Raw genomic sequence first — 284413 nt, 5'->3', positions numbered from 1 at the left:
CTTTCATAATACTCAATTAAAATCTCATGGAATGCTAGTATTCAACAGAATATACTTGGGGAAATTATGTGAAATCATTTCCTTCTAATTTCCTAGGAGTTTAATAAACAGGCTCCATTACTTAATAGTGATGTGAAAATATTAATGATTGTTTTTATTTACTGCTTGCAAAGAACCTTCATATATATGGTTGAGGACAATATTGAGAGCTCATTTTTTTCTGTGTTATCTAACTTAAGTTAATCCAAGATTCCTGGCCATTTGGGAGTAAAATAAAAATTGAACACAGGACATTTAGGAGTACACTAAGGCTTATGAATATTACAGAATGGATAAATGTGCTGATTCATTTAAAAAAGTAGCTTCAAACAATGAAAGAAATTTTTTTACCTTTCACACTCGACTTAGATTCCTCCATTGTCCTATAAAAGTGATAAAGGTTAAAGCTCATTTTAGTATTAGCAACTATCATAAAAACCTCAAGATGAACTAACTTCCTTTGCCTGCTTGTAAATTTGTAGCTCTTTAATGAGGATAATTGTCTGAGCTCTGTAGTCTCAAGGTCATGAGTTCATGGGAGAATCCTCTGGATCCAGAAACCAGTGAGTACTGCCTCCCACCGACCCTGGGGTCAGAGAAGGTTTACCGGACCAGCTCCATCCTTTCAACTGGCTGCAGGTTTCCTCCCCTGGGATCCTTTCCTGGGTCTGGGTCTGAAGCCTGGAATGTCTGGGCTTTTCAGACTGTTCATTTTATTTTATTTATGTATTTTTTTAAAACTTCTAACCGTTTCTCTTGAGTCATAGGATGTATGTGCCCTTTTTGTGGACAGCTGTTTTCATTTTCCAAGGTGGTCAGAAGTACCAGATTGAAAATCTAGACATCTCAATCTCTTATGAATCTTTTCCTGCTATTAGGCTAAAATATTCCGCCAATCTTCCCTTTTTTTGGAGCCAAAATCACGTGCATTCCCACTGGGAAGCACTCTACCTGAACCTTGTTGGTTGTTTCTTTCTAGAGACTTTAATATACTAATTTTAACTGTTGGCTTCAAATCTCAGTGTCCTGGGAGTAAGAGCTGATTAATTCTCACTTGCTGCTTAATGAAATACAACCTGATCTAAGTATCTTCAGGAGAAATTCAACATAAATCTTTCTTTGTCTAGAGTGATGATTGCTAAAAGAATCTTAGGGTACATGAATGCACACACGAGCTGGATGTCCTTTGCCTCCTCCTCTCCCCTGCCAGCTTCTGCCTTACCCTTCACTCTCTCCGTCCAGGAGCTGACGGTACGTGGCGATTTCCTTCTCTAGGTGGGTTTTGATGCCCAGGAGGACCTTGTATTCGCTGTTCTGACGCTCCAGGTCATGGCGTAACTGCATCAGTTCCTCCTCATAGTGAGAGATTATCTGTTGCATGTCCTGGAGTTGGCAGGAGTACCGAGACTGGGTCTCTGATAACGTGTTTTCTAAAGCAGATTTCTGAAAAAAGAAATCATGTTTCTTTCCTTAATTGACTGGCGGCTTGATTGATTCAATAAGATGTGCTTGTTAAGTACTTAGGATACAGCGACCACTCAGCTAGGTGTCTTGGCAGCTGCTGGGGATGCAAAGATGAGAAGCAGGCTGACTTATAGGTTTGGGGCTTGGGCAGTGGGGAGTTGAGCGGTGTCAGGACTTTTGAAGCCCGTTTTCCCAGTGTAAAACCTTTGTGTCAGGGAGCTCTTGGCAACTTCGCTGCGCTCCTGTAGCGTTTATTGTTTACACCGCTCCTTTGGGATGGGGCATATGCTGCCTTGCTCTGATCTGTTCCTTACCTCCTCATGCTTACATTTTGTTTCTGCCAGATGGAAAACTCCTAGCGGGAGACGGCGACTGAGACTGCTGTCTGTTTTATCTCCAGAGAAGGGTGTCAAGTAGGGATGCCAGATAAAATAGAGGCCACTTAGTTAAACTCGAATTTCAGATGAGCAACGAGTAATTTTCTAGTACAAGTATGTCCCAAATATTGCCCCAATATTGCATAAAACATACTCATACTAAAAAAAACTTTGGTTTTTTATCTGAAATTCTAATCTAATTGGGTGTTCTACATTTTAATTCAGTTAATCTGGCAACCCTAGTCCCAAGCAATGCTTTTCGATTATGGCAATGGTAACAAATCGTCATTTTTGAGGAAATTTTAAAAGCTGCAAAATACAGTTGCTGGATACAGGATGCAGAGAACTGAGTTCAAGTCCCTGTTCTGTTTGGTGTTGCCACCTGCTTTCCTGGAGCACCTGACTTTCATCTTAAGGAGAAACTCATAACTGTGCTGGATACTCTCACTTTATCATGACTGCTAGCTTTCAGGGGGCTCTTAATGCTGCCTGGCCATTAAACCACATGTCCCTGGTCTACTTACTCTCCTCTTCTCCCAGAGGGCTATTTCATTCCTTCTCCTCTGTCTTCCAACCTCCCTCCTCCCTCTCCTTTCTCTCAGCCCATGGCCTTGCTTCCTATGTCGTTGAGGAGATGAAAGCCGCCGGGAGAGGACTCCCACAAGCTCTCACCATTACTTACACCCAGGTGGTTGAGTCTGTCCAGGTACTCATTTCCTCCTGTTACTTGGCATGAGCTGTCTGTGCTCCAGTCATCTCTGCAATTGCCTGCCTTCTTGCATCATCAGTGTTCTCCTCGCTACTAGATTATTCCCACTGGCTTTCAAATAGAATAATTTCTCCTACCTTAAAATTTTTCTCTCTTGAACCCATATCTACCTTCAGCTGTCATCCAATTGTTCTGATCGCCTTCACCTACAGCAAAGTTCCTCAAGGCATTGTCTATATCTGCTGTTTCAAATTCCTCTGGACACCCTCCAAGGTTCAAGGCTACATAGTCTGGCTCCGTTGTTACCCCATGGCCTCCCCTCCCTTCCCTCCTCTCCTCCTCTCCTTTCTTCTTCTCTTTGTTCACTCACTGCAGCCACAGTGGCTTCCCTGCTATTCCTCCAACCCATTGGACATACCTGTGCCTCATTGCTTGTGTATTTGCTGTTCCCTCCACCTGGAACCCCTCCCCCCATAGCCACATAATTCACCTCCTTACCACTTTCAGGGTTTTGCTCAACTGTCACCTTAACAGTAAAACCTTTCCTGACCACCTTGTTTAAAATGACATCTATTCACCCTGCCATGCCTTACCTCCCTTTCATGCTTCATTTCTTTGTAGCACTTTTCTCCGCCTAACATATTATGTATTTTGAAGATTCATGCATTTATTGTCTGTCATCCTCACTAGAATACGAACTCCTTTATTGTCAAATCTTCAGTGCTTAGAATAGTGTCAGATGGTGGAATGCATGGAAATGGATATAAATGCCTTGCTGACCTCACAGGGTGTTGTGAAATACTGTGTGTTAAAATATTTTGAAAGCTATAAAACTGTAATTATTTCTGGGCTCGTTATTATCACCTTGACAGCGCACATTTTAAACGTCTGTTCACCATCACTGATTCCTACAACATAACAGTAATTTACCATGTGCATCTACAATAAAATGAGCTAATCATTTCTCCTCAAGACTGAGGGCAGAGTGGTACTGGGGAATGATATTGATGAATGATTAGAAGATTCAGATAGGCTACAAAGGTACTCAAAGGATAGATTTTATTTAATGAATTTTGAGTGCTTATGACATTCACACAAAGCATTTTACTAAAAGACCATAAAGATTATAGAAATGACTTAGACTCAAGAACTTGTAGTTTGCTAGGTGATAAGACACATGTACAGTGATTGGAGTCAGCCAGGCCTGGGTGACCTGGAGTCATCCAGGTCACAGGCACATAACTTTTCTTTATTGGAGTTGGGGGGACAGGCTGGTTGTAAGTGGGGAGAGCACTAATAGAGATTATGGGAGTCTAGAGCTGCGCCGCCCCCAAAACACCACCTGGCTTCACCATTGACCTCTTACTAGCTGTGTGACCTTGGCTAATTTACTTAACTGTTTGGAGCTTTGGTTTACTTGTCCCTAAAATGGAGTTACTAAAACCTACCTGGAAAAGTTAATGTGAGGATTGATGACATTTAGTATAATGAACTCCCTAGCACACCATGGACGTTCAATGAATGATAGCTCTTGTTATCATCCTCATCATAAAACATTTGGGGGGAAAGTGGGAAGTGAGAGATGTCCCAAGGGAGTTGGGGAGATGGGCCCATGAGAGAGGTCAAAGAAGGCTTTGTGGAGGAGGTGGTACCCACCCAGGATTTTCCAAGCTCAGACTCACCCTGTTGCACTGTGCCTGCAGGTCGATCTCCAGGGCCTGGAAAGTACGCTTCAGTTCATGAATGTCACTTTGGCTGCTCTGCACAACTTTTGGATTGGCCGCCTCCTGGGCCATCATCGCTGACTGTGAGACCAAGCAAAGGGCAGAGGCATTGGCATTGGACCGCATGGAAATGGAACCTTCAGGGAGTCTGGGCACCTTTCTTTTACCTGCTCTTTATACCACGTGTCCAAATCTTGATGCTGCTTCTTTATTATAGACTCGTATTCCTGCCTCATATCCTGCAGGACCTTGATCAGATCTTCCCCTGGAGTTGTATCCACCTTCACATTGACCTTGAAGTCATTTGGCACACGATGTTCCTCCATTTCCTGTTTAATAACAGAAAAAGAAAATGAATTGGCTGTAATGATCAGAAGGCTGGAAGTGTATTGATTGGCAGCAGTTAATGGATCGTTTAGAACTTCAGCTTCTGTGGTTGCTACTCTTTCACTGGTTTGGTTTGGTTTCTCAGTTACTATTTGTTGATGACAAAATATTATGTACTTTTTTCTCTTATGCTTATACAGACAGATATCAAACAGCCTTTGTGATTACTGACTTAATTCCTGGTTGAAAACATTTCAGAAAGAATTGTGCTTAATAGTGTGTCAAGATTGACTTTCTTTTTTGAGGAGGATTAGCCCTGAGCTAACATCTCTTGCCAATCTTCCTCTTTTTGCTGAGGAATATTCGCCCTGAGCTAACATCTGTGCCTCTCTTCCTCTGTTTTATATTTGGGATGCCTGCCACAGAATGGCTTGATAAGCAATGCGTAGGTCCTTGCCTGGGATCCAAATTTGCGAACCCCGGGCCACAGAAGTGGAGTGTACAAACTTAACCGCTAAGCCATGGGGCTGGCCCCATCTGGTGTGTCAAGAACTCTTCAGCAAATGTTCATGGGTGAATCGACACATTTAAGCAGTTGAACATTTCGGGTTATAGACCAAAGCTTTTGGGAAGCAGTTCAGTAACCCAAAGCCAAAAGACGTAGAGGCTTTTAAAATCTCATCAATGCATTATGACTCTGTAGGACTGATGCCCATAGGATATGAAAACCAAGAAACCACAGGAAAGTTTTAATTAGCAGTCATTATCTGACCAGCTGTTCAGAAACTAAGGCTCTTTGATGTTCGTAAGCAATTTTGTTTGCCTAAAATGGGGACTGTTTTTCTACCATTTTATCAGAGTCTCAGGGACTTTAGATGGATAGTAACTTTTTAAAAGTCAGTTAAATGCCTCTGGAAATTAGGATTCTTAATTTTGCTACTAGTCACATTTACCTTGATCAGTGACAGATTCTCTTTATTCTATTGTCCCTCAATTTGCTGCACATTGGGTCAGTGAAGGAAGTTCAGTCTCACACGTTTGTTCTTACAGTGTAATAAAAAAAAGTCTGGGGAAATATTGTGTGTTAACAAAATTGTTGACCAATTCATCATTAATTGTGATTATATTTTGGCTGTTATATTTGACACGTGAGTAGATAATCTTGAAGTTGGAAAAATTAGATACTTATGTGGTTCCTTACGATTATTTAGGTTGAAGGACGATAGAACTGGCATTTGGATGGTAATGTCTTGTGTAGGTATTGAATCACTTGAAATGTGCAGGTTAAGAGCAGTACCAGTTATCAGGAGCCCCCGGGGAGTTATACCTGCTCGTGGTGCTTCTTCATGAGGATGAGCTCCTTCCTCATTCCCTCAACCTCCTGTTCCAGGTCTGTTGTGACAATGGTCAGATTATCCAAGGTCTTTCGGAGACCCTCAACTTCAGCTTCCAAGTCTTTCTTGAAGGAGTGTTCATTATCATACCTTTGATTAGAAGGAAGGGAAGAGCACATCTGCTGTTGGAAGGCTCTGGTCTTTTAAGGATTTACTTTCGTTTAGAGGCGAATCTCTTACCTTTTAGGTTTAATGGGAGCAAATGAATACATACTTTGCAAGCTTCATATGTCTATTTCATGCAGGTTTTTCTGTGATGGTGATTCAAAGTTATTTTTTTTAATTAGAGTAAAATAATAAACAGTCATGTGGCCAGCACTTATATTTAGCAACCATTAACGTTTTGTCATGTTTGCTTATTTTTATATTCTATTTTGTATTTTGAAGTAAATTACAGACATTATGATATTTCACCCCCTAAATACTTCAGAATGCATTTAAAGAAAAAGACATTTTTCTAAATAAGCATAACATTATCACACCTAAAAAATTAATAACAACTCTTCAATGTCATCTAATTATTGCCTCATATTCAAATTTTCCCATACCAAAAATTGTATTTTATAGCTGGCTTGTTTAAACTAGGGTCCAGTCAAGTATTTGTTCTTGTTACACCTTTTAATTATATCTCAGGAAGATTTTACGTGTGGGCAAGTGTGAGATAAGTTTTCCTTCTGCAAAACAAAAACAAGAGGAACCCAAAAAACAAAACAAAACCACCAAACAAAAACCCCCGCAACACCGTGAAGAAGGAACTTACTTGAGGCTGAAGTCATCCACGGCCATCCTGGCGTTGTCAATGAGAAGAATGATCTGAGCGTTGGTCAGCTTACCATCCACTATCTGTAAAACACGTGCCAAGAGTCTTCTCAGTCAGACACACACACAGGGGAGCTGCACTTCTGCCCTCTAGTCTCCTGAGAATTTGACTTGTCAGCGTAGATGCCTTCCATTTTGGCAGAGGAACAATGAATAATCAAATCAGTAAATGTTTGCTGAGCGCTTACTAGGTGGAAAGCATCAGAACGATTTTATAGCAAGGATATGGTTGCAGCCAGTTTCATGGTCTTTTTTTACACTGAGCTTTGACCGGCTAGGATTGATGCCACTGCTGAAAGAATGATATGGGAAGGGAAGGAGAGGCATCGTTCAAATGCCTTCTGACTTTCTAGTATGATGAACGCGTCTTCATGTTCTGCTTAAGCTCATCCACGTTGGAAGTTGTTAAACGAGGTTTAGGTTCTGACCCTTTTCTTATTGTGAATATTAGTTTGGCTCCCCTAAAGGGCAGTAATTATTTCAGATGGATGTAATTCTTCTTCCCGATAGCATTCGTGTTTCTGCTCAGTGATATTGACCAAAGTGTCACTGAGACAAACTATCGCTGATACTACTTCGTCAAACTAATTTTAAGTATATTTTATAGTAGTCATCACATGACATAATTATTTTTTGCCCAAAGTGACTCTAGCCCTACACATAACTTGTGGGTAATGTGTATGTGTTTCTAACTTAGTCTGTGATAAGAATGCCCCAGTTGTAGCTTTTAAAATATTCACTGAAATAATTCTTTACCTTAGAATGAAGCAGCTTAATAAATACTAACTGTGGTAAAGCCTTCAGGTAAAGACTTTCACTAGATGTTTAGATATGTTTTTACTATAAAGAGAAAAATATTGTTGGAAGTATCCACACGAGCAATCGCGTGTAGATGTGTGATTTGTAAATACGTCTAGGCATTTGTGATCAGAGAAATAGTGCTCATTTGATGTAAGTCACTGTCTTCAGGAAATTGGGTGGAAGATCTCTCAATGTCAAAAGTATAATACTACTTTTGTACCAAGTATTGTGCTGAACTAGGAACTCAGAGATTTTCCTTTTATTTCTTGTTACTGAACATCCGCGTGAACTTGGCCAGTCGCTCCACTCCCTGGGCTTCCATTTCACTGTCTGTTAGATAAGTAGTTTACACTAGAAACAGGTAACATTAGAGGTCCTAGTCCAAACTTCTGCAACTTGGTTGGACCAGAGAATCCTGTGACATTCCTGTTGTGTTTATACAGATAATTCCTTTATTTAGAAAGGAGTTTTTAGGACAAAGTTATACCTCAATACAAAGGCACCTTTTAAGAATCTGGTCCTATTCAAAGCTCCACTGATAACCTGGAATTTGGTGTCATGAATGCACAATAGCAGGATTCAGAGGGGGTAGGAACACTGGGTCTGGAACTCAGAGAGCAGGACCTGGGCTCCCGCGCCGGCGCCCGCGAACTGAGTGAGCTTGCTGAGTCTCAGTTTCTTCATCCACAAAAAGGCAATAAAAATAGCCACTTCATCAGAGTTGTGAGAATTAGATTAGAAGAGATTAAATAAAATAATGTAAAATACTTAGCATATTCTGGGCATACTGTAGACACTCTGAAAAATTAGTTGAAACTAAATGAGTTCAGAAAAATGTAAATTGTTTAATGTTCTTTTTTCAAATCTAACACTTTTGCAATTAGAGCCAATGTCTGTATTGGATAAACCCCAGGTTTTATATGTTGGGATGCATTCTCAAACTTTTAACTGTTGGTGGTGGAAGATAGCCAGGCTGGCTGCGCCTGCCCAATTTCGTTCTTCCCTTGGTGGATGCCAAATGGTACTGTGACTGCTTCCTTTGCTCTTGTCTCCCCTCCATAGTGCTGCTCAGGGACTTTCTTACCAGCGCCTTTCCCTCCAGCCTCTTTATTCTTTGCCTTATCTAAGCGCATGGGAAATGAAAAGTAGCTCCATCCAAAAGGCCTGAGGATCCCTGGGGTTAGCATTAGTTGTGCACTGAGGTGTGGACTGACATCCAGAGTAACCATGCACTATACACCCCACGGAATCAGAAAATCAAAAATACCGTCTGTGGGCTTATTTGGCTTTTCTGAGTCAAACTGATCATTTATCCATTGCAAGCCCCACGTCAAGAGTCTGATTCCCTAGGCAGCATTCTCATGGTTCCTGAGTGGTGAATTCTGAAATGTACTCGATGTGGAGTACATTTAAAAACTGAAACTATTTCCCACTGTTCGGGTTACCTGATACAATATGATGATGCAGTCCCTGTTTCTGAGACATCCTTCACCGTAATGAATGGATCAGGGTGGATTGAGCAACAGTATATGAGGCATAGGCTTTGCATTGTATGTTATAATTAATCATCTGGATTCTCCCCAAGGTCCTGAGTTCATTCTTTTAAAAGAATCTAGTTGATGTGTTATTGCACCATTTTCACCCCAGGGTGTGTAATCTCGTCCCAGGGAGAGGAAAATAGAATTTTTGACCATGAACCAAAATCCCAAATATAGCAGTGTTGTGAGCTATTCTAATATTCTAATACCCCTATGACTGTGTCCAATTCTGTGTTTCAAAGGGATTGGATTAATTTTTGAACTCAATTTCTTGTAGACTTCTTGAGTAACGTTTAATACCCCTGAAGTGGGGGTGGGAGAATGCCGTGTCTACTCAGAACACTTCATCCAGGCCCGGGCAGGGGTCAGCCCCAAGTGGTTGTGGGAACTCTTTGGGCCTCTATTTTCTCACCTGCAAACAAGGGAGGTCGGGATAGATAGACAAACTCCACGTCGGTTATTTTCTTCAAACAAGGAGAAAATACAACTGAAGTAAGAAATCCAGAAAAGAGTAGAATTTGAAGCTGAAGAAGCTTCCCATTGAATGTCAGAACCTAGAATCCCGGGCTTTTTGGAGACGGGGCAAGCCACCCCCTCCTCGTCATTGCCCCGACTCACACGTCTCAATTCTGCTCCAAGGAATTTAGGCAGCCACTTGGTCTCAGTCTCCTCATCTATAAGTCAAGGATAGAAATACCTGCCTCACAGAGTGAGATAATGCATATGAAATATGTGTTGCATGATTAAAAATGCCAATGTAATGCATTATCTTTATTAATAAATACTCTTATTTTTGTATGAGGTGTGCTAGTCAGCACGATGCTGTATGGAAATTATAAGGCCATTGAAACAGACTGGGGTTAGAATTCCACCTCTGCCTCTTGCTGGTGGCTTCGGATGGCTAGTTCACTTTTCTGAGTTTCAGTTTCTTTCCAGGGTTGTTGTGAGAATTAAATTAGATGATGTAGAACATTTCCATCAGTGCAGAAAGCTCTTGGACAGCGCTTATATGTGTATTAAATAACCAGCATGATGCCTGGCATACAATAAGAGCTCAATAAATATTTCCCTCCCTTTTCCCCCTTTCCCTCCTTCTCTCTGCTGTCAGCTAGTGAATTATTTGACCAGGTCTAATCTCGTATTTCCTTTGGGAGTTATGTTCTCAGCTGTCCATTTGCAAAAATCTCCTATTGTCTCCATTCTAAAACCAAAGCAACTTTATTAATGAAAAAGAATGGTGAGGTGTGTTGAGTCACCTTGTTTTTTTCATAAAGACAACCAAGTACTATATAGTTAAAGTAATTACACAGCCAGTTATCAGGTTGATTATTCAATAATTAGGGTTCATTATGAGGACAGATTTTTATTATCTTGATTGGTCCTTCCTACATTTAAGAAAGGACGACTGAGTGTTGAGAAATAATACTGTATAAATATTGGAACCCCATGATGCCCTTTCTAGGACAGGTTAAATCATGATCTTACAAGGAGTTTCCTGGGGTTACTTTCCATAAGAAGGAAGTTACATACCTTTAAAAAATAACATATGAAATGACTAGATTCCCTCTACTTCTAGCCAATATTATGAGACATCCCAGAAAGTATAAGTTTAGCTTTTTTAGTGTTTGGTTAAAAAGTTACTTATTTTTTGAAGAAGTCTCCTTAACCCACCCTAACTCTAAGCTTCCAAAAATTATGCTCATTTTACTTTTTCTTCTAGCAATGTGCCATTTTCAGAACTGTGAGCAGTTAGAACTCAGAACTTCCAGCAGCCCTCAGAAGGAAATAGCCAGGGGTGTCACAATGATGTATCTGCTAGTGGAGTGACATTTTTTAGGTGTGATCTCCAAAATAGTATAACTCAGCCTTTTTTGGGTGGATAATTACACCTTCGCTAGGATTTTGAAGTGGAGCAGAACTGACGTAATGAGCAGTAAATGCTCTCTTGTGCCTTGTGCACTGAGCATGTGGAATGAATACCAGCCCTTATCATTACTGTTACATGGCTGGATCATAAGTGATACTGGACAGCAGCTGATGCCCTTACATTTTTTAAGTTTTCTGCATAATTTATGTATAGAAAAATAAATATAGAGAACAGACTTTCCCAAGTCCAGATTTAAGGTATAAGAAGAAAATCTTCTTGAATACCTTTGTTCACAATTACTTTAAGGTCTTTTGCCATTCTCCTGGAAATTGTTTTTTGTACGGATCTCTCCTCCCATGGGTTCCCTGGAAATGCAGCACCCTCTTGAGTTCCAGGGTCACCCAGGATCTTACCTGCTCCTGCAGGTGGCTGATGTTTTCCTCATATTGTGAGTAATCTTGCTTACTGCCAGGGTCTCTCTCCTGATGCCACTTCAGGATGCGACTTTCGAGCTTCATGTTGGCCTCCTCCAGGGCACGCACCTTGTCCAGGTAGGAGGCTAGGCGGTTATTGAGGTTCTGCATGGTCTCCTTCCCATTTCCACCTAGGAGGCAACTGCCTCTTCCAGACCCCCAGGACCCTCCGGGGGGCGGGCAGCTTGGTGAGGTGAAGGAAAGGGAGATGCGGACACCTCCTGCTCCACCATGGACGCTGGGAGCCCGGGGGAAGCTCCCCGGCCAGCCCCTAGTGCCATATGCTCCCCGGCCAGACCATGTGCCATGGAGGGAGCCCGAGAGGGTCTGGCTGAAGCTGTGGCTGGAGTTCATGGTCCCATCTGTGTTTGGGGCAGGGCCGGACTCTGCTCCACTCCCTGGCACCACAGAACTGCGCTGCCCCAGACTGCCCCGGATGCTTTTATGCCCTTTGCTGTGGGAGTTCCCTTCTCTGACAACTGTACCAACAAGATCATATCGTTGTGCAACATGTGTTTCCTCTTGGTCAACCCTGAATTGCCCCTGGGCCTTCACACCCGTTGTTGTTGTTTAGAGCCACATCAGTGTATCAGTTTGCTTCTCCCTTCCAGTTGTAAGCCGGAGGTGTGGTCCACACCTTAGGGGGGTGTCAGTCTCCGGTGTCTTTCTAATCTTTCCATGGAGTTTTTCCATTGTTCATTTATCAGTGAAGAGTCAGATTAAAGACCACAAAAAGGTTATTTGGTGTAGTATAGATTGCCTTTTAAAAAGTAGGCATTAAACACACAGACTCACACATCCACACCCCCTAAATAAACAAACCCCAGCTCTAAAGCGAAGGTGGGAGAGACTCACAAGGGAAGAGCCAGATCAGAACAGAATCTCTGATCCTGGAATGAAAATACTCGCGCTGAGGAAATGGAGAATGTTCTGAATATCTGATGCCTTTGTGGCAGTCGCTGTCTGATGGAAAGTAATTTCAAAGGGATGGTTCTTAAGAACAAACCCTCAATTATAATTAATTAATGAATGACCGAGCCTTCCACTTCCAGAGTGCCTTTCATCCCCAGCACACCTCAAAACCAAACAACCCTGGCCTGTGCTCAGGACTTCTCTTGCTCCTGGGAGGAATGCAGCCTTTGTTAAGTGGCCAGCAGCCCTGTCCCGGCTGAACCCTGCATAGGCTGGGCTCTGTGTGTCTGTGACCTGCAGAGAGGACGGAGGAAAACAGGAAATGTGCCATGGGTTGTCTAACGTGCTTGATGAATATTATGGTTCGTCTGCCAAGGTAAAGGTTAGGAATGAATAAAGAAATAGTCTGGGGGTGGGGAGCCATGTGGTGGTTACTGGCAACAAGATTTAAAGGGGACTTAGAAATAAAATGTCGACATCGGAAGGGACTTTAGCGTTCCTCCGTTCAAGCCATTAATTTTACAGGTGAAGAAAACTGAGGCCTGTCAGGAGTAGGATATGGCAGAGGACTGATGGTGGGTTAGTGGCAAAGCCAGGGCCGGATTCTTTCTGCCACACAACACTGTTATCATTGAGTTGAATCTTGATGGAGTTCTGTGCAACACTTCTTTTTCATAATAGTGATAATGGAATTTCCCCGTTTACATAGCCCTTTGATATTCTTTATTTAATACACACAACAACTCTTGATGTAACCAGGCAAGGGTTGTTGTCTCCATTTTACAGGTAAAGAATCAGGGGCTCATGGAGGTGAATGATTCAGAGCTGATTTGCATGTGCAGTGTAATTCAACACGCGAATTTGTGGGTGTCGTGGCCTTATCTGTACTGTTTCCACTGCTTGGAAAGTCACTGCCTGTGCTGCCCATGCCTGCTCCCCGCCTTAAGATGTGGTTTGAGGGTTACCTCCTTCAACAATTGTTCTCTGAATTTTCCCGCATGACTTGGGTGTCCCTTCTATGACGAAACCGCCTCTTCTGGATCCTAAGATCCTCCAGAGGAACAGACAGCTTGGTGTCCCTGCCCCACTGCAGAGGCTAGGAGTCCCCAGCAGGGCCCCGCCGCCTCCCTGGCCCTAAGTCTATCCCTGTTCTTTCACTCACCACTGCATTTGTCACACTCCTCTGGAACTGCAGTCTTCTTGAAAGCAGGGATTATGTCTTCCGTCTTTCAAGCATCAAAGTCTGGCTTCGTATTGGCGTTTCATAAGTGTGAGTTAACCCAATAATGAACTTTTTAGAGTCAGGATTTTAACTCAGGTCCTCTGATGCAGTTACTGCCTGCCCCTTTGAGGAGTGTGAGATGTAAAACCAGATAGTAGAATAAAGCCTCTTCAAGGGGTGAACTAGCCAGCCACAAAGGCGAAATCATTCCTAATTACAAATAAAATCACCTAAAGCACACCAGCTCTGCTTGTCTGCCCTGGCAACAAAACCTTGCAAAAGTCCTCCAGACTTTCCTCATCTCACTGTGCACAAGATGGAAAAATTTAGTCAAGACTAAAGGAAGCCTTGGGGGTGCTTAGAGGGAGCCCTCTGTTAAAGTGTTGTGCAGTCACTTACATCTGAACATGAGAGAAAGACAAAAGGGAGATGAGGTAAAAACAGAGCAAATGAGGGAAACGTAGATTTGCTCAGACGTGTGGTGCAAGCCGTGTGTTGACGGATGGGGGTGGTTCCTGATCATCTGTTTTGACTCAAGGTTGGGTCGGCTCTGGTTTGAGTTCACATGGACCAGCCTCACAAATGAGAACATCCATCTCTAGGACGTGCAAGAGCCAGGCTGCACTCCGTTTCTCTAAACTCTCTCGTGATAATCTGCAATGGAACCGATCATTTCTCTGCCCATTTCAGGCGTGTCTGAGTGGCAGTGACTTATTAGCCCTGTAAATTTGGCCTGTGCATCATTTTACAGGAGTATGTAGGAGTCTGGATTTATAGAAGTTAGCCTCCAGCAAAATATTTCCTGTATTATAGCAGCACCAGGGCACGGGAAAATTGGTAAAGAGATTTGAGAGGACTAGAGAGAAGTAATCTCTTCTAGAACTCTGGTACAATGATTTTCCATGTAATTTACAATGTGTGGAGTTCCACTGGATTTTAAAAGAAATGGTGGGGCATTTTTTTTGGTAAAAATGATATATGCTTATCATAAAAAATTCAAGTAATACATAAAAAAGTATAAGAAAAAAGATCTTGAAAAACTTCTTAATTCTACCATACAGACAACCATTGGTAAGTTTGGTGAACATTATTTCAGATACTCTCCACAGGTGGATGGCTAAAATAATTTTAGAAAGATGAGTTCATACAGTTTATTCTATTTTAGAAGAAGTAAGCTAATTAAAAAATTTAGTTGACAGGCTAAAATGAATTCACTTTAGTTATGTGTTTTCTATAGGAATTTTAAACATTCATCACATTATTTTATTTTTATAATTTTTAAAGAACATAAAATGACCTGTAAATGCCAGTATTTGTGGAATGACAGAACTGGAAAGGCCAACAACGTCATTTATTGCAGCTTTCTGCTTTTAGGTAGGTCAACTGCAAATTGCTGAGGGTATTTTTTTTTTTTTTAAGATTTTTAGTTTTCCTTTTTCTCCCAAAGCCCCCGGTACATAGTTGTGTATTTTTAGTTGTGGGTCCTTCTAGTTGTGGCATGTGGGATGCCACCTCAGCATGGCCTGATGAGCGGTGCCATGTCTGCGCCCAGGATTCTAGCTGGTGAAACCTCGGGCCGTTGAAACAAAGTGTGCGAACTCAACCACTCGGCCACGGGGCTGGCCCCACTGAAGGTATTTTTAAACTGTTTTTAAAGAACTCAAGGGATAAAGGATCAATTGCATTCTCAGTAGATGTCCAACATTTACTCGTCCTTTTGGTCAATGAGCATTTCACCTGTGATATGGTTTCATGATTTTTTTAAAAATTTCTATTGAGTTCAAATTGTTCAGAATATAAATTGTTCTTCTTTGCATGACTTTCCAGCTAAAAGATTTGTAATTTTCACATTTAGTTCATCTTTCTGATGAACTGAGATGTTGTCATTAAAAGGAAATGGGTATTTTGCAGGGGGTTGAGTGGTGAGTGAACGAATGGGGTTGCACGTGGGTGCATTAGGGATCAGATGGGAGCCCTGTCAACAGTTAGTTGTCATTAACTGAAAGCACAGTGTGTTTGTGCCTTTTAAAGACAATCATTCCATCCCTGAAGCGTTCTATAGGCCCCCTCTTCTTTATAGTGAGAGAAGAATGGCCAAAACAACACCCAAATAGACTTTTACTATGCATGACATTTCAGAACAGATGAGTAGTAGAGCTTCAGGAAAAATTGCTGTGTCATTATCCTGTGATTTGGAGGGTTACATAAAAAGACTAGATGTTTATAGAAATAAAACACAGCTTCTGCAATGACACCAGGTCAGACATTTTATAAATGCCTAGGTTTATCAAACTCTGGCCAAATCAAAAGAAAATTTTCTCATATTTTGATTTTTCCAGAAAAAAGAGGCCAACAGATAAAAGGTTTAAATTAAAAAGTATCCAACATAGTGTTTCAGACGAGGAGGGAAGGTAAACCAATGTAAAATTGCTTCCAAATAGTATCTGTATATATTGACTGATATACAGGGAAAAATAATTAAAAACACACACAGGCAAAAAGAGTTTTAAGATTACAGAAGGAAATTTCCTCAAACAGTATGTCTTGAGATAAATGTGTTGGAAACCCTTCTTAATCTGGTTTTTAGAAGCTGGAGAGAATTAGATAAGGATGCAGCAGTAGACAGAGCCTTGTAAGTGACCACAAACGAATAGCATTTGGGGCCTTAAGAGAAGAGTTAGGAAATTTGAAGAAGAGAAGGCATCAGAGAAAGAAAGAGAAAGCAGATTTCAGTTAAATAAGATCTGTTTTGACAGAAATCTAATTCAGCAAGTGTTTATTAAGATCCTAATCCATATTAGCATATTTTTGAGCAATTCAAAATGTATGAAAAGTGAAGCCGTGTTTGCTGCACGTCCTGCGCGTCAAGCAACTGCCTAGTTATCCCAGAACTTAATCGTAAGGAAGCTTAAAGGCCCAGGGTATGGCCAACATCTTCAACTCCTCAACACTTTCAGTTTACAGAGGGCTGTGGCAGGCCCTCCGTAAATGTTTGTTAACCTTGGTCTTGGGAAGAATATAAAGTCTAGTGGATTGTGTGGAATAGAATAAGTTAAGATAAAAAGGAGAAGAAAAGGAAGGATAATTGTGGGCAGGGGTAGTTAAAAAAGATAAGCCTAAGTGGATACTTAAGGGACCCTCATGGTTGGGAAGGAGCAAGAGGTCCTAGGTAGTAGAGTCAGAAAGAATGGCTGGAAAGGAATGACAACTCCTGTAGAATTTCCCAAATTCTAGATTCTTCTGATTGCTTCCCCGTGGTAATTTTTTGAGCGTGGTTCTCTGACCGCTGTATTTCTTTGAAGGTAATAATGAGAGCTAAAGGCTTTATTAGATTCCAGTCTGGCATTTTGGGCAGGAATGCTTCGTAGGGAGTGTTGTGCACTTCCTGTTGTTCACACTGCGAATCACTGCTTCCATTTTAGCTGAGCTCTTTAACTTGGAATTCAGTGGTTAGACTTCAAGAAGTTGGTAAAATCTCTAAAACTGTTTACAAAATTTTGTTTAAGTCTTGACATGTTCACTCTTCTGAGGGGGAGGTGACAGCTTTCATTAACTTTTCAAAGAAGTCTACAAATAGAAAAAGTTGGGAGCCAATGATGTAAAACTTTAAAGGTTCCTTCTCTCTGTTGGCCTCTAGTTACCAAGAAAATGTTTAGGATTTTCATGTTCTATAGGAACATAATATTGGACTTTGAAATGAACCATATTTACCATCTGTCTCATACCCGTCATTTTACAGACAAGAAACAAAAGAAGGGAATTCCTTTCAGCAAGGGCCCGTGGCTAGTTAATAGCAGAGCTAGGATTGGCAGTGGGATTCCATGACATTGTTGTAGAGCTCCCTAATTTCTTTGCTTTATTATTTTTTAAAGCCATAGAGATGATGCTTTAGGTTCCCTAAGATTTTTGCAATTGTGGGATGTTGATTCATGCACCTGTTGATTTACAAATGTCCAGCTGTGTTTAAAATGTTTCTGTTACTTTTTTCTCCTATCCCCACACTATGCATTTCGTCTCTGATTCCATTGTTGGTTAAAGTCTGCAGCCACAAATAATTAGGTTAAATTTAATTCACTTAATTATTTAATTTACTAATTTAATTACTCTAATTTAATTTACTTAATTGTTTCTTTTGTTGAGAGTTTACTTTAGAGGTGCTCTGGTTCTGTGAGTAGAGAGACTAATAAGACGCAGTTCCTGCCTCCCAGGATTCTCTAGTCTATAGATATGGGAGTTTGTTTTGTTTTGGTTTTTGCAGATTTAGTACCCTGCCAGATGAACAATGTGTTACGTTAGGGTCTGTTCTGTGGTGCTTAGGAGCAGTTACTGATCTTTACTCATTTATGCCTTGAATTCAGAATTGCCAGTTCTCAGGGAGACATGGAAAGTTAGCATTATCACCAACAGAGACAGCTTCATTTTCTTGGTTGTCGGGCTCTTTTCACCTGGTGGAGATGAAGTCTTCATCATTTGAGTGACATATTTGTCATTCAGCACCTTAGTGTGAAACTTGGGAAGAGTGGGCCAGCCTATCCCATAATACTGGAGCTGAATCTCATTTATCACTATCACCTTCAAAAGAGGAGGCCTATCTCTTCCCTTTTCCCAGCTGACACCATACCTTGCTGAGAAGGTAAGAGGTGTTCCAGCCAGATCACTTCTTTGAAAGGAGTGCCGGGACAGCCTGGCTTAAGCCTGATTTTAGATAGATGCTTAAGTCCCTTTGCACTGCCTCTGGCATGGCACCAGGGCTATTGGGGTGATTTTGTTTATTTAAGGCTACAGAAGAAAAACAAGTCCCCACTAGTGGGTGGGGAGTGCAAGTGCAAGACTGAAATGATTTCACTCTTCTTTTTTCTCCTTATTATCATCTTAATCCAAAGAACATGATAGGTAACCAAATAAATCCCTTACACAAAGGCTGTTGTCACTGGTAATCCTTGAATTAACCTGCATTTTACATTTTAAGTAACTGGTGTTGGTTTACTGAGACATCATCTCATGCAACTTGCCGAAATCTTGTCTTGGTAGGTTTCCCCTTTAGCCCAGTGTGGTTCTTGTTGTGTTAGGGTCAGTGTGTGGAGGCCTGTGGGAAGGTCCTTGCACACCATGATTCTTCCTCACTTGACAGTTGTTGGTGCCTGAAATGCAACATTTGTTTGTTTGGTTCACAAAAATATTGCTTCCTATTAAAAAAAACACCTTAATGTATTGTTCACCTTTTCATTCATCCATTCATAGAACGAATACTTACTGAATACCTACTCTAAGTGACTGGAGCATAGAGAGCAAGGGGGAAAGTAGGATGAGATGAAGCTGGTGATGCATTTAGGTGCTTTCCCACCTCTGCTAAGTATTTTGATCTTCAACACAAGAGCCATGGAGAGCTACAGAAAGATTTTAAGCAAAGGAATGCTGTACCATGATCATGTTTGTGTTTTAAAAAGATAACCCTGGCAGCTTTGTGGAGAAGAAATGAGAGAGTAAACGTGTAGGGATCAGTTGGGAGCCTATGGCACCTGTGCAGAAGAGAAATGATGGTGATTTATTTGTTATTTTTTGTAGAAGAATGATTTAGTGAAATATGCAGAGGTATTAGAAGAGTAACACAGCTTTAGTTAGTTTTCTGCCATGAAAAAGAAAACATCATAATAAAATTCAATTTATCGTTGATTCTTACGGCAACTATAGTGTGCATATGCTGCATTTGTCCCCTCAATAGGATGATGTAATAAATATACTGTTTATTATGCTATCCTAAACTGTATGTGTTTGATACATATCCTAATCCGTACACTTTTAGACAGGAAATATAGTAATAATATATTTTGCTAAAGTATTTTTTAGTTCAAGGCTCTTAGCTTGTTTAATGGACAAGTAACTACCATGATGGACTCTCTTTTCTAGAAGAAAGAATTAAAGCAGTGGAAGGGGAAAGACTTGTCTAGGGTTGTCCAGTGGGTCAATGGCAGAGAGGCCGTGGAGCCCAGCCCCTACGTCACCACTGGCTTCATATTTCATCCATCTGTTTGCAGTGACTTCATGTGTCTTTACAGTATCTTTGCAGATTTATTTCTTGGTTGCTCCTTCTGTATTTGTAGGAGATATTCTCCTTACCTCTTTTCTTGCTTATTAGTTATTATTCATGTGTTGACTTTTAGATGGAAAATTAGATTGATTCTCTCCCCATTCTCTCTTTTATTTTGGCTGGGAATGATTGCTTTTTCTATGCTTCCAGTTTCAAAGAGTTCTGCCCTTCCTTTTTCAAAAAATCACCCTGATGATGCTGTATCTTATCTATAGGTTTGCTACAGTGTAAATTAGTGGAAAGGACTTTAGGCCAGGGGTTCAAGTCCCTGTTCTGCTATTAACCCACTGGGTGATCTTAACCTCTCTGGTCTCAGTTTTCTTATGGTTAAAATGGGACTAACAATAATCCTCCCTGTAATTAATAGGGCTGTTGTGGCGAGTGAATGAGTTAAAGTACATACGTGAACTTTGTAATCTGTATGTAATAGACATACATGAGCTATATAATCAGCATGTAATATACACACGTGAGCCTTGTAATCAGCATGCAATGTACATATATGAGCTATGTGGTCTGTATGTAACTCACATGCATGAGCTGTGTAATCCTTACGCAATGTGCATACATGAACTATGTAATCTATATGCACTGTACATAACATGAGCTATGTGATCAATATGTAACATACACACATAAACTTTGTAACCTATACATTGTAGTGTGCACAGGAGGACAGAGGGTGACGATGATCGTAAACAACCCTTCTCTACCCTGTGATCCCACAGCTCCGGAGAGAGAAGAGACCATTGAAATTGTCAGGAGGTCACACGCGCTAGATAAAAAATCCTAGCCTAAAAGGCATACTTCTGTCTCCAGATGAATCCAAAGATAAACGTTAACTGCAAGAGTTCATATTTTATAAACACAGTCCTTGTAAAGGTCAGTCTAAGTTCATGCTGATGAATGTTCTGGTTACAAGCTCGAAGTTCAAATTCTGATTGTGCCATCTGCTGCCCAACCCCTTAGGCCTCAATTTCCACACCTGTGAACTGAGATTAATGCTCACCCCTGATTGACGGAGTTATTGTGGGAATTAAATTAGATAATCCATGCATTGTACATAAAAAGTGCTCAGTATCACTATTATTCAAATACGTTTGTGTGTGTGTGTTAGAATACTCTATTTTGGCCAGGTAAAATAAGCCCATATCACTCTATGTTCTGGCTTTGGGTACAGTTTGTTGGGAAGTTAGATATTTTTTATAGAATGCCCTAAATTTATAGGATTTGTTTCAATATGCTTTGTGCCTTTTAAATTGTCACTTTTCTATATACATCATATCCTAAATATAATCCCCAATTTCTTTGTTTGGTATTTTTATTCTTATTCCTACTATGTTATGTTTATTTATATTTTAGGATGGACACTATTTCCACTCTAAGGAAGTCACCGGAACATTCCGAATGTTATGTTGTGTTATAATAACTGGGCTTTAAGGTAGGATGGGAGACAGCCAGCCAGTCTTACCGTTCTTCCCTAGGAAGGCTTGAATTTGTCTTATTGTTTTTGAGCAGGTGAAAGCTTTCCCAAACGCCTTTTGTTAGATCTCACTCGCATTCTCGCTCCTCTGTCTCCCTGTCTTCCTCACTTCCCCCGGACTATGACTCTTTCTTTCTCTCCCCTCTTTGTTCTCTCCTTTCTCTCTCAGAATTAGAGGAGAGGTCCGGGGTGGGGGGGAGGGTGGTTGCCCAAATTTCCTGGAGGGATAGTATCATTCCAGCTAGTTGTCCTTTTTCTTTAATATTGAGATCATGACAAGTCAATTAGGGAATAAATTCTTGCAAAATGTATATTGGTTAAAAAAGCAAGAGGTAGTTTTGCATGATGGTTAAAAGTGCAGGGTCTGGAGTCACACAGTCCTGGCTTTGAACTCTGGCTCTGACACTAACTATCCATGTGACCCTAGTAAGTTACAAACATCTCGTGCCTCAGGCTCCTCATCTGTAAAATGAGTAGTTGTGTAGAAAATGCACAGAGACAACGCTGAACACTTTTTGTTATTGGAAGTGCTCAGTAAGGTTAATTGTTGTTATTGTTGCTGTAAAAATATGGCCCCTACAAGGGTACGTAATATGTTTACATCTTCAAACTGTTATTTAAGGTGTTCGCCTAAATATATACTATCTTTACATCAGCTGTGTTCCCTGAGGCTTGAAGTACAACATGGAAATTTGATTGGTTGGTGGATTTTAACACTCATGACTTCATTACTGTCTGCATCAATCTCCAGTTTTGGTCTTGGTGTTTTATGAGATAACACACGAGAGCTCTCTCTCCCTCTCTCTCGTTTTCCTTTGGTTTAATTGTAGGCAAGTGTAGAAGGCAGAATAATATCCCCCCAGAGGTGTCCATCTCCTAAGACCTAGAACCTATGAATATGTGTGTTATATGGTAAAGGGGAATTAAGGCTGCAGATAGAATTAAGGTTGCGGATAAGCTGGTCTTGAAATAGGGAGATGATCTTGAATTCCTCAGGTGGGCCTGATGTAATCCTGACCGTCTTTAAAAGTGGAAAAGGGAGGTAGAAGAGTCAGTCGGTGTCGGAGAAAGACCTGTGATGACAGTGGAGTTTGGAGTGATGAGATTGCTGACACTGAACATGGAAGAGGAACGCAAGCCAAGGAATGGGAATGGCCCCTAAAAGCTGGAAAAGGCAAGGAAGCGGATTCTCCCCTAGGACCTCTAGGAAGAAGCAGTCCTGCTAGCACCTTGATTTCAGCCCAGGGAGACCCTTGACAGACTTCTGAAATAGAGAACTGTAAGATAATAAATTTGTGTTGTTTCGAGCCACTAGGTTTGTGCTGATTTGTTCCAGAGGTCATAGAAAATTAATATAGCAAGAATGTGTGTGTGTGACATGGAAATAGGAACTCTAGTGACTGATTTTTGCTGAAGATTAAATTAAGGTGAATAAAATATTTTTCCATGTCATTTATAAAATATATATTTTCAATACACGTATTTAATATGGATATTTAATTATCAGCATAAGAGCAAACATGGTTGTTGTGACTCAATTTCATAGACATTACATTAGCCAAATTATAGACAGATTTTTTATTTTCAAATTAATTTGTATAATACATCTCACAAAATTATAGAATTTAGATCACATTCAATTAAATATTTCACAAATAATTTTTATTGTAAAGTATAAAAGTCATAAAATCAAGGCTTCTCCTGAAGATTAAGGGCATACACTTACTGTAATTAGGATAGATGTGAATATTTGTCTTTTATTTACAGCCCAAGCCCAGCCCCCTCCTGATCCCACCCTCTTTCCTCAGCTCTTTTTTTTTTTTTTTAAGATTGGCACCTGAGCTAACAACTGTTTCCAATATTTTTTTTTTTCCCTGCTTTATCTCCTGAAATCCCCCAGATACATAGTTGTATATCTTAATTGCAGGTCCTTCTAGCTCTGGCATGTGGGATACTGCCTCAACGTGGCCTGACAGTGGTGCCATGTCTGCGCCCAGGATCCAAACTGGCAAAACCCTGGGCCACTGCAGCGGAGCGCGCAAACTTAACCACTCGGTCACAGGGCTGGCCCTATCCTCAGCTCTTGAATTCCCCTATGGACCATCCTCTCAGATGGAGCTACCTGCACCATGGGTTTCTCCATCACTAATTGCTGTTTACTACATAGGCTTCATATCATTACTATGAAGAGGTGGTGATGCCTGCAGTCAAGTCACTCAGAACATTCTGCTCTATTTGGGTGAGCTCCAAATGATCTCTTGGCACATCTCACCCTGTGGCCACAAGAGCATACCTATTTTCCTCCTTCTTTTTATTTTGTCTGTTTCTCTCAGTGCCTCCTATGAATCTGCATCTTCTACTTTTAATATCTAAACCTAATACATTTGATTTTGCTTCTGATTGCTACCTCCTCCAACAATTTGTAGCCTTTCTTAAAAGGGATCCTGGGGGTGGACTTTCAATATTCTATCCTATCACCTTTTTCCCTGTTAATCTTAGGATGGATCAATACCAGGAAGTCCCCTGAAGCTTCAAGAACCCATGACTGCTAATGAAGCCACAAATCATGTGTTGGAAACGTGGATATCTGGCAGCCATTGTTTTGACTCTGTGCTCACTATGAATATGAAAAGGATTGGAAATGAGAACTAGGCTTTCCTAATGCTAACCATGACCTCTTGGTTTTATCTCTAGTGGAGCTGAGCTATTCCATGCCGATCTTCAGACAATAAACTTCACATGAACCCCACAACCTAACTGCTATAGGTGGAGTGGGGTGAGCTGGAGGTGCCATCTAGTTAGGCTGTCTAGTCTCCGAGGCAGAGCTTCACGGGATGACACTCCTCTGCGCAGTCACAGTGGTCGTGTCTGTTCTCAGGCTGGGGGTTCAGAGCACCATTTTCATTAGTGCACCAGATCCAAGGGATTCTCAGGAGCTGACTGGCAGTAAGCTAACTCTTAAAGGCCAGATGAGTGAGCCAGAGTGCAAACTTATTAATTTAACATGCAGAGATGATCCATTCTGCAACCACAAAGTTCCCGTCTGCAAATCAGAGCACCTTCTTTGTTGTATTTGAGTCTGAGAGAAAGCAAATTGTGATATGGATTTGTTTGGCAAAATGGAACCAGAAGAGAGATGTGGGGTCTTAAGGAATGAGGCACGAGTGTCTCGACTCTCCATGTGCTGGTGTGAGTGCGCTCAGCCTCACTCCGTCCTGGATTGGGCTGGGTGTAAACACTGTCGAGTGGCTCTTAGGGCTCATCTTCTTTAGGACTCCAAGACAAACACATTATTTCTCTAACTGTTTATGTCTTTGATCGGGCTACAGATATTATATTGTCAAACTGAAGTGATTAAGACCAGGGCATTTGGGGTACGGAAGACAGGAATTTGTTCAAATTTTAACTTTACCATTTACTAACTGTGTGACACTGAGCAAGTTAGTTCACTTCTGTAAGCCTTGGTTTACTTATTAGTAAAGTGGGAATAATAATAGTATTCCAGGGTCCTTGTGAGGACTGAGTGAGGTAATTCATATACAGCACTTGGCACAGTGTCTGATAATATTCAATCAATTTTTAATTGGATGGAGGAAACATTACTCTTTTTACCTGTTGGCCCTAGGAGGCACTGTGGCTTCAGCACATTTCTAATCACTTTGATTATGCGTTGGCTGTACTGTGTTAGCTCTGAGAGTTTTCCGGCAGCCTCCCTACTGCTTTCTCTACTGAGCCCATGACCTGACTCCAGGGAACATTAGGGCCATAAGAGACAAGGGCAACAGATGTTGTACTAGGAGAAGGGCCACCCGTCCTGTCTGAACTGCCCTATCATGTCCGTTCTCCGCCAAAGTGATCCTGTTTACAGGGCTGACTTCAAACGGTTCTCCCTCCTCCTGGCACGCCTTCTTCCTGTTGGCTGCCAAAGAGTCTGAAGGTAGATATGTTATGGGGAAGTCCTTTCCAGCTGAGTTTCATAAATTCTGGGAAATAGAAGAGTTGGACCTATATGTGGTAATCATTTCACTATATATATGAATATCAAAACACCTTAAATATGTATAATTTTTATTTAAAAAATAAAGTAAAAAAGAAAAGTTCCATTGTTAATCTACTGCTTTCATTACTTATCATGGTGGCTTTGCATGACTGTGCCACTGTCGGCTCCGGTGAAATACTTCATTAGCTTGAGCATGATTGTTTGCCAATTGAATGTAAGCTCCTCAAAGCAGCACAGTAAAATCATACTTACAATGTTACTGGGTACCAGGCGTACTCTAAGAGTTTTGCATGCATTAATTAATGTCATCCTCTCAACAGTATGAAGTAGATGCTATGAATAGCACCATTTTAAAGATGAGGAAGTGGAGATAGAGAGGTTGAGTAACTTGCCCAAGATCTCACAGTAGGTGACAAGGCTGGGAATCCAACTCAGCTGGTCTAGCTTCAAGCGTCTGTTCTTGATCAGCACGTGATCCTGCTTCTTGACCAGAGATGGCCAATGTTCTCTCCTGGCTTTTCTAATGACTTAGCAGGGGGCACTTTGAATTTTCTTCCTAGTCTCCTTTTCTCCCTCAAGTTACAGAGTTCACTTAAATGTGTTGTGAGTTTTATTTGCCTTGCACTGTGAGATTTCTCTCTGCACCCACAAAGGCTATGCTGGGAGGTGGGGAGGGGGGTGGTCTCTCTGACTGTGGCAGTGAAGGAGGAGGGCACAGTTATTTATTTCTGATGGGTCTGTGAACAATGAGCTGACAAACAGTTATTCCCCGCTGAGGTGCAGAGAGAAGGCCTCTCTACTCTTACATACAAGCTGGGGCTAGGCAGTTCTCTACAACCAACTACATGGATTTGGAGAAACTGAGCCAGAAGTATGGTCTCTCTCTAGGTCTTCTGGGTCAGTAGAGTTAAGTTGCTTCTCCAGTGGCCACAGATATCAAGTGGATACGTATAGTCCTCTCCAGGGTAAATCTCAAGCACTTGCTTGGCCCACTGGGCCACCACAAGGAACCATAATATCAGAGATTTTTGTGCCTGGCTTTCTTGATTTTCGTTGTTGTTGTTCTTTAAAGAAGGACACAGAAAAGGGAACCCCAAACCTGCTCTCTTTCTAGGAAATAGTGAGATAAACTTTAGCCACAGATGTTTTCTCTAAGTACCATTAGTATGTCCACCTTGATTGTTAAGTTGTTCCAGACTGAGAAGGAGAAAAGAGAGAAAGAGAAAGAGGAGGGAGAAGGAGGGGGAGGGGAGAGAAGGGAGGAAGGGAGGATTTTCTTGTTCAGAAACTTTGCTACTGATGACACCTTAATTGAGATATTTAGAAACATTGTCATATTACCTATTTTCTTATGTGCATGTAAGTGGTCGTCTGTGGCTTAAAAGCATTACCTAAGAAAACCCTGCAAATATAATGTTCAATCTGAAATGACAATTCAATTACGTAAACTTTTTCAATGTTGCCGAATAGGGTTGTTCCCATTTGAACTGGGTGTTGTTCTCCTGAAACTCGTGAATCATGCATGAACACACTGACCAGATATTTTCAACCGGCCACATAGCCAAAGGATTCATTTCCTATGAAAGACATTTGATCACAGTGTTGAAACAGTGCATTCCAGGCTTGCTCGTGCTGATACTAACCCACGGCACTGTGTCACAGAAGGTGGTTGCCTCAGCCTAGAAATTCTTCCCAGCATGGATGGTACTCTTCTCTTCTGGGATACTTTCCTTTTCTCCTGAATTTTAATCTCTCTCTCCCTCCCTCTCATTTAGAAAGGGCATTTGCTTTTAAAATAGTTTTTATTATCAAAACTTTCAGTTTAAATAAAAATGGACAAAATTCGGGTAAACCTACTCAGGTAATGAATAAGATACTTTTCTCTATTGTTTGATAAATGGAAATTATGGGAATTAATAATAATAACAGCATACAGCCATTTCTTCTAGAGAACTTAAAGATCTTATTGATAGCATCTAATTGCCTTATTTTAAAGACACCAGAGAGAGAAGGAGTTGGAGGATGTTATTTCTGGTGTCATTTCTTATTTGCAGATGCAGAAGACTAGACACAATAAGCGAAGTAACAGCAGGGATTGGAAGAGAGACTTAAACTGTTAGATCCAGAAATCCCTGGGAGTACCCAGAGTCCAAGCAGAGAGAGGTCAAATGATGCTCCTAAGAACTAGAACTGAAGGTCACTGCATTCTGGCCCAGGGTCGTTTCCACCAGACCCAACTCCATCGCTGTCTACCACACATGTGATGGAGAATGAGAAGTAGAACAAAGAACACTGGGTTCTCTCACTGTCCCTGTAGTCATGGATGAGTCACCTTTCTCTCTGGGCCCCAGTTTCTCCATCTCCGATATGAAAAAGGCTCTTATATGCCATCAAAATACCTTTCTAAAAGGTGCTGCTACAACTGATGTCAAAGCGTGTACTGCCTATATTTTCTTCCAGGAGTTTTATGGTTTCAGGTCTTACATTCAAGTCTTTAATCCATTTTGAGTTAATTTTTGTGTATGGTGCAAGACAGATAAAAATTAGACTATTGGTGGTGAGCACTTTGCAGTATATACAGAAACCGATAAATAATAATGTACACCTGAAATTTCACAATGTTATGAACCATTATGACCACAATAAAATTTAAAGAAATCCTTCTAATTTTCAAAGAGATATTAGCCCTCCCATCTTTATTGTGGAACTATTCACAATAGCCAAGAGGTGGAAACAACCTAAATGTCTATTGATGGTTGAATGGATAAAAAAGAATGTGACACACGCACAAAATGGAATATTATTCAGTCTTAGAAAAAATCCTGCAGTATGAGACAACATGGATGAATTTTGAGTACATTATGCTAAGTGAAATAAGCCAATCCCAGAAAAAGAAATAATGTGTGATTCCACTTACATGAGTTAGGAAGTACTTAAAATAGTCAGACTCAAAAGAGCAAAGAGTAGAATGGTGGTTGCCAGGGGCTTGGGGGAGCGAGAAAGGGAGAGTTGCTAATCAGATGGTATAAAACTTCAGTTATGCAAGATGAGTAAGTTCTAGAGATGTGCTGTACAGCATTGTGCTTATAGATAACAATACTGTATTCTTCACTTAAGAGGGTAGACCTCATGTGAAGTGTTCATACCACAATAAAATAAAATTAAAAAATAAAACTCAGTCTATGAATTTGTGGACAAAGAGAAACGCTCAATCCTCGTGGCATAAAGACTCCTTGGATGGATTCTTTCTAGAAGCAGTGACAAGCAAGCTGGAGAAAGGTGCTTTGAAGAGTTGAAAACAATCTGTTGCTACTGTGAACCATTTCTATCCTTGGGGACTGATTATTTAATGTATCATGTATTTAATGAATTGCTAATTCAACCTTCCTAAGGAAATCAAAGAGCTTAAAATTCAGTCTTATTATTGTGTGGCATTGGGCAAGTCATTTAACTTCTCTGTCCATTAGTTTCCTCATCTATTAAATGAGGATATTGATAGTAGCTACTTCATGATAGTGTTGTAAGGATTAAATGAGTTACTCATTAACTTTTTGTTTAACCCCGCTTCGTAGACAGGTGGATAGATATGTAGAGGAGGAATTGTCAGCCAGTGTGGTCATCTATCAAGGTGGTGTTGGAACCTAAAAGAGAGCCTCAAAAGGCATCAGGTCGTCAAAAAAGGGCACCAAACCAAGTCACCAAACTAAAAGGCACTTGTCAATTAGAAAGCAGTGACTTTTGATTCAGCACACGTGCTTCAGCTGAGAATTTTGTTAAAAGTTGGCTTCTCAGGTCACACATCTGGAGATGCTACTGCAGAAGGTCCGGCATCGGCCCCAAGAATCTGGATTTTACAAGCTCCCCAAGGGATCTGGTTTCTGGGTAGTAGTTTCTGGGTCAACTAGAGAAATCCTGGAGGCAAGTAATATAACGGGTTACCACGAGCCGAGCTCTTGAGGAAAAATTTTGGGGAGGCTTCTTCTAAGCAGAAATTGATGGAATTAATCCTGGAGTTGAAGACAGAGAGGTTGTGGGCCATGTCTAGGGGCTAGGAGGCAGTTAATGGTTGAGGGAAAAAGGGGAAGAAAGAAATGTAGTCACTCCTGCATTCGGAAGGGTTTAAACCAGCTATCGCATTAAGGTGGCATCAACATGAAAAAAGAGAAAATCTAGAGAAAATATACCTCCATACGTCCCTTGTTTAGGAATATAATTATGGTCCACCAAATGGGTTCTGACACCCCTTCCCTTTCTGAGACAGGCTTCAGCAAACCTAATGCCATCTTGCTCCATGGAGTCAATGCTCTGCGTGATTGGGTCTCATTAGGACTTTATAGATTTTGGGAGAAAGGAACCTGGTTTTATAACTGCTTACAGGACTGGGACTCACAGATTTCTGGCTTCAAGTATCTCTGATTCAGCCTAGTGTTTAAGAGCGTGAGTTTGAGAGTCAGAGAGAGCTGAGTCTGAATCCTGGCTCTGCCACTTCCAGTTCTGGGAAAGTCATTTACTCTCTCTGAGATTTATTTTCATCTTATAGAGAGAAGAGTAATATGAGCTGCCTTGTGGGGTTGTGGTGATGAGTAGAGGCTGTGCATGTGAAAAAGGCTCCGTGCAGGGCCTGGCACACAGTAAGGGCTCAGCACACTGCAGCTATTACTGTTATTAACCCCTACAGCACTGTCTCCCAAAGAGGCCTGCACTGGAGCCACATTTATGGCAAGTAGTTTACATGCTTTAGTTTATTTCAGTCTCACATCGATCTGATGGTAGGCACTACTAATATCCCCATTTCACAGATGGGAAAAGTGAGGCTCAGAAAGGTTCAATAACCAGCTTGAGGTCTCACACTGAAGAAGCAGAGGTGGGATTTGAACTCGGGTTCCAGAGACCATGCTATTTCCTGATTCATGGTTGTCTTTTGAGCTGTGCTAAAATTATACTTGTATTGAATTCCCCCTTCCTTCTCCATCAGCACCTTTTCTATTCTGCTGCTGGCCTTTGCTAAACTATGTTGAAAAAAAAAAAAAAACCTTTAACTCCCTCCTGTGGCTGTATAAGATACTGATTTAGCTTCCTGGTGACAATCCAGACCCTGTATCGCCTTTAAAAGGTTTGACTACTCACATACAGTGTCCAGCAGATGGTTTTACACTCCCTTATACAGAGAAAACAATTAAAAAATCTATAAGCCTTTGAGTGGTCAAACCCCCTCTTTACCATGCAGTTTATAATAATTTATTTTGATCATGGAAGGCATGAGGGGTACTTTGCTCTGAGTGGGAGGAGGAGATCCTACTTCTGGGATAAACTGAGAATGGCATTGCTGCATCAGCCTGAGTCCAGCGAGGTTCCTCAACCCTGAGCCCTGTTGGAATCACACTCAGAGCAGACTGAACGTCTCTGGCCTCTCACCAGTTGGTTTCCCAGTTAGCACTGATGGTATGTATCGGTTCCGCCGGGAACCGTCACTGAACCGGACACAAAGGAGGAAGTTATAGAAGGAAATGACGTATGCCTGGTTTTCAATTTAGGGAGTAAAAACTCCCTTCTGTGTGGCACTTTATGGTTTGCAAGACTCTTTCACCATCATTGTCTCATTTAATCCTTCTAGCCACACAGCCAGCAGGGCCCATGTTGTTATGTCCTTTTACTCAAGGACACACACGCAGGCTGGGTTGAGACTCTCTCCCAGGGTTTCTGAGTCCAAGCCTCATGCTCTTTCCATATTTCCGCACTCCAATCTGAGATAGTAAGCAGTTAAATATTGACTAAGGATAATCTGGGCGTTCAGATGAGAGAGAAATTATTGATGGAAAACACTTCACTCTGGGAGTTCTGCATTCCACGTGCTTGTGTAAGTTGTTACTTGTCTGGAGGAAGTGGATTGCTGAGCTGTGAGTTGGACAATGCTTTTGTCTTTGATGTGGTCATCCGCCACCAACTTGATATCTGATACATACCCTAAGACTTCAAAAATGCTTTATTGAGTAGAACTGTGGGCTCGATCACAGGAGATTTGTTCTCTTCTTCCCCCCACCACCACTCCCAAAACCAAACACTATTAAAAGTTCAAAATCATGACTGGATAACTAAATTCATGGAGAAAGAATTTTAACATGAGATAATAATGATACAATGAAGTCTAGGGCTGTAGCTAAAAGCAAAGCTTACATAAAAATAACATTTTTGTAGTGCTTTTCAGCGTACCAAGCAGCATCACCTAAACAATTTCATTTGATCTTCACAACAACCCTGTGAAGTAGGCATGATCCACATCTAACAAACAAGGAAACTAAACTTGATGAAGGCTAAATGTTTTGCCCAGGGTCACCATTAGGAAGTGGCAAGTTCAGGACTTCAGGCCTTTTGACTCCACATTCTGTGTTTGATTTGGAATTATTTACTAAAACCTCTGGAAACGTCAAATAATTTTTGTAGGGAATTCCTTAAACCCTCTGTGCCCCTACTGTAAGAAGCTATGATAATGGTTGGTACATAAAAGTTGCCTTCTCACGCTGGGTCTCCCTTGGGCTTACAAGCAGCAATTAGTCATGATTCCTTTTCTGCAAAGTTTGTGGATATCAAGTCTATTTCTCTCTTATGGTTAGATTGAAGCAGGAATCTAAGTTATTTGTTTTCATGGTCACCCGTCTCAGAAAGACAGAGGGGCAGGGTTATTTCTTGAGAGTTCCAGCTACATGTCCCTTGTCAAAAAATTGGAACCAACTCCCACTCCCTAAAAAATAGAAAGAGAAATAGCAAACATTTGGTGAAAGGATCCATGCTATTTCTTCAGAATGCTCTAGATTTTCTCCCCAGAACTATCCAGATTCTTGATGAAAATATTTGGAGAGCCTAATGGCTCATGAAGTTTTGGAGAACATGGACATCTTCAAAAATATCTTGGGGATGGTAAAGTATGAGTATGGATAAACAGTAATTGAAACAGCAAAGTTCAGCAGGATTCAGACTTGTGACTGTGGGTTCAAGGGAACGAAATGTTCCCTATTCGTGCTTTTCCCCTACAAGCTTCTTTCTACATCCAAAAAAGGAGTTTAGAAGGGAAGGTTGTGGCTTTTCACCTTCAGGTGGCATGGCCAAAAACAATCCTAGAACTTGTCTGACTGGCTCTAATGAAGAGCATAAGTAAACAAGACTTGAGTAAACAAAAGAGAAACCTGCCTATCACCTGTGGAATCACGTAATGTAGGTCACCTTCCTGGGCGCTTACACATCAGCTTCGTCCCTCAGATAAATGGGATGTGTGCTCCCAGAGAAATGTCATTTTTTTATCATGTTGGCAGCAGCAACTTAGGGAAGGAGCAGAATGAAAGATATTCTGTCTATTAACGGGGACCCACTGTAGTGGTAAAGAAATGAAGTACCTGAAGGGACTGGGGAGTTCTTAAACCTTTCTGGCAGGAGGAAGAATTGGCCTCTCTTTCGCGAAGCAGGGTCATTTTCATCATCTTGGGATGTTAGACTGTGGCGGGTCTGGTGATGAAGCAAGGCCGCACATGCTCATGAGAAGAAATGACTTTCCCGTCCTTAATCTCCTTGGTGATGGTGCAGATTTTAACCAGGATCCGGGACAGGCCTCCACGGGCTCTGCAGGGCTTGCGTACCCCACGGGGGGCTGAGGATGATGTGTAAACTGGGGCTGTGCATTCTATGGCTCTGGCCTTCCTGGATATGCAAGTTGAAGGCTCACATTTGGTGGCACACGGGTTACAGGGAAGCCTAGAGAAAAAACAGAATTTTACCTGGGATTGAGGGCAGGCAATGATGGCCATGGAGAAAAATGGCAGTGGTTAATTTTCCAGTACTCAAAACAAGTGCTTCCTAATGCTTATTCACTCATTTTATACAGTCTTTAGTGGAAGAAGAAGAATCAGGCTAGATCCATGGGAAAGCAGCATCCTAGGGTTAGAAATATTTAGATTATGTAAGCCGCCATTACAGTCGATGCCACAGCATTGTGGACGACCACACCAGGAGTCAAAGACTGGGGTGGAGCTCAGCTCTGTCATTTGTCAGCTGGTGACCTCTGGTAAGTCAGCTAACTTTCCTGAGCTTTAGTTTTTCATCTGCAGAATGGATATAATGGGAACTAAATTGATAGAATCAACAGTGATAAGGGACAACTGGAAGAGATTATTATCTGAGGAAAGGAAGTTAATCAGATATTTTCCTTGTCAGGGAGTCATTCATAATACTACTGATCCCCATCTGTCGAAGAGTCCTCGGTGCTTCATCAGGAAGCTCCAAAGTGCCCTCTGGGTGTCTCTAAATGAATCATCTTTAGAGAATTGGATTTGGAAGCTGTTAACAGCAAGAACTCCTTTTAGAAAGCCTCATCTCTCTTTGATGATTCCAGGCACTCTGGTATGTTGTAGCTCCTCGAAGCGATAGCACTGGTTAACACTGTGCTAGCAGCCTGTGGACATGCCAGTTAAGACAATGCTGTGAGCAGAGTTCACTGATTTTTGGGGGGGAGGGAGGTCTCCTTAGCAACTATAACTAAGTCTGCATTCGGAGTGTTAGTTTGGAGTGGGTTGCTTCAAAGGGCTCTGTGTTCTAGGTCAGTTCCTTAGGGGTTGGTTAGCTTCTTATCATTTAAAAACATTACAACTTCTACAAAAAAAATGCTGACACATGCATATGTACATGATGCTATTGGCATCAAGGACAAGTGGGTGGACAAGATTAGGGGTTTCAGTGTGAGCAGAATATTAATCCAAAGGGAGCAGGATTGTCCTGTACAGTCTCATGAAATTCAGATGTCATCTCAGTGGGGAAAAATCTGTAAGTTGCCAGGAATGTTTGTCTTTGGGGAAACTATTTTTTACCTAGTAATTTTTTAAAACTCTAAGAAGCTAAAAAACCTATAAGGAACTAAACTGGTGCACTGGCTCTTCAAAAGAACTCAGCTCAGCTAGACTAGGTGACAAGTGTAGGTGCCCAAACGCACAGCTGGAGAGAGTGTATGGACCTTTCCATCCAAAGCTCCCCATTACTAGCAAGAAGATCAAAGCACTTGTCCTGTGTTGCCGGTGGTAGTACATATGTGTGAGTGGGCATCTTCTTCATAGAAGTTGTTTTTATTTTACATACTTGCCGTCCAAGCTCTCCAGAAGGCTGCGGTATGCGGTTATCTCACACTCCAGCCGGGACTTGACATCCAGCAGAATCTCGTATTCTTGGTTCTGTCTTTCCAGGGCACATCGGATCTCTGCCAACTGAGCCTCTAGGTTATCGATCAGACACTGGATCTGAGCCAGCAAGGCCGCATAGCGGGTCTCCGTCTCCGCCAGGATGCATTCCTGGGAATCTCTCTACCACGGAGGAGAAAAGGAGGATTTATAATGAGCCCAGGTCACTTGTGATCTGTATCATTTTAAACAGTGGTTTCTTTATGACAGGTAGTAATGAATCTCCAAGCCCTCTTAGTACATCCTAACCAAATAAATCCAAAGACAAAATGATCAACTATGCTAAAGTTTGCTTTCCTTTGGCCTCTTTTTTTTTGGCCTCCCTTTAAGTGTTTACTTCTCTTCCTCTTTCTTAATCACTTGACAATCTCCTACCAGATTTTCCTACTACCTACGTGAGAAAAAACATTCCAACTTATTTTGCACCTAGTATTAAAAACACTTACCATGGCACCTCATTCTATGAGTGTGTGTACCTTAAAAAGGAAGGGAGCAGCATTTAGCCGTAAATAATTCTCTCCCCGGATCAATTCCTTTCTATGTAAAATATAAGAGTTGAAACTTTGATGATTAAAATTCTTTCCTGCTCTATCATTCTGTAAGTCTACACATAATGGAATTTTAGGTTTTAAAAATCTATTGTTTGCATGATGATTCCAATTTTTATAGATGAGAAAACTGAGGTTAAAGAGGTTAAATGAGTTGCTCAAGGTCACGTGACTAGCTGGTGACAAAACCAGCTTTGGGGTAAGGTCTTCCTAATACCCTTAATATGAGAGCATTTAGAAGTTTTCTACTTCAGAGAAGCAGTAGAATGACGCAGAAGTGGCTCCAGCTTTTGAACCTGCATTCTTGCTCAGACCCTTATTTCTTTTCTGACTTTTGACGAGCTACTTAATGCCTTGAGTTCTCAGTGTCTCCATTGATGAAATAGGCGAGGTGAAACTTATATTGGATTTGGCTTGGGAAAATCACCTTCGCTCTCTGAGCCATGTCTGTAAAATCGGCTTAATAATTATGCCATCTCCCTTATAAGATTATTTTGTAAATTTGATAGTTTGTAAAAATTCTTTGCATATAGTAAAATGCTCTCTTAGTGTTTCCCAAAGTGTACTCCATGGATCCTTATTGCCATGAGATTCTCTTAACAAAAGGAGTCCACAGTCAAATAAGTTTTGGAATGCTGAATACCAGATAGCCCTTTCTTGGCGATTCATGATGTACATCAGCTTATGAAAGGCCTGCAGGAAGGTATCCTGTTTAACCTTTGTTTAATCTAGCATTTCCCAGGCTTATTTGACCATAAAGTCCTTTTTTGGCAATAGACTCTTCAACAAAAACAGAGAAACTGTTGTTCTGAGGGACACAATTTGGGAAATATTGCAACACACAGGTGTCAGGGGCTGTTGCCATCACTGCTGTGCTAGGCTTGGTCAGCTTGTCGGGTACCATTCGATGCTGGGCCTGAAGTTCAACCTCCAGAATGTTCATAGTGCGTCTCAATTCAGTGATCTCCTTCTGGCAGTATTGCTGCTGCTGAGAGCTTGTCACCACCTGCTGGTTCAGCTCCTCCATCTGAAACACAGTCAAGGACCATGGATATTTTGAGGGAAAACATGACTTTGATTAAAGGGCTCCTGGAAATACAATGTCAACTTTTTGTTTTTGACTTTTCTACCCTCCCTACCTGTGTGTTGAACCATTGTTCCACATCTCTGCGGTTTGTCTCTATGATAGACTCATACTGACATCTCATTTCTTGTAGAACCCGGTTTAGGTCAACAGAAGGGGCAGTGGTCACTTCAATGTTGAGTCTGTCTCCAAGCTGGCTCTGTAAGGAATTGATTTCCTATGGAAAGAAAAAGAATGTGAAGTCACTTGGTGAATAGATGACACCCTTGTGTTCTTGTTTCAGCCTAACAGCTATAATTTAGCTTAACTGAGTCTGAAATTTAGCCCACAATAAAGGAATACATGATTTATAGGTGCTATTGAGATGCTATAAAACGACTTAAGGCTATTTCAGATATGACTATGTGTTCAAATATATGCAACATTAAAAGGAATTGACTAGCAAGATGAGGGTTTTAAAGAATTTGGATCATTTCCAGGAATGAGTAATGGGTGAAGAAGCATATAGGTGGAATTTACGAGAGACCATAGTCTCTATGATGCCAATATGGGCTTATGTCAATATTGACTTATACCAGTAGTTGCAGATGTCTGTGTAGGGTTGCTTACAAAAAGACAGGAAACCTGCAAGGACAGGAAAATTGGGTCTCTTCCTTCTCCTGGAAAAGCTGGAGAGGACAATGGAGGCTTCAGATATTGTGTTATAGGCAAAGGATTTGAAACACATTGAACCAGTGGTAGTAAGAATTATGAGGGATAAAAAATAGAGTAATGTCTAGTGGGGACACCCTTTGTCAAGTTCAACTCAAAGGAATTGATGGTATGTTTAGAGGCTTAGCTTGTAACGACTCTCTTGGCCTTTCTCTAACCTCATCATGGTTGTTTTTGAGGCAAAGGAGCTCCTCCTTCAGAGACTGGAGTTGTGCCTCCAGGTCAGCTTTGCCCAGGGTCAGCGCATTTAGGATGTGCTGTACGCCACTGGCATCTGCCTCCACCAGCTTGCGTAGGGACACTTCGGCTTCATACCTTTAAAAATGAGACATGAAAAGAAAGACGTTAGAAGGGAGATGGCATGAATCAGGCCATCTGCATTTTCCTCTGGGCCTCTCATTTACTGTATTTCCATTGCAGATTTTATTTTCTTTAGAGGTGAAACCATGTGATAAACTTGCCACTTATTTATCATTCCTAAATTAGTTTGCCAGAGTGATGCCACAGTGGTATTCTTGGAGATGAGGGAATTTATCCTCCTCCTGCCCCTAGAGGCAATGCTGTGTAAGTGCAAAGAGCGCTGGATTAAGACACAAAGTTGCTTCCAAGTTTCGGCTCCATCTTGTGCAAGTTGTATGCCTTTGGATAAATAGCTGAACCCATTAAACCACAGCTTTCTCACTTTAAATGGGGTAACAATATATCAGCCCTACCTATTTTACTGAACTATTAATCAGATGGGTTCATATGTTAGAAACTACAGGTACTGTATGCGTGTGAGCAGTTATTCATCTTAATCATTTGCTGAATTTGAAGGTCTTTTGTGGGCTACTGCCAACATGGTATGGGGCAGGACAGGCGGTAGATTTGGGGATAATCTTATTGGGGGTGTTTAGCTTCAGACACAGGGTTAATTCTGCCGTGAACGACAGTGTTGGGTGAGCTTACTTGGCTCTCAAGTCATCGGCAGCCAGTTTGGTGTTGTCAATTTGTGAGACCAGTCTGGAATTCTCAGCCTTGGTACACAAGATCTAGAATTAAGAAATTGTACACACAAATGAGACAAACACCAAGATCTCTTTCTTTAAAAACCAAGGGGCTTGTGTGTGTTTCAATTAACAGCGAAAGGCTAGTTAGGTGTTTTGCAGCTATACTTAGGAAGCTTGGAAAACTTTGGAGAGTCACAGTTTTTGTTATTTTCCTAAAATATCAGCAAAAATTACTTCAATAAAAACTTTCCTATATGTTTTGCTGTTGAAATATAAAATGTATCCTAAATCTGCATAGCATACCATGACCCGCTAGAATGGAAACACCATGACTGCAGGGACTTTAGAGCATGATGTTCTCCCAGAGCTGGGAATAATGTCTGGTGCACTGTTGTTGGTGCTCAGTAAATATCTGGAATAAATCCGGCCTGTGTGGCATCAGCATATACCCTGCATAGGAAACTTAGGTTTGGTGTGGGAAGAAACTAGGCAATTTGGAGATGATGAAATGAGCGTAAAAGAGGAAAAGTGTCGTGATGTTTGAAAAATGGATAGGAACTAATGTGTTTAGGAACTTCCTAAAACAAAATTCATTTTCTCAGATCCCCGTTTTCTTATTTTTGTTAAAGAAATGACAGCAATGAGTTGTTAACACTTTTTGGTCCTGAGTTATCTGGTTATAACAGCAGAGTGTCTCACTGGAAAATGAAAAAGTATAAAACTCTGAATATTTCCTCCAGAGGATAATTTCATACAAGAGATTTTCTTATTCTAGAAAATATTTTTCAGCACAAAAGATACTAAATCTATTCAAGTTTAGCAAATGACTGTTGCTTCGAGAGCGTCAATCCACAACTTGATTATACAGGTTCCTAAGAATCTTACCTTCTGCTGGAGTTCCTCAATGGTAGTGTAGTAGGACAGGTAGTCAGGACAGATGACAGGGAGCTCTTTGTTACACTCTTCCTGGATTTTACCCTCCAGTTCAGCATTCTCTTGTTCCAACATTTGCACCTTTTCCAGGTAGTTAGCAAGGCGGTCGTTCAAGATTTGCATGGTCCCTTTCTCATTACTGTTGATGCCTTCACCACACTGGCCACAATCATCCAGAGAGGGACAGGTGTTGAAGCTTCTTATTAAGCAGACGGGCGTGAGACACAAGCAAGGAGTGGATTGGCAGCCCTGGATGTGGGTGGTCCTCCGAACATGGCCAGTTGGTTGGCAGCTGTTGGCTTTAAGACCACCATGCTGGCAGTTGGTGTTAGAAGAGATAGCCCTAAAATCTGTAATCCTAGAGCACCTCTGGTGTGGTGTTGAAGAAGAAATAGTTGTTTTACAACATTTGGTATCCATAGTGTGTGCCCAGCTTTGATTTTTCAAAGTCTATGCTCCCCTGGATGGAAAGCTCAAGCAACTGCAACTGAGTCTGAACTCCAAGCCTCTTGGCTTTTTCCTCTTTGAAGAGCTTATATAGCCTTTCCTCTAGGTGGTGTCACAGCAGGAAGGATGTTTTCCTTTCTAATGTTTATACCAAATCCCATAGGAACATCTCATTAGTCTGCTTTTTACTTGCCTGGGAAGAGTTACCTGTCTCATAAAATGTGCATTTAGGCTGTTGCTAAGTTATTACCCGTCACAACTACTACCTGTCATTGGATCCAGAGCTTCACATTATGTCTTCAAAAGGAACCGTCGTCACAGTTCTAACAGCATCCATCATTAAGCAGATGTGAGTATACTAAGTTCATTAAGTCCTTGTTGACCTCTCCACCTGGCATTGAGCTTGATCAGGAATGAATCCATACTTCTTTTCCTTTCTTCTCCAGAAAGGGGAAACTATTAATATCTGATAATTATTGGTGAACTTATTAATCAGTATTTTATTTTGTTCTGCCCTGTTGATTTTCCTGTTTTCATTGTTTTTTTGATCTGCCCAATTGTTTTCCCATTTTCATTCGGAGTATGGATTAAAATGTTAGTCCTAAATAAGGCTTTTAAAAAAGGAAATTGCTAGATTCCTATTCTATCTCTCCCGGTCGGGTTTGATCGCTAACAAGAAATTTCCTGGAAAAGAGGCTGGTTACCTTTTGGTTTTTCAAAGCCCACATTTTATAACATTTTTTGTGCTCCGTTTTTGCTTGTGGTATTATATTAGCCCAAAATTTGTCTAGGTGTTGGTTTATGTTTTCTGTTTTATTATGATTTGTTAAAAGGTATCTGTTCTTTCTCAGGAGTACTTATTCAGCCTTTTCTTAAGAAAGCTATTTGCTCCTGATCCTTTATGAGGCTCTAGGAGAGAATAGTTTCCTTGCCTTTTCCAGCTTTTGGAGGATGTCCACATTCCTTGGCTCGTGGCTCCTTCCAACTTCAAAGCTGCCACAGCCAGTGGAGTCTTTCTCATATAGCATCAGTGACACTGACTCTTCTGCTTCCCTCCTCCACATTTAAGGATCCTTGTGATTCTATTGAGCCCACTTGCGTCATCTAGCATAATCTTCCTATTTTAAAGTCAACTGATTAGCAACATTGCTTGCCCTTTGTCATGTGGCCTAACATAGTCAAAGGTTCTGGAATTGAGGCATGTACATCTTCAGGGGCCCATTATTCTGCGTGTTACACAATGTAAGGGAAAAACACAATTTACAATAGCACCAACAAGTATAAAATATGCAGGAATAAATTTAATGAAGAAGGTACAAGATCTACATGAATAAAATGTTAAAATATACTGAAGGACAAAAAACTAGAATAAATGGAAAGATATATCATGTTCTTGGACTGAAATACTGTATTCATCATTACAAAAATGTTAGTTGTCTCTACGTTAACTTAGATCCCAATAAATTTATTGGGATCCTCCAAAAATTGATTTTTTTCCAAATAGACAAGATACTTCTGAAGTTTTATAAGAAAAATCAAACAAATTTGAATAGCCAGGAAAATTCTAGGAAAGAAAAGCCACAGAGAGACAAATCTTTCCAGATATTAAAATATGTTTTAAAGCCTCAGTAATTAAAATAGTGTAGTATTAATGCATGAATAGTCAGACAGACCAATAGAACAGAATAAGAAGTCTAGAAACAGACTCTCAAACAGCTTGGAATTTAGTATATGATAAATGTGACATTTAAAATCAATGGGGAAAAGATGGACTATTATATGCAATTTGGGGACAATTCTATATCACTTGGGGTGAGGGGCAGGGCAGGGCATGTTGGAATCATTCCTTCCAGTAGGACAAATAACAAATTGATCAAACATTCAGGTGTGAAAAATGAATTCATAAATGCGCTAAAGGAAAACATAGGAGAATTCTTTCATAAGTTTGCAGTCAGAAGACCTTTCTAATAATAATTTAAAATTAAGAAACCATAAAAAACGTATAAATTTGACTATATCAAATAATTTGTACATGTGTGAAAAACACAACCTATAAAATCAGAAGACAGACGACACACTAGGGAAGAATATTTGCAATTACGCCACAGATGGTGACCAGAAAGAAAATACAAATGGCAGTTAGAAAATGCCTTAGAAAAAGTGCTCAATATCACTCATAAGAAAGGAAAGGTGCATTTAAACTACAGTGAGATAGCATTTTTTTTCCACCTATCAGATTAAAACAATCAAAGTTTGATAACAAATGCATTGTATTGTGTACAGACTCTTATTTATTGCTGATGGGTGTAAATTTGTACAAGTTACTATAATGCCACTATAATCAACACTGTGTGATATTGGCATAAGGGTTGGCAAATAGATCAATGAAAAAGAATATAGAGTCTATAAATAGATTCACACATTTGTGGTCAATTAATTTTGGACAAAGTTTCCAGAGTAGGTCAATGAGAAAATGATAGACTTTTTCAATAAACGTTGCTGAATCAATTAGGTAATTATACAGCAAAAATTAATACATCTTGAGCTCTACCTCACACTACTTATAGAAGTTAATTCAGGATGAATTAAACACTTAAATGTGAAGGTTATACATATTGAGTTTTTAGAAGAAAACATGGAAGACTATCTCCATAATCTTGCTCTAAGTAAAGCTTTCTAACCCATGGAGAATACTTCATATAAAAATAGATTGAACTTCCTCATAATTAAAATCTTTTGCTGATCAAAGTATGCCACTAAGAAAGTGAAAGGCAAGCCACATCCTGGGTGAAAATATTCATGATATACATTTCTGACAAAGGACCTCCACTTTGACCCAGCAATTTCATGATTAGGTATATGCCCAAGAGAGATGAGTGCATATATACACAGAAAGACTTGTGTAAGAACGCGTATAGCAGTTTTATTCTTAATAACACCAAAATGGAAACAACTCAACTGCTCATAAGCTGGATAATGGATCAACAAACTGTGATTTATTCATATAATGGAGTAGTACTCAACAACAAAAAAGAATGAACTACTGGTACTCACAACAATATGGAAGAACCTCAAAAACATTGTGTTGACCTAAAGAAGTCAGACACAAAAGAGTACAAACAGTATGATTTCATTGATATTAACTTCAAGAACAGGCAAAGCTCATTTACAGCGTTAGATATCAGAAGAGTGGTTGCCTCCTTGTGGGGGAGGTGAGTTGACTGGGAAGGAACTCTCAAGGTTGGTATTTTACATCTTGATATTCTATTTTATATCTTATCTGGGTGATTACTTGACCGTGTATGTTCTTAAAACTTCATGGAGCTGCATACTTTGAAGTGATGCATTTTATTGTATGAAAATTATATCCCAATAAATTATGGTTAACATAATAAGTCAAGATTTGATACAGTTGTGTAGCTATATGAATGCTTACTACTTTATTCATATACCTGAATTCAAAATGGATAAAAGATTCACGTGTGAAAAATGGAAATCATAGATGTGATAAAAGAAAACAGGAAAATTTTGTTATAACAATGACTCAAAATCAAGAAACCGTAAAAAATGGATAAATTTGACTTGAAAAAATAAGTGTTTGACATAGTTCAAAATTTAAAAATGTACCAAAAAAAAGACTAGAAGGAAAGCTATCTAATTTAGAACAGAGTGGCTAACCCAAGAAATGGTCAGAGCTAGAATTAACCTATGTCTTTAACATAATATGCAAAAATTGCAAAAACAGCTGTGAAAGGCTAACAGTAACACAAGAACCCCCAAAGTAGTTATCTTCTACTAAAGAGATTTTCCTACTTAAGTTCCACTTTGATGTTGCATAATCAACCCAACCTGAAAATATGTTTAACTCCTAACATACAACTAGATTAATTAATCTATGTGAAATGTTGTATATCATGGAAGGTAGTTGTGTGTATCTTTCTGAGACCAAATTGGATTTAGTTCATTGGAAATTATTACAGATGCTGAGGAAACTGTTAAACAGAAACATTTTTGTTTTGCTACAATCTTAACCAAGGCAGAAAAGAAACCATGGGGAGGGCAGAGAACAGGTGGATGACAGACAGACCGTCTGTGAGACTTATATGGTGGAATTACAGGTGGCTGAGATTTGTGATTTTATGACACTTTTTTTGTGCTTTATTTCTGAGTGCCCAAAAAATAGAAATAGAACAGTGAAGAGGAGAACTTTACTCCAGCTTTCCAGTGTGTGTGTGTTTTTAAACTTTTAAATTTTGAAACAATTATAAATACACAGGAGTTGCAAAGGTAGTACAGAGAGGTCCCATGTATCGTAGTTCTCCCCAATGATTGTATCTTACTCAACTATAGTACAATTGTACAATCGGGAAGTCGACATTGATACAATGCATGTGTTTAGGTCTATAAATCCTTTCGCATGGGGAGATTCCTGTACCCACCGCTGCAATCAAGATGTGCAGCTGTTCAGCCACCAAAAAAATCTCCTTCATGCTGCGCCTAATTTGTTTTCCATCTCTCTAATTTTGTCACTTCAAGAATGTTGTATAAATAGAGTCATAGAGTATATGACACTTTGAGAGCGCATTTTTTTATTCATCATAATGGCCTTGAGATCTTGAGAACATTTTTGTTGTTTTTGGCTATTACAAATAAAGCTGCTATGAGCAGTCATTTATTTTTTTTTTCAATCCCGTTACTTTCAACTCACCTACGTGTTTATATTTGCAGTGAGCTTGTTGTAGGAAGCATGTCATTGGGTCATGCTTTTTTATCCACTCTGCCAATCTTGATCCTTTAATTGGTGTATTTAGGCCATTTCAATTTGCTGTGATTACTGATATACGGAGCTTAAGTCTGCATTTTGGTTTTTGCTTTCTGTTGGTTCCCTCTGTTTTTATATTTCTCCATTTTCTTTTCTCTCCTTCCTTTGGGTTCCTTGAATATGTTTTAGACTTCCATTTTGATTTATTTATAATTTTTGTGTGTTTCTTTGCATACCTTTTTAAATAGTCACTCTAGGTATTACATTATACAGACATAACTTATAGTTTACTGTGTTGACATTGTATCGCTTCAAGTGAAGTAAAGAAAACTTACCTCCCTTTACTCCTTTTCTTGGAGCTTTCTTTTTTTCTGTTTGCACCTGCTGGTTTTTCTGGGTTGTTGGTTTCTCCAGCTCCCAAGACGGGATAAATGAGGCAGAAAGAAAACCCAGGGCACTTACCATGGTGTTGCTCCTTGGATGTCAAGGACTCTAGTCTGTTTGGCGTCTTCTTCCACCTTTCAGAGTCTGTTTATATTTGTTTTATATGTAACTTCCAGGGCTTTTAGTTATACTTAGGAAGAGGAATGGGGAAAAGTACATCTACTTCATCTTTCTGGAAGTAGAAGTTCTCTACTTTGCTTTTTCAGTGTGTGAGAATAATTCTTCTTATATCCTAAATGTCCAATAACAGACCAATGTCCCTTATTGTATTTTATGCAGCCACTGAAATAGTGGCCACAAGACAATCTTATATGTTTATTAGAATTGAAAACACTTAGATGACAGTGGGAAAAAAAAGGTACTACAACTATATGCCTACGTAACTATGATTTCCAGTATATGGAAAAACCTATTATAGGAAAGAAAACTGGAAGTTCCCAAAATACTGACAATGGATGTTTGGGGCATAGAATTATGACTGATTTTTTTTTCCCCTTTCATGTGCCAAATTTTTTAAAAAAGGAATCTAGTACTTTTGTTTAAAGATTTTATTTTTTTCCTTTTTCTCCCCAAAGCCCCCCGGTACATAGTTGTATATTCTTAGTTGTGGGTCCTCTAATTGTGGCATGTGGGATACCACCTCATCATGGCTGGATGAGTAGTGCCATGTCTGCGCCCAGGATTCGAACCGGCAAAACCCTGGGCCACCACATCAAAGCTTGCGAACTTAACCACTCCACCATGAGGCCGGATCCCAGAATCTAGTACTTTTATACTTAAAAATAAAATACAATTTATTGTTTTTTATTCCTAAATTTCCTCTCAGAAAGATACATACAACTATCTTCCATAATATATGATGTTTTGCATAGATTAGTCAACCTATTTGTATTTGAGGAGTTAAAAAATATTTTCAGCTTGAGTTTATGCAAAATCAAACTATTGGCATAGGTTTAGACAACTGCCTCGGCACCAAATGGTTATTATATCAACAGTAATAAGTCACAAGCTATATTTGCCATGCTAAAGGAATGAAACACATTTTATTTGGAGGTTAGCAAGAAAGCTTTATAGACTCCTAGAATATTCCAAATAAGCAGGCAGGAGAGGAAATGATAAAGTGGAAATGTACCGAGGATGCTTAGAGGACAATTTTAGGAAATGGAAGCCTTCTTGACTTGAGTTTCAAGTTAGGATGTCTCTGAGTGAAGCCTCATCGCCTTTCCAGGACGCTGCTGGATTCAATTCCTCCATCCGCCATTCCGGGTGTTTAGCACTCATGAACAGCAATTTTCAACTGTGCAAATTACATACGCAGAGCAAGGCTCACAAGTGTTTCTCGGCATGCTCGTTGTAGGACACGGGTTATAGGAAAGCCTGCAGAAAATCCATTTTGAACTAAGCTTAACAAGGGAAAGCTGGATAAAACGTCAACTCAGAAAAAATCATGCTAAAGTTTCCCCTGCAAATTATGTTCCGAAGAACATTGTTTGCAGAATAACATTTGACTTAAGCCTATTTCATCCCTGGACCCAGCATTGTCACTTCATGTTCACCATAGCAGTGGTAGTTGAATAAAATTTTATGTGTTTTCTTCCCTTTGCAAATGCCACCTTATGCATGTTCCTGATTTCCCTTGATAGGAAGATGGGAGCAAAGGGCGACTCCATTGTGAAATGTTATAGATGATATTTCCTCCTCTTTAGAACTTTAGAATGTTTTTGAACATTCCTATCGTCATGTGATTAGCCTCAGCCACTTTTCATCACTCTTTTAAGAAGATCCTTTAACATGTTAGGGAAGTTTGGCCCTGGCCAGATCTTAGGGAAAGAAGATTCTCCTACATGAGCCTCTTTGAGACTTGGGGAGATTTTCAGAGGAATTGTGTGGAACTTACCTGCTGTCCTCGCTCTCCAGGAGACCCCGGTACGTGTTGATCTCGCCCTCCAGCCGGGCCTTCGTGTCCAGCAGCACCTCATATTCCTGGTTCTGCCGCTCCAGGTCGCAGCGGATCTCAGCCAGCTGGTTCTCCACATTATCGATCAGGCACTGCATCTGGGCCAGCTGGGAGCTGTACTGGGCCTCGGTTTCTGCCACAGTGCATTCCAGAGATTCTGTCTGCAGAAGGAAAAGAGTATAAAAAGGACTGTGTAGCACAGTCTCTGGGTCCAGATTGCCTGTTTCAAATCCTCGTTCTATCCTTTTCTAGCTGTGTGACTTTGGCAAAATCACTTAGCTTCTCTGAGCCTCAGTTTTATTCTATAAAAAAATGGGGACTGCAAAGTACCTATTTCATAGGATAGTTGTGAGGATTAAGTGAGTTAATAGGTACAAAACACTTGGAATAGTGCCTAGAAAAATTTTAAGGGTTTTATAAGTGTTAGTTATTCCTACCACCACTGTGACCACCACAACGTGTAACATAGTTGTGTAGCTTAAAGAGGATCAGCAGCATTTGAGAGGAAATGTTGAGTCTGGGCTCCTGGCAGGGAGGAGCCGCATAGTGTGGTTAAGAGAAGAAGCTCTGGGATTGAAGCACCTGGATTGAGCTTCCACTTTTGCCTCTTAACAATTGCGTGACACCCTGTTACTTAATCTGAATCTCAGTTTTACTTATCTGTGTAATGGGATTAATAAAGGGAATTACTCCATAAGTTTACTGTGAGGCTTCAATTGGCATTGTGCCTCTCACAAGGTGAATGCTCAGCTATTATTCACCTAGGTATGCTTTATAGGACCTAACGCGGCACACACAGTGGCCTTTGACTGGAACCGGTTAATGTAATCTTGAATGCATGGTATTTTTGTTGCTTGAGTGGAGTGGGGTGCAATGAAGGGTCAGGTTGAGGGGTGGATCCTGGGAACCTTTAGGATAGTTGTAGAATGCAAAGTTTGAAAACCATTCTTTGTTTTAGTTGTGATAGTGAGCTTGGAAAGTTGGCCCGAATCAAAACAGAGTTAAAACCCACGGGAATGCCTGAGTGCCTTTGGCTCGGAAGTTCCTCTCTCGCTCTGCTCCTGCCCTTTCCCTCTCTCTCTCTGTCTCTGGGGGGGTGCTGCGGGATCATGCTCAAGCTCAGGAGGGAAGGTCAGGGCATCCTACTGGGATAGTACAAGCTGCTGACCTGTCATTTCTGCTTCTGCTGGGTAAAGGCCAGTGCTTGGGAAAGGCAAGGAGAGGAAATCCTTGCCAATTGGAAATTCAGACCCTCTGCCACATGAACTGTGGGTCTCTCCTTTGGGTAATGGAAGAGGGGATAGAATCTCCGGGCCCGATTCTTCAGTGACAACACGGAGCTGTCTTTCCCTTACATACCAGGCTTTGTTGTGCTTGGAGCTCAATTTCCAGAGCGTTGGCTGTGCGTTTCAGTTCCAGGATCTCCGTCTGGCAGCCCTGCAGCTGCTCCGCACTGGACAGTTGCTGCTGACTCAGCTCCTCCGTCTGAAACACAGGTGTGGTTAAAGAACCCGAATACGGCAGAAGTCTGGAAGCCTGTCATTGTGTTGCCCCAGGTGCTGACCTGGACAGCGAACCACTCTTCTGCCTCTCTGCGGTTGTTGGCCAGCACCGTCTCATACTGACAGCGCATCTCATCCAGGACACCGTTAAGGTCGATGGTGGGGGCAGTGTCTAGCTCCACACTGAGTCGGTCACCAAGCTGTCCACGAAGCAAGTTGACTTCCTGAAAGTGGAAATGGAGTAAAGAGTGTCACAGAGTGGCGGGGAAAAAATTCACTTTGACATCTCAGTGGCATCTTACTTCTGTGTTTTGGATAGTGGATTTAATTTAGATGGCTTAGGTTCAATCTTTTTTCACCATTCAGTTTCTTCATCTGTGAAATGAGTGTAATAATTGTGCCTTTTCCAGAGAGCTGTTGTGAGATTCGAGTTAACATACATATAAAGCACTTATACAAGTCCTTGGTACTTTTATAGTAAGATCTCAATTAATGTTAGCTGTTACCATTAACGAATGTTCAAAGGGAAAATATACTTTGTTAGATCATTTAGCTTTTCATCTTTTAGCTTCATCAATATGAGATAATCGTAAGTTTCACTTTTTATGATTTTATAAAGTTTAGATATGCAAAATATTTAAAAATATTGGTCTAAAAATTGCATGTCTTTATCTTCCCCCTTTTCAAAATTGAGGTCACATTGGTTTATAACATTGCATAAATTATTTCAGGGGTACGTCATTATGTTTTGAGTTCTGTATAGACAGCTTCGTGTTCACCACCAAAAGTCTAGTTGCCATCTGTCTCCACACACATGTGCCCCTATACCCCTTTCACTCTCCCCCTGCCACCTTCTCCTCTGGTAACCACCAGTCTGTTCTCTCTATCTGTGTGTTTGTTTATTTATCTTCCACATACAAAAGACTTGGAAACAACCTAAGTGCCCAAGAATGGAAGAGTGGATAAAGAAGATGTGGTATATATCTACAACGGAGTATTACTTGACCATAAAAAGACGAAATCTTGCGATTTGTGACAACATGGATGGACCTTGAGGGTATTTATCCCCTTTTTTGAAATGACCTTCATACTCTATGTTTATCAGCCTGATTTTCATACCTTATGGATTACAGTCAGGGGTGACATAAAGCCGTCAAGGAAAGATAACCCACAAAAGCATTGGCAGGTGAAGGCTTTGGTCTCTTCACCTGTACTGGCCAGGGGTCGTTTCACACGTACATTCAGAGACACGTGGGAATGATCAGGCTGAATAATAGTAGTGCCCTGAGTAATTTTGTTTCAGCTTAAGCAACATCTACACAAGTTCGATTTATACACATAACATGAGATCTATCAGTCTAACTTTGTCGCTCTTAGAGCTCTTCAGGTGTTTTGCCGCTTTCCTCACCTGTTCGTGGTTTTTCTTAAGGCAAAGGAGATCGTCCTTTAGAGACTCCACATGTGCCTCCAGGTCAGCTTTGCACAAGTTCAGCTCACCCAGGATCCCGTGCAGGCCGCTGATGTCAGTCTCTACCAGCTGGCGAAGAGACAGTTCGGACTCGTACCTTTCATAGCAAAAGAGATATAGCCAATGCTTCCTTTGCTAGACACTGAAAAGTGCTGGGGCATGCTGATAAATGACACGTGGACTCAAGGAAGTCAGGTGCTATAATTTCTCTTACATCCCAAATAATGATAAATTCGAGCTTTGTGAGCATTCTTAGCTTAAAAATATATTTGTACTGTGTGTGTGTGTGTGTGTGTGTGTGTGTGTGTGTGAGAGAGAGAGAGGCAACCATAAATTATTTTCAAATTTGAATTAAACTTACTTGGACCTAAAGTCATCGGCGGCCAGTTTGCAGTTGTCAAGCTGTACAGCAAGTCTAGAGTTCTCTGCCTTTGTGCACAAGATCTGGAAAGTAAGTTTAAAAAATAGTTCTTTGAAAGAAACCTAAATACCTATTCATGTAACACCTATGCATTATTTATCTTTCAAAAGCCTTTATAAGACAGTATAAGTTTCAGCTTACTTTTCTTATTAACTATGTCACTTTATTAAAAAAACAGTGCCAATGTATATACGAAATAGAGAAATAAGAAGCTTTAACTTTTTAATGACCCAAAACATTTGCCATGTTCCTTGATGGTTGAACTCGGTTAAAGTTTTCTCCATAAGTAGTTTGTATTATGACCATATCCCCAGCCATGATATTAAAAATTCATCAGTAAGAAAAGAAAATTATTATTAGGTGAAATTAGATGATTAAAAAATGACATTTCAGGGGCTGGCCCCGTGGCTGAGTGGTTGGGTTCGTGCGCTCCGCTGCAGGCGGCCCAGTGTTTCGTTGGTTCGAGTCCTGGGCGCGGACATGGCACTGCTCATCGAGCCACGCTGAGGCAGCGTCCCACATGCCACAACTAGAAGGACCCACAACAAAGAGTGTGCAGCTATGTACTGGGGGGCTTTGGGGAGAAAAAGAAAAAAATAAAATCTTTACAAAAATGACATTTCAATATCTTATACTAAAAATAATATAGATGTACAGTGTTACATACAGAAATCATTTTAGATATAACAGGTTTTCCTCATGCTCTGCATGATAAGGTAAAGTTTAGAGGTGAGCGAGTTTATTATGGTCACTCAGGTAGCGGCGGCACTGGGGCTAGTGCTGATATTTCCTGACATGTAGTCCAGTGCCCTTCCCTCTACATCACATCCGCTCTGGGATGTCCCTTTCCCTGGCTTCTTCCGTAGAACGGCCTCTTCCCGTAAAAAGATAAAGCAAATCACAGATTGGGAAGGTGGGGAGTCAGGGCAATGAGGCACCAGACCTTTTGTTGGAGATCTTCAATCGTGTCAAAATAACACTGATAATCAGGGCACACCAACGGGACATCCTCTTCACATTGCTCTCGGATCCTGCATTCCAGCTCTGCATTCATCTCCTCCAGGCCGCGCACCTTCTCCAGGTAGTTGGCGAGTCTGTCATTCAGGAACTGCATGGTCTCCTTCTCATTGCTGTTGAACACCCCATCCTCACACCAAGCACAGTTCCCCACCAAGCACGGAATATTACAACTCCCAGCAAAGTGGCATGGCGTGATGCAACCGGCTGGCAAGTGAGACCGGGACAGGAAGCTAGGGGTCTGGCATCTGGAGGCAGCACAGGCGTTGGGGAGACAAGTGGTTTCCAGCGAGCAGCTGGAAGCAATTGCACAATCAGAAGCCCCGGCACAGGATTCAGAAGGGCAGCCTGTGGGGGAGCCGTCAGAAGTCATTCTATTAGACGTGAAGAGCGAAGACTAGTTACAAAACTCTGATTGCCTGACTCCAGAGGTCTGCTTCCCTCCTGAGACTTTTATATAGCCCCCAAATGGGTATTTACAGAATGCACCGGATGTTTTCTTTATCACTGTTTGGTGCCAGTTTTCATATCAACATTCATTAGTGCTGTTTATTTGCTGAGAAAGAGTTTTATGCCTCATAAAAGAAGCTTAACTTCAGGTTACTAAATAAGGACACCATTTCCATGTGCTAGGAGGATAAAATGCTTGCTTCAGAAGATCTTCATAGGAAGCATCATCTTTTTGTCAGAATAAAGAAAGAAAGAAAATTTGGCCAATCACAAATTATAGATACAAATGATTATGAATACGGAAAACAGTATTTCCATAGATTTTGATCCTGTTCATTGAAAATTGTTTATTGTCTCCTTTTAAAATTAATGTTGCAACTCATTAAATGCCATTTATCTGTTTGTGCCACCACCATAAAACTGTTCTGTGTGTTTAGCAATCTTTGCAATGCTTTTTGTGGTCTTGCTGTGCTCACATGGTGGAGGAGTGAAGTGTGTACTGGGTTTAAAGCGTATGTGTGTGTGTTTGAACCAGATCTGCCTGTGTGCAAATTGAAAAGTCACTTTACATAACTGATGGGCATAATTTGTGCACTCCAGGCCAAAGTATAAATTGGTTATCAAGACCTGGAGTTACGATCTTTGATTTCCTGAAACTTGCCTTTCCCACATTTCCTGTGCCTCACGGGAAACTGAACCCTCATTCATTACGCTTCAGAGCAGGGGCAAGGAAGCTACAGAAGGCTTTTATTCTGAGATATGGAATCTGTTTTCTCTTATTTATTTATTTTTGGTGAGGAAGATTGGTCCTGAGCTAACATCTGTTGCCAATCCTCCTCTTTTTGCTTGAGGAAGATTGTCACTGAGCTAACATCTGTGCCCATCTTCCTCTATTTTGTATGTGGAATGCCGCCACAGCATGGCTTGATGAGTGGTGTGTAGGTCCGTGCCCAGGATCCAAACCCATAAACCCTGGTCTGCTGAAGCGGAGCATGTGAACTTAACCACTATGCCACCAGGCCGGCCCCTCTCTTATTTATTTTTGAAGACCCAAATGTCATGAAAATTTAAAATATTGGAACTGGGGAATAAAACTCTATGATGAGGGTTCCAGACCAGCAGTTCCGTCAGGTGAAATCCCTGGTGCAGGACAGAATGGCTACGGATTTGACATGTAGCGTCTTTGGATTTTCTCGTGAATTTCATCTCCATTGTTAAGCATAACCTATTTCACTTTGCTTGGCTTCAGTCATGGTTGTTTGATTTCGTAATATGCCCTTACCTCAGAACATCCACTTACTGCTGCCAGAATCGTTTTTGTAAAATAGGAATCTTTTTTTGCCACTCTCCACTTACGAAGTCCAAACTTCCTGGCTTGGCAAATATGATCTTCCTTAATCTGGTGCCAATTTACCTTTCTAGGCTGATTTCCTAATACTTTCTCATCCTTCAGCCTCTGTTGGTGCTGTTTCCTCGGCCTAAGGCTCTTCTACCATCTTTTCCTGGGTGAACCCACATGTCAAGACTTGTGACATGGCGTCCAACCGCCTCACGTCGAGATGGAGGCTCTTTCCATAGCATTTTGCGCACACCTCTACTATAGCACATTGTCACATTGTTTAAAATTTTTATGTTTATGCCTTTATTTTGGACAACGTCTCCTTTAAGACAGATGTATCTTATTTGTCTTCTTACCCTCAGCACTTAGGACACAATATAATAGGCCCTTAATAAATGTTTGCTTAAAAGTGTAATCACTGGGCTTAATACAGATTGTTTTGACACATGATTCCTTATGAAAAGAATTTAACACTCAAGGACAGGGAAAATTGGTGGAGGACAAAGAACACTGTCCTAGTGGACATAATATTTATATTCTAGTTCCAATGCTGTTGCGTGCTGGCTGTATTGTCTTCATCTAGTCATGCAGCCCCTTTGGGCTTTAGTCCTCACTGTAAAGTGGGAAAAATAATACTTGTCACTTCTACTGTATATCGTAGTCAAGAAATAAACAATATGAATATCTTTCACTTTATAAACAGTAAATTGTGATGCTAGTGTAAGATCTCCAGTTGGTGAATCTTGGTCCTCAATGACTCCATAATTGTCAAATACATATTGTTTTTGTTCCTCCAATTTTTTCTTGAGATAAAACTTACATATAGTGAAACACAGTTTTGACAAATGCATATACCTATGTAACCATCACCCCAGTCAAGATACCTAACATTTCCATGACACCAGAATGTTCCCTCGTGCCCATTTTCACCAGTCCCCACCTCCCAAAGGTAAACACTGTGCTGATTCCTATCACTATAGATTGGTACTCTCTATTTGTGAACTTCATTAGCAAATCACACAGTGTGCACATTTTTGAGTCTGGTTTCTTTCACTCAAAATCATAGTTTTTAATTCATCCATGTTGCCACTTGCACCAGCAGTTTGTTCTTTCTTCTTTAATTGCTGAGGAGTAGTTCATTTGTCAATGCAGATAACCATTAACCACTCAGTAGATAGGAGAGATAAGGTGAATTTTACCTGAGCCGAGAAGGTGGTCTCCACAAGGGGAGAAAGCGTTCTGGAGAAGTGTGGTTTGCAGCATGATTACAGAAAATTTCAGAACAAAAAACGTGCATCAAGCATGACAGGGATAGATTTCTTTCTCAAAGTCGTGAGGAGATATTTTGCTGCAGTTTCACAGGTAGACAGCAGATAGACCTGACTCTGTTTTCTGGGAAGAAAAACTTATCTTCAAAAGAGTACTGGTACTGACATCAGAGGAAGGGAGGTGTTCATCCCTCTCTTCAAAGAGTGCCTCCTTTGCATCGGGATAGTGTTTAATGTTTAAAGCAGATGTACAATGCATGTTTGACAGGCCATAAGTCAGGCTGCTCGGGGAAAAACAACTATAGGCCAAATCAGGTTTAAACCAGAATGGTTTCCCCATATACCTCAATCCATGAACATCTATTACTATTTTCATCACACTGTATGAATATGCTACAATTTATTTGTGCATTCTCCCTTGGAAGAACATTTGGGTCATTTCTTGTTTGAGGCTATTATGAATAAAACTTCTATAGCCATTCTTATACAAATATTTTTGGGATATATATTTTCATTTCTCTTGGGTAAATATCTAGGAGTAGAATGGTTGAGTCATAGAGTAGTTATTTGTTTCTTTTTATAAGAAACTACCAGACTTTTTTCCAAAATGATTCTACTATTTTATACTCTTACCAATAATGTATAAGAGATTTCGTTCTTCTGTATCTTCACCAACATTTGATGCTGTCAGACATTGCAATTACAGACATTTTTGGTCAGTGTAAAGTGTTATCTCACAGATTAATTTACATTTCTCTAATGACTAATGATGTTGAACAACTTTTCATGCTTTTATTGGCCATTCGAGTATCTTCTTTTGTGAAGCAACTATTCAAGTCTTTTGCCTATTTTCACGGGCTGTTTATCCAGGAGAAAGTAAATGCCACTTGATGATACTTTCTCTACTGTCCCTCTGCACTTACCTTTCCCAGTGTTCTTTAAAGCTCCCTGTAGGTCTGAGATTTCATCTGCTATAATTTACTCTTTTAATCCAAAAGGACTTCCTTCAGCGTTTCTCATAGTGTAGGCTTTCAGATGACACTTTTTATCAGTTTTATTTATCTAGAAATATTTCCATTTTTCCACCAGTTTTGAACATTGTTTTTTGCAAACTATAGAATTCTGGGTTAATACTTTTTTTTCTGTCAAGACCTTGGAAATGAGGTTTGATTGTCCTCTGACCTCCATTTTATCTGAATAGTAGTCAGACAGCCTGTTTCTCTTTGCTCCCTTCTGTTTAATGTGTATTTTTCCCTCTAACTTCTTTCAAGATACTCCAGTGATCTTTGCTATTTAGCAGCTATAGTATATCTAGGTGGGACGTGTGTGTCTCTGTGTGTGTGTGTGTGTTTAGGCTGTGTTTATCCTGCTTGGAGTTTGTTGAGATTCTTGAGTTTGTAGGTTAATAAAATATATCAATAAACTTGGAAAAATTTCAGCCTTCCCCCGCAGCCCCCAGTTTCTCTGCCCCACTTTCTTCTATCATTCCAGAACTCCGATTTCATGTATGTTGAACCACATGATACTGTGCCACAGGCTGCTCGGGTTCTGTTTAAACAAAAACAGTTAAATTAAAAAAGTTTAATTTTTTTTCCTCTCTATGTTGAGTTTTGATAATTTTGATCAATCTTAAGATTATTTTGAGCTGTCTTAATTCATTGACTTCACCCCTAATTGGCAGTTTCCACCCTGCTATTAAGGCCATCTGTTGAATTCTTTGTTTCAGATTATGCTCTTTGGTTCTAGGAGTTTCATTTGCTTCTCTCTTACTCAACTTAATTTAAATTTAAATTTAATTTATTATCAATTTATTAAATAAAAATTTAAAATCTCACTTTCTGGTGAGATTCTTCATCTTGTCCACACTTTTCCTTTCACATCTTGTTCATCTTTTTCTTTAAATCCCTGAAGATATTTATAACAACTATTTTTAAATCTTTGTCTGCTAATTCTATGTATCTATGGACCTGTTTTTATTGGCTGCTTTTTCTCTTAATTATAGGTGACGTTTTCCTGCTTCTTCACACATCTGGCAATTTTTAATTGTATGCTGATCATTCTGGATGATCTATTTTAGGAAGTCATGATTATGTTGTAGAGTTTTGAGGGTTGAGTTTTGCTCTGACAGGAACTTAAATCACTGGAATATCCTCTTGATCCTCTCAGCCTTGGTTTTAGACTTTTCTGGGACAGGTGTAATTTGGTGTGTTCTTTATTCAGGCTTGTGATCCTTATTCATTTGGTGTGTTCTTCTGGAACATCGGTTCAATGCATGAGGTACTCAGAGAGCTTTGTCCACTCTGGATGGGCTGGAACGTTGATGTCTGTTGGTATAGAATGTCTTCTGGTATCTCCATTCAGCTCCGTATCCCCCAGCAGCCAATTTCTTCTAGCCTCCTGGGATTTCACCCTGCGTGTGTGCAACCCAGCCCTCGGCAAGTACTCTATAAGAACTTTTACACAGACTTCTGCACCTTCCCTCATACATCTTCTTCCTTTCTAGAACACTGTTGTGCAAATTCCAGCTGCCTAAACTTCATCTAGATATGCCACTTGTGCCTCAAACTTGACACGTCTAGAGCAGAACACTGTATTTCCCTTTTTAATTCTCTCCTCCTGTGCTCGATTAGTGACAGAACCCCACTCCCTAGTCTTTTTTTGACACCGTCTTCTCTCGTACAGCCCTTTGACCACCAGTTCCAGTCAATTTGTCTCTGAGTATGTCTTTCTTCTCTTTATCAGTGTGACAGCAATCTTAATTTCTTAATTGTTCTTAATTTTATAGTACCACAGCACTTTACTAATGCTACTGGTAGAGCACTTGTATTTTTTATTATAATGCAATGCCTAGCATTCAATAAATAATTGTCAATTATATGAAGGAATGAATGGGCATTGCGTATGTGTCTGCCTCACCTGCCAGACAGTCAGCTCATTTTGAGCAAGGACAATAAAATACAAAGCACATAGTAAGTGTTTAATAAATGTTTATTGAATAAATAATGACATTATTACGTTATTAACTTTTTGCATAAATAGATAAGGTCACCTGGATTAGTTGAAATATTATGTCATATTTTGTCTTTGGATCATGTTCAGTATTTCCCAACCTACCTTAAGCCATTTTTTGGGAAGACTAGTCAGTGAAAGTCTACTTTCAAGTATGCTGACGTACTGGATCATCTTCTATGCAAGGCCATTTAGTTTTCTTAAACCAGTAAGAAAAATAAAAGCAAGAAATATCTGTCTGAACTGCCACCATTTTCAGTTTTGCAGATGTTCTCAGTTTTTCCTAAAATGCTGAGTTTTGGAGTTAAGAAATACATTTAATGAATTAAGAGAAACAAACACAAGTAATTGTAGACATTTGTGCTATGCCAGAGACATAAAATTTATTAGCATGATCATGAAGAGGCTCCTCAATTTCCAGAAAGATAGAACCCAAGACTGAAAACAGAATTCCCAAAGCACCCACAGAAAGATACACTTTAATATGAAGGAATTGAACAACTTTGGAAAGCCGATAGGCATCCACCTGCTCAAATTGCCTTTGATTGCTGATTTCTGCTACGTGACCATTGAAATTCTCTTGGTTTCTTTTTCTAGAGGGTTGTCAATGATAGTGTCATCCTTTTCCCAATTTCAAAAGCAGAATCACTTAGTTGCAGGTGCTGAGGCAGGTGAACACCAAAGCTTCTGGGTTGATTCTTTCAATGTCAGGCACTGAGCAAAGCAGCCGTCAGTCAGCAGCATCTTGGGATGCAGGGCTCACAGCTGGGCTGGGTGAAGGTTGTGAGGTTGAGGGTCTCCAGGCCTGGGGTGGGCTGGGAGGAGTTGAGCAGGAAGCAGGTGGGCACACAGGGCTGAGGAATGTGGCAAGGTGGGGGACAGTTGTCACAGCAGGTTGGCTCCAGTAACCAAACGGTGTGTGGGCAGGTGCTGGGCAGGCAGACTCCACACCGGCAGCATCTGTCAGAGGAGCAGATGGTGGTGGCGGGGCCGGTGGGGACACTGCAGCAGCGGGGAGCACAGCAAACCATGGCGGTGGGAATCTGTGTTTTTATTGGTTTGGTTCTAAGACAGAGGCTTCTGAGGTGTGAATGCCTCCCCTTGCTCTGGGGATCTTATATACTCTCCCCAGTGGGTGTCGGCCCAACCAGAAGGCTTCTTTCCTGGTTCTTGTTTACATTAGTGTACCCATTATCCTTTGATTGGTTTGACATTGAGATGCTTACAAAGAGTCTCTATTCTCCTAATTAACATTTATTTGAGTTCCTTGCTAAATCGGAACTGATTACTCTTGCTATTTGTCATGGAACACAAGCTTTATGACTTATCACCAAAGGCTTCTGCTATTATAATTCCAACACCAATCCTGCTGGGGAATAATGCATGACAATACACCCATAGTATGTACATCTTTTCTCTAGTACTGGTCGATTTTTATTCTCTTTACTTTTATCTGTTTATCAATTGGTCTGATGAAGCATTCTTGTTTTAAAGAGTTGAGCTTAATTTTAGTAACTCTTTTAGCTTTGGGACTTTAAAAAATTAATTTCTTTTTCATCGAGATATAATTGATACATAATATATTAGTTTAGCTTTGGATTTATGAGGATCAAACTTACATTAACATGGAGAAATATGCTATTGAGAAATATAGGCAGAATTTTAAAAAAACACTTATTATTCTATTTCTTACTATAAAACATTACATATTCATTAAAGAAATTTGGATAATAAAGGAAAGTGTGAAGAAAACAACTCATCCATAATCATCAAGAGAAGTTCTCTATTAATATTTACATATATCCCTTTAGTCATTTTTCTGTACATTTGTTTATCATTTTATTACATTACTGGAATCATGTTGTACCTACTGTTCTATAACTTGCTTTTTTGTTTGAACGTATATATTTTCAATATCTTGTAATCTTAAGTATGTTTGATAATGTTAGTTTTAATGTTTCTTAGCATTCATCATATAGTTATACTTCTAAGTTACGTAAAAATTTCACATTATTAATCATTTAGGTTTTTTTCAACTTTATGATAATTGTGGCAATGGAGAACAACTGTGTATATAATTCTTTATGCACACTTCTGATTATTTCAGAAACAGAAATAATTATTGGGTAGAATTATTGGAGAAAGTTTTGATTAACAGCATTTTAATGCCCTTGAGATTCATTGCCGTATAGCCCTCTAGCACGGTTCTGTTTACCTTTTTTTTTTCGAATTATGTATTCCCACTAGCTGTGTTTGAGAATTCCTATTTCCTTATACTTTTGATGGATATTTTATTTTAAAAGTGTTTGCCAATTTGCTGGATGAAAAATGAAATTTCATTATTGTTGTATTTGTATTTTTTATAACTAGTTAGGTCAAAACATTCTTTCATACGTGCATTGGCCGTTTATAGGACTGACTTGCTTTGTTTCCTTCATGGCTCAGTGTGGGAAAATTGAATTTTTAGCTTATGTCTACACACTAAGTAAAAGAATACTTTAAGACCACAATACTAAAATTCAAATGAAATTGCTACCAGTGGAAAGTGAAGTTATGGGCCAAAGCTAGAGTAATCTGTCCACGTTTGATTCATTCACTGCTTTTTTGGTTTGCTTTCAGTGTAGTGCATTTTCTCCCCGAATCAAATGTGACCTGACAGGAAGGATCCGGGCCCCAGTTCTCGTACGCCATGCAGGCTTCAGGCCTCATTCAGTGCGTGAGAGGGAGCGCAGAGTGCACTCCTCCCCAGGATCGTCCTGCGCCCCAAACAATTTCTACTCAACTTTGACTCACTCATCCTTCAAGCCCCAGTTCTTCTCATTTTCTTCCCATCGCCTCCTTTAAGTAGGCCTGTGTATCAGAGCGTGATGGTGGGCATGTCTGTGTGGTTTTTAGGAGGGGGTGCAGAATCGACAGGCCCACATTCGGAGTCAGAAGAGCTCTTTACTGGTTCCAGTCCTGCTTGTGAATTACCTGCCTTGTTATGGCAAATAATTCACTCTTTGGAGCCTTATCTTTCTCCTCTGCAAAACAAGGGTAATAATATCTACGTTCTTCCACTCAGAAGATGATTGTGAAGCTCCCGTGAGATAAAATGGGTGAAAGTCCATAGATAGCCACAAAGTGCTACACAATGATAAATTATTATCATTATCCATGTAAGTTGCAGATCAAACTCAAAGTAAGGGAAAGGGGAAAGAAATATAGTCCACAGAAGAAAAAAATGGCTGGAAATAAGTAAAAGAGCGACCTTATAGGAAAGAGCAAACATTTATCTAAAACTTTACACATACATTCTGAGGAAACGGCTAGCACAGAAATTAATAATTTTCACATTTTAAAAAAGTTCTCTATGGCTCTCCTTGGAAGAAAGGATTTGTGATCTCTGCTGGCGTTCCTGGACTCCAAACAGATTTATCTTTGAGTGAATACCTGCCAAATTTTTACTTTTACTTAGGACTGATTAATATTGTCAGTATTTTTAAAATAATTCAGTAGACATTTATTACATTTATTGAGCAGTTACTACGTGTCAGGCACTGGGATAAATGTTGGATATACAGCAGTGAACAAAATAGACACCATCCTTTCCCTCCTGGAACTTAGAGGCTGGTGGAAGGTTTATCACACACATACTATATTAGTATAAATTACTATTATTATATGTTATGATAAGAAGGAAAAAGACTGAGTTCTAAGAGCAAAAAAACAATAAGCAGAAGGAGATTATTTCGACATTTTAAGAAAAACATTACAAAGGGGCTTGCAGACTCTCACAAATTAGAATTTTATGGAAAGAAAGATACAATTTCTTGTTTAGAATGCAATGTTACTTTGAGTCAATCTTATAAGGATAAAGGAATTGTTACTGTTCCATATAGAATGTTTCCATAATTATAAATAAGACTTAAGTTTACAGATTAGAACCAGTTGTAAAATAACAAGTTTATGATAATAAACTCATCTCTTTTATTGAAAAAGCTTGCAGTACTTTATTAAAACTTATTCTCTGCAATGGTCTAAGAGACTTGGGAATAACACTCTTTTGTTTATAAATTAGGGTAGTGAGGTGAGATAATTTGCCTTAGATGGCCTGGTGACTGACTTGTTAAAAACAAAATTTATGACCTATTGGGATTGAGTTACCTTTTATGTCATTTAAAATGGGAGTTTAAAATATGTGTCGGAGATACTAAACATATTTTTTTTTTTTAGAAACAAAGGGTACCTTTTTCCTTTAAGCAAATGCAGGAAAAACATGATAATTCTTGGTTAGATGGTAAATTTTCCAAGTGATGAAAATCTACACACACACACACACACACGTCCAAGAACTTGCCAGTTTTAATTATATTTTTCTATGGTTAGCGGGGGTAGCTATGACAATGAAGACAAATTAAAGATTGATAATAAAAAGAAATAGTTAGAAGTAAAATATGGTTGTTAGTCTCCTGTGTCAAATCTCTCAGTGCTTCGGGTTTCAGTCTAAACCCCTTTGCCTGGGGAGCTCCACCTCAGTGTCTTTGCATTTCTCTCCTCCACTCCTCATCCTCTCCCATCTTCAGTGCATCCCTGAGTTAGTAAGCTGCTCTTCTGTCTGGAACAACCACTCCACACCTCTTCTGCCTCATGATCTTTTATTTTATTTTTTATTTTTTTGCTGAGGAAGATTGACCCTGAGCTAACATCTTTTGCCAATCTTCCTCTCTTTCTGCTTGAAGAAGATTAGTCCCAAGCTAAGATCTGTGCCAATTTTCCTCCACTTTAGATGTGGGATACCTCCACAGCATGGCTGGTGGGTGGAGTAAGTCCATGCCCAGGATCTGACCCATGAACCCGGGCTGCTGGAGGGGAGTGCGCCGAACTTAACCTCTGTGCCACGGGGCTGGCCCCCTCATCATCTTTTACTGCTTAGCCTGGGTAGCTCGGAGGCTTTCCAGAACCATCCCTCACCCTGACACTGAGTCAGCAAGTCCAGGTTTTAGTTACTCTTTCTGTGTGCTTCCCTGGCATGCTGCTCACATCTCAGTCTCAGCAGAAATCACATGGCATTATAATTATATTCATACAATATAGAGAGAACACATGTATTGTGATTATAATAACTCGTCTGTCTCCTTCACCAGATTTGAGAGAAACTTGAGGGCACTTCAGGTAATAACTTTTTTTTTTTAGTATTTATACTCCTCGCATGGATATGGAGCCTGGCACAGAGGAAGCACTCAAGAAATATTGGCCAAGTGAATAATAAATGGACTACATCCCCTGTTGACACTATCCTAGGTCGTGTCCCATCTACCCCATGGCTTCCAAGTTCTGTTCATTCAACGTTGAGCTACTAATAAGCCTGTGGGACCCCCTGAGAAACCCCTCGGTGGAGAGACTGACAGACACACTGAGGACATTTAAAAACAGGTCATTTAAAGGCATTGTGTCTTTATATTTATATTATACACATAAATGTACTGTATTTGTATATATGTATTGGATAGATGTACACATTACATATATAATACATATGCATCATCTTTCTAAGGTTGGGAAAAGGATAATCCACTCAAGGTAAAATTAAGTAGGTTGGTGAAATGAAGTAATAGATTAAATCATGTTTAATCGGAGTTTTAGCTCTAGTTCCCAGCCTATCACCTGAAAAGTATTGGCATTCTAGTGATTGCTGGGGTAGAACTTCCGTGCCGACCTGGTGGCCAGGAGAGATATATCCCCACTGTCCTGCTGCTGCAGTTGACCACTGTAACATCTCTCTAAGGGAAGATGAAGCCAAAATTGGTAGACACACTAAACGATCCTGACCTTAGAATTGAATACTTGCCACTTTTAATCTATGAACCAATATATCCTTCTCTTTTACAATTGGATGTGATAATTTTGTTAAAGAGTTTTACATTTTTCATTTCTCTTGCACATTTTAAGTTAATGTCATAACTGTGTTCATTAAGCTTCTGGCTCTATTAGCATTGGAGGCTCTGTGATGTGGTAGAAAGAAGTGAGCTTTAAAGTCAGACGTACAAGGAGCTGAATTCTGGTTTTCTTAGCAACTAACTTTATGACTTTGAGAATGTTGAATAACTGTTAAAGCTTCATTTTTCTTATTGATTAGGGCTGTTTTAAGGATTACAAGAGTTAACACATGGATTTACCTAGCAAAGTGTAGGTAAATAAATGTTGGCTTACCCCAAAATTGTATTTGTCTGAGGAAGAGGAGAAGAGAAGGCGAGCATAAAAGATAACCAACTTAAAGTTAGCAAACCATGTTAGTAAGCTAGTTCCACTCATTCCTCTAATAGATTCTTTTTTTTTGCTGAGGAAGACCTGCCTCTAACTAACATCCACTGCAAATCCTCCTCTTTTTTTGCTTGAGGAAGATTGGCCCTGAGCCAATATCCATGCCAATCCTTCTCTATTTTTTGTATGTTGGACCCCTCCACAACATGACTGGTGAGTGGAGCAGTCCGTGCCCGGGATCTGAACCTGCGAACAAAGTGGAGTATGTGGAAGCTTAACCACTCAGCCATGGGACCGGACCCTAGTAGATTCTTTTTTGAAAAATTAAAAAAAGTCGTCTTATCTTTAACTTTTTTTAAATGAAAAAAATATACCAAAACCTCTAACATAAACAAAGAACACATCTTGCCAGAGAAACAAAGTTTATTGGAAAACTCATCAAGAAATTTTTTTCTCTATGAAAATGCCCAATACAAGAAATGGGATCCAAGAAGAAATATGACCAAGAAAATATAGTCTAAGGTCTTATAGATTACAATAGTAGTTTGATAATAGATGACATTCACTTGCCCAAATGAACCAAATGGTTATTCAGCCAAATAACCATAAAAAATTTCTTGATTTTCTTTCCATTAGAATGAAAGCTAGGTTTTCCATGTCTGGAACCTCTGGGCTGCCTCAATATCAGATGAACAGCTGAGGCAAGTGAATCCTGAATAGACAGCTTCTGGGTTCTTCATGGTCAGGCAGTGAACAAAGCAGCCATCGGTCAGCAGCATCTTGGGATGCAGGGCTCACAGCTGGGCTGGGTGAAGGTTGTGAGGTTGAGGGTCTCCAGGCCTGGGGTGGGCTGGGAGGAGTTGAGTAGGAAGCAGGTGGGCACACAGGGCTGAGGAATGTGGCAAGGTGGGGGACAGTTGTCACAGCAGGTTGGCTCCAGTAACCAAACGGTGTGTGGGCAGGTGCTGGGCAGGCAGACTCCACACCGGCAGCATCTGTCAGAGGAGCAGATGGTGGTGGCGGGGCCGGTGGGGACACTGCAGCAGTGGGGAGCACAGCAAACCATGGCAGTGGGAATCTGGTTTGCTTTTGGTTTCTTGGAAGGAAAGATGAGGTTTCTGAGATGCAAATGTCTCCTCTTGCTTTGGAGCTCTTATATACTCTCCCCATTGGATGTTGGTCCAACCAGAAGGCTTCCTTTCATTTTTGTTTATGGCACCCTTTTTCACTAAGATTCTCTAACCAGTTTGGTATTTACTTGTTCATTAGAGTTCCTGCCCTTATTAAAGTAACCATGTTTTTGACTCATTGACATGTCATAAGATGACTTTATCTTTACAAGGTCCTGGAATGAACCTTTCACAAAGTATGGATAATCAGTCCAAGGGACGATTCAGCTATAGTTTCAGAAGCTAAATTCTTATCCTTGTTTTTTTCCTCTTAATTTAAAATAATATGCATAACGTGATTTTTAATTACTAATTTCTGAACACGCAACTCAAATGATTAATTGGATCATTTTCTACTCAATAAAGTCAACAAGGACATGACTACTTATAGATGAATGTTGTATGTGACTACGTGCATCTCAGGCATATTTGCCTTATTTATTGATGATATAATTCAGGCTCTATTGTGCAAGCAAGGTGGCCAGACTAAAATAAGATGAAAACTCTTGTCATTATTTTAAATAAATGTATTGTGAGTTTCCAAAGGTTTTATTACTCTATGAGTTTGTTTGTTGAGAAACTTTGTTTCTCACAGTTACGCCAATCTTGTGGCGAGTCAAAGTGTAAATTCACTGGAAGGAAATCTCCACCCAGTTGGTGTCTTTTGTTAAATGCACCATTAAAAGAAAATCACCTCAGTTTTCTTTCATTTTCACACAAATGATATACTTACTTTATTTTTTTATTTATTTATTTTTTTTTAAAGATTTTATTTTTTCCTTTTTCTCCCCAAAGCCCCCCGGTACATAGTTGTATATTCTTTGTTGTGGGTTCTTCTAGTCGTGGCATGTGGGACGCTGCCTCAGCGTGGTTCGACGAGCAGTGTCATGTCCGCGCCCAGGATTCGAACCAACGAAACACTGGGCCGCCTGCAGTGGAGCGCGCGAACTTAACCACTCGGCCACGGGGCCAGCCCCATGATATACTTACTTTAAAATAAGGTAAAACAGGAACTCAAAGGAGAAATCATAAGATTCACAAAATAACAGTTGGTTCTAGACAGGGATCCAACGTGATTTAGAACTACGGCATTCATAGAAATCACTTTTTTTTGCTGACTTACCCTCCACTTTGCATCTTTGTTTGTTTTCATATCTTGGATCTTCAATCAGGTTGTAAACTCCTTTGAGGAATGCCTGATACAACATTCTTCACCTCAGTTGACCTTGTTGCCTTACTGGAGGTTGGCAGATGAGAAAGTTGGGCCAAATAATTGGAGAGTGGTAATATTCTATGGTTCCAACATTAGCATACTTTGTCACGATCAGCATAAAACTATTCAGATAGTAGAATCTAAATTGCATAATCTGTTGGAGGACACATGGTTGTTGAATAAACACAAAGTACACATTCTTTGGTGGGCTGTTTCTGAGGAGACATTGCTATAAAACCAATTTGGCCTTTTAAAGGAGAAGAACGCACTGCTCAAACAAATCAGTGGAAAATCGTAAATGTCATCGATGAGTAAGCCTCACGCAGTGTACAAGAAGAAGAACTTGTTAGTGCAGTTGGTATGATTTTTGTTTAAATATTGATATTTATCCTAATGTGCATTAAGTAAAAATGAAGTTCGGCATCTCCTCGGTACCTTACACATTGGTGACCGTGATCACGTTGTCCATGTCACGGTGACCATGATCATGCTCTTTTGTCCTCCTCAATTCTCTACTTCTCAAACCCTACTCATCCCTCAAGCATCAGCTTAACTATGTCCTTCATAAGGAAACTTTAGGTCGCTCCTCTAGATGTTTTCATTCTTTCCTCTGCCCTCACAGAGTGTACTGTGCATCTTTTCACTTGGACCTCATTTCATTCCGCTATATATCATAGTTTATCATTTGTATTTGTCTTCCTCACTCCAATGCCAACTCCTTGAAAGCGAGAATCATGTCTTAGTCTTTGTCTCTGTCAAGCACCCAGGACAACACGTGGAGCATAGTAAGTACTTGATAAATGTTTATTGAATTGGATTAAATTACAGATTAGAATGGAAAAAAAGTATGTATTTATTTTCAGAATAGCCCCTTATAATAATAATAACCCTTTACATTAGCAGAGTGATTAATTTCCTTTGTGAAGTGCTTTAGGGGTGTCAAAACAGTTTTACATTCAAAGCTTCACCTAAATGAGACAATGAAAAAATATGGCTCCCCTCAGTCTTTGGGGTCCCTTCTATGAGTGTGCTGATCTCCAACTGCCAGCTTCTCAGCCTCTTTAAGAACGTGTGTGAGTTACTTAAAGAAGCAGGGAAAAAATTAAAATTAAAAGTAGGGGCTGACCTCGTAACTTAAAATGATTCCAAGCTTAGAGCTTAATATATTTTATTATCCATTATATTACATTAATATATTTTATTTTCTCTAAGTTGTGAGGCCTCTTTTTGGCTATGAGATTTGTGTTGATGTCATCAGAAAGTGTAATTCTGCTGGACATATTTACAGGTTCATGACGCTTGCGTGTGTCAAGAGTTGTTGGGTAATTATAGAATTAAGCGTCGAGACAGTACATGGTTTGCGGAGCAGTGCTGTTTATTTAGTCTTAAAATAAGGAGTTCCATGATAGCATTTTTTTCCACTTCTCGTTTGAAATCGTTGTTTGGAACATAGAAAGAACACTTCTGCAAAACTGGAGGCACAGGGCCAGAGCATTTTCTTCCATGGTGTCTAATTAAAGGCCATTTGCTGAGCAGCCCTTAAAGACTATTGCAGCCCCTTAGGGCAAGGTGAGCAAGCTCTTTGAAACCTCTTTGGCTAGCAGCAAGGTGCTTCACACTCACAGGGCTGGACGCAAGTTGTGACAGAGATCCCGCTCAGGTTTGGAGTAGGGTGGCAGCTGTTGAGCAGCCAACAAGATGGCATGTAGGAGTCAGGCACACAACAGGGTGGGGGGCAGGCATCACAGCAGGTGGGCTGAAGGAGGCTGATCTCGTGTGGGCAGGTGCTCGGCAGGCAGACTCCACATTGACAGCATACCCTAGAGGAGCAGATGGTGGCAGCAGGGCCAGTGGGGAGGGTGCAGCATCCTTGGAGACAAGAATCACAGCAAGACATAGTGACAGTGATCAGGCAGATTTTTGTTGCAAAGGAAGATTTTCTTCTACAAAGTTGTCCTCTGTGGGTCTTTTATATCCTCCTGTCTCAGGGAACATGGCTTCCATCCATCAGAATGTTTCCTTGTTGTTGTTTGTATAACCCCATACAAATAACTCACTTACTTCTTATTTATCAGCCACAGGATGAGCTCTTCTTCAGTTTTGTTTGGTTGTGTTGCTACATTCAAACTTGCTTCCTGTTGCAGTTTCAAAATGGTGTCAGTGTAGGTTCTCCACTTAATCATGGGTAGACACATCAGTATCTACCCTGACTTTCCTCTTCTTTACCAACCAGAGTTTGTTCTTACAAGTCATCACTGCTGAGTGTTAAGAATCAAGGGTGAGTGTTCTTTCTATGTTCTAAACAACGATTTCAAACGAGAAGTGGAAAAAAATGCTATCATGGAACTCCTTATTTTAAGACTAAATAAACAGCACTGCTCCGTGGCTGAGTGGTTAAGTTCGCAACTCTGCTTCGGCGGCGCAGGGTTTCGCCGGTTCGAATCCTGGGCACGGACATGGCACTGCTCATCAAGCCATGCTGAGGCGGCATCCCACATGCCACAACTAGAAGGACCCACAACTAAAATATACACAGCTCTGTACCAGGGAGCTTTGGGAGAAAAAGGAAAAATAAAATCTTTAAAAAAAAAAAGGAATCAAGGGTGATTTCCCAAATTTGGGGAAAATCATAATCACCTACCATAGTGTTGTTACAAAGTTAAGTAAAGATTAAATGAGAATTGCTTGTGTAAATTATTCAGCATTGTGTATGGCACAATAGAGTTCTCTAATAAATGGCAATTCCTCTTCTCGGTATTGTGAGAATTCCCACAAGAGGAAATGCAACAAAAGAAGGCTGAAATGATCAAAGAAGCTTTCCTGGGGGCTTTGGATTAAGCTGTTTTGATCACAAATGCTTAGAAAAGAGGTAAGTGCATTTTGGGTAAGGAAAACAATGATTTCTCCTATGACACTGTTCTGCCCATACTCTCAACCCTGCCCCTAAAAGAATTGGCCCCATGCTCTTTTGCCTCTGTTACACCTCATATCCACCCATAACACTTTGCTGCATTTTTTTTGTATACTTGTTCATTCTCTTTACTAGAATGTAATCTCCTTGAAAGCAGGGCCTGTGACTTATTTTTCTTGGTTTCCCCAGTCCCTAGTATCAATCCTGGATTATGGGGTGAAGTCTGGAAGCTGAAACACATGGAATACATATTTAAGGAAAGAAGGTTGGAAAATAATGGTCACCAGCATTTATGGAATGCTTCCATAGCAAATTTAGTCAGGAAAACAAGCAAACAAACCAACCCTCACACAAGATATTTTAACAGAGAGAATTTTAAGATAGGGAATTTGTTAAATAGATATTGGAGAACTGAAAAAGCGAAAAAGGAAAACCGAGGTAACAAACACAAGAAGCAACTACCAGCGCTAGGGCTGGGAAGGAAGAGAAGAAGTTGGGGTTAACTGAAACTATGACTTGGGAGAGTGGTCCTGCAGATCTGGGCTCAGACCCCAGGTACCGCCCAGCTGGTGCTCTTATCGCAGAAGCTCACAGGAGAGGCCCCAGGGGGCCAGGGTTCAGACCTTTGTGGGAGGGAGCCGCAAGTCCCTCCCCTGCTGATGCTGGTGTTTCTGAGGAGGTGCAATGATGCTGTTTTTCAGAGTGTGGACAGATGCTGAGGACTAGAACCTACTGCTGCTGCCAGATAAGAGACTGATGCTGGGGCAAGACCCTTCTTTCTTCCTCAGGCCTTACACTCTCCTTCCAGCGCCCTCTATTGGTGGAATCCAGTAGAAAAGCAGCGCCTCACCTCAGCAGCATAGAGGATGAAAAGGTAGACTTAGAGGTTGACAGTCAGCACACAGTGTTCTAAGGGCGGGACATGTTTTGGCTAATTGAATCTCCACTACAGCTTTAAGAGGTACATACTTCTTTTTTAATTTAGCTTTTTAGTTTTGAATAATTTTAGATTTATGGAAAGTTTGCAAAGATAGCACAGTGTTCCTGTACACCCCTCACTCAGTTCCCCTTAATGATAATATCTTATAACACCATCGTGCCTTTGTCAAAACTAAGAAGCCAACATTGGTACATTGCTATTAATTAATCTTTGGACTTTGTTCAGATAGCACCAGTTTTTCCACTCGTGTCCTTTTTCTCTTCCAGGATCCAATCTGATGTACCACATCACGTTTAGGTGTCACGTTTCCTTAGTCTCCTCTTGTCTTTGACAGTTTCTTAGTCTTTCCTTGTTTTTTATGACCTGGGCAGATTTGTGGTGTACTGGTCAGGTATTTCATAGGGTAAATACTGTTTTTTATCTTATGTAAGAGTTGAGGAACTTGAGGCATAGAGAAGTTAAATGACATGACCAATGACACACAACTAGTAAGTGATAGGGTACGACAGTCTGGTTGCAGAGACCACTCTTTTGACCTTGGTATTGGGAGCGTTGCTCTGACTGGGGTGTAGCATGAACATTTCCCCAAGGTTAGTAGCAAGAAAGGTTTGGTGAAAATGACTGTACCAGGTTGTTGAGAGTCTTCAGAGCCACAGTGAAGAGTTTAGCCTTGATTTAGGAAAAACAAAAATCTTGAGTGATCCTAGAGTTTTGAGCAGTTCAATTTAACCAATATTTATAGAGGGACAGAAGCCCGAGCTGACAGAGGTATAGTTTGGGGGGGTGGGGAGCACGGAATACTTGACTCAAGGTCAGCTAGAAGACCGTGTCTGTGATCAGCGGTGTGGTAGTCAAGGTCTAGATTAAGCTGCAGTCAGTGAAGGTGGAACGAAAGATGTCAGGAACAACTTGAAAGAAAAATGAAAAGATTTGGTTTTCCATTCTGTTATCACGGCTAAAGACTTATTAACTTTAAGGGTAATTTGTTTTTACCTTGAACTAGGTTATCGAAACTCACTGGAAAATTGAAAATATGTTTGAATTGCCAAACAGTCTACATTTCAATGCGAAGTTAAAGATCCAGCCAATATTTTTCCTGTGCTGACTTTGATAATCAGTACTTAAAGTGTGAGTTAAAAAAAAGGATGACTTGTTTCATCTCAGAAAAATAAACAATTTTTCCTAGACTCATTATATACGCTCATTTTGTCTTAAACTATAATCACCACAGAGAGAGCTGAGTTACTGTATATGACCAAATATACAATTCAGAGGGACAGCAGAGAATGTGTTGTCTCGTGGCACACACTTTCTCCTGGATAAAGAGAACCAGTGTAATCACACTGCTGTCTGCAGAGGAGGCAGGCGCTGGGGTGTGGCAGAAAGAGATGGGACTTCGGATTCAGGCAGTTTTAGGTTTAATCCTTCCTCTGAAACTTACTATTAGTGTAACTTTTGCAAGTAACTTTCTCAGCCTCACTTTCCTCACGTGTAAAGTGGGAAGAATAATGGTAGCTACCTTTTAGTGTTTTTGTTAGAAGTAAATGAGACAATGCACAGAAAGCACCTATTAGAGTACCTAAATTCACTAGATGTTAACTATTGGGGATGAAAGCAGTAGAAGTAATGGATGGGATGGGGTTGATTAGTGACCTGGAGTCTTTGTTACTTAGAATGTTCTAGGCCATCTAGAACTATAAAGCATCAAAACTGAAAGTGGCTTTTGAGAGGATCTGGTCAACCAGCACATTTTACTGATTTCAGACCTGAGACCTGAAGAGCTCAAGTGACCTGCTTAGGGTCACAGAGGCAGCCGGAGGCAGTGCCAGGACTAAACCATCTCCTGGTTTCCATTTGGGGCTCTTTAACTAGCCAAAAGTCCTTGAATGCCTGAAGGCCCACAGTAGTAATGATAAGACACTTAGAGTTATTTTCAGTATTAAAAATAAAGTCTAAATATTTATCCCTTATAAGCACATGTGAAAACATCAAACCTCTTTGCTTTTGACTGAAAAAGAGGTAACTTGGGACAGTAACAATAGATATCTTAACTTAATCCTAAAATTCTCACTGGTATCTATGTATGTATTTCTGAGCAAAAATGAAGGAATGAATAAATTATGATTTTTAAAAAGCCATTTGGGAAAAATACATTTTTTAAGAAATAAAAGGGTGCCTTTTGGTGAGACAGCGGGGTACTGCTGTGTAGTGGTGAGAGTCTCTGCCGTGTCTGGAGCACCCAAAGTGTCATTTAATCCTCACAGTAATCCTGAGACATAAGCAGGGAAGAGAGTATTATTTCTGCTTTAATAATGAGAAAACCAAGCTGGAAGGGAAGAGAATGGCCCAAAGTCCCAAAGTAAGTCCAAGAAAATATACGTGTAGACCTCACTCTGCGTAGTTTCTGCAAAAACATTAATGCACCTGGATTTTTCCAGGGCAACTAAGGAGAAGAATTAATGGTCATCATAAAAGCTTTGTTCTAAGAGGAGCTGTGTATTTTCACTCCCAGAATTGTGTGCCTATTTCTGGTGTATAGAGAATACTGTACTATGGCCTGACATTTTCAGTTTATTTCAATGACATGATATTACATGTCTCTTGGACTAGTAAACTTCTAAGCATAGTTATGACTAATGTAAACCAAGCTTCCTTTGAGGGAGCAAGGAATACTCGGTAAATGCTAATATTCATTCAAAACTGATTTTATTAGAAGACAGCGTATATCAAGAAATGAATCTATGCACTTCCCAAAATTGTATTGCTTTTTGAGCTTAAAATTTCATTCATGACTATGACTAAGGGAGCCAAAATTATTTCTGCATACCAGCAAAGTGATCAATTTGTTTAGTCAATCAGGGAAGAAAGAAAAATCAATTTCAGAGTAATGGAAATTAAAATAAATAAAATATTTTAGAAATGTTATATTAATCTTTAGACTCTAGCATAGTGCTCGGACAGTGATTGTCTTAAAAAATATCTATTGAATACAAAGATCCTACAAAATGACCTACTGAATTTTTTACTTTTCAACCTGTCACAAAGAGCCAGTATCTAATTTTTCAGTGATTCCACCATGAGAGATCTCATGATGCTAGGGTAAATCTCGGGTAGTATGGTGACCTGCTGTTCAGGTTTAGGTAGGCACTCCACTTTTCCTAAAAGGAAACACAGGAATAAATGATCACAAGGCCATATTTGCTAAGCCAGAATGAAGTTTATTAATGAATAGTCAAAATGATTATTTTCAAAGAGCGGTGAAATAGCCTAAAAGACAGAAGGAAAGTCTCCAACCCTACCCAAAAGGAGGAAAGAATGAAGAAGTTGGGCAAACTCATGAAAACATTGCCCTGGGAATTGAGATTGATTTAGCTTGATGTTGGTAGGAGCGAGTGTTGAAGGCTGGATGCCCCACAGGGTGCTGAGCAGCACGACACTGACCCTGTGCAATGATGTGGCCACTTAACAGCAGGGCTCACAGAGACTGTTACAGCCAGGCTGAACGATGGTTGTCAGGTTGATCCCACTCAGTCCGGGAGTTGGATGTCTGGAGTTGAGCAGCCAGCAAGTTGGCACATAGGTGTCAGGCTCACAGCAGGGTGGGGCAGAAAGGTCGCAGCAGGTGCGTTGAAGGAGGCTGATCTCGTGTGGGCAGGTGCTGGGCAGGCAGACTCCACACCGGCAGCATCTGCCAGAGGAGCAGATGGTGGTAGCAGGGCCAGTGCGGACACTGCAGCAGCGGGGAGCACAGCAAGACATGGTGTCAGGAGTTGGGTTTTTGTTGGGTTGAGAAGAGAAGTCTCTTGGTGTCTCAATGCTCCTCTCCTCTGCCCTGGCTCTTATATACCCGCCTCCCTGAGCGTCAGCCTATTACCAACCAAGATTTTCCCCCCTTTTTCAGTTTATAGCTGTCTCTATAAAAAGCATCTAATTACTTAAGTGTTTATTACCTAAGATACACTCCTCACCTCATAAAAGGGGTTTAGTTTGTTTTGTCAAATTAGGACTCTTCACGCTGGTGGTTTGTCACTGCATGGAGAGCTTCATTTCAGTCTTCAAAGGCACCGAGTCATTATCTTCTAATCATGACACATCATTAATGATGGACTGGCATGCTAGGTACCTGCAAATCATCCCCACATTTTTTGTCTACTTTTCAGATGAAGGATAAGTAGGCTGTCCGATCGCTGTTCTACCAGCAACCAAAGATTCTGTGTGATAATTTAGACCTGCTGGCTGAAAAAGAGATAAAATTTCTAGATTTATTCTTCAAGGCTCCAAGAAGCCGATAAGATGAATGGATGGAATCTATAGAGAAAGAGATTCTGGTTCTGCGTAAAGAACAGAGCTGTAACACATGATTTGTTCTCCATTCCCTTAGTACGTGCTTTGAACAATAACTTGGTAGGGGCATGTGGATGGGAGTTTAGACCTGCATGGGTGATAGTGACAGATGCTCTTTAAGACTCCATTTAACCGTGCTATGAATTAAGATTACTTATGACCCAAAGACGAGTTGTATTGGGCCATTTAGAGACTAAATGGTATAGTATTTCCCAAAATGAGCTCCATGAACTTCTGTTCCAAGGAACATTAAAGCGAATCTGGTAAATAAGTTTGAGAAATACTGAGTTCTTTTTTTTTTCCAAATAATTTTATTGAGATCATAATGGTTTATAACATTGTGTGATTTTAGGTGCACATTATTATTTATCAATTTCTGAATGTACTTCATCATGCTTGCTCCCAGTAGTCTAATTTTTATCCATCACCATACATATGTGCCCCTTTATCCCTTTTGCCCACCCCCCAACCTTCTTCCCTTCTGGTAACCACTAATCTGTTCTCTTTGTCCATGTATTTGTTATCTGCCACATATGAGTGAAATCATGCAGTATTTGTCCTTCTCTGCCTGGCTTATTTCACTTAACATCATACCCTCAAGGTCCATCCATGTTGTTGCAAATTGGACGATTTTGTCTTTTTTATGGCTGAGTAGTATTCCATTGTATATATATACCACATCTTCTTTATCCATTCATCTACAGAAGGGCGCCTGGGTTGCTTCTACATTCTGGCTACTGTGAATAATGCTGCAATGAACATAGAGGTGCATAAATCTCTTTGGATCATTGATTTCAAGTTCTCTGGAGAAATACTCAGTAGTAGGATAGCTGGATCGTATGGTATTTTTCTTTTTAAATTTTGAGAAATCCCCATACTATTTTCCGTAGTGGCTGCACCAGTTTGCATTCCCATCAGCAGTGTATGAGGGTTCCCTTTTCTCCACATCCTCGCCAACATTTGTTGTATTTTGTCGTGGTGATTATAGCCATTCTGACAGGTGAAACGTGATATCTTATTGTAGTTCTGATTTACATTTCCCTAATAATTAGTGATGTTGAACATTGTTTCATGTGTCTGTTGGTCATCTGTATATCTTCTTTGGAAAAATATCTGTTCATATTCTCTCCCCCTTTTTTGATTGAGTTTTGTTGTTGTTGAATTATATGAGTTCTTTACATATTTTGGACATCAATCCCTTGTCAGACAAATGATTTGCAAATATTTTCTCCCACTTGGTGGGTTGTCTTTTTGCTTTGTTCATGGTTTCCTTTGCTTTGCAGAAGCTTTTTAGTCTGATGTAATCCCATTTGTTAACTTTTTCTTTTGGGGAAATATTAAATTCTTCATCAGTGGACCTTTCAGAGCATTTAATATACTCAAGTGCTGTATGACTTTTCAATAAAGAGATATAGCATGTATTTTTCCCCAAACTTACTTGACAATGGAGTTGTTTTAATTTAAATTTAATTTAATTAGTTTTCATAGATTAGCTTCAAGGTCAGTGTACTATGGAGCACACTAGGGGAGGTTTCCAAATTACATCTAAACCACTAAAAGCCTAACAATAAAATCATTTAAATAAATAAACGGATAAAACTTAGTATGATGTTTCAGAATTTAGAGTAGGAAAAATATTAAATGGGTAAACTTTTAGAAATGTCTAACTTTGAAAGTCTTAAAAAATGTATGTATTTTCCCAACCATCTTCAGATGAGATGGCTTGAGCTCTAAAAATAAGTAGAAAATTGCACAACATACAGGGGTCAGAAGCCAAAAGAGATGCAAATCAACAGGATGATTGACCCAAAAGATGCTTGACATTAAACTGCTTTCATTTTAGCCATCTTCTTACTACAATGATTTTTCGGTTTTGGATCTACCTGCTAGAATTTAGCTTTTTTTCTGCACATTGCTTCAATAGATATCTCTTAGTTCAGTCAAACAGTCATGGGCTGAACAAATTCTGTAAATCAGGCATTACGCAAGAAAGCAACAAATAGGTTCTGGCCCTTGAGGAGCTCATAGAGAAGAAGACACACAGAGAAGTAAACTGGCAAATGACAATATGGGGCTATAATTCGGGTTTTCTAGGTTAAGCGTGGGAGTTTAGAGGTAGGAATCACTGACTGGAAGATTTGAGGAGTACTTCATGAAAAGGGGACATTTGTGTGGGTCTTGAAGGATGAACAGGAGCTTAGCAGGTAGAAGGGAGTAGGAAAGGAACTTCAGCAAGAGAAACAAAACGGCATGGTGTGTTCCAGGGATGGCAAAAAAGCGTACATTAGTTAAAGCACAGATTATGGATCTCCTGTGGGGAGCCATTGGAGGAGAAAACTTGTAAAGGTCGGTTAGTACCACAGTAGGAAGAACCGTACTGTGCTTGGTATCCTACACTTCGGATCTTGAACTCCATCCTGTTGGCAGTCGGCATTAATTAAAAGTTTTTGAACATATATGTGACATGATTGGATTTGTAATTTAGAAAGATGACTGTAGTTTTAGAATGGAGGCTCATCATCATCATCATCATCGTCATCACTTACTCAGTATTTGGTTTTATACTGAGTGCTTTATGTGTGTTATAAACTGTGTGTTTTATACTGAGTGCTTTATGTGTGTTATACAATTCTCACCACAAGCTTACGCTGTCTGCAGTGTTACTATCCTTGCCAGTTTACAGATGAGGAACCTCAGGCGTAGAGAGGCTAAGTAGCTAGTAAGTGAGTAAGTGATGGAGCTGGCACTTGAAGCCAAGCAGTCTGGCTGCAGATTCCATGCTCTTAACTACTGTGCCATATTCTATGGGGGTGTTGTGCTGACAAGAGTGAAGATGACCCTCAAGATTAGTTGTGTGTAAGATTGGTGGGAAGGATGAGCTAGCTTATTGAAGGTCTCGAGACCATAAGAGGAGTTGATTTTAGAGGTTGTTTTCTTGGCCGAAATACTATTTTGTAGAAAGGAGATAATTTGAATACAGAGACAACGGTTGCGAAGCTACTTGGGTATTCTACAGGAGTGTGGAGGAGGGCATGATTTCTGTCTTAGAGGGTGTCAGAGCTGGGTGGGAATAGAGAAGAAGGGACATATCTGAGATTTCTCATTACATTATTCAATTTTCTGGGGACCACTATCTGGGTGGCACATCAGTTTCCGCAATAAAACTAATGTTATTGTTTTTAAGATAACTAGAACTTCTAAACTTATCTTCCACTAATAGCTAGCATTTATGGAATGTATACCATGTGCCAGACATCATGCTAAGCATTTTATGTGCATCTTCCTTATTTCTGATAACCTTCTAAGGTCACTACTATTGCTATACCCACTTCCCAGGTGATGAAACTGAGAGCAAGGATATTAAATAATGATTTTAAGTTATGCCGCTAGTAAATGATGGCTCATTTAACAGTGGCACATTACATTTATTAATAAAAATCAGTATTTTTGTGGAATCAGAATTTTTGTGGAATACAATTGTAAATTATGTTCATTCACTTTTTCATTTATTAATTCATTTAGCAAAATGCCTAGCACCATGTTAGGTGCTAAGCATATACCTAAACAGGCCAATAAGGTCCTTGTTGTCAAGGTGTTCATTCTAGTGGGGGAGACAGACAATAAAAATATAAACAAATGAGTACACAAAAATTTCAGACAGTGACGAGTGCCAGAAAAAACTAAAACAGAGCAACGTGACAGAGAGCGATCGGGAGGCAGTGCAGGGAGCGTGCCTGCTTTGGTTAGGATGGTCAGGAACAGTCTTTGCCAGGTGGCAGGAGCATAGAGAAAGAGAAGGGGGGAGGTAAGAGATGAGGTCAAGGAGGTAGGCAGGTGTTAGGCCATGTAGGATTTTGTGGATTGTTCTACAGAGTTTAGATTTTATTCTAAGGCCACTGAGAATCCTCTAGATGATTTACAGCAGGGAGTGTTAAGATGTGAGTTATGTTCTATGGAAAATAAACTGCAGCAGGGCCAACGTGGAAACAGTCAGAACAAGTAAGTGGGCCAGGTGAGTGTGAACAGTGATGTCGGTGGTTGATGAACCAGTAAGAGATGGTAGAGTTTGGGAGACATTTCTGAATGTAGAGATGGTAAGTTGTGCTGATCAAGAGGGTCTGTGGAGAGGGAGGCCAAGGATCATGTTTAGGTCTCAGGTTTACACATAAATCTGAGCTGAAAAGCTGTTGTCTGGGGTGGTAGGGAAGGGGGGTCAATGATGAGTTCAGTGTGGGACCTGTAGAGAGCGAGCAGACTAAAGCCGAGGAGAGGGAGGAGGACTGGAGGTGAAGATGTGGGAAGCTCCAACATACGGATGGAAAATGTGTTTGCTACTCAGTTCCTGGACGGAGATAAAAGATCACTTTTACGTGTGTTAGTCACAGCTTTTGTAAGCCTCTGTGTGCCTTACCAACATCCTTCTCCCATCAACTCTGTGGATTTCTGGATTGCTGTCAAGAAAACTCTCCCATGATTGCACTTCCCGAGTCAGCAGGGATGTCAGTGTTGGGAGGTTTCACATTTCACAGCAGCTCAATTTTCTTTAAACCTCATGGAGTGCTTCATCCATTCACAAAAGCAGGCTATAGGAGACTTTTCAGTTGGTCATCCTAATAAAAATTCCTGTAAGTAAAAACATTTGGTATTTCCTGAATTGCATGATCTTCTAAATTTCTGGTGAACTCCTTTAGATTGGAATAAAGAATGGCTGGTATTAGGACTGCCCTTGACATCAATCCTCTCATTGCAGAATGTCCACTTCGCTCTGTCCTGAGCAGGCAGACAACAGATGCTGGGTTTGAGTTAAATGGCAGTCTTTGGGAGCCCTTTCCAGTTGCATCACATTTCTCCAGGGTGTGGTTATAGTAAAGACTGATATAACTCCTGCCAGTTTATTAGCCTGCACTGAAAATTATTCTTAAATTGGATTTTTTTCAAATGGAAGTAATGTTGTTTTGCCACTTGAGGACAACTGATATTGGCTATAATTGTGTAGGTGTATATGTCCTAAACAGGACGACTCTTCTGCCCTGTCTCATGTGGATATGTACGTCCCCATGAGAATGTATGTTGCCATTGCAACATGTCAGAGTGGATCTCACAGCAGCAGTCACATGGCACATGCAAGGTTAGCCCAACTTCTGCTGGTTGGAGTGTTGCCTATTTTTCTTGGGGATCCTAGGCTTTCTGTTTAATTCTCATGGATTATTGTAGGTCATAGACTATGCAGATAGTAACAGAGAATTATTCCCAGTTAAGTAAGGTATGTGTTAACTATGATTAACCTGGTTGGGAAAATGGATGTTCCAGGGCCAGGTACTGGGAAAACAAAATTTTCAGCTATTTGCTATGTGAAATATAATATTGAGATATTTAAACTTATAATTATTCTATACTAAACCTTGGGGTTTTTTCCCTTAGAATTATTTGCTAATGATAGTCGTATCTTGTAATTTTATTTTCAGTCAGAGAGGTTTTTGTCCATTGACTAGACAAATCTGATTACTAGATTGAATTAAATAACCACTGATTTTCCAAAGAGCTCCTGTAGCATTTGAGTTTTTTAAAATTAAAAGAATTAATGTTTAAGTATTTAAATATTAGCTGAAATTATGATTTTAAAATATATTTTGATTTGTTAGCTTAGTTTACTAAATATACAACTGGTTAGATAATATCAGCAAACACATATAGAATTTACTACGTAACAGATACAGTTCTAATTGCTTTCCATATATTATGTCCTTTAATTCTTACAACAATCCTAGGAGGTTGGTGGTAAACTTAGCCTCTGTTTTATGGTTAAGGGCAACTGAGGCACGAAGAAGTTAAATAAGTTGCCTAACATCAGTAGGTGGTAAATAGTGGAGCTGGGATCTGAACCAAGGCAACCTGTCTCCAAAGTCTGTATTCTTAATCACTGTACATGAATCCATAATCTCTCCATTATTATATTTTGAAGAGAAAATATATAATTTACTTCATTTCAATCAATCTTTGTTGAGTACCTGCTATTTACCATGCGTTGGGCTAGGAGATGTGGGGCATTCAAGGATAAGTAGGATGCAGGTGTACGCTCGAGTATTTCAGATTCTGCTGGGGTTCTGCGGACACACAGGACTTGAATACAAGGCAGAAGAGCAGAAAGGTCATTCCAGCTGCAGTGAACAGCAGCAATTAATGCACAGACGTGAAAAAGAACAAATTGTCACTAGGAAGCAGTGATTGGTGCACTGTGTCTAGAAAACCATCATGAGAGGTAAAATCTAGACACAGAGAGTCTTGACTCCAAGAATGAAAAGTTAGACATAATTAAGTAGACTGTCAAGAACCACTGGTGTATGTTTTTCTAAAGCAGGGAAGTTATTTCATTAATCCCCTCATTCGTAAAGGATGACTAATGTTCTATTACATTGATAGGATATTTCAGGAATAAATTAAACAATGCATTAAAGAAGTTTGACACAGTGTCTGGAACACAGTAAGTGCACAAATGGTTCCAACTGGTTTGGCAGTTATTATTAAATAAGCTGAAGGAAGTTGGAGCTCTTTTTCCATCATTTGTTGGGTTCTTTCTATCCAGCAATGGGGTAAGTCTAGAGTATAGCTTCCCAGCCTCTCATGTCTGGAAAGTCTTCTGCCTGTTGAGAGTCTTCACTGTAACTTTTGTAACCAATAAGGGTCCCATCTCCACAAAGGAAGGATGAGTGGCCCTCAGCCTTGCTTTGCTGGGACGCTGTGAGATTATTAGGAAGCAGTGTCTGCTTATCAAGTACCTTCTGCCCTGTTGCATTTCTGTGGAGGCAGTCATCACAAATCCCCAGTAAGATACACTACACAGAGGGGACTGAAACAAGTCTCTGTCAGTGTCAGTATTGAATTCTCCCCATTTTGTGTTTCTCATTAGTATCTGTGAATTATATGGAATGATGAAACTCACATTTAAATCCAGTTAGAAATTTTAGCTGGAGAATCAGATGTCAGCTTGTAACTATAGGTTGGTCAGTGTTCCTCAGTGGAAATTTGGGTTCTTGGTCAGTTGGGAAGAAGTATATAAAGAAAGAAAAGAACAGAAAGGCAGAAGCATGACTTGAGGAAAAAATTTCCGCAAATTGGTGTTTTGATTTTTAAGAGTACAGATGAGTTGGATAAAGAAGGGCCAACCACCCAAATGGAGTAAAATATAACTCTGGGTAGTCCTCTTCCTAGTTTTCTCAGCTTTTCCCCCACACTTGAATGTTGAGTATTATTATCCTCCCAAACTCAACAGGAGTTTCTGCTCCTAAAGATGTACACTTGAATAGTCAAGAGGAAGAGAAAAAGAAATGATTAAGAATCTACTATGTGCCAGGCATCTTACTATTGATAAACTTATTTGATATTCATAGGGATACTGTGAAATTTTAGAACACTCATTTGATACGATAAAAACTGAATTTCTGAGAACCTACAAGATTTGACTAAGGTCACAGGCAGTCAGTGGGTAGATTTTGGATTATCAACTCAGGCCTTCTGATTCCTCTTCCCATCCCACTCTCTGTCCTTCCCTACAGTTCAAAACCATCTTTAGCGTGGTCAACGTGTACAAACTAGACTCAAATACGACATAAAAAGTTATTCGTTTGGCTTAGTACATGTTAACACATAAAACAAGTGTTCAGTATTACTTCCAGCCCCAGCTCTTGGTTCACTCTATTTGTATTACCAAACTTTTTGTGGTTTTCTTTCATTTCATTTTTGTCTCTTCTGTTCAATAAAACAGTAAGTGTTGGGTTGAAGTTTCAAAACACCAACCTCAGAATTTCCTGAATTCTATCTTTAGGATTTGATTATCTTGTGTCCACACCCCATCTCTCCAGTGAAAAACCATGAATTCCTTCTCCTTTGAGCTCTTCGTAGATGTTACTCTATACCCCTGTCATTTTTGATTCTTCTCAAGCTTCCTCACGCTTCCTGACCTTCACTCTGAAAATCCTGAGTTCTTCCCTTTCTTAATCCCACAATGTTATCAACCCACTAAGGGCCTTTTTTCCAGCTGTATAGGCCTTGTAATTTTTACTGTCTTATAGATAATATTATATTACTTTACTCTGGCCACATTCAGACCAAGATTCCTCTGATCCTGTTGGTTTGTCTCATCCACTTAAAATAAATACTACATTAACAATCGAGAAACCAAAGGTCTTGAAGTTTTCTATTTTAAATATTAGCCTATTAAAAGCCAGACGTTTTTATTGTAGGGTCATGTAGTATATCAACCCCATTTCTCTGTCTCATATTTGTAATACGGGAACAAAGAAGAGAAAAAAAGAGTGTGCTTGGAAATGGATAGCCCCAATATGAACCAATACTTGGTGCTTTGGATAATTCTCTCTCAACCTCAAAAAGCAATTTTCCTTAAGCATCAGATCCCAGCCTTACCCAAGGCTTTCATGCGTCAGTTGCCGTGATGATTCAACATTTTCTCCTTTAAAGTTTCTCAAAATGCCTTTGCATCCTTGAGCTTTTAAAACTAATTTTGCCTGTGGCATTTAGTAGAGTAATCATGATGGAAAGCAGGTTTCTAAGTCAGACTTACGGTTTGGGGGATGTCAGTATTTAACAAAGGTCCACCTGCTGTGAGATCTCCTTGGCACAGCCCACTTTATATGGAAAAGTTTTTACTAAACATGGTAGCACTTACTGAACTACAGAGCTAAATGGTGCTGAGTAATCTTTCTAGTTCCTCAGCCAGATCCTGTCAGGCCTAAAAGGGTGTAATTCTCTGGCTGCCACTTCCAAAGCTCGGAGACTCCTTTTTTCCATAATCAGCTACTGTGATTAACCAAAGGGAGTAAGTGAAAAGTCTGAACAAATGGTTTACCAAATAATCTGAATTTTTAAAGGCAATCAGAGTATAACAGGGTGTACTAAGAGACAAGAACTACACCCATAATTTGAATTGAGTGAATTTTATACAAAGAATTTTTAACTAAGTTGTTAGCTAGGCAACTAAAAGGGTAAAAAGGAGGCCCTGGGATATTACAAATGCAGGAACTGCAGAAAGCCCCAGGAGTCATAGTTTCTTTAAAGGGAAGAAGGAAAGAATTAAAACTTAGACATTTAGAGAGGGAGTTGCCCTGCTGAGCTGAAACTCAGACGTTTCCGGAGAACTGGCTGGTGCTGGTGCCTCCAGGGGGGTGGGGGTGGGAGTGGTGCAATGAAACTGGTTGTACAAGTGTTGAGAGAACCACAGACTGACTTTAGGTGCTGCTATAGAAAGCATCGTAGCTGCTGGAGTGAAGAAGTGTTACTGGAGTCATAATCCTAAGAACTGCTAGCATACAGAAAGTCCCAACGAAGCAGAAGGAAGCAAAAAGGAAGCAACAAGTCACTTCCTCCTCTTCCAGCTTTGTAGTTTTCCTCTGTCACCCCCTAATGGCAAAGCCTAACATGGAGCAGCTGGCAAAGCCATAATGTGGTTTGCGGAGCACCATCACAGCATCAAAAAGAGCATGGAAGGGAGGGCGTGAAGCTGAGAGACAGTAACTTAACAACTGGCAAAAGAGGAACTTATTCTGAAGTCTACAGCTTCTAAAATAGCCATCTTTAAATCAGCCGAACCTCCCCATACCACTCTGAACTTCCGGTTCCATCATTTCATTGTTTCTTCATGAGTTTTGGAGTCAGCATTAGATTCATATTTCAGTTTTTGCTTATGAGCTGTGTGACTATAAGCAAGATGTTTAACTTCATTCACTTATTTATTTATTTAATAAAAACCACTTTATTAAGATATGATTGACATACAAAAAGCTGTACATATTTAATATATATATAATTTAATGAGTTTGGAGATAAGTATACATTCATGAAACCATTACCATAATCCATGCCATAAACATAGCCATTACTTCAAAAGTTTCCTCCTGTCCTCTTTTTTGCTGTGATTAGAACACTTAATATCTATCCTTTTAGCAAGTTTTTAAGCGCTGTTAACGATAGACACTGTGGTATACAATAGATCTCAAAGGCTTATTTATCTTCCATAACTGAAACTTTGCACCCTTTGACCATCATCTCCCCATTTCCCTCACCCTCCAGCCCCTGGTAACCACCATTCTGCTCTCTGCTTCTCTGAGTTTGACTATTTTAGATTCTTCATATAAGTGGGATTATGTAGTATTTATTCTTCTGTGTCTGGCTTATTTAACTTAGCATGATATCCTCCAACTTGTCCATGTTGTTGCAAATGACATGATTTCCTCTTGTTTAAGGTTGAATAATATTCCGTTGTATGCAAATGATATATTTTCTTTATCCATCATCCATTGATGGACATTTAGATTGCTTCCATATTTTGGATATTGTGAATAATGTTGCAAGGAATATGGGAATGCAGGTATGTCTTTGAGATACTCAATTCATTTTACCTCTTTTAGACTCGATTTATGCATCTACAAAACCAAGATAATATCTATTTCTCGGGACTGATATAAGTATTAAGTGAAATTAGGTTCATGTGAAGTTTACTTAGCGTGAGTACATCATATGACACTAAACAAGGGAAGGAGAAAAGAGAAGAAAAATAAGCAAGGAAGAAAATATACATAGTTTCTATAATCCTGGTTTCTGTAATTGGTTGAAGGCTACAGCTGACATTTATAATGCTCTTCTTCCACTCCCCATTTCAGGTTTTCTTTACCCTCAGCCAGGACCTCAACTTGTTTGGGTTCTTTACCTGGTAGGGGTTATTTTAATCTTCATTCCTGAAAGGGCTGAATGCACAGTGGTCCTGTCTTTTTCAGGTTATCAGTAAATGGTTAAAGTGGCGCGCTCAAATATATTAGATATTGACTTCAAAAATCAAAAAAAGCCCACTTAGAGTTGTGCTTTTTCAGCTGAAGATAATTCAGGCGCAGCAACTTTTCTTTTACTTGGAAAGGAGATCTCAACATGTTCTAGACAGTTTGACTCCCAGGAACTTCACTGAGGTGGTGAACTCCTCAGTTTTTGTGGGTTTTACCTCCTACCCTGGAGTTCACATAGGTTTTACTACGCCATCTAGAGTACTTGCTGCTTCCTGCTCATCAGAAGCAATTACATGATGTCATCAATGCAGTGGACTGATAGGATGTTGGGTGGAATGTCAAGATGATGAAGATCTCTCCCGAGGATATTATGACAGAAAGCAGGAGAGTTGACATAGCCCTGAAGCAATACTTGGAAAGTCACTGTTAGTCATACTAGGAAAAATAAAACTGCCTTTGATGGTCCTTACAAACTGATCTGGAGGAAAAGGCATTTTTCATGTCACAAGCTGCATATCAGGGGCCAGAGGCTATATTGATTTTCTCCATTTAAAGATACTCTATCTGGAACATCAGCTCCAATTGGGGCCACTACCTAAATTAGTTTAAAATAATAAATAATTATTCTGTTATTCTCTAAGATTTGTTCACTTTTCCCACCGGTCAAACAAGTGAGTAAGTGGGGAGATGGTGTGTATCACCACCCTGGCTTTATTCAAGTCTCTGATAATGGCACTCATCTTCAAAACTCCCTCATAGATACAGCATCATTTTTGGTTTACTACCCTTGTCATGAGGGGAACTTCCAGGGGCTTTTACTTGGCCCTTCCTTCCATACGAGCTTTATTTCTCAAGCCAGAGTGCTAGTGTGAGGATTCTGCCAATTGTCAAGCATGATTACTCCAATTATACATTCACAAATCGGGGAATTGATCTCTGGACCTACTGGGGCCACTGTGATTAAAATGTGAGCTAAAACTCCAACTGTTACCTGGCCACCATAAGCCACCACTTTCATTGGTGGACCAAAGTGACGTTTTGAGTCTCTAGGAATTGATGTCAATTCAGTGTCTAATAATCCTTGTGGTAGGTATCATTTTGGCCCCCATGACCTCTGAACCCACGTGTCACACCCATGAGTATGTTACATTACAGAACAAAAGGGACTTTGCAGATGTAATTAAGGATACTAATTAGTTGACTTTAAATATAGAGAGTATCCTGGATTATCCAGGTGGGCTGAGAGACAATAACTTAGCAACTGGCACAGAGGAACATATTCTGAAGCCTAAAATAGCTGTCTTTAAATCTGCTGAAACTCCCCACACTTTTCCTTACATCTAGTTCCTTAATTTCCTTCTCTATGAGTTTTGGAGTTAGACAGAATTGGGTTCAGATTTTATTTTGCTTTTTATGAGAATATGTGACTTGAGCAAGCTGTTTAGCTCCATTTAGACTTGCTTTCCTCATCTACAAGCCAGGATAACAATATGTATTTCAGAGGGTTGATGTAAGTATTAAATGAAATAAAGTTCACGTGAAGCATATTTAGCACGTGGCACAGCATACGGCGCTAAACAAGGTCGTGTTGGTTCCCGTCTTTCTCCATCATGTATGTCTTCCCCATTGTTCTTCCTCCTTTTCTTTTCTGCCTCTTGTCCCCAGTCTTTTTCATCGTGTCTTCTTTTGTCTATTCTCCTCTGTTTTGTTTTTTCTCTTCCTTTTCATTTTCTCCATCTTTACTACCTTAATCCACCCCCCCCCCCCCACCACCACATATTTTCTCTTATCCCTTTTGTTATCCGTCTACTCATAATATGGTCAATGAACCTCAATAAAAAATGCTCCACACTTTTGCTTTAGAATTTATAACTGATGTCCTTTTGCCATCACTAAACTGTTCATGCATCTCAAATCCTCTGAGGTGTCATATATAGGAAGTTATCATCTCGAGAGCTTACTGCAGTCTATTGCATAATGTAGCAGTTAGGAATGTCTAGGTTTCCAGTTTTGGAAAAACCAACAAATATTGACTTGATCAAAGGGCTTATTCTTCTCACAGATAGGCAGCTGCTAGCATTGGTTCAGAGGCTCCACCACATCAGGATCAGCATCTCTCCCATTCTCTTGTGATTTTGTATCCCCAAGATCATACTATGTTTAAAGTAAGAAGAGTCAGGGTGAGGAGGAAGTGGGGGCACCAGCAACTCATGTCCCTTTTATCAACAAAGGGATGCTTTCTCAGAAGCCCATAGCTGGCTTCTGTTTAGATTTCATTGGCCTGTCCTATCTCTCTATTTCTGCAACTTTATTTTTTTAATTCATCAGCTTGTATTTTGGTGTTGGACTACAGACTTCTGCAGGACACAGTAGGCAGGACTCTTTGGTATCTTTGGTATTGTCTCCATCCTTTTGCCTTTTTCCGAATGTCATATAGTTGGAATCAGATAGTGTGCAGCCTTTTCAGATTGGCTTCTTTCTTTTAGCAGATGCACTTAAGATTCTTCTATGTCTTTCTGTGGCTTGATAAATCATTTCTTTTTATCACAGAATAGTATTCCCTTGTAAGGATGTAATACAGTTTGTTTATCCATTCGCCTATTGAAGGACATCTTGATTGCTTCCAATTTTTGGCGATTACAAATAAAGCTGCTATAAGTATTCACATGCAGGTTTTTGTGTGGACATAAATTTTCAGCTTATTTGGGAAAATACTCAGGAACATAATTGCTGGGTTGTATGGCAAGCCTGTGTTTAGCTTTATAAGAAATGGCTCAACTGTCTTCCAAAGTGGCTGTACCATTTTGCTTTCCCACCAGCAATGAGTGAGAGTTCCTGTTGCTCCACCAGCATTTCACCAGTATTTGGTGGTGGTGTTGCTTTGAATTCTAGCCATTTTAATAGACATGCAGATTGGGCTCATTTTTACTCGCTCTTCTCCTTCCATTTACAGTGATCTTCAAGGCCCACTTCAAAGATTACCTCCCTTGTGAAGCCTTCCCTGATGCCATCTCCAGCATAGCCCCTTCTGGTCCTGAAGTGATTCCTTCTGTTGTGAAATCCTGTTACTGTCCCTTCTGTCTTCTTCTTGCAGTCCACATAACCACGATGTTACTTTCCACAGCAGTGGCCATCCAGAGCACCTGCATAATTTCTGAGAGTTCCTGAGGCATTACTTTCTTATGATTCCCTCTACTCTGCCGGGCTCCTCGGCAGTCTCCATCTTCCCTTGAACCAACCCCGACATGAAACTCAGCTCCTTCACTGGTTTTCACATGAGAGTTGACCCGCCCCAAGGATTGTGTGAATTTGGTAACAATGGGGAGGGATGATGGAGTACTATTCATGACTTCTTGACTAGATCTCTCCTCTCTTCTTTATTTTCTTCACTCCCTTTCTGAAGTAAAAAAGATTCCTCTCTTTGTCTCATGTGTAATTGTTTCATATCCTTCTCTTAGACTCTTGGGGTTACCAACACGCATGTTTCATGTGATGCACTTATTGAAAGTTAGACTATCAAGGCATATTGGTCATGAAAGCATCCATCCCTAAGCTACAGCATGGTTTCTTCTATCAACTGCTAAGAGAATACAATTTATCTCATTGCATTGTATGTAACTATTTTCCCACACATAGTTTTCTTTCTGGATGGTGAAGTCCTCAAGGATAAGAATTAATTCTTCGTCTTTCTGATCTCCAAGTTTCTTGCTTTAGAAGTGGTGTCAATAAATTTTTTTGAATGAATGAATGGATATACTATATATGACTTCAGTCTCTTTTAAAAAGAAACAAATGCATTTCTTTCAAGTAGGCATTGTTGAATTATAAACAATTAACCCATTTTATGTACAAGTGAAAACACAAACCATGATTTCTTTGCCTAGTGTATAATATTTATTAAGAAATGACAGAAGACGCTGTATCACAGATATAATTGAAATTGCCAACAGGCAAGATCATTATGATAAAAAAAAGGATGGAATCAGATGTTGAAATATGGGAAAGTCTAGCCTACTTCTTAAAAGTTGAATGTTGGGTGAAGAGCTTCAGTTTTCTCTGGTGACATCTGAGGAAAGTTGCTTGAGTATACTCCGGTGCCTTTGAAGTTGAAAAAATTTTTAGGGAAACAGAAGCTAAAAATAGATCATAAAGTAGGGAAAAATTAGACTTGTGGACAGTTCTCAAGCATAAATTCCACAATATGACAGTAATTTTCCATCCTGTAGGAAAATCAGAAATAGCATATTCAAAGCAATTTGATGATCAGGAGGTGGGTTCCAGCATTTCTGTGTCCTCAGTGGAGAGTCAGGCTATTCATTGTAGAATGGAATCAGATAGAACTCACATACCTGGTAGCCCTGAGAACAAAAATCCAAATGGAAGTCTAAGAACTTGTTAGTGGTCCAGGGGTGGGTTGAGGATATTAGGTGTTCAGAGATACTGTGTCCTGGGCAATTGAAAATCAGCAGCCTGGCTTTTAGCAGGTGGGCACACAGCAGGTGGGCTGGCAGCAGCAGGCTGGGCGGCAGCAGGACTGTCCACAGTAGGATGGGCGGCAGCAGGAGGCCTGGGCATGGTGCAGCTGGCAGCAGGATGGGGGGGTGCAGCTCACCACGCAGCAGGGAGGCAGGGAGGTGCCCTCCACGCGGCCGTCAGGGCGGCACCACCTGGTGCGGGAGCTCACAGCTCCGTAGCCGCCCTCTTGGCCACCACTGATGCCACCGCCGATGCCACAGCTGGCCTGGCAGAAGCTTGGCTGGCAGCAACTGGAGTCACAGGTCCCACCGGTGGAGCAGCTGGGAAATCCACAGAAGCTGGTGGAGCAGCAGGCCATGGTGTCAGGAGTTGGGTTGAGAGCAGTGTTGGGTTGGAGTTTTGGTGGTGACTTCTATGCCGGGCCTTTTATATATCTGAGCCAGCGCTGTTTATAAAATTCTTAACATATTTTCTTTGTTTTTGTTTAAATTTGTTCCTCAGTGGTCCTATGATTGGCTTATGTTAAAATACTTATGACGTATTATGAGCGGCAGTTTAGAAATTACTTCATTTTATAGTTTCATTTGGACTCCTCATATTGGTCCTTTGCTCTTTGGAATATGTTTGTGGTTTCCCATGTTCAAAGAGCCCTCCCGTTTTAGTCCACGTCAACCCCCTTGATTTTCAGAGGAGGCTGTTCCACGTGACACTCTGTCCAGATCGCTAAGGCTAAGAGTAATTGTGCTCCTGTTTTTAACGATTACTTTTTCCTTATGGATATTTAGACTGAATTCTCTTGAATATAGACATCAGGACATCCACTGAATTGAAAGGGTATCTTTGGTCATGCATAATTAAAAGCTTCCAACTCATTTACTCCAACATCAAATCAAATTACCATTATAGTTCCTTTGATTTCAACCAATTTGAAATGTGTAAATATTGTTCATATTCCAGGCCAGGAATCTTTTCTTTTGAACCAAATAACACAGCATATATTAAAGTATCTAGCAGAGTGCTTAGCTCCTGGAAGAACCTTAATAAATGTTTACTGAATCTAATTTTGAATGGGTGGAGTAAAGGGATGATTCATGGAAGCCCGTACCACTTATGAATGATTAAATGGAACTTTCAAGCTGTGGTACCTTTCTTGAAGGAAACCTTGTTATTATCAAAAGAGACGAGGAAATGCTGAAATTTTTCTTCTACATTTAGTAGTTGAACCGAGGCTCAGGAAAAAACATCTGGGAGTCACGACATTTTGAAGACGGCACCGCCATCCATTTTATTCTCCTCTGAAATGCATCATCTTGCGTGTGATCTATCCTTACTGCCAATGAAATGATAGGGGTAAGTGCTGGGAGCTTGTAAATAACTCGGAAAATGTTTTTCTTAAAGTGTCCTGTTGTATTTTGTCTGTTGTACTCAAACGCTTAATGAAGAATTGAAAAATTAAATGATAAAGGTATTTTTGTTCTAGTTTTGTGTTAACTTCTTAAGAGAATATCTTTGCCAAGTGCAAAATATATAGTTGTTTCAAATTTCTAATGCATGTGTCTGACAAATGGTGATGGTGGGGCTCACTGGGTACCTCCTTAGCTAGTTGTTCTGCTCTCATCTAGGCCAGAGAGATATTCTACATACTTACAGTAAACAGGGGTGAGTGTTGGGAGTTGAAACCTAGAGAGCATTTTGGGGATCAGTGGGAGGAATATAATAGGCTAAGGCATAGAAATTAAACTGAAATGCTCTTGGAAAGTAGATAATATCTAAGAAAGACTCTATGGTAAATATTTTAAAATTTATTTAGTAGGTAATACAATTTCTTTAGATATTGGCATGCATAAAGGAGAACATCTAGTATATTAAATGAAAGGAGATTAAAAATAGTAGAAGTACACTGGGTAGAAATCCCATAGCTTTGGTCAACCTGAAATTTTTAGCTAGAAGTGGCTCCATTAGTCTAGACCTAATCCTAACAGATTAGAGCATGTGTTTGAATAACTATGAAGGTTATTTAATGCATGGAACGTTTTTTTAACTGGTGGATTCAAGCATCGTGTAATTTGTCTTTAATCTTTCTGGTTTAGACTTTATGTTTAGGCCTTAGGATTACTATCAAAATGCAAATCCGCTCTTCTTGAATTCCAGCTAAAGGTGGACAAGCTTAAGGGTAGAAGGAAGAAAATAACTCAGTTTGCTTTGCACATTTAAATATTTTATTTGAAATTAACAGGGGATATTCAAGGAGAAAGCAGATCTGAAAATATATGGGGATCAAGAAATAGGGAGGAGAGCAGAGATGTCACTGAAATGAAGAACTACCCCACTCTCCTACCCTGCTCAGGCAAGGCAGGATACTCAGACACTCTGACCGACATATATGTTCAGTGGGCTAATGCAGCATATCCAAGAGGGTCTTGACTAAGATTTTTGTTATTTCTGAGCAGCTTAGAAACATTATGATACTCAGCAACCAAGTAAAATTGAACACTTCTTCAGAGATCAGCACAGTTTTGCTCTGCTTCCCCTTTCATTCCTAACTAATCAGCAACCTTGCTTTTAACAGGTGGACTGGCAGCAGATGGGCTCACAGCGGATGGGCTCACAGCAGATGGGCTCACAGCAGATGGGCTGGCAGCAGCAGGCTGGGCGGCAGCAGGACTGTCCACAGTAGGATGGGCGGCAGCAGGAGGCCTGGGCATGGTGCAGCTGGCAGCAGGATGGGGGGGTGCAGCTCACCACGCAGCAGGGAGGCAGGGAGGTGCCCTCCACGCGGCAGTCAGGGCGGCACCACCTGGTGCGGGAGCTCACAGCTCCATAGCCACCCTCTTGGCCACCACTGATGCCACCGCCAATGCCACTGCCAATGCCACAGCTGGTCTGGCAGAAGCTTGGCTGGCAGCAGCTGGTCTGGCAGGAGCTTGGCTGGCAGCAGCTGGTCTGGCAGAAGCTTGGCTGGCAGCAGCTGGTCTGGCAGGACCTTGGCTGGCAGCAGCTGGAGTTGCAGGTCTCACTGATGGAGCAGCTGGGAAATCCACAGAAGCTGGTGGAGCAGCAGGCCATGGTGTCAGGAGTTGGGTTGAGAGTTGTGTTGTTAAGAGAAGTTTCTGAGTTTTGGCTGCCCCCTCTACATCTGGCCTTTTATACATTCCCTAGAGCTGCGTATTTCCCCAACATTTAGCATCTTTGCTTGATACTATTTGAAAAGTGGGTCTCTGATTGGCTAACACCTGAGTTGTTTAGAAAGTTATAAATAGCATTTCAATAGTCTGCTTTGTCATTGCTCAATTAAATCTCATTATGTTTCTTCTTTGCCCTCTGGAGCAAGTGAAGGCTCATTGTGGAAGCCAATCATGGCAGCACCTCTTTATGCAAGTCACATGACAGACTAGACTTGGGCCAACCATTGCCCAGGCTTGCTTGGTCATACCTGTCCTTTGATAACCTTTAGGCAGAGTTTATCTAAACTTAACATTTCCTTCCAAGGTGGTCACTCAATTAAGGATCATGATTTCATAAGCAATTTGTCCAGACTTGGAATGACTAACATTAGTGTCATCAAAACATGAGCTATCACCTCATCATCAACATTCGAAAGACGTATGTCTATGATCAGTTTGTGCAAGATATAGTGTCCTCAGAGCTCTAAGGAGTATTTTTTCCTTTGATCATCAGTGTACATATTCTCTCCTGAAACCTTTAATGTCTTTTGCTAATAGATTGTTTTCTGACTCTACTAAATTAAAAATATGGGCTAGCAATGAATACACATTTTAGCAAGTCAAACAGTGCATAGGAATATAAAGTTAGTATTTTTCCCCCCTTCCCCCAAAGATACACATACCTTCCAAAACTAGTAGTCCAGAGATAATCAGTATTACCAGTCTGATGCATGTTCTTTGACATCTTTCTTCTTGTTTTCACAAACAGAAACCACCATATACACACATATGTCTTCTACTTCAGTAAAGTTTGGTCTCCTATACATGTTTGTTTTTGAAAAATTAAATTGTAGTAAAATCTTAAAAGTTTATATGGAGGCCTTCACTAGGTTTGGTCATGTATGTCGTCCAGATGGTTTAACAACACATTGCTTTCTCAAGGCTTTATCCTTGAAGTGGCTCCCATCATGGGAAGGGTAGGCAGAATATGCATTCCAAGGACAGGGGAGGAGCCTCCGATTGCCCAGATCCAGCTCTTTGGTCGACTGGTGGTCACGTCCTCTCAATTACCTCCTCCAACAGCTACCATAAACATGGGTGTACAAATATCTCTTCCAGACTGTGCTTTCAATTCTTTTGGGTATATGCCTAGAAGTAGACTTGGTAGATCATATGGTAATTCTATTTTTACTTTTTTGAGTAACTGTTTCCCATAGCAACTGTACCATTTTACATTCCCACTAATAGTGCACAAAGGTTCTAATTTCTCCACGTCCTTGTCAATGCTTTTTGGGTTTTTGAGAGTAGCCGTTCTAATGTGTGTGAGGTGGTCTGACATGGTGATTTTGATTTAAATTTTTGTAATGATTAGTGATGTTGAACCTCTTTTCATGTGCTTGTTGGCCATTTGTATATCTTCTTTGGAGAAATGCCTAAGTCCTTTGCCCAATTTTTAATTGTTTTGTTGCTCTTGTCGTTGAGTTTAGGAGTTCTTTATATATTCCGGATATTAATCCATTATTGGATATATGATTTGTAAATATTTTCTCCCATTCTGTAGATTGCCTTTTCATTTTGTTAGCTCTGTCCTTTAATGAACAGAAGTTTTTAATTTTGATGTAGTTCAATTTATCTATTTTTCACTTTTGTTGTCATATCCAAAAAGTCATTGCCAAATCCAATGTCATGAAGCCTTTCCCTTATGTTTTCTTCTAAGAGTTTTATAGTTTTAGCTCCTGTATTTATATCTTTGACCCACTTTGAGTTAATTTTTGTATATGGTGTAAGGTAAGCGCCCAACCTCATTCTTTTGCATATGGATATCCATTTTTCCCAACACCATTTGTTGAAAAGACTGTCCTTTCCCACTGCATGGTCTTGGCACCCTTGTTGAAAATCATTTGGCTGTGTGTATGAGGGTTTATTGAAGGGCTCTCCCATTCTATTCTATTCTATTCTATTCTATTCTATTCTACTCTATTCTATTTGTCTATATGTCTGCCTTTATGTCAGCAACATACTGTTACTGTTAGCTGTGATTACTATAGCTTTGTAATAAAGCTTGAGATCAAGAAGCTTTGTTCTTCTTTCTCAAGATTTCTTTGGCTATTTAGAGTCTTCTGTGTCCCATACAAATTTTAGGATTTTTTTCTATTTCTGTGAAAAATGCCATTGGTATTTAGATAAGGATTGCATTGAATCTGTAGATTACTTTTGGTAGTATGGACATTTTAAGAATATTAATTCTTCCAATCCATGAGCATGGAATACCTTTCCACTTACTTGTATCTTCTTCTGTTTCTTTCATCAATGTCTTATGGTTTTCAGTGTACAGATCTTTCACCTTCTTGGTTAAATTTATTCCTAAGCATTTATTCTTTTTATGCTATTATAAATGGGGTTGTTTTCTTAATTTCTCTTTCTGATAGATTGTTGTTAGTGTATAGAAATGCAACTGGTTTTGTGTATTTATTTTGTAGCTGTAACTGTACTGAATTCGTTGAATTGTTCTAACAATTTTCCTGGTGGAGTGTTTAGGGTTTTCTATATATAATATCATGTCTTCTGCAAATAGAGATAATTTTACTTCTTTATTTCTGATTTGTTGCCTTTTATTTCTTTTTCTTGCTTAATTGCTCTGGCTAGGACTTCCAGTACAATGATAAATAGATTGGGTGAAAGTGGGCATCCTTGTCTTGCTCCTGATCTTAAAGGAAAAGCTTTCAGTCTTTCACCACTGAGAATGGTGATAATGTGGGCTTTTCAAATATGGCTTTTATTATGCTGAGGAAATTTCCTTTTATTCCTAGTTTGTTGAGAGTTTTGCTTTTTTGTCATATAAGAGTGTTGAATTTCATCAAATGCTTTTTCTTCATCTATTGAAATAACCATGTGTTTTTCCCCGCTTCATTATGCTATGTGATGTAATACATTGATTGGTTTTCATATTTTGAGCCATCTTTGCATTCTAGGATAAAATCTCTCTTGGTCATGGTGTATAATCCTTTTAATGTGCTTTTGAATTCTGTTTAATAGTATTCTGTTGAAAAATTTTGCATCAATACTTATCAGGGATATTGGTTTATAGTTTTTTTTTCTTGTAGTGTCTTTGTCTAGCTTTGGTATCAAGATAATACTGACCTCACAGAATGAGTTCAGAAGTGTTTCCTCCTCTTCAATGTTTTGGAAGAGTTTGAGGAGGATTGGTGTTAATTTTTCTTTAAATGTTTGGTAGAATTCACAGTAAAGCCTTCTAATACTAGAATTTTCTCTGTTGGGAGGTTTTTTTTTTTTATTACTGATACAATCTCCTTATTAGTTATAGATCTATTTAGATTTTCTATTTCTTCATGATTCAGTTTTTATAGGTTGAGTGTTTGTAGGAATTTATCCATTTCACCTAGGTTATGCACTTTGTTGGCCTATCCTATATACATTACTCATTCTTTTAAATAGCTATGCAGTATTCCAGAGTATGACCATACCACAGTTTATTCGATCATCCCCCAATTGATAAATCCTCAATTGCTTTTAGTTCGTGCTTTTGAATTTTAAAAAATCATAGAATTTTAAGCTGAAGGAGGCTTTAATTGGATCCAGATTTAGGTGTATGAGATGGTCACGTGATGTAGGGGACTGAGCTCTTAACTGAGAATTAATTAATTACACTAAATAGTCTTCTCAAACTTGTTCTACCATTAAGGGACTGTGAACCTCAGAAAAGTCACTTAATCCCTCTGAACATTGGTTTACTCATCTGTAGGATGAGAGGATCTCTCAGACACCTCCAGGGCTAAAATTGTATAATTTCTCTACCAGATGATTCATGCTTTAAGGGTGTGATCTTCCCATGTCTGATTTACCTTGGTATCCTACATAGTACTTTTGGACCATTTGCTTACAGATGCTCAGTAAATGCTTGTTGAATAAAAGAGGGAATGAATGATTAGCAGTGTATGATAATGATAACTAGTCAAATTTGCATTTTACCAAAGTCACTTTTATTTTATATTTTTAAGTTTATTATATATTTGCTTTTCTCAGCAGGAGCTGTTAGGTAGTGATACCTGAAAGTGGTCGGTGGTTAGAATCAAAGGGGCAAAATGTGTCTCCATTTCTGTTCTGTTGTTCAAGGGTATTTTCTGGATGGGATCAGATCTCTAGGTGATGTGTTATGGAAACTGAGTCTTTGCTTACATGTTATCCTTTGTTCATGCTTTCTAATTTCTTGATTTTCATTAATCCATGAATGAATAAGGCATTGTTGTTTTAACCAAAGTAATATTCACAACAAAAAAGAATAACTCAGGGGCTGGCCCCGTGGCCGAGTGGTTAAGTTCGCGCGCTCCGCTGCTGGCGGCCCAGTGTTTCGTTAGTTCGAATCCTGGGCGCGGACATGGCACTGCTCATCGGACCACGCTGAGGCGGCGTCCCACGTGCCACAACTAGAAGAACCCACAACGAAGAATACACAACTATGTACTGGGGGGCTTTGGGGAGAAAAAGGAAAAAATAAAATTAAAAAAAAAAAAAAAAAAAAGAATAACTCAGTCCCCTCCAGTTCCAATTCCAATGAATTAATCTTAATCCTTGTCCAAAAAGCCACCCAAATTCATGAAGCATTCCCTGATACTTGTGCTTAAATATGTACAAATTCATTGTATATTATATATAAATGCATGTATACGTATAATAAATAAATGTGTATTTCTGAGTGAACATTTTAAACCAAAGTAGATGTGTTGATTCTAAAATTAGAGCAAAATCTCTATTATTCTCACTTTCAGTTTAGAAACTGGGAAATAAAGTTTTAGGAGTAAACATCCCCATCTAACCGAAAGCACGTATCCTCAGAGAGGCTTCCCCAACTTATAGTTCTCTTGCTTTGCTCTGCAAGACTACAGGTAAATGGAAGAGTGTGTTTTATCAGCATACATTACCATTGTTTGAAGATTTCCTGGAAAAGCATTCCTTTAACAGACATGAAAGAATAGGTCCTGTTCTGGCTCTGGATTCAGAGGTGCTGACTTTAACTTTCCAGTTGTGAAAGCACTGTGTGAGGTCAGGATATGGTAAGAGAGCCTGTGCCATTTCTGAGGCCCTCAGTAACCACCGTTGCTGTGTCATTTTATGGGGATTAACCTCCATTGGATCTGGTCAAATTTCCTAATGTAGTGTAAGAAGAGCAGTGTGGGATATCAAAACCAGGTTAAAAATCTTTCGTATGATTTTCTATTAAACATACATCATGAGCACACTCAATGAAGAAAAAGAGATATGTTTGCTGCACCAAACAGATATAATTTATTTGACTTTAGTATATTATTCCTTTTTCATAGGAAGTGCAATTTGCAGGACTGTGGAGTATAGGAGGTGAATGTATCAGAGAAGGGCAGATGGTTCTTCCATGACCTTGGCAGCACTGAAACACAGAAAGTAGGATCAAATGCTTGCTGAAGATCGGTCCCAAGGCAAATTGGTTTTCCCATTTTGTGAGCCAAATTTGTATTTTGGCAGACTCAGTGGGGAGATCAATGTCTTTCCAGTATTGAACGGAATCAGATAGGTCTGTGGGGCCCAAATATTTGGTAACTCCCACAACAAAAGCCAGATAAAAGGTCAAGAACTTGTTAATGGTCCAGTGGTGGTTGAAGAGATTCTTAGGTCATGAATTGAGCTGGAAGTTGAAACTTCAAGTTGGCAATCAGTAACCTGGCTTTTAGCAGGTGGGTTCACAGCAGATGGGCTCACAGCAGATGGGCTCACAGCAGATGGGCTGGCAGCAGCAGGCTGGGCGGCAGCAGGACTGTCCACAGTAGGATGGGCGGCAGCAGGAGGCCTGGGCATGGTGCAGCTGGCAGCAGGATGGGGGGGTGCAGCTCACCACGCAGCAGGGAGGCAGGGAGGTGCCCTCCACACGGCAGTCAGGGCGGCACCACCTGGTGCGGGAGCTCACAGCTCCATAGCCACCCTCTTGGCCACCACTGATGCCACCGCCAATGCCACCGCCAATGCCACAGCTGGTCTGGCAGAAGCTTGGCTGGCAGCAGCTGGTCTGGCAGGAGCTTGGCTGGCAGCAGCTGGTCTGGCAGAAGCTTGGCTGGCAGCAGCTGGTCTGGCAGGACCTTGGCTGGCAGCAGCTGGAGTTGCAGGTCTCACTGATGGAGCAGCTGGGAAATCCACAGAAGCTGGTGGAGCAGCAGGCCATTGTGTCAGGAGTTGGGTTGAGAGTTGGGTTGCTTTGAGAAGTTTTGAGTTTGTGCAGCGACTTCCACTTCAGGCCTTTTATAAGCCTTGGCCAGCTATTATTTACATAATTCCCAAAGTCTCTTCCTCATTTGTGTTTAAAATAACTTGTCTCTGAATGATAATTGCCCTGAACAAATTGAGTTATTTGTTCAACCTTTTGAAAGCCTTTAAAAGTTGATTTAATTTGGTCTTTAATTAAGTTTCTTTACCGTGGTCAAGTAGTCACTAGCATTTGTTGGGTGCATAACCCCTAATTCCTCATATTTGTTAAAATTTGCTCATTGCCCAAAGATTAATTGACTGATGCCTCACCTTTAGGGAATGTCAATATTATTCAGTGTTAACTCTGATAATTGATCTCTTGGGTCTCACGTGACAGTATAATTCTCAGTCACATGGCCTCCAGTGTTGACTGCTGCCCCTTCTCTACCTTTCCCATCTTCACTTTGCCTGTGAAGCAAAGTGGTTCAGCTGGCCAGAAATGTGGATGAATTGTCACTGATAACATTTTTGGAGTACTTGTCACGTGCCCAAACAGTTCTGAGTGCTTTGCTTGTACCAATTCATTTAATTTTCACAGCAATCCTATGGCATAGGTATCATTGCTATTCCCATCATTCATGTGAGGAAACTGAGCCACAAACAGATTTAAGTCATTTCTCTGAGTTCACACTAAGAAGTGCTGAATCTGAGATTTGAACCCATGACATCTGACTCCACACTAAACTGTTAACCCCTACAATCAATTCCCCCTTTTCCACGTAAGCAGTTGTTTTAGGGAAAATCGAAGGCTGAAAGCCAGATGTGAAAATTTGCCCTCTTCTTTTGGGCATTTTTGAGAGTAAAGGGAAGAAAGGCAGAGCTTACGGTAAATAATAGCACCGTTTATTAGAGATTTCTCTAGAGATTTTATTTTATTTTTTAGACTGTATAATAAGCACACTTCAAGAAAATCTCAAGTGCCAAAAAAGTGAACTTGCTTGACTTGTGACATCATCTATTCTTTGATTTTACGATAGTCTATAGATTTAAATTTTTTAAAAATTGAGGCATAGTTGATATATAAGATTGTATTATTTTTAGGCATACAACATAATGATTTGATATATGTATATGTTGTGATACGATCACCACAATAAGTTTATTTAACAACCATCACCACGCATAGCTACAAAATTTTTTATCTTGTCATGAGAATAAATGTTCTTAACTGCATAAAAATCATACTCTTAATATATTAATATTGGAGTGTGTGGCATACTATAGTGTGTTAGATCTGCAGTAGCAGTTTACTGTAGGTGCTAGAGACTAATCCAATTCACTGGAAAATTTGTATGATTTGAATGAGGCAGCTGAAGATGGTTTTGTTTAGGTGCAATGAGAGGTGATCTGGCTTCCATGGAGCATGGACTCTATTACAGGCAAACGGAAGTTAAAATGCCACTCACAGGGTTGGACCAGAACCAAGTGTTAGTTCTGCTTCTCCAGAAATAACAGCTTTGAGTATCGATCACAACTCTTAAGACATTTTCAAATCCCACATCAAATTTGAATTAAATGATAGGGTTCTTTGTGAATCTTTCGCTTCTTCTCCTTAAGCAAATCTACATCACAGGTTCTTTGAATAGCTATTTTTCCACCTTGGATGCTTGAAATGTGTGGATTTGTCATTGCTACAATCTTAGGAGCTATCTAAATTCATATATAAATTCAGCAGAATCTTCGATACAAAAAAGATTTATTAACTCCCTTGCAAAAAGTTCACATGTTTGAGCAGTTGAAATACATATTAATAAGGGCACTGGAGATAGTAGTGTTGCATATCAGATTTCCATTTCTGTGCTTTTCTACTGTGGCGTTGTTTTCAACATCTCCTTCAGTGCAAAATTTAACTCAATTTTCATGTTTCTGGTCTTTAGCTGCCCTTACAGAATTATTAATAATAAAGTGTTTTAGTCAGAGTTCTCCACAGAAACAGAACCAATAGGATAGATTGATGGATAGATGATAGATAGATAGATTTATTATGAGGGATTGGCTCACACAATTACGGAGGCTGAGAAGTCCCACCAGGAGCACTGAATTCTAAGGACAGGAGAAGACGGATGTCCCAGCTCAAGCAAGAGAGCAAATTCGTCCTTCCTCCACCTTTTTTGTTTTATTCAGACTCTCAACGGATTGACTGGTGCCCACCTACATTGAGGAGGATGATCCATCTTCCTTACTCAATCCATGGCTTCAAATGCTAATCTCTCCTGGAAGCACCCTCACAGAAACACCCAGAAATAATGTTTTACCAGCTATCTGAGCATCCCTTAGCCCAATCAAACTGATACTTAAAATTACTCATAACATAAGATATGATGCATAAAATTTGAGAATTCTCCTCCTGTGCCACAGAATGAAGACTAATCTGAACATTCCCTTAGCTCCTCCAAAGAAATCAAGAAAATAAAGTTCTTTCCTCCTACCGCTTAAATCCACTTCTTCTTGATTCTTTCTCATTCAAATAGAGTAAGAAGCTGTATCATTGGTGATGCTTCCCTCTGTAGATTTTCTACCCTGTTTAAATACTGGGTACCTTATCTATGTCTTCTTTGGGAAAAAAAAAATACCAGTACCTTTACATTTAAAGCTTTTTTTAAATTACTGTGCCTATTCTTTTTGGTTTTCATTACTTCGTTTAAGTTAGGGCCCCAGGCCATTCCAGTACCACAAAAAGAGAGGATGTGTTTGTTTGTTATTCTTGAATTTTTGTCTTCTGTTTATAGATACTAATGGGTTGAGTTATCTTTCTTTAAGATGTCAGGTTCCATTTTTCTAGTTACAAGTTTTGGGGGTTCTTCCAATTCCTTAAACTCTCTTTTATCAGTTCTTGAAATCAGTTGCATCTGCCTTACTTAGATTCCTGAGAAATAAGGCATGATTCATGCACCAACCAAATGAATACTCTCAACTTTTTTATTTTTTGGTGAGAAAGATTGGCCCTGAAATAACATCGGTTGCCAATCTTCTTCTTTTTGCTTCAGCAAGATTGTCGCTGAGCTAACATCTGTGCCAATCTTTCTCTATTTTGTATGTGGGACACTGCCACAGCATGGCTTGATGAGTGGTGTGTAGATCCACACCCAGGGTCTGAACCATGAACCCTGGGCCACTGAAGCGGAGCGTGTGAACTTAACCACTACACCACTGGGCCAGCCCCTGAACATTCCCAACTTTTTATCCTAAACCATGTAACAAGATCTTTCTCTTCCCTCTTGAGTGCCAGCCTGGCTCTTTTTGATGCTTCTGAGCTGAAGCCCTTCTAAGTAAGAAGTGCATCCAACCTAAATCTTCCCAACCTGATGGGAGACAGGAGAGTAGTATATGGGGGGAATAGAGTGTTGACCTTGTTTGAGAGATGTTGTGTGTGAATTTGTAGGCTGTGCCGTGATGGGGGCTCTGTGCCCTCAGAGGAAGGAGAATCTTGTTCTTCACACAAAGAGCTGTAGGATCAACAAGCTGTGTATTTCTTGGGCTATGTCCACCAAAAGGTAATGCCTTTTTCTAATTCTTGTGAAGTTGTGCTGGTGGACACCCATCCCTTTGATTTTTTATTTTAAATTGAGGTGAAATTCACATAACATACAGTTAACCATTTTAAAGTGTACAGTTGAGTGGCATTTAGTGTATTCACGATATTATGCAACCACCACACCTTTCTCTAGTTTCAAAACTTTTTCATCACACCAGAAGAGCACCTAATAACCTTTAAGCAATCACTCCTCATTGCCCTCTACCTCTAGCTGTTGGCTCACCACTTTGATTTTATGGCCAAAGATTTTATCCAGTAGAATGGAAGCTCTATTATGTGTCTTTTATTTCATCCTTACTTCTTTCTAGAACTCTCTCTGGAGATTAGAATAAGCATGGGGTTAGTGTATGCCAACATCATGTTGATTTAAATACATCCCAGTAATGGACATTTATTTTTTTTTCTACTTCACAATATATGAGAGAATTGTATAGGTATTATAGAAACATCATTTCATTTCATCATTCCCTTTGAATGAAATGAAGTGATGAGCATCATTTCATCATCCATCATTTCATCATCAAATTCCCTTTCATCATTTTCCAAAGTATATTTTGAGGAAGATTAGTGTTACAGGATGTTAGTTGTCAATAAGTGAATGGAGGATTCCCTGGTTAAATGAAATTGGGAGTGATGGCTGTAGAGATTCCTTGATTGCAGGACATCCCAGTCCCTTTAATATTCTAATGTGCTTTTTATATAAAACTTCAATATAGTGATCACACATACAAAATTATTTGACCACTGAATATTTTTTCCCCTTTGGGAATCTGAAGGGACTAATTGTCAGTGTGTCGCCTATTTAGCAAGTGACCTACTATCTTATGCCTGGAAAGGATATTGTAAGTAATAAAGCTCAATTCTCTCATATTCCAGGTTAGAAATAGGTGCCCAGGTAGGTGAAGGGACTTGCTCAAGAATTCATGGATGGTTAGCTACAAAGTGGGGACTAGAACTCAGGATGTCTTTACATCTTATGGTATTACTGTAAAATCTTGTGTTTACTGTCTTTCCAATTACGTATTATCCTTTTTATACCCTTGTTGATGGGCAGAACTGTACACAGAATCATATATGAATGAAATGAGTGGGTTTGGCAATATCTCAAGAAGCTAAACAACATAAAATTCCTTTTTGTAGAACTGATCTTCTGGAACTCCGAGCCCATCACTTCGCACATGTGAGGACCTGGGGAAGCAGTTCCTAAATACCGATGTATTCTTTTAATCATATATTTTGGCTGCAGAGTATTGGCCAATTTAATGGCAAAACAAAGGAAAACCACCTTTTAAAGACCATTATTAAAAGCACAATAATAAAGAAAAACCATAGCGCCATGCCACATTTACTGAGATTTTGAAAAATCCCAGTACTCCAATATCAATAACAAATTTCAAAGAAAAGAAACCTCCAACAACGACTTCATCACTGAAGAATGACAAATTTTATTAAATCTAAACCCAACGAGCTGTTGAAATATTTCAGACGATATTTATAGTAAAGTATTCCACATCCTTTTCACATTGTAGGACTTCTCTTGATATCTGGGTCTATGAAATACTTTTGTCTTCCATTACAAATTAATTTACCTCTTAGGGAAATTATGTAGCCATGTAACAAGAGGTTGCAAACTGGGTTATAGGTTTGGGGGCTCAGTTTATTGGGACTCCATTGTGGTTAGTTTTGAAGCGCCATTTTCTCAGCATTCCCATCAGAAGGATGTTTTCAACAGGTGGGCTCACAGCAGATGGGCTCACAGCAGATGGGCTCACAGCGGGTGGGCTGGCAGCAGCAGGCTGGGCGGCAGCAGGACTGTCCACAGTAGGATGGGCGGCAGCAGGAGGCCTGGGCATGGTGCAGCTGGCAGCAGGATGGGGGGGTGCAGCTCACCACGCAGCAGGGAGGCAGGGAGGTGCCCTCCACGCGGCAGTCAGGGCGGCACCACCTGGTGCGGGCGCTCACAGCTCCGTAGCCGCCCTCTTGGCCACCACTGATGCCACCGCCAATGCCACCACCGATGCCACAGCTGGTCTGGCAGGAGCTTGGTTGGCAGCAGCTGGTCTGGCAGGAGCTTGGCTGGCAGCAGCTGGAGTCACAGGTCCCACTGATGGAGCAGCTGGGAAATCCACAGAAGCTGGTGGAGCAGCAGGCCATGGTGTCAGGAGCTGGGTTGAGAGTTGGGTTGCTTGCAGGAGTTTCTGAGTTGGGACTGCTTGTTCTGCTGGGGCCTTTTATAGGCCTTGGCCATTTCCTATGTTTGTCACGGACAGCATTTTTATCTTATTACTCTTTAAACAGGCTTTTCCAGGTCTCACTGATTGTTCAAATACTGAGTTATTTTAAAGATATCTCCAAATTGATTTTTCCTTGTTGCTCAGCTAATACTCACCAAATGTGTTCGTTCTTGGTAGAAGTGTTGATGCTTTGTTTCCAAACAGCACTGTAATTTCCCCTCAAGTCTCAGCCTCCATTCTGCACATATGATCACATCACCTGACAAGGTGACTCTCACTCGTTAGACAACGCAATTTTGGGGTCATAGTCACCAAAACTCAAGTCTCCAGAAGAACATTCTTAACCATTGACCATCGTTCATGTAAGGCTATCTTTACATTTTTTAGATCAATGAGAGTATAGTCTCCACAGCCAGCCAGATAGAAACTCTGATAAACTCCATATTCATAGAATTTCATAGATCTTTCCAGAAATTGGATCGATCCAGTTTCAAGATCTCTCCTGAGCTTCACACATTCAGACTTGAAGAAACATTTATCACTCAGGAGGATATATGGAGCAAACCCTGTTTCATCCCAATTTACTGTGGCTATTTTGTTAGCACATATTTAAAAGAAAGGTTAAAATGTATGTCCAGTAATTAGGAAAAAAATCACAAAAAATTTTAAGTGTAATTTATACTTCTCTATGAAAGAAAAGTCACTGCTTTATGGATTATCTAGACAGTATTTATTTCTCAAAAGTTGGATTCATTTTCAGTTTATGTCATTTTATGTAACTACACATTATATCCTATGAAAAGATGTTAGACCAAAGAGTATGACAATCAAATTTATAAAAGGAACGAATAAAAGAAAAAGTAGGAGGTAGGAAATACTTTTCCTGGATCACGGTGCTTGGGAGGCGGGTTAGGAAATAGATGATCAAATGTCGTTCAGTAGGTCTAAGTGCAAAGGGATTAAGATAAATTTCAGCAAAATAAAAATTGAAACAATTCCTGGTGGTTCCTAAAAGAAAGAATGTGATTTTCCATTGGAAGTTTAGGGCTACATGGAGGGAGGTTAAAAAAAAAAGTGATGGCCAAAAGAATACATCATTATGCTTGTGGTAAGTTTATTCCTCCCTGCCAACCATGGATAGAAGCACATAGTTAGATTTTATGAGGTGGAGGTATTGATTTGTACAGTGATAGAATTACATTAGAATGTGATTCATGCAAGTATCGCTAAAGATGTTCATGTCACAAGGTAACCATGACTGTAGGTATGAAGATGAAAGGTGGTTAGATAGAATCATCAAATATTGGAGATCAAAAACTTAATAAATCATCTTGTCCAACCATTTAATTTTATAGGTGTAGAAACTGACATCATTCTTATTATAAACAGCACGTGTTTACTAAATCCTATTATGCATGGAGCACTAAAGGGTTCTACAGAAGGCAACATTCAGTCTTCCCACCTCATGTCTCGCTCTAGTGCACAAATCAGCATAGTCTTGATACAAAGAATTAATCAAGGAAAAGAGTCAAACACAGAACCATTCCCGTCAAAGCTCTAAAGTGGAACATTGATGTCGTGCTGCAGACAACTTCTAATTTCATCTTAGCATCAGCTGATGCTAGAATACGATTAAGTCTAGCAGAGGCTGCATTTTCGAGAGGTCAGTGACTTGCTCCACGTACACAGCTGGTACACAGCTGGAAGAGCTGGATCCCAAACTTCTACCCCTCAGTCCTGGATCACTTCATTTTACTTGATACTGTGCTGCTTTCCAGGATCGATTAGAGTTAGTAAAACTCTCTGTCTCCTGTTTTAAAAAAAATATTTTATAATAGCTTAAGAATAGAAATAGTGGTAGGCACGGCACACTACGGAGTAGGGATTTTAAACACACAGGAAATAAGCATAAATATGTTAAAATTCTTTTAAGTCTGTTCTGTCCGGAAGAGTTTCCCCTAGAATTACAATGTCACATTTGATTCCTAATTGTTTTTTGTCTCCCACATTCAGATGAGTTAATGTTCCTTCTGGGTTTCTATGTCTGCCATACTCTTCGTGTCTTCTCCATTCCACGGCCATCATCCTAGTTCAGTTTTTGTTATGTATCACTTGGACCAGGGCAATGGCCTCTTGATTCATTTCTGTATAGTCCTTACACATCTAGCCTTTGAACTTCTGTTTTTATAAGCAGCTACCGCAGGAATCATTCCAATGCCCAACTCCTGTCAGGGCATTCCCTTGCCCCAAGACTTTCAAGAGCTCCTTAGTGCGTCGAGAATTAAGGGCATACTCCTTTGGCTAGTATTCAAAGCACACAAATTTTCCAAATTTACCTTTCACTATTACTCTATAAATATCCAGTGCTCCCACCAAACTATCCTCTGAACAACCCTTCCTTCTATACAACGTTTCCATTGTTGAGGGTGGCATCTTCCCTGCAGACCCCAAAATCTTAACCCATCTAAAATGCTAGCTTCCTTTCCAATCTTTCTTGGTCTCCCTAGTCAATAATGACTTCTCTGTCGACACCATAGTGTGTTGTACTTTTCTTCATATTCTAATTTTCAGTTGAGTCATTGTGAATTTCATTCACCTCCCTAGAAGTTTCTTGAAGAGGGGAAAATTTTTAAGTCAATTTTAACTTCTGTTGTATACCATACAGTCTGTGACTTGCAGACGGTAGGCAGTTGGTACATTTTGTTATGTTTAAATTTAATGAAAATGTTAGAATGAATAAGTAAAACCAAATCTGTGTTTGCTAGGCCAAAGAAGGGAAGTTTATTAGAAAACAAAGATGCCACAAGACAAGGTCTAAGATGAAAAGAAGGAAGTTTCTACTGTTAACAAAGACTTGAGAACAGCCCAAGCCTTAATAGATGAGTCTGGATCTCCATCCAACTCCTAGTTGACTTGGAGTCTTGATGGCTCAGGGCAGGAGGTTTGTTAGGTAGAGAAATGGGAGTATGACTTTTCCAGAAGGTTGATTGCTTGCCGCAGGCAGCCAGTGCCCTGCTCAGCAGCGGGAGGTCCTGCAGACAGTGCGGCAGGGGGCCGGCTGGCAGAAGCGGGGCCGGCAGCAGGGGGACTGCACAGAGATGGGCTGGCAGCAGGTGGAGGCCCAGCAGCAGGGCCGGCAGACCACGGCCGTGCAGGACGTGGGGCAGCAGCTGATGGGGCGGCAGCAGCCCTCCTGCAGGGAGCAGGGGTCACAGCAGATGGGGCGGCGGCAGGGCTCGCAGATGGAGCGCGTGTAGCGGGGCACACAGGTCACGGGCCGGCACACGGTGGTCTGGCAGGACACGGGGCGGCAGCAGCAGGGGTCGCGGCGGAAGCAGGGCTGGCAGCAGCCTCTCCCAAGGCTCAGGGAGGAGAAGGTGGAGCCACAGCAGGAGCCTGTCATGGTGGTGTCTGGGTCTGGGCTGGGTTGGGCTGGTGAGAGTAGTTGAGTGTTCTCAGGTGTGAATGTCTTCCTCCTGCTCTGGGCCCTTTATATACCCTGGCAGGTTGATGATGATCCCTCTTGTTTATCTTTAGGCCAATTAAGTAGAATTTTGTTATGATTGATGGTTGTATTGCTCATACCATAGTCATGACTTCATTAAAGGACTCTTGTTGCGTCTCTAAGTATGGATGTGCTCATGCTGTTCCTCATCAGTGTCTAAGCACCCGCAGCCATTTGAGGTGATGGCAGCTCTTGATGCTTCTTTTGAGTAGATAGCACCTGGGTAATCCCGGACAAGATGGTCCTAAAGGAACTGGAACATTTAAAAGAAATTAAACATACAGGGTTTTCTAGAACATTGACTAGGTCCTATCCTTGACTCCCAAGAGATCCCGTGAAAAGCCTACGCGTGAATCAGACAGGTGTTAACATGTCCTGCCATGTAGATTCCATGTGAATGCTTGTACATATCTCTTGATGTAATGGAGTGTATATGCCTTGAATAGGATCACAGCTCATGTACTTGAATAGGAAAGGAAAAGCCTATTTCTGTAAACCAGGTGAGTATTGGAATAAAACATACAAGACTGCCATGCATTTTTTCCTTTTTTCCAGTTCAGGTTGTGCGCAACTCGGGTCCTTCTGGTTACAGAATGCTGATTTTATCTCTGAGACGTGGCATTTTTAGACTTGCCTTTCTTATGCATGTGGTGAAGAATCATGTAATGAAACGCTTTTTCTTAATGTACCTTGACATGAGTGCTATGACTTTGAAGTGACAAGATGGAAGTTTTTCCAACCAATATGGCAAACATATACAATACACCATTCAGGGGAGGTGCTGTAAGAGGCCACACAGCTGTTCTGCGATGGCGCTGCCAGAGTGTGATGGGCCTGAATCTTCAGGAAGTATCGCCAGAGGCAGGTGAGGAATTGCATGGGGAAAACAGTCTCATTACTTTTCAGCTTTACCTTTCCTATTATTCACCGGATGGAGTTTTGGATCACTTTAGGATCATTCCCATTATTCAAAAGAGTGTGCCTCGGGCCCCAGGAGCTGAAGCTCCCCAAATGGAATTTCAAATGTAATTTCAAAACTTTAAAACGAGCATAAATTGACTGCATGTCTAGTCACAACTGGGGAAACAGAGGAGGGAGAAGTCAAGCAGAGTCTCAGCACTGAAGATCTTTCACTGTCTTACACGTCACATTCTTTCTCTTGTCCATGGACACATGTGATCATTTCAAAGCAGTAACAAGAACCCAGATAAAAAGTTGTATATTCTGCTCCCTTTTTCTCCCGGCTTTATTGAGATATAATTGACATATAACATTGTGTAAGTTTAAGGTGTACATTGTGATGATTTGATACAGTATATATTGCAAAATATTCACCACAATAAGGTTAGTGAAGAGATCCTTCACCTTACTTAATTGTCATTTTGTTGTTGTTGTTGTGGTGAGAACATTAATGCTCTACTCTCACAGCCACTTCCACATATGCAGTACAGCATTGTTAATTATAGTCACCATGCTGTGCATTGGATCTCCAGAATTTATTCATCTTATAACTGAAAGTTTGTATTCTTTGACCAGCATCCCCTCATTTCCCCCACCCCTCAGCCCCTGGCAACCATCATTCAACTATCTGTTTCTATGAGTTTGATGTTTTTGATTCCACACGTAAGTGAGATCATACAATATATGTCTTCCTCTGTCTGATATTTCACTTAGTATAATGCCCTTAAGATCCCTCCGTATGTGTGTGTGTGTATGTGTGTGTGTGCGTGTGTGTGTGTATATCCATTCATCTGTTGTTAGACATTTAAGTTGTTTCTATGTCTTGGTTATTAAGAATAATGCTCTTCTGAACCTGGGAGTGCAGATAGCTCTTCGAGACAGTGATTTCATCTCCTTAGGATATATACCCGGAAGTGACATGACTGGATCATATGGTAGTTCTATTTTTAATCTTTTGGAGGGATCTCCGAACCATTTTCCATAGTAGTTGTACCAATTTAAATTCCCACCAACAGTCCACCTGGGATCACTTTTCTCTACACCCTTGTCAGTATTTATTATCTCTTGTCTTTTTGATAACAGCCATTCTAACAGATGTGAGGTGATATCTCATTGTGGTTTTGATTTACATTTCCCTTCTTATTAGTGATGTTGAGCACCTTTTCATGTACTTATTGGCCATCTGTATGTCTTCTTTGGAAAAATGTCTTTTCAAGTCCTCTGCCCATTTTTAAATTGGATTGCTTGTTTGTTTTGCTGTTGAGTTGTATGAGTTCTTTATATATTTTGGATTTAACCCTTTATCAGATATATAGTTTGCAAATATTTTCTCTGGTTATGTAGGTTGCCTTTTCATTTTGTTGATTGTTTCCTTTGCTGTGCAGGAGCCATCTACTTTGGTGTCATCCCACTTGTTGATTTTTGCTTTCGTTGCTTGTGTTTTGCTCTTTTCAAGGCACATTGTCTCACAATCAGTTTTTCACGTTGCTTGGAGGTGTTCATGATGAGCACGTTTGTGCAAGGGAAGCCTCTTTGGAAGATGCATAAAACTCAAGTTAACTAGTCTCATTTCTCTGCTCCAAACACTTCTGATCCAAAGTCACTCCAAAGAGATTTTTCTGTCTCCTTTATAAAGATTCACGAAGACAGAGTGTCCACAAGTCCCTCAGTAAGCTCTTCTAGTGTTTATTCAGTCTAAAACACTCATCCTCACCCCACAGGCAAACTTCGTTTCCAGGCAGAGAAAATATGGCTCATGCTTCAGTAATACATGGCACAGAGCTCTGTGATTTGACACTGGCGGCAAGTCATACACTATTTTCTGATGCCACTTATCCTGAAACACTTATTGGAAATTTTACCACTTACTGGCTGTGTGTCTCTGAGCCGTGGGATGTAGTAATAGTACATAGCTAGGTTGTTATGAAAATTAGATGAGCTAATATTTGTCAAGCACTAAACGGTGCCTGGCACTTAGTAAGTGTTTTGCATCTGTTAAGTGAATAAACATATTTTAAAAGGTCATGTTATGCTGATGCCTTATAAACTCTAAATTTTGAATTTGGAACCAAGATGAACATATTTCAGATGGCAATTAACAAGTCCTCTCCTCAGTCACCACATATTATAAAAGATTATTCAGTGGGGAGTCTCATTAATAGCATGAAATAAAATAAAAATACCCAGAAGGAAGATACAGAGCCCCTTCTTTTGGATCACCAGTCTCTGTAGAGGGGAGTCAGGCTATTGTTGTAGAACCAACAAAAAGATGGGTCACAATTGTGGATAGTGACACAAACCATGCTGCGAACCCACAGCCCATGCGACACAGAGTGAAGTCTGAGAAAAACATCCCTTAAAAAAGTTTTGAAGCTGATTTAGACAGACTCCTACTGGTGATGGGCCACATACTTTGCATAACAAATGCTAGGGCTTTATTTAACGCTACTGTTGAACAATAACATTATGAACAAATTTTAATGTGAAAAATATTGTCTTGTTGTATTCTCAATTCCCTATAAAAATGGAGAAAACAATTGTACATATAATCTGAAATAGCTAGCAATTTTTTAAAGTTCTTAATTTTCACCTAATTTTATGCAATTGAGATGATCCTAAAATGTTAAGATATGAATTCAATGCTTAATAATTTGATCACATTTTAAAGATATCAGAGAAGTCCACTAAGTTTAATATAATGGTGCACTCTTCTATATATAATAAAGGACTTCTTTAGGAGTACAGACAGCTGCTGTCTACTTTATCTGCTTTAAATCCATTTAGACTTTCATGGGCAGGTTTTTAAGAGCAGTGCATAATCATGAGAAAGGTTTAAATATTTTTCCCAAAATAGATGTAGATTTTAGACAGCACATTTAAAAAATAAAATATACATTCACTTAAGAAATTATGTAATTAAGAAAAATATAAAGAATAAAATGAATATTATCCCCAGTTAGATTTTATTGCATAATGTTCTAGATATTTTTTTAGGCGTAAACATAGATAGACACACAGAACACATTTTTCCTCACAAAATAATTTAATATTTTATTTTATAGCTTACTTATTTTTTACTTAAATATATGACAGAACAATTGCATGATGTTTCCTAATAGGTTTACAATCTTCAACTATTTTCGGCATTTCTTCTACAATTATATTGCTTAAATTATATACTATTTGACTTTTTTCTTATTTATGCCTCATCTCCCTAAGTAAATTATAACATCTTTGAAGCAGAAGGCCTCTCTTATTCCTTTATATTCCCTCAGGGTGGTCAACTAAATGCCTTATTCCTCGCAGAAGTTCAATAATCATGTGTAAATTGACAGTGATTGATTACTTTACTGGAGCGAGCCATCTGTTCTCAATTCCTGAGCGTAAAGATAAGCAGCCCTCAAGAGTCAGTGTGATCTGATGTCCACATGTGTCGACTTTGTGAATAACGTTCTAAATAATGATCGGATCTATAATGCGTAGAAGGGCGAGCATTATCCGAAGCAGCAGTTAGACTTGGGCACAAAAGCCAAAAGAACACAGTCACTCCGGGCGGAGAAATGTGTTTCCTCCCACACTAGGAGGGAGTGTTTGACCTAAAGGCTCCGTGTCAGGAGGTTTGCATTCTCCTGGGTCCTTCCTGAGCATCAGTGGTTATAATTCCATTATAATTCTATTAGTGAGTAACTTATTTAATCTTCCATTACTCATTGCTCTTCAACTTCAAAAACAGGTGGATGGTCAGACGTTACCCAAGGTTCCTTCCATCTCTAACATCTGGGCTTTCTGTGATGTGTGAACAGGTGTCGATTCAGTGAACAAACCCTCCGACTCAGAATATGTGTCCACCCAGATGCAGCCTCCTAACTGGTCATTGCTGAAGGACGTTTCTCAGATGTTTGCCGTGTGTCTGGATTGTGGGCACAAGTGACTCTGTATACACAATGAAGATATAGCCATGCCCATCTTCCTCACTCAGCTACTGTGCCCTATAAATGCCATTTAGAAGGATAATAAGGAAACCACCCAGACTTAGGTTATTTCAGAGAACGATTTAAGAAGATTATTCTCTATTTTGCTTTGAATATCTCTGGACAAAACAGAGTCACAGAAGCTACCAAAAGGAATATCACAAAGACCATGATTTTTATGCTGGGAGTACTAAGTTTATTAGGAAACAGACAACATGATATAAGAGTTACACAGGGGTCTTGAGAGGACAGGTACTCTTCATCAGTAGTTAGTCTGAAAAGATGTTTTCAGTGCCTACTTGAGCTGTTTGAAGAGGTGAGGAATGGGCTTTTCAAGAAAATGCATGTCATTCTGCCAAGAAGTGCTGAGTGACATCAGAATGGACCCGGCCATGTACTGGGGGACCCTTAGTGATGATGCCCTGCTCAGCAGCGGGAGGTCCTGCAGACAGTGCGGCAGGGGGCTGGCTGGCAGAAGCGGGGCCGGCAGCAGGGGGACTGCACAGAGATGGGCTGGCAGCAGGTGGAGGCCCAGCAGCAGGGCCGGCAGACCACGGCCGTGCAGGACGTGGGGCAGCAGCTGATGGGGCGGCAGCAGCCCTCCTGCAGGGAGCAGGGGTCACAGCAGATGGGGCGGCGGCAGGGCTCGCAGATGGAGCGCGTGTAGCGGGGCACGCAGGTCACGGGCCGGCACACGGTTGTCTGGCAGGACACGGGGCGGCAGCAGCAGGGGTTGCGGCGGAAGCAGGGCTGGCAGCAGCCTCTCCCAAGGCTCAGGGAGGAGAAGGTGGAGCCACAGCAGGAGCCTGTCATGGTGGTGTCTGGGTCTGGGCTGGGTTGGGCTGGTGAGAGTAGTTGAGTGTTCTCAGGTGTGAATGTCTTCCTCCTGCTCTGGGCCCTTTATATACCCTGGCAGGGTGCTGATGACCCCCAGGACACATGGTCATTTCCTCCTGTTTGTTTATTCTTTTTGAAATAGCATTGGCAGGTTAGTAAGTTCTCTAGACATTTTTTTTGAGGTGCTCAGATACTCATAAAAGACTGTGCTTTCCTCATTTAGTAGAAACTCATTATATTTTGCTATTTATATTTCAAATAAGAACTTAACGACCCTAACCTCAAAGCCTCCAATTATCTTGATAATTCAGGGATGCTTTTGCCAGTTGATGTCTTGATGGCACAGAGCCACTGTCAATCTCTTTGGGTTGCTTAGAGTGGAGGTGAATTCCCCAAGGCGGGAGTGTCCTTTTCTACTGCTGAGCCTCCTGGGCCAAACGTGGTCAGAACAGTACTACAGGGATATTGCAAAAGTCACGGTTTGTCAGTCAAAGAAGAATTTTCCAGTCCACTTTTTGGAGCTACGGGAATGCATCTTGGTAGGCCTCTATCATCAGTGTTTGTGGGGTTTTTTCCAATTTTTTTATTTTGGTAAATTTACTATCTTAGCCATTTTTGTGTGCAGAGTTCAGTGGCATTAAATACACATATTGTTGTGCAACGTCAGCACCATCCATCTCCAGAACTCTTTCATCTTGCAAAACTGAAACTCTGTCCCCATCAAACAGTAACTCTCCATGACCCCCTTTCTCCAGTCCCTGGCAACCACCATTGTACTTTTAAAAAATTGTCTCCCCTTGCCCCCATACCCCAGCCTACGGGAACCAGTATTCTACGAGTTCAGCTTTTTTTTGGCTTTGGTACGTGCTCATTGATTTCCATAGTCATATCTTTCCAAACCAAGGTGAATTTCATTATTTATACGCCTCCTGATAGCCAGTATCATTGAGTTCTAACTATGTTCCAAGCACTATGCTAAAAGAAATAAATGTATTAATTCATTCTTCATAATAATCCTATGAGGTAGGTATTATTATATTCCTCATTTTACACATAAGGAACCAGATAAGTAACTTGCCTAAGGTCATACACCTAGTAATGTTGGAGCCAACGCTGATTCTAAAACCTTCTGTGGGAATAATATTTGTAAGCCCGAGAAGTTGGAGAAAGGAATTGTGGGTTCTACATTCCCTGTCATTAAGTAATGTCTGTTTTATTTAGGAATTTTAACAGTGAATTTAATTTTAAAACAGGGATTTTACTTATTTTATTACTGAAATGGCTGATTTTTACAGTCACCTGAAGGGATTCTGTGTCTTACCCAAATCCTCAGGAATTGGAGGAATTATCTCCCACACTGTCTTCTCAAATTCCAAAGCACGCCTGAAGGAGACGGCGTCAAAGCTGGACACAGTTGTGCGGTCCCGGGGCACTATGAACAAAGCCGCCATCTAGAGGGAGGCTCAGTCTGCCCGCATCACAAAACCGCCAGGCAGTGATGCAGTCAGAGGCGGTCTTCAGGTCTACCTCGCCCAAACCCCAGAGTCACTTGCTCCAGTGTCTCCCCATGGACTATGCTTGAGCTCATTCCTGCTTATAGAACCGGTTGTGATTTTCAATGGTTTCAAACTGTCAGGGTCTGTAGGAAAATCATGGCACTTCCCCATTTTGGAGCTTCTGCCCCTGAATTTGCTTGGTTCCGACCTTTTGCTTTACAACGAAGTCTGTTCTACGTCTGTGGTTGAAGGCTTCAGTTTAAGGCTTCTTCTTCTTCTTTTTTTTTGGTAGGAAAGATTGGCCCTGAGCTAACATCTGTTGCCAGTCTTCCTCTTCTTTTTTCCCTCCCCCAAGCCCCAGTGCATAGTTGTATATTCAGTCTTCTTCTTGATGGTTCTACTTGCCCAGTCCCTTGCCGCTTACGCCGACCTGCACCAGCCACTGTGGCTGACCAGGGCATGGTGTTACTGTGGAAACAAACAGGATCCAATAACAATGATGAGCTTGGGAGAAAATAAAGCACTCTACATCTGAGAAAATATTGCAAGATGAGGAAGTCTCTAGAAGGCTAACAAGGAAGATTCTGGGATGAAGGAAAACAGATGTAGTTAGAGAATTTAAAAAATAGTGATCAAGAGTATGTAGAAAGAAATTGGACTTGTGAGCCCATCCCTTGGTAAACTATCAAATCCTTAATAAAGAGAAAATTCCACTGTGCACATACTGACAATGCTAAAATTTTTAATATAATGAGCTACTTCTTGAGAAACTTTTACCGTATTTCAAAAAAAAACACTTTCTTCATGAGATTGTTTATTGTTTTATTATAAGAATGCACATGTCCAGCAGGATAAGAGAGCTAGGGTGGGATGAAGTCTTTCTCTCTTCCAAACCCTTGGAACTTACTCAACCATTCAACAAATAATTTCTGATTATATGCTATGTGCCACATACTGTGCGGAACAGTGGGAATCCAGTAGTGAACAAAGTCAATCAAGATCCAGGCCTTCACAATGCTTAATTGCCTGACTCGTCTCCCTGGACAGGTAGAGATGCCCAAGCATATAAGCAGCACATTCCAAAATCTCTTTTAGATTGGATGTTAGGAACTGCATATATATTTCTCCAGGAAACAATAGTGGTTAGTTTCCCGACCCAGCCTAAAAGTGTTTAACAACAACAAAAACATATCTAGTGTGGTTAACGTTATCACTATTTTAACTACATTGGCATTGTTTTAATGGTAAAATTGCTTGGAGTTCTAAATTAGAATGGTTCCAACCAAGCTAGCTACGCTTCTGCCTCTCCTCTCAACAGCAGTGACTCCACTGGAATCAGAACTGGCCTTAGTGGTGCTGGAGGGAGCCGTGGAAGAGATGGGACAGTGGCTCTTCCAGCAGAGGTATTCAGTGGGTAGGAATTCCTGGGGACCGAATGATGTTCATCTCTGCATAGTTTCCTAAATCAGGGAACAAACGGGGCTCAGACTTAGGCTTCCTCCACCTTATCACATGTGTGTGGATGATTCGTGAGTCAAGTTCATGACCAGAGAGACCTGCTGTATTCTCTCCATTTCCCCAGCATCGCCACAAAACATGTGACTTGAAATATGAAGGTGCTTCGCATAAGACGGTCTGAATTATTTGAATTGCTAATTATAGACCTTGCGCCTGAATTGTTCCTAAAGATAGAAAAATTGTCCTTCGAAAATCCTTCTTCCTTTGATTCTTCTGATTCTGCATACCATAACTTAAGCTAAAATAAGCTTTTGAAGATTAACAAACAACAAAGAGAAACGCATTTGCTTCCCAGAAATAAAATTTTATTATTTTACTATGCAAAAACCAAGCATAAATGCAATATTGTTCTGGAGATATATCTCATCTTGAAATAGTAGAGAGGTGATGATGAGTCGGGGGATAGAGCTCCATTCAAGAGGAACTTTGATCTTTGTTTGCTCATTTTTTCAAGCCAGGACTTCAAATGATGAAAGCAGGAATTTTTCTAAAGATTGTCAAAGAGGGCCAGGATTAGCTGCGTAATTGTGGGAAAACGGATAGACAGTTACTGTTGAGTTAGTTATTGAAGAGCAGTTAGGTTGCAAACGTAGTGTCTTTCATCTGATCCATCAGGAATGGGAAGAGTTTGCACACGGTTCTGAACACCTGGGAATGTTTCCTGCTGCTCAGCAGCGGGAGGTCCTGCAGACAGTGCGGCAGGGGGCCGGCTGGCAGAAGCGGGGCCGGCAGCAGGGGGACTGCACAGAGATGGGCCGGCAGCGGGTGGAGGCCCAGCAGCAGGGCCGGCAGACCACGGCCGTGCAGGACGTGGGGCAGCAGCTGATGGGGCGGCAGCAGCCCTCCTGCAGGGAGCAGGGGTCACAGCAGATGGGGCGGCGGCAGGGCTTGCAGATGGAGCGCGTGTAGCGGGGCACGCAGGTCACGGGCCGGCACACGGTTGTCTGGCAGGACACGGGGCGGCAGCAGCAGGGGTTGCGGCGGAAGCAGGGCTGGCAGCAGCCTCTCCCAAGGCTCAGGGAGGAGAAGGTGGAGCCACAGCAGGAGCCTGTCATGGTGGTGTCTGGGTCTGGGCTGGGTTGGGCTGGTGAGAGGAGTTGAGTGTTCTCAGGTGTGAATGTCTTCCTCCTGCTCTGGGCCCTTTATATACCCTGGTGGATGCTGATGACCCCCAGGACACGTGGTCACTTCCCGGAGTTGTGTTTGGCCATTGTAATGAGAACTTAGAGTGCTGGATTCACTTGCTGAGGCAACAATTCCAACATCACTGAAGGATGCTTTTCTTTCTTTGTGTCTGCTTTTTCCCTTGAAATGAATACTTGATGATTTGTATCATCAGAAACATTACTCATTGAGTAGCCAATCCTTCCCAACCGCGTCGTGTGACAAGTTGAAGTTTGAAGAATCCAGTGTCGCCATTGTCACACTTTCCTCTTGTTCACCATCCATGATTAAGCGTAAGACTCTAATGTTCATGAGGTTATGGGCCTGGTTTCTGATTGACCTTGAGATGAAGCAAGAATTTCCAAAAAACCAAAATGGCACATAAAAGGAGATGTGTACCAATTCTGCTGTGGAAAGAACAGCCCAGTGCGTCTGTAAAACAACATATTGCTTCACATAAACTTATTATTTATATGGAAATAAACACCCAGCCGATAAAGGGATATTGTTTAGAAACCTGAGTTGGCTGATAACTCATAGTAACTTATGAGATGCTTACTATGTAAGCAGTGCTATACTATAGTTTCTTATCACACAGTAACTACAAATTTTAGGAAGGCAAGACAAAGGCAGGGAAAGCAATTAAAGGGGAAGAACTTTGCATGGGATAATAAGGGCAAACTAAATGAGGATTTTATTCATATTGTACCTTTTTCATGCCCCTCCCTGAGCATAGTCTTAGAAATAAAATTGAAATTGGAGTATTTCTTGCTTTCTAGGTGTGACACAAGCACTTGTATTGAGTTTCTTCAAAACGTTGAAAATACTTATAAAAGAATCAATTATCTTTCTGTAGGAGTAGCTTTGGTTTATTGGCTGAGGGTTTTGATTGCATACGAAATGTGAAGGTGAGCTTCTGAAAGAGACAAGAGGAATTAATGAACTGATGGCTGATAAAATAGCTTTGTCTTTTTCACCCACAGCTCATAAAAGTGTGGGTATAGAAAATGAATTTATAGTTGGAAGGTAGGTTAAAAATAACATTGTCCAAGTATTGCTGATGGCCCTCAGACCAAATTTGTCTCCAAAGTGTGTTTTGTTTGGTGTGGTCATTTTTTGTACACTCTGTGGTCCACCATAGCTCTGATCCTTGAAGGCCTTTGAATTTGTGACCCATCATAATCCATCACAGTTTTGGGAAGGCCAGATTTGTGAAATGACTTCTCCAGGTTGTCCAGATAAAAGAGTGGCAGAGCTTTGCCAATACTGCAGGTTTTCTGTTGAGTATAAACACGGATGAGTGACCCCTGGTCTTTTTCCAATTTTGAGTCACTTCAGAATCATGAACATGGAGTAGTAGTTATCAAAAATTCGATGCCATCTAGTGAAATAAAATAAGAACTTGCTTGATTTATGGTTTCCATATTGTTATTTGGCTTAGAACATATACAGAGATCCAAATGTTAGCAATAGGAATACGTCTGTAAACTCACTGCTTTTGTTAACTAACTCAAGGACATGGTACTAAGAATCTTGTATTATAAACTCATAGACTGTTAGAATCTTTGCCGTTTGAAATCATGTCAGTAAGAAGGGAACATGCCACTATCGCCTGGACAGGATCTTAGTCACCTTAACACAGAGAAGCAACCTCAATATCCAACCCAGAGGTAGAGTTTCAGATAAGAGATGTTCAGACATGACATTCTGCATTTATTTTAACTATGTAGTTTCCAAAGAAAGAGGACCATAAGTCCTTTTCACAGCCCAGTCCTGATGTTAACTCTTTTGTGCAAAGCCTCGTTCTGCTTTGAGCCTATCAGAAACCATTTCATGTAATTTTACCTAAACTCCACCAATCCTCAAAATCCTATAAAAACCTTTTCTTCTCCTTCATGTCGTGAGATGCCCTGTGGTCCTATGCTGTGTGGTCTTTCCTGCTGTGGCACACTGATGGACCTAAGCTTGTTGGACAAGAGATGTGTCCCTGGTCTTTACCATGCGGGCTTTTTCAGTCACATTATTGGAATTCCAGACATCCTTCAGGATCATAATCACCAGAGTGGGAGCAAGCAATTGTTCACCATGGTGGTGATAAACGAAGGGATTTTTGTGGTTGGGTGGAAAAAGAATGTAGTGTTGATGACTTTTTGTTTTGGTGAAACATGCCTTCATCTTAATAGTTTTATGAGTTGTGTTTTGTTAGGAATTAGTTTGGCGGCCACTGGATGTTAGGAAAATTTTAAAATTCTGAAAACAGTATACACATTCCCTGTTCTCCAAGATGATCTTTAAAATATCCTCCAATCACAAGAGTCAGAGATGGGGACGGGGAAGATTGAGGGAGAGAGGGCAGGAGGAGGATGGGGAAGACAAGGCAGGATTCAGACCCCTCCTCCACCACCTAGCAATCATGTAGCTTAGAGCAAACACCAACGCCCTGCCAGCCCCAGTTCTCTCATCTGTAAAATGGGAAAAGTCTTCGTGCCTGGTGTTCTTTACAGGCCAGGTTTATCATAAAATCCGTACCAACGTGGAAGACAGAAGAGATGGATATCATCATTGATTGAAAAGAGAAAATATTTCAATTGAAAAGGACAGGAAAACTCTAGATGATCAGGGAGCTGGTGGGATTTATTTCTGGAATTTAAAATATAAATCTCTCTTCTAAGTGGCTTAGATCTCCATCTGCCTAACACCAGGGAGCACTAAGCCAGGTAATCTTTTGGAGTCTCTTACAGCTTTGAGTTGATTATCCCTTTGGCTGGTTCATGGTGAAAGGAAAAGTCTATCAGATGCATATATTAGCCCCAGCTCTTCTTCGCTCTTGATGCTAAACCTCTATCATAAATCCTCTGATCTAGACTCTTTCCTATGGACTCGAAGATCAACTTTTGAAGAGCCCTTTCATTCTGAGACAGCCTCGATGCGATGATGAATTCTTTTGTCTTCTTTATTATATCTATCAGGAAATCTGTTTCTGCAGGAAATGTGGACTATCCTGGGGAAATAAAACAACCACCTTCCGCTGAATCCTTTCCCACTCTCAATGACATGATATGTAATACATAGCACATCTTTCGAGCCTATTTTATACAGTGATGCTCCAATGTGCAACAAGGAATAGAAATAAATGGTCCTGGGTGCTTACTCTGTGCCGGGCACTTCACATACATAAAATCACTTAACTTTTCCAGCAAGCTACATTGATAAGTATTAATTTTCACATTTTGCAGATGAGGAAACCTGAGGGTCAGAGAAGTTAAGTTATACTGATGCAAAGTTTTGCTTTAAGTAAATATCTACCTTTTGGAATTCTTGTCATAAAGACAATTCCTTTCCAGTTTAGTTTGACTCAACACATAGAAATCAAGTACCAACTATATACCAGACACTGAGCTCAGTACTGGGAGCCAAGATAAATAAACTGTGGTCCCCTCGTTGGAGACAGAGAAATAGATAATCTCAATACAATGCCTTATGGGGAGGGATGTAAGCACAGGATGCTATTGGCACACGTTAAGGGCACCTAAACTACCTGTGTGTCTGTGTGTGTGTGTGGTGGAGGCGTTAGGACAAGAATCTTGGAAATGACTCAGAGTTAGGTAGGTGGAGAAGGTGGAGGGAAGGGGTAGTTAAGAGGATATTCCAGATAAATGGAAGAACAAGACAAAAGTAAAGACATATGGACCTGCATGGCATGTGAATTGCAGACACTGTGAGAAGTTCAGTTTTGCTTGAAGTGAAACTTACTGGGGAGCGTTGAGACATGAACCTGGAGATGTGGGCAAAGAACGTGCCACAGAGGACCTGGTGTGCACAGATTCCCTACCACGTGAGCAGTCTGAGCACCAGGCTGGCAGTCCTGTATCGTCTTCCAAGACTCGCACCAGGATTCCTAGCACCTCTCCCTTTCTCTCTTCTGTCTTCCTCATTCTCTCCATCTCTTCTACCTTCTTCCCCTTCACCTTTCTTCCTATTCATTGTCTGTTCATCTGTGTACACTAATAAACAGGCACTAATGAATGAGTCAGATAGCAGGAGGGTTGCAGGAAAATTAATTTATTGAAAACAAAAGAGCAGCACATTATTAAAGATGATGGGGAGGGTTTGAGTAGCGTCCGGATTTCAGGATGGGTTTGCGAAGTCCCCTCTGGGGACTTTTAAAGTTGGACTTACCATCCTTGGTGACTTCTGCTGACGGAGACACCTGGGAATTTGGTGGGGGTGGTGATAGACATCTGCTTGTGCATCATGCTATATCCACATGCAAGATGTAAAAATGACTACTGCCACCTTATGAAAAAAATCTTTTTTCTTTCAACTTGATTAAAATGCAGAATAGGTGATAGGCTCCAGCATGTCGTTCTGCGGGTACGGTGGGGTTTCAGCAGCGGGAGGTCCTGCAGACAGTGCGGCAGGGGGCCGGCTGGCAGAAGCGGGGCCGGCAGCAGGGGGACTGCACAGAGATGGGCTGGCAGCAGGTGGAGGCCCAGCAGCAGGGCCGGCAGACCACGGCCGTGCAGGACGTGGGGCAGCAGCTGATGGGGCGGCAGCAGCCCTCCTGCAGGGAGCAGGGGTCACAGCAGATGGGGCGGCGGCAGGGCTCGCAGATGGAGCGCGTGTAGCGGGGCACGCAGGTCACGGGGCGGCACACGGTGGTCTGGCAGGACACGGGGCGGCAGCAGCAGGGGTTGCGGCGGAAGCAGGGCTGGCAGCAGCCTCTCCCAAGGCTCAGGGAGGAGAAGGTGGAGCCACAGCAGGAGCCTGTCATGGTAGTGTCTGGGTCTGGGCTGGGTTGGGCTGGTGAGAGGAGTTGAGTGTTCTCAGGTGTGAATGTCTTCCTCCTGCTCTGGGCCCTTTATATACCCTGGCCTGGTGCTGATGACCCCCAGGACACATGGCCACTTCCTCGTTAATCTTCTGGCCAATTAAGTGAGAATTTAATAGTAGACGAATGGTGTTTTTGGTAATCCTTGACCTCATATGTATCCACACACTCACACCACAAATATTCATCATTTTCTCGTATTGTTTATTCTAACCAAATGTAAACATTGGATTTGATTCTGATGAATTTCCCTTTGAAATTTTCATGACTCATAAAAGACAAAAGAATGTGTTTTCTAAATTAGAATAGTATCTAATCACTTTGCCCTTTGGCCCTGAAGTTAGCATTTTGTTCCTTGACTTCAAAGACTCTCATAATTACCCCCAAACGGTGACTCGCCCTGTTTCCACCCCTGCTCATGGCAGTGACAGGTTAACAGCAGCACTCCAGTGCAGACCTACAGCCACCTTCCCAGATGTCTCCTTCCAAGACTCACTGGAAGACAGGTTTGTGGTTTTTCATATGAGAAGGAACCACATGGCACCTGGAGCCCGGCCACCCTGGTTTAGTCACTCTCCCCCAAAAGGGCCTGGGCTGTCCTGTGCTGGTTGTTGATGTCTTTCCATTCGCCTGGAATGACCTCCTCATCCTTCTAAGCCAAACTCCACTTCTGCCTTGATTGTAAAGCCCTCATCAAGGATGCATTGCAGTTTTTATCTTTGTAATTTATTTGGGGTTAGTCACTGCATGTGTGGGATCCAGGAAGGGACCGTCAGGGATATATAGGCCTGTCCCCTCATTTTAAGGAGAGATCGGGTGTGTTCAGCACAGTCACACAATGAGGCCACAGAATGAGGTCTGGGGTCCGGTGTCTTCGTTCCTCAGTAGCGGCCTCTGTGAGTTTTATGTTTATCAGTCTCGAGTAGTCCAGAGTCTTCAGACAGGACAGAGAAGGTCTCAAGCCTTAAAGTAAGTAGTATCATTCAAAGTGATCGAGAAGAGAATTAGGGCACTGTTTTACCCCAATGATAGGTGATCTGAGAGGGCCTCCGGACTTCCATGCTGCATCAGGCTGGGCACCAGAGCACAGGCTTCCCCTTGAGGATCAACCAAGGTGGCCAGATGGGGGCCCGCTCATTTCCCTGATGCCAGTCTCAAGGTGTAGTCTGGTTTCGCTTGGTAACTCATCGTGGCACTGTGAGATATTCGCTTGTATAAATCCTTTTCTCATTATTTATTTGTACCTTCACCCTATACATTACCTTTCAAGATGAGTTCCATAAATTCACTTCTTATTTATGAAGTAGATCTACATTTTCCTTTAAATTTGAAAAAAAAAAAAGAATCCTGTCCAGTGAACCCCACTGCACTACACGAAAAAAGGAGGGACAAGAGCTTGTAAGCCACCACTCAAATATTTTTTGTACATCATTTGTCCTAAAATTACCCTCTCAGGCTTTGGGGAGGGGGGCGCTTTTTGCTGTTGTCATGGGGGGTTAGTTCCATTTTTGCATTGATGATACCATGGAAGATATCACAGATGTGAATTATAACAAATTCATTCCCTCATTCCTCATGCCAAGATTCCCTCTTGTCTCCTTTCATAATAATAGTTGATGTTTTTCTGTACAGACTAAATAATTCTCTGAGATAATATGGCTAGAATTACATGCTTTATTCTAGGCAAAATTATATTATAATTTGGTATAAAGATAATGCTTTCTGATTTGTTTACAAATAGACTGTTTAGTTATGACCAATGTTCTGTGGACATTTTTGGCCTCAACAGTCCTTTGAACTACTGCCTGGTATCATAGTTTTACAAGGAATCTTATTTTCTTTTCTAACTAGGCTCTTACTGGAAGCTCACACTCCTTGTCCTCTAAAAACAGTTTATAATAGCTCCTTCTGGATGTATTGGGGGTTTTTTTTGTTGATGCTAGATATTAGCTGCCATTTCTTCCTCCTACTATGCAAAAACTTTAAGTTACCATTTATTGAGGATTTGGTATGTTCCAGGAACTATAATAGCCACTTTACCTGTCTTCTCTGATTAATCATCATCATAGTCAACTGAGGTAGGGATTGTTTTCTCCACTTTGTAGGTGAGGAATCTGAATATGAGGGTAACGAGTTTGCCTGAGGTCACACAGCTCTTAAACAGCAGAGTTTGGATTCAACTCAAGCATGTCCCACCCATAAACTTGTGCTTTAACAAATATGCTTACAAAAACGGCTGGGATTTTCCTCCAATTTTACATATATAGCTTCACTTTTTATTATCCTTGAGAGCTTAATTTTAGCTATAAACCTAGAGATTTATTAACCTATGTTCTCCAGGAAGTTTATTAAAATAAAACCAACCCAGCACAAACACTTGGGCGTTCTCCTGTTGTTATTTTATTTATGGAAAACTATCTGCAATCTTACTGCTTGGTGTATTAAGCTGGTTTCTCATTGTCACCACGGTTGAATTAGTCAGCTCTTGCTGTATAGCAAGCAACCACAAACTCTTAGAGCATACCATCACAAGTGTTTATTTCTTGGTCACATTTCTGCAGGTCAGTTGGGTCTTGACTCATTAAGGCTGGTCCTGGGTTCTGGCTAGGGGTTGGTTTGGGACTTCTTCCAAATTAGAGTTGCCAGATTTAGCGAATAAAAGTACAGATTCTCAGCTAAATTTGAATTTCAGAGAAACAGCAAATAAATCTTTAGTATAAGTATGTCTGAGCATGCACGGGGCATACTTATATTACAAATTTATTTGTTGTTGATCTGAAATTCCGACTTAATAAATATATTTTAGCTGGCAACTCTATTTCTGATGACACAAGCACACGGGAGCAATCCCAATCACGTGAACACATTTCAAATCTTTGCTTGGGTCGTGTCCTCTAACATGCCATTGTCCAGAGCAAGTCACATGGCGAAGTCTAAGTCACAGAGTGGAAGAGAGGGAGAGGGTACTTCTCCCAGAGGGCTGGGCGGCGGGGAGAGTCAGTATTAATGAAGAATGATCTAATCTATCAGAGCAGTGAATCAATTATTTTAATAATCTTTGTTGTGAAGCTTGGACAAAGACTTTTAGAAGTCAAATTCGATCATGTCTACTGGGTTCATTCATGTGGGTGACTTTTACCTTTTACTCCTCTTCCTCCTTCTCATCCTGGTCAACCAAAAAATGTCATTGATTATATAGGGACTGCTTGATTTCTCTATGAGAAATTCATGTTGTTAACCTCCTATTAGTTTATATTGATTTGCTGTTCAAAAGAAAAAAATAATCTCCTGAGAATAGCACTGATTTTATGAAAGTGGCTATTGATTTAATCAAATATTTCTTTAGAAATTGTATTCCATTACCTACTATAAGTAAAGATTAGGGGCCGGCCTGATGACGCAGCAGTTAAGTGCACACGTTCCGCTTTGACGGCCCAGGGTTCCCCACTTTGGTTCCCAAGTGTGGACATGGCACCACTTGTCAAGCCATGCTGTGGCAGGCATCCCACATATACAGTAGAGGAAGATGGGGGCAAGGATGTTAGCTCAGGGCCAGTCTTCATCGGCAAAAAGAGGAGGATTGGCAGCAGATGTTAGCTCAGGGCTAATCCTCCTCCTCAAAAAAAAAAAAAACAGTACAGATTATTCCAATGACTGACAGGTGAAATTTTCTCTTGGGAAAAATTAATTGAGAGACTTTAGCAATACAGATTCTAAGTTAACATGTAATCCCCCTTGACTCTCTCTCTATATATACATGGATTCTAGATACAATTTTTAAAGTAATAAATTTCTGAGGTTAAAAGAAAGAAAATAAGCCCTGCTCGCTCACTTGCTCGTCCCCGGCTTCCGAGCACAGCATGGCGGTCAAGACAACCAAGCGAGGTGATCCTCAAGAGTTAAGAAACATATTCCTGCAGTATGCCAGTACTGAGGTTGATGGAGAACATTACATGACCCCGGAAGATTTTGTCCAGCGCTATCTTGGACTGTATAATGATCCAAATAGCAATCCGAAGATTGTGCAGCTCTTAGCAGGAGTAGCCGATCAAACCAAGGATGGGTTGATCTCCTATCAAGAGTTTTTGGCATTTGAATCTGTTTTATGTGCTCCGGATTCCATGTTCATAGTGGCTTTCCAATTGTTTGACAAGAGTGGAAATGGAGAGGTGACATTTGAAAATGTCAAAGAAATTTTTGGACAGACTATTATTCATCATCATATCCCTTTTAACTGGGACTGTGAATTTATCCGACTACATTTTGGGCATAATCGGAAGAAGCATCTTAACTACACAGAGTTCACACAGTTTCTCCAGGAGCTACAATTGGAACATGCAAGACAAGCCTTTGCACTGAAAGACAAAAGCAAAAGTGGCCTGATTTCTGGTCTGGATTTCAGTGACATCATGGTTACCATTCGGTCTCACATGCTTACTCCCTTCGTGGAGGAGAACTTAGTTTCAGCAGCTGGAGGAAGCATCTCACACCAGGTTAGCTTGTCCTACTTCAATGCCTTTAACTCCTTACTGAATAACATGGAGCTTGTTCGTAAGATATATAGCACTCTAGCTGGCACAAGGAAAGATGTTGAAGTCACCAAGGAGGAATTCGCCCAGAGTGCCATACGCTATGGCCAAGTCACCCCACTAGAAATTGATATCCTATACCAGCTTGCAGACTTATATAATGCTACAGGGCACTTGACTTTGGCACATATTGAGAGAATAGCCCCACTGGCTGAGGGGGCCTTACCTTACAACCTGGCAGAACTTCAGAGACAGGTAGGAGGAGTCTCATAAATAGAATCACCTTCAAAAATGCTGAAATACTGTGTACATGGCAGTCTAAAGCTTCCGAATGCTATGAAAGTTAAAACTACTGTCCAAAAAATGACTTTACTTAGCTCAAAAATTACCTTTATAAGGAACCCTCATACACTGCTGGTGGGAATGCAAACTGGTGCAGCCACTGTGGAAAACAGTATGGAGATTCCTCAAAAAATTAAAAATAAAACTACCATATGATCCAGCCATCCCACTACTGGGTATTTATCCAAAGAGCTTGAAGTCAGCAATCCCAAAAGTCCTATGCACCCCAATGTTTATTGCAGCACTGTTTACAATAGCCAAGACATGGAAGCAACCTAAGTGTCCAGCAACAGACGAATGGATAAAGAAGTTGTGGTACATATATACAATGGAATACTACTCAGCTGCAAAACAGAGCAAAATCATTCCATTTGCAATAACATGGATGGACCTTGAGAGAATTATGTTAAGTGAAAAAAGCCAGCGAGAAAAGGATAATCTGTGTATGACTCCACTCATATGAGGAATTTAAAATTATGGACTAAGAACAGTTTAGTGGATGCCAGGGGAAAGGTGGGGTGGGGGGTGGGCACAAAGGGTGAAGTGGTGCACCTACAACATGACTGACAAACATTAATGTACAACTGAAATTTCACAAGATTGTAACCTATCAATAACTCAATAAAAAAAAAAATAAAGACAAAAAAAAAAAAGAAAGAAAGAAAATAAAAATCCCTACATACCGGAATGAAGAAGAAACTCAAGACCAGATTGTTCAGTCTGCGAAGTTGTGCGACAGATTCCTGTGTGCATGTCTGTCTCCGAACTTCTCCTTTTTTATAAGGACACCAGTCATATTGAATTAGGGCCCACGCTAAAGACCTCATTTTAACTTGATTACCTCTATAAGGACTGTGTCTACAAATAAGGCCACATTCTGAGGTACTGAGGACTTCAGCATGTGAATTTTGAGGAGACACAATTCAACCCATGATAGCAGTTATTCCAACTGACACTCATACCAGCCATAAATGAGATATCTTTTTTCTTCCCAGCTTCACTAATATTTGGTTTCATCAGTCTTAAATATTTGCCGGCCTGCTATATGTGAGTTCATTTCATTATTGTTTTAATTAGAATCCTATTTACTGGTGAGGTTGAACACATTTTCATAAACTTTTTGGCCCTTTTGGTTTCCTCCTTTGTAAATTTTCTTTTGTATTCTTTGCCCATTTACATTTTTTATGTCTTTTCTTACTGAATTTTAGGAATTGTTTGTATATTATGGATAATATTAATTCATCTGTTTTATATGCCACAAAAATCTCCTTCCAATTTATCACAGCATATTACAAACATTTTTAATTTTATTGAAATCAAATTTACCAATTTTTCCTTTGTGATTTTCCCTTTTTTGTGTCTTAAGATACCCTTACTACACTGAAGTCAAAAAGTTTTACTCTTATATATTCTTTTAATAGTTTTGAAAGTTCTTATTTAATGTAGATATTTGATCCATTTGGGTTTTTTTTTAATTTGGCAAGAAGGAACTGATTTTTTTCCATAGTGAATGCCACACCCAATGCCATTTATTCAATTTTCTACAATCTTTCCACTGTTTGTAATGCCTTCTTTCATAAATTCTAAGATTCCATATAAGTCTGAATCCGTTCCAGGACTGTCTATCATATTCCACCAATCTATTCGCGCATCACTCCACCAGTATCTCTCTGCCTCAGATATCGTAGCTTCATGATAGATTGCAATGTCTGATAGGAAAAATCTCTTCTACTTACCTTTTTCAACGTCCATTTGGCTTATCTTGGACCTTCTCTTTTCTATATGCTTTTTAGAAACAGGTTATCATATTCTGTTAGAAAAAGTCTAACTGGAATTTTGATCAGAATGGCACTGAATTTATTGATTCAACTAAGAAGAATTCACATATTTACAATGTTAGATCTTCCCAATAATAAACATGATGTTAATTCTTCATTTATATACAGATTCTCTGAGAACACTTTGAAATTTTCTTTATAAATATTGCACAATTTGCTTAGATTTATTTTGAAGCAGTTTATAATATTTGTACCTATTATGAATGAGATTGTCCTTTCTATTAAATTGGAAATTTTCAATTGACTATTGCAGGTTATAAGAATGTTTTCGGTTTTTTGTTTGTTGATATTCTGTACAGTGATGCTTCTAAACTCTCTTTTTAGCACAAGTTTGTAGATTTTCCTGGATTTCCTATGTTGACAATAGTATTGTCTACAAATATCAACACTTTTGGTTTTTTTCTATAACATTTTTATTCTTATCAGATTGCATTGGCTAGGACTTTAAACACAACAATGAATGACGGAAGTGATATTAGTCATCCTAGTCTTATCTTGACTTTAATGAGAATACATCTAAAGTTTACTAACACTTATGTTTGCTGTGAAGTTTTGATAAATAGCATTTATCAGGATAAAATGGTTCACTTTTAGTCCTAATGTGCTTAGAGTGTTAAAAATAGTGAATGACTATTGTGATGGTTGATTTCATGTGTCAAACTAACAGGGCCATGGGGTGCCTAGACATGTGGTTGAAATTTATTCCAGATGTGTCTGTGATTGTTTCTGGATGAAATTAACATCTGACTCCTAGACTGAGCAGAGCAGACGGGCCTCTGTAATGTGGGTAGACCTCATCCAATCAACTGAAGATCTGAATAGATCAAAAAGGCTGAGTAGGAGGGAGCTCCTCCTGCCCAGCTGCTTTGACGTCAGTCTTTTCCTGCCTTCAGACTCCAGCTGAAACATAAGCTCTTCTTGGGTCTTAAGCCTGCTGGCTTTTGGACTGGCACTTACACCATTAACTCTCCTGGGTCTCCGGCTTGCTGATTGCAGATCTTGGGACTTCTCAGTCTCTATAATCGTGTGAGCCAATTCTTTATAATAACCCTTTTTCTCTCTCTCTCTATGTGTGTGTGTGTGTGTGTGTGTGTGTCTGTGTCTATATCTCCTGTTGGTTCTGCTTCTCTGGAGAACTCTAATACAGCTGAATTATTTTTTGCAGCTATTGTTGTGATCATATAGTTTTTCTCCTTTAATATACTAGCATCATAAAGTTCATTTGAGTATTTTCTAATTTTGAAGCATTTCTGAGTTTCTAGGACAAACTCTAGCTGGTTCTAATACGTTGTTCCTTGTATATATTGCTAAATTTCACTTACTAATATTTATTGGATTTTTGCATCTATGATCTCCAATACTATAGGCTGATAATTTTCCTTTATCACACTGTCCTTGTCTGGTTTTGATATTATGGTGAGACTAGCCTCATAAAAATGAGTTGGGAAGCTTTTCCTTTTTTTCTATTCTAGTTTGAATGGGAGAGAACCTCATTTAATGTTTAGTAAACTTACTTCTAAATCAATATAGGTGGTATTCTTAATATCAATATATATGGCGAGTAAATTTTGGATTATAGATTTAGTTTCTTTAATAGTTTTTGATTTATTTATGTTTTGTGTATCTTATGGAGCTTTGTTAATTTATATTTTTCTAGAAATAGTTAATTTAATCATAATTTTCAAACATATTAGTATATACTTACACATAATGTTCTAATTTTTTTGTAAACCTCTACTCTTTTGGTAGCTGATTATTCCCCTTTTTAAGCATAATATTATTTGTCAGTCATTTAATCACTCTTCTTTCTCTCTTTCATCAGTTTTGCCACACTTTTCTATTTTATTAGCTCTTTATTATGTTCACATAATTTATTTTATCAAACTTTTACCTTTATTGTATTTATATAATAAATTTTATTAAAATTTTAAAAATATGTTATTATTAATTTTAAATTTCTTATTATAACCTTTCTTCTACATTGGGCAGACTCACTGATGGAGGTGGGGTGGGGATGCAATAGAAGGGGGACTCTCAAAGTGAGATCCCAAAGCCTGACTTCAAGCATGAACTCATATAACACTAACCTGCGCCAGTGTCATAGATAAAATAGAATATAAACTTTCACTCTTCCAATCTGAACAGAAAAGTTTTGGATACGTAAAACCCACAATATCATGGTCTACAACTTCCCCCATGATTTCAGGACTTACAAGATCATTACAATACTCCTGGCTTTTGTTTGTCAAATTTAAAGGATGTTTCCTCTTACTATATTCCATCTTGATTCAAATCAGCTAAAGCAGACTCCAAATGAGTTGTGTAAGAAGGGAATTATACTATTACAAGACAGTGTCATAACTCTATGATTATCTTGGCAACATTTCTCTAAAGACGTTTGAAGAAGCATGAAGCAGACTAGTGACGTCTTGAACAGATAATCTTAAACCTGATCAGCTGAGTAACTTAGGACAATTTCATAGCCTGGTAATTGACTAATCTCATAGTTAGTAAAAAGGATCAAGAACAGAGGTTCCTACCACAGGGCCACATTGTAATCACTGATAGTGTATTTTCAAGTTCATATTTTCAAATGCAAATGCTGGCACCACTCTTGGAAAGTCTAATTCTGATGTGCACCCCAGCTGAGCATCACTCAAGACTACAAATTAATTCCAATTAAAAAATCCTCAAGGAGCCAGCCTGGTGGCGCAGTGATTAAGTTCCCACATTCCGAGATTCAGCAGCCCGGGGTTCGCCGGTTCGGATGCTGGGTGCGTACGTGGCACTGCTTGGCAAGCCATGCTGTGGTAGGCGTCCCACATATAAAGTAGAGGAAGATAGGCAGGGATGTCAGCTCAGGGCCAGTCTTCCTCAGCAAAAAGAGGAGGATTGGCAGCAGATGTTAGCTCAGGGCTAATCTTCCTCAAAACATAAATAAATAGGGGCTGGCCCTGTGGCCTGCAGCAGCCCAGGTTTTTACCAGTTCGATCCTGGGCACAGACATGACACTGCTCACCAAGCCACGTTGAGGCAATGTCCCACATGCCACAACTAGAAGGATCTGCACTAAGATATACAACTATGTACCGGGGGGATTTGGGGAGATAAAGCAGGAAAATAAATAAAGAAAGAAAAGAAAAGAAAAGAAAATGAAAAAGTAAATAAATAAAAATAAAAAATCCTCAAAAGGAGAAACCGATTTCTGGAATTCCAGCCTCCCAACGTCAATATACATGAGGATGTTAAGTGAGGAGATGATTGAATTATGAGGAAGACCCTGAGAGACTCCCCTCAGGAACTCTCCACACTATCCAGATGAGGAGTAATTCCTCAAAAATGCAATGAAATATAACTCATCAAATTGTAATGGTTCTGTGTATATTGCCTTTTTCATGTCAATCCTTCCACAATAAAGTGGTTGAAGAAAAATAGAATGAAATATGCATTTCTTCTCAGCAGAATTCGACAGGAAATATAACTCACTTTGTGATTATAAATTCTGAAACATTGTTTGTTAGATGAAATGAATTGAACATGTTAAATTCTTTACAGAAGCTTTTCCTTCTTTCATTGACATGCACTCAGAAATCTAGGTTTACCCTGTTCTCCAAAATAGGGCCAATGCTATTGAGGAGAGTAATGTGTCAAGGATGTAATGTGTTTCTTTTTTTTGAGAAAGATTAGCCCTGAGCTAACTACTGCCAATCCTCCTCTTTTTGCTGAGGAAGACTGGCCCTGAGCTGACATCCGTGCCTATCTTCCTCTACTTTACATGTGGGACGCCTACCACAGCATGGTGTGCCAAGTGGTGCCATGTCCGCACTTGGAATCCAAACCTGTGAACCCCGGGCCGCAAAAGCAGAATGTGCGAACTTAACCGCTGCACCACTGGGCCAGCCCTGTAACGTTTTTTAATTAAGAGCTAAAGACGTGCATTAAATCTGTCCCAGTTTAGGATATTAAGACACATAAATGCATGTTGACATACACATACACACACACACACCACTTTTGTTCTAATATGTTAAATTATCTATATTTGATACAACATTCATTTTCAAAGTGGTTTCAACATAGGTTGTTTTTCTTGTGTCTTCATGTAAAATTGCCTACTTATGAAGTTAAAAGATCAAAATAGGGAATGATGCCAATGAATCCTTATGTGCAGAAAAGTTTATTAGAAAGCAGAGAAGCAACAAAACGTAAGAAATTCACTCCAGGAGAAAATACAGGCTGGACCTGGACCCCCAGGTCTGATGGTATCAAATCAGTACCACAGAAGGGCTACAAATAGTGTCCACCTTGTTGGAAGGATAATCTAGAACCTCAGTGTGATAAGGAAGAATGAGAAATTTAGAGGACTGGGATAATTTCTTAACTGGTGGATTGCAAATTAATTCATATTTGGTGCCCACAGTGAAAGGGAAATATAGCAAGGGAGAGAGTTTCAAATGAACCAGAATGTGCTTGGAGAGTCAGTGGGTCGGTGGTGGGCTCGTTGGAAACATGAGGCCCAACTCATTAAATATCAACCAAACTCCATGTATCCTAATGGTCAGCACAAAAGAAGGGTCTACATCTGTGAGGACAGAGGTAAACAGAAAAGGTGGTCACCGAGCAGGGGCCTCAGCAGCAAGAGGAGGGGCAGCACACAGGGCGGGGGCAGGTGGAGATGACACAGGTGGGGCGGTAGCAAGTGGTGTGGCAGGAGACCCGGCCACAGACTGGGCGCAGACAGCAGGAGGGGCGGCAGCAGCTGGCGCCGCAGCAGCTAGAACTGGAGCAAGAGGGCTGGCAGCAGCTGGAGATACAGCACTGGGGCTGGCAGCAGTTGGACACACTGCAGCTGGGGCGGCAGCAGCTGGAGATGTAGCACTGGGGCCTGCAGCAGCTGGACACATCACAGCTGGGGCGGCAGCAGCTGGACACACTGCAGCTGGGGCGGCAGCAGGTAGAGCCACAGCTACTGGATCCACTGCAAGAAGGGCGGCAGCAGCTGGAGATGCAGCACTGGGGCCTGCAGCAGCTGGACACATCACAGCTGGGGCGGCAGCAGCTGGACACACTGCAGCTGGGGCGGCAGCAGCTGGAGATGCAGCACTGGGGCCTGCAGCAGCTGGACACACTGCAGCCTGGGCGGCAGCAGCTGGAGATGCAGCACTGGGGCCTGCAGCAACTGGACACGCTGCAGCTGGGGCGGCAGCAAGTGGGCTGGCAGCATACAGATTGGCTGCAGCTGGGGCGAGAGCAGCTGGAGATGCAGCACTGGGGCCTGCAGCAGCTAGACGCATCACAGCTGGGGCGGCAGCAGGTCTCCTGGCAGAGGCCTTGGCCACAGCTGTGCTCAGAGCAGACGGAGCCACAACAGGAGCTGACCATGGTGTCGAGGTTGGAGGTTGTGGGTGGGTTTCCGGGAGAGTGAGGTTCTTGTCTGGGAGTCTCCTTGGCGCACATCCCCCTTTATACCCCGCTGAAGGGCTGCTATCTCCACGTCATTATTTCCTCGTTATTGTTTACCTGACTGGAAAAATTAATCATTTAATTACATAATTGTGTGTTTCTAGTCAAATACTCCCAAATGGAGGCAATAACACATTTTTTTTCCTGGTGTGCTCTCGTGTTTCCAACTGAAAGATTTGTCACCTCTCTTCCTTAGCGGGTGTCACCTTTGTTCCTGGTGGTTGCAGTGTCTCTTACAAAGCACTCATCACATGACTCTGACATTTATTTTTTAATATGACATTTCTTCCTATCTGTACACTACTGCCTGAAAACCATGGAGAACGGTGCTTACAATGCTAACGTATCTTTTGTCGTCAATGATGAGGGGCACCTGCTGGTCAGGTGAGATTCTGGAAGGAATTAGAAAGAAAGACCCATTTGAGGGGAAGGTGCTCCATCTATAATGGGGACGACTGTGGCATCTTGGATGGTCAGGGAGATGTCGGGCCCCAAGGGAGCCTCACACTCTGTGCCAGGTCTTATTCCGCTGTCTCAAGCTGAAGCACTTAGCGGTGACTCAATGCTTTCAAATAGTAAAAATACATTATTGCTATGCATCTTCCAGAATAGGCATTAAAAGTGGGAAGCTTTGATTTATCTTTTGATTATCAGACTTGCACAGTGGATGTTTCATTACAGAAGCATTCATTACATATAAACAATTTTTGGAGCGATTAAGCCTTCACTACCACGCATCTAAGCCATGCGTCGGCTGCAACGGGGCCATAACAGATGCACTCTCATGTCTTCCCTGTAGGTACTTGCATAAGACACGTGCATAGGAAACAGAGTTTGGCAACGATTAAAATAATGACAATTACTTTAATTAAATAACTAAAATCAAAACATGTACTCTGTGGATAAATTCCACACACCCTCAATGAAGGTGATGACATACTAACATCTATCATTTCTGAAGTGTTCACTGTGAACCAGGCATTATGCTGAAAATATTTGTTTTTAATCTTTAAGCCAACCCTATCCGGTAGTGTGTATCCTTATTACTATTTTAGTGGAAAAGGCAAAAGAAGCATAGAGAAGTTAAAGGAAAGAAAAACTTCTACAAGATTAAACTGAAAGTAAGCATTCCTTAATCTTAGAGTAGTTGAGGAAAGGATAAAGAAGAAAGCTTGCAAGCCTTTGCTGAAGCTGTTTCATCTTTCTGGAATGTTTCTTTTTCTTGTTGGCACTTCAAACTCCTATTCATCTGTCAAGACCCAGCTGAAATGCTTCTTCCTCAATGATATTCTTCCTGACAAACTACTCGATTCAAATATAATTCTTCCCAGCCTTGTGCTCCTAATTTAGCACACCCACAGTTATTTACTTCTGTCCTCCCCTCAGTTCCAATGCAGACACCTTAAAGGTATGAGCTACGACAATTATTTTTGTTACCATGTTGCTCAGCACAAGGGTGAGACGGAGGACACTAGTGATAACTGTTTGTTGAGCGTATGAAGTCTTTGTGATGACATGGGGGCATATCATGGTCGTTTAAAAATATATATCTTTTAACTGATGCAGAAAAGAGGGAGAAACATTCCAAACAAAGAGATCATAGTCTCATTTGAGGAAAATCACACTTACTGATGTGGTAAGTAACATGTCACCTGATTAATAACCTATGTGGAAGTTGTGGGAGTAGATTCGATCCAAAGGATGAGACGTGTTGTTTACAGATAACCATGGATACTGTGCTTAACGCACATGCGTCTGTTCACAGAGAGAATGGATAGGAAGGGGATAAACACCAAATGGTAACACTGGCTCTCCTTCACCTCCTGACTTCCCAGTTTTGCTCTCGTTGCTGGAAATAACCACTGTTCCCAGTTTGATGTCAACCAACCAAAAATATCTGCTGAACATCTATTGTCTTAGTTTGAATTCTGCCCAAAGACCCTGAGACAAAGATGTGAGCACGGACCGTTTACTTGGGAGGTGACCCCGGGAAATACAAGGGAGAAAGTGGGGAAAATAGTGGAGAAGAAGAAAAACCCAGAAAACCTGTGTTCGTGATGAGGTTGCCACTGTGGGCAACTGGGGAACAAAGCTGGGGCCATGTCTGAGGCTGGAGGTGGTCAGTGGCCATGACCGTATGCCTGGAAAATCCCAGAGAGTCAGCTGAGGCTTAGTGCTAACGGCGAGGTCAGACACAAGGCAGACTTAGAAAGACAATAAATTATGCACTAGCAATATTCATCTATAAATTGTAATGGAAAACACGTCCTCACAATTCTCAACAATAAACATAAAGAAATGTGTAAATAAATCTGCCAAGCAGTACGGTTGGCCTGTAGGGAAGAAAAAGTGTTAACATTTCCTGAAGGACATAAAATCTTATTTGAATAAACATCAGAACAAGAAATGTTTGGCCAAAGCTGGATTTGTGAATAAGTACATGCATGTGATATAAACACATTTAATAAGGACGTCCCTCCATTTGTAACAATGAGTCTTGAATGGGACTGGCAAAGCCTAATGAAGGGGAAGTCATTTTTGATCACAAGCTTTGTGTTCTTTTAACTTGTAAAAAGTGTGTGTTTGTGTTTAAGTGATATAATAGTCCTTAGAAAAGAATCATTGTGATTTAATAAAATTCACAATTTTTTCTGTCGATTCAGTTGCATACGTATTCTGCTGTGAGGTTTATAGTCCTATTTATCATGCACTAAAAGATTAAACAGACATGTCATTCAATCATTCTCCCTCTCAAATTATCTATAGTGAATGCCAGATTGGTTCTGGGGACCATTTGGGTCCCCGGGAAGCAGACGCTGATGGAGGTTAGCAGGCAGGAAGTTTGTTGAGGGATGCTCTTGGGATTAACACCTGTGGAAGGGACGAGAAGGAAGCAGGAATGGACATGGAGAAAGGAAGCTGGGATGCAGTCTCAGTGGAGATCTCTGCAGACTGCTGAGCATGACCCGGGAAAGAGGTCTCTTGGGCAAAAACTCAGCAGGACCTCTGGCCTTTCAGCAGGCCTGCTTCATTCATTTACATGCCCCGCTCTGCCCTGAAGGCAGCCCCTCTGGAAGCTCTGACTGTCAGAATAAAGCAGAACCACCAGGTAGTGGAGAAAGGACTCACTGCATGTGCCTTCTGAGCAGAAAAGACACAGACTTTGCTAAACTATCTATTGGCTGCTTTCATGGGTGAAAAAAACTGAAAGCTGATAATTTTTAAAAATCGTGAATTGTGATCAGTCTTTCCAAAACTTTTCCTATTACTGTTATTCATGGATGCTCCATGACATTCGTTTTACTCTGTTTTTCTCTACAGACAATAAGATGACCAGATGAGTTGTCTGAGACTAAAATGACTTTCTAGGGGAAACTAGGCAGTGACCAAGGCCATTGGCCCTCTGCTGGAGGTTGACTGATTTGTGCTGTCTGTCTGACAGGTGTTGGAAAGTAAAATTACCCAGGACCCAAATATAAAATATTTAAAAAGACAGTTACAATCGCATTCAATTTTCAGTGCCAATAGAAAGAGATTTATTTTGGTACATGGAAATAGCAAGATATAAGAAAGTCTTTGCAAAGGAGTAGACAGAAAGACTTCAGTGGAGTTCGATGTCACAGGGGTTAAACTCTGTGGCCCCACAAGTGATGGAGAGAATCTTCAAATTCCTTGAGTACGAAGAACGGATGTCCTGAAGGCAAAGGGAGGAATGTTGGGGGAATTTAATTCATCAGGAGATTGTAATGAATTCATTTGGAAGGGAAGGAGTTTGGACAGAAGTTAGAATGTGGACACAGAACTAACAGGACTGGGGTTTGCTTATGGGTCTCAAGAGAACAATTCTCTTGAGCACTGCACATTTTTGAAAAGGTGGGTCTGCATCTGTGGGGAGGGAGGCAGTGAGGAAGGGCTGCGTTCAAAGCAGAGGTTCAGCAGCAAGAGGAGGGGCAGCACACAGGGCGGGGGCAGGTGGAGATGACACAGGTGGGGCGGTAGCAAGTGGTGTGGCAGGAGACCCGGCCACAGACTGGGCGCAGACAGCAGGAGGGGCGGCAGCAGCTGGAGTCGCAGCAGCTAGAACTGGAGCAAGAAGGCTGGCAGCAGCTGGAGATGCAGCACTGGGGCCTGCAGCAGCTAGACACACTACAGGTGGGGCGGCAGCAAGTGGGCTGGCAGCACACAGATTGGCTGCAGCTGGGGCGAGAGCAGCTGGAGATGCAGCACTGGGGCCTGCTGCAGCTAGACACACTGCAGCTGGGGCGGCAGCAGCTGGAGATGCAGCACTGGGGCCTGCAGCAGCTAGACACACTGCAGCTGGGGCGGCAGCAGCTGGAGATGCAGCACTGGGGCCTGCAGCAGCTAGACACACTGCAGCTGGGGCGGCAGCAGCTGGAGATGCAGCACTGTGGCCTGCAGCAGCTGGACACGCTGCAGCTGGGGCGAGAGCAGCTGGAGATGCAGCACTGGGGCCTGCAGCAGCTGGACACACTGCAGCTGGGGCGAGAGCAGCTGGAGATGCAGCACTGGGGCCTGCAGCAGCTAGATACATCACAGCTGGGGCGGCAGCAGGTCTCCTGGCAGAGGCCTTGGCCACAGCTGTTCTCAGAGCAGATGGAGCCACAACAGGAGCTGACCATGGTGTCAGAAGGTGGAGGTTCTGAGTGGGTTTCCAGGAGAGTGAAATTCTCGAATGTGATCTGCTCTTGCCCTCTGTCACTTTTATACCCTGCTGAGGGCTACTTTGACCATGTGCAGGACTCTTCTGATTGTTGTTTGTCCTAATAGAAAACCAGTTAGTTTTAGTAAATTAAATAATTGTGTTTATCTGGTAAATATGCCTATAAATAGAGAAGGCACCATTTCCTTTTCCTGTTGTATTATGAGCTATCCGATTTGTTTATAGCAAAGTGAATCAGCTCCCAGATTTCTTCCCTTGTCTGATGTGTCTTTAAAGTAGACCCTTCATATAACATTGTTTCATTGGATTTCACAAGGGTTAATTCTTCATTTGTGCATTTCACTCCAGGATAATATGTTGAGAATGGCTTTATGATGACTAAGTCTCCTCTTCTGTCAAAGAGGTTAAGAGCAAGTCATAGGAAATGCTGGTAGGAAAATAGGATGAAAGACCCATCTTGGAGGGAGGGCAGTCACTTGGGTGCAATGAGGAACACTGTGATTCCTTTGGTTTTCCTAGATGGTTAGTGAGGTATAAAGGATCCCAACAAAGTTCCTATGTGTTTTGTCTTATTGAATCTATTCAATTTGAAACAATTACAATGCAATGATTCACTACTTTTAAATAGTAAAGATGCATTGGTATGATGAGTCCTTTTAAGATTATTATTGACGTGTTCTTCAGAGATGGGGTATCATAAGGGGGTATTTTTAATCTTATTTTGGTAGGTCAACATACCCAATGGAATATGTATAGTTGAATATTTTCTTATATTCTGGGCTATTGTCTCTCAACAAGATATGTTTGAGATATTTTGCTTGATATAAATGAGATACAAGGGTTAAGCCTTAATCTCTGTCCCATATGCACTTGAATAAGACAAACAAAACACATACATAGGAGTTTGGCGACTATTTAGAGTATTGTGCGATTAGTAAACAAAATAATTATGTATTTAAATTCAAACACTTCTTATGAAATATGAGATAATGCTGATAGTTACTATTTTCGAGTGTTTACTGTGTGTCAGGAGTTTTCTGAGTCCTCTATAATTGGCATCTTGTTTACACTTCATAGGACTCTGTAAGGTAGACACAATTTTTCTGAATTCTTTAGACGTGAGGTAATTGAGGCTCAGATAGATTGAAGTCACACTGAAGTCAGTAGAGAAGGTGGTTCCCTCCTAGAATGTTCAAAGAAGGGATGAAGAATAATAAGCCCATGTCATTTCTCACAGTGTTTCATTTGTGTGAATATATTTTCTCCCTTGTCAACTCCGCAAACTCTTGCTCATACTCAAATGTCCAGTCCAGATACCAATTCATCTCTAGTATCTTTCTTGACATCTACCACACTCAAAACGAACCCTTCCCTCCCTCTTGTTCCAAGACATGCCTGTGATCTAGGGTATCACACTTTATCATAATTGGTTTATATCTCTATTGCCCATCCTTCTGTTTATCCCATGAGGTCAGAGACTGTCTTATTCACAGTTATAAATATGGTGCCTAGAAATTGCCCTAAATGAATGTTAGTTGAGTGAACGTGGGATTTATTGAAAACATGGGGCATTTACTCACCCTTTAACACACTGTAGATAATCTAGATGGATGGAGAAGACAGGAGAGAGCATTCAGACAATGGAGAATGGATGGGAGTATATTTTTGGCTTTTGATGGAGTAAATGACTTGTCTGGATGATATGTTTAGGAGAGTAGAGAAAAACATACTCCACTGATAGAAAGAGAAGAATGTAAGGTTGTTCAGAGAAAGCAGATATCGTATCATCACACAGTTGAGAGAAAAGTGTGAGCACATATCTAGGCTTTTAAAATATTATTTGGCTGGGGGTATGTGGAGTGACAGGAAGCGGGAAGAAAGTTTACGTGGTGGTTGCAGTCTAAGGGTGAGAGATGAACGCCTGTCTAGGTGGTGACAATGTGTGCGAAAAGGAAGATATTGATGCAATAGACATTTCAAGGAGAGTCAACCAGGACCACTTACACAATAGGCAACTGAGGTATCAGGAGACTTCAGCATTGAAGATGACTCATAATTTAGTATTTTTTCAATTGTATACACACACATTTTGCAATTAAATTCTGACAGTGAGAACACAATCATTTCTAATTTAAAAATGCATAGAAAAAAACACCATAAACAGTGTAAAAAGACAAATGACTAAATGAATAAAAATGCTTGAAATATATACCAAAGTTATAGGGTTAATCGCCTTAATACATAAAGCACTTCTAAAATTAGACTAGAAAAATGGCCAAAAGTATGACAGAAAAATAAAATGCAAATCTTTCTTCACCGTATGAAAATATCCAATCTCACGCATAAGAATTGAACTGAAATTATTTATTTATTTATTTATTTTTAAAGATTTTTTTTTTAAATTTTTTCCTTTTTCTCCCCAAAGGCCCCCCGGTACATAGTTGTGTATTCTTCGTTGTGGGTTCTTCTAGTTGTGGCATGTGGGACGCTGCCTCAGCGTGGTCTGATGAGCAGTGCCATGTCCGCGCCCAGGATTCGAACCAACGAAACACTGGGCCGCCTGCAGCGGAGCGCGCGAACTTAACCACTCGGCCACAGGGCCAGCCCCTTGAACTGAAATTATTTTTGATACTGCTTGTCACCTGTGAGACTGTCAAAAATTTAAACTTTGACAATATTGTCAGATAGTGAGACTATGTGGAAAGAGGCATGCTCAGGCTTTTCTCGTGAAGATTTGACAATAAGCAGCGTTATTCTTTGACTCAGCTATCCCAATTCTACAAATTGTTCAAAACATACTCAGGAAAAAATATGAAAAGATGTTACACAAGATTATTCATAGCAGTGCTGTTTGTAAAAACAAAACAGCAACAACAAAAACTAAATACTACCCCAGGTCCTTCAATAGGGTCCTGGGGAATAAACTATGGTGCATTCCCATGATGGAGTACTATGCAGCAGTAAAAAGGAATAAGGAGTCTCTCTATATGCTACTATGAAGTATTCTCCAGGATATATTGTTAAGAGATGATAAAGAAGATGGAGAAAAGTGTCTATAGTGTTCTACAAGGTGTCTAAAAACAAGGGAAACAAAATTTATTTGCGTACATTACATTTTCTTAAATAATGGAAGAAATAGAGAAAGAGAAGATGAGAAAACAAGAAAGAGGGACTTACGGTTCCAGCCAAGATGGAGTAACAGGGATTGTATTTACCCTCCTGCTTGAAACTACTAAAACACCAGACAAAAATAAATCAGACAATGGTTTTAGATGTTGGCTGTCAGACAGGGCAGAACACTGGCACATTAGAGAAAGGGAACAAATGAGAGAAAGGATCCTTTGGATTGCTTGGTTTATTTCTTGACAAGAGTTTCTGGGGTGCAGCTCTGGGAGAGAGAACCAGGAAGAGCCTGGTAATCGTCCTGACTGGAGGAGATAGAGCTGGGATGGAGTCAAGACAGCTGGAATTCACAGGGCAGAGTAGCAGAGAGGAGAGAGTTTCAGAGAGAACCCCAGAGATCTGCAGAAGACCCACCTCTCTTCAGCTGTCTACTGATGAGCGCATATGTGTGAAGAAACTACCTAACAGCAGAGAAAGAGCCCCCCAGCTCCGTAAAAGGCAGAGGGAACAATCCTTGGAGCTGACACAGGGCCAGAAATAGTACATGCTCCCAGGAGCCAGAGTGAAAAACCTTGTAATTCACTGTTGATTGGTTAGAGTACTCTGAAGAGTATTTTCTCAGGAGTGGGCAGGTTTTTCCCTAGAGGGAAGGCTGTTCTGGCCCTGCCTCACACAGCTTATAAGCAAGTCTTGAAAGGATAAAACTGTTAAGTCAACTTAATTACATCCCAGAAAAATCAATTACTTGGACTACATCAAACTAACAAATTTTTACTCTTCAAAAGATACTGCTTAGGAAATAGAAATGTAAGCCACCCTTGTGAAAATACTTACGGAACATACATCCAGCAGGATTTGTATACAGACCATATAAAGAACTCTTACTACTCAATGATGAGAGAAACAACCCAACAAAAAGTGGGCAAAAGATTTGAACAGACATTTACCAAAGAAAACATACAGATGGCAAATAAACCCATGAAAAGATGTTCAACCACATTGACCATTAGGAAGAGTCAAACTAAAACCACAAGGACAGAACGCTGTACGTTCTCTGGAATGGTTGACATTAACAAGACTGACTTTACCAAGAGGTGGTGATAATGTGAGGCCATTGGAGCTCTCATACAAGGAATATAAAATGGCACAATAGCTTTGTAAAATAGTTTAACTGTTTCTTAAAAGAGTTATAGATACACCTACCATGTGATCTAGCCATTCTACACCAAAGTACTTACCCAAGATAAGTAAATGCATATGTCCATACAAAGACTTGTTCACAAATGTTCATGGTGACTTTGTTTGTAACAGAAAAAAATCTGGAAATAACCAAAGTGTTCACCAACAGATGAATGGATAAACAAATGTGGTCTGTCCATACAATGAAATACTTCTCAGCCATAAAAAGAAATGAACTGGTGATGCACACAACAGCACGAATCTCAACATAATCATGCTGAATGAAAAGCCAGACAAGATAGAGAAAACAACGTAGGATTCCATTTATAAAATTCTAAGAAATGCAAACAAATTTATAGTGCCAGGAGATCAGTAGCACCTGGGAGTGGTGGATGGGAAGGAATTACAAAGGGTGTGATGGCTGTTCATTATCTTGATGTGGGTGTTGGTTTCATGAATATATATCAAAACATCAAATCGTACACTTTAAGTATGTGCAGTTTTTGTATGTCAATTATACCTTAATAAAGCTGGGAAGAAATGAAGAAGATAATGGAAATATCAACCATAATTTGACTGAGAGAAGGTGGAAGGGATAGGGTGGAGAAGATAGGGACAGAAGCTAAATTTCTTTGAATGACCTTGTTTTGTAGCTTTGACTTTAGACCCATGTAAATATTTTACATAATTATAAAATGCAATTAAAATTTTAGAAATCTCTCAAGCCACTAGAACAACGATGATAACAAAGGAATCTATCTGTATATGCAGTCATAACTTCAGAAAAGCAACTATTCCAAGATCAAAAATAAATAAATAAAACAAAACTGAAAAACTATCTCAAGTTTGTTTTCAGTAACCATATTGTTGTCACTACAGTTAAGTGTTGCTTAAGGATGGGGACATGTTTTGAGAAATGTGTCCTTGTGCGATTTTGTCATTGTGCAAACATCATAGAGTGCACACATACAAACCTGGATGGAATAGGTTGCTACACACCTAGGCTCTATGGTACTAAACTTATGGGACCACCATTGTACACGTGGTCTGTTGTTAACCGAAAGGTCGTTATGCGGTGCCTGACTGTATTGCTAATATTATTCTGAGATTGTTGGGAAAACATTATAGAATAAAGAGAATGAGTAATTACATTGATGCCCCTGAGAACTGGTATTTTTGTCATGGGAGAAATGAGGTTCTAAGTAAGATATACGAGGTTAAGTAAAAACCCTGTAGTTCTCAGCAGAAACCCATGACATGGTTCCATCTCTATTGAAAGATTGACAAAGCCATGTTGTCTGTGCTACAAGTATAGGTAAAGTAGGATTGTCCAGACTGCAGAGGAAATCTTAAAGAAGAGTGTCATCACACTGAATTTTCATACAGGAAAGTGGTGGTTTATTTTGGCATTGAGTTATAACATAGAAAAATTTGGAGAATAACAAGTATAAAAGAGAATTTTCATTGGACAGCCAAGAGAGAGATTATAAAAATCTGTCACGTAGAAGTACTGAAGTCAGGCTTCGGCTCCTTGAGCTTCATGGCCTGGTGCCCAAAAGCTAAAAGGGAGAATTTGTCAACGCAATAGTCGGTGTGTTATAAGCAAATTTACAGTTAGATAAGAGGGAGAGGTTCAGAAGGAGTAGAATTTGGACTGGTGCCAGAATGTGCTCACAGAGTTAGTGGGCCTATGGTGGGCTCAATAAAATCATGAGACCCTACTCAGGTGAGCTACATCAACCCCACTCCATGTCCTAATGGTCAGCACAAAAGGAGGGTCTACATCTATGGGGATAGAGGTAAATGGAGACAGTGGACACAGGGCAGGGGGCTTAGCAGCAAGAGGAGGGGCAGCACACAGAGCGGGGGCAGGTGGAGATGACACAGGTGGGGCGGTAGCAAGTGGTGTGGCAGGAGACCCGGCCACAGACTGGGCGCAGACAGCAGAAGGGGCGGCAGCAGCTCGACCCACAGCTAGAGGGGTGACAGCAGCTGGAGATGCTGCAAGAAGGTTGGCAGCAGCTGGAGATGCAGCATTGGGGCCTGCAGCAGCTGGACACACTGCAGCTGGGGCGGAGGAAGGTGGGCTGGCAGCACACAGACTGCTGGCACTGGGGCCTGCAGCAGCTGGAGATGCAGCACTGGGGCCTGCAGCAGCTGGACACACTGCAGCTGGGGCGGAGGCAGGTGGTTCTGCAGCACGCGATCTGACAACAGCTGGGGCGGCAGCAGGTCTCCTGGCCACAGCCCTGGTCAGAGCAGACGGAGCCACAACAGGAGCTGACCATGGTGTCAGTGGAAGGCTTGGGGTTCCACAAGTGGGTAGGAGTGGGTTTCACAAGAGTGGTTTCCTGAGTTTGAGAGTCTCCCATCCCGCTCCCCTTTTATACTCCGCTGAGTAGCTGATGTTACCATGAGTAACAGGCTTTCCCTGTTGTTTTTCCTGCTGGGGAGTTAATTAATATTACTGAGTTAATAATTGTGCTTATTAGGTTAAACATGCCAGAATTTCTAAGAAAAGCATCATTTCCTTCTTCTGCAGCGATTCATTGATCGTGTTAAGCCAGGTGACACCACTTTCATGTTTCTTCCTCTGCCTATGTGTCTTCCAAGTTGGGAATATCATACGATATTCTATTACAGAGATTTTACATGTGTCACCTTTTCCTTTTCTTTGCATGATTCTAGATAATATTTTGAGGACGGTTATCACAAGGCCAAATCTCTTTATATGTCAAAGGAGAAAAATGCCTGCTGCTGTCCGGTGGAGCGCTGAGAAGGAAACAGGGGGAAAGACTCACCATTGGGGTTACTTGTGCATGATGGGGGATCTGTGGTCTGGGGGCCTGGTGGCCTTTATACTCTCGTACAATGAGGGGAGACTCGGATGTGTTTCCTGGGTGACTGGGGGCTCAGGAGGTTACAAAGTCGTCCCAATCTCACTGTAATGATGCTCCTCAAGAGTTAGTTTTTAATCACTCCTTCCAATGGGCAGACTTTTCCTTACAAAGACAAACTTCTTCCCCAGGAATCTTCACACACAGTAGGCTAAAGGCGAGTGCGTTGACGTACCTGCTGATGGGCCAACAGATGCAATGCCTTCTGCATTATGTGGAAGGTTTCATTTAAAGCCTTTCTCTTTACCCTTTCAGTAATTTGAATTCAAGTCACTCTGCTTAGATAAAGAGGATATAAACAGATAAGCCTTACTCTTTGTCCTGTAGGCACGTAAATAAGATATATTAAGAGGCACGATTTTGGCAAATATTCAAAGCATCAAAGTATTAGGGTCCACAATGAGCGTTATGTGTATGAGTCGTATGTACTTGCAGTGAAAAGTGAGATAATATAAACAGCTACTGTTTGGGAGTGCTGCCACGTGCCAGACATTCTGCTGAATGCTCTGTAGTTATTGTCTTGGTCTTTCCTCTCAAAGAACAGTGAGCTGCTCATTATTCTCTTAGAGTCACACAGAAGTGCGTTAAGTTGTTAGATCCTGTCAGTCTGTGAAGGGTAAGCAGTACCAATTCCACACCTTTGGTTGCGCTGTTTTATCCTCTTAGAATGCTTCTCCTACTTCATCTCAGCAGTTTCTTACCATTCCTTTAAGTACCAGCCCGGATGTCTCCTTCTCCCATGTTTTCCTTGACACACATTTTTCTAAACCTCCACTCCTCATCCTTTATGCTTGCTATCACATTGTGGAAGTCTCAGACTTCACACGTCCGGTTCTAACCTAAACCCGCTTGCCTGTCCGTCTCCAGCTGGATGGTCAACACCTGAGTGGACACTTGAACCACATGTTGTTATCATCATGCGTGGAGCGGAGGACGCCATCAGTGTTTCCTTTTTATTCCTAGAAATCACTTTTTAAATTATATTTTGGAATTGTGCCAAATATCTTTGTTTCCAAAGTAAATTCTCTGAAGGGGACCACGTTTAAGGAATTCTCCTATTCCTGTGCCTTCCTTGCAGGCCCGCCCTCCCCCAGAGATGGCCATATTTATAATTTAACATTTTCCTTCCCATTGCTATTTTAAATATAAATATATTTGGGTTTCATACTTGTATCACCTTTGTTTCTTAGATAAATGGTTGTATACTGCGCACTTTGTTCCAACTGGCTTTTCTCCACTTAACAATTGATCCCAGAGCTCAGCTCACAGTGGTATGTTCAGATATCCTTCATTCCATTCTCAGCCACAATGGAGTCCATTCTGCGGACACCATACAGCTTATTTAGCCAGTCTCCTGTAGATGGACATTTGGGTTGTTTCCAGGCGTTCACTATTAAAATAATATTGTGCCTTGAAAACAAGAAGTATTTTTGTTATTTTGAGGATTGAGAGTTCAATGTGTATCTACAAGATCTACCTTGTTGATTTTGTTTAGTTCTTTCATATTCTTATTAATTTTTCTCCTCATCTTCTCACCTTAAATGCAAAGTGTGTTAAAGTCTTCAGTTGCTGGTCTCTTTCTCTTCTATTCTCGCATCACCTGTGATCTCTGTTTCTGAAGTTCAGCTGTGTAGTTATATTTTCACTGAGCCTTTACCACGAGAAAGCGTCCCACGTTGTCTCCTGTGATGCTTTTTGTGTGACTCCAACTTGTTTGATAACAAAATCGGGACCCCTGCTTTCTTTTATTTGCATATTCTGTGATATAACCTCCTCTATTCCCTTACTTATAGCGCTCTGAGGCTGGTTGTTTTAGCTGTATCTTGTGTCTACAGCATAGTAGTGGGTGTTTACTTTTCAGTCAATCTGCAAATCTCTTTCTTTTTACCTGTGAGTTGAGACTCTTACATGTGTTGGTGTAACCATTGATCAATATGTTTGGCTTTAGTTGTGTCATTTTATTATAAATATAGTGATATACCTATGTAATATAATAAATAGTCATATATAATAATAGTGATATATAATAATAGTGATATATAACATGTAGTGAATTATGTTTTATATATAATATGTATGTTAAATAGTTATGTCTCTATCGCTGTATCTCTGTAACTAATCTTTCACTATTTGTTTTATTCCCTCTCTGTTTCTCTCTCTCTCTCTCTCAATGTGTATTTTGGTACTCAGGAAGATTTGTATCTTGTACTAACAGCTACCTTCGTATAAATGTCTTTATATAATACCCGATGAGTCTGATTTTTTGGCTATCGTCAGTTGATTCTCTTCTTTCAGAAACATTAGAATTACCTACTTACTTCTTAGTCCTCCCTGTCCTTCCGCATCAGATTTGAGTTCCTATTTAATACCCGTAGGCAATCAGCAATATTTTCTATATTATGTATTCTCTCTCCTTTCTCTCCATTTTTTGGTAATTGTCCTACATCTGCATGGTCAGTACATGGCCGTTACACATCATATTGCCTCTCTCATGTTCCACACTCAATGTTAGTTCTATGAATAATATGGATGCATATTATATGTGCATCCAAACATATGCATGTGTGTATGTAGAACGCCCTCTGCTAGTCCTCGTGTAGATGTCCCTCCAGTATCTTCAGTCATTTGGGTTGGTTGGAGCTCGTTCACGAGTAAATTCCTCAGGATAGCCCCACGGGGAGAACATTCACTGAGGTCCTTCGTGTTCACAGGAGTCTTTTGTGGCCTTTATAGCTGGAGTTCAGTTGGGCTAGACAGAAAATCCTTGGTTCATATTTCCTTTCTTAAGTGTCTTTAAAATGTTAGTCCATTACCTTCTGACATAAAGTATTGCCATCAAAAAGTGTGAACACAATCCACTTCCCCTTTCCTTATAACTGACATGGATTTTTTGTCTAGATCTTCATTGAGTTTCTCTTTTTAAAAAAATCCAATAGTTTTATAACATTGTGTCTCAATTTTGAGCGCTGTGGGCTGCTTTTTCCAGGTGTGTACAAGTGAGCTTTTATTTGAATTTCAATTCTTAGTATTCATTGTGTTTCATAGCTTTGTTTTTCTTCTTTGAAGATCTATTATAGATATTCTCTGTGTATTTTCTCTGTCACTTTTTCCTTCAAAATCCCTTTGTATCTTTCTTCATTTCAGTCTTCAAGATGGGTTTGGAAATTCCATACAAATGTTAAAATCAGCTTCTAAGCATCCACTAATCAGCGTACTGGGATTTTGATTGCGATTGCATTGAATCTTTAGACTGATTGACGGAGAATGGGCATCTTAGCGATACTGAGCGCGCCGGTCCACGAAGGGGGTGTGTCTCCATTCCTTTAGCTCTTCCCTGATTTGTCCTTCTGCAACGGTGCAGCTTTGCAGGCAGAGTTCTTCCACAGTTTTGTATTTTTTCCCTGAGCATCTTGCGTTCTTGATGCCTTTGTAAATAGAATTGCTCTCATTTAAACTTAATTATGTCGTAGTTTGTTGCTAGTATACCAAATACAATTAATTTGAGTACACTGACCTTATATGTCACGTCCCTGTTAAATTCACTTGTTAGTTTCTTGAGTTGTTTTGAGTGTAGGAGCCCAAATTTCTGTCTAGTTGTCACCTCAAGTGAGTAACTGATGATTTATTTTCATGCTCTCTTTCTTCAGTGAGCCAGCCCCCTAGCTCCCTCTCCAAACTAGGCAGCTTTGGTGGGGCTCTCAGATTGTGGAGTAAGGAACTGTCTTTTAGGGGACCGTGTCCCCATTTGAATCACAGATACCTGCACCTAAAGAAAAGCTCCAAAGCTCAGTCTCGTTCATATAAATAAAGCACAGGGAGAAATATAGTGTACAAACCAGTGGAAAAATGTCTAGAAAAATATTAAAAAGTAAACACATCAGTGACTTTTGTTGAGAACCTCCACTAGGGTGGCGGCTCCCTTAGTGCAGAGAGTTTTGTGTGTGTTACTCTCCGCTGTTACCCCCGCACCTTTAACAGTGTCGCCACGTAATAAATGCTCAATGAATACTTTTTAAATGAATGAGTGAAGATTTTGGCATTTGGAAGGATCAATGAAAGGAGACTCACTTTTCAGGAAAAACGCTTGACCCCCGTTTCCACACAGAAACACCTGACAGGAAGTCAATACTGCTCTCTGCTGTGGTCATGCCACGGTTTCCACCAAGCACCTTGTCTTATGAAGGACCTGCTGCACTCCTCTAGGTTGCCTGTCTGTCTTTGCAGTGTATATGGATTTGAAATCTCCTATCAAAAGAAAAAATGCGTGAGGACTAAGGTCCTATTGTAAATAGGGGCAGAATCAGCACACACTTGTTTTGCTGCGTGGATGACACCCGTGTCATGGAGCGCGAGTCTGAAGACAAACGTGCAGACTGTGCCAAATAGCACATTGCAGCTACGACAGCGGATGTGACCACGAAGCACGTATTGTGTTCTTTTTACTTTTATTTACGTGGAGTCCGCCAAACTCCCGGTTTCACTTCTTTGTTCTTTTCCTTGGAGACATTCATAGTCTTAGGTGATTTGCTCATGAACTAAGGAGGCATCTAGGAATAAATCAGGCAGTGAATAATGAACCATTTACGGAGAAGTGATAAGACCATGTGGTGTGTCCTGCAGGAACAGGTCAGGTACTCTTGTCTAGAAACTGAAGACAAAATCTCAAGGGAGCCACAATCACGCTGAATTTTTAATGCAGGGAGAAGTAACTTTATTTTGTTACAGAAATATAGCAGGGTACAGAAAAGCCCTAGAAAAAAGAAGTCAGGAGAATGATTTCACCACTGGTCAGGTTGAAGGGTAAACTCGGTTAAGCGTAAGTGCTCGGGACCACATCTGTCTCCTGCAACAGCGTGACCCGGTTCCCCAATGGAATCCTGAGGCCCAGTTCAGTCAAGTGACCTCAAGCACACTCCCTGTTTCCTAAAGGTCAGCATAACAGTGGGGTCTATATCTGTGAGAACAGAGGTAGACAGACGGTGGTCACAGGGCAGAGATTCAGCAGCAAGCGGAGGGGCAGCACACAGGGCGGGGGCAGGTGGAGATGACACAGGTGGGGCGGTAGCAAGTGGTGTGGCAGGAGACCCGGCCACAGACTGGGCGCAGACAGCAGGAGGGGTGGCAGCAGCTGGAGCCACAGCAGCTAGAATTGGAGCAAGAGGGCTGGCAGCAGCTGGAGATGCAGCACTGGGGCTGGCAGCAGCTGGACACGCTGCAGCTGGGGCGAGAGCAGCTGGAGATGCAGCACCGGGGCCTGCAGCAGCTGGACACATCACAGCTGGGGCGGCAGCAGCTGGACACATCACAGCTGGGGCGGCAGCAGCTGGACACACTGCAGCTGGGGCGGCAGCAGCTAGAGATGCAGCACCGGGGCCTGCAGCAGCTGGACACACTGCAGCTGGGGCGGAGGAAGGTGGGCTGGCAGCACACAGACTGCTGGCACTGGGGCCTGCAGCAGCTGGAGATGCAGCACTGGGGCCTGCAGCAGCTGGACACACTGCAGCTGGGGCGGAGGCAGGTGGTTCTGCAGCACGTGATCTGACAACAGCTGGGGCGGCAGCAGGTCTCCTGGCCACAGCCCTGGTCAGAGCAGACGGAGCCACAACAGGAGCTGACCATGGTGTCAGTGGAAGGCTTGGGGTTCCACAAGTGGGTAGGAGTGGGTTTCACAAGAGTGGTTTCCTGAGTTTGAGAGTCTCCCATCCCGCTCCCCTTTTATACTCCGCTGAGTAGCTGATGTTACCATGAGTAACAGGCTTTCCCTGTTGTTTTTCCTGCTGGGGAGTTAATTAATATTACTGAGTTAATAATTGTGCTTATTAGGTTAAACATGCCAGAATTTCTAAGAAAAGCATCATTTCCTTCTTCTGCAGCGATTCATTGATCGTGTTAAGCCAGGTGACACCACTTTCATGTTTCTTCCTCTGCCTATGTGTCTTCCAAGTTGGGAATATCATACGATATTCTATTACAGAGATTTTACATGTGTCACCTTTTCCTTTTCTTTGCATGATTCTAGATAATATTTTGAGGACGGTTATCACAAGGCCAAATCTCTTTATATGTCAAAGGAGAAAAATGCCTGCTGCTGTCCGGTGGAGCGCTGAGAAGGAAACAGGGGGAAAGACTCACCATTGGGATTACTTGTGCATGATGGGGGATCTGTGGTCTGGGGGCCTGGTGGCCTTTATACTCTCGTACAATGAGGGGAGACTCGGATGTGTTTCCTGGGTGACTGGGGGCTCAGGAGGTTACAAAGTCGTCCCAATCTCACTGTAATGATGCTCCTCAAGAGTTAGTTTTTAATCACTCCTTCCAATGGGCAGACTTTTCCTTACAAAGACAAACTTCTTCCCCAGGAATCTTCACACACAGTAGGCTAAAGGCGAGTGCGTTGACGTACCTGCTGATGGGCCAACAGATGCAATGCCTTCTGCATTATGTGGAAGGTTTCATTTAAAGCCTTTCTCTTTACCCTTTCAGTAATTTGAATTCAAGTCACTCTGCTTAGATAAAGAGGATATAAACAGATAAGCCTTACTCTTTGTCCTGTAGGCACGTAAATAAGATATATTAAGAGGCACGATTTTGGCAAATATTCAAAGCATCAAAGTATTAGGGTCCACAATGAGCGTTATGTGTATGAGTCGTATGTACTTGCAGTGAAAAGTGAGATAATATAAACAGCTACTGTTTGGGAGTGCCGCCACGTGCCAGACATTCTGCTGAATGCTCTGTAGTTATTGTCTTGGTCTTTCCTCTCAAAGAACAGTGAGTTGCTCATTATTCTCTTAGAGTCACACAGAAGTGCGTTAAGTTGTTAGATCCTGTCAGTCTGTGAAGGGTAAGCAGTACCAATTCCACACCTTTGGTTGCGCTGTTTTATCCTCTTAGAATGCTTCTTCTCCTACTTCATCTCAGCAGTTTCTTACCATTCCTTTAAGTACCAGCCCGGATGTCTCCTTCTCCCATGTTTTCCTTGACACACATTTTTCTAAACCTCCACTCCTCATCCTTTATGCTTGCTATCACATTGTGGAAGTCTCAGACTTCACACGTCCGGTTCTAACCTAAACCCGCTTGCCTGTCCGTCTCCAGCTGGATGGTCAACACCTGAGTGGACACTTGAACCACATGTTGTTATCATCATGCGTGGAGCGGAGGACGCCATCAGTGTTTTCTTTTTATTCCTAGAAATCACTTTTTAAATTATATTTTGGAATTGTGCCAAATATCTTTGTTTCCAAAGTAAATTCTCTGAAGGGGACCACGTTTAAGGAATTCTCCTATTCCTGTGCCTTCCTTGCAGGCCCGCCCTCCCCCAGAGATGGCCATATTTATAATTTAACATTTTCCTTCCCATTGCTATTTTAAATATAAATATATTTGGGTTTCATACTTGTATCACCTTTGTTTCTTAGATAAATGGTTGTATACTGCGCACTTTGTTCCAACTGGCTTTTCTCCACTTAACAATTGATCCCAGAGCTCAGCTCACAGTGGTATGTTCAGATATCCTTCATTCCATTCTCAGCCACAATGGAGTCCATTCTGCGGACACCATACAGCTTATTTAGCCAGTCTCCTGTAGATGGACATTTGGGTTGTTTCCAGGCGTTCACTATTAAAATAATATTGTGCCTTGAAAACAAGAAGTATTTTTGTTATTTTGAGGATTGAGAGTTCAATGTGTATCTACAAGATCTACCTTGTTGATTTTGTTTAGTTCTTTCATATTCTTATTAATTTTTCTCCTCATCTTCTCACCTTAAATGCAAAGTGTGTTAAAGTCTTCAGTTGCTGGTCTCTTTCTCTTCTATTCTCGCATCACCTGTGGTCTCTGTTTCTGAAGTTCAGCTGTGTAGTTATATTTTTACTGAGCCTTTACCATGAGAGAGCGTCCCACGTTGTCTCCTGTGATGCTTTTTGTGTGACTCCAACTTGTTTGATAACAAAATCGGGACCCCTGCTTTCTTTTATTTGCATATTCTGTGATATAACCTCCTCTATTCCCTTACCTTTATCGCTCTGAAGCTGGTTGTTTTAGCTGTATCTTGTGTCTACAGCATAGTGGTGGGTGTTTACTTTTCAGTCAATCTGCAAATCTCTTTCTTTTTACCTGTGAGTTGAGACTCTTACATGTGTTGGTGTAACCATTGATCAATATGTTTGGCTTTAGTTGTGTCGTTTTATTATAAATATAGTGATATACCTATTTAATATAATAAATAGTCATATATAATAATAGTGATATATAACATGTAGTGAATTATGTTTTATATATAATACGTATGTTAAATAGTTATGTCTCTACATCCGTATCTCTGTAACTAATCTTTCACTATTTGTTTTATTCCCTCTCTGTTTCTCTCTCTCTCTCTCTCAATGTGTATTTTGGTACTCAGGAAGATTTGTATCTTGTACTAACAGCTACCTTCATATAAATGTCTTTATATAATACCCGATGAGTCTGATTTTTTGGCTATCGTCAGTTGATTCTCTTCTTTCAGAAACATTAGAATTACCTACTTACTTCTTAGTCCTCCCTGTCCTTCTGCATCAGATTTGAGTTCCTATTTAATACCCGTAGGCAATCAGCAATATTTTCTATATTATGTATTCTCTCTCCTTTCTCTCCATTTTTTGGTAATTGTCCTACATCTGCATGGTCAGTACATGGCCATTACACATCATATTGCCTCTCTCATATTCCACACTCAATGTTAGTTCTATGAATAATATGGATGTATGTTATATGTGCATCCATACATATGCATGTGTGTATGTAGAACGCCCTCTGCTAGTCCTCGTGTAGATGTCCCTCCAGTATCTTCAGTCATTTGGGTTGGTTGGAGCTCGTTCACGAGTAAATTCCTCAGGATAGCCCCACGGGGAGAACATTCACTGAGGTCCTTCGTGTTCACAGGAGTTTATTTGTGGCCTTTATAGCTGGAGTTCAGTTGGGCTAGATAGAAAATCCTTGGCTCATATTTCCTTTCTTAAGAGTCTTTAAAAGTTAGTACATTACCGAGGAGGAATTCCAAGATGGCGCCGTGAGTAGTCCTCTTTGTCTCTCGCCCTTCGAGTCTACAATTATTTGGACACTTATCGCTTGACAAAGGATATCCAGACAGCATCTCAGGACGTCTGAGACACCCACGCGACTATACATCGGAAGGCGGACGGACTTTCCTCCGGGAGGATGTGGAAATAGGTGAAAACTCTCCGACCCCGACGGGCAGCCTAGTACCCGCAAGCGGCTTTCTTCCAACGGACGCCCCCAGAGGATCCACACACATCTAGGGCAGGAGCGAGAACACAACAGAGGAGCGACGGTGGAAACAGGTGACCAGAACCCTACTTAAACCCCCCGCAATTACTCCTAAACGCAGAGGGAAACTTTGGAGTTGCACACCTGAGCCCGCGGGGAGAGTCTCTCCCCGCCATTGGCGGGGAGACCCGGCCTGGTGCTCGGGGCACCCGGAGGGTCCCAGAGAGAGACACGGAGGGCACGGAGGTCTCCCAGCTGCCGTTGCCCGCCCCGTGGGACTAGGGATTGCCGGAGATCTCGGAGAGGACCGGGGCGGGGGAACTTTCAAAGGCCGGATCGGCGACCCGGAGGGGAAGTGCCGGAGCTCCCCCAGGCAGCAGACAAAACTCTCTGTCTGCCGGTAGCAGAGGGGCCACGCTGAGCACTCAGGGCTCCCGGCAGAGGCCCGGAGAGAAGCCCAGAGGGCGGGGCGACCCCCAGCTGCCGTTGCCCGCCCCGTGGGACTAGGGATTGCCGGAGATCTCGGAGAGGACCGGGGCGGGGGAACTTTCAAAGGCAGGTCCGGCGACCCGGTGGAGAAGCGCCGGAGCTCCGCCCGGGCAGCAGACAAAACTCTCTGTCTGCCATTAGCAGTGGGGCCACGCCCAGCATTCAGGGCTCCCGGCAGAGGCTCGGACAGAAGCCCAGAGGGCGGGGCGTCCCCCAGCTGCCGTTGCCCGCCCCGTGGGACTAGGGATTGCCGGAGATCTCGGAGAGGACCGGGGCGGGGGAACTTTCAAAGGCGGGTCCGGCGACCCGGAGGGGAAGCGCCGGAGCTCCGCCAGGCAGCAGACAAAACTCTCTGTCTGCCGGTAGCAGAGGGGCCACGCTGAGCATTCAGAGCTCCCGGCAGAGGCCCGGAGAGAAGCCCAGAGGGCGGGGCGACCCCCAGCTGCCATTGCCCACCCGGTGAGGCTAGGGATTGCCGGAGATCTCGGAGAGGACTGGGGCTGGAGAGAGTTCCAGAGACCCAGCTTAGTAGCCTAGGGGGAAACCCTACAGGCTCACAGAAGCCTTAGGGAAAGCCTCTGCACAGCACCAGTAGAAGGCACCCAGCCGCCAGCCACAAGGCTGGAAGACCCCAGGGCAAAAGCAGCATAGCTAGGTGTACTAACCACAGACTGTAGAAGATGCCAATAGCTCTCCTGCGACCCATAGAGGACAAGTGAGATTTGGTGGGTGCCGACAGCAACCGAGCGACAAATAAAAGTGATCCCACCCCTGGCCGCTGGAAAAGCCCATAACACCGTTGCAGACCCCAAGGAGAGAGCGCATCTAGGTGGGCAACAACAGTAGGCACCTGCAGCCTGAAGCCCCCCGTGACGGCCCCCACGGCAGAGGAGGGAATCCAAAGGGCCACTGTGGCTACGAAGAGGGGCCCAGGCCCAGTTAGCAACTACGGACAGGGTTCCTGGTTGGTGAAGTATAAACAGCTGCTCCCCCCACCGCAGCAGCTGAAACAAGTGAAAGGAGCAACTAAACTCTATCTCCATGCGGAGGCACAAATCAACATCATCAAGCAATATGAAAAAATACATTAAATCTCCAGAACAGAAAGAAAGTAACAAATACACAGAAAACAATCCCAAAGAAAATGAGATATATAACCTAAATGATGATGACTTCAAAACAGCCATCATTAAAATACTCACTGAGTTAAGAGAGAATTCTGACCGACAACTCAACGAGTTCAGGAGCTATGTCACAAAAGAGTTTGATACGATAAAGAAGAACCAAACAGAAATACTGGAAATGAAGAACACAATAGAGGAGATTAAGAAAAATCTAGATGCTCTGAACAGTAGGGCCGATAATATGGAGGAAAGAATTAGCAATTTGGAAGATGGCAATATAGAATTGTTGCAGGCAGAGGAGGAGAGAGAAGCAAGACTTAAAAGAAATGAAGAAACTCTCCGAGAATTATCAGACACAATTAGGAGATGCAACATAAGGATTATAGGTATACCAGAGGGAGAAGAGAAGGAGAAAGGGGCAGAAAACCTATTCAAAGAAATAATGGCTGAGAACTTCCCAAATCTGGTGAGGGAGATGGATCTTCAGGTGACAGAAGCCAATAGATCTCCAAACTTTATCAATGCAAGAAGACCAACTCCACGGCATATAGTAGTGAAGCTAGCAAAAGTCAACGACAAGGAGAAAATATTAAGGACAGCCAGGCAAAAGAAACTAACCTACAAAGGAACCCCCATCAGGCTATCAGCAGATTTCTCAGCAGAAACTTTACAGGCTAGAAGAGAGTGGAATGATATATTCAAAAATCTGAAGGACAAAAACCTACAGCCGAGAATTCTCTACCCAGCGAAAATATCCTTCAAATACGATGGAGAAATAAAAACTTTCCCAGATAAACAAAAATTAAGGGAGTTCATTGCCACAAAACCTCCTCTTCAGGAAATCCTCAGGAAAACCCTCATTCCTGAAAAATCCAAAAAAGGAAAGGGGCTACAAAACCAAGAGCAGAGGAGATAAGTAGAAGGACAACAACAGAGAGTAGCAGCTCTACATCAGAACAGATTAAACCATGGGACGAGAAACAAAGGAAACTGAAGAAAACCGGAAAACAAGACACAAAATGGTAGTGGTAGGCCCCCACGTCTCAATAATCACTCTAAATGTAAATGGATTGAACTCCCCAATCAAAAGACACAGAGTGGCAGGATGGATCAAAGAACAAGATCCAACAATATGCTGCCTCCAGGAAACACACCTCAGCCCCAAAGACAAACACAGACTCAGAGTGAAGGGATGGAGAACAATACTCCAAGCTAATAATGAACAAAAGAAAGCAGGTGTCGCTATACTAATATCAGCCAAGGTAGATTTCAAAGCAAAACAGATAAAGAAAGACAAAGAGGGACAGTATATAATGATAAAAGGGACTCTCCACCAAGAAGACATAACACTTATAAATATATACGCACCCAACACAGGAGCACCAAAATTTGTAAAGCAACTCTTAATAGAACTAAAAGAAGACATCAACAACAATACAATAATAGTAGGGGACCTCAACACACCATTAACACCAATGGACAGAACATCCAGACAGAAAATCAACAAGGAAATAATAGAATTAAATGAAAAATTAGACCAGATGGACTTAATAGATATATATAGAACACTTCATCCAAAAACAGCAGGTTACACATTCTTCTCAAGTGCACATGGAACATTCTCAAGGATTGACCATATTTTGGGAACCAAAGCAAACATCAATAAATACAAGAGAGTTGAAATAATATCAAGCATCTTTTCTGATCATAACGCTATTAAACTAGAAATCAACTACAAGAAAAAAGCAGAGAAAGGTGCAAAAATGTGGAGACTAAACAACACGCTTCTCAACAAACAATGGATCATTGAAGAAATTAAAGAAGAAATCAAATATTATCTGGAGACAAATGAAAATGAGAACACGACATACCAAATCATTTGGGATGCAGCAAAAGCAGTCCTAAGAGGGAAATTCATCGCAATACAGGCTCACCTCACTAAACAAGAAAAAGCTCACGTAAGCAACCTCAAACGACACCTAACAGAACTAGAAAAAGAAGAACAAACAAGGCCCAGAGTCAGTAGAAGGAGGGAAATAATAAAAATAAGAGCAGAAATAAACGATATTGAAACAAAAAAGACAATAGAAAGGATCAATGAAACAAAGAGTTGGTTCTTTGAAAGAATTAACAAAATTGACAAACCCCTAGCCAGACTCACCAAGAAAAGAAGAGAGAAATCGCAAATTAATAAAATCAGGAATGACAGAGGAGAAATCACAACAGATACCAATGAAATACAAGAGATCATAAGAGAATACTATGAAAAACTATATGCCAACAAATTGAACAAACTGGAAGAAATGGACAAATTCCTAGACTCCTACAATCTCCCCAAACTGAATCAGGAAGAAATGGAGAATCTGAATAGACCAATCACAAGTAAGGAAATAGAAACGGTAATCAAAAACCTCCCCAAAAACAAGAGTCCAGGACCAGACGGCTTCTCTGGAGAATTCTACCAAACATTCAAAGAAGACTTAATACCTATTCTCCTCAAACTGTTCCAGAAAATTGAGAAAGATGGAGAACTCCCTAACACATTCTATGAAGCCAACATCACTCTGATCCCCAAACCTGACAAGGACAACACAAAGAAGGAGAACTACAGGCCGATATCACTGATGAACATAGATGCAAAAATCCTCAACAAAATTTTGGCAAACCGATTACAGCAATACATCAAAAAGATTATACACCATGATCAAGTGGGATTTATACCAGGGACACAGGGATGGTTCAACATCCGCAAGTCAATCAACGTGATACACTACATTAACAAAATGAAAACCAAAAACCACATGATCATCTCAATAGATGCAGAGAAAGCATTCGACAAGATCCAACACCCATTTATGATAAAAACCCTCAGTAAAATGGGTATAGATGGAAAGTACCTCAACATAATAAAGGCCATATATGATAGACCCACAGCCAACATCATACTCAATGGACAAAAGCTGAAAGCCATCCCTCTGAGGACAGGAACAAGACAAGGGTGCCCACTTTCACCACTCCTATTCAACATAGTTCTGGAGGTGCTGGCCAGAGCAATTCGGCAGGAAAAAGAAATAAAAGGAATCCAAATAGGTAACGAAGAAGTAAAACTCTCGTTGTTTGCAGACGACATGATCTTATACATAGAAAACCCCAAAGAATCCACAGAAAAACTATTAGAAATAATCAACAACTACAGCAAAGTAGCAGGGTATAAAATTAACGTGCATAAATCAGTAGCATTTCTATACACTAACAATAAACTAACAGAAAAAGAACTCAAGCACTCTATCCCATTCACAATCGCAACGAAAAGAATAAAATACCTTGGGATAAACTTAACCAAGGAAGTGAAGGATCTATACAATGAAAACTACAAGACTCTCTTGAAAGAAATAGGCGATGACATAAAGAGATGGAAAGACATCCCTTGCACATGGATTGGAAGAATAAACATAGTTAAAATGTCCATACTACCTAAAGCAATATACAGATTCAATGCTATCCCAATCAGAATCCCAAGAACATTCTTCACAGAAATTGAACAAACAATCCTAAAATTCATATGGGGCAACAAAAGACCGCGAATTGCTAAAGCAATCCTGAGCAAGAAAAACAAAGCCGGCGGAATCACAATCCCCGATTTCAAAACATACTACAAAGCTACAGTGATCAAAACAGCATGGTACTGGTACAAAAACAGGTCCACAGATCAATGGAACAGAATTGAAAGCCCAGAGATAAAACCACACATCTATGGACAGCTAATCTTCGACAAAGGAGCAGAGGGCCTACAATGGAGAAAAGAAAGTCTCTTCAACAAATGGTGCTGGGAAAACTGGACAGCCACATGCAAAAGATTGAAAATTGACCATTCTTTTTCACCACACACCAAAATAAACTCAAAATGGATCAAAGACCTAAAGATTAGGCCTGAGACAATAAGTCTTTTGGAAGAGAATATAGGCAGTACACTCTTTGACATCAGTTTCAAAAGAATCTTTTCGGACACTGTAACTCCTCAGTTGAGGGAAACAATAGAAAGAATAAACAAATGGGACTTCATCAGACTAAAGAGCTTCTTCAAGGCAAGGGAAAACAGGATTGAAACAAAAAAACAGCTCACTAATTGGGAAAAAATATTTACAAGCCACTTATCCGACAAAGGGTTAATCTCCATAATATACAAAGAACTCACACTACTTAACAACAAAAAAACAAACAACCCGATCAAAAAATGGGCAGAGGACATGAACAGACATTTCTCAAAAGAAGATATGAATATGGCCAATAGACACATGAAAAGATGTTCATCATCGCTAATCATCAGGGAAATGCAAATCAAAACTACACTAAGATATCACCTTACCCCCGTTAGATTGGCAAAAACATCCAAAACCAAGAACGACAAATGTTGGAGAGGTTGTGGAGAAAGAGGAACCCTCATACACTGTTGGTGGGAATGCAAACTGGTACAGCCACTATGGAAAACAGTATGGAGATTTCTCAAAAAGTTAAAAATAGAAATACCCTATGACCCAGCCATCCCATTACTGGGTATCTATCCTAAGAACCTGATATCAGATATCTCAAGAGTCCGTTGCACCCCTATGTTCATTGCAGCATTATTTACAATAGCCAAGACGTGGAACCAGCCTACATGCCCAGAAACTAATGATTGGATAAAGAAGATGTGGTATATATACACAATGGAATACTACTCAGCCATAAAAAAAGACGAAATTGGCCCATTCACAACAATGTGGATGGACCTCGAGGGTATTATGTTAAGCGAAATAAGTCAGTCAGAGAAAGACGAACTCTATATGACTCCACTCATAGGTGGAAATTAGTATATTGAGAAGGAGATCTGATTGGTGGTTACCAGGGAAAAGGGGGGGTGGGGAGAGGGTACGGAGGGGGAAGTGGTGTACCCACAACATGACTAACAAAAATGTACAACTGAAATCTCACAAGGTTGTAATCTATCATAACATTAATAAAAAAAAAAAAAAAAGTTAGTACATTACCTTCTAGCATAAAGTATTGCCATCAAAAAGTGTGAACACAATCCACTTCCCCTTTCCTTATAACTGACATGGATTTTTTGTCTAGATCTTCATTGAGTTTCTCTTTTTAAAAAAATCCAATAGTTTTATAACATTGTGTCTCAATTTTGAGCGCTGTGGGCTGCTTTTTCCAGGTGTGTACAAGTGAGCTTTTATTTGAATTTCAATTCTTAGTATTCATTGTGTTTCATAGCTTTGTTTTTCTTCTTTGAAGATCTATTATAGATATTCTCTGTGTATTTTCTCTGTCACTTTTTCCTTCAAAATCCCTTTGTATCTTTCTTCATTTCAGTCTTCAAGATGGGTTTGGAAATTCCATACAAATGTTAAAATCAGCTTCTAAGCATCCACTAATCAGCGTACTGGGATTTTGATTGCGATTGCATTGAATCTTTAGAATGATTGACAGAGAATGGGCATCTTAGCGATACTGAGCGCGCCGGTCCACGAAGGGGGTGTGTCTCCATTCCTTTAGATCTTCCCTGATTTGTCCTTCTGCAACAGTGCAGCTTTGCAGGCAGAGTTCTTCCACAGTTTTGTATATTTTTCTCTGAGCATCTTATGTTTTTGATGCCTTTGTAAATGGAACTGCTCTCATTTAAACTTAATTATGTCGTAGTTTGTTGCTAGTATACCAAATACAGTTAATTTGAGTACACTGACCTTATATGTCACGTCCCTGTTAAATTCACTTGTTAGTTTCTTGAGTTGTTTGGAGTGTAGAAGCCCAAATTTCGGTCTAGTTGTCACCTCAAGTGAGTAACTGATGATTTATTTTCATGCTCTCTTTCTTCAGTGAGCCAGCCCCCTAGCTCCCTCTCCAAACTAGGCAGCTTTGGTGGGGCTCTCAGATTGTGGAGTAAGGAACTGTCTTTTAGGGGACTGTGTCCTCATTTGAATCACAGATACCTGCACCTAAAGAAAAGCTCCGAAGCTCAGTCTCATTCATATAAATAAAGCACAGGGAGAAATATAGTGTACAAACCAGTGGACAAATGTCTAGAAAAATACTAAAAAGTAAACACATCAGTGATTTTGTTGAGAACCTCCACTAGGAGGCAGCTCCCTTAGTGCAGAGAGTTTTTGTGTGTTGCTCTCCGCTGTTACCCCTGCACCTTTAACAGTGTCGCCACGTAATAAATGCTCAATGAATACTTTTTAAATGAATCAGTGAAGATTTTGGCATTTGGAAGGATCAATGAAAGGAGACTCACTTTTCAGGAAAAACGCTTGACCCCCGTTTCCACACAGAAACACCTGACAGGAAGTCAATACTGCTCTCTGCTGTGGTCATGCCACGGTTTCCACCAAGCACCTTGTCTTGTGAAGGACCTGCTGCACTCCTCTAGGTTGCCTGTCTGTCTTTGCAGTGTATATGGATTTGAAATCTCCTATCAAAAGAAAACATGAGTGAGGACTAAGGTCCTATTGTAAATAGGGGCAGAATCAGCACACACTTGTTTTGCTGCGTGGATGACACCCGTGTCATGGAGCGCGAGTCTGAAGACAAACGTGCAGACTGTGCCAAATAGCACATTGCAGCTACGACAGCGGATGTGACCACGAAGCACGTATTGTGTTCTTTTTACTTTTATTTACGTGGAGTCCGCCAAACTCCCGGTTTCACCTCTTTGTTCTTTTCCTTGGAGACATTCATAATCTTAGGTGATTTGCTCATGAACTAAGGAGGCATCTAGGAATAAATCAGGCAGTGAATAATGAACCATTTATGGAGAAGTGATAAGACCATGTGGTGTGTCCTGCAGGAACAGGACAGGTACACTTCTCTAGAAAGTGAAGACAAAATCTCAAGGGAGCCACAATCACGCTGAATTTTTAATGCAGGGAGAAGTAACTTTATTTTGTTACAGAAATATAGCAGGGTACAGAAAAGCCCTAGAAAAAAGAAGTCAGGAGAATGATTTCACCACTGGTCAGGTTGAAGGGTAAACTCGGTTAAGCGTAAGTGCTCGGGACCACATCTGTCTCCTGCAACAGCGTGACCCGGTTCCCCAATGGAATCCTGAGGCCCAATTCAGTCAAGTGACCTCAAGCACACTCCCTGTTTCCGAAAGGTCAGCATAACAGTGGGGTCTATATCTGTGAGAACAGAGGTAGACAGACGGTGGTCACAGGGCAGAGATTCAGCAGCAAGAGGAGGGGCAGCACACAGGGCGGGGGCAGGTGGAGATGACACAGGTGGGGCGGTAGCAAGTGGTGTGGCAGGAGACCCGGCCACAGACTGGGCGCAGACAGCAGGAGGGGCGGCAGCAGCTGGCGCCGCAGCAGCTAGAACTGGAGCAAGAGGGCTGGCAGCAGCTGGAGATACAGCACTGGGGCTGGCAGCAGCTGGACACATCACAGCTGGGGCGGCAGCAGCTGGACACACTGCAGCTGGGGCGGCAGCAGCTGGAGATGTAGCACTGGGGCCTGCAGCAGCTGGACACATCACAGCTGGGGCGGCAGCAGCTGGACACACTGCAGCTGGGGCGGCAGCAGGTAGAGCCACAGCTACTGGACCCACTGCAAGAAGGGCGGCAGCAGCTGGAGATGCAGCAGCTGGGGCGGCAGCAGCTGGAGCCGCAGCAGCTAGAACTGGAGCAAGAGGGCTGGCAGCAGCTGGAGATGCAGCACTGGGGCCTGCAGCAGCTGGACTCACTGCAGCTGGGGCGGAGGCAGGTGGTCCTGCAGCAGGTGATCTGACAGCAGCTGGGGCGGCAGCAGGTCTCCTGGCCACAGCCCTGGTCAGAGCAGATGGAGCCACAACAGGAGCTGACCATGGTGTCAGTGGAAGGCGTGGGATTCCCCAAGTGGGTAGGAGTGGGTTTCACAAGAGTGGTTTCCTGAGTTTGAGAGTCTCCCATCCCGCTCCCCTTTTATACTCCACTGAGTAGCTGATGTTACCATGAGTAACAGGCTTTCCTTGTTTGTCCTGCTGGGAAGTCAATTAATATTACTGAGTTAATAATTGTGTTTATCAGGTTAACCATGCCAACATCTAAGAAAAGCTTCGTTTCCTTCTTCTGCAGCGATGCACTGAATCTTGGTAAGCCATGGGAAACCGCTTTCGTGTTTCCTCTTCTGCCTAATGTGTCTTCCAAGTTGGGATTATCACATGATATTCTATTACAGAGTTCTTACATGTGTCAATTTTTCCTTTTCTTTATAGGACTCCGTGATAATACTTTGAGGATGCATATCAGAAGGCCAAGTCTCTTTTTGTGTCAAAGTGGAGAAAAGCCTGCTGCTGTCAGGTGGAGCGCTGAGAAGGAAACAGGAGGACTGACACATTACTGCTGTTACGTGTACACAATGGGGCGAATCTGTGATCTGGGGGGACTCTCCTCAGAGTTAGTGTTTAATCACTCCTTTTCAATGGATCAACTTTCCGTACAAACAGAAACATTTTCCCCCAGGAATCTTCACGTATAGTATGCTCAGCATGAGTGGGTTTGACCTACCTTTTGACAGGCCAACATATGCAATGCATTCTACGTTATATAGGAGGTTTCATTTACAGCCATTTTTTTTCTTTCCTCTTTCAGTAATTTGAATTCAAGCCATTCTGCTTAGGTAAAGGGCATATAAACAGATAAGCCTTACTCTTTGTCCTATAGGCACTGAAATAAGATATATAAAAAATGAACAATTTGGGCAACTATTCAAAGCATCAAAGGATTAGGATACCTAAATCCAAGTATCTAAGTCCCATATGCTTTCCGGGAGAAATGAGATAATATAAACAGCTGCTGTTGGTGAGCGCTGCCACGCGCCAGACCTTCTGCTGGATGCTTTGTGATCATGGTCCTGCCTTTCCTCTCAGAGAACAGTGCGCTCCTCATCATCCTCTAAGAGTCACAGAGCAGTGAGTGAAGGTTGCTCGATGCTGTAATCGTCTACAAAGTGTGAGCAATGCCAATTCCACTCCTCGGACTGTGCCGTCTCTCCTTCGAGCTTTCCTTCTCTCACGTCAAATAGGGAATTTCTTGCTTTTCCTTTAAGTCCCGGCCCAGACGCCTCCTCCTCTCTTACGTTTTCCTTGACATACAGTTCTTTAAACCTCCTTTGCTCCTCCTGCACATTGCGGAGCACTCGAACTTCACACACCTGACTCTAACCTAAATGTGTTTGCCTGTCTGCCTCCAGCTGGATGGTAGACACCTGAAGTGGACATTTGAATCATATGTCAGTATCATCATGCGTGGAGTGGAGGATACCGTCGTTGTTTTCTTTTCATTTCAGGAATCTCTTTTTAAATATAATTTTTTTTTTCTTTTGAGGAAGATTAGCCCCGAGCTCACATCTGCTGCCAATGCTCTTCTTTTTGCTGAGGAAAATTGGCCCTGAGCTAACATCCATGCTCGTCTTCCTCTATTTTAAACGTGGCATGCCTGCCACAGCATGGCTTGATAAGCGGTGCGTAGGTCCACATCCAGGATCGGAACCAGTGAACTTGGGGCCAATGAAGCTGAGTGTGCAGACTTAACCACTATACCACTGATCGCCCCCTTAAATTTTGTTTTATTTTGCACATTATCTTTGGTTTCAAAATAAATTGTTCGGAGGGAAGCATATTTAAGGAAATCTTGCTTCCATTCCTGTGCCTTCCATGTATGCTCCCCCTCCCCCACAGGCAGTCATATTTATAGTCTAAGGTTTGCCTTCCCGTTGCTATTGTAAATATAAATGCGTTTCTTTTTGCACATTTATGCCTCCTTTGTTTCGTAGATAAATGGTAGTGTAACATATACGTTGCTCCAACTTGCTTGTATTCGCTTCATAATTAATCCCAGAGCTCAATTCACAGAAGTGTGTTCAGACATTCTTCATTCCATTTTCAGCCGCAAAGTAGTCCATTCTGTGGATATCACAGAGCTTATTTGGCCAGTGCCCTAGTGGTGGAGATTTGGGTTGTTTCCAGGCTTTCACTATTAAAATAATATTGTGCACCTGAAAACAAGGAGATATTTTGGAGAGGAGGAAGGTCTGAGAGTTTGATGCATGTCTATAAGGTTCACCTTATTGATTTTGTTTAATCACTTCATATTCTTATTACTTTTTCTCCTCACGTTCTCTCTGTAAATACCAAGTGCGTAAAGTCTTCAATTACTGGTTTGTTTCTTTTCTCGCACCACCTGTAGTTTCTGTTTCGGAAGTTGGCTGTGTAGTTACATTTCCAGTGTAGCCTGTACCGTAACAAAGTATCCTACTCGTCTCCTGTGATGCTTTTTGTATGATTGGAACTTGTTTGAGCTCAAAATTGGGACCCCTGCTTTCTTTTATTTGCATTTTCTGTGGTCCCTCTCCCTCTTACTTTTAATGCTGTGAAGCTGGCTGTTTTAGTTGTGTCTCTTGTTGCAGCATGGCGGTGGGTGTTTACTTTTTAGCCAATCTCTGAATCTTTCTCTTTTTACTGGTGAGTTGAGCCTATTACACGTATTGGTGAAACCATCGGTCAGTATGTTTGTCTTTAGTCATACAGTTTAATTATATATAATGCTACACAAACGTAATATAATAAACAGGGATATATATATAATGAATAGTGATATAAAACCTACATGTGTAACATGTGTCACTATCATATAAACGTCTTCATATAATACCCGATGAGTCTGACTTTTTCGCTTTTGTCAGTTGATTCTCTACTTTCAGAAACACTGAAATTACCTGCTTACTTCTTCGTCCCCCACTCCTTCAGCTTCATAGTTAAACTCCCCATTAATTCCCATAAGCAATCAGCAACATTTTCTACTTTATGTGCTCTCTCTCCTTTTCCTCCAGTTTTTGGTAACTGTCCTACATCTGCATGGTCAGTAGGTGACCACTGCACATCATATCGCCTGTCTCATGTTCCACACTCAATTTGAGTTCTATGAATAAATGGATGCATATTATATGCACCTACATCCGCATGCACGTGTGTATATAGAGCGCCCTCTGCTAGTCCTCGTGTAGATGTCCCTCCAGTATCTTCAGTCATTTGGGTTGGTTGGAGCTCGTTCACGAGTAAATTCCTCAGGACAGGCCCCTGGGCAGAACACTCACTGAGGTCTTTCGTGTTCACAGGAGTTTATTTGTGGCCTTTATAGCTGGAGTTCAGTTGGGCTAGATAGAAAATCCTTGGTTCATGTTTTCTTTCTTGAGTGTCTTTAAAATGTCAGTCCATTGGCTTCTGACGTGAGTATTGCCATCAAAATGTGTGAACACAACCCACTTGCCTTTTCCTTGTAACTGACGGATTTTTAGCCTAGATCTTTAAAGACTTTTTTCTTTTCCTTCAAAATACAATAGTTTTAAATGTTGTGTCTCAACTTTAAGCACTGTGGGCTAATTTTTCAGGTGTGTGCCAGTGGACTTTTATTTGAATTATAGTTCTTAGTATTAATTCCGTTTCATAGCTTAGTTTTTCTTCTTTGAATATCTATTATAGATGTTCTCTGCCTATTTTCTACGTCGCTTTTTCCTGCAAAACCCTTTACATCTTTCTTCATGTCATTTTTTTCAAGATTGCTTTGGAAATGCTGGGTCCTTTGCATTTCTATATAAATTTTAAAATCAGCTTCTAAGAATCTACTGAAAAGCGTCGGGAGATTTTGATTGAGAGTGCATCAAATCTTTAGATATATCAAAAGAGAACTGCCGTCTTAACATTGAGCACGCCAAGCCAGGAACAGGGCATATATCTCCATTTCTCTAGAACTTCCCCAATTTCTCCTTCTAAAAGTTGGCAGCTTTGGGAGCAGAGGCCTTCCACCTTTTTCTATATTTTTCCTCCAGCATCTAATGTTTTTGATGCCTTTGTCACTGGAATTTCTCACATTTAAATTTAGCTATGTCGTTGTTTGTTGCTAGTATATAAAATACAGTTAATTTGTGTACACTGACCTTATGTGTCACGTCCCTGTTAAATTCACTTGTTAGTTTCAGGAGTTGTTTTGAGTGTGGGAGCCCAACTTTCTGTCTAGCTCTCACCTCAAGTGAGTAACTGATGATTTATCTTCATTCCCTTTTTCTTCAGTGAGCCGGCCCTCTAGCTCCTCTCCAGACATGCAGCTTTACTGGGGGTCTCAGGTTGTGGAGTAAGGGACATCATTAGTAAAACCGTCCTTTAGAGGACCTTGTCCCCGTTTGAATCACAGATACCTGCATCTAAAGAAAAGCTCCAAAAGTCAATCTTATTCATATAAGTAAAAGCACAGGAAAAGATACTGTGTACAAACCAGAGCAGACAAATGTCTAGAAAAATATTGAAAAGTAAACACATCAGTGACTTTTGTTGAGAACCTCCACTAGGGTGTCGGCTCCCTTAGTGCAGAGAGTTTTTGTGTGTTGCTGTCTGCTGTTACCGCCGCACCTTTAACAGTGTCGCCACGTAATAAATGCTCAATGAATACTTTTTAAATGAATGAGTGAAGATTTTGGCATTGGAAGGATCAATGAAAGCAGACTCACTTTTCAGGAAAAACACTTGACCCCCGTTTCCACACAGAAACACCTGACAGGAAGTCAATACTGCTCTCTGCTGTGGTCATGCCACGGTTTCCACCAAGCACCTTGTCTTGTGAAGGACCTGCTGCACTCCTCTAGGTTGCCTGTCTGCCCTTGCAGTGTATATGGATTTGAAATCTCCTACCAAAAGAAAAAATGCGTGAGGACTAAGGTCCTATTGTAAATAGGGGCAGAATCAGCACACACTTGTTTTGCTGCGTGGATGACACCCGTATCATGGAGCGCGAGTCTGAAGACAAACGTGCAGACTGTGCCAAATAGCACATTGCAGCTACGACAGCGGATGTGACCACGAAGCATGTATTGTGTTCTTTTTACTTTTATTTACGTGGAGTCCGCCAAACTCCCGGTTTCACCTCTTTGTTCTTTTCCTTGGACGCATTCATAGTCTTAGGTGATTTGCTCATGAACTAAGGAGGCATCTAGGAATAAATCAGGCAGTGAATAATGAACCATTTACGGAGAAGTGATAAGACCATGTGGTGTGTCCTGCAGGAGCAGGACAGGTACACTTCTCTAGAAAGTGAAGACAAAATCTCAAGGGAGCCACAATCACGCTGAATTTTTAATGCAGGGAGAAGTAACTTTATTTTGTTACAGAAATATAGCAGGGTACAGAAAAGCCCTAGAAAAAAGAAGTCAGGAGAATGATTTCACCACTGGTCAGGTTGAAGGGTAAACTCGGTTAAGCGTAAGTGCTCGGGACCACATCTGTCTCCTGCAACAGCGTGACCCGGTTCCCCAATGGAATCCTGAGGCCCAATTCAGTCAAGTGACCTCAAGCACACTCCCTGTTTCCGAAAGGTCAGCATAACAGTGGGGTCTATATCTGTGAGAACAGAGGTAGACAGACGGTGGTCACAGGGCAGAGATTCAGCAGCAAGAGGAGGGGCAGCACACAGGGCGGGGGCAGGTGGAGATGACACAGGTGGGGCGGTAGCAAGTGGTGTGGCAGGAGACCCGGCCACAGACTGGGCGCAGACAGCAGGAGGGGCGGCAGCAGCTGGCGCCGCAGCAGCTAGAACTGGAGCAAGAGGGCTGGCAGCAGCTGGAGATACAGCACTGGGGCTGGCAGCAGCTGGACACATCACAGCTGGGGCGGCAGCAGCTGGACACACTGCAGCTGGGGCGGCAGCAGCTGGAGATGTAGCACTGGGGCCTGCAGCAGCTGGACACATCACAGCTGGGGCGGCAGCAGCTGGACACACTGCAGCTGGGGCGGCAGCAGGTAGAGCCACAGCTACTGGACCCACTGCAAGAAGGGCGGCAGCAGCTGGAGATGCAGCAGCTGGGGCGGCAGCAGCTGGAGCCGCAGCAGCTAGAACTGGAGCAAGAGGGCTGGCAGCAGCTGGAGATGCAGCACTGGGGCCTGCAGCAGCTGGACTCACTGCAGCTGGGGCGGAGGCAGGTGGTCCTGCAGCAGGTGATCTGACAGCAGCTGGGGCGGCAGCAGGTCTCCTGGCCACAGCCCTGGTCAGAGCAGATGGAGCCACAACAGGAGCTGACCATGGTGTCAGTGGAAGGCGTGGGATTCCCCAAGTGGGTAGGAGTGGGTTTCACAAGAGTGGTTTCCTGAGTTTGAGAGTCTCCCATCCCGCTCCCCTTTTATACTCCACTGAGTAGCTGATGTTACCATGAGTAACAGGCTTTCCTTGTTTGTCCTGCTGGGAAGTCAATTAATATTACTGAGTTAATAATTGTGTTTATCAGGTTAACCATGCCAACATCTAAGAAAAGCTTCGTTTCCTTCTTCTGCAGCGATGCACTGAATCTTGGTAAGCCATGGGAAACCGCTTTCGTGTTTCCTCTTCTGCCTAATGTGTCTTCCAAGTTGGGATTATCACATGATATTCTATTACAGAGTTCTTACATGTGTCAATTTTTCCTTTTCTTTATAGGACTCCGTGATAATACTTTGAGGATGCATATCAGAAGGCCAAGTCTCTTTTTGTGTCAAAGTGGAGAAAAGCCTGCTGCTGTCAGGTGGAGCGCTGAGAAGGAAACAGGAGGACTGACACATTACTGCTGTTACGTGTACACAATGGGGCGAATCTGTGATCTGGGGGGACTCTCCTCAGAGTTAGTGTTTAATCACTCCTTTTCAATGGATCAACTTTCCGTACAAACAGAAACATTTTCCCCCAGGAATCTTCACGTATAGTATGCTCAGCATGAGTGGGTTTGACCTACCTTTTGACAGGCCAACATATGCAATGCATTCTACGTTATATAGGAGGTTTCATTTACAGCCATTTTTTTTCTTTCCTCTTTCAGTAATTTGAATTCAAGCCATTCTGCTTAGGTAAAGGGCATATAAACAGATAAGCCTTACTCTTTGTCCTATAGGCACTGAAATAAGATATATAAAAAATGAACAATTTGGGCAACTATTCAAAGCATCAAAGGATTAGGATACCTAAATCCAAGTATCTAAGTCCCATATGCTTTCCGGGAGAAATGAGATAATATAAACAGCTGCTGTTGGTGAGCGCTGCCACGCGCCAGACCTTCTGCTGGATGCTTTGTGATCATGGTCCTGCCTTTCCTCTCAGAGAACAGTGCGCTCCTCATCATCCTCTAAGAGTCACAGAGCAGTGAGTGAAGGTTGCTCGATGCTGTAATCGTCTACAAAGTGTGAGCAATGCCAATTCCACTCCTCGGACTGTGCCGTCTCTCCTTCGAGCTTTCCTTCTCTCACGTCAAATAGGGAATTTCTTGCTTTTCCTTTAAGTCCCGGCCCAGACGCCTCCTCCTCTCTTACGTTTTCCTTGACATACAGTTCTTTAAACCTCCTTTGCTCCTCCTGCACATTGCGGAGCACTCGAACTTCACACACCTGACTCTAACCTAAATGTGTTTGCCTGTCTGCCTCCAGCTGGATGGTAGACACCTGAAGTGGACATTTGAATCATATGTCAGTATCATCATGCGTGGAGTGGAGGATACCGTCGTTGTTTTCTTTTCATTTCAGGAATCTCTTTTTAAATATAATTTTTTTTTTCTTTTGAGGAAGATTAGCCCCGAGCTCACATCTGCTGCCAATGCTCTTCTTTTTGCTGAGGAAAATTGGCCCTGAGCTAACATCCATGCTCGTCTTCCTCTATTTTAAACGTGGCATGCCTGCCACAGCATGGCTTGATAAGCGGTGCGTAGGTCCACATCCAGGATCGGAACCAGTGAACTTGGGGCCAATGAAGCTGAGTGTGCAGACTTAACCACTATACCACTGATCGCCCCCTTAAATTTTGTTTTATTTTGCACATTATCTTTGGTTTCAAAATAAATTGTTCGGAGGGAAGCATATTTAAGGAAATCTTGCTTCCATTCCTGTGCCTTCCATGTATGCTCCCCCTCCCCCACAGGCAGTCATATTTATAGTCTAAGGTTTGCCTTCCCGTTGCTATTGTAAATATAAATGCGTTTCTTTTTGCACATTTATGCCTCCTTTGTTTCGTAGATAAATGGTAGTGTAACATATACGTTGCTCCAACTTGCTTGTATTCGCTTCATAATTAATCCCAGAGCTCAATTCACAGAAGTGTGTTCAGACATTCTTCATTCCATTTTCAGCCGCAAAGTAGTCCATTCTGTGGATATCACAGAGCTTATTTGGCCAGTGCCCTAGTGGTGGAGATTTGGGTTGTTTCCAGGCTTTCACTATTAAAATAATATTGTGCACCTGAAAACAAGGAGATATTTTGGAGAGGAGGAAGGTCTGAGAGTTTGATGCATGTCTATAAGGTTCACCTTATTGATTTTGTTTAATCACTTCATATTCTTATTACTTTTTCTCCTCACGTTCTCTCTGTAAATACCAAGTGCGTAAAGTCTTCAATTACTGGTTTGTTTCTTTTCTCGCACCACCTGTAGTTTCTGTTTCGGAAGTTGGCTGTGTAGTTACATTTCCAGTGTAGCCTGTACCGTAACAAAGTATCCTACTCGTCTCCTGTGATGCTTTTTGTATGATTGGAACTTGTTTGAGCTCAAAATTGGGACCCCTGCTTTCTTTTATTTGCATTTTCTGTGGTCCCTCTCCCTCTTACTTTTAATGCTGTGAAGCTGGCTGTTTTAGTTGTGTCTCTTGTTGCAGCATGGCGGTGGGTGTTTACTTTTTAGCCAATCTCTGAATCTTTCTCTTTTTACTGGTGAGTTGAGCCTATTACACGTATTGGTGAAACCATCGGTCAGTATGTTTGTCTTTAGTCATACAGTTTAATTATATATAATGCTACACAAACGTAATATAATAAACAGGGATATATATATAATGAATAGTGATATAAAACCTACATGTGTAACATGTGTCACTATCATATAAACGTCTTCATATAATACCCGATGAGTCTGACTTTTTCGCTTTTGTCAGTTGATTCTCTACTTTCAGAAACACTGAAATTACCTGCTTACTTCTTCGTCCCCCACTCCTTCAGCTTCATAGTTAAACTCCCCATTAATTCCCATAAGCAATCAGCAACATTTTCTACTTTATGTGCTCTCTCTCCTTTTCCTCCAGTTTTTGGTAACTGTCCTACATCTGCATGGTCAGTAGGTGACCACTGCACATCATATCGCCTGTCTCATGTTCCACACTCAATTTGAGTTCTATGAATAAATGGATGCATATTATATGCACCTACATCCGCATGCACGTGTGTATATAGAGCGCCCTCTGCTAGTCCTCGTGTAGATGTCCCTCCAGTATCTTCAGTCATTTGGGTTGGTTGGAGCTCGTTCACGAGTAAATTCCTCAGGACAGGCCCCTGGGCAGAACACTCACTGAGGTCTTTCGTGTTCACAGGAGTTTATTTGTGGCCTTTATAGCTGGAGTTCAGTTGGGCTAGATAGAAAATCCTTGGTTCATGTTTTCTTTCTTGAGTGTCTTTAAAATGTCAGTCCATTGGCTTCTGACGTGAGTATTGCCATCAAAATGTGTGAACACAACCCACTTGCCTTTTCCTTGTAACTGACGGATTTTTAGCCTAGATCTTTAAAGACTTTTTTCTTTTCCTTCAAAATACAATAGTTTTAAATGTTGTGTCTCAACTTTAAGCACTGTGGGCTAATTTTTCAGGTGTGTGCCAGTGGACTTTTATTTGAATTATAGTTCTTAGTATTAATTCCGTTTCATAGCTTAGTTTTTCTTCTTTGAATATCTATTATAGATGTTCTCTGCCTATTTTCTACGTCGCTTTTTCCTGCAAAACCCTTTACATCTTTCTTCATGTCATTTTTTTCAAGATTGCTTTGGAAATGCTGGGTCCTTTGCATTTCTATATAAATTTTAAAATCAGCTTCTAAGAATCTACTGAAAAGCGTCGGGAGATTTTGATTGAGAGTGCATCAAATCTTTAGATATATCAAAAGAGAACTGCCGTCTTAACATTGAGCACGCCAAGCCAGGAACAGGGCATATATCTCCATTTCTCTAGAACTTCCCCAATTTCTCCTTCTAAAAGTTGGCAGCTTTGGGAGCAGAGGCCTTCCACCTTTTTCTATATTTTTCCTCCAGCATCTAATGTTTTTGATGCCTTTGTCACTGGAATTTCTCACATTTAAATTTAGCTATGTCGTTGTTTGTTGCTAGTATATAAAATACAGTTAATTTGTGTACACTGACCTTATGTGTCACGTCCCTGTTAAGTTCACTTGTTAGTTTCAGGAGTTGTTTTGAGTGTGGGAGCCCAACTTTCTGTCTAGCTCTCACCTCAAGTGAGTAACTGATGATTTATCTTCATTCCCTTTTTCTTCAGTGAGCCGGCCCTCTAGCTCCTCTCCAGACATGCAGCTTTACTGGGGGTCTCAGGTTGTGGAGTAAGGGACATCATTAGTAAAACCGTCCTTTAGAGGACCTTGTCCCCGTTTGAATCACAGATACCTGCATCTAAAGAAAAGCTCCAAAAGTCAATCTTATCATATAAGTAAAAGCACAGGAAAAGATACTGTGTACAAACCAGAGCAGACAAATGTCTAGAAAAATATTGAAAAGTAAACACATCAGTGACTTTTGTTGAGAACCTCCACTAGGGTGTCGGCTCCCTTAGTGCAGAGAGTTTTTGTGTGTTGCTGTCTGCTGTTACCGCCGCACCTTTAACAGTGTCGCCACGTAATAAATGCTCAATGAATACTTTTTAAATGAATGAGTGAAGATTTTGGCATTGGAAGGATCAATGAAAGCAGACTCACTTTTCAGGAAAAACACTTGACCCCCGTTTCCACACAGAAACACCTGACAGGAAGTCAATACTGCTCTCTGCTGTGGTCATGCCACGGTTTCCACCAAGCACCTTGTCTTGTGAAGGACCTGCTGCACTCCTCTAGGTTGCCTGTCTGCCCTTGCAGTGTATATGGATTTGAAATCTCCTACCAAAAGAAAAAATGCGTGAGGACTAAGGTCCTATTGTAAATAGGGGCAGAATCAGCACACACTTGTTTTGCTGCGTGGATGACACCCGTATCATGGAGCGCGAGTCTGAAGACAAACGTGCAGACTGTGCCAAATAGCACATTGCAGCTACGACAGCGGATGTGACCACGAAGCATGTATTGTGTTCTTTTTACTTTTATTTACGTGGAGTCCGCCAAACTCCCGGTTTCACCTCTTTGTTCTTTTCCTTGGACGCATTCATAGTCTTAGGTGATTTGCTCATGAACTAAGGAGGCATCTAGGAATAAATCAGGCAGTGAATAATGAACCATTTACGGAGAAGTGATAAGACCATGTGGTGTGTCCTGCAGGAGCAGGACAGGTACACTTCTCTAGAAAGTGAAGACAAAATCTCAAGGGAGCCACAATCACGCTGAATTTTTAATGCAGGGAGAAGTAACTTTATTTTGTTACAGAAATATAGCAGGGTACAGAAAAGCCCTAGAAAAAAGAAGTCAGGAGAATGATTTCACCACTGGTCAGGTTGAAGGGTAAACTCGGTTAAGCGTAAGTGCTCGGGACCACATCTGTCTCCTGCAACAGCGTGACCCGGTTCCCCAATGGAATCCTGAGGCCCAATTCAGTCAAGTGACCTCAAGCACACTCCCTGTTTCCGAAAGGTCAGCATAACAGTGGGGTCTATATCTGTGAGAACAGAGGTAGACAGACGGTGGTCACAGGGCAGAGATTCAGCAGCAAGAGGAGGGGCAGCACACAGGGCGGGGGCAGGTGGAGATGACACAGGTGGGGCGGTAGCAAGTGGTGTGGCAGGAGACCCGGCCACAGACTGGGCGCAGACAGCAGGAGGGGCGGCAGCAGCTGGCGCCGCAGCAGCTAGAACTGGAGCAAGAGGGCTGGCAGCAGCTGGAGATACAGCACTGGGGCTGGCAGCAGCTGGACACATCACAGCTGGGGCGGCAGCAGCTGGACACACTGCAGCTGGGGCGGCAGCAGCTGGAGATGTAGCACTGGGGCCTGCAGCAGCTGGACACATCACAGCTGGGGCGGCAGCAGCTGGACACACTGCAGCTGGGGCGGCAGCAGGTAGAGCCACAGCTACTGGACCCACTGCAAGAAGGGCGGCAGCAGCTGGAGATGCAGCAGCTGGGGCGGCAGCAGCTGGAGCCGCAGCAGCTAGAACTGGAGCAAGAGGGCTGGCAGCAGCTGGAGATGCAGCACTGGGGCCTGCAGCAGCTGGACTCACTGCAGCTGGGGCGGAGGCAGGTGGTCCTGCAGCAGGTGATCTGACAGCAGCTGGGGCGGCAGCAGGTCTCCTGGCCACAGCCCTGGTCAGAGCAGATGGAGCCACAACAGGAGCTGACCATGGTGTCAGTGGAAGGCGTGGGATTCCCCAAGTGGGTAGGAGTGGGTTTCACAAGAGTGGTTTCCTGAGTTTGAGAGTCTCCCATCCCGCTCCCCTTTTATACTCCACTGAGTAGCTGATGTTACCATGAGTAACAGGCTTTCCTTGTTTGTCCTGCTGGGAAGTCAATTAATATTACTGAGTTAATAATTGTGTTTATCAGGTTAACCATGCCAACATCTAAGAAAAGCTTCGTTTCCTTCTTCTGCAGCGATGCACTGAATCTTGGTAAGCCATGGGAAACCGCTTTCGTGTTTCCTCTTCTGCCTAATGTGTCTTCCAAGTTGGGATTATCACATGATATTCTATTACAGAGTTCTTACATGTGTCAATTTTTCCTTTTCTTTATAGGACTCCGTGATAATACTTTGAGGATGCATATCAGAAGGCCAAGTCTCTTTTTGTGTCAAAGTGGAGAAAAGCCTGCTGCTGTCAGGTGGAGCGCTGAGAAGGAAACAGGAGGACTGACACATTACTGCTGTTACGTGTACACAATGGGGCGAATCTGTGATCTGGGGGGACTCTCCTCAGAGTTAGTGTTTAATCACTCCTTTTCAATGGATCAACTTTCCGTACAAACAGAAACATTTTCCCCCAGGAATCTTCACGTATAGTATGCTCAGCATGAGTGGGTTTGACCTACCTTTTGACAGGCCAACATATGCAATGCATTCTACGTTATATAGGAGGTTTCATTTACAGCCATTTTTTTTCTTTCCTCTTTCAGTAATTTGAATTCAAGCCATTCTGCTTAGGTAAAGGGCATATAAACAGATAAGCCTTACTCTTTGTCCTATAGGCACTGAAATAAGATATATAAAAAATGAACAATTTGGGCAACTATTCAAAGCATCAAAGGATTAGGATACCTAAATCCAAGTATCTAAGTCCCATATGCTTTCCGGGAGAAATGAGATAATATAAACAGCTGCTGTTGGTGAGCGCTGCCACGCGCCAGACCTTCTGCTGGATGCTTTGTGATCATGGTCCTGCCTTTCCTCTCAGAGAACAGTGCGCTCCTCATCATCCTCTAAGAGTCACAGAGCAGTGAGTGAAGGTTGCTCGATGCTGTAATCGTCTACAAAGTGTGAGCAATGCCAATTCCACTCCTCGGACTGTGCCGTCTCTCCTTCGAGCTTTCCTTCTCTCACGTCAAATAGGGAATTTCTTGCTTTTCCTTTAAGTCCCGGCCCAGACGCCTCCTCCTCTCTTACGTTTTCCTTGACATACAGTTCTTTAAACCTCCTTTGCTCCTCCTGCACATTGCGGAGCACTCGAACTTCACACACCTGACTCTAACCTAAATGTGTTTGCCTGTCTGCCTCCAGCTGGATGGTAGACACCTGAAGTGGACATTTGAATCATATGTCAGTATCATCATGCGTGGAGTGGAGGATACCGTCGTTGTTTTCTTTTCATTTCAGGAATCTCTTTTTAAATATAATTTTTTTTTTCTTTTGAGGAAGATTAGCCCCGAGCTCACATCTGCTGCCAATGCTCTTCTTTTTGCTGAGGAAAATTGGCCCTGAGCTAACATCCATGCTCGTCTTCCTCTATTTTAAACGTGGCATGCCTGCCACAGCATGGCTTGATAAGCGGTGCGTAGGTCCACATCCAGGATCGGAACCAGTGAACTTGGGGCCAATGAAGCTGAGTGTGCAGACTTAACCACTATACCACTGATCGCCCCCTTAAATTTTGTTTTATTTTGCACATTATCTTTGGTTTCAAAATAAATTGTTCGGAGGGAAGCATATTTAAGGAAATCTTGCTTCCATTCCTGTGCCTTCCATGTATGCTCCCCCTCCCCCACAGGCAGTCATATTTATAGTCTAAGGTTTGCCTTCCCGTTGCTATTGTAAATATAAATGCGTTTCTTTTTGCACATTTATGCCTCCTTTGTTTCGTAGATAAATGGTAGTGTAACATATACGTTGCTCCAACTTGCTTGTATTCGCTTCATAATTAATCCCAGAGCTCAATTCACAGAAGTGTGTTCAGACATTCTTCATTCCATTTTCAGCCGCAAAGTAGTCCATTCTGTGGATATCACAGAGCTTATTTGGCCAGTGCCCTAGTGGTGGAGATTTGGGTTGTTTCCAGGCTTTCACTATTAAAATAATATTGTGCACCTGAAAACAAGGAGATATTTTGGAGAGGAGGAAGGTCTGAGAGTTTGATGCATGTCTATAAGGTTCACCTTATTGATTTTGTTTAATCACTTCATATTCTTATTACTTTTTCTCCTCACGTTCTCTCTGTAAATACCAAGTGCGTAAAGTCTTCAATTACTGGTTTGTTTCTTTTCTCGCACCACCTGTAGTTTCTGTTTCGGAAGTTGGCTGTGTAGTTACATTTCCAGTGTAGCCTGTACCGTAACAAAGTATCCTACTCGTCTCCTGTGATGCTTTTTGTATGATTGGAACTTGTTTGAGCTCAAAATTGGGACCCCTGCTTTCTTTTATTTGCATTTTCTGTGGTCCCTCTCCCTCTTACTTTTAATGCTGTGAAGCTGGCTGTTTTAGTTGTGTCTCTTGTTGCAGCATGGCGGTGGGTGTTTACTTTTTAGCCAATCTCTGAATCTTTCTCTTTTTACTGGTGAGTTGAGCCTATTACACGTATTGGTGAAACCATCGGTCAGTATGTTTGTCTTTAGTCATACAGTTTAATTATATATAATGCTACACAAACGTAATATAATAAACAGGGATATATATATAATGAATAGTGATATAAAACCTACATGTGTAACATGTGTCACTATCATATAAACGTCTTCATATAATACCCGATGAGTCTGACTTTTTCGCTTTTGTCAGTTGATTCTCTACTTTCAGAAACACTGAAATTACCTGCTTACTTCTTCGTCCCCCACTCCTTCAGCTTCATAGTTAAACTCCCCATTAATTCCCATAAGCAATCAGCAACATTTTCTACTTTATGTGCTCTCTCTCCTTTTCCTCCAGTTTTTGGTAACTGTCCTACATCTGCATGGTCAGTAGGTGACCACTGCACATCATATCGCCTGTCTCATGTTCCACACTCAATTTGAGTTCTATGAATAAATGGATGCATATTATATGCACCTACATCCGCATGCACGTGTGTATATAGAGCGCCCTCTGCTAGTCCTCGTGTAGATGTCCCTCCAGTATCTTCAGTCATTTGGGTTGGTTGGAGCTCGTTCACGAGTAAATTCCTCAGGACAGGCCCCTGGGCAGAACACTCACTGAGGTCTTTCGTGTTCACAGGAGTTTATTTGTGGCCTTTATAGCTGGAGTTCAGTTGGGCTAGATAGAAAATCCTTGGTTCATGTTTTCTTTCTTGAGTGTCTTTAAAATGTCAGTCCATTGGCTTCTGACGTGAGTATTGCCATCAAAATGTGTGAACACAACCCACTTGCCTTTTCCTTGTAACTGACGGATTTTTAGCCTAGATCTTTAAAGACTTTTTTCTTTTCCTTCAAAATACAATAGTTTTAAATGTTGTGTCTCAACTTTAAGCACTGTGGGCTAATTTTTCAGGTGTGTGCCAGTGGACTTTTATTTGAATTATAGTTCTTAGTATTAATTCCGTTTCATAGCTTAGTTTTTCTTCTTTGAATATCTATTATAGATGTTCTCTGCCTATTTTCTACGTCGCTTTTTCCTGCAAAACCCTTTACATCTTTCTTCATGTCATTTTTTTCAAGATTGCTTTGGAAATGCTGGGTCCTTTGCATTTCTATATAAATTTTAAAATCAGCTTCTAAGAATCTACTGAAAAGCGTCGGGAGATTTTGATTGAGAGTGCATCAAATCTTTAGATATATCAAAAGAGAACTGCCGTCTTAACATTGAGCACGCCAAGCCAGGAACAGGGCATATATCTCCATTTCTCTAGAACTTCCCCAATTTCTCCTTCTAAAAGTTGGCAGCTTTGGGAGCAGAGGCCTTCCACCTTTTTCTATATTTTTCCTCCAGCATCTAATGTTTTTGATGCCTTTGTCACTGGAATTTCTCACATTTAAATTTAGCTATGTCGTTGTTTGTTGCTAGTATATAAAATACAGTTAATTTGTGTACACTGACCTTATGTGTCACGTCCCTGTTAAATTCACTTGTTAGTTTCAGGAGTTGTTTTGAGTGTGGGAGCCCAACTTTCTGTCTAGCTCTCACCTCAAGTGAGTAACTGATGATTTATCTTCATTCCCTTTTTCTTCAGTGAGCCGGCCCTCTAGCTCCTCTCCAGACATGCAGCTTTACTGGGGGTCTCAGGTTGTGGAGTAAGGGACATCATTAGTAAAACCGTCCTTTAGAGGACCTTGTCCCCGTTTGAATCACAGATACCTGCATCTAAAGAAAAGCTCCAAAAGTCAATCTTATTCATATAAGTAAAAGCACAGGAAAAGATACTGTGTACAAACCAGAGCAGACAAATGTCTAGAAAAATATTGAAAAGTAAACACATCAGTGACTTTTGTTGAGAACCTCCACTAGGGTGTCGGCTCCCTTAGTGCAGAGAGTTTTTGTGTGTTGCTGTCTGCTGTTACCGCCGCACCTTTAACAGTGTCGCCACGTAATAAATGCTCAATGAATACTTTTTAAATGAATGAGTGAAGATTTTGGCATTGGAAGGATCAATGAAAGCAGACTCACTTTTCAGGAAAAACACTTGACCCCCGTTTCCACACAGAAACACCTGACAGGAAGTCAATACTGCTCTCTGCTGTGGTCATGCCACGGTTTCCACCAAGCACCTTGTCTTGTGAAGGACCTGCTGCACTCCTCTAGGTTGCCTGTCTGCCCTTGCAGTGTATATGGATTTGAAATCTCCTACCAAAAGAAAAAATGCGTGAGGACTAAGGTCCTATTGTAAATAGGGGCAGAATCAGCACACACTTGTTTTGCTGCGTGGATGACACCCGTATCATGGAGCGCGAGTCTGAAGACAAACGTGCAGACTGTGCCAAATAGCACATTGCAGCTACGACAGCGGATGTGACCACGAAGCATGTATTGTGTTCTTTTTACTTTTATTTACGTGGAGTCCGCCAAACTCCCGGTTTCACCTCTTTGTTCTTTTCCTTGGACGCATTCATAGTCTTAGGTGATTTGCTCATGAACTAAGGAGGCATCTAGGAATAAATCAGGCAGTGAATAATGAACCATTTACGGAGAAGTGATAAGACCATGTGGTGTGTCCTGCAGGAGCAGGACAGGTACACTTCTCTAGAAAGTGAAGACAAAATCTCAAGGGAGCCACAATCACGCTGAATTTTTAATGCAGGGAGAAGTAACTTTATTTTGTTACAGAAATATAGCAGGGTACAGAAAAGCCCTAGAAAAAAGAAGTCAGGAGAATGATTTCACCACTGGTCAGGTTGAAGGGTAAACTCGGTTAAGCGTAAGTGCTCGGGACCACATCTGTCTCCTGCAACAGCGTGACCCGGTTCCCCAATGGAATCCTGAGGCCCAATTCAGTCAAGTGACCTCAAGCACACTCCCTGTTTCCGAAAGGTCAGCATAACAGTGGGGTCTATATCTGTGAGAACAGAGGTAGACAGACGGTGGTCACAGGGCAGAGATTCAGCAGCAAGAGGAGGGGCAGCACACAGGGCGGGGGCAGGTGGAGATGACACAGGTGGGGCGGTAGCAAGTGGTGTGGCAGGAGACCCGGCCACAGACTGGGCGCAGACAGCAGGAGGGGCGGCAGCAGCTGGCGCCGCAGCAGCTAGAACTGGAGCAAGAGGGCTGGCAGCAGCTGGAGATACAGCACTGGGGCTGGCAGCAGCTGGACACATCACAGCTGGGGCGGCAGCAGCTGGACACACTGCAGCTGGGGCGGCAGCAGCTGGAGATGTAGCACTGGGGCCTGCAGCAGCTGGACACATCACAGCTGGGGCGGCAGCAGCTGGACACACTGCAGCTGGGGCGGCAGCAGGTAGAGCCACAGCTACTGGACCCACTGCAAGAAGGGCGGCAGCAGCTGGAGATGCAGCAGCTGGGGCGGCAGCAGCTGGAGCCGCAGCAGCTAGAACTGGAGCAAGAGGGCTGGCAGCAGCTGGAGATGCAGCACTGGGGCCTGCAGCAGCTGGACTCACTGCAGCTGGGGCGGAGGCAGGTGGTCCTGCAGCAGGTGATCTGACAGCAGCTGGGGCGGCAGCAGGTCTCCTGGCCACAGCCCTGGTCAGAGCAGATGGAGCCACAACAGGAGCTGACCATGGTGTCAGTGGAAGGCGTGGGATTCCCCAAGTGGGTAGGAGTGGGTTTCACAAGAGTGGTTTCCTGAGTTTGAGAGTCTCCCATCCCGCTCCCCTTTTATACTCCACTGAGTAGCTGATGTTACCATGAGTAACAGGCTTTCCTTGTTTGTCCTGCTGGGAAGTCAATTAATATTACTGAGTTAATAATTGTGTTTATCAGGTTAACCATGCCAACATCTAAGAAAAGCTTCGTTTCCTTCTTCTGCAGCGATGCACTGAATCTTGGTAAGCCATGGGAAACCGCTTTCGTGTTTCCTCTTCTGCCTAATGTGTCTTCCAAGTTGGGATTATCACATGATATTCTATTACAGAGTTCTTACATGTGTCAATTTTTCCTTTTCTTTATAGGACTCCGTGATAATACTTTGAGGATGCATATCAGAAGGCCAAGTCTCTTTTTGTGTCAAAGTGGAGAAAAGCCTGCTGCTGTCAGGTGGAGCGCTGAGAAGGAAACAGGAGGACTGACACATTACTGCTGTTACGTGTACACAATGGGGCGAATCTGTGATCTGGGGGGACTCTCCTCAGAGTTAGTGTTTAATCACTCCTTTTCAATGGATCAACTTTCCGTACAAACAGAAACATTTTCCCCCAGGAATCTTCACGTATAGTATGCTCAGCATGAGTGGGTTTGACCTACCTTTTGACAGGCCAACATATGCAATGCATTCTACGTTATATAGGAGGTTTCATTTACAGCCATTTTTTTTCTTTCCTCTTTCAGTAATTTGAATTCAAGCCATTCTGCTTAGGTAAAGGGCATATAAACAGATAAGCCTTACTCTTTGTCCTATAGGCACTGAAATAAGATATATAAAAAATGAACAATTTGGGCAACTATTCAAAGCATCAAAGGATTAGGATACCTAAATCCAAGTATCTAAGTCCCATATGCTTTCCGGGAGAAATGAGATAATATAAACAGCTGCTGTTGGTGAGCGCTGCCACGCGCCAGACCTTCTGCTGGATGCTTTGTGATCATGGTCCTGCCTTTCCTCTCAGAGAACAGTGCGCTCCTCATCATCCTCTAAGAGTCACAGAGCAGTGAGTGAAGGTTGCTCGATGCTGTAATCGTCTACAAAGTGTGAGCAATGCCAATTCCACTCCTCGGACTGTGCCGTCTCTCCTTCGAGCTTTCCTTCTCTCACGTCAAATAGGGAATTTCTTGCTTTTCCTTTAAGTCCCGGCCCAGACGCCTCCTCCTCTCTTACGTTTTCCTTGACATACAGTTCTTTAAACCTCCTTTGCTCCTCCTGCACATTGCGGAGCACTCGAACTTCACACACCTGACTCTAACCTAAATGTGTTTGCCTGTCTGCCTCCAGCTGGATGGTAGACACCTGAAGTGGACATTTGAATCATATGTCAGTATCATCATGCGTGGAGTGGAGGATACCGTCGTTGTTTTCTTTTCATTTCAGGAATCTCTTTTTAAATATAATTTTTTTTTTCTTTTGAGGAAGATTAGCCCCGAGCTCACATCTGCTGCCAATGCTCTTCTTTTTGCTGAGGAAAATTGGCCCTGAGCTAACATCCATGCTCGTCTTCCTCTATTTTAAACGTGGCATGCCTGCCACAGCATGGCTTGATAAGCGGTGCGTAGGTCCACATCCAGGATCGGAACCAGTGAACTTGGGGCCAATGAAGCTGAGTGTGCAGACTTAACCACTATACCACTGATCGCCCCCTTAAATTTTGTTTTATTTTGCACATTATCTTTGGTTTCAAAATAAATTGTTCGGAGGGAAGCATATTTAAGGAAATCTTGCTTCCATTCCTGTGCCTTCCATGTATGCTCCCCCTCCCCCACAGGCAGTCATATTTATAGTCTAAGGTTTGCCTTCCCGTTGCTATTGTAAATATAAATGCGTTTCTTTTTGCACATTTATGCCTCCTTTGTTTCGTAGATAAATGGTAGTGTAACATATACGTTGCTCCAACTTGCTTGTATTCGCTTCATAATTAATCCCAGAGCTCAATTCACAGAAGTGTGTTCAGACATTCTTCATTCCATTTTCAGCCGCAAAGTAGTCCATTCTGTGGATATCACAGAGCTTATTTGGCCAGTGCCCTAGTGGTGGAGATTTGGGTTGTTTCCAGGCTTTCACTATTAAAATAATATTGTGCACCTGAAAACAAGGAGATATTTTGGAGAGGAGGAAGGTCTGAGAGTTTGATGCATGTCTATAAGGTTCACCTTATTGATTTTGTTTAATCACTTCATATTCTTATTACTTTTTCTCCTCACGTTCTCTCTGTAAATACCAAGTGCGTAAAGTCTTCAATTACTGGTTTGTTTCTTTTCTCGCACCACCTGTAGTTTCTGTTTCGGAAGTTGGCTGTGTAGTTACATTTCCAGTGTAGCCTGTACCGTAACAAAGTATCCTACTCGTCTCCTGTGATGCTTTTTGTATGATTGGAACTTGTTTGAGCTCAAAATTGGGACCCCTGCTTTCTTTTATTTGCATTTTCTGTGGTCCCTCTCCCTCTTACTTTTAATGCTGTGAAGCTGGCTGTTTTAGTTGTGTCTCTTGTTGCAGCATGGCGGTGGGTGTTTACTTTTTAGCCAATCTCTGAATCTTTCTCTTTTTACTGGTGAGTTGAGCCTATTACACGTATTGGTGAAACCATCGGTCAGTATGTTTGTCTTTAGTCATACAGTTTAATTATATATAATGCTACACAAACGTAATATAATAAACAGGGATATATATATAATGAATAGTGATATAAAACCTACATGTGTAACATGTGTCACTATCATATAAACGTCTTCATATAATACCCGATGAGTCTGACTTTTTCGCTTTTGTCAGTTGATTCTCTACTTTCAGAAACACTGAAATTACCTGCTTACTTCTTCGTCCCCCACTCCTTCAGCTTCATAGTTAAACTCCCCATTAATTCCCATAAGCAATCAGCAACATTTTCTACTTTATGTGCTCTCTCTCCTTTTCCTCCAGTTTTTGGTAACTGTCCTACATCTGCATGGTCAGTAGGTGACCACTGCACATCATATCGCCTGTCTCATGTTCCACACTCAATTTGAGTTCTATGAATAAATGGATGCATATTATATGCACCTACATCCGCATGCACGTGTGTATATAGAGCGCCCTCTGCTAGTCCTCGTGTAGATGTCCCTCCAGTATCTTCAGTCATTTGGGTTGGTTGGAGCTCGTTCACGAGTAAATTCCTCAGGACAGGCCCCTGGGCAGAACACTCACTGAGGTCTTTCGTGTTCACAGGAGTTTATTTGTGGCCTTTATAGCTGGAGTTCAGTTGGGCTAGATAGAAAATCCTTGGTTCATGTTTTCTTTCTTGAGTGTCTTTAAAATGTCAGTCCATTGGCTTCTGACGTGAGTATTGCCATCAAAATGTGTGAACACAACCCACTTGCCTTTTCCTTGTAACTGACGGATTTTTAGCCTAGATCTTTAAAGACTTTTTTCTTTTCCTTCAAAATACAATAGTTTTAAATGTTGTGTCTCAACTTTAAGCACTGTGGGCTAATTTTTCAGGTGTGTGCCAGTGGACTTTTATTTGAATTATAGTTCTTAGTATTAATTCCGTTTCATAGCTTAGTTTTTCTTCTTTGAATATCTATTATAGATGTTCTCTGCCTATTTTCTACGTCGCTTTTTCCTGCAAAACCCTTTACATCTTTCTTCATGTCATTTTTTTCAAGATTGCTTTGGAAATGCTGGGTCCTTTGCATTTCTATATAAATTTTAAAATCAGCTTCTAAGAATCTACTGAAAAGCGTCGGGAGATTTTGATTGAGAGTGCATCAAATCTTTAGATATATCAAAAGAGAACTGCCGTCTTAACATTGAGCACGCCAAGCCAGGAACAGGGCATATATCTCCATTTCTCTAGAACTTCCCCAATTTCTCCTTCTAAAAGTTGGCAGCTTTGGGAGCAGAGGCCTTCCACCTTTTTCTATATTTTTCCTCCAGCATCTAATGTTTTTGATGCCTTTGTCACTGGAATTTCTCACATTTAAATTTAGCTATGTCGTTGTTTGTTGCTAGTATATAAAATACAGTTAATTTGTGTACACTGACCTTATGTGTCACGTCCCTGTTAAGTTCACTTGTTAGTTTCAGGAGTTGTTTTGAGTGTGGGAGCCCAACTTTCTGTCTAGCTCTCACCTCAAGTGAGTAACTGATGATTTATCTTCATTCCCTTTTTCTTCAGTGAGCCGGCCCTCTAGCTCCTCTCCAGACATGCAGCTTTACTGGGGGTCTCAGGTTGTGGAGTAAGGGACATCATTAGTAAAACCGTCCTTTAGAGGACCTTGTCCCCGTTTGAATCACAGATACCTGCATCTAAAGAAAAGCTCCAAAAGTCAATCTTATTCATATAAGTAAAAGCACAGGAAAAGATACTGTGTACAAACCAGAGCAGACAAATGTCTAGAAAAATATTGAAAAGTAAACACATCAGTGACTTTTGTTGAGAACCTCCACTAGGGTGTCGGCTCCCTTAGTGCAGAGAGTTTTTGTGTGTTGCTGTCTGCTGTTACCGCCGCACCTTTAACAGTGTCGCCACGTAATAAATGCTCAATGAATACTTTTTAAATGAATGAGTGAAGATTTTGGCATTGGAAGGATCAATGAAAGCAGACTCACTTTTCAGGAAAAACACTTGACCCCCGTTTCCACACAGAAACACCTGACAGGAAGTCAATACTGCTCTCTGCTGTGGTCATGCCACGGTTTCCACCAAGCACCTTGTCTTGTGAAGGACCTGCTGCACTCCTCTAGGTTGCCTGTCTGCCCTTGCAGTGTATATGGATTTGAAATCTCCTACCAAAAGAAAAAATGCGTGAGGACTAAGGTCCTATTGTAAATAGGGGCAGAATCAGCACACACTTGTTTTGCTGCGTGGATGACACCCGTATCATGGAGCGCGAGTCTGAAGACAAACGTGCAGACTGTGCCAAATAGCACATTGCAGCTACGACAGCGGATGTGACCACGAAGCATGTATTGTGTTCTTTTTACTTTTATTTACGTGGAGTCCGCCAAACTCCCGGTTTCACCTCTTTGTTCTTTTCCTTGGACGCATTCATAGTCTTAGGTGATTTGCTCATGAACTAAGGAGGCATCTAGGAATAAATCAGGCAGTGAATAATGAACCATTTACGGAGAAGTGATAAGACCATGTGGTGTGTCCTGCAGGAGCAGGACAGGTACACTTCTCTAGAAAGTGAAGACAAAATCTCAAGGGAGCCACAATCACGCTGAATTTTTAATGCAGGGAGAAGTAACTTTATTTTGTTACAGAAATATAGCAGGGTACAGAAAAGCCCTAGAAAAAAGAAGTCAGGAGAATGATTTCACCACTGGTCAGGTTGAAGGGTAAACTCGGTTAAGCGTAAGTGCTCGGGACCACATCTGTCTCCTGCAACAGCGTGACCCGGTTCCCCAATGGAATCCTGAGGCCCAATTCAGTCAAGTGACCTCAAGCACACTCCCTGTTTCCGAAAGGTCAGCATAACAGTGGGGTCTATATCTGTGAGAACAGAGGTAGACAGACGGTGGTCACAGGGCAGAGATTCAGCAGCAAGAGGAGGGGCAGCACACAGGGCGGGGGCAGGTGGAGATGACACAGGTGGGGCGGTAGCAAGTGGTGTGGCAGGAGACCCGGCCACAGACTGGGCGCAGACAGCAGGAGGGGCGGCAGCAGCTGGAGCCGCAGCAGCTAGAACTGGAGCAAGAGGGCTGGCAGCAGCTGGAGATGCAGCAGCTGGGGCGGCAGCAGCTGGAGATGCCACAGCTGGGGCGGCAGCAGCTGGACACATCACAGCTGGGGCGGCAGCAGCTAGACACACTGAAGCTGGGGCGGCAGCAGCTGGAAATGCAGCAGCTGGGGTGGCAGCTGCTGGACACACTGCAGCTGGGGCGGCAGCAGCTGGAGCCACAGCTACTGGATCCACTGCAAGAAGGGTGGCAGCAGCTGGAGATGCAGCACTGGGGCCTGCAGCAGCTGGAGACACTGCAGCTGGGGCGGCAGCAGCTGGAGATGCAGCACTGGGGCCTGCAGCAGCTGGAGACACTGCAGCTGGGGCGGCAGCAGCTGGAGATGCAGCACTGGGGCCTACAACAGCTGGGCACACTGCAGGTGGGTTGGTAGCAGGTGGTCCTGCAGCAGGTGATCTGACAGCAGCTGGGGCGGCAGCAGGTCTCCTGGCCACAGCCCTGGTCAGAGCAGACGGAGCCACAACAAGAGCTGACCATGGTGTCAGAGGGTGGAGATTCTGATACTAGTAAGAGAGTGAGCTTAATGAATTTGAAAATCCTTCTGCTGCTTGTCGTCTTTTATACTCTGCTGAGGCTGCTGTGTCCATTTCCTGGACCATTTCCTAGTTTATTTTCCTAAAGCAATATTAGTCATTGAGTTAAATCATTGTGTTTCTCTGGTTAAATATTCTAAGGTCAAGAAAAATAAGATTTCCTTTTCCTGGTGTTTTAAGATTTCTATTTGGTGTTTCTCAGAATTGCCTTTCTTATTTCCTTGTTTGTCAAGATGGCCCGTCATGTGGCCTCAGTCACTGGGATTTACCTGTGATCTGTGTATCCGTCCACAATGTTGTTTGGATGAATTGTTCTTATGATGCCAAGATCTCTTTTGATCTCAAACGAGAAGCAGAATTATAGCAGGCAAATAGAAAAGTGATCATCTCTGTGAGTTATTTATGTGCCACGAGGAAGACAGCCCATCAGTGAGTCATGAATACTCAGTGGACAGTGGACTCTCTGGCTGCTTCCAAGTGTGGGCTAAGCGCTACTTCCTGTGTTCAATTTGAAACCGTTAGCAATGACTCATTGTTTTTAAATACTAAAAGGTATGTGGAGCAAGCTTGAAGGGACTCTCACTGGCCCAATATGGGACAACTTGAGCACCAAAATGAACACTGGTAGTAATGGAGTTTAGCCCGTGAAAGAAAATAAGAATCCATGAGTCCATTCTGAGAATAATTAAATAAAGACATAAAAAAGGAAGATTAGAAATTTATCTATGGCAGTAGAATGTCAACTAATAATTGTAGAAGGAAAAATAGAGTTATAAAATCACCATTTACGACCCTCCTAATAAAACTTGATTCAAGTAAATAGCGTCAATGATGCTGTAACTATTGGGTGAAAGTTTGTTGGGGAACAGGGTATTTGCACACTTTCAAAATATTTCCCCATCAATTATTTATTAGTTTCAAAGGGAAACATGCTAACTTTACTGTGGAGAAACTTGGGAACACAGCCTTAACGATGGGGTGGAAGTTCACATCATTAACATTGGGACAAACAGACAGGTGTCTCCTTAAGTCAGACACTGAAAGAACACAGCGTTTCTGTAGTATTCCTATCAAAATCCTTCACCTGAATCTAATTGTGAGGAAACCTCAGACAGTCACAGCCTGAGGAATACTCCACATAATGACTGGCCTGTTCTCTTAAAAAATATCCGAATCATCTGATATAAAGACAGATAGAGGAACTGTTATAGATTTAGGGAAATGAAAGAGACACGATATCTAAATGCAATGCATGGGTATGGATAAGAATTTCTATAGGACAGTATTGTTACAGCTGGCAACATTTAAACATGAAATGTATACTAGATAATAGTACCTCATCAGCATTTAATTTAATTAATATCGGTGCTGTGGTCATGCAAGAAAACGTCCTTGCTCTTAGGATATAAGTCTATTATCTCTCTCTCCCCCCCTACCGCCACCTATATCTATCTATTGGAAAGAAAATATGGCAAAATGTTGAATCTAGGTGAAAGCTATATGGTATAAGGGAGTACTTTGTATTTCTCTTGGAACTATTCTGTAAGTTTGATAGTTTTTTCAAAAATAAAACGTTAAAAATGCACAAGGGGATTGGGATTGAAAAAACTTCCTAGTGTTAATATATTAAGAATGAGTAGTGTGTGTCTTTGGGGGGAAATACTGAAGTATATGATAAACTTTACCTTATAGGAGCTTCTACTATAGGGACACTTTTTAATGTTTCTAACTAATGCTGTAAATCTTTCATCTTTCCTGAATCCCTGACAATTAAGGACTTCTGGCAATACGGCTGATTAAGGCAATATGGACAAGTTTACCTTCTGACACAAGCAAATAGAAATGCTTGAAAAATATATTTTAAGTATTTCAATTACATAGCTGAACTTGAAAAAAGAGAAAAAACTCTCATTTTCCAGAAACAAGGCATTATAAGTGGTAATGGAGGCGCCTGTGAACATCTAAACCACAGCAGCATCGAGCTTTCTTTTTTTAATACATATATGAATATATTTTTTCTGCTTTATCTCCCCAAACGCCCCCTGTACACAGTTGTGTATCTTAGTTGCAGGTCCTTCTAGCTGTGGGATGTGGGACGCCGCCTCCACGTGGCCTGACGAGCGGTGCCATGTCCGCGCCCAGGATCCGAACCCTGGGCCGCCGCAGCGGAGCGCGCAAACTTAACCGCTCAGCCGCGGAGCCAGCCCCGCATCAAGCTTTCTAATTTACACTGTATGCATAGTGAAGGAATCTCGAGGAGAGAAACTATTACAAAATAGTGAATGTCCTTGAAGTCATCAGAAGCAGAAGCAAAAATCATAGCACACAGAAATAACTCCCATAATGATACTGGCTCAACACAAGGTTGACATGAGGGAAGCCATATTGTAGAAAAGAAAGCATACTGTAACTTTGAATGGCTTCTGATTAACTAACCCTGACTCACCAGCCCCTTTGAATCTGTGCTAGATAATTAAGGGTCTGTCTCCAGGGGATTTGCAGGCTCTGTAGATTTTATGGCCCCTCCCAACTGTGATAAGATGATAACTTTGTTCTTTTGAGTTCTCTAGGAATCTGATGACCCCTAGGCAGAGAGTCTATGATGATAGCCATGATCAGTTACAACTGAAAGATCAGCATATAGGGGCAGCGTTCCTCTGGTCTCTGATGCATATCCAGTTAAACAAAAGACCATTGGGGATTAAGACCAGGCGTCTGCCCCCACCCTGGAGATCTGATGGAGGCCCCACCAAGGGACCAGCTGCCCCACCAATAGACCAGGCCTGTAATCTTTGTTCTGTAAGAGGATTCTTTCGGACATTAGTTGGCCATCTTCTCTCTTGCTAGCAAGCTGTAATAAAAAACCATTTCTCTCCTACCACCTTTCCTCTTGACTGTTGGCATGTCTTGAAGTGGGGAGAACACCCCCCTCTAAGAAACCACAATAGACTGCATGGGACATTCACAGGGGAAAATTTTATAAAGTATACAAGAAAATAATCCACCATGAGTGGCACAGTGCCTATAGGAAAATGGAATATTCCCCCAAGAACTGACATAATTGTAGATTCTGAAGGAGACTGAATAAATTGGGGTTAAAAGAGGATCTTGAATCTGTGGCTTGAAGTCTTTTATCAGTTTTGTCAAATTGCCCACCAGACTCTCTCTGTTTATGGCTTCTGCCCTCTTCTCTCTTCTCTCATCCTGGGACTCCAGTTTCCGTGTACGTTAGTCCTTTTCAGTGTGCTCCACATGTGTCCTATGCTCTTCTCTTTACCTCTTTTTCTCTGCATTTCAATGTGCATATTTTCTGTTTCCAGTTTTCTCTTCCTCTCTTCTGTTCTGTCTAATCTATTAAACCCATTCATTGAATTCTGAATTTCAGTTTTTGAGTTTTTCAGTTCTAGGTTTTTCAGCGGACTTTTGGTTTTTTCAGTTTTTACAGATTCCAGTTCTCTGATGAAATTCACCATTTTTTACCTATTATTTCAAACACATTAATCATAGTTATTCTAAAGTTAGTGTTAACAGCTTTATATGGATCATCTTTGGGTCTATTTATATTGTCTTTTCTTTTTCTTGTTTTTAGTGATTTTTTTTGCTTCTTTCCTTCTGACATCCCTGGTATTTTTTTTTAATTGAATTCTAGACATTATATATATGACAAATTGTAGAGGCTTTGGTAATTTCTTCTTCCACCAGAAAGGATTTAATATTCTTAGATGAGGGGCCCGCCACTCCTGCCTGCATTGGTCAATTCCCAATGTTTACCAACAACTATTTTCTCACTTTTATCCAACTCTCATAGTTACCCTCATTGAGGAGTTTGGTCTGATACCAGCTGCTTTGTCATAGCTGGAAATAGAATTCTGCCCTTTAATTTTTCAAGTAACCACTCTCTTTTGGGCCCTGCCCTCTACTAATTGTCTTCTTACTTCTCTAGCTATTCATTCTAGTCTCTTGTGATTGCTGCTGCTCCTCTTTCAACTGACAAATGTTGGAGTATCCAACAGCTCAGATCACAGACATCTTCTCTTTAGATACTTAACATCCTGTGACCCCTGGAATCCATATATAGACCATGGGATTAAGGCCCATTTTAGATTTGTAAGCACCTCTCTCATATATTGTGTTTTGCAACCTCTAAGATGACCCCCAATGATCTCTGCCTCCTGGCACTCATGTCCTTGTGTAATCTCCTCCCCTTGAGTGTGAGCTGAACATCTTGATTCACTTCAAATGAATGGAATATTGTGGTATCGAGGGTGTCAAACTTTCAAGATTAGATTATTATAGGAAGATTGTGGCTTCCATATTGGGTTTTCCTTCTGTTTCTCTCACTTTCTCAGATCACTCACTCCAGGGAAAGCCAGCTGCCATGTTGTATGAGCAAGCCATAAGGTGAAGAACTGAGGCCTCTTGCCAACAGCCATGTGAGTAAGCTGGGAAGTGGACTTTCCCCCTTGCATATGAATGCAGCCCTGACCAAAAGCTTGCCTGCGGCTTCATAAGAGACCATGACATGCCATTTCTGGATTTCTAACCTCAGAAAGTGTATGAGATAATAAACTTCTCGTTTTAAGCTGCTAAATTTTGCAATAATTTGTTATACAGCATTAGATAGCTAACATACACACCAACTCAGTATAAGTTTAATTCTTCTGAATTTTCCATGAAAGCAATCATATTATCTGCAAATGATTACAGGGGTTTTTTTCTGCCCAATTCTTCCACTTATATTCTTTTTCTTTAAATGTTTCTTTATTGTGAAAAAAAGCACTGATTGAGGCCCTCAAAAGAAATAGAAGAAAACATTTTTTATGCTGGGACCAACTGAAGGTGAAACCAGTTCTCATCTACCATCTCAAATCCATCAGCAGCTCTGTGCCTTGAGGAAAAATGCTCCTGCACACGTTAAATTTGTTTCTCCTTATCAATATTATTCATGTCGCAGAATTTGTGGAAGTTAAACACACTCATAGTTTAATACCACTATATTATTTATTAGCCCTATAACTCTTAAAATACACATTTAGTAAAAAGCTTTGTAAATATTTCTCCTATGTTCACCAGCATGAATTCATCAGAAATTTATTTTTACCTTTTTTCCCTAGGATTGAGTTCACAGGAATTAAGGAGTATTCTGAGTCTACCTAAGAACCAAAATAGTTCATTAATTGGCTTCTTATCAGTCCCCACATTCCTCGATGAATTTATTGATGAAGTGCTCTAGACCATGCTGTCAAAGACACAGCCCACAAAAGTCATTCAGATAGGGAAATTTGAATATTTTGCATTTTCTGCTATCCCCCAACTTCTCAGCACAACAGAATGCCTGAGAGACCCACACAGCTATACATCTGAAGGTGGATGGACTACCCCCAAGGAGGTGGTGGAGATGGATGAGCACTCTCTGGCTCCCCAGCAGCCCTATGTGTGTGTGAGACTGTTCTCCTAACTGGAGTGCCCATAGTACCACTGTGGCCCCAGGGGTGGAAGCATGACTTGATGGAACTCTGGGAACAGGTGACAGCAGCCCTGAGCCCCCATATGAACACTTTCCCATCTGATGGGAGAATCCACAGTGCCACCACACTCCCAGGGAGTGGCCCAGCCTCAGACCAGTGGGGAGGCCCCACTTGCAAAGCACAATGGCCATTGCAATCTAGGAAGAGGCAGCGGCAGATCTGTGCACCTGGGCAAAAGACTTCCCAGCTGCTGCAAACACTCATTGTAAGGCTGCTGCCCTAAAGGTGGGACCACATCCTGGTGAGACTGTGGGAGTGGGCAACAGCAGCCCTGAGCCCCCACATGACTACTTTCCCATCCCTTGAGAGAGCCCACAGTGCTGCTGTGGTCCCAAGGAGTGGCCTAGGCTTGGACCCCATGGGGAAGCCCCATCCATCAAGCACAGTGGCCAGAGCCACCTTAAGAGGAGGCAGCAGCAGATCTATGTGACCAGGTGAAAAATTTTCCAGCTGCCACAAACACCCATAGTACCACTGTGGCCCCCAAGGTGGGAGCACACCACAGCAGGACTGCAGGAACAGATGGCAGCAGACCTGAGCCCGCACATCATTGCTTCCCATCTGGTGGGAGAGGCCACAGTGCCACTGCAGTCCCAAGGAGTGGCCCAGGCTCAGACAAGCACAGCTACCAGGGATTGTGGCAGGTTCAGAACACACAGCTCCTGGCCCCACCACCCTCCTCCAGTGGTGGGCAGGTGGATTCTGTGATCAGATACTGCCACTATGTGAAGGCACAAATCCACTCCATCAAATAGTATGAAGAGGTATATTAATACTCCAGACCAGAAAGAAAAAGGAAACACCCAGAAATCAATACTGAAGGCACAGAAGTTTAGAGTCTAAATGACAAAGAATTCAAAATAGCTATCATAAAAACCTCAACTAGTTACAAGAATACTCAGAAAGACAAGACAATGAAATTAGGAATAAAATTAATCAACAGAGGGAATTCTTCACAAAAGAGATTGAAACTATACAGAAAAACCAATCAGAAATATTGGAGATGAAAAAAACCATGAACAACATAAAGAAAAAACTGTCCTTAAATAACACAGCTGATATTATGGAGGAAACTATTAGCAATTTGGAGGACAGAAATATAGAAATGCTCCAGATGGAGGAGGGGAAAGAGAGCTAAGACTAAAAAGAAACAAAGAAATTCTGCAAGAAATAGCCAACTCAATTAGGAAATCCAATGTAAGAACTACAGATATTCCAGAGGGGGAAGAGAGGGAGAAAGGAGTAGAGAGCTTGTTCAAAGAAATAATAGCTGAGAATTTCCAACACCTGGGAAAGGAGCTGGAATTATAAGTAAAAGGAGCTAATAGAACTCCTAACTACATTAATGTGAAAAAAACCTTCTCCAAGGCATATATTAGTAAAACTGGCAAAAGTTCATGACAAAGAAAAAATATTAAGGTCAGCAAGGCAGAAGAAAATAACCTACAAAGAAACTCCTATCAGGCTTTTGGCAGATTTCTCAGCCGAAACCTTAGAGGCTAGGACAGAGTGGAATGACATATTCAAAATTATGAAAGATAGAAAGATTCAGCCAAGAATACCCTATCCAATGAAAATATCCTTCAGATGTGATGGAGAAATAAAAAATTTCCCAGATAAACAAAAACTGAGGGAGTTCATTGCCACAAGACACCCCCTAGTAGAAATGATCAAGAAGGCCCTCTTATCTGAAAAAAAAAAAAAAAAAGTGTGTACAAAGCCTTGAGCAAGGAGATAAATAGAAAGACAAAACCAGAAAATTGCAGCTCTCTATCAGAACAGGTTAGCAAAACCTTAATTATAACATTAAAGATAAGGGAAAAGAAAACATCAAAAATAACTATAATCACATCATTTTAACCACAAACTCACAACACAAAACAGAATAAGTTATGACAACAATAACTCAGATGGGGAAGAGGAAAGGTATGGAAACTGCTTAGATTAAGGAAGTAAGAGGCTATCAGAAAATGGACTGTCTCATCTACGAGATCTTTTATACAAACCTCATAATAAACACTAAATGAAAAATCAGAGCAGAGACAGAAATGATAAATAAAGCAAAAACTGAGAAAGCCATTATAGTGAACCACCACGCTGAATTGGCAGTCTGAAACATGGGATGATAAACAAGAGAAATACAGAACAAGTGGAAAACAAGTGATGAAATGGAAGTATTAACCCCTCATATATCAATAATCACTCTAAATGTAAGTGGATTGAATTCTCCAATCAAAAGACACAGAGTGGCTGGATGGATTAAAGAACAAGACCCAACAATATGCTGCCTCCAGGAAACACAACTCAGTTCTAAAGACAAACACAGGCTCAAAGTGAAGGGATAGAAGACAATACTCCAAGCTAAGGGCAAACAAAAGAAAGTAGGCATTGCCATGTTTATATCAGACAAAGTAGACTTCAAGATAAAAAAGACAATGAGAGACAAAGAGGGGCAGTATGTAATGAAAAAAAGGACACTCCACCAAGAGGACATGACACTTATAAACATATATGCACCTAATACAGGAGCACCAAAGTACATAAAGCAACTATTAACAGACCTAAAAAGAGATATTAACAGCAAAACAATAATAGTATGGGTCCTTAACACCCACTTACATCAATGGATAGATCATCCAGACAGAAATTCAACAAGGAAATAGTGGAATTAAACAAAAAACCAGAACAGATAGATATATATAGAACACTCCATCCAAAACCAGCAGAATGAACATTCTTCTCAAGTGCACATGAAACATTCTCAAAAATAGACCATATGTTGGGAAACAAGGCAAACCTCAATGAATTTAAGAAGATTGAAATCATATCAAGCATCTTTTCTGAACTTAATGCTATGAGACTAGAAATCAACTACAAGAAAAAAGCTGGGGAAGTGACAAATATGTGGAGACTAAACAACATGCTACTGAACAACAAATGGATCATTGAAGAAATAAAAGGAGAAATCAAAAAATTTTTGGAGACAATCGAAAATGAAAATACACCATACCAACTCATATGGGACGCAGCAAAAGCAATCCAGAGAGGGAAACTCATAGCAATACAGGCCCACCTTAACAAACAAGAAAAATCTCAAATAAGCAATCTTCAACTGCACCAAACAGAGTTAGAAAAAGAAGAACAAACAAAGCCCAAAGTCAGCAGAAGGAGGGAAATGAAAATCAGAGCAGGAATAAATGAAATTGAAACAGAAAAAAATAGTAGAAAAGATCATTTAAACTAAGAGCTGGTTCTTTGAGAAGATAAAATTGACAAACCCTTAGGCAGACTCACAGAGAAAAAAAGAGAGAAGACTCAAATAAATAAAATTAGAAATTAAAGAGGAGAAATTACAACAGATACCACAGAAATACAAAGGATTATAAGAGAATACTATGAAAAACTGTATACTAACAAGTTGGAAAATCTAGAAGAAATGTATAAATTCTTAGGCTCATACAACCTCCCAAAACTGAATCAAAAAGAAGTAGAGGATCTGAACAGACCAATCACAAGTAAAGAGATTGAAACAGTAATCAAAAACCTCCCCCAAAATAAAAGTCCAGGATCACATGGCTTCTCTAGAGAATTCTACCAAACGTTCAAAAAAATTTAATAACTATCCTTCTCAAACTATTCCAAAAAGTTGAAGAAGACAGAACACTTCCGAACACATTTAACAAGACCAACATCACCCTGATTCCAAAGCCCAACAAAGGCAATACCAACAAGGAAAATTACAGGTCAATATCGCTGATGAAGTCAGATGTAAAAATCCTCAACAAAATATTGGCAAACCGAATACAGCAATACATTAAAAGGACCATACATCATGATCAAGTGGGACTTATACCAGCGACACAGGGATGGTTCAACATCCACAAATCAATCAATATGATATACCACATTAACAAAATGAAGAGTAAAAACCACATGATCATCTCAATAGACAGAGAGAAAGCATTTGATAAGATCCAACATCAATTTCTGATAAAAACTCTCAATAACGTGGGTACAGAAGGGAACTACCTCAACGTAATAAAGGCCATATATATTAAACTCCCAGCCAACATCATACTCAATAGGGAAAAACTGAAAGCCATCCCTCTGAAAACAGGAACAAGACAAGTGTGCCCACTCTTGCCTCTCTTCTTCAACATAGTACTGGAGGTTTTGGCCAGAGTAATTAGTCAAGAACAAGAAATAAAAGGTATCCAAATTGGCAATAAAGAAGTGAAACTCTTGCTTTTTGCAGATGAGGTGATTTTATATATAAAAAATCCCTAAAGAATCCACTGGAAAACTATTAGAAATAATCAACAACTACAGCAATGTTGCAGGGTACAAAATCAGCTTACAAAAATTGGTTGCATTTCTATACTCTAATAATGAAGTAACAGAAAGGGTACTCAAGAATACAATCCCATTTACAATCGCAACAGAAAGAACAAAATATGTAGGAATAAATTTAACCAAGGAGGTGAAAGACCTATACAATGAAAATTTAAGGCATTATTGAAAGAAATCGATGATGACATAAAGAAATGGAAAGATATTCCATGCACATGCATTGGAAGAATAAACATAGTTAAAATGTCCATACTACTTAAAGCAATCTATGGATTAAATACAATCCCAATCAGAATCCCAATGACATTTTTCATGGAAATAGAACAAAGGATCTTAAAATTCATATGGAACAGTAAAAGACCCTGAATAGCTAAAGCAATCCTGAGGAAAAAAAACAAAGGGGGAGGCATCACAATCTCTGACCTCAAAATATACTACAAAGCTATAGTAATCAAAACAGCATGGTACAGGTACAAAAACGGACACACAGCTCAATGGGACAGAATTGAAAGCCCAGAAATAAAATCACACATCTATGGACAGCTAATCTTCGACAAAGGAGCTAAGAACATACAATGGAGAAAGGAAAGTCTCTTCAGTAAATGGTGTTGGGAAAACTGAACAGCCACATGCAAAAGAATGAAAGTAGACCATTACCTTTCACCCTACGCAAAAATTAACTCTAAATGGATTAAGTAATTGAAGATAAGACGTGAAACCATAAAACTCCTAGAAGAAAATATAGACAGTACACTCTCAAAGAGTACTGGTCTTAAAAGGACCTTTTTGGATACCATGTCTACTCTGGCAAGGGAGACAAAAGAAAACATAAACAAATGGGACTTCGTCAGACTAAAGAGCTTCTGCAAGGCAAAGGAAATCAGGAACAAAATGAAAAGACAACCCACCAATTGGGAGAAAATATTTGCAAATCATATATCCCACGAGGAGTTAATCTCCAAGAAATACAGAACTCATACAACTCAATAACAAAAAAACCAAGCAACCTGATCAAAAAATGGGCAGAGGATATAAACAGACATTTTTCCAAGGAAGATATACAGATGGCGAATATGCACATGAAAAGATGTACAACACCACCAGTCATTAGGGAAATGCAAATCAAAACGACAATGAGATATCACCTTACACCTATCAGAATGGCTATAATCACCAAGACAGAAACCAACAAATGTTGGAGAGGATGTGGAGAAAAGGGAAACCTCATACACTGCTGGTGGGAATGCAAACTGGTAAAGCCACTATAGAAAACAGTATCGAGATTGCTCAGAAAATTGAAAATAGAAATACCATATGACCCAGCTATCCCCCTACTGGGTATTTATCCAAAGAACTTGAAATCAACTATTCAAAAAGACTTATGCACCCCTATGTTCATTGCAGCATTATTCTCAACATTCAATATTCACTATTCACAATAACCAAGAAATAGAGGCCACCCAAGTGCCCGTCAACTGATGAATGGATAAAAAAGATGGGGTATATATATGCAAAGGAGTACTACTCAGCCATAAAAAAGACAAAATCATCCCATTTCCAACAACATGGATAGACCTTGAGGGTATTACGTTAAGTGAAAGACAAGAGACAGAGAAAGACAAACACCATGTGATTTCACTCATATGTGGAAGATAAACAAATACATGGACAAGGGGCTGGCCCAGTGGCATAGTGGTTAAGTTTGGTGTACTCCACTTTGGTGGCCTGGGTTCACAGGTTTGGATCCCTGGCGTGGACCTACACCACTCATCAAGCCATGCTGTGGAGGCATCCCACGTACAAAATAGAGGAAGACGAGCACAGATGTTAGCTCAGGCCCACTCTTCCTCAAGCGAAAAAAGGAAGATTGGCAACAGGTGTTAGCTCAGGGCCCATCTTCCTCCCCATCTCCCCCTGAACAATACATAGACAAAAAGAACAGATTAGTGGTTACCAGAGGAGAAGGGGGCTGAGGGGTGGGCATAAGGGATAAAAGGGCACGTATATATTGTGACTGACAAATAATAATGTACAACTGAAATTTCACAATGTTATAAACTATTATGACATCAATAAAATAAGAAGTAGTGAGAGAGAAGTTGAGATTGCTAGAACGAGGAGAGATTGTGTGTGCCCCTGAATTCCAGACGAAATGGTGGAGCTCTTTTAAAAGCTTTAAGGCAGGGATGAAAAATAATATATATGCCATACAAAATTTATTTTAATTTTTCATCTGCCTTTAGAAATGCTGAAATACACTTAGATTTCTGGGAGAAACATTGTTAAAAGGTTGAAATGGGGCCCAGTGAGAAGCGCGCTGGATGGTAATGAGCATAACAGAGTTATTCCAGAGAAGGAATCAGCAGAGACTTGGACCAGATTGAAAACAGGTATAAGGAAGGTTTTTTATAAAAGTTATAAAACATCTCAATCTAACTGTCTTTTATGTATTTTATAACTTTCTATGTATATCATTTATGCCCTCTACCTCCCAAAAGCCAATAATTTAAAATGTTAAAGGATAAAATAGTCAGAAAGGATTTATGAACTAAAAAAGAAGGACCGAAGCCATTTAGAGATAAGGAAAAGGTATTTGCATCAAAAGACAAGAATGGGATATTTGGCACAATTATGCGCTAAATATACCCATTGTCCTCAGGAGCCTAAGCAAATGAAAACACAATGGATGATGGAATTCCTGTTCTTCTTTCCTTCCTTCTCCAGGGCCTGAGTGCTGTATCCCCAACACTTTACTGGATGCTAGAAGAAAACACAACAATCAGCATGTTAGACAATTGTCCTAGTGCTTTACACACATTAGCTCATTTACTAGTCCCAACAACCAGTGCAGTAAGTTTCATTATAATCCCCATTTACAGATGAGGAAACTGAGGCATAGGGAAGATTAAAACCAGTAAGTAAGAAAGCTGTGATTTGATCCCAGCCAGCCCAGCACCGGAGTCCACATTTTTAACCACTACACACACTACCTCTAAAAAAACAGTGAAGCCGATTGTCTTTACCCTCACGTTGCTCCAGGTTATCAAAGCAGAGTGCGTTATTAACATATAAATACGGTGCGTGAAACTTACACGGAGTCCTTCAAAATCCTGTTGTCAGCAAATGTCTATGGATATGGATTCTGGGAAACTTCAGTCAAATTCCCTTTCACAAGCCTAAGGATCTCTTGACATTCACTATTCATATATTTTCCTAGCTCTTTTGAGAATTAGCTATGACAGTTGTATATTTTTCTTAAAGAATTCAGACTGAAATCTGTGGTCCCTTCCAGACGGTAAGTGATCTACATTGCAGTGAAGGGGAAGAACATATAATACTTAAACAATTCCCTTGGAATTTACCTCTGTGCCCCAAACGTGTTTGCTCACCATTTAATTTTTCTCTTGGAAAATAAGGAACGTACATACTCAATAAATCTGCCTCAAATGAGGTAATTAAATTACGATTTGATGCCACTGTAGCCCACCAATTTTCCCAAAGGGCTAGAAACCTTTCCCCCATCCCAATCTCCCCACTGTTTGGATCAGCCTTCTGGTCATGCCCGCTGAGCTGGGCTGTGGGTTGCTGCCAATCCCTTTGTGTCCAGCCCTGGATCCATATGGGCTTCAGCAAGACTGCCGTCACTACGATAAGAAAAGAAAAGAATCCTGTTTGGAAGGAGTGCAGGAAAAGTTTGAATGGTACTCAGCATTGTTCTGGATAGGGAAGAAGTGGAGAGTAAAAATGAAACAAAATAAATAGTCTCTGGAGAAAGGTTTTTATATTTTGCATCTTTTATATTTTAAATTTTAACTTAAACATTTTGAATATTATACATATTCACATGTTTGAAAATCGAAAGACAAAGTGAAAGTTCTCCTCCCACCTTTCTTCACAGCCACCCAGGTCCCCTCCTTGAAGGCAGCCAGAGTTTCCAGTTTTGTGTGAATCCATCTGGAGATATTTAACACATAAGAAACAAACAGGAAGATTTGTCTGCTTCTTTTATTCATTACAAATGGTGATACACCAGTCATGCTCTTCCAGCTTTGCTGTTTTCACTTGAAGCATTCAGAGAGCATATACACAGCTTTGCCATTCTTTTCCCTTTATGGTTGCATAATATTCCATTTATGAAGGTACCGTAATTTACTTAACCAATCTCCCACTGCTGGGCATTTAGTTTGTTTCCAGTCTTTTGACAGTACATGCAATGCTGCAATGAATAAGCCTGTTTATACACAATTTCACACGTGTGAACATTTTCTGTAGGATAAATTCCTGCAGAAATAGAATTGCTAAATCAAAGAGTATATACTTATTTATAATATTTGTTAGATAATGCTGATTTCACCTTCCATAGAGATTGTACCAATTTACACTTCTACTAGCAATGCGTGAATGCTTGTTTTTCCCCATTTTTATTGACACAAGGATACACACGTTACACAGATACATAGATACATCTATAGACATATATTTACTTATATAGACATCTATCTATCTATTTGGTCAATATGATAGGGAGGGGAAAAGTTTCTCATGTGATTTTAATTTGCATTTCTCTTATTGTGAGATTGAACAGCTCTTCAGATGTTTAAGAGCTATTGGTATTTCTTTTTCTGTAAAAGAAAATTTTCTATATTATCCCTACTTTCTATTTTTACATTTTTCTGCTGGGTTTAATCTTTATCCATTTATTTTTGCAAGAGCTCTTTATATATTATAAAAATTAGCCTTTTTATATAATGTGAATTTCAAATTTTTTTCCTAGTTTATCTTTCTTCTTTGACTTTGTTCATGCAGTTTTTGCCACATGGGTGTCTACTTTTGATGCCATCAAATTTATTAATCTTTTCTTTTTTGGTTTCTGAGGTTGGTGTTATACTTTGAAAGGTCTTTCCAACTGTAAATTTGCATGAATATTGTCCCACAGTTTTTTCTGTTAAGTTCAAAGTTTCATGGTTTATATTTTCAAATATTTGATCCATTATGAATTTATACAGATATAAGATATGTGGTTTAAATGTTTTTAAAATCTGATGTGAACAGAGCCCAACGTCATTTATTAAACAATACATTTTTCCTCCACTGATTTAAAATGCCCCCTTTTCGTGTACTAAATTCCTTTATGTATTTGGGTCTATTTCTGGACTTGCTTTTTAATTCACTAGTGAGTTTCCGTGCACTGGTACTGCAATCATCAATGTATGATATTGATTGGCTCTTAATGGTTACAAGTCCCAGACCACCTCACTAGATGATGGCAATATGCTAGTGAACTCAAATATCTGTGTGGCAAAGCAGTAAATGTATCCTGGGTTTCCTGCCATGAGAAGGTAAATTGCGCCTGGCTGGAATCTGGAGCTGGCATTGTGAAGAATGCATTAGCCCAGTCTGTGATGGCATCCCAGTCTTGCTATGCTGGTTGCATTTCTTATAAAGGTCTTATATATTAGTCACAGCTGAAGCAATCAGAGGCTTGATCTTGTTTCATCACTGAGAGTCCACTCTTAACCTCTGGGAACTGTTGTCTCATATCCTGACCAGACAGGATTGTTAAAAGGGAGCTTGTGGGAATTAAATTTCCTGCTTCAGCTATGTCCTTAATCAGAATAGTCCTGTCTTGTTGCTTTCATGGAACTCAGTATTGCTTAGTGTTTGCTACCTAGGAGGGCTTGAGCCGTTCCAAAGGTACATATTTAGCATGGCCAAATAAAACCGAGTGAAAGGCATACTTAGTTAACGCTCTATTCACTTAAAGTTCATCCCAACTATATATTCAGGTAAAGTTGATGGGACCACAGAATAGTCACTCTGGTCACACTTTCCCATTCCTAACTTCATCTCTACCGTGGTTTTCTCTACCATGATATCTCTTGGATCACTTTTGGACCTTTTAGAGCACAGTAACTCTCCTGATGACAGTTAGTCTCAGGATGGCCATTGAGTGCCTGTACGTAGGAAGCCTAGAAAATTGCACGTGCCACCCTTTGGCTACTTCACCCAAACCATTGCCTAGGCCTCAGGCTGAGGGGTAACTGTTCCTCACCTGGGTACTGAGCCATCCCTGGTTGCTTTCCCTAAACTCTATCTATATGTTTTTAAATAGTCCTTTTTTTTTTTTTTAACCCAGATTCGGTGTACCATCTCGTTCCTGCCATAAAAACAAGTTCGTGTCATAAAAACAAGAAATTATAAGCCTTATATACTTTAATATTGAAAAAGACTGTGTGGAACCTACATACTTTGATTTAGCTCTAGCTAATAAAGTGTGATGTTAAAACCAGAGCCTGCGTCCTGTAATTAAGTTATCAAAGAAGAACGTATGGGAGCATAAAAGGTTTGTTAGTTCGTGAAAAGACAGGGCTGTACTCTGTAGAGCATTTCAGAGTAAGACGAGAGGGGGGAAGCTGAAAATGTAAGTGAGACATTTCTATAATGCAGTAACAATGTAACGCCAAACCTGTGTTGGGGGGACGCCCGCTTTATGTGCTTCTATCCAGTTTCTCTCTTGACAACTTAAGACTTTTTTTAAATTTTAGAAATAATAATCAATTCTTAGTTACACTTGTTAATTACTTGGAAACATAGCACAGCTAATATATAAAACTCTGACGTATGCAAATTTTGAATTTAAAATGTTTTCAATGTACTTCAGATTATGAACCAAAACTTATAGACGCTTATATTTGTATAAACATGGTGTTATTGTATATATTGTGACATATTTTAACAGCTAAGGAGGATCATTCTTACCTGAGTTTTGGTGACAAGAGAACTGAGTCTCAAAGAAATGTCCTTCCCATGTTCTCTTAAGTAAGACCGAGAAAGGGGATGAAAGTCTAAAATGGGAGAGTGAAACATCAGGAAGATGGAGAAACCTCAATAACGTGAGATGCAAAAATTGTGAAGGAGTCTCAGTCTGGAAATCTAAAATTTCAGCATCATTAATAAAAAGTTTGAAAAATTTTATAGAAAAGTTCCCATGGACTTAATAAATTTCCAGAAATCTGAATTTAGAAGGTATACTTAGTGTCTTGAAAGAGAGTTTTATGTTTAGAGAGGAAGGAAGGAAGGAAGGAAAGAAAGCAGGGAGAGAGAGAATGAATGAGGAAGGGAGAGAGGGAGGGAAAAGGTCCCTGAGCTGGGTGGAACACTCAAAATTTACACAACTAAGGAGGGCATATACTGGCAATAGAAATATTGTCAGTGAAATTTAGACGACTTTATGATGTTCAACTCACTGGAGTTTATGAGACATTGAGACATATACTACAACTAATTTTGAGTTATAGAGAAGAGTGAAACAATTATACACACTTTCTTTGTTGTTCTGTCAAAGAGAACACTGTGCAAAGGTAGTATTCTAGCCCAGGGTAGTGTTTCAAGAACAATAGCAATAAAATGATATTTATTGAGAGCTTACATCATGCGCCCCAGCCTGAGCTAAGTGCATTACATGGACTGTCTTTGAACTTTTGAAGGACGTAACACATTACCCTCATTTCACAGAGAAGAAAACTGAGGCTTGAAGAGGTTAAGTAGCTTTGCCCATGTCATGCAACGAATGCCCAGTGGAGTCTCGATTCTGAGATAAGTAACTGCTCTTGAACACGCTTCCCTGCATTTGAAGCAAGACGGTCCTCAGTGTGAAGAGATAGGTAAAGACACACACACACATGCCAAATCTTTAACAAATCAGGAGATTTCAATATCAGGGGAAATGGCTGTTTATTAACAACATATGGAAATAATGTCACATGAGATCATCACAATCACTATATAATTAGGATGATCACAGTGCTTGTCTGAAAATAGACGCATTTGGGCCTGGGTTAAAATCATTTGATGAATGTGCTTTCATCTGTCATTTCCTAGAACTGAATACCAACTCTGAATGTCAAATCAGAAGAGTTGGCAGCTAAGAGTCCATTCCCCAGTCACTGGCTGGCTCCAGCAGATTTTATATGACTTGTGAGGACATCCATAGTGTGACAAAGATTACAGGCAGAGATTCAGCAGCAGGAAGAGGCACAGCACACAGGGCGGGGGCAGGTGGAGATGACACAGGTGGGCCGATAGCAAGTGGTGTGGCAGGAGACCCAGCCACAGACTGGGCGCAGACAGCAGGAGGGGCGGCAGCAACTAGGAATGCAGCAGGTGGGCTGGCAGCACTCAGACTGGCAGCACTGGGGCCTGCAGCAGCTGGAGATGGAGCAGCTGGGGCGACAGCAGCTAGAGATGCAGCAAGTGGGCCTGCAGCAGCTGGAACCACAGCAGGAGGGGCGGCAACAACTAGAAATGCAGCAGCTGGGGTGGCAGCAGGTGGGCTGGCAGCACACAGACTGGCAGCACTGGGGCCTGCAGCAGCTGGACACACTGCAGCTGGGGCGGCAGCAGGTCTCCTGGCCACAGCCCTGGTCAGAGCAGACGGAGCCACAACAGGAGCTGACCATGGCGTCAGAGGGTGGAGGTTCTGGGTGGGTTTCCAGGAGAGTGAGGTTCTTGAGTTTGAAAGTCTTCTTGTGCCACTGCCTCTTATATTCTGCCTGAACAGGGGGAGTTGTCAACGCATTTTGTTTGTTTTTGTTTACTTAACATTTAAGTAATTATCAGATTACATAATAAGGTTTGTCTATTTAATGGTTTAAACTGGGAAACAAAATTTTCTTTTCCACGTGTGATAAATTCTATCTGATCTGCTTTTCCTCCTGATTCACACCCCCCGGCATCTTTTAGACCACTCTCTCCTCACGCTCCTCCAAAGCAGGCTGCCATGTGATATTTGGCATTTGGAATTGAATTTCTTACTCTTCCCTCCAGTATCCCCTACCAGGATGGGACTTAGGAGGTCGTATTTCTGGTTGTGCTTTTCTTCCAATGACCAATGGGGAAGAAGTCTCATCAACATAATGTGGCATCTAGCATGGGACGAGAGGAAAAGGCCCTATTTTGTGGGTCATTTTTGAACAATGAGGAAGGGCACAGCTCTGCGTGTATGCGACATTGGTGACCTCTACACCACTGGAATGGATTTCCTCGGATGTTTCAAACTTTGGGTCATGTTCCATATTCTAAAACCCCAGCAGGCAATTTGTGTATATGGTTCCTGTTACTATAACACATAGTTTATTAAATTGTTGGTTCCTGTCTTATATGTCATATATGTTGTATCTCTCCAGCCAGTCTCTTAGCTTCTGGAAGACATAGCCTCGTTTTTATTCCTTATCTCATTCTTAATTAAAAATATTTCCTCAAAGGAGAAAAAAAAAATGTGGAATAATCAGAATGTGCCACTTTTCCGAACTTACCTTGAGAGCTTAGAAATCTACAGAACAAGTTTTTTTGGATAAATTTGACATGTGAATGGATTTTAGTAAATTCAACGTTAATTACTATTTCTACATATTCTCCAGGTACGATAGTCCAACTTGAGCATGCGTCAGAATCATCTGGAGGGCAGATTAAAAATGGTTGGAAATACTCCCAGAGTCTCTGATCGCAAATTGGAGCTTGAGATTCTGCATTTCTAACTGGTACCCAAATGATGCTGATGCAGAAGGTCCAAGGACCACATTTGGAGACCTACTGCTTTATTCTGTTCGATCAAGCTTTGAGGAAGTGCCTGTATCAAGTTCCTGCCTTGTTTATAAAGCAGATTTGTTGAGTGGGTAATCTGAAGGACACACATTGCCGGGCACTGCAGTTACAAATGTGGTGTAGTCTCCTCTTGGGGAATTTACAGTTCAGTGGGAAGACCACACACACACAACTGTAATACAATGTGGTAAAGCAACATCGAAAGAGCTCATAGCAGTGTGATTTAACTAAAAGCATTGTGCTTAAGGCAAGTTAGCCAACATGCCAATTTGGGAAAGACATAGATTTATTCATAAATAAATATTTCTAGTCACTATTTTTAATTTACTTTTTATAATTTACTTTATGTTTTAAGTAAAATTTACATACATTGAAATGCACAAATTCTAAGTGTACTATTTGATGGGTTTTAATAAATGAATACATCCATGTAACCCTCACACCTATCAAGATAGACAACATTTCCACATACCAGAATGTCCCACGTGTCACCCCAGTAAACTCCCCCCTGCCACAGAGGCAACCACTGCTTTAACACTTTTTTTGACCATAGATTCATTTTTTTTTTTTTAAAGATTTTATTTTTTCCTTTTTCTCCCCAAAGCCCCCCGGTACATAGTTGTGTATTCTTCATTGTGGGTTCTTCTAGTTGTGGCATGTGGGACGCTGCCTCAGCGTGGTCTGATGAGCAGTGCCATGTCCGCGCCCAGGATTCGAACTAAGGAAACACTGGGCCGCCTGCAGCGGAGCGCGCGAACTTAACCACTCGGCCACGGGGCCAGCCCCGACCATAGATTCATTTTGATCTAGGACTTCAAACAAAGGAAAATAGTATAATTTCTTTTCTGTCAGGCACCTTTAGCTTGGCACACATCTGTGGGAATTGCTAACGTTGATGTGTGCATCACTAGTTCATTCAGAGCCGCACTAATGAAATACCAAAGCTTGATTTCAACTATTACCAATCCCATTTCAAGGTAGGGTGACCAACTGTCCCGGTTTGCACAGAACTGAGGACTTTCAGTGTTAAAGTTAGGAAAGTCCCAGGCGAACACCCTCTGGTGACATCCTTACATGTCTTAATTAGGCTCATTTAAAGACCAAGCCCCTTGAAATATTTTTATCACAATAGCTTCCTTAGCAAACACTTGACTTACATGTTTTTATTTCATAGGCCTGCTTTTGCAGAGCTAGAGAACATGAGACACTTAAACAATTACATTGTGAGGCAACATGGTGTCCCGAAAGGAGAGATTTTCACTTGATTTGCCATATGTGAGATGCTGAGGAAAAAATAAAAACATTAAAGGAAAGAGTGTTTGATTACTGGGGGAAACTTTTCTATATAAATTCAGGGAGATTAGGAAAACTCCTTTGCAACAGCTACAAAAGCAGCGTACATTCCTGCTATAGAAACGGGGGTAGAGACTCAGCCCCTAGAGCAGTGGTTCACAAAGTTGGCTGTGTATTCGAATCAAACTGATGCCTGACTGCTGCCCAGAAAAATTCCGATTTAGTTGGCTTGGAGTATGACCTGGGTGTCAGAATTTTTTAAAGCTCCTCAGGTAACCTGAAGGCACAGGCAAGTTTGAGACCCATCTCCTAAAATGTCTATATTACATCAAATTGTATGATATTAAATTGGGAACAGAAGTAGCTAAAATAGTAAAATATAATTGGTAACATCTAAATAATAGAGGAAATGGTCTTGAATTTGAAACACCTAACTTCGAGTAATTTCAGATTGAAACATGATAATTCTCTTTACTCTTTTAGATCACTCTAATACCAAAACTACAGTCCTCCCTGGATGAGAACGATGAGAATGGAACAATGGGGTGTGAACCACAATGGAAAATTACTATAGACAGCGTGGTAAATTTTTTTTTAAAGCGAAAATCAAAACGAGGAGAGACATCACTCTGTATTCCTTGCTAAAATTCTTACCCATCGACCCAGGGATAGAAGGGATAGGAGCCAATATAGAATGATGTCAAGAGCAGATTACTCTTATAGGCAGCTGGGTTCAATCTCCCTGAGGACCTCTGGAGACTGGTACAACCTGCCCCCACTCGAGGGCAAGAAGCTGGCATATTTTTCCATCAACTCTCGTTCACTGACGGCGCGCTGCTCCTCGAGACTTCAACTCCCCTACTGGTGACCTGCCCAGAGCTTGCTCCTTCAGCCAGAGAAAGTGCTCAGGCAGAGTTCCAGGTGCTTGCTCTAAGAAACCTCTTCCTATATTAGAATGCGGAGAGCTGAGGGGCTAGGGGTGGAAAATGGAAATCACTTGCTATAGTCTACGCCTTCTGCAGAGAATGACAGAACAAGTGACAACTAAGGATGACAACTGAGGAAGGAAAAATAATGAGACACAATGCTCTTGTATTTGTATGCCTGGAAATTTAAGATTTATTTAAGATCTGGGAACATATCCATATGAGAAAATCTGGCAGGAAACAAATATATCAATTGGGATGGTTTGTTGGTTGACAGATTTGAGAGAAAATGTAAACTTTGTGTTCATTTGGGAGAGAAATAGTAACATGGCGGAGGGGGGCCAGTCTATTTGGAAGCCAGATTCAGTCTAAGAATTGGTTGGAAGTGAAATTTTACAATTGGCCTCGCATGATTCAGCTCACAGTTGGACCACAGCAAGAAGTGTGATTGATGGTACAGGACAGGGCAGTCAGCAGCAAGAACCACTAGAGCAGATGGGGCGGCAGCAGATGGTCGGGCAACAGCTGGGGCGACAGCAGCTAGAAATGCAGCATGTGGGCCTACAGCAGCTGGAACCACAGCAGGAGGGGCTGCAGCAGCTGGAGATACAGCAGGAGGGGTGGCAGCAACTGGAAATGCAGCAGCTGGGGCGGCAGCAGGTTGTTCTGCAGCAGGTGGTCTGGCAGCAGCTGGGGCGGCAGCAGCTAGAGATGCAGCAGGAGGGGCGGCAGCAGGTGGGCCGGCAGCACACAGACTGGCAGCACTGGGGCCTGCAGCAGCTGGACACACAGCAGCTGGGGCGACAACAGGTGGTCCTGCAGCAGGTGGTCTGGCAGCAGCGGGGGCGGCAGCAGCTAGAGATGCAGCAGGAGGGGCGGCAGCAGGTGGGCCGGCAGCACACAGACTGGCAGCACTGGGGCCTGCAGCAGCTGGACACACAGCAGCTGGGGCGACAACAGGTGGTCCTGCAGCAGGTGGTCTGGCAGCAGCGGGGGCGGCAGCAGGTCTCCTGGCAGAGGCCTTGGCCACAGCTGTGCTCAGAGCAGACGGAGCCACAACAGGAGCTGACCATGCTGTCAGAGGGTGGAGGTTCTGGGTGGGTTTCCAGGAGGGTGGGTTTGTAAGGTTTGAAGTCTCCTTGGCCCAGGTCCCCTTTTATACCCTGCTAAATGGCTGCCGCTATCAAACACAGCACTCTTTCCTTGTCATTGTTTGTCCTAATAAATAGGCGATTATCAAATTAGGCAAGTTTGTTTTCCTGGTAAAACTTTGCAAGATGGAAGGAAAACATTATTTCCTTTTCCTGATGTGTTAGGCTTCATCCCGTCGGCTCTTCCTGAATCAGCTCTGGCGTGTCCTTCTTGCTTTCCTTTCCTCAGAGAAAGCTGTCACGTGATGCTCTGCCTGCAGACGCTGTGTGTGTTAGTCTCACTTCACCCAGCCCATCGTGTCTACTCTTGGGTGGTAACGATTCTGTAGGCAGGCCCACATTCTCTTTGCTGACCTGGGAGGATAGAGCTGCATTTCAGTCTGATGGCTCACTCATGGTGGGTCAGGTGGGCAGAGAAAATTTGCATGTGAAACTTGATAATTCTCTTTATTCTTTTAGATCACTCTACCAAAACTAGAGTCGTCCCTGGATGAGAACGATGAGAATGAAACAATGGGGTGTGAACCACAATGGAAAATTACTATAGACAGCACACTGGATTTTTCCTTAAAACAAAAATCAAAACCAGGTGAGACATCAGTCTGTACCCCCTGCTAAACTTCTTACCCATCGTCTGCCGCAATAGAATTGATAACTAACATCAGGGCCATACACACAAATTATGCATTATCTATGTAAATTGTATCTCTTTTATTACATAGAGTAGATGGAGTGTAATTTTTTTTCTTTCGTGTACTTTTTTCTTTTTAAACTAATTATTTTGTTGGCTTTCAGAATTCCATAATAAAAACCTTAGTTAGGTAAACATCAAGGAAATTTGAATGAAGTGGACCCAATTGATATTTGCGATCACCATTGAGGAACCTGCGTGGTGTCTCCCAGGGAAACTGGACATGTGGTGTTAAAACATCCTTTAAAGAATGGCATGAAAAAAAGGCTTTTCTTATCAGGAATGACATATGTTACATTAGCACACATCATTATTTTTATAAATACCTGGTATGTATTTGTCTACAGCTATGTACTACCACTGTTATAGTGCCTTAGTTATAATATGATCTAAATAAAGAAAACTATAGCAGGCATGGTGAGAAGATAGAAAAATTAACGCATTTCTATTCGATTAAGTTCCTTTATAGTAAAAATTAAACCGCATTCAATATTTGAGAATAAACATGAAATAATACAAGTCTTGATATTAAGGTAGTATGAGTAATTAGAACAATATTTAAAATAAAATAAATGCTCATATACCCTTGATTGAATTTCTCCTTTTTCTTTAACTATCTTCAGTCACTGCTTAATCTACTCTTTAGTTTTTAATCTTAAATAGAGTAAGAATTTCAGTTCACCATGAATTTTTAAAAACTCTTTCTTACTATGAAAAACACATACATACCAAAAATTTTATAAAAAATAGATGCATAATATAAGAAATAATTACGCAGCAAAAATCTGTATACCCAAAGCCCAAGTCAGGAAATAGAACATTGCTGTCACCAAAAGGGCCCTCAATGTGTCTTTTCTTGACCAGGTCTCTCACTTTCCACCCTACAAATATTCACTATCCTGATTTTTAAAGTAATCTTTTCACTGATTTTCTTTGTAGTTTTACCACCTAGGTACGCATCCCTAGTCAATATAGTTTTGTTCTACATGTTTTTGAATTTTATATAAATAGTATCTTATTATATGCATTATATGTTTTTATTCTTTCATGTAATGTTATGTAAGAGTTGTGGTAGGCAGCCTGGAAGATGGCCCAGTGATTTCCATCTCTTTGTGTCCATGGTCTTACGTAATTCCCTCCCCGTGAGTAACTTGCCTGTAACCAACAGCATATGGCAACACCAAGTAACTAAGTTACAACAGACTGTGACTTGGTCTTGCTAACCAGCTCCCTCTCTCTCGCTGACTTTGATGAAGCAGCTGCTGTGTGGGAGAGATCTGTGTGGCCAAGAACTAAGCAGAGTCTCCATTCAACAAACAGCAGGAACCGAGGCTCTCAACCCCATGGCCCTTGAGGAACTGAACCCTGTCAGCAACGGCGTAAGGGAACTTGGAAGTGGATTCTTCCCCAGTCGAGACTTCAGATGAGGCCCCCGCGCCAGCTGACACCTTGATGACAGCTTTGTGGACACTGCGAAACAGAGAAGCGAGAATCCAGCTGAGCTGTCCCTGGATTCCTGATCCACAGGAACTATGAGATAATAAATGTGTGTCGTTTTAAGCTCTAAATTTTGAGATAATGTTACATAACAATAGGTATCTAGGACTACACAATACACAGATGAGGAGGGATTGAAATGTGCAGACAAGTGGATATGCTAGAATAGATCTATTTATAAGTCCAGAAAACCCAACCGGCTGACTACGTTCCCTGGGAGGGCTCGGGAGGCATCTATTTTCTAAGTTAATAAGGAATGAGCAGGTAAGAAGGTCAGCAGCCTCACTGAGAAATTCGGTAGTGACTATTCTTTAAAGTCAGAGCTGGTAGTAGTGAATACTGTCCAGAGCTGTGCCCCTGGGAGTAATGGGAATGATAATATCCCTGAATAGCAGAGGCCACATGGCAGCATTTAACTATAAGAAGTAACGGTATTATTATGTGATGAGCAGCAAGTTTGGAATGACAAATGGAGCAGAGTGACGTGTGACCTCCAAGGATCTATCAGTATGGATAACAAAGCATGGCGTTCCCCGAATAGGATATAGGCAACCATCCAGAATACAGCATTAGGGGCCAGCCAGGTGGCACAGAGGTTAAGTTCCCATGCTCTGCTTCTGTAGCCCAGGGTTTATGGGTTCAGATCCCAGGTAGACTTACACTCCATTCATCAAACCATGCTGTGGTGGTGTCCCACATACAAAAAATGGAGGAAGATTGGTACAGATGTTAGCTCAGTGGCAATCTTCCTCAAGCAAAAAGAGGAAGATTGACAACAGATATTAGCCCAGGGCTTATCTTCCTCACCAAAGAAGAGAGAGAGAGAGAGAGAGAGAGAGAGAGTATAGCTTTATCCATGTGTGTATGTGTGTGTATTTAAAAGATCTTAAGAATAAATGGGCAAAAGTTTGAGATCAGTGGAAAGTCATGATCCCTTGTCCAGTTTCCAGACGTGAGCCAGTTCTCAGACCTAGAACCTCATGATCCATTGAAAGAAAGGCCAGTCCCCCAGGAGAAAGGACCACAGCAAGTGTGTAAAGTAATGATCTCTCTAGTCCTTTCCCCAAGGAATCTACAGCCATCTACTCAGGGGAAACTGGAATACCCATATGTTCGGATGCTGTTTGATAGCAGATCTGAGTTGACACTGACAGTTGGATACCCAAAATGGCAACGTGGTCCCCCATTAGAATACATTAATCCAGAAACTCAGAGTTGAAGGAGGAGCTCCCCCATCACCTTCACTCCCAGTGATCCATTTGGGGGAATTTAAGCGTCCCTCTCCCATAATCGCAGGCTGTGCATCTAGAGGTCTCAGTTGTAAGAGCGAATGTTACCTTGAGGGGACATAGTAAAGGTCTGATTGGAATTAAAGCTATGGCTGTCACCTTATCACTTTGGGCTTCTAGTGCCAGGGGATCAGCAAGCAAACAAAGGAGCTATGGGAGCAAGGAGGAATATATTTAGCATTTAAGTGATCCACTGGGGGCATTCTTGGTGTTCCTAATTCCAGTTTTAACTGCACATGGGCAGGGACAACAGCTGTAGCCTGATGAGGACATAGTAACCGAGGGCTCAGAGCTTTCAGGGACGAGGATCTAGCTCACTCCACCAGGCAGGTCACCTAGATTAGCAGAGGTACTGCCTCCTAGCCCTCCTCTTGCAGGTTTCCCTAGAAATTGGGACCAGCCACTTGTAGTGAGCTTAATGAGAGAAATACGCATACCTGAGCAGTGCTGGGGTAGACTATCTGATGTCCTATCCAGACCCCTTTTGCCATAAAGGCCCCCATCCCCAAGTTTGTGTGAGTAGCGCTAGTCACTCACACCCTTCACCCACACTGTTCTCCACGTAATTGTTCTCAGCCTAAAGGAGCCTCCACACCTGAAGGTTTCTGTCCTCTCCACCCCATCTCCCCACCAGGGATGGTCCACAGCTGATGATAACTGATGTCGGAGTGCCAAGACCCAACCACCTCTCTTCTATGAGGGGCAGGTCTGTAGTACCATTCACACCCATCATCTGTGGGCTCAGATGAGGGCAGAATTCAACTGGCTTAGCTTCTCCCACTACCCTATTCTGCCTCCCTCAGTGTCTTACTGATTTCTCCGGACTCCACTTCCCTATAAATCACTTGTGCAAGCGTCCCTCTTTCAGACTCTGCTTTTAGCAAATCCAACATAAGACACACAGCTTGGGGCAGACCTCCTAAACATAGCCTCCTTCAGGATGAGCATTACTAACATGGTGAGCCACACTACCTGTGGGAGTGTGTCAAGTCCCTCAGATATAATGACGTGAAAAAAAACCCCATGGATTGAAGACTACTACTCTAAGAAGAATTGTGCAAAAGTTGTAGGAAGAAGCAACGAAATGTTCAAAAGATTTTGTGCTTCAGCTGACAGTAAATTCAAGAGTTGACTGGGACCACGGCGACCATTCGGATTGTATAAAAAGTGTTTTGAAGGGCACTGACAATGAGATTTGGAACACTGGTGTCTCAGATAGAGTGCCTTGAAGGGCAGACCCAAAAACAAGGGTTTGAGAGCAAGTAGCTTATTTGGGAGATGGTCCTAAGAAGCCATGTAGGGAATCTGGGAAGCGACCCAGGGATAGAAGGGATATGAGCCAATATAGAATGATGTCAAGAGCAGATTACTCCTGTAGGCAGCTGGGTTCAATCTCACTGAGGACCTCTGGAGACTGGTACAACCTGCCCCCACTCGAGAACAAGAAGCTGGCAAATTTTTCCATCAACTCTCGTTCACTGACGGAGCGCTGCTCCTCGAGACTTCAACTCCCCTACTGGCGGCCTGCCCAGAGCTCGCTCCTTCAGCCAGAGAAAGTGCTCAGGCAGAGTTCCAGGTGCTTGCTCTAAGAAACCTCTTCCTATATTAGAGTGCGGAGAGCTGAGGGGCTAGGGGTGGAAAACAGAAATCACCTGCTGTAGGCTACGCCTTCTGCAGAGAAGAACGACAGAACAAGTGACAACTAAGGATGACAACTGAGGAAGGAAAAATAATGAGACACAATGCTCTTGTATTTGTATGCCTGGAAATTTAAGATTTATTTAAGATCTGGGAACATATCCATATGAGAAAATCTGGCAGGGAACAAATATATCAATTGGGATGGTTTGTTGGTTGACAGATTTGAGAGAAAATGTAAACTTTGTGTTCATTTGGGAGAGAAATAGTAACATGGCGGAGGGGGGCCAGTCTATTTGGAAGCCAGATTCAGTCTAAGAATCGGTTGGAAGTGAAGTTTTACAATTGGCCTCGCATGATTCAGCTCACAGTTGGACCACAGCAAGAAGTGTGATTGATGGTACAGGACAGGGCAGTCAGCAGCAAGAACCACTAGAGCAGATGGGGCGGCAGCAGATGGTCGGGCAACAGCTGGGGCGACAGCAGCTAGAAATGCAGCATGTGGGCCTGCAGCAGCTGGAACCACAGCAGGAGGGGCGGCGGCAGCTGGAGATACAGCAGGAGGGGCGGCAGCAGGTGGTCCTGCAGCAGGTGGTCTGGCAGCAGCTGGGGCGGCAGCAGATGGGCTGGCAGCACACAGACTGGCAGCCCTGGGGCCTGCAGCAGCTGGGGCGGCAGCAGCTAGAGATGCAGCAGGAGGGGTGGCAGCTGGTGGGCTGGCAGCACACAGACTGGCAGCACTGGGGCCTGCAGCAGCTGGACACACAGCAGCTGGGGCGACAACAGGTGGTCCTGCAGCAGGTGGTCCGGCAGCAGCGGGGGCGGCAGCAGGTCTCCTGGCAGAGGCCTTGGCCACAGCTGTGCTCAGAGCAGACGGAGCCACAACAGGAGCTGACCATGCTGTCAGAGGGTGGAGGTTCTGGGTGGGTTTCCAGGAGGGTGGGTTTGTAAGGTTTGAAGTCTCCTTGGCCCAGGTCCCCTTTTATACCCTGCTAAATGGCTGCCGCTATCAAACACAGCACTCTTTCCTTGTCATTGTTTGTCCTAATTAATATGTGATTATCAAATTAGGCAAGTTTGTTTTCCTGGTAAAACTTTGCAAGATGGAAGGAAAACATTATTTCCTTTTCCTGATGTGTTAGGCTTCATCCCGTCGGCTCTTCCTGAATCAGCTCTGGCGTGTCCTTCTTGCTTTCCTTTCCTCAAAGAAAGCTGTCCCGTGATGCTCTGCCTGCAGACGCTGTGTGTGTTAGTCTCACTTCACCCAGCCCATCGTGTCTACTCTTGGGTGGTAACTATTCTGTAGGCAGGCCCACATTCTCTTTGCTGACCTGGGAGGATAGAGCTGCATTTCAGTGTGATGGCTCACTCATGGTGGGTCAGGTGGGCACACGTTTGCATGTGAAACACGATCCTTGGCATGAGAATAAGACTATTAGGACATATTCTATCCCCTCCCCCCAACCCGACTGCGAATCATGGGACATTTTCTAGATTTTCTGATGGAAAAAACAACTGTTCTTAGCAAGAAAATTAAGTCGTGAAATTTTGGTGTCTTTTTTTTCCCATAGCTTCGTTGATATATGCTTAATATACAAAAAATTGCACACGTTTAATGCATAAACTTTGATAAGTTTGGACATATGCATACACCCACAATACCATCACCGCAACTATGGCAATAAACATATCCATCACCTCCAAAAGATTTCTTGAGTCCCTTTGCTTTTTCCCATGGTAAGAACGCTTAGCACGAGATCTATCCCCTTAACGCGCGTCAAGTGCACCGCATGGTATTGGTCACTATAGGCGCAGTGCTGTAGAGCACATCTCTAGACCTTATTCGTCCTGCATAACTGTAACTTTATACTCAGTGAACATCAACCACCTAGTCCCTCTTCCCTCCATGGCTGGAAACCACCATTTGATTCTCTGCTTCTCTGAGCTTGACTATTTTGGATATCTCACATAAATGGAACCATGCAATATCTGTCCTTCTGTGACAGACTGACTTCGCTTAGCATAACGTCCTCCAGATCCATGCATGTTGTCCCAAATGGCCGAATTCCCTTCTTTTTTAAGTCTTAACAATATTCACTTCCATTAATGTATCAATGTTGACATTCAAGGCATAATGGCAATAAGAGGTTGGCAGTAAGTGTGGACTTGTACTGGGTCACGGTCATGTGAAACGTGTGCCTTTTTCATTACAAACTGCTTCAATCTCTTCCGATAGATGTGCAGTGGTTATTTTAGACCAGCAATTCTCAATCTCTTTTTCTTCCCGCTACCGGGAGCAACATGGTTCATTTTGGTGATAATATTATGACTGAGGAAGAGGTGTTGAGGGGAAATATGACCTGAGGGTGTGTGTAGTTAGTTGGGAAGTAAATTTTCCCAAGAAGTTTAGCTATATTTACTCCTCCTGAATCTCATGCACCATGTTGCATTCAAAACTACTCCTTTCAATCTAAGAAAGGCTCTGACATTTCATCCTGTTAGATTTAGCCTCTTGTGCAAGGATGTCTGAAGCATTTGGAACCATGATTCTGTCATTCAACATGTTCCGTCTCCCCCTACCTCGTGGCCTACAAATATTTTGATGAATGTGATACCGACCCTGATATCAGTTTCCCCACATTAAACCCAGCATATATGGGGTTAAAACCAAAACACTCATTCCCTGCTTACTCTCTGGCTTCCTGGCTCCAGAATCCACTATCCTCCATGGAGACAGACACCTTCAAGGACAAGCACCTGGACTATCTCCTCCCGCAAAGAGATAGGGGCTGGTGGGAAAGCTGCTGACCAGCAAGGTCATGAGCTCCCTCCTGTCTGCAAGTAGTCTCAAGGCCAAAGACAGGCTGGTGGGAAAGCTCCGACCAGCAAGGCCATATGCTTCCCTCCCCTACCTAAAACTCCAAATAAAAACCCTTCCTTTTAGCTTTTCGGGGAGTTTGGGATTTCAGCATTAGCTGCCCTCTCTCCTTGCTCAGTGCTGTGCAAAAATAAAATTCCTACTTTCTTCCACCACCCCTGGTGTCAGAGATTGGCTTGCTGCGCAATGGGTGAGCGAACTCACTTCCGGTTCGGTAACAAACATATTTTATGAAAAGACTCTCAACAAAGTTGAGATGTCCATGGCTCTGTTCTCAGAAAGATCAGTCCAAGACAGGCATGACTACTCAAAAACTACCTTAAAGTTGAAAATGATATGTATTTGGAAGAGCATAGTACACAGACAGGATTTCACAGTAAGTGTCCTCCTCTCTTTCTGGATTTCCTTGACCGCCAAGAGGAAAAATGTATATAAAGAGTCAACCAATGTGCTGGCAGTTATCCTCATTTTTGGAAACACTAGTCAGCTCGTCACATGGCTGCTGTATGTGAGAGACTGACTTGCCCCAAAAAACTGCAAGGAGCTGGTATAGGATAAGTGGGCAGCTAATGGCGGGAAACAAATTTTGACTCACCATGGTGAAGCTGCTTTATGGAATGCCTTCCTCCGTATGGTCAGTGGAGGGATTTAAGTGTAAGCTCGTGTTGCAGAGGGAGACTCAAGGACCAGGTGGAGGAGACTGGATGAAAGGACTTTGAGGATCCCTTTCTACCTTAAGGCGCTCATAAGTCTAATAAACTAAACTCCTTGTTATGCTTTTTTGTTCCTAGCAAGTTTCTTCTCCTGTCCTGGCCCCAATTTCCAGGTTGACACAACCAGCGTGATCATACCCTGGGCTCCTGGTTTAACCTCTGCTCGGAAGTCTGGCTGATTTGAGTCTGCCTTGCATATAACCCTGATGAACCCAGATACAGCATTTTGTTGGAGAGATGCTGGAAACACCTCACTCTCTGAAAATCACTGGGTTGGGGGTCTCTAATGTGACTTTCAGTTCTACAAATCCATACATTTATGATGATTTTTTCAATTCTCTTTTACTTGACTACTCATTGTTCTCCTTTCTTCCTCCTATCAATGTTCATGTTTATATTTTAGAATTTATACTTGTTCTCAGATTTAGTCATGGAAAGGCACATTTTTAAGAGTGTTCACTTTTATAGGATATAATATATCCCTTTGTTCATCCAAAGAAGGATAGAATTAGAAACAAAATACCCAGTCATAAATGCCCAAAAGATAAGCCTGGCTGAGATAAATTAAGACTTAGGAAAGTGTTACAGAACTCTTGAAAAATTATTTTTCCCTCCCGGTACGTTGGTGGATGATGCTAAATCCAGTAACGCCCTCTTAACCCTGAACATAACTAAGTAGACTACAGAAATAAACGCAATCTGTGCTTCTATATATTTAGCAACGTATTTTACCTGCTTCATGCCTATCTACCTTTCAAAATTTAACTGAGACATAAACTGATGATTATACCAAAAAAGTGCTATTTAGATTCTCAGAAGAAAAGAGTGATTCTCTTGCAAGAAAGACTAAAATATTAACACCCTTTAATCCAAGAAGAAAATAAAGACGTTTATGATGAAAGTTTTAAAAGCCATAAGGAATAAGAGATAAAGGACATAAGGACAAATTTACTAAATCGAACACTGTTAGAATTAGACAGCGTCTTGAAACTGAAAAGTTGCAATGTTTGTCTCCAAGTATGAAGCCTCAATACATTTTTCCAAATAAATAAATAGATACATACATACATACATGCATACATAAATCTGAACTTGGAACAGCCTAGACGTCCTTCAACAGGTGAACGGTTGAACAACCCAAAGTGTGGTACATCCATGCTGTAGAATATTACTCAGCAATAAAAAGCAGCAAGCTATTGATACGCTGAACAACTTGCGTGATCTCAAGGGAACGATGCTGAGTGCAAAAAAGCCAATCATCAAAGGTTACATACTGTAAGAGTCCATTTGCAGAACACGCTTGAAATAAGATTATAGAGCTGGAGAACAGATTAGTGGTTGCCAGGGGTCATGGATGGTGAGTAACAAGGAGTGGGCAATGGGTGTGTTTATACGAGGATAACACGAGAAGGCCTTATGGAGACATAACTACTCTCCATCTCGATTGTGATGGTGGTTACACCAATCCATACACATGGTAAAATTGCATAGAACCACACACACACGTGCAGGTAAAACCGGTAAAATTTGAACAAATTCTATGGATGGCACCAAGGACGATTTCTGAGTTTTGATATGTACCATAATTCCATAAAATGTGACCACTGGGGGAAACTGGGTCGAGGGACCACAGGACTTTGCTGTCACTTTCTTTTCAACTTTCCATGAATCTGTAGTTGTTTCAAAATAAAATTTAGAAGAAAAAAAAAAAAACAAAAGAGGCTAACTGGAGGTAAAAGAGAGGATGCCTTTATGTGTCTACCATGCACCTTTATCTCAATGAATCTTTATGACAACTTTGTTTTTTTCCCTTCAATCAATCGAGTTTTGTTTGAGAAATGAAAGGATTCTTGTTGATAGGAGATAGTCTGAAAATTCTAGTCTGCTGCCTTGAAGTCAGATACACACGGCTTTTTAAAAAATTATTATTTTTTGGTTAAGTGTAAGAATACTTAACATAAGACATAACCTCAGAAAATTTTAAGTATACAAATCAGTGTTGTTAGCTATAAGCACTGTGCTGTATTGTAGATCTCCAGAACTTACTTATCTTGCATAACTGAACTTCGTTCCCTTTGAGCAACATCTCTCCATTTCCTCCTTCCCTCAACCCCTGGCAATCGCCATTCTACTCTCTGCTTCTATGAGTTTGGCTATTTTAGATTTCACATGTAAGTGAAATCGTACAGTATTCTGCATATGGCTTATTTCACTTAGCATAATGTCCTCCAGGCCCATCTGTTGTAGCAAACAGTAGGATTTCCTTCTTTTTAAAGGTTGAGTAATATTCCATTGTACATATACACCACATTTTCTTTATCCATTCGTCTGTCAATGGACACTCAGATTGTTTCCACATCTTGGCTATTGTGAATAATATTGCAATAACCATGGGGATGCAGCAATCTCTTTGAGATTATGATTTCAATTTGTTTGGATTAATACCCATAAAAGGGATTGCTGGATCCTATGGTAGTCCTATTTTTAATTTTTTGAAGAACCTCCATACTGTTTTCCATAATAGCTGTGCCAATTTACATTCCCACCAACAGTGTACCAGGGTTCTCTTTTGTCCACATCCTCATCAACATTTGTTCTCTCTTGTTTATTTTAATAATAGCCACCCTAACAGGTGTGAGGTGATATCTCATTGTGGTTTTGATTTGCACTTCCCTGATGATTAATGATGTATGACAACCTTGATAGGTGGGTATTGTGATCCTTCCTTTAGAGAAAAGCAATCCTAGGTTGAGAGAGCTTACGTAACATGTCCAAGATCATAGCTGGTATGCAGTACCATCAAAATTCAGACCTAATTCTCAGTCCCAAATCCACGGGCTATCCTCTGTACTGAGCTTCTCTATTTAATTGGTTTAAATCAATTCATGGATTACAGTTTACTGAGGACCCTTTTTTTGGTAGCAGTTATAATCCATAGCTCTCATATTATATGCATTAGGTTCAAAGATGCCTTCCTTTGAACCTTTTTTAATTTCTGCTGTGAGATTGATTCTGGTCTAGATAAAAATCTCATTGGCAAGTGCCAACCTAATTTTTCTATTGTAGGGTCCCCTGAGAACATGCACTCCCGTGTTGTGCAGAAAAAGAGACAGCACTATGCAGTGAACATTTCATTAATAAGAAATAAAGAGAGATGAGCAATTTTAGTGCCTTTGAATGCTAAAAAGTTTTATTGGGGAACATGAAGCAATTCCACATGAAAATGGATTCCATAGAAAAACATTAGAAAGAAAAAATCTAGAAGGGGAACATTTGAAGACTCCTACATTTTAAATCAGAATTAGAAATTCTAAAACAATTCGATGCAAAATCTGGCTGTAAATTCTGATTCACTAGTAATAAGATGTTTCTACAAAAGAGAATAAATAATAATATAGACACCCAAAGTTTCCAAATCAGTCCATGGGTGTGTTTGTAAATTCATGATATTAAGGAAGTGCCACATGTTTTATTGAATTAGACACTCGCTGCCTGGACTGAAGGATGGGGACAAGGAGGTTCATGAATCTAGAGCAGGACACTCAGCAGTAAGAACGGCCGAAGCAGCTGGGACGACAGCAGGTTGTTCTATAGCAGGTGGTCTGGCAGCAGGAGGGACGGCAACAGCTCGACACATAGCAGCTTGGGTGGCAACAGGTGGTCCTGCAGCAAGGGGGCTGGCAGCAGGTGGGCTGGCAGCACACAGATTGGCAGCACTGGGGCCTGCAGCAGCTGGACACACAGCACCTGGGGGGGCGACAACAGGTGGTCCTACAGCAGGTGGTCCTACAGCAGGTGGTCTGGCAGCAACTGGGTTGGCAACAGGTCTCTTGGCAGATGCCTTGGCCACAGCTCTGATCAGAGCAAACAGAGCCACAACAAGAGTTGGCCATGGTGTCAGAGGATGGAGTTTCTGGGTGGGTTTCCAGGAGAGTGTATTTCTTGAATCTGGAAGTCTTCTTGCTCCAGGTCCCCTTTTATACCCTGCTGAGGAAAGTCTTCGCTTGTTATTGTTTACCCACAAAAGTAAGCAATTGTTAAACTAGGCAATTACATTTTCCAAGTTGGGTGGAAAACATCACTTCTTTTTCCTGGTGGATTAGGATTTATCCCATTGACTCTTCCTGCATCACACCTTAGCTGTCTTCCTTTGTGTGCATCACCTTCATTCGGATCCTGGTCAAATATTCTAAGCTGAATGTGTTGATTACTGCTCCATCTACTCTTTCCTCCTGAATCACCTCCTGTCATTCCTTCCTTGAAGGCATCATCTATGTTTCTAGATCCTGCAGCTCCTTCCGCAGAGCACTTATTTGTGGATTTTGACATGGGCGAGTCGAGGTGTCAGTTTACCCCACGTGTCAGTCTTACCAGGCCCTCAATTTGTGCAGCATTCCTTATGGAAGAGAGATTTAGTTACAGGTCCGATCCAGATATAAGGAAATCTTGGAAGGATAGAATCTTAACATGGAAAAACATGGTAAAATCCATCAGTGTGGTCAGTTGTAAAGAAAAATAGTCAGGCAGGAGGTCAGGAGAATCCCCAGGACACCCTGACTGTGTTCTCATCCCATTTCCTGGACTTGAAAATATTGGCAGATTTCCTCTTTTTATTTTTTATTTTATTTTTTAAGGTTGGTCCTGAGCTAACATGTGTTGCCAATCTCTTTTTTCCTTCTTCTTCTTCTTCTTCCCCCCAAATCCCCCCAGTACATAGCTGTATATTTTAGTTGTGAGTCCTTCTAGTTGTGGCATGTGGGATACCATCTCAGCGTGGCCTGATGAGCGGTGCCATGTCTGCACCCAGGATCCGAACCAGCGAAACCCTGGGCCGCCAAAGTGGAATGTGTGAACTTAATCACTCGGCCATGGGGCTGGCCCCAGATTCCCTCTTTTTAAAGAACAAATTTATTTGAAATGGACATAGCCCTTCAGAAATCACCACTATTAATAACAGTGCTTATGTTACTGAAAATATTTATATTTATATTGAAAATAGAATATTCAGTGTAACCTCAATTATGTAAAAAAGTATGTAGGAAAACATTGACATAATTACCAGAAATATTAATAGTAATTATCTCTGATTGATAGACTTATGGAAAACTTTTTCTTCTGAACAATTTTACCTTCCACTTTTTTCTTTGATGACTTGTTTTTCTTTTGTAAACAGAAAAAAAATTAAAGAAAACTTTGTTGTGCTGCTATACTATTTAGAGATCTCTACCATGACCCTCCGGGGCTGGGGAGTAGGGGGGTTCCAGGCCAGCATGATGCTCAGCCTGTAGCAACAGTTCAATTGTACTGGTTGTTAAGATACTGAAGTTCCATTTACGACTGCCCTGAGCTCCTTGAAAGATTGAAAAGGAGATTGAAAGGAGAAAAGCAAATGTAAGTTTAAGAACATCTATATCTCCTGTATACATGGCAGATACCCAGAAAGCTGAGTGTCCCCATCAGTGCCACATCCCTGTGACCCAGCAAGGAAAGGTTAAAGCCAAGAATATGAGGGAGGGCTTTAGGCTCCTCCTCCAGGGCTAAGCCTGACGTCCATTCTGATTAGTTGGTGACTTTAAACTACTGGTTTTCAAATATTTTGAGTCTCACTCCTGCCCTGGAATGCCGACTCACAAACCTGAGGCTGCCCAGAGCTACATTTCACAAGAGAGCGTTCAACAAAGAAATATGCGTTTAAGCTGCTTAGGAAGCAGGAGAGCAGTGCCTCACCAGAGGGAAGGGGCTTGCTGTGAACTAGAAGAGAAGCCACAGAGTCCTAGCCAGGAGGCCAGTTACTAGACTTTGTTCTCAGTTCCCCTCTGGATGGTCTGACTCGGAAGGTCTGGGGAGGAGCCTGGACTTCCCCTCTCTATTCTCTACAGTCTCTGAGGTAATTCTAATTCAGAGCCAGAGTTTCAAACTCCCAGAATGAGATGCCAAAGTTTGAGGTGGAGCAGCAGCAACTGGACAACTTAGAGAATGAGGCAGAGGCACAAGTGGGACTGGCAGAAATGGAGTACATTGTGGGTGGGTGGTGGAGAGGAAAAATAGTTTTCCCTCTATCCTTCTAGGTTCTTGCCTGAACGCCCCTGGTAATAAAAGACAGATTGAAAGGAGAAGAACAAATAGAAGTTTAAGAACACCTATATCTCCTGTATACATGGCAGATGCCCAGAAAACTGAGTAACTCCCCCAAATGGCCCAAGCCACCACCTTAAATATTATCTCCAGCTAAAGACAAAAGATGTTGGGGTTGGGGCTGAGGGCAGCTAGTTATAGAAGGTTACCATGATAAGAGTTTCTGGAAATTTAGAGTCATCCTTCTCTTCCTGGTACAGAGAGGGAGACACTCCCATGAATGGAGATTTCCCTTATAAATATAAATGTCTTTTACAAAGGGTACCTTCTACCCAGTTTTCAGAGCTTCTCCTGTGTCTGCTGTTCTTAAAAATAATCAGTCTAAAATAATCCTTATGCCTAAGAGGCATATCTTAGAGTGGCACACTCTGCTTCCCCTCAGGATCTTAGACGAGAATAACTAATAGACGTAGGAAAAGATGTTTAGATCAACTTGTGATTAAGAATATACAGCTTAAAATAACCAAATATTATTTTCTCTTTTCAGGGCTGGTGCTAATGTGGAGAAAGTGGAAGGTTTATAAATGAATGGTGAAGTGTATATTGATGCCACTCTTTGGAGGATGTGTTGGCAATAGCTATTGTTAAAAAAATGAGACCACAGGCCCAATGCTCTAAAAGCCCATGATACTGTGGGGGATCAGAATTGTTCACCCCAAAATGTGTCTCTCTGGTTAAGGACAAAAGACTCTGAAAGAAACTTTGACATTCCTCCTAACTGCCTAGGAGAATTTAAGATAGAAGACCCGTCCCCAAGATAGGCCATCACCCTAGATAACTCTGGGTATCATAGGCTGGCAGGGTCCTTGCCAAGCCCATTCTTATCAAAGTTCTGTCACCAAACATTTACTTTTCCATCTCCATGTGAATTGTCTTCCTCCCCTTTGAAGCCCCAAACCACTACCCTCAGCATCCTCTTTTGTCTTTGGCTGAAGATGATATTTAAGGAGGTGGATTTGGCCATTCTGGTGAGTTGCTCAGCTTTCCTGGGTTTCTCTTATGTACACATGTTATAAAGCTTTGCCTGATTTTCTCTTGTTATTCTATCTCACGTCAATTTACTTCTTACACAAGCCAGAAGGACATAGAGGGTAGAGGAATTATTTTCCTCCGCTACAATCCCAAACCTAGATTTAATACCTCATCTAATTATAGTTTCATCTCTCTGAAATGTAATTTTTTTTTTTGATGAGGAAGATTGGCCCTGAGCGAACATCTCTGCCAATCTTCCTCTATTTTGTATGTGAGGTGTCACCACAGCATGGCTTGATGAGTGGTGTGTAGGTGTGCACCCAGGATCTGACCCCACGAACCCTGGGCCGCCAAAGCGGAGCACATGAACTTAACCACTAGGCAACCAGGCCAGCCCCTGTGAAATGCAATTTTAATTGGCCAGTCTGAAACTTTCTGGTCAGCACCAATGAGGTCATCCACCATGTGGGCCCTCTCCATCCCCAGAGGAAGAAGAGGCAATCTGTATGATAAAACCCTCGCCATTCCCTTTCCAGTAAAAGAAGATATCCCGGCTTAAAAATAATCCCTTCTTTTCTTTTGCTAAGAGCTCCTTTGTCCCATACTTCTTCCTATAAAAACCTCCCCATTTTGTATAACCTCTCTGAGTGCCCAGCTAGTTGCTAGAGGAAATGCTGCACGATTCATGAATCATCTAATAAAGCCAATTAGATGTTCAAATATGCTCTGTTGAATTTTGTTTTTTAACATTCTTAAAACTATAAAGGCAAATTTGTGATCCAATAATCCCACTTTAAAATTCTAAAGGCTGTCCTTCCTCATCTTCCTTTGCTGCAGCTTCTCCTCTCTTGACCTGTCAGTGTTGAGATGCTCCCATGGCTCCGACTTTACCCTCTTTCGTTTATCCTCAATTTACCGACACATTCTCCCTGTGTGATTTCACCCAACTCCATAATGACCAAGAATACCAGATTTTTATCTCCATCCCTGACTTTTCCACTGAGCTGCAAATTTCCTACCTCATATCTTCATTTGGGTGACTAATACCTATGTTCAAGTTCACATGGTCAAAACAGAACCTTTGATCTCCCTCTTCCCTGAGATTCATTCCTCCCTCAGTCTTCATGCAAGTAAATGGCACTGTCATAGGCTCAATTGCTAACTGAAAATTCTAGATGACCCATGATTAATCCCTTCTCTCTCTCTGCATGTCCAGACCGTCAGTAAGTCTCTGCCAAGTCCCCAGAACATTTCCCTGTACCTTCTCTCCATCTCCATTGCCACTGTCTTTGTCCAAGCAACTATCTTCTCTCACTTGTACCAGCGTAATAATTTCTTAACTAGAGTAGGGGAGGAAGAAATTTTCCTCTACCCTCTAGGTTCTTCTGGCTGGTCTGAGAACTAAATTGACATGAGACAGATTAATAGGAAAAAAATCAGATTTCATTAATTTCATATGTGCGGGAATCCCACATACAAGAGAGAATCAGAGACCCCACATACATGAGAAGGTCAGAGACAAAAAGATAAAATTAGGTATATGTGCCATCTTCAGCTAAGGAATGGGATAGGAGCCTGAGGCTTCAGAGGGGAGGAGGGTAATTCATGGGACGATAAGAAGAGCAGATGTTTAATCATTAGAGGTTTGCCCTGCCATACAGATAGGTCATAAAAATGCATTTCTGGTAGTAACTCTTATTATGGACAAGGCCCTTAATTTAAATTCTTTAAAGGAGAAATAAAAGTCTGTTGAGCCCTCGGATCTTAATTGCTTTTAGCTCAAAATATTCCTCATGCCAAAGTGGCACATCTTGTGGAGGTTTGTTCTGAACCCGTTCACTAGTCTTTGATTTCTCCTTTGCTCATCAACAATCCATTCTCAGACAGAAGGCACAATTATGTTTTTAACATACACATTTTAAAACCCATCAATGGCTTACTTTGAACTTGGGAAAAACAATCTCAAGTTCTTGACGTACGATGTCCTTCCTAAGCTGGTCTCTACCCACTTCTCCCGGCTTCTACCTGCAGGACCAGAGACAGAATTTGCCACCCCAAAATGTGCTTTTTTGGTATAAGAATTATTTTGGGCTGATTATTTTTAGGAAAGAGCAGACACAGGGTAAAGCTCTAAAAGCCTAGTAGAAGTTACCCATTTGTAGGGGAAATTTACATTTATAAGAGAAATTTCCATTTGTAAGGGTGCCTTTCTCTCTGAGCCAAGGAGAAGATGACTAAATCTCTAGAAACTCTTGTATTGGTAGAGAGGGAATGACTTAAATCTACAGAGCACATTCAACCTTGTTTACTGTGCTGACCTCATCTTAACAACAGAATGTTAAGGCTATTTTTCAGGGCTGCAAGCCAGCCAGGAGTACGCACAGAAGAGAAAATTTTGATCTGCCAATTGAAACTCTTCCTGTCAGTGCTTCAGCCTACCAGCCTGCCCTCCCTGATCCCTTAAACCTTATCTCTATACCCTGGATTGGGGAGACAGATTTGAGAGCCCTTCTCCTATCTCCTTGCCAATCGATTGCATAATAAACTTTCTTCCCTCAAACACTGGGGTACACAGTATCAGCTTCTGTGCACACAAGTAGAGAGAGAGCCTCTGCTGGGTAACAGGCTCATCCTTCAGAAGCCTGCCCCCCCCCCCCCAACCCACTCACCGAGCTCCAGCCACACTGATGGCTTTTCTATTTCTGTTCACACAATGGGGTCTTATCATTTACTGTTTCCTTTTCCTGAAAGACTTGACCTCCAGATCATGACCTCTGGCTTCTCAGCATCACTCAAGTCTCACTTAAAGCATCCCCTCCCCAAGAGAAGCCACTCCTGTCTCCCAGTCTCAAGAATCTCCCCAGTCCCTCCCATCACAACTGTACTCTTTGTTTTCTAATTGTCTTCCTAGCACTTATGTCTACTTGAAATTACCTTGTTTATATTTGTGCTTATTGTCTTTGTCCTAGAATGTAAGCGCTGGGTGCTGTAGCTCAGTAGCTTGAACAGTGCATAGTATATAGCAAGCATTCAATAAATATTTGTTGCATAAATGGATAAATGTGCCACATGATTCCGCAGGGGGGAATATGACATGTGTGTACTACACATTTACACACAGAAATATTTGTGTAAACATGGGAAAAAGTCGGGAATGATATCCATTAATCTAGTCTAGGAATGGGAGAAAGTTATTAGGGAAACTTTCACTTCTTACTTTGTGATTTTTTTTAAATGTTGGGATTATTGGAGACATGTTTGTCTTCTTTTCAGTATTTTTCAAATAAAATCAAGTTTTAAAACAAATAGGAGAGTTGGCTTAGCCAAGAAACACATCTTATGAACTATGGTTTCTTGTTATGACCCCTTTGCCAGATTTGGTGTGACGTTGCCACACTTGGCACAGGACTTTAAGATGAAAGGCTGTTGACTCCCTGGTGCCCTTAAGATGTGTCCCAAACGCCTCAGCATGGCATCAGCACCCTTCACATACCTACATTCCCAACGCCATCTCCACTCACTCTCCCAGCTTCCTCATAGGCCACAGTTTCCAGATTCTGCCCTTTGCAATGTTGTCCAACTCCCTAGCGAATCCACTCCTTTTCTACCTGGAAAAACCTAGTTTAACGCCATTCTATGACACCTTCTCTTACTCCTTCAAGCAGGCCATTCCCTTGATATTCCCACAGAGCTCAGTCTGTCTTGGGTATGGAGCTTCAATCCTATTCTTCTTCTTTGAATCCCCAGCATCTAGCGAAGTCCTTGGCACACAATAGTTTTCTCAATACAAATTTTTAGAGCTTGAGAAAGCATTTAAATAATGTTAAAGATCTTTTAAATTATAGTAAAATACTAAGTTATAAAATGCCTCCATAGAAACAGTATAATGAAATGTCACTAATTAAAAAATCAAGAAGGCAGACTGGTCTAATTTGGTTGGCTAGAACTTTTAAAAATAATGCTTTTTTAGCTTATTTCAATACATTTAAAGCATGATTAAGAATCATAGGTAACAAATGCTTCTAAATGCTACTTTCAAGGCTTAGATATAGAGCGATATGATTCACTTGTAATTAGCGCTAAGTAGATCCACGGTGAGATAAATACAGCTTCTGTAATTATATTTACCTTCTCCATTTGCCTTGCAAACAATCATTTTATGGAAGACACCAAATTTCATATGGGTGCAGACCAGGGAAAATTAGTCTGCACATGTCCCAAATGGAATGTGTCCAAATGAATGAGATTTTTATTGTGTGAATGTCATAGCAAGAGATTTAAAGGGTGTAGGAGGCTTTCCAGACATTGTCCAAATCCTTTTCTGGTGGTTTAAGTAATATGTCAACCAAGTGATGGATTAGTGCCCTAATACATAACACTCCCAGGAACGTATAATGCCTTAGAATAGAATCACTTTCCTGAGAGCGAAACTGAGTCACTGATCCCACAGTCTTCAATGTTCAGAACGTGCACAGAGTCATGTAGGGATTGGGCTGGGTCCTAAAAGAGCCCCAGGTGACTCACAATTGAGATTACAATAGCAAGCCCATGTTTGCAGACAAGCTTTACACCGGTCAGAAATGTTCTTCTTGGAAGATCTCCGTTGGGGTTGATCGAATTATAAAGCTGGAGTCCTGTAGAACTATAGCTTGTCACTCACTCATCTGTTCAGCAAACTGGTTGAGAGCTCCCACATTCTGTTCCAGGCACTCTGCGTGGACCTCCATACTACTTGTCCTCTAAGATTTAGAGGTTGTTACCTCCTCCGGCAAGCATGGTGCTCTCCACCCAAACCACTCCTACCTTAGAGCCTTCTTTTACTATCCTGAGAACAAGCGTGTTTCACATTGTTTTATCTTTACTTTCCTGAGCTCGAGACAGTAGCTTTCCAACTGAGCTGCTCTCATTTGATTCTTCTTTATAACCCTTGTGAGCCCAAAAATAAAGAGCCAAAATGAGAGGCAGAGAGGTGTTTATTTTGGGATCAAGGAATTACAATTCAAGGTATACAGATTTGGGTAGCAACCCTAATAGCGTCCCACTAGGGAATAAGAGGCAGGGCCTTTTAAAGGCAGAAAAGGGAGGTTCTCATTACAAAGAATGTTAATTGGGGTTGGCGCAGAAAGCTAATCTTGGTTAAACATAGTTGATTGCTAGAGCTATAGCTAAAGGGAGGTAAAAGTCTGTCACAGTGAGGAGTTGCAGGACAAAATGTTTGTCTTTTCGCTCAGTTCAAAAGTTCATGATGAGCCCGATGAGGACGTGCAGAAGACCCATCTCCTTAATGGCTTCCTGGCTCCATTTTAAAGGCCTTAGACACAAGTGATTCTGTTTTGTTTCACGTTTCGCACCCCATGCCTAGCTCACAGCATGGACAAGAACTGGCTTTATAGAAATGTTTGTTGAATAAATCATATAGTCCCATATATTCCCTATCTTTGATAAACTCAGCGTGGATAGGGAGAGAGGTGAATAAACATTTACAGTACAAAGAATAATTCTGTATAGAGAACTGAGTGCAATGGACGCCATCATGGCAGGAGGAGTAACTAATTGTCTAAAAGTGATGCAGAGAAGAGACATTAGACATGGATTCAAAGAACAAGAAGGGGACAGGTGGAGCGTGAACTTGAGCCAGAGATGCCAACACATACAAGGGCACAGAGCGCGGGAGAGCATGGCGCGTTCATGGAGTGGTAAGTGATTTTGGAGTGCTAGAGTTGCAGCGGTTCTCGAGCATTAGTGTACTTAAAAATTACCTCGGGAGCTTGAGAATAATGTGAGATTCCTAGCCTGTCCCCCAAAGATTCTGATATAGAAAATCTTAGGCCACAGGAATTTGCACTTTAAGTAAGCACCCCATATAATTCAGATATAGGTGGTCCCTGGACATCATTCGGGATTTGGGTGGAGAAGTGGTATCAGAAGGATAAGATTGTAATGAATTTTAAAGTTCACTTCAGTAGAATTAAGTGAAAACCTGTAGACCAGGGAAGAATTGGAGCACCTTGCCAGTTCAACGTTCTTTTTGTACTAGGACTTTAAATAGAACGTTTCTGTTGTTATTTTTTCCACTTATACCGCCTTCTTAGTATTTTATTCACACTCTTCGTATTGGTGTGAATTTCTTGTTTTAACTGAATGACTTTCAAACCTTTTAAAGTTTTTAAAAATGTTTCCTCTCTTGAAAGCTCGATATATACAAATCAGATAAAATGGAGCCACTACAGCCGGAGGGAGACAGCCCAGCCCGCAGCCTGAAGTCCAGCAGCATATCGCACGCTTCTGCAAAAGTCCAAGGAGCTCACTTGGGAAAGTACTGTTCTAGCCGACAGAGCCAGGCAAGGTGGGTACGATCATTTATTTGAGTCCTGATTCCACATTCCTTTGAAAAAGAAGTGCCCACAAGCTAGGCTGATGCATTTAATGGATCCCCCAAGTATACTGCTTGTGGGGAAGGATGCCTTCGTGAAGTGTTATATCCTTGTCTCTTCATGAGACAAAATACCTAGGATGGGAGTGAGCCCAACAGAAATGTCATGATGAAGAGCAATGGAAGGTAATGAGTTTTCTTTTTTTTTTTTTTTTTTTTTTTTTTTTTTAAAGATTTTATTTTTTCCTTTTTCTCCCCAAAGCCCCCCGGTACATAGTTGTGTATTCTTCGTTGTGGGTTCTTCTAGTTGTGGCATGTGGGACGCTGCCCCAGCGTGGTCTGATGAACAGTGCCATGTCCGCGCCCAGGATTCGAACCCACGAAACACTGGGCCGCCTGCAGCGGAGCGCGCGAACCTAACCACTCGGCCACGGGGCCAGCCCCATGAGTTTTCTTTTTGCCCCAAGGGCTGCATACTCTGGGGTGTGTTGGAATGTCACAGAGCGACACTGATGGGGCAGGAGACATGGATTTTCCTCTGTAGCTTGAATCACCTGAGTATAGAAAAACTAAAATGTGATTGAAATCTGCATTGGGTACATGAATGGAGAAGAACTCCTCCCAAAAGTTTTCTGTAGCCCCTGACTGCCCGGTAGGGCCAGTGGACAACAAGGGAGCAGTGCTGGTTCATTACAGAATCAAAGCGATGAGTTTGCTTTGTGTTACCTGATACCTTTTGTTTTCAAAATAAGTTTGGAATTTCTGTTATGTAGTGACCCAGATCTAAACTCTTGTCTGTATCTGTATATAAAATCAATTATTCAGAATCTAGTTATGAACACAACAGAAGAATGAATAGTAAGTCCATTTTATTTTCATGGTCAGAAAAGTAAAGGTCGAGCCAAAAGGTAGATGGGATAATCAATAGAAGAGAAAAATATGAGAAAATGTCATCAATAAAAACTGAGGATTCAGATAAATGACCTCTGCTTGTATAAGCCTGGACAATACTTTCTCTCTTCCTGAGTAGTGGGAGGTGATGTCTGGATGCCTGGGAGGAGGACAATAATCTGGGACTCTTATTAGACACTTACAGATAGACTCAGAGTGAGGGACTTAGGGCCAATGTGGGAAAGAAGCCAGAGACTGGACACACAGCCATTGGGACTGACTTAGTAATATCACCCAGGACTCTGTATCTTGAAGAGAGGAAGCTCCTGATTCCGTGAGGGGAATGTTAATGGAGAATGTGTAGGTGTAGGGCGGGGAGCTCAGCAACAAGAGGATTCATAGCAGCCGGGATGGCAGCAGGTGGTCCTGCAGCAGATGATCTGGCAGTAGCTGGGGCAGCAACAGTTGGGCACACAGCAGTTAGGATGGCAGCAGCTGGGGCGGCAGCAGGTGGTCCCGCAGCAGGAGGTCTGGCAGCAGCTGGGGAGGCAGCAAGTCTCCTGGCCACAGCCCTGGTCAGAGCAGACGGAGCCACAACAGGAGCTGACCATGGTGTTGGAGGGTGGAGGCTCTGGGTGGGTTTACAGGTGAGTGAGTTCCCAAGTTATCTCTTTATTCCTTGTCCCTTCTGTTCCCAACTGAGAAGCTGCTCCTCAAAAATAGAACTCAACCAGCAGCTCCAACTTAACATCCATTACTTTCCTTCCCATAAGAAACACATTTCACTCATCGTACTAAATGACTTCCCGCTACATCTGTGGCTTCAACTTGAAATCCCTGGCTCTTGTCTTCTCGTAGTCCTACTCCATGAATTAATCTTGATATACGTCTCCTCCTTAAATGGCTATAATGTGTTCTTGGTTCTTTTTAAGTAAAGATTCATAAGAACATAAACACTCTGCTTTCATCCGATCCTCTCTTTCACTGTGTCTTATGTGTCTGTGAGCTGTAAACCTTCCCCTGAATTTTCACGTGACACAATTTATTTCTAGGAATCAATCCTTACATATTACCCTCTTCCAATAAAATTATTCCTCTTTCTCACCTATGTTGTGAACATACTCTACTTGACATCTATCTTCCTGTTAATCCAAGATTTCACTGTCAGTTACCTGAGGGATGAGAGCTGAGTCTCACTCAACTTATGTGCTTCCCAGAGCCCAACAGCACAGGACCTCACTGGGTGGTACAATTATAGGAAAGGATGTTCTTGCTTTCTCTCGGTTAACTTGATGGCAGGCAAGGTGGGTGATCTGGTTTGGGGAAAAATTATTTTTTTGGCATTTTCTCTAATGTAGGCTTTCATTGATAAGGAAAATCAGTTTTCTTGTCTGCAAAACAGACACACAAATTTATCTCCAGCTCATAATCAACACTAAAAAGTAAGTAAAGGCCACAAATGCTTATGAAACAAAGAGAGTAAGTAATTATTGAGACATAGTTATTCTACCACAGGTAATTCACTGCGGAGGCCAAGCCACACACAGCAATCGTGGGAATTGGAGCCCGCCCCGTGAAGTAGCGTAGACATTTGGCCATCTGCCTGAATGTCAAGGTAATAGGCATAGAACTTGGAGATTTTGTGTGGTATTTAGTTTAAATTATTGCTTTTAGACATTTGTGTGGCGGCGTGACCGATGGGATGAATAAAGGGAGTGACAGATCAGAACAAGGCCAGGTGCTGTGGAAAAAGGAAACAAGAACAAGGCTGACACTGGCATGCTGGTGGTTGACTCAGGGCTGGTGGTGAGAAGAGAAGATCAACAGCAAGGGGATCCGCTGCAGACTGGAGGATAGCGGCGGCAGACGGTCACACAGCAGCTGGGATGGGAGCAGCTGGAACTGTAGCAGAAGGGGCAGCAGCAACCAGAAATGCAACAACTTGAGTGACAGCAGCTGGACACACAGCTCTGGGTGGCATCTGCGGGGGGTGACTGCATCTCGGGCAGTGGCAGCTGGATACACAGCATCTGGGGCAGCAGCAGCTAGACACACGGCAGCAGGTGGTCCTGCAGCAGGTGGGGCAGCAGCAGGTCTCCTGGCAGAGGCCTCCAGCACAGCCCTGCTCAGAGAAGACGGAGCCGCAACAGGAGCTGGCAATGGTGTCAGAGGGCTGAGGTTCTAGATGAGTTTCCAAGAGAGTCAGTTTCCTGAGTCTCCATGCCCTAGGTCCCCTGTTGCACCCCATTGAGGGAGCTTCTTTGTTACTGTTTATCCTAATTGATAAGGAATGACTCAACTAGACCATTGCAAGCATTTTTTTCTTACAAAGTTAGATAGAATGCATTTTTCCTTCCTGTAGTGTATTTTCACTCTAATCTTTCCTTCCATATCAACTCTCATGGTTCTTCCTTGTGTGTTTCATCTAATTCAAGGCTGCAGCTCTCTCCTCCAACTGGCTATGATGGGACTGACCATTTGTTACTAGGTGCTCACACTCTTCCCTGTCAACCACGAGAGACCTAGGCCTAAGCTGTGAGTCTCACGAGTCCAGGACACAGAGCAGATGGGACCACAGTTGGGGAAAGTCAATGGGAATGAAATAATTCCCACTTCGGCATGATGTGCTGAGGGATCCTGGAGAGGAGCAGAAGGCCCCTCACTGTGAGTGGTTCTTGAGCAATGAGCAGGATGTGGCTTTGGGTGCAGGTTGGTGATTAGGGAGCTGGGGAAAGGAATCCTGAGCAACACGTCTTGGCATATTTCCTCACATCGTTACTGATTCTTATTGGCACTATCACTCTTTTTAGGAATCAAACTTGCATAGGAAATTAGCATCTCTCTGCTTTCTGAAATAACCAAGTGACATAGAATCCCTGTAGTGCAGCCTGGACGTCTCTATTTTTCAAAAGCTGCCTGGGATGTCCTGAGAAGGCATCCAGGAGAGTGCAGGGCCATGACCTTCTCTCCCAACTTTTTGTTGGTGCAATTCAAGCCATAAGAATAGGGCTCAAAATTAAATACACTGAGACTTCGTCTTCTCAAGAGGATGGAACAGGAGGAGGGGTCTGTAAGTAATAAGCCAAGGTTTTTACAACCAGGTGGGAAACACCAAGAGCTTAGTGAGTTCAGAGCAAATGTGAATCAAAGACCACTCCCCTTGCGTCTGGGTGAGGCCGGCCACCTCCCTGAGCCATATGGAGACTCAGCACACAGGGACAGGCAGCTCTGTTTGCTTGTTGTCCGCAGTTGTGGGAGTTCGCTGATTTAGTGTCCGGGAAAGGAGGTGCACCGATGGATACAAGCGCTCCTCTCCATCCAGCGCCAGAAGGACGAAGCCTCCCTGACCACACTCAGTGAAGGCTACGTGCTGTCAGTGAAGCAGTCTCATTCCTCCCACCATCTTGCTCATAGAGAAGAGGTCCCATGTTGAGAGGGGCAAGCTGAGATGATGAGGAGGGGGACACAGCTGAGTACCCACTAGTGGTGTGAGGATGTCACATTAGGAAAAGTGGGTCCCTGCCCTGGTCCTGAAACAGTGGCACAGAGATTCTGCCCAGAGGGAACGGCAGATCTTAAAGACTTAAAAGTTTTGCAGCTCTTCCTGAGGAGACTGACTTTACTTGGAACAGAGTTTGGAGAATTCCATGCCTAAGGGGATTTCCAAAAATAGGGAGATATTGTTGGAGACTAATTAAAATGAGGCTGGTACCTCCTGGATACATGCAAACAGGAGAGCATCTGGAGGTCTGGAAGCCTGTGTAGTACAATTTTATATACTTGCATATTTCTTCTTTCTTCTGTCAACTGATTTAAGAGCAATATCATAAAACGATATGGAAATAGTTGTACTGTTGGACCTATAACAACTGGATCTGTAACACATTTGACAATAACAGCTCAAAGGAAAGAGATGGGAGCAAAGCTGTATTGGAGTAGGGTAATGATATCAGATGCTACCTTGAATCTACAGGAAGAAACGAAGAAAACTAGAAATGTTAAATAAAAAGGTTAATATAACTCTGCAAATAAATACATTCCCTCCTTTCTTTGCTCATCTCATTTAATAGATATAAAATTATATAAATCAATAATTATAAAAATATATTGTTGTGTTTGAAACATATGTAGACATGATATGTACAACAATAATGGCTCAAGAAAGGGGGACAGAATGGAGTTATAGAGAATAAAGTTCCTATATTTCACTGAAACTAAATCAGGATAAATATGAAGTACATTCTGTTAAATCAAGGTATATATTGTAAGCCCTACAGCTTAACCACTTATGTAAAGGATATAGGAGAATGGACTTGTATCCAGGGTATATAAAGAATTCTTACAACTCAATAAAAAACAATTAATAACAAACATTAATTATAACAAACAAACAATAAATAACAAACAAAAAATAATAATAAACAATTAAGTAATAACAATAAAAAATAAGCCAATTAAAAATGGAGAGCAAATTTGAATAGACACCTGTCTAAAGATGATACACAAATGTCTTATAAGACCATGAAAAAGATGCTCAATATCGTTAGTCATTAGGGAAATGCAAATCAAAACCACAATATGGTATCACTTTATACCCACTAGAATGGCCGTAACTTAAGAGACAGATAATAATTTGTGTTGGTGAGCATGTGCAAAAGTTGGAGCCGTTATACATTGCTGGTGGGATTATAAAGTGGTGCACTGCATTGGAAAATAGTTTAGCAATTTCTCAGAAATTAACCCTAGAGTACCATGCACAGACCCCACAATTCCACTCCTGGATACATACTCAGGAGAAATGAAAATATTTGTCCACACAAAAAGCTGTACACAAATATTCATAGTAGCATTATTCATAATAGCCAAAAAGTGGAAACAGCCCAAATGTCCAACAACTGATGACTAGATAAACAAAATGTAGTATATCCATACAATGGGATATTATTAGTCAATAAAAAGGAATGAAGTATTAACACATGCTACAATGTCGATGAACCCTGAAACAGGATACTAAGTGAAAGAACTCAGTCACAAAGACCATTTACTGTATGATTCTACATATAGGACTGTCCAGGAAGGCAAATCTAGAAAGACAGAAAGTAGATCAGGGTTTGCCTACAGCTGGGGTGAAGAATGGGGGCATGGAGTGTGACCACTAAATGGGTATGACATTTCCTTCTTTCCAGGGAGGCAAAAGTATTCTAAAATTAGATGTGGTGAGAGTGGCACAACCCTATCAAGATTCTTGAAAAATTGAATTTATATTCTAAATGGGTGAATTCAATGGATTGGGAATTAAATCTTAATAAAGCTCTCTAGAAATTAAATAAAAATACATTCGTTATCTAAGTATCAAAGGGATACAATCTTCAGTTAAAAACAATGATAACTCAGACTCGCACAAACATGCCCAACTGATTTTTTGACAAAGGAGCAAGTGGATATCTGTAGGCAAAAAAAAGGGGGGGGGGGGAGAAAAACCTCAACCTGAGTCTCACACCTCCTAAGAAAATTAACTCTAAATATGTCCCAAACTTAATATAAAAAGTAAAACTTTTAGAAGAAAGCATAGGAGAACACCTTTGGGATCCTGGAGGAGGCAACGAGTTCTTACTATTGACACCAAAAGTACAAACTCTGAAAGGAAAAATTGATAAATTGAACTTCACCAAAATTAAAACTTTTCCTCTGCACAAAACACTGTTAAGAGGACGAAAAGACAATCTACAGAATGGGAGAAAACATTTGCAAATCACATATCTGACAAAGAATTAGTATCTAGAATATATAAAGATCTCTCAAACTCAACAGTAAAAAAAAAAAACCAACAGTCCAGTTAGAGCTTGGGCAAAAGACATGAAGAGACATTTCACTGAAGAAGATATGTAGATGCAAAGAAACACGGGAAAAGATGTCCAGTGTTGATAGCCATTGGGGGGTACAAATTAAAGCCACAAGGAGAGATCACCACACACCCATCACAGTAGCCAAAATAAAAAATAGGCAACCCCAAATGCTGGTGAGGATGTGGAGAAATTGCATCACTTGTATAATGCTGATGGGAAGGGTAAAAGGATAAAAGTAGTCAAGAAAATAGTTTGGCGGTTCTTTAAAAAACTAAACATGAAACTACCGTATGACCCAGAAATTGCACTCCTATTTTCATAGCAAGAAATGAAGACTTTTGTTGAGACAATTACCTGTTCACAAATGTTGTTAGCAATTTTATTTATGAGAGCCACAGAATGGGAACAACCCAGATGTCCTTCAGAGGGTTGGTGGGGTCCAGGGCAGGCTGCCCCCAAATATCCCACAACGGCATATTAATTATTTTGAATTAAAGTTTCTCGTTTAGACTTAAAGTTTTGATCTTCCTCTCTCTGTTCCCCCTGAAAGCAAGAGATAAATCCCTCGTGTGAAAGATACCGTCCCCCACCAGCAGACAGAGACATATTTATCAAGGGAGCTGAGGACTTCAGGACCAAGAGGCCAGTGTAAACGAACCTTGTTATCTTTACTAATTTATTACCTCAAACCCAAACTCCACTTAAATTCCTCACTAATTATACACCCTAAACCTAAGTTTCTTTGTCTTGTCAAATCTTCACAAATTTATTATCTCTTTATGTACAAAGATACATACACTGCCTGTTTTGTTCACTCTCTGAGGATCATTTTTTAATGATCTCCCATACATACTTATTAAATTGGTTTTTCTCCTGTTAATCTGATCCTATGTCAAGTTTATTATTAGTCCAGGCATAAGAACTCAGGAAGGGTAGAGGGAGGAATTTCCCCTCCCTGACAGGGTGAATGCTTAAACAAACTGCGGTACATTCATACTATGGAATATTTCTCAGCATTTAAGGAGAATGAACTATTTTTATACTCAAAAACCTGGATGACTCAAGAGAAAATTATGTTGAGTGAAAAATGATGACGCCAAAATGTTACATACTGTATGTTTCCATTACATGAAATTCTTGAAATGGCAAAAGTATAGAAATGGAGAACAGATCAGAAGCTGCTAGGGGTGAAGGAGGAGGTGGGAGGGGGAGGGAAATGGTTGTGACTATCAAAGAATGACACAGAGATCTTTGCGGTGATGGAAATGTTCTGGATCTTGATTGATGCAATTGGCATATGCAGTAATAGTATTAAAATAACAATAAAACAGAAGATTTTCTCTGGGGGAGGTGATATTTTTATTTGTTATAAAACAGAGATAAAACAACAAAACCACAAATGTGCTGAGTTTGCTTTACCAGATTTCTCAGTCCTTGTTCTTGAAACAGGCATGTGTGCACATTCTCACATGCGTTACCAGGAGAGGAATGCTGCAAGGAGAATCTTAACGAGAGCAGTGACTGTTTTAAGATAAATGACTAGCAATAAATAACTGATTCTAAATGTATGATTTTATTTATGCCATATTTTTCTAATGATATCTGGAAGTGATGTTTAATTTTTGAATGTTTTTTCCTTTCCAATTAAACTTTGGTTAGAACTAATATCCTCAACTCTTGGGCCTATTGATATTTTTAGGTTATGAAATGGAAGTTCCCTTAAAGACCCAGGAAGTAGTGATTAATCTGTATTTCCAAAAGGAAAGGTAGTTGCTGAAGAACAGAGCTGAGACAGTCAGATGGCCGCCTTAGCATCATATTGCCTTGGGGGAGACCATGAGTCTGAAGCCCCCCATCGTGGTAAGAGGCCGATGGAAACACTGCAACTTGAGCTGAGTGGAGCCAGAGCGGAGAAGATGTTTGACAACGTGCTTTGCCCAACTTACACGAATTCTGACAGTTATCAGTATAATTGCCTTACCACAACAACCAAGCCCATCAAAATTAGAAATTGGCCAGTATTTCTAGCCTCAGCTTCCTCCTGTCCTCCCCACAAGCTGCATGGCTCACTAATCACCCTCAGTGGCTTTTACAGCATCTGTGCTTCAGCTTGAAATGTGGGGCATTGCTGCTCACTGCACTCTTACCCATAACTTATCATCCTTCGTAATTATGATCATTGCTGAAAAGAATACGATTTCCTCAGTTTAGAATGTCTATAATGTTTTCGTGGTCCCTTTCTTCTAATAATTGTTTTATTCTATTAATTCATTTATTTTGCCCTGACTCAAGTGTCCTCTTTTCATGTGGAGGTGGATTCAGACAGGACAAGTGAAGCAATGTGGCTGCAGGAGACATTTGGTTTGCTGACCTGAGTGTGACCAAGTCTCCTGAGGTTCCAGAGACCTGTGGTATGTAAGAATATTCCAAGAGTGCAGGCTCAGGGCACAGCTTTCAAGTGCAACCTAAGTCCTCTCCCTGATGACCTCATCCTTGCCCCTCTCTCAGCTCCTTCCTCAGCTCCTCCCCAGACCGTCCTGGGGCGGGGGGGTGGGTGGGGGGGGGGTTGACTTGTCCACGTGGGCCCCCCCACAACCCCATAGCCTCCTCATTTGCTTATGGCCTTTTTAGTACAGTGTCATGAACATGAAGGAGGTTGGGGAGGGCCAGCGAGGTTTCCTCTCGGCCACATTAGGTCAATGGAAACTGATTTCTTGACTTATCTCCCTCTTGTCATCACAAGAATGTAAATACTTTCCAGTCTCCCCTTCCTCCTCTTTATCTCATGGGTTTGTGACCCGCACTTGTTCCCTAAATTTACTGGCTTAACTCATTTTATTTATAACTATTATTCCTTCTATATGACCATTTTCCAAGACAGGGGATACATGGTTTTATTGACTGGAGAAGAAAACTATTGCTTGTTAAGTAAGGTGGGTTATTTTATTTTAAAACAATCTGAAATCCTTTGTAGAATACCAATATTAGGTAATATTTGAAAAGTCAGTTTTCTTTCCTGGACACAGAAACCCATGCTTCTCTTCATCTTGAGAGAAGGAATCCTAGAAAAAAAACTGGCCATCAACTCTCAGAAATAATTGAAGAAGGATACAAGAATGTATGGTATCAATATAATATTATTATTGAGAAATAGTTAACATGTAATTGTGAAGGTCAAGGCAAGCATAGCTGCAGAGGCTCAGGGGTTCAGTCCAACTGCATCATGCAGCTGAGGGCTGAGCGCAGGGAAGAGACTGAGGGAGACAGGAGTGGTACTGAGTGTAGACGGGCGCCCTTTCTTCAGTGGCTTAGTGGTATCACAGGATGACAAGGTTGGTGGTCATTTAAAACATGGAAAAGTTAACATGAACGACACTTTCATGCTGAGGTGATGGCGGCTTGCTCATGGTTGCTAGTCAGATATGAATTCAACAAGAGGATGCACCGCAGCGGGAGCGACAGCAAGTTGTGCGGCAGCAGATGGTCTGGCAGCGGACTGGGTGGTAGCAGCTGGACACACCACAGCTGGGGCGGCAGGTGGTCTGGCAGCAGACTGGGCGCAGGCAGCTGGACACTCCACAGCTGGGGCGGCAGGTGGTCTGGCAGCAGACTGGGCGCAGGCAGCTGGACACTCCACAGCTGGGGCGGCAGGTGGTCTGGCAGCAGACTGGGCGCAGGCAGCTGGACACTCCACAGCTGGGGCGGCAGGTGGTCTGGCAGCAGACTGGGCGCAGGCAGCTGGACACTCCACAGCTGGGGCGGCAGGTGGTCTGGCAGCAGACTGGGCGCAGGCAGCTGGACACTCCACAGCTGGGGCGGCAGGTGGTCTGGCAGCAGACTGGGCGCAGGCAGCTGGACACTCCACAGCTGGGGCGGCAGCAGGTGGTCTGGCAGCAGCTGGGGCGGCAACAGGTCTCCAGGCAGACAGAGCCACAACAGGAGCTGACCATGGTGTCAGAGGGTGGAGGTTCTGGCTGGGTTTCCAGGAGAGTGAGTTTCCCAAATGTGGGAGACTCCTTATCCCATGTCCACTTTTATACCCAGCTGAGGGGCTGCTGTCACCAGGTTGAGGGCTATTTCTTTGTTATTGTTTATCTTAATAGATAGGCAATTAGCAAATTAGTTAACTGTAGGGAATCTATATAAAGTTGGATAGAATGCATTTTTTCCTTCCTCTGAGGTAGGGTGCTTCCAATCCAGTCATTCCTCCTGAGTCACTCTTGTCTTCTTCCTTCTGTGTATCATCTAATTTCAAGGAGTCCTCAGCTTCCTCACTAGTTTGGTTGTCATGTGACACATCATTTGGAACTCAACACTCTAGGTATTGTCTTTAATGTTTTTTTCTCACACCAGCCCTCAACTGGGACAGTGTGTCTGTTTTCTAAAGACTCTTGAGAAACACAAGGCGTGAGCACACCAGAACACTTGGAAGAATTTTTCTTGAAACATTTGAAGTGAAGAGTCAATAGCAATAAAGGTAAAGACTGAAAAATTGTACAACAGAAACATTTAAATGCCTACCTGGTTTTTTAAGCCTCAAACAAAACCGAAAAGCTTAAGAGCCAACTGGGAATAAATAATAAATATCTTAACTAATATAAGAGAAAAGAGCTGATTTCCTGAATGCATGAATATCTCTTATAACTCAGTAAGAAAAAAGGCCAACAACCAAATAGTCATTTCACTGAAAAAGAAACACAAATGGCTTTTAAGCTATTGAAATATGTTCTGTCTCACTTACAATTTAAAACTTTTTATTTGACCAGTTTATCCAATTATCAAATCGTCTATAGAACACCTACTGTGTGCCAGGTCCTGCCCTATGCTTTGGAGATACAACAGTGAATAGTTTAGAATGACAAATATAAAATTTTTACTTTGAAAGTTTTAACAAGTTGCTGAGGTTCTATGGAAGCAGACATTCTCATACACAGATGGCAGGGGTCTAAATTGGACCAATTTCTTTATAGCCTAATTTAACAGTTTTTATAAGATTTTTAAATGTGCATTACCTTTGATTGAGCAATTTCACTTCTGGAAATGTATTCAACAGGTACACTTATCCATGTGCTCCAGGACATAAATTCAAGATGTTCTTTGCAGCATTCTTTGTAAGAGAAAAGTCAGACTGAATTGTATTGTGGTCATGGAGGAGAATGTCCTTGACATAGGAGAAAAGGTGTTTAGCAGTGATGGAGCATCATTTCGTCCTGAAATGAACGCTCTCTTCACTACTCTCACAAGTTCTCTAACTTTAGAATTATTTCCATAAAAAAAATTAAGTACACTTTTAAGGAAAAACAGGCCATCCGTATCCAATACAGACACCATCTTGCCTTCTAGTCTGAATTATTCAGGAAGGAGAGAAATAGGAAAGGAAGGAAAGCCACAAGAACATGTTTGTTTCTGCTGTTTTCCAGTTATTGAGTCTAATTTCACCGCATTTTGGTAAGAGAAAAAGACTTATGTTATTTCTGGTATTAAGATTTTCTTTGTAGCCTGTGTGTTTTGTGAATCTTCTGGGTGTATATGAAAATTATGGAAACAATTTGTTAAACATAAGAGAGCATATAAATATCAATTAAACCTAAATTGACAATGGTCCTACTCAAATCCTCTATATCCTTCTTTATTTTCTCTTTCTAATGACCATGTTGAAATGGTTTGTTAAAGTCTCTCCTGCTACAACTGTGGTTTTATCATTTTTCCTTGCATTCATAATAGTATTTTGCACTTAGTTCCAATGTAGCTCAAAGTGCTTATGACAACCGGAAAGTTAATATAATGAAGACATGATTAACACATCAACGAGAGGTCACTATTCCAGTCAAGACAAGTCCAGGCACTGTAGGCTTAGGATTCCAATCTAATTGGGCCCCAGTTCTATGGTGATTTTTTTGTGTAGAGATGGTTGCTCCTCTGTCTGAAGGCAAAGAGACAGCTAGGAGAGTCCCCTGCTCCTGAAAGTGAGTATCATGCTTTTTGGTACTTTGTATATAACAATTATCTTTGTAAGAACATGAATACTCTGCTTTCATCTGATCCTCTCCTTCACTTTGTCTTGTCTTGTGTGTCTGTGAGCTGTAAACCTTCCCCTGAATTTTCACATGACACAATTTCCAGTAATCAATCCTTACATATTACCCTCTTCCAATAAAATGATTCCTCTTTCTCACCAATATTATCAATATACTCTATCTGACATCTATCTTCCTATTAAATCCAAGATTTCACTGTCGGTTACCTGAGGGATGGGAACCAGGTCTCCATCAACTTATGTGCTTCTCAGAGCCCAATAGCACAAGGACCTTGCTAGGTGATCCATAATTCAATTATAGGAAAGAGGGCGTTCTTGTTTTCTCTCAGTTAACTTGATGGCAGCCATGGGGGGCAATCTGATTTGAGACAAAACTAATTATTTGGCATTTGTTCTGATGTAGGCTTTGATCCTACACAAAATCAGTTTTCTTTGTTTGCATGACGGAAACACAAACTTATCTCCAGTTCATAATCAACACTAAAAAATAATTAAGGGCCACAAATGTTTCAGATACAAAGAGAGTAAGTAATTGTCAAGACATAGTTATTTTATGACAAATCCATTGGGAAGGCCAAGCCATGCACAGCAATCATAGGAATTGGAACCTGTGCCCACAAAGTAGTGTAGACATTTGGCCATCTGACTGAACGCCAAGGTAATAGCCATAGAACTTGGTGTTTTTGTGTGGTATTTAGTTTAAATTGTTGCTTTTTAAGCAGTTGTATTTAGTTTAAATTGTTGCTTTTTAAGCGGTTGCTGGGCGTCATGACTGATGGGATGAATAAGCAGTGACACATCGGAGCAAGGCCGGTTGACGTGGACAAAGGAAGTGAGAACAAGGCTGATGCTGGACTCACGGTGGTTGACTCAGGGCTGGGGGTGAGGAATGAAGTTCACCAACAAGGGGATCTGCCGCAGATTGGAGGGTGGCAGCAGCTGTGACAGCTGGAGGTGTTCGGCCACAGACTGGATGGCAGCAGCTGGAACTGTAGCAGAAGGGGTGGCAGCAGCTAGAAATGCGGCAGCTAGCGCAGCAGCAGGGGGACGCACAACAGCTGAGGCGGCATCAGGTCTTCCTGCAGCACGTGGTCTGGCAGCAGCTGGGCGGCAGCAGGTTTCCTGGCAGAGGCCTTGGCCACTGCCCTGCTCAGAGCAGAGGGAGCTACAACGAGAGCTGGCCATGGTGTGAGGGGGTGGAGGTCCCGGGTGGGTTTCCAGGAGAGTGAGATTCTTAAATCCTTCTCTCTAATCCTGTTTATGCCCTGCTGAGGAGCTGTCGTTACCATGTCTTGGATTATTTTCTTGCTATTTATCATGTTTAAAGAGAAATTATCAGACATTCTGATTGTGGCAGAACTCTGATGCAGAGTTAGCCTTTAGTATTGACCATGGTGCCAAGCCCAGAGCTGCGGATCCAGCTGCTGCCACCCTTGCTGCCTCCCTGGCTACTGTCAGACCACCTGCTGCCAGCCCAGCTGCTGCTGCAGCCCTTGCTGTGTGCCCAGCTACTGCCAGCCTTCCTGCTGCTAATCCACTTGCTGCAGACCCACCATCCACTAGAGACATATTTCCTAGACCATTTTGCCAAAGTTACTCTTCCTAGGAGAAACTTGCTCCCTAAGCTCTGCTGAGAAACAACATGCTGCCACTGAGCTTGGTTGTCATCCTTTTCTACAAGGCTTATGAGTCTACCGAGAGGATGCAGTCTACTTCACTTTGATTTTCTTCTTCTTCATTTCCTTCTGATCATTGCAGCAAATGCTCGTCAGCTCCATCTGAATTTGACACGGATTCACAGTCTCAGGCTCAGCAAAATGATCATCACCTTTTGCGTCTATGGCAGTTAAACAGATTCTTATGACTGCATATTTAACTCTCCACAATAATTGGTATTGATCGTCTTTTTAGATATACCCATTAAATTTAGTAACTTCTGCCAGGTGACTCGACTCTTCACAATCACTCGAATTGTCTTCCCACTTGTTCTTTTCTAAGGAAATCTGTGTTCTCCTATCGTATGTGTTTTATTTGTCTGTTTGTTTATAGTACTTCCTTTATGAAGCCTTGCTTTCAAGTTTCATTTTTTATTTATTATCTCATTCGAGTCTCACAATGACCCCACAAGTTAGGTAGAGCAAAGATTAGCATTCCATTATCATTCTCATTTTAATGATCAAAAAATGGTTTGCCATACAACTGGTAACTGACAGAAGCAGGTCGTATGCACCAGTCTTTTGGTTCCAGGTTGAGGGCACTTTATACACTTCTTTTGCAAGTAGAGGTAACATTGGTTATTGGGCACAGAGAAAGTGTGCATTTTGAGTTGCTTCTCTGATGATGGAAATAATTATATCTTTCATATACAGAAGCCTTTTCTGCCTACAAAGCTCTTCTCAAATATTCTTCCCAACTTTATGACCAATAGTGACTGCCTTTAAGAGTTTTAGTCAACAAAGGGAGCCCTTATACCTTCTCTGGGTTCTAGTCCACCACTGGTGCAATTTGTCACCAACAAGCAATGTGAGGGTCATTGGTATTCCTGGCCCTACCCTTGCCTGGAGGAACCTGTTCTTTGGTGTCATGGATTTGGCATCCTGTTATCATTTCGTTCAGCGCAACAGAAACTTGAGTTAAGAATCACCCTTGCAAAGCTCACAACCTCAGGCCATGCTTTCTGGGCTACCAAACTTTGAGGCAATTTGGTCTCCTGATCTGGACATTGTTAAAGGAAGATAAATTTGTAGAGTCCTGAGAATTGAAGTTAACCATGCAATAAGCCTGTAACCTTTGATCCAATCATAATCTTTAGGCCAAAAAAGGAAAGAACAATTTCCCAAATTCTATGAGATAAAGACACATAAGCTAAAGGAAATCAAAATCAGAACTTTGAGGAAAAAGAAAAGAAAAAGAGAAGGAAGGATGCATGATTCAAAGTCAAGATGGGCATTCGGTTGGTTCCCAAATGGAGGGAACCTGGATCTTCAGATGAAAAACTGAATAGTAAAGGGAATAGTGAAGGCACCCAGCAGTACAAGGGCTATTACAGCTGTAGGAGAAAAATAAGAAGTTTTGATAACAGCCATCTTCTTAAGAGATATTAAGGTGCTTTGGGTTACTTAACACACTAGATGTGACAGAGAGTGTGATCTTCCCAGAGGATACGTCTGGAATTCTTTGCTGAATTACTAAACTTTCCAACATGGGGAATGGATGGGAAGAATTACCATTTGAATCGTGCATTCTTCCTTCTTCTTTTCTTCTTCCTAATTTCTTCTCTTTTTCCTGAAAATTCTGATTTGATTTCCTTTAGCTTACGTGTCTTTATCTCACAGAATTTCCTCAATTATCTGGGATTTGCCTCTTTTGTTTACACCTGTATCCCTGACTTAACTTAAATGATACCTCAAATTTACAAGTTAAACCGCCAGACCAAGGTACTCACAAGAAGCTATAATACATCCAGAGTTTAGTGCTGATCTAAATGACTAAAGGAGAAGTGATTTCATTACAACTACACTTGATTCCTGCAGAAACCTAATGGAATATGGTATATTATCATGGAATATCTTAAACTTTATCAATTGATAGCCCCACAAGCAGCTGTCATGACCCATACAGAACTTTTACAACGGGTTAGCAACTTCTGGTCTGAAAAGGCAGAGGAAAGCGGAAATACTCCCCGCAAAAAGAACTGGGAGCAGGACACATGGTTATATATTTGGTTTGGAAGAAAAGTGGACTGAGGAAATGATGTTCATGGGCTATTGGCAAGTGGTGGAAAAGTTGGTTGATTGGTCTGAGACCTGAAAGCAGCAAGATGGAAAGGTTAGAGGCACAGAGATTGGGAGAAGAATCATGTAGATAGAACTAAGTGTGTGGACAGAATGTGTTCCCTCTCTGTGTCCCAAATCAATGATGCCCAGAGGGTATCCACCAGTTACAAGGCACTGGACAACTAGGAGTTTGGGCAACTCATCCTGTCTCCCTCCTCAGGCGCTGTAGTACTTGCACAATAGCCCACGAGCAAAGCAGCCCTGGTGGCAGGGATAGAGGTTTTGCATGGAACCACCACGGTTGCCTCTGCTGGATGTGCAGTTAGTCAGTAGCAGAGACAGATGTTGAGCCCTTAATATGATAACATCCCTCATTAAAACTCACCACATCACACTGAAGCAAGTTGGGGCGGTGAGCACAATACAGAGTCTATGTTTTGCAGGGAATTACTTAATTCCTTTTTGCTCTAAAAACTTACTCGGGAGAAGGAAGCTCTACGAGAATTTGATTTACATGATACCAAAGAACAAGTCCCGATAAATGAGCCTTTCTCTCGTGAGGACACAATGGATGCTCAAAATTATCTGATGCAGACGAATTGCATGAGGGGTTGATCAGAGCCTGAGACAAAGGAAGTTTCTCTGCATTCATGAGAGCCCTTAAACGCAGCCATTGCTCCTCTGCCTGAAACTCAGCTGCTGCTCACTGAGATGTGGGACACTGATTTGGGAAGAACTTTGTAAACACAAAAGTTATCTGCATATATGAAAGACTACTTCTTCCACCGTTAAAGAAGAAACCCAAGAGCACATCTTGCTGGTGCTCAGTCCTACTTTCATCTCTACTTGTCTTGATATGTAAATGTAAGTGCCGTTGAGCAGAAGCAGAAGACCTAGTCTTTCTCTGAGTACGTCCATTTTCAGCTACGTAATGTTACACAGTGAAATTTTCTCATCTGAAAAATGGAGACTGTAACTTGAGGGACGCTGTTATGAGGCTCAGAATGGATAAAGCATATGATATGCACTATGTATATAGGTCCTTATGTCAGGAATGCTGTACAATGAAACAAAACACAAGTGAGGGTGAATAAAGGTACAGGATTTATTATGAAATATAGGTAAGACCCCCTCCATCTAGAGAGACCGAAGTGATCACGAAAAGAAGAAAGCAGGGTACAAGAGCCATGAGTACATTGAAAAGAAAAACATGATTCTGAAGATTATTCAACAATTGCAGAAATCCATGTGAAAGTTGTGGGGATTTGTTTTTCTAAGTTGCTTAGAGGAAGAGGGTAAAGATTCTGACTTCAGGTCAAAGCAGATCATGACTCCGGATGGAGGATGCAAGGATCTGGCACATGGTCCACAGACACCAGGAGGAGGAGAACAGGGGGAAGTCCTCTGCACTCCATCAAGCTTGTTCACAAGCTTTTCAACAGTCAGATGAGTAACAGAAATTTAGTGATAGCATGCTGGCTTTCAGCAACCTTGGGCAGTAAATGTGTCCTAGGAATGGCAAGGCCATAAAAAGATTGGTTTGTGCAGACGGTGGTTCTTTGGTGGGGTGATCAGCAGCAGGAAGGCTGGCAGCAGCTGGATCCGCAGCTCTGGGCTTGGCAACAAGGCAGGCAGACGCAGGTGGGGTGGTAGCAGGTTCTCCGGCAGTACACGGGTCCAGAGCAAGCTGGCTGGCAGCAGATGGTCTGACAGCAAGTTGAGGGGCAGCAAGGCTGGCAGCAGCTGGACTGACTGCAGGTTTGTCCACAGCAGCTGGACTCAGAGCAGGTGGGCTGGCAGAAGGGAGCGCTGCAGCAGGAAGGGCGGCAGCAGCTGGTCACACAGGTTGGTTGGTAGCAGGTGGTCTTGCAGCAGGTGACTTGACAGCGAGTTTGGGGGCAGCAAGGCTGGCAGCAGCTGGACCCACTGCAGATTTGACCACCGCAGCTGGGCTCAGAGCAGGTGGGCTGGCAGAAGGGAGCGCTGCAGCAGGAAGGGCGGCAGCTGGTCACACAAGCTGGTTGGTAGCAGGTGGTCCTGCAGCAGGTGACTTGACAGCGAGTTTGGGGGCAGCAGGGCTGGCAGCAGCTGGACTCACAACAGCTGGACCCACTGCAGGTGGGCTGGCAGCAGGTGGTCCTGCAGCAGGTAGGCTGGCAGCAAGGGGAGCAGCAGGAGTGGGTCATGGTGTCAGGGGTGGAGGGTGGGCTCCTGTTCAGAGGTGAGTTTTCAAGAATCTGATGACTCCTTCTGTTCTGGGGCTTTTATACACTGAACCCCCCAAATTTGGACCAATGAGCAGGACTTTGCTTGTTGTTGTTTACGTTGTCTTCCAGAGTCACTGGGGGAGTTGTCATGGAGGAAGTTGTTCCCTAAATGTCATGAATCTTTAGAAATTAAGTGTTGAATCTGTTTCCTAATTGAAAATAACTCATATAAATCTTTTTCAGATCCAAGGAAGGCAGTCACATCATCAGCATCGTTCCTGCTTCCATCACAATCTGATCATGTGATATATTTCCTGCTGACCTGGGGAAGTCAGAGCTGTTGTCCCTCCCCAGCTTTGTCCCTTTGGTGTATGCAGATTGGGAAGTGTCCCTGGGGAGGGGCATGATGCTGATATGTTCACAGTGAGGAACTGAATCCGTGCTGAGTCTGTTTACCCACAAATCCTGAATCAAGACAACCACAGGCATCTCTCTCTGTAGCACCCTACCCATGTGTGTATCCCAGTGCTATCAAAGACACTTGGGTGGAGGATGTTGGCACAATCTCTTCCATATGGCAAAGCAGGACCAAAGCAGGTGGGTTGAAGCAGAGGCAGTTCCCTGGGACTAAGGAAGCATCAGTCAGTTTTGGTCCCGGGTGACTAGTTGTCCTGATATGCCCAGGACAGAGGATTTTTCCCTGGAATTGAGTCTTTCAGCAACATAACTGGGGCAATTATAGATGAGTTTTGGCTTTTTTTTTTTGACCTTTATATAAATGAAAAAATATAGAATTATCTTTTCTTTACCGTATGATTGTGAGAGTCAACAATGCAATTATTTGTAGTGTATTCATTGTTTTTGCTGTATAATCTTCCCCTAAATGAATATGACACAATTTATTTGTTACTGTCCTCTTGGTAAACATGTAGATCTTTTTGAATTATTAAAAATAGTGCTTCTTTGAATGTTTTCGTACAAGTTGTTTGGTAAGCACATATAAACATTTCTTTGGATATACCCCTAGAAGTAGATTATTCATAGCATTGCTTGGTCAAAAAGCTTATTCTATTCACTGTGGAGGTCTTGCCCATCTTTCACTAGATTTCTTTCTAGATAATTTAATGTTTATGCTATTGTGTATGTTATCATTTAAGTTTTTAATTTTTAACTGTTTGTGACATACGGAAAAACAATTCATTTATGTATGTTTATCTTGTGACCAAACTCCCTTATTATTTTTAAAATTTTATACATAGATTTTTTTTTTTTTGGTTGTTGAGGAAGATTGGCGCTGAGCTAACATCGGTGCCAATCTTCCTCTATTTTGTATGTGGGATGCTACCACAGCATGACCTGACGAGCAGTGTGTAGGTCTGCACCCAAGACCTGAATCCATGAACCCTGGGCCACCGAAGCAGAGCGCACAAACTTCATTGCTACGCCACCAGGCCGGCTCCGAGAGATTTTTTTTGGAAATTTTGCTAGCACAGTGACAGCAACTACAGATGATGATAGCTTCATTCATTTCATGGCAGTCTTTTTATCTTGTAAATTTTTTCTTTCCCTAGTGTAAGTGAGCATAAGTGAGGCCATCTTGTTAGGCTAACTGGCCCCAGCCCCTCCTCTGTGTGACTACTCGCTGCTCTGCACGTACTCTAAAAGATTCACATGCGCTCCTGATTTATGGCCTCTGCTTACATATATACTCCCTGGTACCTTGATAAATTAAAACTTTGTTCTATGAGTTTCTCTCCACAAACAGGCTGACCACAGGTGGGAGACACACCTACAAGGCATCCATCACAGCTGACAGAAGAATGGAACAATGTGACGCCTGTCATGCCTGGAGACCAACATCACTGGACCCCCTCCTTACTGCCCATTTTCCCTATATAACTGTCTCAAGATTCTGTAATCCGTGAAGATGGTTTTTTTGAGACATTAGTCTGCCATCTTCCCAACTATGCCGGCTAATTGAATCAAAACCTCCTTTCTTGATCTCTAACTTGTCATAATTAATTGGCTCAGATTGTAGCCAGCAGAACGAGCCCAACGCTCAGCATCACTAGTCTGCTGGGGGGCCTACAGTGCCATGATGAAGTGGGCGTCTTTGTGTATTCTCTATAGAGCAGAGACAATTCTCAATATTTCACAATTAAATAGGAAGCTTTCTGACTTTTCTATAGATTCTTCCAATCAGAGTAACTGGGCTTTTTCCATTCCTTATTAGCTAAGATATTCTACATTGGAAATGTGTTGAAATTTATAAAATGCTTTTTCTTTACCTATTGAGACGATCTTATGATGATTCTCATGTTTTTTTGGCGGATGTGATTTAAAAAACATTTGTTGATGTTCAAAGTTTAAACCAACCTTGTGTTTCTGAAAACAATTCAACGTGGTTATGATCATAGGTTTAGGGCACTGGATTTGATTTGCTTATATTGCGTTTAGGATACATGCTCTCACTGCGTCCCACAAATTTGTCCCCCTATTCTTACTCAGCTTCCTCCACCTTCTTTAAATAAGTCAGCCCTCAATGGGGCAAGATCCGCCTCCCCACTTTCTGTGACCCAGTTTGACCCTGCTGTGGCTCCTTGTAGTGGAATTTCTGAGGCACTTTCATGCCCCACGAGACTAACCAGCAGAGCTGCTGCAGAGCACGGCTGGAGGAACAACAGTCCTCTTTTAAACAGATATACTAGAATATTCCACAGGTCACTTTCAGGCACACATGCCATGGAGAAAATCCCAAGGAGAAACTTTTAACCAAATAACTGAGGTTTCTTATCTACTTTGAACAGAGGCAACAAGTTCCTAATTTTCTGAAATTAACAATTGGTCATTTCTACAGCAATATTGCATTATTCTGGAGAACTTAAGTACGTTTTGCCTCACAAAACACAGGAGGTTGTTTTGTTCAACTAGATGGTTCAGAGGTTATGGATTGCTCAGAGTCATAAATGTGCATTGAACAGTTTCTTAATCCCAAACTTTATCAATATTTAATTTTCTTGAAAACATTTTGATCAGAACAAATTGCCGTAAATTTGGGGGAATGAAATATATGGTCCATTTTTTTGCAGGGAATTATTTAATTCCTTGTTCTGTCGATACTCAGGAGACAGAGGCAATTCAGAATTTGATTTATGTGATACTAAGAAACAAGTCCTTTTAGACGAGTCTCGTGAGGACACAGACGCTAGCAGTACTTGATGCAGATAAATTGACAGTAAAGGCTCCCTGAATTCATGAGAGCCCTAAAATGCAGTCCCCATTGCCCTAACATATAGATGCTGCTTGCTGAGGTGTGGGAAACTGATTTTGGAAGGACTTTGTAAACAAATGTTATCTCTATATATGAGAGCTTATTCCATCATTAAAGTAGAAATTCAGTTGCACATCTTACTAGTCCTCAGTATTCAATAGCATTGACGTCTATTGACATATAAATGTAGGTGCCCCTGAGCAGGGACCAAGGATCCAGTCCTGGATCTGAGTCTGTCCATTGGTAGCTATATGACACCACACAATGAAATTTTCTCATCTAAAAATGTGGAAAATAATTTATAGTGAGATGTTTTGCAGCTCAAGTTGGATAATGCATATGGTATGCAATATGTATATAAGTTCCTAATTCAGAAATACTGTACAGTAAAGAAAAACAGTATATGGAATGAAAATGGTATAGAATATCATTAAGAAATATATAGACAACTCAAAGTGATTATGGAAAGAAGAAAGCAGGATAAAAAATCACGAGTACATTAAAAAAGAAAATATGATCATGAAGAGTATTGATCAGTTGCATAAACCAATGAAAAAGTTATGAAGATTTATTTTCCTAAGTTACTTAGGGAGAGCAGGTGGCCCTGACTTCAGAGTCCAAGCAGGGATCATAATTTCATATTGAAGATGCACAAAGCTGGCACATGATCCACATACACAAAGAGGAAGAGAACTGGGGGAAGTTCTCTGCATTTCATCAAGCTGGTTCACAAGTCTTTCAACAGATAGATGAGTTACAGAAATGACGGTAGAGCATCCTGCTTGTCAGCAAAGCGTAGGAGTGAATTTGCCCCCAAAATGGCAAGTCAGCTAACAGAAGGCATTGTGTGCAGACGGTGGTTCTTTGGCAAGGTGATCAACAGCAACAAGGCTGGCAGCAGCTGGACTCACAGCAGGCTGGGCGGTAGCAAGGCTGGCAGCAGCTGGATCCGCAGCTCTGGGCTTGGCACCAAGGCAGACACAGGTGGGGTGGTAGCAGGTTCTCCAGCAGTACACGGGTCCAGAGCAAGCTGGCTGGCAGCAGGTGGTCTGACAGCAAGTTGAGGGGCAGCAAGGCTGGCAGCAGCTGGACCGACTGCAGGTTTGTCCACAGCAGCTGGACTCAGAGCAGGTGGGCTGGCAGCAGGGAGCGCTGCAGCAGGAAGGGCGGCAGCTAGTCACACAAGCTGTTGGTAGCAGGTGGTCCTGCAGCAGGTGTCTTGACAGCGAGTTTGGGGGCAGCAGGGCTGGCAGCAGCTGGACTCACAACAGCTGGACCCACTGCAGGTGGGCTGGCAGCAGGTGGTCCTGCAGCAGGTAGGCTGGCAGCAAGGGGAGCAGCAGGAGTGGGTCATGGTGTCAGAGGTGGAGGGTGGGCTCCTGTTCAGAGGTGAGTTTTTGAGAATGACTTCTGTTCTGGAGTTTTTATACGTGCAACCCCCAAAGTTGGCACCAAAGAGCAGGACTTTACTTATTCTTGTTTACATTGTTTTCCATGACCACTGGGGGAATTGTAAAGAGGAAGTTATTCTCTAAATGTTATGAATCTTTTCAAAATAATTGTTTAATCTGTTTCTTAATTGAAAGTAACTCACAGAAACTTTTTTTTCGGATAAAAAGAAATGGTCACATTCTCAGCTTTGTTCCTGCTTCAATCACAACCTGGTTGTGTGATATGATTCCTGCTGCCCTGGGGAGGTCAGAGCAGTTGGTCACTCTATGCCTAATCTGTTTACTACCAGAGTCATTCAGGTCACTGTACTTCCTTTTTCTTCTCTTTCTTCTTTTTTTTTGGTGAGGAAGATGGGCCCTGAGCTAAGATCTGTGTGAATCTTCCTCTATTTTGTATGTGGGATGCTGCCACAGCATGGCTTGATGAGCAGTGTATAGGTCCACAGCCAAGATCCAGACCCATGAACGCCAGCCTACCGAAGTGGAGCACACAAACTTGACCACCATGACCCTGGGCCAGCCCCTCTTTTTCTTTCATTAATGAAGTAATTAGATTAGATGAGGTGATAACTGAGGTATCTTTGCATTCTAACATGTTCAAAACTTTTTTGAGGTTTAACATTCATTTTAACAAGTGCTCAAATTTTTTATTTCCAACTTGATAAATTCTTATCAATGTCCAACTTGATCAATTACCTCAAAGCAAACACATCCATGTCACTGTTAACAAGTTACAAAATAGAACTTAAGCCTATCTCCTTCCAATTATACTCCCATTCCCAAAGGTAGGTAAGTTTAGACTGTTTCTAATCTTTATGTAAATTAAATAGTATAGAATTGGCCACTTCCTGTTTATATTATAATTGGGAGACTGATCCATGTGATTACGTGATTATCTGTGGTTCATTCATTCTCCTTGCTGTATAATCTTTTATTGCACTAATATGACACAATTTATTTGTTCACTCTACTGTGGATATACATGTGGATTGTTTGCAATTTTGAACTAATAAAAATAATGCTGCTATGAATGTTTTCGTACAGATCCTTTGGCAAAAATACATAAACATTTCTGTTGGATAAACATCTACAAGTAGAATTGCTCACAGAATAGCTTGGTCAAAGTGTTTATACTGTTTTCTGTAGAGGTCTTTCCCATATTTTATTGGATTTATTCCCAGGCATTTTCTTTTTCATGCTATTACAGGTTACAATTTGAAATTTTAATTTTTCACTGTTTCTGACATATAGAGAAATAACTCGTTTCTGTATGTTGATCTTGTGACCAAGCTCCCTTATTACTTCTAATAGTTCATCAATAGATTTTTTTTTTGTTTTTAAAATTTACCATGCACAAATCATATTAACTATAGTTGATAGGACTGCCCTTCTAAAGCTGGATTTAAAAGATACAAATAGGAGCAGAACCAATTTATGCAAAAAAGCACTTTAAAGCTAAAGAATGATGCCTAGACTAATCACAAACATAAAATGTGGGGTATGTGTAGTAAAAATGTAGGGCTTTTAGTAAGAGGGCAAACTTAAAGGACCATAAACTTAATGTAGATTGCTATTTATGTAGGTTACTATATATGAACCTCATGGTATCACAAACCAGAAAGCTATAATAAATACACAAAAAATAAAGAGAAAGGAACCCAAACATAATACTAGAGAAAGCCATCAAATCACAAGGGAAGAGAGTAAGAGAAAAAAGAAACAGAGAAGAACTAGTAAAACACTATGTTAACATCCCTGCCGCCTTGGGTCTCCTGCATACTTTCCTCACTGGAATCACTGGTCAGTCAGAACGGCACTGCTGAGCAGTTCCTCCTCTCATCAGAACCCTTGATATTCTGTGCTGCAAAATCACTTTCATTTTACTCTAACCTCTGGTGTGTGCTTTCCCACCTCATGGGATGCGCCTCCAACTATGGACAACTTTCCGCTATTGACTGCATGAGTTTTAAGATGCTCATTTTTCCCCAAGGCCCCCGTCACCGACCTTGCCAAATAGATCTTTGTTGTTAAGATTAAGTTCAGAGCAGTTTCCCTAAATATTCTAGATGTTACCAGATTCTGGTTTAGTGGAATTAAATATCCTTGAAATATATGGATGTCTGTTACCATTCTTATCACTCGCATCTGTGCCAATTTTGTAAGATGCTTCTAGTTGCATTATCCATTCTCTCTTCTAAGCTCCCTCAAAGATTGTGAATCTATTCATCTCTGATTTTATCTTCCACCATACATTCTCTACTGCGGAAGTAGAAGACAAGAGATCTTGGTTATGGGAATTAAAATCATATGGAACAGTATTCAAATTCCTGTTCTGCCACTCACTAGCTGTATACCTGGGGGAAAATATAGAAAAATTCGTCACCTCATGAATTGTTTCTCATATATATTGTGCCATCATCCTTTAAATATTCCTTTCTTTTCGCACTATCATCTTGCATATTACGTCCACGCATGGATGAATCTGGAAGCATTTTCTTTCTCTTTTTTCCCCTCTTTTACTGGGTCAGCCAGTCTACAGGCAGATGCCTTCCTGAAGAGACCACGATTCTTGTATTTTCAAGGGATATCACAAAAACAAGTTTATTCATCACCCTTATTTTTTGTAGAGAATATTTTCTTTTCCTTTTCTTTTTCTTTGGTAATTTAAGATTTAGTCTCTTTTTTTTATCTCTGTAACCCCAACTTAACACAAACTAACTTCAAATTTATAAATTATAAACATCCAAACCAAGGTATTAATGAGAAGCTATAGCCTGTCCACGGAGAACGGCAGAGTTTAGTGCTGACCTCAGTGACTAAAGAATACGTGACAATTGCCAGCACAATTCCATTGGATTCCTGCAAAAACTAACTGACTGTAATATACGATTATGGAATACCTTAAGCCTCATTAGTTGATAGTCTTAATAGCAGCTTTTATGCCAGATGGAGAATTTCTACTGCTACAGATCAACAGCTTCTGGTATCCGAAGCCAGTGGAAAGAGAAAATACTTCCCAAACCCCCCAGTACCTAGCTATGTATCTTTTAGTTGTCGGTCCTTATAGTTGTGGCATGTGGGACACCGCCTCAGCATGGCTTGATGAGCGGTGCCATATCCGCGCCCAGGATCCAAACTGAGGAAACCCTGGGCCGCCGAAGCGGAGCGCACAAACTTAACCACTCAGCCACTGGGCCGGCCCCTAAAAGTAAGTGCTTTTGAGCAGGAATAGAGCCCATCCTGAATCTGAGTCTATTCATTATTGGCTATATGACATTACACAATGAAATATGTTTTTCTGAAGAATGGATACAATAATTGGGGGCTATTACAGTTCTCCGAGCAGATAATGCTTATGGTGTGCAATGTGTATTTAATCCCAGGATCAGGAATGCTGTACGATAAATCAACACAATATGGAGTGAATTATGGTGTAGAATTTATTAAGAAACACAAAGGTAAGATTCCTGCATCTAGGAAAACAACTCAAAGTGGTCATAAAAGAAGAAAGGAGAATACAAGAAACATGAGTACATTGATAAAGAAAATATGACTATGAAGAGTATTGATCAGTTGCAGAAACCTATGAAAAAGCTATGAGGGTTTGTTTTCCTAAGTTACTGAGAGGGAACAGGTGATCCTGACTTCAGAGGATGCACGAAGCTGTCACATGATCCACATACATAAGGAGGAAATGAATTGGGGGAAGCCCTCTGCACCCCATCAAGCTGATTCACAAGCTTTTAAACAGGCAGATGAGTAATAGAAATGATGGTAGAGCGTGCTGCTTGTCAGCAAATTCTAGGAAGTGAATTTGCCCAAAACATGGCAAGTTCAATTAACAAAAGGTGTTTTGTGCAGATGGTGGTTCTTTGGTGAGGTGATCAGCAGCAGGAAGGCTGGCAGCAGCTGGACTCACAGCAGGCTGGGTGGCAGCAAGGCTGGCAGCAGCTGGATCCGCAGCTCTGGGCTTGGCAACAAGGCAGGCAGACGCAGGTGGGGTGGTAGCAGGTTCTCCGGCAGTACACAGGTCCAGAGCAAGCTGGCTGGCAGCAGATGGTTTGACAGCAAGCTGGGGGGCAGCAAGGTTGGCAGCAGCTGGACCGACTGCAGGTTTGTCCACAGCAGCTGGACTCAGAGCAGGTGGGCTGGCAGCAGGGAGCGGGGCAGCAGCTGGTCACACAGGTTGGTTGGTAGCAGGTGGTCCTGCAGCAGGTGGTTTGACAGCGTGTCTGGGGACAGCAAGGTTGGTAGCAGCTGGACTGACTGCAGGTTTGTCCACAGCAGCTGGACTCGGAGCAGGTGGGCTGGCAGCAGGGAGCGCTGCAGCACGAAGGGCGACAGCTGGTCACACAAGTTGGCTGGTAGCAGGTGGTCCTACAGCAGGTGGTTTGACAGCGTGTCTGGGGACAGCAAGGTTGGCAGCAGCTGGACTGACTGCAGGTTTGTCCACAGCAGCTGGACTCAGAGCAGGTGGGCTGGCAGCAAGGGGAGCAGCAAGAGTGGGTCATGGTCAAGGGTAGAAGGTGAACTTCTGTTCAGAGGTGAATTTCTCAGATTCTGATGACTCCTTCTGTTCTGGGGCTTTTATACACTGGACCCCCGATGTTGTGACCAATAAGCAGGACTTTCCTCGTTGTTGTTTACATTGTTTTTGTACTCACTGGGGAATTGTTGGGAGGAAATTGTCCCCTAGTGTTTTGAGGCTTCTGTAAATTAGTGTTTGATCTTTTTCTTAATTGGGAGTACCAGTTAAGAACCTTTTTCAGAAATGAGAAAGAGAGGAAGCATCACCAGCATCATTTCTATCTGGTCCTGTGATAGTTCCTACTGGCCTGGTGAAGGTCAAAGGTCAGGATGCTGAGACATTCTGTGATGAATGGAGCCCTGCTTGGGTCCCAGTCTGAGCTCCCAGAAAGTCTTACTGAAGTCTACAACATCTCTATATCTGTGGCAACCTATTCGAAATTTGTTTCCCAGTTCGATCAGAGACACGGGTAGAGGATGGTTGGCACATTCTTTTTCATATGCAAACTAGTGCCAAAGAAAGAGGATAGAGGCAGAAGCAGTACGCTGGGTTTCAAACAGCATCAATCCATCACTATTTCCTAGCTGGGTCAGTGATCTCAGGTGAGACATCTCAACTTGCGCATACTCGCTTCTATAAATTGAGGTAGATAGGTTAGATAAGATGATAGCAAAAGTATATTTGAAGTTGAAATTTATGTATTTCACCTGATGTGGAAAATTGTCAGCCACAAGTTCTTAAATGTTTTTTCTCTCTTCTGGGTACATACGTAGGAGTGAAATTGCCAAGTCATAGGGAAAGCCTACAGCCAACATTAACAGAGAAATAAAATAGTTTTTCAACATTTCACTCCCTGCAGTGTCTCCTGTTGTCTGATATTGTGAGCCTACTGAATTATACTGGTATGTACTTATGTTTTAAATTTGCATTTCTTTGATGACTAATATATATCAGACGTTTGTTGTTCCTTTTCCATGAAGTTCCTGATCGAGTCTTTTACCATATTTCTTCTTGGTTGTCAGTTTCTTATTGATTTTATAGATTCTAGATATATGTTAAATATACATACTATTTAGATTATATACGTTACAAATATTTTCTCTCACTCTGCATTCTGTCTTACCTTTTCAATTTTTTAATGTTGTCTTTTGTTAGTAGAAGTTCTTACTTTTAATGTAGCCCAATGAATCTGCCTTTTTCTTAATTTTGCTGCGTTTAGAGTCTTTAAAAATCTTTTAGTAGCTCAAGATTAGGAAAATGTTCTCCCTTATTATTTTCTAAAAGCTTTATTATTTTACCTTTTACACTTATATCTACAATATAGCTGTAATTAATTGTTATATATTAAGAGATAGAAACAAGTTTCATTTACTCCCAGCTGGATATCTTACTGTCCCAGCATCATTTATTAAAAGACCATCCTTTCCCCATTAATCCGCCTTACTACATTTGCTGTAAATCAAGTCATGTTATTTGCATGGATCATTTTCTTGGATTCTTATTCTGCTCTGTAGGTCTGTTTGTTTGTTCTTGTGCCAATATCAATCACACCATCTAAAGGACAGCAAAGTTTTAATGTATTTTGATGTCTGGCTGTGTAAAACCTCCTACTTTGTTCTTATTCAAGATTGTCTTGGCCTTTTGCCTATTCAGATACATTTTAGAATCTCGTAAGTCCCACTCTTTCCACACAGCCCCCACACATACCCACAAAAGCTGCTTGCCTTTTAACTATATCATATCGCGATCATCGATCTTTTCGGGGAGAATTGACATTTTTCATGCATTGAGTCTTCCAACTCATTAACATAATATATCCCTTCGTTTGTTTAAATCTTTTTTAACTCCTCATAATTGTGTCTTGTAGATGTCTGTGAAGAGTTCTTGCACATCTTTTATTACATTTATTGTTAGTTAAATAATGTTTATGATATTATAAGTAGAATTATTTTAATTTAGTTTTTTACTTGGCTATATCTGTCATATAAATAAAACTTTTTTTCCTCTTTTGATAGATACCTTTTAATATCTAGCAACCTTGCTAAACACCCCTGTTAATTCTAATAATGCAACCAAAGATTGCCTTGGATTTTCTATGTACACAGTAATTATATTTGTGAATACTGAGTATCATATTACTTCTTTGTAAATCCTCTTACCTGTTGCTCCTTCTTCTTGCCTTTGTACGTGAGATAAAACCTCCAGAACAATGTGAATGAAAGTAGTGATTACAAAGATCTTCATTTTGCTCCTGATTGATAAGGAAGATTTCCTAAAGTATGATGTTTTCTATTTTTAAAAAATAATAATATATAATTCATAAGCCATCAAATTCTCAACTTTGAAGTGTACGTTTCAGTGGTTTTTGGTATATTCAAAAGGTTGTGCACCACCACTACATTATTCCGGAATATTTTCACCACTGGAACAAAGAAACTCTATACTCATTACCAATCATGTCTTATTCCCCATTATCCCTCTTTCTTCAGTGCCTGGCAAGCACCAGTCAACTTGCTGTCTCTGTGGATTTGCCTGTTCTGGACCCTTCATACAAAGGGAACCATACAAGAGGTGGCCTCGTGTGTTTGCTTTTTTCACTAAGTATAATATTTTCAAGATTCACCTATGTTGTAGAATGTATCAGCACTTCCTTCTTTTTATGATGGAATAATATTCTCTTGCATGAATATACCACATTTTATTTATCCATTTATCAGATGGTGGACTTTTAGGTTTTGTCCATGTTTTGGTTATTATGAATTATGCTGCTATAAACATTCCTATACAAGGTTTTTAGTGTATATGTGAACATATGTTTTCATTTCTCTTGGGTAGATACCTATGAATAGGTCACATGTTAAATGTAGGTTTAACTTTTGCAGAAACTTCCAAAATGTTTCCCAAAGCAGCCTCACCATTTCACATTCCCACCAGCAATGTGTGAAGATTTTCTTTTCTCTATATCCTTGCCAATAGTTATTATTATTTATCCTTTTATCGAAGGCATTTTTGTGGGTAGTAAGTGGTATTATATTATGGCTGTGATTTGCGTTTACCTAACGACTGAAAATGTTGAACACCTTTTCAAGTGCCTGTTGGTGATTTGCATATTCTCTTTGGAGAAATGTGTAGTCAATACTTTGCCCAATTTTTAATTGGGTTGTCTTTTAATTGTTGAGTTGTAAGAGTTCTTCATATATATATATATATCTATATATATAGAGAGAGAGAGAGAGAGAGATAGATATCTCAGATAAATAATTTGCAAATATTTCCTCCCATTCTCTGGGCTGCTTTTAGGTTCTTGATAGCGTCCTCTGAAGCGTAAAGGTTTTTATTTCTGATGAAGATGAATTTATCTATTTTTCTTTAGTTGTTTACGTTTTTGGTGTTATAGCTAACAAGTCATTGCATAATCCAAGATCAGTAAGATTTTTACCTGTGATTTCTTCTGATATTTTTTATAGTTTTAGCTCTTATATCTTTGTTGTTGATCTATTTTGAGTTAATCTTTGCATATGGTGTGAGGTAAGGGATTAACTTCATTCTTTCGACTGTGGATATCCAGTTATCTCAGCACAATTTGTTGAAAAGACTATTCTTTCACCATTAAACTGCCTTGGTACCCTCGTCAAAAATCAAGTGAACATAAATATATAGGTTTATTTTTGGACTCTCACTTCTATTTCATTAATCCCTATGTCCTTCCTTATGCCAGGACCACATATTGAGTATTGTAGGTTTGTATTAAGTTTTGAAATTGGGGAATGTGAGTCCTCCAACTCGGTTCTTCATTTTCTAGATTGTTTTGGCTACTGCATTTCCATATGAATTTTAGAGTCACATTTCAATTCCCGCAAAAAAGCCAGCTGGGATTACGTTAGGGATTGCATTGAAAACATAGATCAATTTGGGAAGTATTGCCATCTTAAGAATATTAAGACTTCCAACCCATGAACAAGGGACTCTTTTCCATTTTTTTACATTTAATTTCTGTTGATGTTTTGTAGTTTTCAGTGTACAAGTCTTATACTTCTTTCGTTAAATCTATTTTTGCGTATTTTGTTCTTATCGATGCTAACACAAACAGAATTGTTTTCTTAATTCCACTTTTAGGTTGTTCATTGCTAGTCTATGGAAATACAACTGATTTTTTTTAATGATCTTGCATCCTACAATCTTGCTAAACTCATTTATTAGTTCCAAAACTGTTTTGTAGATTCCATAGTGTTTTCTATGTCAAGATCACATCATCCAATTATAGACATATTTCCTATTCTTTCTTTCCAATCTGGATGGTCTTTATTTCATTTTATTTTTAACTTCCAGTACAATGTGAAGCAGAATGTCCAGTACAATATTGAAGAGAGGAGGTAAGAGCAGACATCCATGTCTTATTCCTAATACTTGGGGAAATTTTTCAGTTTTTCATCATTGAGTTAATGTTATCTGTGAGTTTTTGATAGATGCCATTATTCAGGTTGAGGAAATACTCTTCTGTTCTTAGTTTTTTGAGTTTTTTTTTTAATCATGAGCAGGCATTAGATATTGTCAAATGTTTCTTTCTGCAGCTATTGAGATGACAATGTGGAAACTACTCTATCATTGTTGTCTTTCATTCTATTAACATGGCTTATTGCATTCATTGAATTTTTTATATGTTGAACAAACTTTGCTTCTTTTTTTAGTTATAGTACTCTAGGCCTCCTACATTTTTCCTTCATTGACTCACTTGTGATTATACAGTCAGGATGACATTTTGCAGAGTTTCTATTCTTATTAACCATCTTCTCTCCCAGTGTCAATACACAGAAAATCACATTCATCTTCCTCTAAACTTAGGACCTATCCTCCCACTGTGTAGAATATACTTCTGCTCATGCCCAGCATGTCTCTGCCTGGCTGTTGTGAACTTTAACATAGTCATTTCCCCCCATTTCTTTTCACCGACTTTGCCAACCAATACTTTTTTCTTGTTAGAATCAAGTGAAGAGTAGTTTCCTAAATGTTTAAGCTCTTTGGAGAGGCTTCATGTTAACAGAATGAAGTCCCCATGGAACACCTAATCTTTCCTTTCCTATCCTCTCTCATTTCCATATGTATCTTTTTGTGAGCTGCTCTGAGATGACATCATCCATTTTCTGTGGTAACCTCCATCAATTACAGTCCTTCTGTTATCTCTGTTTTAATTTCATTCATTTGTTCTCCACTGAAGATGTAACAAACAATAGTGTATATCTCTGGGAGCTGTGAATCAGAATTCGATTGTTGAATACTCACCTCCATAATCTGTCACTCACTGTCAGCAGTCCTTGGGCAAGTTATTTAACACATTTTTCTAGTTGAATCCTTTTACGAATTTTTGGTATTCTTCTGTTTATTTTATAGCAGCTGCTTTGTATAGTAAGCAGATCATTGGGGCTAATCTGGAAGTTTTTCTCTACTTTTTTCCTCTCTTCAGCATCATACCAGAAGCCCAAAGCTAGTTTGTCTTCTTCACTCCCCAAAGAATATAGTTTCTTTTTATGCTTGTCCTCAGCAAGTCTAAAAAGGGCCACAAACTTGGAATCTTGTTTACCTGTGTATCCCCTGCATGAACGCAGTGACTGGTGCCCAGTAGGTGCACAATACCTAATTGTTAAAGGAAAAGGTCTTTTGAAGCTACAGATTGTAAATCAGTTAGTTTTTATTGTTGTTGTTTGTTTCTAAACCCCAGTCATTGATAGTGAAATGAGATAAATGTGAAAACAGTAAGCCATTCATTTTCATGTGCAAGACTTTGTTTTGTTTTGTTTTTTCAATTATTTTATTGAGATCATAATGGTTTATAACATTGTGTAATTTCAGGTGCACATTATTATTTATCGGTTTCTGTATAGACTGTATCATGCTTACCACCAATAGTCTAATTTTTATCCATCACCATGTATATGTGCCCCATTACCCCTTTTACCCACTCTCCAATCCCCTTTCCTTCTGGTAACCACTAATCTGTTCTGCTTATCCACGTGTTTGTTTATCCTCCACATATGAGTAAAATCATACTGTGTTTGTCTTTCTAGGTCTAGCTTATTTCACTTAACATCATACCCTTAAGTTCTATCCATGTTGTTGGAAATGGGATGATTTTGTCTTATTTATGGCTGAGTAGTATTCCAATGTGTATAGATATATATACCACATCTTCTTTATCCATTCATCAGTTGAAGGGCACTTGGGTTGCTTCTACATCTTGGCTATTGTGAATAATGCGGCCATGAACATAGGGGTGCATAAATCTCTTTGAATTGTTCATTTCAAGTTCTTTGGATAAATACCCAATAGTGGGATAGCTGGACTGTATGATATTTCTATTTTTAATTTTTTGAGAAATCTCCATACTGTTTTCCATAGTGGCTGCACCAGTCTGCATTCCCACCAGCAGTATGTGAGGGTTCCCTTTTCTCCACATCCTCTCAGCATTTATTATTTTTTGTCTTGGTGATTATAGCCATTCTGACAGGTGTAAAGGTGATATCTCATTGTAGTTTTGCTTTGCATTTCCCTAATGATTAGTGATGTTGAACATCTTTTCATGTGCCTATTGGCCATCTGTATATCTTCTTTGGAAAAATGTCTGTTCATATCCTCTACCCATTTTTTGATCAGGTTGTTTGTTTTTTTTATGGTTGAGTTGTATGACTTCCACATGCAAAAGAATGAAAGTAAACCATTATCTTACACCATACACAAAAATTAACTCAAAATGGATTAAAGACTTGAAAGTAAGACCTGAAATCATAAAACCTCTAGAAGAAAATATAGGCAGTACACTCTTTAACATCGGTCTTAGCAGTGTCTTTTCAAATACCATGTCTACTCAGGCAAGGGAAACAAAAGAAAAAATAAACAAATGGGACTGCACCAGAATAAAAAGCTTCTTTAAGACAAAGGAAACCATGAACAAAATGAAAAGACAACCAACCAACTGGGAGAAAATATTTGCAAATCATATATCCAACACGGGGTTAATTTCCAAAATATAAAAAGAACTCATACAACTCAACAACGAAAAGACTTTCTTGATCACAGAGAAGCCACTTTGGTCTCCTCTGCTGCATCAGAGATAAAGCGGTGCAGTAGAAACAGAGTTGTTTTTCTAAGCCAACCAAGCTGTTGACAAGCTGTGCGGCTGTGTGAGTTGGTGCGTGTTCTATTGGCTCCTCGAGCTCCGTTTATTCCGCTTTAACGTGCGTGCAGTTCAGACCTCCCTTGAACACTGTTTGTTTCTGTTCTTGAGGTCCTTCTAAGTCCCTAAATGTTCTTTGATTGATTCAAAACCAGCTGTCTCCTGAGAGGCTATTATTTTTGAAGTCCGTAAGCAACTAAATATGTAAAAATTTTGAAAGAAACATGCAGTGCTATACACACGTCTTAGGCGTTCTCTTGGGAGTAACAGGAAAACCGTCTTCTGCAAAGCTTCCAGGGCAGTATTCGCTACCTTGACAAATTTACCAGGAACCGGCTTTCAGCCTGACAGACTCCGAAAACCGATCCTATTTACATTCCAAAAACTGATCTTATTTACATTCCAAGGGTGAAACCACCCCTTGGGGCAGACTCACTTTCACCAAGCCCATAAAATCAGTGTGCCAATTTATTAATTTACGTGAGAAATAACTTAGAGAGGAGCTGCAGGAGCTGGAGTTTTCAAAGGGCTTTTCTATTGGCATTTTCTTCCTGTAGCTATAACTGCATCAGAGTTAAATCATAACCCAAAGGTTATTTTCTGGGCAGAGATTTAGAATATTCTAACATTCCATGGGCACTTGAAATGAATGTGTATTCTGTTGTTTTGGGGTGGACTTTCTAGAAATGTTGATTAGATCCTGCTGATGGATGTTGTTGAATTCTTCTATATTTTTGTCGATTTTTCTGTCTACCTGCTCTATTAACTGTTGAGAGATGGATGTTGAAGTCTCCAACTTTAATTTGGATTTTTCTATTTCTCTTTTCAGTTCTATGGGTTTTTCTTCACTTATTTTGCAGCTCTAAGGCATACACATGATGGATTGCTATGTCTTCTTGATTGATTGGCCTTTTTACCGTCTTACAATGTCCCTCTCTGTCTCTGGTAATTTTCTTTGCTCTGAAATATATTTCATCTGATATTACTATAGCCTCTCCTGCTTTCCTGTGATTAATGTTTGCGTGATACCTCTTCTTCCGTCTCTTTACTTTCAACCTGTCTATATTATTATACTTAAGGCGAGCTCCTTGTAGATAGTCTATTGTTGGGCCATGTTTTTTTAATGCAATCTGCCAATCTCTTTTAAGTAGTTTATTTAAGCCATTTGCATTTTATGCTTCTCTGTTTTTACTGCCTTCTGTAGGTTGTTTGAAATACTCATTGCATTCTTCAGTTCCAAAAGTTACATATGGTTCTTCTTCATATCTTGTATTTCTTTGCTGAGGCTCTCTAGTTTTCATTTGTGTAAAGTGTATTCATAACTGCTCATTGAAGTCTTTTTATCATGACAGCTTTAAAATCTATGTCAGATCATTCTAGATCTCTGTCATTTCAGTGTTAGCCTTTATTGATTGTCTTTTTTCATCTAGTTACAGATCTTCCTGGTTGTTGTATGTTGAATTCTGAGCTCATTTTTTGTTAATACCTGGATGACTTTTTTTTTTTATTGTGGTAACATTGGATTATGACATTATATAACTTTCAGGTGTACATCATAATATATTTCGAATTCTGTGTAGATTGCATCATGTTCACCACCCAAAGACTAAATACAGTCCATCACCACACACGTGTGCCTAATCACTCCTTTCACCCTCCTCATTCTCCCCTTTGCCTCTGGTAACCACTAATCCAGTCTCTGTTGCTATGTGTTTGTTTGTCGTTGTTGTTGTCTTCTACTTATGAGTGAGATCATACGGTATTTGACTTTCTTCCTCTGACTTATTTCACTCATCATAATACCCTCAAGGTCCATCCATGTTGTTACCAATGGCAGGATTTCATCCTTTTTTATGGCTGAGTAATATTCCGTTGTGTATATATACCACATCTTCTTTATCCACTCATCCCTTGATAGGCACTTAGGTTGTTTCCAAGTATTGGCTATCATGAATAATGCTGCAATGAACATAGGGGTGCGTGTATCGTTACGCATTCATGTTTTCATGTTCTTTGGATAAATACCCAGCAATGGAATAGCTGGATCATATGGTAGATCTATTCTTAATTTTCTGAGGAAACTTCATACTGTTTTCCATAGTGGCTGCACCAGTTTGCACTCCCACCAGCAGTGTATGAGACTTCCCTTCTCTCCACATCCTCTCCAACACTTGTTTCCTGTCTTGTTAATTATAGCCATTCTGACGGGAGTGAGGTGACATCTCATTGTAGTTTTGATTTGAGTTTCCTTGAGAGTTAATGATGCTGAACATCTTTTCATGCGTCTGTTGGCCATTGGTATATCTTCTTTGGAGAAATCTCTGTTCAGATCTTTTGCCCATTTTTTTATTAGTACCTGGACAATTTTGTACTATGTTATGAGATTCTGTATCTTATTTAAACCTGCAGTTTTAGGTGGCTCTCTCTGACATTGTTCCAGCAGGAGAATGTTGTGGGGTTTGCTGCCTGATTATTGTCACATAAGCTAGAAGTCCAGTTTCCCTGCTCAGTCTTTGTTGACACCAAAGCTGGGCTGACTCCTCATTACTGCTGAGCAGGGATGGGAGCTCTGGCTCCCTGCATGGTCCCCACTGACACTCTGTGTGTTGGGGAGCACTCATTGCTGGCAAGGGTGGAAGTTTCAGGTCTCTGCCTGGCCTTTTCTGATACCACCACAGTGAAGTATTAGGGCAACTCCTTTCAGCTTTTCAGGGATAGAAGTCCAGGCTCCCCACTCAACCTTTGCTGGCATGGTTGGGGGCCACAGTTTTCTCCAGAGTAAGGCAGTTATTGTCTAAAAGTTTTCCTTTTTGCTAAATGGCCCCTTTCCTGATCCTTTAGGATCGGGCTTCTTCAGCTCAAGTTTGAGATACATGAGGCAAAAAGGAACCCTAAGTAACTCGCCTCCTTGTCATTTCTCAGGTTCTGAGGTCCCTAGCCTGTCTGCCTTTTCCTCTCCACCTTTCAGTCTTTTTATGTTTGTTTTATACATAATGTTCAGGGTTTTTCATTATGCTTAGCAGGAAGTACATAGAAAAGAATATACATTCCATCTTTCTGTAAGATGTTTTCAATTGGATTTTTACTAAAAATAATAAATACATTAAAAACAATAAGGGAAGCTATTAGCAATATGGCCAGCCCTGATGTTCTAGTGATGAAGATTCAGCGCTGTCATCACCACAGCCAGGGTTCCTTTCCCGATCAGGGAACTAACCGCCCATCTGTCGGCTGTCATACTGTGGTGGTTGCATGTTGTTGTGATGCTGAAAGCTATGCCACTTGTATTTCACATACCGGCAAGGTCACCTGGGATGGAGAGATTTCAGCACAGCTTCCAGACTAGGACAGACTAGGAAGAAGGCCCGGGATACCCATTTCCAAAAACGTTGGCCATGAAAACCCTGTGAATAGCAGCAGAGCATTGTCTGATGTAGCGCCAGAAGGTGAGAGGATGCTGCAAAAAGACAGGGCAAGTTTTCACCTCTGCTGTACACAGAGTCGCTGGGAGTCAGAATCGACTGGAAAGCACTACCAACAAATTAGCAATATAAACAAATCCAAGAAAACACCAGTAAGAACCAAGCAGAGATAACAATATTGCATCAGTGGTAATGTCCTGTTTTTGGTGACTGGCCTGCATGATTAAAGGCATACGCTGAAGTACTTAGTGATAAGGGGGTATTTAGTGATAAAAGGAGATTATATCTGCAATTTCCTCTTAAATGGCTCAGGGAAAACCAACATGGTATTACACATACGTATAGAGATCATGTTAAAGAAAACGGTAAAATGTTAACATTTAGGGAATCTGAGTAAAGGCATATGGTAATCCTTTGTACTATTTTTGCAACTTTTCTATAAGTCTGAAATTATTTCAAAATGAAAAGTGAATAAAAGTTAAAAAATCTACCATGGAGAGAGGAGACAGAACCAAGCATAATATTAGGTACAAAACAAACACAAGAACACATATTAAATTAAATTAAATTAAAACATGTATTAAAGCACATAAATTGTTGTTGTTGTTACATGCCATCGTCGGCTCCGACTCCTGGTGACCCTATGAAAGAGTGATGTCCACAAGGTCCTGTCCTCAACAGCCTTACTCAGCTCCTGTAGACTATGCCTATGGCTTCCTTTATAGAGCGAATCTGTCTCGTATCTGGTCTTCCTCTTTCCCTGCTGCCTTCTACTTTTCCCAGCATTATTGTCTTTTCCAAAGAATCTTGCCTTCTCCTGGTGTGCCCAAAGTAGGACAGCCTCAGTTTTACTATTTTTTGCTTCCAGAAATAGTTCAGGCTTAATTTGCTCTAGGACCCAAGTACACAAGTGATGAGATAAATTGTAGAAGATACAATTTGGAAGTTTTGGAAGATCAAAACTGCAGAATCCATAATGCAAAGGAAGAGATTCATAACTGATTGACAACGACAATATTACATATCAAAACTTGTGGGATGCTTAAAAAATGGTGCTTTTACTTCAATTCATAGCTTTAACTATTTATAATAGACAAGAAGAAAATCTCAAAATTAGTGAACTAAGTGTCCATCTTAGTGAGTCAGAAAAAGAAAAATAGAATTAACCCAAAAAAGCATAAATTAACAAAAGAATAAAGATAGAATAGAGAAGATCAAAAAAGCCAAAATTTCTCTCATATAAAAAAATACATCTAACAAACTTGATAAGCCACTAGCAGGATTGATTGAGAACAAGAGAGAAGACATAAGTAAATTATATTCTGGACGAAAATAGGGACATATTTAGGAATAAAGCAGAGAATGTTCCATAACCAAAGCTGGAAAAATTATCCACATGGAAAATAACTTGGATGCTATGATAATTACATATAATATACAAAAAAATCAACTCCAGGAGTATTAATAACTTGAAAATCAAAAACAAAACTTTAAAACCCTTACTGGATAATTTATATCAATGACTTTGGATTTTGATGTAGGCAAACATCTCTTGGAAAAGACAAAAACCGTGTTAGTTTAAAAGAAATTATTGATAGCTTCAACTAGAAATTAAGAAACCTAAGAAAATTTGATCATTAAATTTCACATTTCAGACTGAGGAAATGTGTTTGTAATAAATCCATCCAATGCCTGTCTTCTCTACTTGGACTCTATTTCCTTGCATTGCCATTTGGAAAACACAGAAAGGATGAAACCCGAGGTGAATTGAGCCTCGCATCATGTGTTTCTCTTGTTCAAGGATCATGGCCCAGGGTTGATTATTGTCCAATGCCTGCAGGCAGTAGTTTTAGATATTTTCCCAGCTTTCATTATTGTTTGCAGCAGGAGGATAAATCTTATACTAGCTTCTATGTTACGAGTGGGATCAGAAGCCTCCTGAAGCTTGGTTGTAACTCATCCCTGTGACTCATCAACACCATCCTCCCTTCAGAGGCGCTTCCCAGAGTCAGCAGCACTAAGAAAAAGCAGATGGAGACGGACAATGGTTCTGACCTCTCCCTAAGCTAACCTGGAACTGTGAGGAGACCAAACACTACACTCAGCTTTAAAAATGAGGATTGGTGCCAACTGATCTGGGCAATGGTGACTGCATTTCTCATTTCAGGAAAATAGTTCTACTGGTTATGTATCAATTAGAAAAGCAAACAAATCAATTACCCACCAAAAATTCATAGCACTGAAGGAACAACTTCCTCCTTGAGCATCTCCTCGTGGACTAGAGGAATTAGCGTAAACGGTAATAATAAGTTCCGCTCATTGGTCCAAATTTTGGAGTACCATGTATAAAAGGTATGGTAGAGAAGGAAATACCAGGCTCCGAGAAATTTATCTCTGCTCAGAAGCCCCCCTTCCACCCCTGACACCATGACCCACTTTTGCTGCTGCCCTTGCTGCCAGGTGCCTGCTGCAGGACCACCTGCTGCCAGCCCACCTACTGTGGCCAAACCTGCAGTGGGTCCAGCTGCTGCCAGCCTTCCTGCTGCTGACCCACTTACCACAGGCCTGTTACCTACATGGAATAACCTTCTATCCTCAGACTTGCCAGACACGCACTTCTGTGGCATCCTCCCTTCCCTTTCTCTGCTGATAACACACACACTGTCACCAGACTGTTGATCATCTTGTTAACAGATTCGTGATTTTGCTCAGCAAGGGCAATCTTCTTCACTGACTTTCTTCTCCCGTGAGCCAGCTGCTGGTCAGCTTCACCTGCTCTTGACCAGGAGTCATGGTCTCAGCCTTCACAAAGTGATTACTGCTCTCTTACTCTAAGGGGGTTAGAAAAAGAAAATGCTCATCACTGTTTTATCAGGTCTTTGCAATGATACATCTCAGTCATTTTGCTTCAACGTATTTTTGCTACTCCTTCCATGATTCTTTCCTGATAACTTTGTATCATCTTCCCACCTGAAGGGAGCACTGACTATTTCTTTCCTAATAAAGCCTGTGCTATGTTGCCTCCTATATTATGTTTTGTTTCTGTGATTGCTTTGCATTTCACAAGTTACCTCATCTAAGTCATATAACAGCCCCAAAGGTGGGCAGAATCAAGACAAGCAAAGTGACCTGCATAATGCCATATAGCTAAGGGTTTTCTGATTCCAGCTGTGGTGCAGTCACATTTACAGCTTGCTACAAGAAGATAACACTGGGGACGGAGCACTGGGAAGACGTGCACTCTAAGTTGTTCTCTGGCAACAAAAACACCAATCCCTTGCACTTGCAGATCACTTTCTGTTAGCAAAGCTCTTCCCAAATCCATTCTCCACAGCCTTGGGGCCAGCAGGCACATTTTAAAAGCAGCAGCTGGTTTTAAGGGCCCCAGTAAATTATGTGAACCTTTTATTGTCTCAATCTCTGCTCGGCCACTAGTGTAAATCCTTTCCTTTCAAAACTTTTGAATATCTGTTGTGTTCCCAGACTGTCCTGGGACTTTGGTGTGAGAGGTTCATCTAGAAACACTTGTTTGTTGATGTCATGGAAATAGCATTCTTGTATGTCCTCATTCTTCTGGGAACCTACAGAAATAGCGATATGGGATTAAGTCGCATCCTGTGAAACACTGCCAAATTTCATTTGCACCCAAACTTTGAGAAAATCTGTTCCTAGGTCAGAACATTATTAAGTAAGTTAGGCAATGACACATGGGGATGAGGGTAGCAGTGCAGTGCGCATCTCAGCCTTGGATCCATTTACAATCTCTGGATCACCTGAGGGAGCAAAACAGCTCCCTGATTTTGGGGAGATAAAGACCAATCAGCAGAAGGAAATAGGAGCCTGAGTTTCCGGGGTAAATGAGAATGTGAGGAGGAAGAAACAGAGAAAGGAGTATGCACCACTAGGAGCCACGTAGGTATGAGGGTGGTGCCAAAAAAGGGAACACCAGATCTCCTGAGAAAGAAAATGAACAATAACAGGGAACTCAAGCTTTTGGTGATGCAAGGCCTGGTACTGCTACTGGAAAGAAGAAAAAAATAAGTCAATGACTGGGCCTTCTCATTGCGGAAGTCCTTCAGTGGACCTGACAGGGCAGAGGTGCAGCAGATGTGTGATCTTCCCAGATACAAACTCTACGGTTTCTCCGAAGAGACTTCCAACAATCCCGCTGTAACAAGAACTTGAGTTTTCATAAGGCAGACCTGCATCGAGAGACAAATGAAAACCCAGAAGTTCATTCTCTGTTTAAGATAGCGGAACAGGGAACTCAAGGGACTAATATTTAATGGCATCGAATGCATACAGTTTGCGGTAGATCCTGCCAGTGGAAATGAAAGGCTCAGAACACAATGAATCGTCCAGTGCAGCATCCGGCTAAACACTATGAGCATTTACTTTGCTGGTTTTTCTTACTCCGAGAGTTGGTCTTTTTTTGCTGGCTTTCCCCATTGAAAAGCTGCATATGCTTCTTAAAAATGTCTTCAATCGTGGCTGCCTGAGACCCCTGGTGAGAGGATAGGGTGAGACTCCAAGCTGGGGCTCCTCAGTGAGTACTCCTGTCCCAGGATTAATGTCAAGCCCAGACCATGGTACAGCTGGGTCCCACCCTAGCCACAAAGGAGGTCACCTTCAAAAGGACGCCGTGCTGTCAGATGTCCACTTCTACACCCGAACCACAGATACCTCATGCTACAGCTGAATGGCATGGGGCAGCTTGGTAAAGTACTTATGCCATTGCCTCGTGAAAATCCATAGTCAAATTTTATGTTTTAGTTTGGTTAATTTATGCTCTAATATATATTAGCCATTTATGATGTTCTAATTATACTTTGGGTGACTCAATTGTCCATCCTATATATCTTATCTCCAAAAACTAAATATAATATTTAGTGACGTAGATCTTTCTTCAGAAAGTTGCATTGACCCTTACTGATTTTGTCCATCAGGTGACAATCTGACATCACCAAGCTTGTTATGTGTGACCCACTTTGTTTTTCATCAGTTTCCATCAGTGAGTTGAGCAGGTCACTTCCTTCTGTAATTTGCGTTGAATGTAAAGCAATGCCTAAGAGAAAAATTCTGATAAAACATAATAACCTTGTGAGAAACACTTGGTATAATTTGGGATGATTGGTCTTATCTTGTTCAACTCTTTGCAAAGTAGAGAAAGCTCAGTTTTTTTCAAAAGAATAGCTCCTTGGAATTTTATCTACAACACAGATTCCAGAAACATCATTCTTAGATTTTTTTGTATGTGTTTTAAAAGAGGAGGTATATTGGACTCTCAGCCCAAAAGCTGCAAGAACAAAGACAGTTTAACTCAAGGAGCATAAGAGAGCCCTTAGAAAGGTCATTATGGGAAGTCACACTAATCTCAAATTCAGGCATAGAAAAATTGAAAGGAAGTATTAATTTCCTATTGCTGCCGTAACCAATTATCACAAACTTAGTGGCTGAAAACAACACAAATTTATTATCTTACAGCTCTGGAGCTCAGAAGTCCAAAATGAGTCTCACTGGGCTAAAATCAAGGTGTTAGGAGGGCTGCATTCCCCCCGGAGAGTCCGTTTCCTTGCTTTAGCCAGCTTCCAGAGGCTGCCACATTCCTTGGCTCATGGCCCCACACCTCTCCAAATTCTGCTTGTCATCACATTGCTGACTCCCCTGTCTCCCTCTTTTCCTTATAAGGACCCTTATGATTACATTGAGCTCATCCAGATAAACCGGGATAACCTACCTCTCTCAAGGTTCTTAATCACATCTGCGAAGGCCATTTGGCCATTTAAGGTAACGTCTTCACAGGTTCCTGGGACTAAGACATGGACATCTTTAAGGGGCCATTATTCTGCCTACAATAAGAACTTTGACATGTCCAGAGCTAAGTATTTGGGAATTGTGGGAGGAAATTAAGGAAAAAAGGGAAAAGTATGCTTATTCCTACTAAAATGAACACGTATAAGAATATTTCCAGGGGCCTGCCCGGTGGTGCAGCAGTTAAGTGCACACGTTCCCCTTTGGACGCCCGGGGTTCCCCGGTTCAGATCCCGGGTGCAGACACGGCACTGCTTGGCAAGTCACACTGTGGTAGGCGTCCCACATATAAAGTAGAGGAAGATGGGCATGGATGTTAGCTCAGGGCCAGTCTTCCTCAGCAAAAAAGAGGAGGATTGGCAGCAGTTAGCTCAGGGCTACTCTTCCTCAAAAAAAAAAAATTTCCAGACACATGAAGAACACTTTGAAATTACAGAAATTAGAATATTGAGATTCTGAGACTGTTTACGGAGAGGTCCATGTTCTTCATTTGCTGTGTTGGTATCTTCTCACAGCTCAGCTCAGGCTATTGGAGTATTTTGCAAATTGATGACAAGTTCCTAACATATCTCTGTAATTTGTAAAAATGCTTCAGAGTTGAAATCTGCAAAATCTCTCAAGCATGAATCACAGGAACCTAAAATTAACGTTATGTATCTAAAAGTTAGGTTTTTCATTTCAGAAACTGCTTATCTCCTTCTGACACCTTATCTTCACGGATATAGTGAAGCTGATGGTAATTAAATGGTTGGCCGAATTTCCAAACCTCATTTTTCTTCTGTGATATAAAATTGAAATGTTATTTAACTCTTCTTTTCTTGAAAAGATTTTAAAAGTCACTAAAAAGAACGAAATGAAATATTTGGTGTAACTAAGAATAAATCATAGACTGGATAGGGCTGAGGAAAAACATTACTGACCTGGAATACCAAAATGGAGGATTTTATAGTGGAAATTAAAATATCTAAGAAACTAAATGATAATGAAAACACTACATGTCAAAATTTGTGAAATACCTTAAAAGTGGTATTTTGAGGGAAACTTACAGTCCTTAAATACTTATGCCAGAAAAATAATGCAAAATTAGTGAACATGGCATTTATCCTGAGGAGTTAGAGAAAGAACATGAATTAAGAAAAAATTAGAAGGAAAGATATAAGATCTTTCTTAGAAGGAAAGATATAAGTGAGAATGGAAATTAGTGAAGTAGAAAATAAATATAAAATAAATATGATCAACAAAAGCAAAACTTTATGCCTTGGGAAATCTTTTTTTAAAAAAAGAGGATAAAACTCTCATGATACTGATCAAGAAAAAAGAAAAGAAATTTAAATAATGTTGTAAATGAAAAAAGTCGTATATTGATGGATTCACAGAGAATGTTCAATAAATTGAGCTAGAAATGATGAAATTGGACCCTACTAGACATCATATACAAAAATTAAATCTGGGTGGATTAAGGATTTAAAGTTCAATAAAAATCTTTCAAACTCTTGGAAGAAAATGCAGATGAATATGTTTAAACTTGTAGGTAGGGAAAGACTTGATGACCAAGAAAATTAGTTCTAACCGAAAAAATTGCCAAATTTGATAATGCTAAAATACAGAACTAGTATTCAGGAAAAGACATGTTAATAAAAAAGAAAAGAAATTGCAAACTTGGAGATGATTTTAATGATACATATACCAACAAAGGATTGATATCAAAGGGAGAAAATTCATACAGATCAGTTGTTTAGAAAGAGCATGAAACCCAATTAAATATGAGTTAAAAAAATCCAACCAACTAAAATTTCATATTGAGGTAAACATATTTGGCAAATAAATACCTGAAGAAATAATGTTCAACCTGATTAGTAACCAGGAAAATGCAAATCAAGACCACAGTGAGTTACCTTACACCCATTTGATTGGATAAAATTGTCTTGTTATATATTGGGGAAAATAGAATTGTTAAAATCACAAGGTTAGCAGCGACAGAACTAGGATATGGATCCTTGTCAGCTTCTCAAGCCTATGCTCTTAATTGCTGCAGTTTAGTCTTGAGAGAAATGTAACTTATTCCTGCATACTATTTCAGGGTTTTGTTGTTTTTTGTTATGCCTCATTTTAGACAATTCTTGGCACATTATGGTCTCTCAATAAATATTTGTTAAATAAATAAATGAATAAGTGAACTTGCACAAGTTGTGTGACAAGACTCACCAGCCTCATACCACTCCCGACACGCGCTTCGGTTTGGTCCAAGGCTTGTGAAATGATTTAGGGTTCAGAATTGAACGGAGGTGCTTGAAAAAAAAAAGGGTTTGGCTTTACTTTGTCAAGGTGCTTTCCTTTCAGTCCTCTGCTTTCTCCCTCGTTAGCAGTCTTCTCTCTCAGCTGCTCGATAGAGCAAAGTTAAATACCAGAGGATAGAGTACTAGATGGTTGGCTACAGTGATCCAATTGATAACTCCGAAATCTTTTTAAAAATTTCTGATCTTTTCAAAGTAATCGCAGTGCTACCAAAACCTAAGGAATTGTGGAGAAAGAACTGAGAAAGACATTAAAGGAGATGATGCCTCTTTCCCCTCATGAGTTTAGTTGACCCAGAATAGAGAGGCCAGAAAGAGAGCCAGTCAGCTATGATCATTAATTTCCAGCAAAGCTGGCACCGCAGGTCAATGCAGGAAAGGCTGGCCTTTTTGATTAATTGTGCTGGGATGACCGGATATCCACCTAGGGCGAAAAAGTGAAACTTGATCCTTATCTCACCAGATACAAATCAATTCCGGGGATACTGTACGCACAAATATAAATAGTAAGGCAATAACATTTCTAGGGTATAACAGAGGATAATATCTACATGACCTTAGAATCGTCACGAATTTGTTAAACAAGACACAGAAAGCAAAAGGATTGATGAGTTGTATTGCATTAAAGTTAAGAACTTGGGCCAGCCCCCGTGACCCACCGATTAAGTTCAGTGTGCTCTGCTGTGGTGGCCCGGGTTCAATTCCTGGGCGCAGACCTCTACCACTCGTCTGTCAGTGGCCATGCTGTCGCAGCGGCTCAAAGATGGCATAAATGGGCAAAAGTCCAGATAGACATTTTTTCAAAGAAGATATACAGACGGCCAAAAGGTACATGAAAAGGTGTTCAACATCACTAATTTTCAGGAATATGCAAATCCAAATCACAGTGAGGTATCAGCGCACACCTGTGAGGATGGCTTTTATCCAAAAAACAAGAGATAGTAAATGCTGATGAGGATGTGGAAAAAATGGAATCTTGGTGTGCTGTTGGTAGGAATAGAAAGTGGTAACGCTACTAGGGAAAACAGCATGGCAGTTCTTCAAAAAATTAAAAACTAGTAAAATAGAATGACCGTATGATCCAGCAATCCCACTTCTGAGTGTATGTCCAAAGGAAGTGAAATCAGTGTCTTGAAGAGATATGTGCACGCGCATGTTCATGCAGCATTATTTACGATTCATCCAAACAACCTGAATGTCCCTCGACAGGTGAGCAGATAAAGAAGATGTGGATCTATATACACACACAACGGAATATTATTCAGCCATGAGAAAGAAGGAAATCTTGCCATTTGTGACACCATGGATGAACCTAGAGAACATTATGCTAGGTGAAATCAGCCAGACAGAGAAAGACAAACACTATATGATCTCATTCATATGTGGAATCTAAAAAAAAAATTTTATGTTGAAGTCATAGAAACAGAGAGGAGAATGATGGCTACCGGGGCCAGGCAAGTGGGGGAAATGAGGAGATGCTAGTCAAAGGGTACAAGCCTTCAGTTATAAGATGAATAAGTTCCGGGGATCTAAGATACAGCATATGACTATATAGCCATGTGTCACCTAACAACCAAGAAAGCTTCTGAGAAATGCGTCGTTAGATGATTTTGTTATTGTGTCAACAACACAGAGTGCACTTACGCAAACCTAGATGGTATAGCCTACTACACACCTGGGCTATAGGGTCCTACTGATCTTATAGGGCCACCATCGTGTACACAGTCCAAGATCAATAAACCTCACAGATATCATTTGGAGCAAAGGAGCTAAACAAAAAAATACCTGGTATATAATTTCATTTTATATGAAGTTCAAAACCGGTATAACTACTCTATGGTGTTCTAAGTCAATATGCTAGTGATCTTGGGGAGGAGGGAAAAGACAGTAATTAGCAAAAAGCGTGAGGGCAGTTAGTAGAGGGCACACTGAGTTCTATCAGCTTCATAAATGATAGTGACACTATTTATTCTGTCTGTCACAGTCAGTCAAGCTGTACCTTAATAACTCATGCACTTCTCTGAAAGTACATTATACTTTAATTTTCTAAGAAATGAACACATCAGGTGTTATCCCATGGCATGTAATGACCTCATTTTATGAAATCAGACGATGTGCAGGTTTCAGTATCCCACCTGAAGTTACTGAGCCTGCTGGTAAACAGGGTTAGGATATAAGTTGACTAATGCTTTCTGAATCTCAGTGTCCTGATTCTGCCCCTATCCTCCTGCTTTGGTGCTGGTTTGCATATGAAAAAAAATGATGCCAACTACACTGTACCCAAGTACTCTTTGATAAAAATGGGATACATATATGCAATGGCTGCCACGGATAGAGATGCCCATTACAGTTTGAATAACTTGTAGTATTTTCTGGGGGAACAGACTTGAGTCCAGGAATGGATTCAAATCATCGCTATGAGTGTACCAGCATCA

General features: G+C 41.2%; 31 protein-coding genes across 32 annotated transcripts in view; all 31 read right to left on the bottom strand.

The window, feature by feature from the left end:
• KRT23 (keratin 23) overlaps positions 1-15179 on the bottom strand; it is a 16561-nt gene extending 1382 nt beyond the window's left edge. Inside the window, 7 exon segments of one of the 2 annotated variants that reach the window (NM_001346192.1) lie at positions 391-422; positions 1262-1482; positions 4272-4394; positions 4481-4642; positions 5968-6124; positions 6795-6877; positions 11473-12877. In NM_001346192.1, coding sequence (NP_001333121.1) covers positions 391-422; positions 1262-1482; positions 4272-4394; positions 4481-4642; positions 5968-6124; positions 6795-6877; positions 11473-11886 — 1192 coding nt within the window. In that variant the 5' untranslated portion in view covers positions 11887-12877. 2 annotated transcript variants of the gene reach the window in all.
• A 17356-nt stretch (positions 15180-32535) lies between these two features.
• Positions 32536-39172, bottom strand: KRT39 (keratin 39). Its single transcript, NM_001346158.1, is given in 7 exon segments — positions 32536-32980; positions 34355-34575; positions 35902-36027; positions 36140-36301; positions 36954-37110; positions 37744-37826; positions 38670-39172. Coding segments are annotated over 7 exon segments (1479 nt in total). The 5' UTR covers positions 39138-39172; the 3' UTR covers positions 32536-32718.
• Positions 39173-45384: 6212 nt separating this feature from the next.
• On the bottom strand, positions 45385-51613 carry KRT40 (keratin 40). The gene is made up of 7 exons (XM_001499493.6): positions 50662-51613; positions 49659-49741; positions 49238-49394; positions 47892-48053; positions 47687-47812; positions 46268-46488; positions 45385-45747 (listed from the first exon to the last, which is right to left on the bottom strand). Exons 1-7 carry the CDS (start codon positions 51106-51108, stop codon positions 45648-45650), a joined length of 1296 nt encoding a protein of 431 aa, XP_001499543.2. The 5' UTR covers positions 51109-51613; the 3' UTR covers positions 45385-45647.
• Positions 51614-57158: 5545 nt separating this feature from the next.
• LOC100629761 (keratin-associated protein 3-3) lies at positions 57159-57909 on the bottom strand. The gene has a single exon (XM_005597427.4). The coding sequence runs from the start codon at positions 57830-57832 to the stop codon at positions 57536-57538; it is 297 nt and encodes a 98-aa protein (XP_005597484.1). The 5' UTR covers positions 57833-57909; the 3' UTR covers positions 57159-57535.
• Positions 57910-63449: 5540 nt separating this feature from the next.
• Positions 63450-64192, bottom strand: LOC100629732 (keratin-associated protein 3-3). Its single transcript, XM_014737670.3, has one exon. The coding sequence runs from the start codon at positions 64108-64110 to the stop codon at positions 63814-63816; it is 297 nt and encodes a 98-aa protein (XP_014593156.1). The 5' UTR covers positions 64111-64192; the 3' UTR covers positions 63450-63813.
• Positions 64193-66780: 2588 nt separating this feature from the next.
• LOC100629714 (keratin-associated protein 3-1-like) lies at positions 66781-67433 on the bottom strand. The gene has a single exon (XM_003362569.5). It carries the CDS (start codon positions 67321-67323, stop codon positions 67024-67026), a length of 300 nt encoding a protein of 99 aa, XP_003362617.1. The 5' UTR covers positions 67324-67433; the 3' UTR covers positions 66781-67023.
• Positions 67434-72474: 5041 nt separating this feature from the next.
• LOC100053832 (keratin-associated protein 3-1) lies at positions 72475-73106 on the bottom strand. Its single transcript, XM_003362568.5, has one exon. The coding sequence runs from the start codon at positions 73034-73036 to the stop codon at positions 72740-72742; it is 297 nt and encodes a 98-aa protein (XP_003362616.1). The 5' UTR covers positions 73037-73106; the 3' UTR covers positions 72475-72739.
• Positions 73107-88282: 15176 nt separating this feature from the next.
• Positions 88283-89310, bottom strand: LOC100146736 (keratin-associated protein 9-3-like). Its single transcript, XM_070227316.1, has one exon. The coding sequence runs from the start codon at positions 89243-89245 to the stop codon at positions 88889-88891; it is 357 nt and encodes a 118-aa protein (XP_070083417.1). The 5' UTR covers positions 89246-89310; the 3' UTR covers positions 88283-88888.
• A 1773-nt stretch (positions 89311-91083) lies between these two features.
• LOC100147219 (keratin, high-sulfur matrix protein, B2B) lies at positions 91084-96585 on the bottom strand. The gene has a single exon (XM_023652535.2). The coding sequence runs from the start codon at positions 91951-91953 to the stop codon at positions 91450-91452; it is 504 nt and encodes a 167-aa protein (XP_023508303.1). The 5' UTR covers positions 91954-96585; the 3' UTR covers positions 91084-91449.
• A 746-nt stretch (positions 96586-97331) lies between these two features.
• On the bottom strand, positions 97332-103262 carry LOC111775638 (keratin, high-sulfur matrix protein, B2A). The gene has a single exon (XM_023652537.2). It carries the CDS (start codon positions 98257-98259, stop codon positions 97771-97773), a length of 489 nt encoding a protein of 162 aa, XP_023508305.1. The 5' UTR covers positions 98260-103262; the 3' UTR covers positions 97332-97770.
• A 36-nt stretch (positions 103263-103298) lies between these two features.
• On the bottom strand, positions 103299-104098 carry LOC100067332 (keratin-associated protein 1-4). Its single transcript, XM_014740460.3, has one exon. The coding sequence runs from the start codon at positions 104029-104031 to the stop codon at positions 103603-103605; it is 429 nt and encodes a 142-aa protein (XP_014595946.1). The 5' UTR covers positions 104032-104098; the 3' UTR covers positions 103299-103602.
• A 2770-nt stretch (positions 104099-106868) lies between these two features.
• On the bottom strand, positions 106869-111609 carry LOC106783258 (keratin-associated protein 2-1). The gene has a single exon (XM_070227314.1). It carries the CDS (start codon positions 107512-107514, stop codon positions 107128-107130), a length of 387 nt encoding a protein of 128 aa, XP_070083415.1. The 5' UTR covers positions 107515-111609; the 3' UTR covers positions 106869-107127.
• A 1111-nt stretch (positions 111610-112720) lies between these two features.
• On the bottom strand, positions 112721-113432 carry LOC100067281 (keratin-associated protein 2-1). Its single transcript, XM_001497372.4, has one exon. The coding sequence runs from the start codon at positions 113358-113360 to the stop codon at positions 112974-112976; it is 387 nt and encodes a 128-aa protein (XP_001497422.1). The 5' UTR covers positions 113361-113432; the 3' UTR covers positions 112721-112973.
• Positions 113433-116681: 3249 nt separating this feature from the next.
• Positions 116682-117527, bottom strand: LOC100067256 (keratin-associated protein 2-1). The gene has a single exon (XM_001497351.4). It carries the CDS (start codon positions 117451-117453, stop codon positions 117067-117069), a length of 387 nt encoding a protein of 128 aa, XP_001497401.2. The 5' UTR covers positions 117454-117527; the 3' UTR covers positions 116682-117066.
• Positions 117528-121608: 4081 nt separating this feature from the next.
• Positions 121609-124325, bottom strand: LOC100067230 (keratin-associated protein 2-1). Its single transcript, XM_001497327.4, has one exon. The coding sequence runs from the start codon at positions 122334-122336 to the stop codon at positions 121950-121952; it is 387 nt and encodes a 128-aa protein (XP_001497377.1). The 5' UTR covers positions 122337-124325; the 3' UTR covers positions 121609-121949.
• An 8935-nt stretch (positions 124326-133260) lies between these two features.
• On the bottom strand, positions 133261-134552 carry LOC100053733 (keratin-associated protein 4-11). The gene has a single exon (XM_023652533.2). It carries the CDS (start codon positions 134482-134484, stop codon positions 133732-133734), a length of 753 nt encoding a protein of 250 aa, XP_023508301.2. The 5' UTR covers positions 134485-134552; the 3' UTR covers positions 133261-133731.
• A 3525-nt stretch (positions 134553-138077) lies between these two features.
• Positions 138078-144083, bottom strand: LOC138916244 (keratin-associated protein 4-11-like). Its single transcript, XM_070227306.1, has one exon. The coding sequence runs from the start codon at positions 139203-139205 to the stop codon at positions 138498-138500; it is 708 nt and encodes a 235-aa protein (XP_070083407.1). The 5' UTR covers positions 139206-144083; the 3' UTR covers positions 138078-138497.
• Positions 144084-144923: 840 nt separating this feature from the next.
• LOC111775640 (keratin-associated protein 4-7-like) lies at positions 144924-145925 on the bottom strand. The gene has a single exon (XM_023652540.2). It carries the CDS (start codon positions 145918-145920, stop codon positions 145381-145383), a length of 540 nt encoding a protein of 179 aa, XP_023508308.2. The 5' UTR covers positions 145921-145925; the 3' UTR covers positions 144924-145380.
• A 5207-nt stretch (positions 145926-151132) lies between these two features.
• Positions 151133-152151, bottom strand: LOC138916245 (keratin-associated protein 4-8-like). The gene has a single exon (XM_070227307.1). The coding sequence runs from the start codon at positions 152146-152148 to the stop codon at positions 151444-151446; it is 705 nt and encodes a 234-aa protein (XP_070083408.1). The 5' UTR covers positions 152149-152151; the 3' UTR covers positions 151133-151443.
• A 12077-nt stretch (positions 152152-164228) lies between these two features.
• LOC138916247 (keratin-associated protein 4-6-like) lies at positions 164229-169273 on the bottom strand. The gene has a single exon (XM_070227309.1). It carries the CDS (start codon positions 165257-165259, stop codon positions 164540-164542), a length of 720 nt encoding a protein of 239 aa, XP_070083410.1. The 5' UTR covers positions 165260-169273; the 3' UTR covers positions 164229-164539.
• A 1365-nt stretch (positions 169274-170638) lies between these two features.
• LOC138916222 (keratin-associated protein 10-5-like) lies at positions 170639-182118 on the bottom strand. The gene is made up of 3 exons (XM_070227017.1): positions 177026-182118; positions 176334-176395; positions 170639-171509 (listed from the first exon to the last, which is right to left on the bottom strand). Exons 1-3 carry the CDS (start codon positions 177738-177740, stop codon positions 170781-170783), a joined length of 1506 nt encoding a protein of 501 aa, XP_070083118.1. The 5' UTR covers positions 177741-182118; the 3' UTR covers positions 170639-170780.
• Positions 182119-182950: 832 nt separating this feature from the next.
• Positions 182951-185814, bottom strand: LOC138916243 (keratin-associated protein 4-6-like). The gene has a single exon (XM_070227305.1). The coding sequence runs from the start codon at positions 183979-183981 to the stop codon at positions 183262-183264; it is 720 nt and encodes a 239-aa protein (XP_070083406.1). The 5' UTR covers positions 183982-185814; the 3' UTR covers positions 182951-183261.
• Positions 185815-189191: 3377 nt separating this feature from the next.
• On the bottom strand, positions 189192-194724 carry LOC138916246 (keratin-associated protein 4-6-like). Its single transcript, XM_070227308.1, has one exon. The coding sequence runs from the start codon at positions 190181-190183 to the stop codon at positions 189503-189505; it is 681 nt and encodes a 226-aa protein (XP_070083409.1). The 5' UTR covers positions 190184-194724; the 3' UTR covers positions 189192-189502.
• A 13110-nt stretch (positions 194725-207834) lies between these two features.
• On the bottom strand, positions 207835-208666 carry LOC100053581 (keratin-associated protein 4-11). Its single transcript, XM_023651668.2, has one exon. The coding sequence runs from the start codon at positions 208574-208576 to the stop codon at positions 208136-208138; it is 441 nt and encodes a 146-aa protein (XP_023507436.2). The 5' UTR covers positions 208577-208666; the 3' UTR covers positions 207835-208135.
• A 3437-nt stretch (positions 208667-212103) lies between these two features.
• Positions 212104-213067, bottom strand: LOC138916249 (keratin-associated protein 4-2-like). The gene has a single exon (XM_070227312.1). It carries the CDS (start codon positions 213010-213012, stop codon positions 212410-212412), a length of 603 nt encoding a protein of 200 aa, XP_070083413.1. The 5' UTR covers positions 213013-213067; the 3' UTR covers positions 212104-212409.
• A 5253-nt stretch (positions 213068-218320) lies between these two features.
• On the bottom strand, positions 218321-219155 carry LOC111775639 (keratin-associated protein 4-9). The gene has a single exon (XM_023652538.2). The coding sequence runs from the start codon at positions 219102-219104 to the stop codon at positions 218622-218624; it is 483 nt and encodes a 160-aa protein (XP_023508306.2). The 5' UTR covers positions 219105-219155; the 3' UTR covers positions 218321-218621.
• A 5809-nt stretch (positions 219156-224964) lies between these two features.
• Positions 224965-225741, bottom strand: LOC138916250 (keratin-associated protein 4-8-like). The gene has a single exon (XM_070227317.1). It carries the CDS (start codon positions 225687-225689, stop codon positions 225339-225341), a length of 351 nt encoding a protein of 116 aa, XP_070083418.1. The 5' UTR covers positions 225690-225741; the 3' UTR covers positions 224965-225338.
• Positions 225742-244934: 19193 nt separating this feature from the next.
• LOC100629517 (keratin-associated protein 4-1) lies at positions 244935-246021 on the bottom strand. Its single transcript, XM_023652534.2, has one exon. It carries the CDS (start codon positions 245961-245963, stop codon positions 245442-245444), a length of 522 nt encoding a protein of 173 aa, XP_023508302.2. The 5' UTR covers positions 245964-246021; the 3' UTR covers positions 244935-245441.
• A 6886-nt stretch (positions 246022-252907) lies between these two features.
• LOC102148040 (keratin-associated protein 9-1) lies at positions 252908-254062 on the bottom strand. Its single transcript, XM_014740416.3, has one exon. It carries the CDS (start codon positions 254010-254012, stop codon positions 253398-253400), a length of 615 nt encoding a protein of 204 aa, XP_014595902.1. The 5' UTR covers positions 254013-254062; the 3' UTR covers positions 252908-253397.
• Positions 254063-258165: 4103 nt separating this feature from the next.
• LOC100629498 (keratin-associated protein 9-7) lies at positions 258166-258720 on the bottom strand. The gene is given in 3 exon segments (XM_003362483.4): positions 258166-258287; positions 258290-258493; positions 258496-258720. Coding segments are annotated over 3 exon segments (474 nt in total). The 5' UTR covers positions 258659-258720; the 3' UTR covers positions 258166-258180.
• A 3780-nt stretch (positions 258721-262500) lies between these two features.
• LOC138916248 (keratin-associated protein 9-6-like) lies at positions 262501-263329 on the bottom strand. Its single transcript, XM_070227310.1, has one exon. It carries the CDS (start codon positions 263264-263266, stop codon positions 262640-262642), a length of 627 nt encoding a protein of 208 aa, XP_070083411.1. The 5' UTR covers positions 263267-263329; the 3' UTR covers positions 262501-262639.
• Positions 263330-284413: the final 21084 nt, after the last annotated feature.

The sequence above is a fragment of the Equus caballus genome, chromosome 11, assembly GCF_041296265.1.
Source record: "Equus caballus isolate H_3958 breed thoroughbred chromosome 11, TB-T2T, whole genome shotgun sequence".
In the NCBI taxonomy this organism is placed as follows: domain Eukaryota; kingdom Metazoa; phylum Chordata; class Mammalia; order Perissodactyla; family Equidae; genus Equus; species Equus caballus.
This window is presented reverse-complemented; position numbering and strand designations above follow the sequence as displayed.

Excerpts from the sequence above, each read along its gene's own strand:
- LOC100053581 (XM_023651668.2), bottom strand. The coding sequence starts at position 208,576 with ATGGTCAGCTCCTGTTGTGGCTCCGTCTGCTCTGACCAGGGCTGTGGC.
- LOC100067256 (XM_001497351.4), bottom strand. The coding sequence starts at position 117,453 with ATGACAGGCTCCTGCTGTGGCTCCACCTTCTCCTCCCTGAGCCTTGGG.
- LOC138916222 (XM_070227017.1), bottom strand. The coding sequence starts at position 177,740 with ATGGGAGACTCTCAAACTCAGGAAACCACTCTTGTGAAACCCACTCCT. Across the intron at positions 176,396-177,025 it reads GTGCTGCCCCTCCTCTTGCT|TCTGCACGTTTGTCTTCAGA; the intron begins GCTGAATCTCTG and ends TATTTGGCACAG. Across the intron at positions 171,510-176,333 it reads TCATCCACGCAGCAAAACAA|GGGAGCGGGATGGGAGACTC; the intron begins GTGTGTGCTGAT and ends GGAGTATAAAAG.
- LOC100146736 (XM_070227316.1), bottom strand. The coding sequence starts at position 89,245 with ATGGCCTGCTGCTCCACCAGCTTCTGTGGATTTCCCAGCTGCTCCACC.
- LOC138916246 (XM_070227308.1), bottom strand. The coding sequence starts at position 190,183 with ATGGTCAGCTCTTGTTGTGGCTCCGTCTGCTCTGACCAGGGCTGTGGC.
- LOC100067332 (XM_014740460.3), bottom strand. The coding sequence starts at position 104,031 with ATGGCCTGCTGCTCCACCAGCTTCTGTGGATTTCCCAGCTGCTCCATC.
- LOC138916247 (XM_070227309.1), bottom strand. The coding sequence starts at position 165,259 with ATGGGAGACTCTCAAACTCAGGAAACCACTCTTGTGAAACCCACTCCT.
- LOC138916249 (XM_070227312.1), bottom strand. The coding sequence starts at position 213,012 with ATGGTCAGCTCCTGTTGTGGCTCCGTCTGCTCTGAGCACAGCTGTGGC.
- LOC138916250 (XM_070227317.1), bottom strand. The coding sequence starts at position 225,689 with ATGGCCAACTCTTGTTGTGGCTCTGTTTGCTCTGATCAGAGCTGTGGC.
- LOC138916243 (XM_070227305.1), bottom strand. The coding sequence starts at position 183,981 with ATGGGAGACTCTCAAACTCAGGAAACCACTCTTGTGAAACCCACTCCT.
- LOC100629732 (XM_014737670.3), bottom strand. The coding sequence starts at position 64,110 with ATGGTTTGCTGTGCTCCCCACTGCTGCAGTGTCCCCACCGGCCCCGCC.
- LOC111775640 (XM_023652540.2), bottom strand. The coding sequence starts at position 145,920 with ATGGGAGACTCTCAAACTCAGGAAACCACTCTTGTGAAACCCACTCCT.
- LOC100629714 (XM_003362569.5), bottom strand. The coding sequence starts at position 67,323 with ATGTCTTGCTGTGATTCTTGTCTCCAAGGATGCTGCACCCTCCCCACT.
- KRT40 (XM_001499493.6), bottom strand. The coding sequence starts at position 51,108 with ATGACTTCTGACGGCTCCCCCACAGGCTGCCCTTCTGAATCCTGTGCC. Across the intron at positions 47,813-47,891 it reads AAGAGTGGTTCGCTGTCCAG|ACGGAGGAGCTGAGTCAGCA; the intron begins GTCAGCACCTGG and ends CCTGTGTTTCAG. Across the intron at positions 46,489-47,686 it reads TCCAAGCACAACAAAGCCTG|ACAGAATCTCTGGAATGCAC; the intron begins GTATGTAAGGGA and ends TTCCTTCTGCAG.
- LOC100067281 (XM_001497372.4), bottom strand. The coding sequence starts at position 113,360 with ATGACAGGCTCCTGCTGTGGCTCCACCTTCTCCTCCCTGAGCCTTGGG.
- LOC138916248 (XM_070227310.1), bottom strand. The coding sequence starts at position 263,266 with ATGACCCACTCTTGCTGCTCCCCTTGCTGCCAGCCCACCTGCTCTGAG.
- LOC100629517 (XM_023652534.2), bottom strand. The coding sequence starts at position 245,963 with ATGGTCAGCTCCTGTTGTGGCTCTGTCTGCCTGGAGACCTGTTGCCGC.
- LOC100053733 (XM_023652533.2), bottom strand. The coding sequence starts at position 134,484 with ATGGTCAGCTCCTGTTGTGGCTCCGTCTGCTCTGAGCACAGCTGTGGC.
- LOC138916244 (XM_070227306.1), bottom strand. The coding sequence starts at position 139,205 with ATGGTCAGCTCCTGTTGTGGCTCCATCTGCTCTGAGAACAGCTGTGGC.
- LOC111775638 (XM_023652537.2), bottom strand. The coding sequence starts at position 98,259 with ATGGCCTGCTGCTCCACCAGCTTCTGTGGATTTCCCAGCTGCTCCATC.
- LOC100067230 (XM_001497327.4), bottom strand. The coding sequence starts at position 122,336 with ATGACAGGCTCCTGCTGTGGCTCCACCTTCTCCTCCCTGAGCCTTGGG.
- LOC100147219 (XM_023652535.2), bottom strand. The coding sequence starts at position 91,953 with ATGGCCTGCTGCTCCACCAGCTTCTGTGGATTTCCCAGCTGCTCCATC.
- LOC138916245 (XM_070227307.1), bottom strand. The coding sequence starts at position 152,148 with ATGGGAGACTCTCAAACTCAGGAAACCACTCTTGTGAAACCCACTCCT.
- LOC100629761 (XM_005597427.4), bottom strand. The coding sequence starts at position 57,832 with ATGGTTTGCTGTGCTCCCCGCTGCTGCAGTGTCCCCACCGGCCCCGCC.
- LOC102148040 (XM_014740416.3), bottom strand. The coding sequence starts at position 254,012 with ATGACCCACTCCTGCTGCTCCCCTTGCTGCCAGCCTACCTGCTGCAGG.
- LOC106783258 (XM_070227314.1), bottom strand. The coding sequence starts at position 107,514 with ATGACAGGCTCCTGCTGTGGCTCCACCTTCTCCTCCCTGAGCCTTGGG.
- LOC100053832 (XM_003362568.5), bottom strand. The coding sequence starts at position 73,036 with ATGTCTTGCTGTGCTCCCCGCTGCTGCAGTGTCCGCACTGGCCCTGCT.
- LOC111775639 (XM_023652538.2), bottom strand. The coding sequence starts at position 219,104 with ATGGTCAGCTCCTGTTGTGGCTCCGTCTGCTCTGAGCACAGCTGTGGC.